We start from the raw sequence: 219,698 nt of genomic DNA, 5'->3' as shown, positions 1-219,698 counted from the left end.
TAGATATACCATTTTTGATGTCGTTAAGCGCCTGGATAACCTCATTTTCGGTATACTGTTTCATTGTATAATAAAAAAGGTATTCTGAAAGAATGATGGAAATTGATGAAGGATTGAAAATGTTGTGGTAGTTTGAAAATTGGGTGTAGTAGTTAATGGGGTGGCTGGGCGGCATTTTATGGGTGGTCGAAATGCAGGGGTGGTCGAAAAGTGGGTGCTTTGACTTATCATTTTCACTACACAACAATGACCATCGTGAGGAAAAGCCCACACGCCGGTAGGTTCCTTTGAAAGAGAAGTCCACGACGTTAGCTGACATTAGCGTAGCATGCTATACGTGCAAGACACGCAAGGTTCGCTGCACTAAGGCCGGTTGTTCAACATTATATACAGAAGCAGATAAGCCTTCGACATGCTCCAATTGCGAAAGGCTGGGATTCCAATGCCAGTGGCGGGCACCAGAGCCTGGCGAGGATTATGATCCGCCACCAAAACGAAGGCGGACGATTGGTCAAAGTCGGCAGAAATCGCGAACCGCAGAGAACGGGCCCCTGTCCTCAGTTGATCCCTCGCCAGGTGTGACGGAAGCGAACAACGAGAACAATACACCCGTGTTCAAACAACCGACATCGACGATGACGCGAGACCAACCTTCAGGAGATGTTGACCGTGTATCTCGTCAGTCTCCTAGCACTCCGAACAGTCACTCCACCACTCTTGGGTTGGACCTCAGCTTCGAGGCCGATTGTTTCGGTTTCGATCTTGCAGGCGAGAGCTTCGATGACTTCTTCCCTTTCCCAGCTTCTGCGGGTTTGGCAGATTTCACGGGTGTCGACTCCGCTGCTGTTTGGCAGTCTGCGGGGGACAAGCCCGGCGCTCTTCTTGCTGAGCCCTCTGTTCAGAGCCATGGCGAGGTGTCGGACGTCATCAACGACGACAACCGCCACTTAATCCAACATTACTTAGAGGTCATCAAGGGCTACTCCAAAGTAGACGACCGCGCGAAAGAGTCCAGCAATCTGTTCGTCTCGGCGTTCACGCAGTCGCTCACATTTCCACCTCTTCTCTATGCTATACTGGCTTTCTCGGCCTCCCACCTCTCAATCAATGACCCGACTTATTGCGATGGAGCCTCCAGATTCAACCAGCTGGCCGAGGAAACCTTTTGTCAATACAGAGAGACTCATGCAAAAGAGATTGCAAGTCTTCTCTCAGCCCTTTTCATCCGGATCAAACAGCTTCATGTCATGGGTGGCAGTATCGACGCTCTCTTCGATCACATGACGGAGGTTGTCGAAATTGTATCGACCAAAGAATGCGAAAGGGCGCCAGCTGACCCAAACAGTCTCGTCCGACGAATAGTCCTTCGTCTCGCTCTGCTAGACGCGCGCGGTACATGCTTTCGATTGGGACGTGGTAAGCTTGTAAGAGCTCTCGAAAGAATACCTGCTTTGTCGTTCCTTTTCGCTTTCAACACCTCCGTCGTCTCTACTCCGTCTTATAGCCTACTTCGAGCAGACATTCTCCGCCACAGAATTGGTGAGATTGATGCTAGACTTCACGATCAACTCGAGGCAGAGTTTGCCAGTAGCGCGCCTGTAAGAACTGCGGAGATCAAGTTACTCTACGAGAACATTCGGAGGGAGCTTGAGCGCTGCGACCGTGATAGCCCTCGGTCGACGGGAGCCCAGGCTTCTGATATCTCAACGAATGAGGTTCTTGGCACAGCCGAGTACAACTATCATATAATTTCATCGGCTCTGCACTCAGCCATTTTATACCTCTCACAAGTCTACGTAAGTCAACTCCTATGTTACTCTGGATGGGTCCGTTCTCACGTGGTGTAGCCGATGCCAATCTTTGACGTAAATCAATCAATATCCAACATCCTCCGGCATCAACTCAGGATCCAACACGACCCATCGCGAGCCAACTCGCCGCCGTCCATCCTGCCTTCCTCGATGTTCTTAGCCGGCTTGTCTACCACGGACCCCATATACCGTGACTGGGTCATCAAAACGTTGCGAGAGGCAGAACCTTGGGGTGTTTACATCAAGAAGATGAGATTGCTTCTGGAGGCAATTCACACCATGCAAGCTGGCGGAAAGAAGGTTCATATTTGTGACGCCATGGATCAGGTCACTGGTAGGTTCTTGATGTAGCTTATGTTAAGAAATCCTTCGGGCTCGCACCATCACCTCGATCACTTACGTATATTATCTCGGTCACCGAACGGTCTTCGAGAATATGTGGTTCTCATGTGACACATCGAATGCCAGAATGTGATGTCATCTCGACCTCAGATCTACGTGTCCCCGAGAAGACAGTTACTTAAGGCAGCACTTGTAAGATGGCTGAACAGGCAAAAACAGGAACCTTTATTCATAGCTAAAACACCATATCTTTGAATTTAAAAGCAAGCGGATTGAAATACCCCATAGCCCCAAACCTCAATCATGGCCTACGGCGTTGCATCCCGATTAGCCAGCCGAGCGGCTCTCCGACCGGCCGCATCCGCTCTTCGCACGGCATCAGCAGCCTCCGCCCCGCTTACCCGGTCTTTCACGGCATCGACCCCGGCGGCCTCCACAGCCACCCCGCGACCAAAGGTCATGCTTGAAGATGAGAACGGCTACGGTTTCATCAGGCACAACCCGCGGGACCCCAAGCCCCGCACAAAGTCGGTGACGGAGATCCGAGGTCCTTACTACTCGGTCATGGGCAAGCGATATCTTGAAGATGTTCTCGAGACGTGAGTGCACCCCCGACGTACCTCAAGAAGGTTCTGTATCTCACACTCACTCCCAGGATGGGTCATTATGTGGATGGCCTCAAATTCGCCGGCGGCTCCTTCTCCCTATTCCCAGAGGACAAACTCAAGGAACTCATCGACCTAGCCCACCAACATGACGTCTACGTCTCTACGGTGCGTACCCTCTCACTCCTCAAATACCCTAGCGAGACAAAACAAGAACACTTGACCTAACAAATCCCAGGGCGGTTGGATCGAGCACGTCCTAACCCAATTCGCCCCCCTAACCGCCGTCGAGCGCTACCTCGAAACCTGCAAACGCCTCGGCTTCGACGTCATCGAGCTCTCCACCGGCTTCCTCTCCCTCCCGCCGTCCGACTGGCTGCGCCTCGTCGAGCGCGTGCAGTCCTTCAACCTCACCCCCAAGCCCGAGATCGGGATCCAGTTCGGCGCCGGCGGCGACACTTCATCCGCCGGCCTCGAGAGCATGGGCAGCCAGTCCAACCCGTCCAAGGTCGTCGACCTCGGCAAGCGCTTCATCGACATGGGCGTCGGGCGCATCATGATCGAGAGCGAGGGCATCACCGAGAACGTCGCGTCCTGGCGGACGGACGTGATCCAGAAGATCCTGCGGGACCTGCCGATGGAGAAGGTCATGTTCGAGGCGGCGGACCCGGCGGTGTTTAACTGGTATGTGAGGGAGTTTGGGGTTGATGTGAATCTGTTTGTGGATCACTCGCAGATTGTGCAGTTGAGCGGGTTGAGGGCTGGGATTTGGGGGATGGCGGACACGTTTGGGAAGATTACTACTTTCCGATGAACGAAATCCAATCTTGAAGGGTTCTTCTCAAATACTCTCCCAGGTTAAGGAAGTTTCGTAGTGAGAGATTCCGCAGCAGTATTCTCCGATGATACTGCCGTAGAAGTTTAATCAAGCGTGTTTTTGAGCTACTAAGAGCTGCCTGAAAGCTTGCTGCCAGTCGAAGGTATTACCTCAGATTCGGCTCACCATAATCCGAATGATGCGGGCAGCTCGCGGCCGCACATGCGTTTGATTTTCGAAACCGAAGCTGAGGAAATAAAGCCGTTCACGATGTTGAAGTCGCAGACGGCAGAATCCAGCCGTCCCCCCATCGTGTGCGTATATCGAGACCAACGAGTCCACGCGGCCGCCGACTGGTGATAGTTTCAACCCCCAAAACGCCCCGCCTTGCACTCCTCCACCCTCATGAAATTCCTATCATGCAAAATTTGGCGCTCAAAAACAGTAGGAATGTGTGCAATAAGCATACGCGTTCACGCCCATCAAACCTCCCATCCGGCACTCCTCTCCCGAGCCCGGTGCGGTATCGCTAACCACACCAAAAGGCCTCGTCATCACGCCTCCCCTCCCGTTCCGTGTTATCCGGCGCCTCACCCGACCACACGGCCCCGACCGCCGCCTTCCGCCCATCCGTCGACCGGCCAGGCTCCCACAAAGTGAACCCCGGTCCCGACTCGGCCAACCCCAACCCCCCTTTTCCTCCCATTCTCCATTGTAGAGAAGTTCCAGACGCCCATCGCACAGGAATCTAGACCTGTTCCATGCTCCAACTTCCAGCGGAGCCGCCTCACTCACTCCAAACAACCCACACCTCGGCATATCACGATCTCATCTGCACACCCTTCGCTGCACTACAACAGAAACGTCCCCCTCAGGGTCTCACAGTCGTTCGAGACGGTGGATTTCCGTTACATACAAACCCTTTCCAGTGGCTCCCCCCGTAGGAAAAAATTCCAGAACGGAGCTAAAGGACCTTCGCTCAGGGGCTAAAATCAGGCCAAGCTTTCTCGGTCCGCCAATGTACTTGGCGCACTCACCCCAGGGGGGACAAGAAAGAAAAGTCGCGACATCAGGCTTAATGACGTAGCGACCAGATGAACATAAGAGGAAAATGTAGATAAAACGCGAAAAAAAAAAAAAGGCCCAAATAGGACCACAAACATGGCACGATGGGCCCCCAATCCAACCCAATATCCTGCGATCGAATCATGCCCGCCAATAGGAACCCGTCGGAGCATCTAACCGGAGTCGAGGAGCCTCCGTCTGTAACAACCGCGCAAATTGAAATCGAAATGAGCCGCCGTTTTACTACCACTACACCACTAAAAAAAATCTAATCAATCACATACACCCATCCAGATTGAAACAAACCACCCCAAGAGTTCATCGTCATCCATCCTTCAATTCCCCCAATCCACCATCGGTTCTCCCAATTCGCCCCCAAAGCCATCATCCGTCCCCTCATCCGTCCCCTTCGGATGAAGAAAAGAACGTTCTTCCAGGAATTCAATCCCCCAAAATCCCGCGTATTGCTCCTCCTCCCATCGCAGTGGAACCCCGGACCACCGTTGCGAAATTGCCACACCCGAGTTTATTCATAGAGTTGGGCAACGTCCCCACCCTCATCCAACTTCAGATAAATTACCACACCTTGGCGACCGCAACAGGGGACCGTCCGTTTGTCAAAAGCCCGCACAGTCTGCGACGGGGGCGTGACGCGCAATCACCCCGCGGCAGGCCTGAGTGGATTTGCTTAGGCTCGGCGAGAGAATTGCCGACAGGAGATCCTCGTCGAGCTGGTCATCGTTGGTTGCTAACTGAGCTTTCGGTGACGGATACGAAAAAACACATCTTACTTGTTTTGGTTGGTGATGGCTCCAAATTCGTTAGTGGTCACAATCATTCTACATCACCATTGAAAGTCCGTGGTCAAAGTATTTAGAACGTGTAAGTTGGGTATATTTATCCCAGTATCAGCGAAAGCTTTCCTGCTCTACCTCTCGGCAGCTTTTGTGTAAAGGCCAGAATTACAAAGGTGGCTAGACCCAAAATGTTTCTCCAGCGTGGGGAAGTGAAAGCGAATGGTCTAGGGAATCCAAAAGTCGGTTCCCTAGACATGAAGAAATAATAATGTACGCCGCCCATTGCCCTTTGCCCTTTCCTGAACGCCTTACTGTGCAGCATAGTACTCATTTAATGTACGTGCGGCCGTGAATGCTTGTAAACATGCAAAGCATCTCCCATGTCGCTCCCGACTCCGCTTCTCTTGATCCGTATGCAGTGACTCCACGCGAGCTAGAGCTCAGATGACGAGTCCCTTGCCGATGCCCTGTACTGTGAAGCCCAGCTTCTCAAGCTCGGGTCCGGAGACGACGTTACGTCCGTCAAGCACAAGGCGAGGGCGCTTCATGACAGAGGCGGTCCACTCCCAGTCGATCGGGTCGCCGAGGTCTTCGCTCGCGGCGTCAAAGTTGCAGCCCTTGCAGTTTTCAGGGCAGGCGTTCTCGGGCTTCATGCGCTTGAGGGGGTCGACCGGTGTGTGCGAGGCTCCGCGAGAGACGAACTTCTCAAGCTCGACGACGTCCATCTCAGACAAGGGCGCCTCCTTGATGAAGGTAGCAGCCTCCTCCTTGGAAGCCTCGTTGCTGCTCCACATGGAAGAGCGGCGAGCAGAAGCCTGGGCCTTCTTGGGGTAGCGGAAGTGGTACCAAGGGGTCAGAATGCACATGGCACTGGAGCCGTGGACAGTCTCGCGCCACGTGGAACGGACCTTGACGCGATCCAGAACGCGCTGGTCCTTGATAGAGTGGCGAACCTCATCCATGACCTCGACGGGGTCACAACCGGGGTCGAAGATGGCGATCTCGCTGGGCATCTCGTGGGCGAGCTCCGCAATAATGTGGACAGCAATGCTGTTGCGGGTGTCGTTGGTGTTCTCCTTGAAAGCGAAACCAAGAATGGCGACCTTCTTGCCGCGGAGGTTGCCGTTCAGAGCCCGGTGGACCTTCTGAGCGAAGCGCTCACGCTGGTACTTGTTGATATCAAGGACGCCCATCCAGTAGTCGGCAACGGTGTCCAAGTGAAGAGTGCGAGCCATGTAGGTCAAGTTGAGGATATCCTTCTCAAAGCAAGAGCCACCAAAACCGACACCAGCGTGGAGGAACTTCTTGCCCAGGCGAGAGTCAGCGCCAATACCCTGGCTGATCTCCGAGACATCGGCACCAAGCTCTTCGCAAAGGGCGCTGATGCTGTTGATGCTGCTGATACGCTGAGCCAGCATGGCGTTGGCAACCAGCTTCGTCAGCTCGCTGGACCAGGTGTTCACGGTCAGAATCTTGGACTCGGGGACCCAGGAAGCGTAGACGCCCTTCAGAGCGTTGGCAGCACGAATGCCAGCAGGAGTCGTAGAGCTGCCGATGAGCATGCGGTCGGGGTGCATGAGGTCGCGAACGGCCGTTCCCTCGGCAAGGAACTCGGGGTTGGAGACAATCTCGAATTCGGCATCGGGCTGGTATTGGGCCATCTGTTCCGGAATTAGTCACTGCCCCAAACTTTCCTGCATCGTGCTCCCTTGCGGCTCTGTCCCGAGAACCCGGCTTGTGGGGGGAAATCCGAGTGCTGTGCCGCAAGGGGCTGACTGGCGCCCATTACGGTCGCACGTGGGAAAAGCAACTTGCTCATGTCATCACCGGTGTACTTACAATCTCCTTGATCATGCGGGCAGTTCCCGTAGGAACGGTGCTCTTCTCGACAATAACAGCGCCGGGTCTAGCGTACTTGGCCACGGTCTCGCTGGCACCCTCGAGAGCGCTCAGATCGGCGGTGTAGCCAGCTCCGAGACCATAGGTCTTGGTAGGCGTGTTGACGCAAATGAGGACAATGTCGGCCTCACCAATGCAGCGCTGAACGTCGGTGGTGAAAACAAGATTGGGCTTGCGGGAGCCGAGCTTGAGGGACTTGCCAATGGCGGGGAGGAAGGCGGTCGTCTCGTTGGTGCCATCGCGGGCAATGCGAACAATTTTTGGGAGGCCGGCCTCGTGTATGGGAAGGTGAGGAGAGTTCCACGCAGCAATGCGGTCGGAGTTGAGGTCGACGACATTGACAGTCAGGTCGGGGTTGTGGAGAGCTACCAGAGCAGCAGTTGGGCCACCTGCGAATGTGGTTAGCTCGATCTTGACTCAGTCGAATACGAGTTGTCGATTTGACGACGTGGAAGCGGCTGCGGGTGTAAGTCGCTGGCGCGGCTGCTCGCGGCTCAGACTCGCAGAGCTCATGATGATGACTACGGCCACTGGAGATGCGCTGTAGATGCAGAGCAGTCCTTGTGTGCAAGGACATAGCGTAGCCAGGATGGAGGGTCGACGAGAGTCATGTTAGGGCAAAAGAAAGGAGAGTGAAGCTGACAGCTGCCACCCGTGCGTTACTTACCAACGAAACCAGCACCAACGAAGCAGATGTTCTTGACGTCCATGGGAGGAAGAGGCTCGAGGTCGGCAGAGCTCGTCGTCGCGTTCTTCAGCTCAGGGCTGCGAGGTCTGGAGGCGGGAGGAGAAGAGTTGGGAGTGCCGGTGCCCGAGCCGGCATCAGAGTGGCCCGGGGTGCCGTCGGCGGGTGATTGGGAAACCATGCTGCCGATGGTTGAAGACGAATCTGCGGTAACGAGGCCTGCGCGCGCGAAGCTGGCAGCCATCGATTAACTAGCTCTGCTGGACAGAGCCGTCGGTGAATGCAGTGGGCAAACGGGTTGTATTTCCCGAATGGCTGATGGTAACGACTGGCGTTGAGTTCGAGGCAAGGTGGCGGTGGTGTGTTGTTGATTTTGTGTTTCCGAAGAGGAAACCGGTGGATTAGAGAGGCTTTTGTGTAGACGTCGATGTTGTTTGGGACTGGAAAGCCAGGTGTGCGGGCGGATATTCCGGTCTAAGTGAAACGAGCGGAATGATGATTGACGTTGGGTGATTGTGCTGTCTATTTGAGGCGGCGAGAGTGGCCTTTTTGAGTGTGGAGAGCTGGTGCTGGGGATTGATGAAGTCCTGCGGACCAGGTGTGTTGCGGATAGGAGGAGAAACCGGTCTGGTCTGAATCCCTGGTCGACGCCTGAGAGGGGAGGGGGGGTTCAGGAAGAGAGAGAAAAAAGCGAGACGGGTTTCTGAAAAGTCGAGGAGCTGATTTCCCTTGCTTGGCTTGGCAATCGATCTTTGCTTCCTTTTTAAAGTGGCTTCTCAGACGGGGTCTCTCGCTCTGGTGAATTGAGGGACGTGAGTGACGGCCGGAGCAAATTCACTGGACTGGGCGGGAATCGGGAGAGTGGGTGCGGCGGGTATTGTGCGTATTGGCGTATGTAGACGTAAGACGCGGTACAGCCAATGTGGTAGACGTGGGAGCGAAAGTGGGATTGAACAGTGACACTAACGCTCAAACCGGGTTCACATGGAGGTGGCGCCCGTTGTAAGAGGTTGTAGATGCTGATCTGGATCTGGAGCTGGAGGGTAGCGAGCGATGCGGCCGGAGAGGTGAGATCAGTGTCTTGCGCGCCCGAGGTGAATTCCAAGGGAAGGGCGGGATGTCCGGGTTTAAAGTGTTGTTGATTGATGCGCCTGAAAGGTGGGCAAAAAAAGAAGAACAGTTCAGGAGGGAGGCGTGGAGCGAGCGGCAGGTTTATTGAACCCGGGGAATCATTCAATCTCCAACGAAGGTGACGGAATAGTAGCAAAAGCAGCAGGCAGGTGGACGTCTAGACGAGTACACGCGGGTAACAGCAAGCAACGAAGCGGGCTGGGAGTGGGAGAGGGCGGGCAAGGCCACAGGGGCTCTTTCTTGATATATCCTCAAGGTCTTGGCTCTTCTTATTTTTGCCTGCGTCCCTCCTTCTCGACGGTGCACTCGGCGCTTTGCAGAGTGTACCTACCGTATTGCTGTAGCACTACGAATAGTACGCAGTAAAGTACTCTGTAGGAGAGTAAGTACCTTATTCAGTGTACGGAGCAGATACTGTGGGTTGCGGGCCTGGGACCGCTGAATTGGACGGTGGGAAAGGAGACGAGGGGACGGGATGGGATGGTTTAGGATGGGATGGGCAGTGGACAGGATGGGACGGGGAACGCAAGTGGATTGGACGGGCGGGTGAGAATGAGGGCGGATGGCATGGAGAGAGAAGGAGATAGGCATAGCCATGGGCATCAGATCCTTGCTCGACGAAGCAGGAGGGGAGGAGCAATTCGCATCCCATCCCCAGTGATCCCAGAGACCAGACCAGTTGGCCACAGAGATTCGATCATTGGGAAAGAGGGAACCAGGACAGGGGAGAGGGAACGGCCGGGGGGTGGTGGCCAGGAACTGAGGACTGGGACTGGGACTGGGACTGGGTCCGGGTTGATGGGCTTTTCCACTCCCAGAAAGTGAAAGTCATATGGGCAGTCATTCAATGTGAGGTGAGGTACCTGACGGATACTCCATGCATCCATACAGCTTGCAACTGCTGCGTGGCAGTGACTGACTGACTGACGGTGACGGCGACTCCTGATGACTGAGGAAAGCCTGCCTTCAATGCCTTGCCTGCCTTGTGTTGATAACAGACTCAGGGAAACAGTACGGAGATACACGAAGGTGAGATGTTCTTACCCAGACATACTATGGAACAATCAGGCAGGCAGGTACTTGGCCATGTGGGAGGAAGCTGCAACAAGAGAGCAAAAGAAACAAAAGTGCAACTGCAATGTGTTCGGTACGTATCTCGGGAAGAAAAAGACGAAATGCAAGAGCAGCCGCCTCGGTGATTTGCGATGTGCGCACCTTTCGCCTTGGAGACTCTTGGCCTTATCGCACGGCAACGTTTCCACCGCCTGAAGCTTGGCACTCGGTACGGCAGCCGTGTCGAACCCAGCACACCTTCTTTTTCTTTGCCTTGCATCAGCAGCAGCACGGAAGGATGAATTGTCAAAAATAAAAAAGAATGAGCCCAGGGATGGCAGCCGATAGGCACGCATGCATGTACTGCAGCTGGATATCAAAGTACATACATACATTGCGGCTGTCATCTATCGTCAGGTACAGTCACAGACACCAGGCGACAGCATCGTACGCTGTGGCCACTGGGCATGGCAGCAAGGAAAAAAGAACACGCACGCGGGGGTCTCCGGATGGCTGCGGCTCCTGCGACGATGGCGGGATGCCCCGGACACTTGCAGCATCACGTACAATGAGGATGGCGTGGAAGGGAGGAGTTGCGTGTCCTCCGTTTTGAAGTCGAGGGGCTCAGGGCCTGAGTGTAGGACGAACGACGGGAAGGGCTTGGTCCGGTCCCTGAAGTCGAGCTTGGCTTTTGGGGGGTCTGGCGATGATCATTCTGTGCTGCTTGCAAAGGGGTGGAACGCCTCGTTGCATCTGCCGGTAATACCTGTTTGGCCCGACAGAGTACTGCCTTTTCATCATCATCATGAAGTTGCATGCTGCTGCAGATGGATGCAAAAGGCTGGCTCGATACCACCGACTATCAAAGGCGTCAAACCTGCGGTGTAAATCTGGCCCCAAACGTGCAGCTAATTGACTAATGACAAGACTTCCATTACGCGGTCCCATGTTTCCAAAATGAAAAAGAAAATGACGGCGAGGGGGAAAACGCAGCCAAAATTCAAAACGGACCGGCGGGACGGCAGCATAGCACCCCAACTGAGACTGCAACAAGTCTGCAAGTACCTCACACTGCACTCACATTGCACGACATGTTCCTCCCGCTGGGCTCCAGTTTCCCCAAATTCGCAGTGGCTCCAGCAGTCCCAAGCGTGATATTGCCCTCTCTCTTGGTGCCCCGTCCGTTGTTGGGGGGCCATGGCATGGTACATGGCTCCATCAGCCGTCACCGGTGCCGGAGCATGTACCACCGCACAACATTGGAGACTTGGAGATTGGAGATTGGGGCTTCTTTACAGGGACAGAGCACAGTGCCTGCCAAACTAAGCTCAAGCTCAGCAGGAAGCGTGGAATTTAGCGGCAGTTACGGATACACACTACTCCTGTAAGAAGACTGCTGCAACATGCTGCTGGGGACACACAACAACACGGCGTGTTCGATGTTGTACTTGTTTCTGTACGTGTACTTAGACTCTGCATGTACGTATCCTCGGTACCGTCGTCGGCCTCTCGTCGCTACCGCTGCCGCGTCCCAGCAAGCAATCACCAAATTGGCGCTAGCAAGGCAGCGTCAGCATGGCAGGCCTGGCAGCAAGGGGTCTCGTTCTGTCTTAGCCTGCCCGCCTGTGCTATCTGGCCTTCTGTGACATCATCCGAGAGGGTTCTCGACTTCCTCAGCGTAATGTCTCTGCATCAGAAGACCTTTGCGAGACAGCGCTTATTCTTAAAGCCGCCGCAGAGGCAAGGGCCTGTATGTTCCAGCGGTGCATTGGTGCCCGAGCTGCTGCTTCTGCTGCTGCTGCAGGAGAAGGAGCACATCAGAAGAAACTAAAGAGGCAAGGGGAAAGAAGGAACATGAGCAAGTGAAGGTGTGAGACACGCTGATCCGGAGCCAAGTCCACAAGCTTAAACCGCCTCCGACAAGCTCACCTGCCATGTCTTGTCAACGCCAATGTCAAGTCAGTGTCAGTTGAGGAAGGCAGATTGATACCAACATGAACTTGCCCAAACACAGGCTGGTCGGCTATCACGTCTATTGACTTTATCCGTCTCGCTCAGGAAGTGCCACTGCTCATCACTCCACCATCGCAACCTAACGACTCGTTCTCTGCGAGTCCGCATGGCTAATACCAATACCGACCCAACCAGACCCCACCGCCGCCGGAAGCTGTCCATTGTATGCGCTGGTCGGTAATCGTGTGGTCCCGGGTCCCCAACAAGGCCAAGGAAACTCACCTCGCGCACGTCGGTCGGCCTCATCTCTCACGAGGCCTTGGCTACATGCCCGTCGTTGGATCCTACTCGTGTTCTGTGCGTTGTTCTTCCGCTGGCCCCTCCCGCCGCCCGCTCATATCCACCCTCTTTCTTCGGCTTCATTATCGTCATCGACACCACGGACCACAACGTACCCGTAACGAATTCCCGCGTGGCCTGCTCGTCGTCAGATACGGCACCTGCAAAGAGGAAAAAGACAAGGGACACAAAAGACGGTGCCTGACACGGTGGCCCGCATACTGCCGTCGTGTACTCGTACCGCTCGCATACTGTGCCTACCTTGCCCTCGTCTCATCAGCCTTTGGCTTGTCTCCAGCGCCTCAGAATTAAGGTAGTGGACTGGGGATCTGTCTGACACGCTCGCTGATCGCCATCATCCGTTTACTGCGGTGTTTTACCCATATAGCCCGCAGAGGGGTCATCCCGACCCTGCTGACCCTCAGCCGCCTGACAATGGAAGCCTCCAAGCCAGCGGAAGCCTCATCCATAGTGCTACGGACGACTGCCGGTAATGCCCTATCATGGCCACTCAGAGGCTGAATAGGCGCCCGTTCCAGGGGATGCTCCTCGCGCCGGCGGACGGGATTGGTGAGCTGAGACACGAAGCTCACGAACCACTCTCGAGTCGCCCTCCTTGCCTCCTCCCTCCCACCAGAAAGCCTCCACCCCTCTCCTCCCGCCTTCCTCCTCCATCGGAGTGGCGGAATCCAGGAGATGAGGGACGGGGGTTTGGACGGGGACCTCATTACGGGTGCAATCACAACATCAGCTTGGCCTTTTAGAGGTACCTTACTTCAACTGCTCTACAAAGTACCTCCGGATGAGAAACGTCCAGTGGTCACTTGAAGCTGATCGCCTAGAGCCGGACCAATTCTGAGCCTCCAATCGATAACGCTCTCAGGGATATGCATAGTCTATAAAACGGCGCCACGAACCGCACACTCTGAAGATGACCCCGGACATCCAGCCGAGGCGAGCGAGCCAGATGCGTCGATGCATCGGAGGGGCAAAAAAACAGAATGATATGAATTGTGAGGCTCCTTGAGCCTAACCGTCTCGCACATATTAGTTGAGGCGACAGGACGGGAGAATGGTGGCGCGACGGCAAAACCACACCGTTCCCTGCTGACGCCATGCACAATGCAGGGCTAGCAAAGAGAAGCAAAGACGCCGCGCGCGATCTTCAGGCACGAGACATGCTTGACCACGCTGGCGAGACCATTGAACAATTGCCGCAGCGCGGGTACGCCACAGAGCGTGCCTGTTGGCTCGGTCTTGTCCCACACGGCAGCACAATGCGTAGGCTGAGTCTAGGGAACGAACGGCAGCGTGGGCGAGAGACAGAGCTTTACCTTTGCACGAATACAGAGGTCACAGAGAGGTCTCACTCAGCAGCTGGTTGACATATGCTGCGCAGGGGCAGGTGTCACTCATCAGCACAGAGGGAAATCGGAGGAACCGCCAGCCACAGACATAGACACAGGAACAGACACAGCACATCAGCACTGCCGTCCGTCACAGTCAGAGTTGAAACTCAGTTCTGCCCCCCCATCCACTGACGTGCTTTTGTGCGCACCCAATCGGGAAACTCAATTGCAGAGGGCAAAAACATTGCTGTGGGTATCGATCCGGACGAGTCCGTTTCGCTGACGAGGAGATCCCCGTTAGATCGATAAGGTATGTTGGCAGGCGGGATCGAAGTCTGCTCTCGACCTTCTTTTTCGACGCTGAACCTTGGCGCCGGTACGGTGAAGGGAACCGTTATTCTCCGCTAGGCAGGGGGTCTTGGCTCGCTCTCTGTCTGTCTGTTCATGTTTGTTGGAGCTGTCAAGTTCTGGCCTGCTCGCTAGTAGCCGAAGCTGCCGTGGAGGAATGGCCAGACTGTGCGATAGCTACACGGCGCGGCGGTAAGCCATGCCAAGAGGGAAGAAGCAAGCAGCTCGTGCTGTTCGTCCCGAAAGCTGAGCTGATGAAGGGTACATCAAACACGGAGAGCGTGCGAGATGTCAATATGCGGTGGAAGGGAGGGAGACACATGCACACACACACACACACAGACATACACACAAGTACTCACCATCCAGCCGCTGTGGTGTACGGATCTGATGCAGATTGTACGGCAGGGCAAAGAAGAGGTACCTCTTCGCCTCCAGAACCTGGTGCAGCCAGCGGACCGCCAAGCTGGCACCAAGAGCGGAGAGACGCAGGTTCCCACCCGGACCAGCCTCGACCCCTGTCACTGCTGACGACGCCTCGTTGATTACAGGCTCGGCGAGGTGGATCGTGGGCACTGGAGAACAGGACTTCGGATTCGAGAAGAGAGGGAGGGTGGTTGGGAGCCGCTCGCTTTCACGTTTTTGCCTTTGGTCTCCGTGGGGTGTTGCGAGTTATGCCGAGCGTCTCGCTGGAATACGCCTGTTCAGGTTTGGTCTGGGCCGGTTTGGCTTGTCGTTCGTTCGGCCTGCTGTGCTGTCATTATCAATCGGTCGGTCGGGTCGGTAGTGTTTTAACGCCGATGCGCCGCCGTGTCTGTGAAGCCCATCGCGTCTTCTTTCCCCCAACCAGCAGGCTCATCAGAGAAAAATTCTCTGATATTTCGTTTATCCGCTTCTTCACCCCTGGGCCCAACCCCTTTTCAGGCGCAGGTGGCCGATCTCACTCGGTCACGCTTCGCGATGCTGGTTGCAATTTGATCCTTCCCGTTCGCTGGAAGATGTTGGCTGCATCCACGAACGACCTTTTGGCGAGAAGAGTCGGGTACGGCGGCACTTTGCCCAGAGAATCATCCCCCCTTTTTTTGCTTTGCTTCCCAACCTCGTGTCGCTTAGGTGCTCATCGACAGCAGAGCAATTGGAGTCTTGGAAAGTCGGCTCCCTCCTGTTGGTCCCATTGTTGGATTATCACCCAAGCCTTGGTGTTGTCTTGGTTCGTGGTGGTGTGGCCAGTCGCGTTCTTCGGACGAGGGAAAACAAGGCGAAAAAAAAGGGGGTCTTCCCATGTGCTGGGTGGAAATCCAGGGTTCAATGTTCGCTGTGTGTCTCTCTCCTTGTAGTGGGTGTTGGTGTTGGTAGTGGTGGTGGTGAGTGATGGTGGGATGGGATGATGACTGTCTTCCCTCTGTTTCTCTCCCACACATCGCCGTATCGTATCCTCCTTCCGAGGTCATCGTCGCTTACTCCGCCGCAGAAGAAGAGGAGGAAAACAGGTTGAGACGAGAAACGAGGGGGCGACGGCCGCGATTATGTAGCTGCGGCGCAAATACGAGAATTTGCTGGTTCTGGGGGCGCGCCCTATTGTTTCTCCTCCCCCTCTCGCCCTCTGAAAATGTGCCTCAACCACTGCCCAAAAATTCTGCCCCCTTCTGTTTTGGGGTCGTTACGGGTTACGAGAGCTGAACTTCGGCGGTGGCCGAGAGGTGCGAGGGCCCGTTGGACTGCCTTAAGCGATGGGCGCTGGGTGTATGACTCGCCCGGCGCAGTTAGGGGGACTTACCGGTGGGATTAGTCAGGGCGGTCTGGGCCGGTCTGTAGCGCGGCTTGTGGTTTATGGTTATGAGTTTAATTCAGTGGTTCTGGGACAGATGATGGGTTATGTTTTTGAATGGTGAGGTTTGTATGGTGAATGGATGAGAGAGTAAGTGTTGTTGAGAAGAGATTGAGTGCGTACAAGGAAGATAGATGTGCACTGCTCGAGGATCTGGTGGTTGCTGCTGTTGTCGCTGTTGTCCTAAGTCCCCGGGCTTCATTGAGAGGGTTGGTCAATTTTAGCTCATGACAGCTGCATGCGACCTCCGCCCTCCCACACTCCCGTCGACGAGGGTGCATCGGAGTCAGTTACGCTTAAAGCCTTTCTCCATGCCACTTTACGAAACTGCATGCTTATCTGGTAACCGTTATATCGTCTCCGATGGTTCGTTCGTGATGTGGGAGTTCGGAGGTTGTGGTGGTTTTTCGGACACGGTGTACCCGATTTTCTAGGTGTATGGGGAATTGTGTGACGATTTGAGGGACTTGTCGGGGCAACTTTTGATGAAGATGGGTTATTGGTAAGTTTCTTAGATAATGGAGTTGTGAGATTGATGGCTGGGGCTATTTAAGCACTTTTTGTGAAAGTTGGGATATCTTGAGGCTGTTGTGTTGGCTTGGAACAGGCTCAGATGCGCGGGGCTCCCTTGTGCTTACTTCCGAGCAACTTTGATTCCGTTTGCTTAAGATATGAAATATTTCGCATGGCTTAATGCTCAGTTTCGTCTCTCGCAAGCTTATGTGAGGTGTCAATGACGACGGAATATATGTATATGACGGGGGATAATCGACAACGTCCTCCGTTACGAGACCCCCTTCCATGTCATCTGGCGGGTCAGAAGTAGCGCTTTATTTGAATACGATGAAACCGCGGTTCTATGATCTCGCTAGAGTGAAATATTGTTCGTTTGGAGAGAAGAGGATGTCCACGATAGGGTGATAAAGGTGTGGCAGCTAAATGTTGATGTTCATCTTCATGCCTAACATTGCGTTTAAACTAAATTTCTCCTTCTCATGAGCATCACTGCGAATAAGATCTTCATGACTAGACCATCAAGCGTATTGTTTACTTTCTACTTGACCACGTTGAGACAAGATGATTAAGTTGGCCTCATCTTAAAAGGTGAAAGGCGGCATCGGAAGAGTCCCTGTTCACTCCAGAAACCTTCCTCAGGAACATATGTCATAGAGATGTTCAATCATACCTTTTACTTCAGAACATCAGCCTAGAATCATGTTGTTTCTCGTGAGTCTCATGCTCGGTGTCCCGCTCACAGTCCCAGACGTGCTTAGTTGTTCTCAAGTACGACGTCCGCAAGTGAGTTGCATTTTCATATTAACGAAGTCCCCTGTTGGATTGAGCTTTAACGAGCCATGAAAAAGTGAATCAGTCATAAGGTAATTGAATTTAATTCAAAGAATGAGTCAAGAGATGTCAATCAAGTTGATTTTAGTACTCCAAAAATTGATACCGATCAACGATTTTCACGCCATCTTGCTGAATTAAGTATTTGGATGTACACATTCTACTAGTTGAAACGGCACCTCGGATGCCAAAATCTTTGGAATCCAAATAATTATGATGAAGATGTAATAAAGTCTCGAGTAGATCTGAATAGCCGTGGCCTTGAGTCTGTTACCTATCTCAAGAAGCTATAAGCCACTGGCGATACCCATGCCATCACCACTACCCCATATCTACGATACTCACACAAACACCGAAATCTAACTGAGAGGGTAGCGACATTGTAAGCCTCATCTCGGTTCACAAGAAATCCATCCAAAACAGCTGAAGAGAACGCCATGCCATCTCATACAGCAATCCCAGACCGGTCCTTCCCCCGGCCATCGGGCAGCAGCTCCGGATTAGGTAAGCCTCCCATCCGGTGTTAGTGCCAACCAAGGAACCAAGGAAACCAAGAACTGCAGGTCGCGCCCTCGACCAAGCCTGGCCAACACAGCAGCAGCAGCAGGCGGCGGGGGCAGCCAAGCTGAATCTGCAGGCTGACCTCAGTCTGTATCGCTGCTGCCCATTTTTGTTTTTATTTTATTTCATTTCCTGTCTCCCAATAGGTATCGAAGAAGGTGCTCTAGGTACGTATCTATCTTTTCCATTCCCATTCCATCTACCGGACCCCTGCCCTCAGCGACCCTGGTTCCTGACCTTTCTCACTCTGGTCCAGGCCCGGCTGGCTACGCGCTTGCTCTCTCTCACCTGCTCCTCCCCCGGATTGTCATTCACTCCAGCGACATCATCGTTTTCTCATTTCTCGATTTTTTCGGGCCAGACCTCTCGTGTGTTTCCTCCCTACATTACTGCCGTCCAACATAGACGAGGTCGAAAGCAAACACACAAACAACTGTCTCCAGCTCCACCCCTCATTGATCATACCCATCCTGCTCCGCGGCAGCTGCAAACGCCGTGATGAGAAACACACTGCTCGCCGCGGCCGGCCTGGCTGCCTTCAAGACCGCGCTCGCATACGACGCGACGGTCTGCGGCAAGGACAAGTTCACAAGTGAAGACACCAATTACATCTGTAAGACAATCCTCCTCCCTCCCTCCTGTTCTCCGGTGGTCAAACACATCGTGAGATTCACACCACACCCCTCGTTCACTTCTCCAATGCGCCCACGCTGACCATAGACCACAGTCCAGTCAAACGCTTGGGCACCCGTCGGCGATGGCTTCCAATGCGTCTCCGTAAGTCACATTCGCCCTCCCGGAGTCCTCTCCGCCCTCTCCTGACCACCCCCGACTAACACGGCTCTCCAGATCGACCAAGCAACACCAGCCTTCGACGCAACCTGGTCCTGGGACGAGAACCCCGAAAACGTCCACTCCTTCCCCCACGTCCGCTTCAACTCGACCAAGCTGCCCACCCGCCTCGACGCCATCAAGACCTTCCGCCTCGCCACCAGCTGGACCATGACCGCCGGCAACCCGGGCTCCTCCGCCTCGCGCGACTTCTCCGCGTCAGCCTGGGAGGACAGCAAGGCGAACCTCAGCGGCGTCGTCGCCAACGCCGCCTGGGACTTCTTCGTCGACAAGAACAAGAGCAGGACGTACAACCCCGTCGACGCAGAGGCCGAGATCATGATCTGGCTGGGCAAGGTCGGCAACCCGTACCCGCTGATGGGCGACTCCATCCTGACCAACATTACCCTCGGATCGACCGAATTGTGAGTTTTCTCCTTGACCATTTTGCATCACATGTGACGCTGACCACTGGAAATCAGCTCCCTCTGGTACGACACCAACCAGCGCGACCAAAAGGTCTTCACCTGGGTCACCCGCGACGGCTCCGACGTGAACGAGTTCGACGAGGACGTCAAGCCCCTCTTCGACTACGTCCTCAACTCTGGCGAGATTGACAAGGAGTCGTGGCTCGGCCTCGTCGAGTTCGGCTCTGAGGCCTGGCACTCCGAGGACAACACCACCTTCAGCGCGGCCAACTTCAAGATGGAGCTCGACAATGGCGACTCTGGCTCCGGCGACAGCGAGGATGCCGCTGGCATGGTGACGCTGAGCGCCTGGCTCCTGGCCGCGCCCGCTCTTCTCATGCTCGCTGGGTTCTTTTAGATGATATCATGGATACGGCCGTTCTAATGTCTAGATAGACGATAGCCGGGCTCTACTGGCCCCGACTTAACATAATAACAATACTCATCATCACCAAACGAACAAGGCTGAAGATCAACCAGCGCATTCACGAAGACCCTTAGATCAGGTCAGCCTTGCATGCGCGGATCACCGGTGACTAGGATACTTTGAGCACCCTGAACATCCATCACGATACGGCGGTCCGCAGAAATCATGTACCTGGAGTATGGCACCATGTGACCCTCTCCGATGCAAGATCGTTGATCAGGACCCTGTCAACCACCCCGCGCAAGTTTGCAGCTGTGAAGTGCCGTTGATTTTGCGATGGCGGCCTCCCGTTGAGACCTGTCACTTGAATTCTTTGTCGTTGGCCACGACGTGGAACACAAGTCTCAGCTAGCATGTGAATCTGCATACCGATGAAGCCTGTCTCACAGAATACGCGTTGCCCAAGCCCCCAGCCACGACGAGATCAACGCCAACACACGTTTGGTGTGGGAGAGACAATGTCAGCCACGTATAGGCGGAGGTGGCTGGCTGTCCGACACGGGCATCAATAGCCTCGCCAGCTTGCCATCCAACGTCGCTGTCATGACGTCTACATATTTCTACTCGGGGTCCAACGGGCATGCTCTGTGCATTATGGCTGCGATTCCCGCAGGCTGCATACGGTGTGGCATCTTTCCAAGACACCATAGACGGTAGCCTGGGCAATCGCTGGGTGAGCCTCAATTCCCGTGCTGTGACCGTGGTTTACAAGTGGTCTGCCTAATGGCTTTGGTGTGTCTGGCAATCTCTGTTGGTGGTGTGGTGTGCTGCTGCAGTGCTCCCACACATCTCACGAAGGAATAGGTTCCCGGAGCTTACACGAGTCTTGGCGGAACGGTTGGCGTCCGAGGCGGGTTGGAGGGCGGAGCGGGATTGGGGGCAGGTACCTACCTCGAGGGGGAGGCCACCCGCAGGAGAGGGAAAAGGGCATCCAACGGCCTGTTGTCATCGAGATCGACACGCCGGACAATAGTCTCGAAGCAGGCTGGGTTAGCTCTGATGTCCCGCTCCGAAGGTACCCATGAGTCTGTGTGTATCTTCACTATCCACACCCGTTCGATAGAAAATCAATGGCGTGGAAAAAGTCGTCGAAAAACAAGGTGCTTATCTGGCGAGACGGCTTCGTATTGGCGCCTTGGCGCGCGTGCCGCCATACCGAGAAGGCCAAGCACACGTCTACAGAAGAGGAGACGTGCCCAGGACAGACTCGTCGGATGGAGGCGGAAACCAAAAGGCTTTTGCCGCTGCCGTGCCGTTGCGCCTGTCAGGAATAGAGCCGAGATGAAGAGGTCATTTAAATCTCTTGCGTGCTTTTGTCGGGCATTCGTCAGGGTAATCTTCCTTCCGCTGCGGTTCTTCCTTTTATCACGGTAGAACCACTTTTTCTCTCAGATTCCAGAGCCAAAAAGTCCCCAATGATCTGCGACCACGATCCTTTGATAAGTGGTTCTGCTGATGAGAGATAGACTGTGCCGTGGTCGAGCATATGGCGCTCCGTTGGATGCATGTCGTTGTCTTGGCGTGTAAGTGAGCGGCAGGCGGGAGTTCGAACACGAGGCAGGGAGTGGCCCGGTCGCCATTTCGCAGCGATTGTCTCGGCATAGAAAAACCGGATCAGCAAGTTGAGTGGGCATCGTCGTTGATTTTTGGCGCGTGGACGGTGGAGAGGAGGCTTTTTCGTTGGGTTCGGCCAGGGTTGCGGAGGAGCAGGGATATTGTCGGGAATGAAAAGTCGATGCAGAGGGAATTCTCGCCATGGTGACATGTTTGGTTCGACCATGGGCTGCGGTCATCGGCCCAGAGACGGCGGTGCTCTTGGGATCGACGGTAGAAACAGTCCGGCAGGCCCGCCGGGGTGCGTGATCGCTGCATTCTGAGTCGAAATGGAGCCTTTGGGTGTCCTTGTCGAGCTGAAGGCCTCTATGCCAGACTCTGGCGGCGTCATCATGGCCTTGCCGAGAAAGCTAGAGAGACATGTTCGTCAGCGATGTCCGGCGGAGGCGGGACGGCGGCAAGGCAGTCGAGCAAAGCAGCGCGGCGTGGAAAAAAAGGAAGCAAAAACAGGGAATCGAGCAAGAAGGCACGCGCCAACGAATGGGGATGTCGAAATAGCCTATCTGGTGGAGGCTGTCAAGGTTACGCTTATTACCTTAGGTTCCTCTGGGAGCGGGCTAAAAGGCGACCATTGTTCGTTAGTGAGGTGGGAGTCGGAAAGGCCAGCTGAGAAAAACCGTTCTCAACCTGGGTCGCAACTTGCTGCTTGGATTGTTTGGAGTCTAGACCTGATGTCTTCTGTTTGGGTCCACTTCCGCTGTTCTATTGTTCGGCGCGTTTGCCCGCTGGTGAAACATTCTGCATCATTGACGTTATTTCGCATGTGCCGTGGAGGAGGCGCTGCTGCTTTGGCGAGATTCCAGACTGGAATTCTGTGTCTTGTCCTTTGGTCTAGCCATGTTTGCTGGCCGCGCGTAAATGAAGTCTGGTATCAAGGCGAGACAAGCCACCAGCCAGAACGACGGAAAACGGTACATTCGAGAAGCCAGCGTCTTTGTCTCGTCGGGTCGTTGAAATGTGGTCGAACCCGTTGGTGGTGGGATCTGCTGGTGGCTGGGAGGGTCCGATTTAGCGCGGTGTTGAAGGCAGGATTCCCACCGAACCCATCGGATAAGAACCGCCGCTATTGCTGACTCGAGCCTCACGGCCAGTCCAGATCGGGTTTAAGGAGCGCGAGGCAGGCTGACATTGGAGATTTTGAGCATCATGACAGAGATGAGGCCGAGGCAGCGAGCAGGATCTAGGAGAGTCAGGAGGAAGTTCAAGATTGCCCGTGCTGCTGCTATCATGACCCCTGCTCTGATTGGCGAATGGGAGGCGACATGATTTGATTGGGACCTCGCACCTGCCCGACTGACACCACCCGCCCCTGCCTGCCTGCCTGCCTGCCTGCTCCCGCCGTTGGTGTAAGAGGTACGTACCGGGGTGCTTCGTTCTTTCCGTTCTGCTGTGATCAAGGTGAAGGTGAAGGAAAGAAGGAAGAGCCTGCCTGACGGCAAGAGCATCACATCGCACCCGTCCGCCGTAGGAAAGAAAGAGTGGGGGCGCAGCTGCAATCCGGGAAGGACCAGATGAGGCGCCGTCGTGGCTGCAGGAGCTGCTGCAATTGCAATTGCAAGTGCAATGCAGGCAGGATGGAATGGATGCACCTTCCTGCTGTCGCCTGTCGTCTTTCTGGTCTGGGCAGGCGCTGGTGGCCGAGACTAACAAACGGCTCGCCGCCCCTGCCCTGCCTGCCCTGTCAAAAAGTGACATCCACATTGACTTCCACTTCCCGTCGCCCTCCACCCCCAAGAATCCCGCTACTTGGCGGCTCTTTCTTGCACCTTTTTTTCAATGTGCCGCGCATGCGCTAATTTGAAGTTCCCATCTTCTTTCACCTGCGCAAATCAAAACTTCGAAAAAAGCTAACAAACGAGCCCTGTTGTTGCCCCGGCAGTTACGATGATGCTTGTGGCGTTCTTCGTTTCCCTGCCCCTTTTCATGGCGATTGTCCACCTCACCTTGCGGCCAAGTCCGCCTCCGAAGTACCTTATTCCTCCAGCTGGCTTGCTTCTCTCAGTCCATCCATCTCGCATGTTTCCGTACCGTATGTACCGTGTCGGTACCTGCCTTCTCGCCCTGGTTATTATTAGGAATATTTACCGTATCTGTCTGCCACTGCCACTGAGGCAAAGCGATGCGGATGCGGCGTTGGCGCCTCCACCTCAAGGCATCGAGCGGTTGTTCTGATACTGAATCTTACCTATCGTTGCCGTTCCCCTGTCCTGGTCCTTTTGTTCTTCTCCGTCTCACTCCTCCCCTGGTCGAACTGTCACCGTCGTCTTTCTCCGTCTCACAGTACCATGGGCAAGGTATCCCGCGAGCACTACTCCTACCTGGTGCCCCCAACGGTGTGAGCCCATCCCTGCCTGCCTTAGACCATCTGCAGCTTCATGGGAACCTCGCATCCTCCATCTGTGGAGTTCGTCCGCGCAGGCAATCTGACTTAATCTTGGCACTGATGTCACGAACGCTCTGATTCTCTTTCTACCTAGGTACTCGTTCATGGTCAAGGAGTACGAGACTAAGAAAAATGCAGGCCACCATCCATCTGCACTTCTTGCCCCCCCATGCTGCTACCCAATCGCCGCATCCCGGTGACCCAGTTCACATCTGTTGCCCATGATCTGAGTGGGCTTTCCTGAATTCCATGGCAGGGGCAGGAAAAGTCCATCCCATGTAGCATTGCCCGGGCAATATTCAACGAATAGAGGCGGGCGACGCCTCTCTGGAGAGAACCACACGACTTACCCAAGTAGAGTATCCGTAGAGGATGAGCCCGTGTTCGGCTCCGTACCGACCGTATCTATCCTTGTAGACGACGGCCGCACCTTCCCGACAGACGCCAGACGGACGACTCACTTGCGCCTGCCTTGTCTCTGCATCGCCTGTTGCTGTGTGATGTTTGTGACTGCGGGCGTGCCTTCCTCTCCCATCTCCCACCACCTGCCACATGGGAAGGTACCTACCTGCCCTGGTCTGTCTGCCTCAGATTCACCACACTCACCCCGTTCCTTCTCACCTTGACTTTGGGTCCTGCTTTTTGTCTGCCCATGACTCCTTCACCATCGACACTCGTTTTGTTTCTCCTCCACGCCCCTCCGCCTCCTCCCACCACCACCACCACCTCCTTCTCCTCTCCTCCCCCCCTCCGCCAGCTAAGATACGGATCCCGGGTAGCTTGCCTCTAACAAAACCTTACCTGCCTCTGTCCATCGTTGCTCGCAGAGGCTGGCCGTTAGCTCAAGATTGCACCTGCGTATCTTAGGTACGCGCGCACACGCTGCCATCGTTGCTTGCTCTCGCCGCCTTACACTCGCTACACTAGCTCCACGCTCCACGAGGCTGGACACCATTTTTTCAAAACACCATACACGTCTCTAGTCACTCGCTTTGACGACGTTCGCTGATTTTTGGGATTTTCTTTTGCTTCTTGTCTCGGTTTACCTTCCCCGCTCTCGCTATCCAGACGCCCTTCACCACGTCCGCCGTCCAAGGTCAACGTCACGGAAGACACCGTCGACAACTTGAAAGCCATTTTTGTTTGACTTGTTTCCTCCTCTGGCGCCTTCGTGCTCCCGTCGACGGAAACTTTCTCTCGCTATCCTCCACACGACCGTTTGACGAATCTTCTCTTTTGGATTCCAGGTCACCACCACTAATACCATAATGTCGCGTCCTCTCACTCCCCGGGGAGGTTCCCCCGACTCGGGCCTGACGCCCCCGAATAATCCCTTTGCTTCGAACCCTTTCGATACCGACAACGATTCCAGCGCTGTCGCTTCTCTGGCCAGCGATTCCACCTTCACTGTGGTATGTTTACAACGTCCTCATGCGACGATCCCAAACCCGACAAAGCAGAGACTGATTCCTGTCAGAATGCCATCAATGGTCCATCTCCCACAGACACCCCGCAAAGATCAGGCCAAAGAACCAGCTGGGCAGACTCCTCCCATCACCGCCTTAGCCGACCTGACATCGTAAGTCTTCACATATCCTCGCTGCCACCCGAGCTACGGAAGGGACTCTGGCTGACCGCGAAACAGGAGCCTTCGCCTTTGGCGCGAGAGGTCTACAACGAAAAAGGCCACCAGCACTCGTCGTCAGACACAGACATTGAAGCCAACCATGTGCCGCCCGTCGTGTCCGACCCGGAGAAGGCCAACGAGAAGCACACGACGGCCCTCCCGCCTTCTACGGGCGAGTCATTCCCCAAGCGTCTGTACAACCGCTTCCGCGCAACCTACTGCCCCAAGGAGGAGCCGCCTTTGGTGCTGCCTGTCTGTCCTAACGACACAGAGAAGCTCACCTACGTTCACACCAACCGCATTCTACTCTACGTCTTTGGCGTGTTTTCGTTCCTTTCGCTCGGCGCTGGTATGTGGTTATTTGCGCTATCTGCCCCGGCTTTCTACTGGTACGGTGTTTTCGCAGGTGCCATGTGCATCTACCTGTTGATCTCGTATGCCGTCGGTATCATTGGAAAGGACTGGGACTACAAGGGTCACCTGGAACTGGTGGAACGCTTCCCCATCACCGAGGAGAACGCGCCAACGGTGGACATCTTCCTGCCTTGCTGCTCTGAGCCTCTCGAGATCCTGGAGAACACCTACAAGCACATTGTCAATATTGACTGGCCCGCCTCCAAGCTTCAAGTGCACGTCATGGACGACAGCGCTTCCCTCACTGTTCGCGCTCTCGCCGAACAATACGGCTTCAACTACTCCGTTCGCGACGACCGACCCCGCCTCCGCAAGGCCGGCAACTTGAGATGGACTTTCGCACGCACTAATGGTGACTTCTTTGCCATCTTCGACGCAGACTTCTGCCCCCGCCCCGATTTCGTGAAGGAACTGATTGTGGAACACCTGGGCGACGATAAGACGGCCTTGGTCCAGAGCCCTCAGTACTTCCGAGTCACCGATGACCAGACCTGGGTTGAGCAAGGTGCCGGTGCTACACAGGAGCTGTTCTATCGTGTCGTTCAGGTCAACCGCAACAAGTGGGGAGCATCAATCTGTGTTGGAAGCAACGCTCTCTACCGTCGCGAGGCTCTGGTTGAGGTTGGCGGAACGGCCGAGATTGGATTCTCCGAGGATGTCCATACTGGGTAAGTTCGGCGATGCGAGCAATCGTGAACAGGGCTAACGTTGTGTAGTTTCGGCGCTGTTGATCGTGGCTGGAAGGTCAAGTACATCCCTCTCTGCCTTGCCACTGGTGTCTGCCCCAATTCCCCTCGAGCCTTCTTCTCCCAGCAAATGCGTTGGGCCCGTGGATCTACCACGCTGTTGACCAACGGTCACTTCTGGGTCTCAAACCTCACCCTCATGCAGAAGATCTGCTACCTCTCAGGTAAGTCTCATTCTCGCAATCACCAATCATTCACAGCTAACATGTCAGGTTTCCTCTACTACTCTGCTGTCTCGCTTAACATCTTCCTGGCCCCGATCGCAGGTACTCTTCTGCTTGCCATCCGTCCCGAATGGTTCAAGTTCTGGAACCTTGCCTTTGCCATTCCCTCGATTCTCTACGGTGTTATTCTCATGCGCGTATGGGCGAAGGCTAAGTACGGCTTCAACGTACAGCATGTGGTGACAATCCAGAGCTACGCCTACCTCACCGCCATCAAGGATCGCCTCTTCAACATTGAACTCCTCTGGGCAGCTTCTGGTGACGCCAAGGCCCACAAGAGCAACAAGTATCGCAACATGCGAATTCTGTGCATTCTCTGGACTCTTGTCGTTACTGGTGCTATGGTCGGTGTTGTCACCTGGCGCCTTCTCAACGGCTTCACGTGGTACCACCCACTGCCGCTCATCATCATCAACGTTTACAACTTCTTCATCAACCATTACTTTATGTTCTGCAACTGGTAGCGAAATTCGTCGATACCCAATAATTGTGTACGTAAGGAGGGAGAGGAGGATGGGGAGGTGTTTGTGGATCAAGCCTTGCATCATACATGGATAATGGAGTCAAGACATTTGAATTAGATGAGAGGTTGGCATACCAAGTGTCGACCTCATGGAAACGGCCGATATCATCGTAGAATCGCGCGTGAAAAGCTTGGCACCGCGCGCACACACTCACACAGCTTCTGCAGCATACATACATTCGAGAGTCTTGTATATCTGATGGATAGAGCGAGCGCGAAGTACAGGTCATGCGCCGCCGCAGTAGTAATAATAGTAAAAGTTCCTCTGTCAACTTGCTGAAAGAACTTGTTGAGATCCACGGAGGGCAGTGTTACCTGATGCACTTATCTGTCTGGATGACAACGGAAAGGAGGCACGTGGGAGGTATCGGACCACCTGGCAGATGGCCCGGGAAGACAATCAAACTGAAGAGGCTTCACATCGATGTGCGACACATCTGTCGCCCAGATCAACAGCACGGCTCATGCAATTAAATGTTTATAAGAGTATTTTTTCTGTTTTCCCTAAGCTAAAAAGTCTATCTAGATCCCGTCCATGGTGTCGGAAATGTCTGAAGTGTCGAAGTTATCGGAGGTGTCGAAGGTGGTGGACGTTGGCGAAGGTGTTGGTGGTTGGAGGTGTCGAAAGTGTCGAAGGTGGCGGGCGACAACCAGTTGCCTGAGTCTACCTGTAGAGGAAGGATAGAGTCGAAGGCGGAGCCCGAGTCATAGCTGTAGAGGAAGCCAGAGTTCAAAGGCTGTGAAGGGGGGCTGATTGTCGAAGTCGAAGTCGAAGTCGTAGTTGGAAGTGTCGAAGTCGAAGTCGGTGTCGTAGTCGGTGTCGAAGTCGGAAGTGTCGAAGTCCTGGGAAGCCCGAGTCTACCTGTAGAGGAAGATAGACTCGAGGGCTTGTTGCCCGAGTCGTGGCTGTAGAGGAAGGCAGAGTTCGAGAGCCCATCGGCGATATTGGCTCCGGAGAGCTAGCGCTGGCATGGCCTGAGTCGTGGCTGTAGAGGAAGCCAGAGTTCGAAGGCCGAAGAGGAGGAGGAGCCGAGGCGGAGAAGAGAGGCCAAGGCTGGGGGCGACCGCTGCTGGAACTCGCGGGTCTTTGTGGACGCCCGCCCCAGGTCAGGGTTGTTTTCTTTGTGGAGGCTCGCGTATGCGGAAGCACTTAGCGGATGAGGAGGAGGAAGGCAAGGAGAGACGGAGAGGGAGGGAGATTGAGGTTATATAGAGGTTGGGGATGGGAGCTGGCTGGATTCTATTGATGGGGCCCCGTCTGATTGACCTGGAGATCAATTTCGGTGAGGGTCTGGGGGTGTAACTGGCATAAGGTTGGTGATTCCCTTGGTTGTCGTGGTTGGGGCAACCTTTTCGTCCGACTTGGACCGTTCCCAGTGTCTATGATGCGGATTGCTGTGGGGAATGCGAGGACTGGATGGTTGGGAATGCCTTCATTGGGAACGATGACAAGCCACCAAGGTTGCGATTTTATCGTGTTGCCTAGATGAAGCAACCTTCTCATCCAACATGAGCCTCGTGACGCCTACGATGCAGAATGCTCTGGAGAGTGAGACGACCGGGTTTCCGGGATGCTCACCGACGATTGGAAGCTGCCTGCAAAGAGAAGATGGTTCTAGAAGATGCTGGAAGAGAGTGGAAGATGCCACGGGAGCCCTGTAACGAGAAAGATTTGCTCATGCCTCTGATAATGCGATTGACGATGCCTTCGCCTAGCATGAAATCTCACTGATCTCCAAGACGTATGCCATCGGGTAGTAAACTGGTGCAATAGGTGCATCACTCAAATCTGAAGCTCTCAAAAGGCGAACGGAGATGGACTCAATTCCCAAGTGCCAAACGCACCTGCGAAAGGAGGAAGAGGAAACAACAGTGTCAGTAGGTATGCGACACAGGGCGAACGCTCACAGGGGCCAATTGCAGCAAGGCATCAAAAGATGAATTACTGAAATCCACCTCCCTTCTAAGTGATGAATCCCCTGTGATCTATATACAACCGTGCCGCTCCTTTCTTGTCCCCTCTCGTCCCCTCTCATCCCCCTCGTCCCCCTGCCTCCCCTTTCTAGCCCCTTCCGAAAGGATCCCGACAAAACGATTGACGGAGTCTAGCTGTAGAGGAAGACAGAGTCGAGGGCGGGTGCCGTTGGCCCAACCTGTAGAGGAGGGAAGGTCGAGCCAAGGCTAGCTGAGTCCACCTGTAGAGGAAGATGGAGTCGAAGCTCTTCAAGCTTATGGCCCGGAGGCAAGCTTGGAATGTCCCACCCGAGTCATGGCTGTAGAGGAAGATGGAGTTGAACGCCAAAAGAGAAAGCCTGAGATAAAGCTGTAGAGGAAGCTGGGATTGAAACTCGAAGGCTGTAATGGAAGATGAGGAAGAAAGAGAAGAAAGAAGAGGAAATTGAGAAGTGAGATTAGCAGTTTTCTCATACACTCCCCGGGGGACCTGTTTGGCTTGAAGATCGGAAGGGCTGGTAGATGTGTCGTGGATCTACGTTTCATCACTACCTTTATGTCCGGTATTTGCGACGGGACCACACGAATGCCAGGGCTAGACTGGCATTAATTCTTGATTGAAGTTTGTATGCTCTACCTTTCCGGCCGGGGAAACGTTCGGTGAACACTGATTGGATTTCATCAACGGTATTAGTCGCATGCGAGCGGAAACTCAAGAGACGAAGCTGGCCAAATCCGGGTTTTAATCTTCAATCTATCTCCAAAATCGTAGGCTCAAGGTCTTTCGTATATGTGTACAGTGCAGAAAAGGTGAAATCACGGGAAAGACAAGCCCAATTCTTTTGCTGTCTTTACCGAAAGTGTGTCGCTTTACAACGACAAAGTCGGAGTTGCCAGAGCCCCCATAGTAACAGTAGAACACGGGGCGCCATACACATCCGGCTTCACAAACCTTGGTTGAGGGTTGTTGTCTAGAGCCAAGAGAACCAGAGAGTCTGTCTCTGGGTTAAACTTGGGCCAACCAATCACCTGGCTTAACCCGTTCCCGGGACCATTCGCGAACGCAGCCCAGGCTCGCTGCATTACCTTGGTCGTTTCTCTTTGCGCGTCTGAAGGAGGGATACCGCTGACGTCCTCGGATGCGCCAAAGATCATGTGTAGATCGACGCCGTGGTAGGCACCGCTTGTCGGGAAGAGGCGGGTGTTGTCCCAGTCGCCAAAGTAGCGGTAGATCCAGGCCGGCACGCCCTGAGCGAGGCGTGCGTTGGCCTGATAGAGGTTGGGGCAGGTGAAGGACTCTAGGAGGAAGGACGTCACTTGCTCGGATGTTGGAACCACGCCGTTGCCGTAGGCTGGGATCCTGTAGTACCCGTCTTCGTTGTTGTTGTTTCCGAAAAGGATGGGCTGTACTCTTGTTTGAGCGACAATTCCATGGGGGATGCTAGGGTTCAATACTGACCAACTTGGCAAAACTCCCGTTCTTTGTCAAGGAAACGTAGTCTGGAAAGACAATCTCATTGTCAACAATGGGATAGAATGGGGGAATAGAGCGGAGAACGCTGCTACTCGAGGTCGGCTTCACAGCCGCAGCGGCCGCCTTGATATCCTCCCAGTCTTTCTCGCGCATGCATGCCAGGACGTCCTCAGAGTCAGTACAATTGACAGCTCCAACAACAGTGTTCCAGTTTCGCTCAGGTACGCCGGGGCTGTTCAACGGGAAACTGAATGCATTCCCCGACGGCGCGATGAGTCCGTTCACAATGGGTTCTCTGGTGTACGCATATGACCAGTAATCTACGCTAACGCCGCCGGATGATTGTCCGGCAATGGTGATCTTGCTCGGGTCGCCACCGAAGCTGGCGATGTTGGCATGCACCCATTTCACGGCAGCACGTTGGTCTCTCAGACCAAGGTTCTGTGGCTGCCCAGGGATTCCGGGGAACCCGAAAATGTTGATGCGGTAGTTGACAGTCACCACGACCACGTCTTGGGCGTCTGCGAAGTATTTGCCGTTGTAGAAGGGGCTGTTGGTGTTGCCGATGGCAAATCCTGCGGAGCTCTGTCAGCATCTGGGTGGAAGCTCGCCCCGGGCCACTCACGTCCACCGTAGAAGAAGACAATCACAGGCTTGTTGGAAGAGTGCAACTTGTTTGCTGGTTTGGCCCAGATGTTGAGCGTGAGGCAGTCTTCGCTCTGCGGAGTTCCGGCACCGGAAGCGAAGTAGCTGATGATGCGCTGAGCTTGGGGAGTCATGTCGGGATAGTCCACTTTCTTGGATGGTGACAGCGGGCAGTCGAACCCGAAATTTGATGCGTCGTATGATGCATTGCTCGCGAATTGCACCGGGGGAGCGAATCGAAGGTCGCCGACGGGAGGTTTCGCGTATGGGATTCCAAGGTATTCAATCACGACTGAGGCGTTGGACGCGAGATGTCCGGTGATGGGGCCATTTGTCGTGTTCACCGTTAGCCGGTCTGCCCTATGGTGGTTTTGCGATGCGGCGACGAGGCTCGCAAAGACTGCAAGACCAACATCAAGCCAGAAGAAACGCATCTTCGGCTTCGAGAGCGATGTTGAGGTGAAGTTGAAGCTGCTCAAAATCGCGGAACTTTGGTGTTCTCTTGTGCGACCGCCACACCGTTGTATCGGGCTTACTGAACCCGCTTTTGCCCCCGAATCCTTCTGAATGATCGCTGTTCGTCGAGCTAAAGCAACTCCCATGTTCGCTTCTGCACCGCTAGTCACCGGACGGGAAACAGCGCCGCAGCTAGCTCGATCGAGCGGTTCGTACGGAGACAGCGTCCCCCGTCACAGATAATGATTTGCTCGACCCTGGTGGAAATAGATGGTGATCATTTGCGTGGATCGGATTCTCACGTTACGGCGAAATAGGATAACATAGAATCGTATTGCCGATCTCTGAATCGACCTCCTTGTACGTCCGCTACAACCCCCATTATTCATCAAAGTCTTGTCGGTCCAATGCCACCCCACGTCCGAATGAATGAACATCGATGGTCGAGATCTCTGACCTCGAGAGCTCATCCTGCAAAACGACCGACCTACCCGTGGTAAACAGAAGGACCTTCCATTTGTCTCCACGCAAGATCTTCAGGAGATCGGAAAGGTAGTTGTCGGTCCCTCGATCGGTGAGCCAATGAAAACCATCAATGATGCAAAGCACCGGACCGGGCATAAGCCCGCCGAGATCAGTCAGAAGTGCGGTAGCCTGGCTCCAAGTTCCCAGAGACCCGTTAAGAGCCTTGAATCGTCCCTCTGAAATGTCAATGCTAGTCTCTAGCGACGGAAGAAGGAGCTCGATCAGCTGCCTAATGAGTGCATAAACAAGAGATAGCATCGCTTGTGCTTCCATTGTGTCATTTCCATCCCTAAGCTTCTCGCCTCGCCGGAGCTCGCAGAAGTATGAGATGACCGGCAGCTTCGTTTTCTCGGCAAGGGCTATGACCGTAGCTGCCATCATTGTGACTGGGTTTTCGAAGTCGTCGCCTTCGACAGGAGGACCTTCAAGCCACAGTAGGTTTGGAGCGGGTGTCCTAGCCCAATCACTGATTTCTCTGAACGACTCTGGCGGGACCATGATTGAATCAAATGCGTCGCATGGAAGTCGAACTCTATCTCGATGGAAGAAGTCTTCGAGGTGACCAGAGCTGATGGCAATAGCTTCCGAGGTATATTCCGATACTACGTCAGTGGAATTAGCAGAAATATCTATAACATAGACCGAGAGAAGTCTGTGTACCCTGCGCAGGCCCATTTGGCAACATAAAGGCAGTGGTGGGCAAGTGCGGATGGCTCGTTCGGGTTCCGGCTCGGCTACTTTCCAACCAACGAAAGGCTCTCTCTTCTAGCATGTTGACAATGCTGTCAGCCAGCTGCTGCTGCTTCTCAGCAGTCCACAATCCGGAAATCCGACTTTGCTCCCTCAAAATGCTGTCGGCATAATGTTCCATCTCTGCCTGATGCCGCTTTTCGCCCTCAAGGCCCGCCCGCACATCTCGTGCTGTGCTTTCCACTGTTAACCTCGTAGATCTTAACTCTGCCCGGCTCTTTTGTGATGCTAGGTTTCGGATCCGATCCGATATGTCTTTGATCTTTCGCATCTCGTGATCAAAAATGTTAGGTAGGTTCTCGTTGAACGAATCGAGAAGTCGCTTGATTCTTTTCTTCATCATCCAGTCCATGATGCTAGTCAAAAGAAGGAAAATGTGTGCATATAAGTTTGCAACAAGAGTTTGCATGTCTTCCATATTGAACAACTCGAGATCTGTCTTGCAGTCGTCAACATACTGGCTCACCATACACAGCGCTTCAGAAAGCCCTTCTGCAATCTTCTCGTGATTCGAACTTGCCTAGTACAAAGAGGCATGTCTGTAAGCCAACAAGAACATATCGACCTTTCGATTGTGGGGGTGCTACTTACTTGTATCACCGCGTTGAGGGTTCCCGTGAAGATGGACACATATTCATTTCCGGATGGGAGTATTTGTATTAATACCTTGTGGCCATTAAGTGTTGAGCAGAATTTGTGGAAAAGTCTGCTAGTCTTGGCCAGGCGACTATTGTTCCTCCTCGTATCCCAATTCCGCTGCAGCTTTCGAACTGTGTCAACAACACCGTTCATCGTTGGCTCAGATGCTCTCAGATATACACGATCTGATGTGGAGCTGGACTCTACGAAAGCCTTCCATTTCTCACGCAATTGCTTCGTTTCCACATCGAGAATCTGACAAATCGGATTGTCACTGCTCGAAAACAAAGTATTAGCTGTGGCTCATAGCTTGCAAACTTTAGAGAGATACGTCAGGCTGTGTCTACCTTGAATTTGCGTTGGAATCGAAAGTTTGGAAAAAACGTCGCCATGGGTCTTGAGCGTCTCCCTGGCTGCCTTGTCGCTCGGCCAGTAGGTGAGCTAGTGAAAGAGTATGGCTTCCCGCCGGCAGACGTTCCTCGGCCTCGAAGCTATACGCGCGCACAAGAAGTTTTGCTTCGCTAGCATCAGCCATCTTTGCTACCAAAGCCGTGTTAGAGTTCGCAAATGCAATGTAGTAATGTCAAGTAAGATTCGGCTAGGTGAGCGATGAAGGAGGAGCAGCTTGCAAAGATAAGACGAGATGAAGAAGTAACCGGGCTTGGCATTTTTCTGACATGACCTGTCTGCTTGGTACATGCACGATGGTTATTAAACGGGAGGGGAAAAATCCAGTTGATTGGCCCCGTTCTCATTCTGTGAGACGTTTGTGGCTGCAACGCTGCTTACGATTGCGTGATTTACGGCGCAAATAGTCAGCTATTGGTGAAGTTGTGGAAGCTGACCTGCATGACCCATTGAATGAAACGGGTGTTGTCAATCACCCCGCTTCTGCCTATGGTTCATTGGTCGCCTTGTCTGTCCTCAGTATCGGATATAAAGAGGTGGGATGTCTGCGCCACGTAGGCTATAGTTCTCACAACGCGAGGACGATGCTCTCTTTTCTTTCATGAGAGCTGAAGAGATGTCGAAATCGCACATAGAAATAGCCCAGGCAGCAAACACGTCAGCAGAATGCTTACCACAAAATCTTGGCACTGATAGTTGCCAAGAAGAAGTGGTCAGAGAACTAAATCTCAAGAACAGCACGGACCTTGGAGATAAGCCAGTGGTGACTGAAGCAAGTGGGAATCACGCCACTGATCATGGAGAAAGTCCGCAGGAGCCTTGGATAGGATATCGGACGGAATATCGGAATCGCATGACCAACAACCTAGTTGCCGAGAAAGCTCAGAAGAAGGAGGATGGAAAGCCTGTCTTCAGTCACAATGAAGGACCTATTTTCGAAATCATAACGACATATAAGGTTCTTGCACAGGACATGGATACAAACAAAGACCAAGCACTTCTGGCATTAACATCTCAGTCACTTCCAACCTATGCTCTACGGATTCATTCCATAGCGCTCATCAACGCCATCCAGTCGGTTGTTCGCTACTACCCCGGTCAAGACTTGTCCGGAGAATACATCACTATCCCGAAACCATATCCTGTGCTGGTTCATTACTATGCAGAACTACAAAACTTTCGCAAAGCCTGTTTATCGACACCTCGAGATGAGCTGTGCGTTCGAAAACGAGACGCAGCTGAGCATTTGCGTATTCTACTCGAACATATGGATGCTGAGGTCATGGAGGGTGTGAGAGAAGAGCAAGAACGAAACGCACGAGGTTTCTCTACGTTTGATTGGAGATGGGTGGCTCACAAACCAGGGATCACCATTATCGAAAGAGATGACCGTGATCCTGGATGGAGCGCGTCCATTGTTCACTCCGTTGAAGGAGGCGTCCTCGATAATCCTCCATCTCCGTGGAGAGTCAGGAACTGGAAAATGGACTATGACGGGCGATTCGTGGAACGCGTTTGGGATGTCATGGGGGCATGGCCTAAATACGATGGCGAAAGAGCTGAGGCGGCCGGGGGTTATGCGACAAAATTCTTCGATCCTACTGTCGACAAGAGTTATCTTGAGGACGAGGCTGCTCGGGGGTTGATCGAGAATGGAAGACGGTTTTTAGAGATGCTCAGCCCAAAGTGCTACCAGCACCATGGTAAAAGTGTGGGTCTGCCATCAACCCAGGTCAGTCGTCACTGCGCGTTCAAATCGACAAGTAATATTTCATCTGACATGAACTTCATAGATTGACGGTCTTACAATGGTAGACATCGATGCTTACCATTTGGCTCGCCCCGAACATCAACCAACGGCGATGGGTGATGAAGACATACGACACTGGACCAGCAAATGTGTATGCGACATTTGTCAGAGGCGGCAAGATGATGGCTTTGAGAGTCGCAGGGTGCCGCTGTTCATCGACTTCGGGAGTGTTGAAAAGACCGGCAAGCTTCATGATCACGAACTTCTTCTGTTACCTTCCCAAGTCATGGCATACGCTTTCAGAACGCGAAGCTGGGGTGAGTCAGACGCTGTTGAATATGAATTACGGGGGACTAACACGAGCAGAGCATGTCCACATCCGAAACTTGACGGAGCCTCACTATAGTGAGAACATGATAAGTCACTTAGTAATGAGTGAGAGTCGCCTGAAGACCCTCAAAGCTCTGGCGAAGAGTTTTGCGAGAGTTACCCAGCACAATGAATCAATGAAGGATGCCAGATGGAGCGCGGATTTCGTTCGAGGAAAAGGGAACGGGCTGATTTTTCTCCTCCATGGAAAGCCAGGCGTTGGTAAAACTTGCACAGCTGGTGCGCGACCATTTCTCACGAAAGCCGATTGAATGCTGATTACGCGTTTTACGTACAGAATGCATCGCCGAGTTTACTCATCGTCCCTTAATGATCCTGACGAGCAGCGACATCGGAACGGAGCCCCGTGAAGTCGAGGAAAACTTAACCGAGAACTTCAAAAGAGCAATGAATTGGGGCGCTGTACTCCTCATCGACGAGGCCGATGTATTTATGGAGCGTCGTTCCACGTCTGACTTAACCCGTAACAGCTTGGTTGCTGGTAAGGATGTCGTTTTTACTCGCTTCACGAAGCCCACTAACTTCAGATAGGTTTCCTCAGAGCCCTTGAGTTTTATGACGGCATACTCTTTCTGACAACAAACCGAGTAGGGTCATTTGATGATGCATTCATTTCTCGTATTCACATTCAACTGTACTACCCAGACTTCAGTGACGACGAGCGACAAAAAGTGTGGAAAACGTTCATTGATAAGCTTGCCCGAGAGAAGGGCGAAACAATGCGCCTGACTATGGACGCTAAGGAGTACATTGAATCAACGAGGAAGCAGGGTCTCAAGTGGAACGGCAGAGAAATTCGAAATGGTCAGTAGTCCCAGATGATGGGAGGCAATTACATGATGACTATGCTAACATGAATACTTATCCATGGTATAGCATTCCAGACAGCTGTAGCCTTGGCAGAGTATGAGGCAGACAAGGACAGTGAAGGGAGGATCATGGTGAAAGATGACCATCTGCGTGCAGTTGTCGAACTTTCGAAGGATTTCAAAGGTTATCTGAATGATCTCCATCGCAGGGACGAAGGGAAGAGAGCTGAGCACAGACACGAGAGATTAGACAGCTATGAAGGCGCCAAGTAGACGCCTCCATGAAGCCTGGATTGGCTGGAAATATAGAAGAACCTGCAAGTGCCCAAGATTGGTCCGATGGCACATTATTTTAGTACGGAATACTTAATTTGAACCTTTGCTTGTCGTTGTTAGGTGGCCTCTCCTTTTTATCCTGCGCTGACTGTACCGAGGCAAAGCTAGGCTTTGTTCTGTGTGTTATTTGTGCCACTCAAAGCCGCGTCGCCTTACGTCACCTAAGATTGCTTTCAATGAACCGAACAACCGACAAGAAACTCTGCCTCTATTTGGCTTGAAGGATTCAATCAGAACCTAGGCGAGATGCTCTACTCCAGTGCGAGGTGGGCGCCAAGAGTAATCCTGTGATCCTTCCAAAACACCTTCCTTGATAAGACAAGCTTGCCAACCCCAAGTTTACCTAAGTCTGTACCTACCTTACTTACTGATATTGATCAGCTGTTCGAGAGAGGGTATATATAGATCGGTCGTCCCAGGAAATTTCGATTGGCAATGCAATTGAGCACAAGACATAAGTTCCTGACAAAGCTTCCGTCGCACATCACAGATACCTGCCCAATTCACGTTCAAAGCCTCCCAATGTAAGTACATAACTTGGAGTTGATTATGTGGTGTGGCAATAGCAGACGCTGATAATATGAGAAAAGCTCCGAAGTCAAGAACATGGTCAGCCTCAGGTTCGCCGTTCTCGTCACCGCGGTTACCATGGCGTTCGCTGCTCCTGGGGCTATCAAGGCACGACAAGCTGCCGGATGTCAGCCTGCAGAGACTGTCTGCCGCGATGGTTGGGCTTGGTGCTGTTCTGGATCTACCTGCTACGAGTTTGCTCCTCCGATGGCTTGTTAACGACACCAATGTTTGTGAGAGGCATTGAGGATCTGCGGCGAGAATGATGGCTATCGTGGACAGAATTGCTGGAGTCAAAACCTAGCCAATGGTCTCCTTTGCCAAAGGAACTAGCTTTGCTTGGGATGAGAGTGCATTATGGAGCTTGAATAGTCGTAGCCGCCATCTCACAGGGGCTGGTTTTGCTGACGTGTTCGTCGCTGCAGTTCTCCGTCACAAACCATGAAGCTAAAATATATTTCTCATTACACCCCATCAACCAGTTTGACCACCTGGGTCGTCTCTCTCTGTTTGACATTGTTCTTACATGCAGCGTGAGTGGGCATGCTGCCAGACTACGCAGCCGCCTTCTGGCCATATACAATAACGCCGGGGAAATTTCCGCCCCTCTCTGTCATGTCTTTGATGTATCTCTCTTCGAGGTTCTCAAACACCGAAGCCGGCATCTCGGGGCACATCACTAGCGATGCAACGTCAGCTCCATTACAGTTGGCGCCAAGGACGCGACTGACCTTTCGCCTGTCTTGAAACAAGGGCGATTGTGCGTTTAAATGGCTCAATGGACATTTTCATGTCCTCGTCGTTGGCATGTACTCTGCCGACGCCGCAGTTGATCCGCTCCAATTTGACGTTCTGCAACCCCGCCTTTTTGAATGCCTCGGGCAATTTCTTCTGGTACCCCCGATCCATGCCCACCTTCTCCATCATCGTTCCGATAATGTGGATGACATCCTTCAGAGCCTGGGGCTGGTCTGGCTGGTCGGAAGACACGTCCAATTCCATAGCCTGCAGCCATCCGCCAGGCGCCAGCGTTTCTATCAAAAGTCAGGCCACAATGCAACTCAGAAGTGGCGGAAAGCACGAATGCTCACCCGCAAGATTTGCCACGGCCTTCTCAACGCCGGATTTGCTCGTGCTGTGAAGTACGTTGCGGACATGGGTCATGTCGAACTTGCCCTTGAGGTCGTCGGCGGGTGGATCGCAGACGTCCTGGGTTACGTAGCGAATGTTGCCCTGAGCTGACGTGGGCATGAAAACGGTCGACACGTCTGCGCCAACCAATTCGGCGGAGGGTGGGACTTGTTTCTGCAGGTCCCTGAGGAGCGTCCCTAATCTTGCGCGTCAACTTCAGGTTCTGGTGAATGCAACTGGCTACGGGAGCAGCGTACCATCGGCGCAACCCATGTCGAGGACCTTTAGCCCGTCTTTCTTGAGGTCGACGGGGGCGAATGCGATTTTGTTGTTGAGGCACATTTGGATCCAGCGGTGCTGGATTTGGAGACGCTCCACTTCGGCGTCGGCGTTACCAACCATGGCCAGGTATGACTTGTCGTCCTGGGCCTGGGCCTGGGCCCCGTTTGCACCGTTTGCGCCGTTCATGTTGACGTTATTATGAGAATTGTATCTAATAGATTGAATAGATTGAGACAGCTGAGGATTACAAGTATGAGAGAGTTGCTGGCTCACAATAAGACGATGAGAGATGGCGGAAGAGCAATCACTTATTATATGCAGGTCATCGTCCCAAGCTTCAACACCAACTCGCGAAAGTCTCAATGTCAGCTGCTAGAGGCATCGGCAAAAACATACCGAAAAGCGCTGGCTACCGAAGAGACGGTAGCCGGAGCGTAGTTCTAGAATGCGACAGCTAGTCAAAATATTGCCTGTTTCGACCAATGGCTACCGCTCAGGAGCTACTCTGGCCACGCAAACTCAACCAGAAAGCCGGGGAGCATGAACTTCACCTTGTGTTTGCGGTATGGCAGAAGTTTCGATTGCTCAGGAAACAGCATGGAATGGCAACATGCCGGTTAGCGAGCCTCGAGATACGGATCCGATAGCGATACCGAACGGGCTTTGAGAGCGCCAGAGCGCAATAACATTTATTCCATCGAGAATCTCACTTTCAGACGATCCGATTCTCCGTCCGTTGAACGAGCAAACTACTTCGACTTGTCAACTCTCCCTCCGGCTTCAGATGGATGGGGAGTTAGGGATGGTGAGGTCAGTGACGTGTTGGTGGGAGGGAGGGTTCATCGGGTGCGGGCGAGAGGGGCCGGCCGAGCTCCACGTTTTCCCTTCCCGTTTGCCCCTTGCCATCAAACATGTGCCTGGTGGCTCGAGCCACGCAACAGGCACTATCAATCAGTTACAGACGTGCGGACTAACCGAGGTTTACGCTGTCATGTTGCTTCTGTATTTAATTCTGTTTCGTTTGCAATTGAGTTCTCCTTTGTCAGCCGACTGCAGCAAGTCTATGCATGCCCCCGGCGCACTTTCATCTGCTATGCTGCTTCCGCCGTCCGCAGCCGTGGCGGCGTGGCTCCGTCTAGTCAGCCGGACGGGGGCCGGGACGAGAAAAGCATCAATTCGGGGCTGGGCACTATTCGGGTGATCCGAGTAGATTGTCGCTTAGAGGCACGGTAATTCGGAGAATCCTGCATAGCAATTCAGCCGGCGCCGTGCGGTTCCTGGCGTGCCTGGCAGAAGAACGGATGGGTTACAATACTGTGTCACATCGCCCGAGCCAAGCGGGTTGATCCATGCCCTGCAACGTATATCACTGCGCGTATCTCAACATACATGAAACCGCTGCCCCAATCTTGAGCTAAATAAGCAAAGTCACGCCATCCCTGGGAAACACTCACTGTAGGGCTGTTTCTCAGCGCCCTTTGGCTGCTCTCCCAGTGCCGCTGTGCCGCTGCCCGCATGGCACAGCAGTCAACCCTTGAGTCCCTCACATTGCCGAGTCATTCTGGCTGATCCCCTTACCACCTTCCCTCATGGCGCGTGCGAAGATCCGAATCTCTCACGGCCATTGGCTCCACCCCAGAGACGATCAAGGTTTGAACATTGATTAAGAGCCATTATCATCCCATCTAAGCCGTCCGCCGCTGTCTCGTACTTAATGACCCCGTCTACCCTCCATCTTCTCCGACAGTGTTTCGTGTTCGCGAGTGTCAAGCCTCAGTGTGTGGAAAAAACTCCGTCCGTCGCTCTGTGTCCATTTTGCCTCTCTCGAGTTGACCTCGACACCACCGTTCACTCCTTACCACCACGCCTTACACTGCGAACGCGAAATCGATATCGAACCGCAGCGCAGATCGCTTGCTTCGACAACCGTCATCATGAAGGCCACATTCGCTTATGTCATGGTCGCCGCGCTCTTCGGAGTGTCGCAAGCCTCCGTTACCCCGCTCAACAACATCATCCGCCATGAGTACAACCTGAACGCCAGAGCTGGTGTTCACGGCAACCTGGCTGCGATCGCTCGCCGTGATGAGGCAGCGGCGCACACGCCCGAGTCCGACGTCTTGCAACCCGTCGTCTAAGAGCACCACAAACACCGAGGCACACGATGGCAACCCCATAGTTACCACATGGGCGCACCGGCAACACCAGGCAATGGGCCACTTGGTCCGCCGAGTCTTCTTCACACCAAACGGAGCACAGCCAGATCCATGGCGCTCCAAGCAACTTTCAACCTTCGATTCTTGCATGCGTTAGACATGCCACCTAGGGTACATGAGCGGGAGTTTACGGGCGAGTTGGGAATATGAGGGAGGCGTTTGCAGGATCCGAAATGAATTGGGGGGTTGACCGGGCACGGGAAAACGGGACACGGGAGGGAGGATGGCGGAGGGCGACCTGGCCGGACTGGTCTCAACAGACATGACAGACACCACGCTTGACAAGATTTCATTTTTCTTCCAACAAACAAAAAAGAATTCGTCCATCTCATCACACACCTGCCCCTCTCGAACAAGATTGACGTGATTTAACCTGCATCAACCCCTGCCGATAAGATCCCGCCCTAGCTGAGCTATTTTCTCAGCCCAGCGCTATCGCTGATAAGTCCAGGTGTAATTCCACGTCTTCTGCCCTTGAACCACCAAGTCGTAGTCCACGACCAAGCGATCATCTTCCGAAGTGTCGAAGGAAACAACGCCAAACTTGGAGCTGCCCCAAGAATGCGAATGCACAGAGACGTCCGTGTCCTCGATCTGCCTGTGATACCGAGTGAACGGTTCGTAGAACTGGTTTAGAGGGGACGTGGAAAATTCTATGATCGCCTTCCCACCCTTGTCGCCAGGCGGGAAAATTGTCGTCGCGTGTTCATGGCGATCCTAAGAAGCAATGTTAATCTCGACAATCACAATAGAGGAGATTGCCATCTCCACTGCAGTTTTCGGCCGGAGAGAAGCTTAACTCACCCCACTCAAGATAACCACTCCCTCGGTCAACCTCATCATGTCCAAGACCTGCTCCCGCTCGTGGAGGTATCCGGACCAGCTGTCGGCCGAATCGGGTCCCCTCCAATTTCGCGTGAAGGGCACGCTGCTCACGACGACCTTCCATGCTTCTTCGGACGCCAGCCACGCCTGGAGATCTGCGAGCTGGGCGGGGCCCAGCATCGTCTTGCCGGGCCCATCGTCCATGGATTCCGCAGATCGGTATCGTCGGGTGTCCAGGACGAAGAAGGAGATGTCCCCCCTGCGGAAGATGTAATGCGTCTTGCCGAGGCCGAACTGCGACGAGGGGTTCGCGTGCCCCTGGTAGGCCCAGAATGGCTGCATGGCAGATTGATACAACCCTGTCTCGTTGGCGGCCCAGTCGTTGATGATTTCATGATCGTCGTAGAGATGGAGCCATGGCAGGGAGCGGAGTGCCGTCGTCCAGCTTGGCGAAGCGTAAACCTGGCGGTAGGCGGTGGTGTAGTCCTCAGGGGTCCAGCCCAGGGCGATGGGTAAGTCGATGTAGATGAAGTCGCCGAGGAAGAGCATCATGTCTACTGGCTTCTGCATGAGATATTGGTCTAGGTATTCGAGCCCCTTGATTCTGACACCATGATCCACCGGGCTGTAAGGGTAAAAAGGCTTTATGCAACTAGTTGACACTAGACTCCATCGCTTGGGGTCTCTGGCTGCTGTCTTGAACGAGCCTGCATGGCTTGCATTAGTAGTGTAATAGTACTCAGTATTGGCTTCGAGTTCTTCAAAAAGGAATGTGCCGGTATAGTCGTTTGCGTCGGTCACAGTGATGACCTGAGACTTTGGCTGCTCTGCATCTTCCTCCGCCGAAGTAAGTCTAATTTGGACATGTGTGATAGGCGCAATTGGGGCACGGGCAACGATGCGCGCTGAGGTCTCGTCGACGTAACCCACACGAGAGAATGAGATGTCGTTGCTCTGATGAAGGTAATGACTTCGATACAGGAAGTCCCAAACAGCGCCCAGAGACAGTAGATTCAGCACAACGGTAATGAAGCTCGCAAGAAGCTGTCTTGAGTCAACCCAGCCACATAGGAGCAGCAAACTTGGATGACGGCGCTTAGGCTGAGAGTTGCCCGAGAAGAGTTTTGCGATGAGGTAAAGCACGTAAACCGCAGAGTTGCCGTAGATGCGGTTGAGATACTTTCGTCCTAGAGGATGCTGTCTCAGTGTTAGCTGTTTGCCTCTTCCATAGACAACTCGAAGTTCAGATTGTCAAATACAAATCTTGTGAAAATCACCGCAGTGATCCTGAGAGTGAGCGTCGTGATGGCGGCCACGGAATCCAGAACGCTTGACAATGCCATATTCAGACTGGTTGTACCCTGGTTGGTTGTTCCCCCGATGTTGATCTTAAGTTGCTTCCGACGCAAGACGGTTTGTCATCCGTTTTTCAGTCGACATGTTCGGTCAAAGTTGGTAGGAGGAGAGACCTAGACTTCCCAGTTTCTCACCCTCTTGTCAAATCTTCAGCCCAAGTTCGTGGTCTTGGAAATATGGTCCTTGTCCGGTGGAGGTTCAAACCTTCCATGGAGTGGCCAGCAATCCAGTCTTGCCAATGAGGAAGACACGTGCTGCATCTCGTCGGCTCAATCAGCATTTTGCAGTTTCTAAGATTCACCAAGAGGGGCCTGTGGGCTAGCATGCGTGTCCCAGGCCGCGTTCCCGAGCCGATCGGATTTAAACCGACTGTTAAACACACATCCAAACACTATCAAATCGCAATGGCCCCCATCGAAGGATTGTGTTCACGAACTGGTAGGGTTCATATCGGAACCAACATGTGGACCGCGGGCAGCGGGACTCCACTCCGATCGACGTCTGACAAGTCCGCAATCCACCACGTGGGTGCCGTTGAGCGCCGGGATCCGACGGATTTCCTCCGACAGCGGGGACTTCTCAACAGCACCCAATAAAGAGGTTTTAGAGCTTGTGAAAGCTTGTTTTCGCTCTCAACCCACTGGCGAGGAAGCTCGTCCTTGTCATGCGAAGGAACGCTATGCTCCTGCAAGAATCAACTTCCGGTATTCCTGGTTTCGGTCATGTTCCGTACATGTAATTGCCATCCTTTATCAGTCCTTAAGTGCAAGTTTTCAAGCACGTGTCCAATGGTTCGCGACGAGTGGTAGCTTCCAACCATGAAGAATATTACTGAGCTCTCATGGCCGGCACACCTTATCCAACTTGGCGGGGGGCCAGGAGCCACCAAATGGCGGGTTCGAGGCGTCGTATGCCGGTTCACGCCTGGTCTTCTTCGAATTTTGCGTACGAACCCACGTCGGACATCTTCAGAGTCCTTGCGTACCGAGGGCTTGGTATGATCAGGGGTTCCACGTGCAGTAGCTGCGAAACTCCCAAGTCCCGGAACTGTACCATACTTAAGTCTTTTGGTCGTCCGTGTCAAGTCTCGTTTTGTGACCGAGAAGCCTTGGTGGAGTGAGTCTCAAAATCGCATCGAACATCGCCAACATGGAGACCGTGACACGCTCAGAAGCAGGCTCCGAGTCCGCCAAGGACATCCCACAGAAGGATGGGGGAGTTGTCGTCACATCGCGAGACGACGCCTCATCGCTGGAGCAGGCCCCTCCGGCCAGGACAGCTGGCAAGCTCGATGTGCTGGTTCAAGGTGTCGCGTTGTTCTCGGATGGATACAACATTCAGATCATTGGCTACATGAACACAGTCTTGGCGAAGCTGTAAGTTTCAACAGTCCAGCAGGCTCCATTCAGTATTGAACCTTTTCGCTGATATTCTCTTTAGCTACCCGAAGCAGATGACCAGCGAGGTCAAGACCAGACTATCCAATTCTATTCTCATTGGCGACATTTTTGGCATGCTCATCTTCGGACTCTGCATCGACAGGTTCGGCAGAAAAGTTGGCATCGTACTCACCACTTTCTTCTTGGTTTTGGTAAGTTGCTAGCTTTTCCCTCTCTCGGCATGGATCTTGCAGCTAAGACACCCAGGGTATCGTAATTGCGACTGCCGCACATGGAACTTCCGTGGAAGGAATGTTCTGGATGATGGTAATCGGGCGTGGAGTTGCGGGAGTTGGTGCTGGTAAGCCCACGCGGACGCCTTCATTCTAATGCCTCGACTGACCCTGTCTAGGTGGAGAGTACACTGTCTGCACATCCCAAGCTCTCGAGTGTGCCGACAGCACTGAAGCCATGCGGAGACGGCGTGGAATGCTCGTCGCCGTTTCCACGAATGCTGCCATTATCTCCGGTTTCGTGGGCTCTAGTATTGTCTCCCTCATCGTCATCGCAGCTTACAACGGCCAAGCCAGCGACGGTATCTGGCGTATTTGCTTCGGGATTGGCATCTTCGTAAGTAGACCGGCCCTGTTCCCAGTGTTTCGGATTGCGGACTAACGTCTTGGAAAGCTCCCGTTGGTAATTTTCTTCTTCCGCATGCGACTGGTCGACTCCCAGCAGTACAAGAAACATGCAATCCAGTCGAACATTCCCTACAAGCTTGCTCTGAAGTTCTACTGGAAGCCTCTCCTCGGCTGCTGCAGCGCCTGGTTCCTCTACGATGCTGTCGTCTATCCCTTCAACCTCCTCGCCCCTACCCTAGTCTCAGGTTTCTCCTCCCAGCAAAACATGATCCAGTCCATCGGTTGGTCGGCATTGATCAATGCGTTTGCTCTTCCCGGCGCTTTTATCGGAGCGTTGTTGATGGACCGCATCGGCCGCCGCCAGACATACGCCCTAGGCTGGGCCATCGTCTGCGTTTTCGGTTTCGCAATCGGCGGGTCCATGATCCAGCTCAACAACGTCTTCCCTCTGTTCGTCACTTTGTACGGCCTCTTCCAGACTTTCTTATCCGTAGGACCGGGTGATTGCAATTTTCTCGTTTCCAGCGAGTCTTTCCCGACTCCGCTCAGAGGCCACTTCCTCGGATTTGCGGCTGCGGTAGGCAAGGCCGGTGCAGCTGTTGGGACGACGGCACTCAGCGCCGCTCTCGCCAGCTTTGATGATCGTCTCAAGGGCCAGCAAGCCATTTTCTTGATTGGAAGTGGCATTTCTGTCATTGGCACTCTGTGTGTCTGGTTTCTGATTCCTAACGTGAGCTCCAAACCCTTTCCCCTTCTCCCTTGCCCTTTCGACTTAGCTAATGATGTGCAAAGGCTCCTAAACATCTTGAGGATGAGGATGTGAGATTCAAGAAGTATCTCGAGGCGAATGGATATGATACCAGCAATATGGGGTTGAAGGCTTAGTAGTTATTCGATCGATAAAGCCGCCTAGACATCACAGGCTCCCAGCTTTGAGAAAGGGGAAGGGACAAAAGGTGTTTTCATCAAAAGCAAATGTATTTCGCTACCTAACAATTCAAAGAAAAAGCACGCGTATTCTATAATGATGTGGCCTTCTCCGAGTTACCGCCGATTTGCCTTGTCCACAAATCCATGTATCTGCCGCCAAGAGTCAGCAACTCATTATGAGTTCCACTCTCTACCACCCTTCCCTCGTGAACCACGATGATCTTGTCTGCACTGACAACCGTAGATAATCGATGCGCAATGACAAAGGTTGTCCTGCCCTCCTTCAACACGTCCAACGCGCCCTGGATGCTTGATTCCGTCTTGGTGTCTACCGCGCTGGTAGCCTCGTCGAGAATAAGGATTGGCGGATCCTTCAAGAAGACTCGTGCAATAGCCAGTCGCTGGATTTCACCACCTGATAACTTGACACCCTGCTCTCCCACACGACTTTGATAGCCATCCGCAAAAGACAAGATCCTGTCGTGGATTGCGGCTGCTCGGCAGGCATCGAAGATCTCCTCATCGGTGGCCATCGGCCGGGCGTAGCGGAGATTCTCCATCACTGTTGCGTTGAACAGCAACGGATCTTGCGGGACGACGCCGAGGGCATCCCGAAGTGAGCTGAGGGTGATGTCGCGGATGTCGTGGCCGTCGATGGTGATGCGACCGGAAGTCACGTCGTAGAATCGAAGCAAGAGCTTCATGATGGATGACTTTCCAGCACCGGTTTCTCCAACTAGGGCAATGGTGTGCCCTGGCGCAGCGGAGATATTCAAGTCCTGAATTGTTGGTCGTCTTGGGTCGTAAGAAAAGCTGACATTCTCGAACTCGACGTGCCCCTTGACGTCCCTCAGCTCCCTCGCGTTCTCACTTTCGACGATTGTTGACTTGGTTTGGAGGAGATTGAGAAGACGCTCGGCGTCGACCAGATCATTCATCAAGTACCGGTAATCGTGCGAAAGCCACTTCAATGGCCAGACCAGATAATCCCAGTACTGAAGCAGAAAGACAAAGTCGCCCGCAGTAGCTCTGCCTTGCGAGATCTCGCGCAAAACCAGGCTGGCAAGAACGAAGAAGGTGAGCGGAACGGCCATGTCGAGAAGGCCTTGGACCAGCGCGTCGCCAATGCCGTACTTACGGCTGGCTTCAAGTCGAGACTCAACAGTCTGGCCAAAGCGACGCTTCTCGTAGCCAAACATGTTGAAGTAAGTGACAGTCTGCCAACCCTGAACAGCCTGGTGCATGACCCTGGCCTCTTCTCTCTCTGCCTTGCTTGAAGCGCGCTTGTTCTTGATGTTCATACTGGATGTATAGACTTCCAGTGTCATGAATGCTGCCGCGGCCAAGGCCATCGCAAGAGCGAGGTAGATGTTGAACTTCCAGTACAGGAGCCAAAACGCGACGAACAAGTCGATGACGGTAGGCAGTATCTCGTTGACGGCGGTGTCCAGGACGTTGGTGAGCGACTCGCCCTGCTCAATAGCCTTCATCACTTCAGCTGAGTCTCTCTCAGAGTGAAACTCCATAGACAGGCCCATGACATGACCAAAAGCGGCGTTGGTGACTTGGCGGTAAGAGAACTGCTTGATCGGGATCTTGGCGAGCGCGTCAAGGAGACCGAGGCCTGCATCATCCTTCAGAACGACCAAACCCAGCCAGATGGCAAGAGTCCCGTAAGGAGCCTGGTTGTTGAGGATCTCATCCGTAACGCGGCCTAACTGACTTGGGATCAAGACGTTCAAGACTCTCCTTCCAGCGATGGAAAGCAAGCAAAGGAAGATGGAAAGCTGGACTTTCCGGTCTTTCTTTGGGATCAGGTAAGGCAGGAAGATGGCGAAGTCTTTGATGTAACCAAGCCAGCCTCCGGTCTCTTTAAGACGCTTAGCACGGTGACGTTTGATGCTGGCGCTGTCATCTTCGTCATCTTCGGAATCAGAGTCGGAGTCCTTGCTGGCCACCTCCGTCTCAGTATCGTTGCTATATGGCACGCTGCCGTAACAAGTTGAATCGCTTCTGTCGGTAGAAGAGCTTGTCCGGAGGAATGGCTGGCTTTCTTCCGAGGCATCTTGCTGTTTCTTGCTCAGTGATTGACTTAGCCGGACCGAGAGAAGGAGCAACACAGCCAGCAGGCGGACTGCCTGGCAGCAGAGAATGGCGATTTGTTGGATAGACTTAAGATCGCCAACGGCGGTCAAAACTAGTAGTGGAGTTTCAAAGAGAACTGTGGTGGCGGGAACGCCCAGAGAAAAGCCGCGTACATGGCGACGAAAAAAAACGACTGTCCAAGCGAAAATAGACACAAAGAGATGAACCAAATGAGATTGTTCAGTTTCCAACGCGTTTGGTTGATTAGCGGTGATAACGAATTCTGAAAAAAGTGTAGAAAAAGTGACAAGTAAAAGAAATAATCGTGGTTTTGATTGATTTTGTGGCAATGGTCGTACTCTATTGTCTGTTACTCGGCGGAGTTGTGCAAGTGTTGAAACAGCTGGGACTAGAGCGACGCCCAGTGCACAGCCGTAGTGAAGGGCTTGACAAGCCCCAAGGCGAGTGACCATGCTAGATGGGAGCGGTGACGCTTGGCTGAAGATGATCATGCTTTGGTGAACAAAAGCCTCAAGATCAAGGCGGAAGAAACTTAACAGATATATCCGAGTTGGTTCGAACTGGCGCGTGTGACGTAAGACCAAATGCCGGCGTGCATCGCAAACCAACAACAGTCTCTTTAGCTGTGTACCGTACCCTTTAGTGCTGATTCTGTCATCCCCACTACATTTACGATGTCCCGCAGTGGGCAAGTTTGTCTTGACTTTTTCGTGTGGGCAGTGCTCATACACTGAAATCTGACTCATACCGGGCCCGGGCCGTCTCTAGCTAGACTATCTTGACTACGCTGAAGCGCGAACTTGAGTCGGAACGCGCGGGCTGCGGCATAGCTGTAGCATTTCGTCTCTATTAGGCTATCTTCAATAGGTCCTAATTGGACCATTTTCAGTGGTTTGCCGCGGTGTTCTCGGGGTCCACGATGCACAGCCATACCTTCAGCTGCAACCCAATTCATGTTCCCTGTAAATGTTTCTTTCATTTGAGCCAATCCCCACTGAGGCCAAACCCAACTCAATTTCGATGCGATGCTGTCCATTCGCAAAAAAGCAGCAGATCAATCGACATTGGGTGAAAGCAAGTCACAATTGTCTGAGAGCATCATGATGAGCCATCATATGACTCACATATGCACATCAGCAGTGACATGCAAGACCCGAATTGAGCTTTTTTGAAGAAACTGTTCTGTTGTCAGACGACAGAACCAATCAACCGAGTTCGGCAAAAGTCCTCTACTTGCGTACGGCCAACATGCTGTTTGGGTGGCGAATGTGATGCTCAACCAACAGTCCGCAAAATTCTGTCCAATTTATCGACCGCAATGCAGCAAACAAGAATCTCAAAAGTCTAGCTTCTACCGGTTCCCCCATTCCCTCAATTTACTGGCACCTCATTCGCTTCCAAGACTGAGAGCCGTCATGTTTGTCGCAAGGGCGGCTGCGCCCTGGTGCCTGTGGTCAGGAATCGCAGCCAACTCCTTCAGCTTGGCCTGCTTCTCCATCCACGCTCGGGCCCCGCCGTAATTGCAATTGTAATCCATGAACTCTCCGGGATTCCTGTCCATGTCAGAACCTTCACTATGACCTCTCATCGAAGAATACTTTCACTCACATTGTGATTTTGTTGGTGGACTTGTCAGTTGCTGGCTTGCCTGACTGCCTGCTGTAACCCTGGATGAGCGTTGCGCGATCGTATCTGCATTCGAAAACGGTCTGTTCTGGTTGTTAGGATAAGAAGCATAACGCGCAGATGTTGTGCTTGCCTTCAGCAAACTAGCAACCTCCTCCTGTGTTGGCTTAGTCTTGACATCGGAGAAGATGGCTCCGAGCGCTTCTGCGTCTTCGACACTCTGGCTAGCTCCTTGACCCTGGGTCGGAAGCATCGGGTGGCTTGCATCGCCAATGATGATGGTGCGTCCTTTATGCCATGTCTTCAGAGGATCCTAAAAGACAGCTGTCAGTGAAAACCCTCCTGAAGTTGGCTTCGACTCACAAGATCACGCAACTGCCACAGGCCAACTTCGGTGCAGTTCTTGAAGACAGCCCTTGCCCAAGGGGGGAATACTTTGAAAGTTTCCCTGAGCTTTTCGGGATCTCCCTTGGTCGTCCAGGACTTGCCTTCTGCATTCTCTTGCATTTGATCTGCTAACTATTAGCAACGGCTTCGCACCAAACGAGACAGCTCACGTACCATCTGGGACCATTGCAACAATGCTGTAAATCGAACCATTTCTAGCAGGGCCCATGATGATTCTTCGGTCATGGCCCATTATCATCGTGGTGATTGACTCTTTGGGGTCGATCACGGATGTGAAGTCTTTGTCTTGCTCGAGTTCCGAGCTGTCAATAATGAGTCGGTACGCTACTTAAGATTAGCTGCTGCAAGATGCGGTAAATACTGTATGTGGGCTCACCCGACAATCCGGTGGGTATCGCGGGGGCCTCCTTTCCAATGACAGCCTGTCTCAGGACACTCTTACTGCCATATAAAGTAAGTCAAAACCGGATATGAGGAAGGGCGGTAACTTGGAGGTGATACGTACATGCCGTCGGCACCTACGACCAGGTCTCCAACGATCTCCTCGCCGGACTCAAGCTTCACAACACCAGCGTCTGGGTCACAACTCGCGACCACGCAACCAGTACGGACAATCACTGGGCCGTCATCTGGTGTTTCTCTTGTTGCAGCTTCTTTGAGTGCATCATGCAGATCAACCCTTGGCAGTCAGTTTCTGCATCTTGACTTGATACCGCTCTTCGCCTACCTGTGGTAAACCATGCGTTCCTACGCGGCCGGTCAGTTATCATTGAAAGAATGGCTCTTGTGCAGTGATGGATTTACTTACGGCTCCATAATTCTTCTTGAGATGAAATGGGATCTCGGCGTGAAGTTTGCCGTCGGTGTCATAAATGCAGAACTGGTGAGAACATCAGCGCCGTGTAGTTGGATATCTCGTGGTCTATCAATGCGCACCGCCTTGTCGGCCATGGAGCCCTTCTTGGCAAGTGAGTCTTCGAGGCCCCATTCCTTCTCAACGATTCTGCAAACCGATAGTTAGCTAAATGAAAGGAGGTAGCCATGTTCAGCAAGGCGAAGGCAAACGCACTTCGAAGCATTCGGCTGTAAGCTGTGGTATCAAGTCAGCCACGTCGCCTTAATCGTTACAGGGATAGGCTCATAGCAGCCTCGTTCGTGGAGTCCTACGATATTGTTGCACCAATTTCCTTGTTCAGATGACTTTGTTCTAACACAGTGATGTGCCGATTCGGCCCACGCAACGCGATGGCCTGCAGATATTAGCAATGATGTGTCGATGACTTGGCAAGGGCTCAACATACCGAGGAGAGGCCTGCAATCCCGCCACCGACGATGACAATGTTAAATGTACTAGTATTGGCGGCCATGGCGATATGCTGTAGCAAGTCACTGAAGGTATGCCGAGTAACAACGCCCAGAGCACCCTAGCAAGATCAAATACGAATCCTGACCAAGACTCGACGAAACAGAATGGATTAGAGACAATCGGAAGATGCAGACTGCTCCGAGGGAAGTCATATGCCTACCGCATCCTCGCTCATGGTAATCATCCTTCAATCAATGGCCGTCCACTTGCCGACGACCCACCGGAGTCGGCACGCGTGCCATGGCAATGTGGAGAAAGTTCAGGGGTACTTATTTCGCAGTGAAATCCGAACCGAACAAACCGAACCGAGGATTTGGAGGGGCCCCAGTGTAAGTCACCACGGGCGACCGTCGTCGACCTCGGAGACTTGGAGGAACCCCCGGGTGCAAGGAAAGCTATTGTTCAGGAGGAAATTTTGTGGCAAAAATCATGCCTTGATCCAAGATATCAATAAGAGCCGCGATCGTCTAACCCGAGTCAGACTTTTCGCAACAGCTCTGCAGCAGTCCAAGACGCACTTGCATTGGCATACGCACATCAACTACATCCAACATGGCCACCACTACCACCATCACTGAGCAGCCCAGCGCTCCCATCACGGCCGTCGACGATGGTCGCATGAAGATGGATGGCTCAGACCCGACGTTTGGTGACTGGAGAGATGACCTTCTTCGCGATGGCTATGCCTTGATCAAGGGTGCCATCCCGAGAGAGCGTGCCGATGGCTATGCCGACAAGATGTACTCAGTCCTTGAGTCGTTGTAAGTAAATATCGCCCTCTAGGAAAAGCTCGAAAGCTGACCAACTTGGCAGTGGTCTTGGATACGACCGCAACGACCCGTCTACCGTTCACCCCGACAAGCTTCCCGTCATCAACGAGAAGGGCATGCTGATGGCCTACGGCGCCTGCCACGAAGACTTCGTCTGGAGCATCCGTAGCGAGCCTGGAGTTGTTGGACCCTTCGAGCAGGTCTACAACACCGAAGACTTGATTGTCTCCTTCGACGTCATCAACTATGGCTTCGCCAACCGCGCCAACTTGCCGGAGAACAAGCCTTGGCCTCACCAGGATCAAGTAGGTGCTGGACAAATTCAAGACAAGAGCGACTACTGACCCCATAGCAGGATCCCGAGAAGCCCGGATTCCGCTGCCTCCAAGGCCTCGTCAATCTCCACCCTTGCGGTCCCAATGACGGCGGTCTGATTGTCTGCAAGGGCTCTCACAACCTCAGCGCCCAGTTCCACGAAGAGCTCAAGGACGAGCCTCGCATCCCCGCTTGGACGAAGGAGTGGTACGGCTTCACCGACCGCGGCATGCAGTGGCTCAAGGACCATGGCGGCGAGTGGATCAAGGTCTGCGCCGACCCCGGTGACTTGATTGTCTGGGACTCCCGAACCGCACACTACAACGTCCCTGTCAAGGGCGAGATTGACCGCATGGCTGTTTACACCTGCTTCATGCCCGTGACCGACGCTACTCAAGAGGATCTCTTGAGGAAGAAGGCCGCATACGAAGGTAAGATAGTATTATTCCGCATGTAATTGGACATATCACTGATCTCTTGCCTGCGTAGCCCGCCTAGGAACTACCCACTGGCCCAACGCCAGACACACCGGCTCGAATGCTGCAGTTCGCAACGGAAAGCCCGATCACATTTTGAGGGACAGGCCACTGAACGACGCGGTTTTGAGTGAGAGAGCTTTCAAATTGACCGGAATTCCCTATATCCAAACAAGCGCATGAGCCAAAAACGGGCTCTTCTGGCTTCATCTTCATGTATTCAAAACACATTGTCATTCGCTAGCATAGTGTACAAGAACAAGACTGTTATCCTTCAAACCATTGTCTCACCAGTGAAAACTGTGATAAAAATCGAACTTCGAGCAGGGCAAGGCCTGCAAAGTGCCTCATTGCAACATCCATCGCCAACAAGGGCACTTGCCTTCAACAGACACACATGCAGTACTCTTCAACGATGCATTGGCGCACGCATTGTCAATCACCGTATTCCGAGTCTTGCTCCGAGGATTTCGCGTCAAGATCCGAAGATCCTGGCTCTTTCTTTATGGCATCGCCTTCCGTGAAGAATTCCCGAGTCCGCGGGTGTGGTAGCTGAGAACAACATTAGCCCAAACCGTACCGAGCTGCTTTTGCCATCCGAAATGAGCCCAATCACGAAATATGCCATCGCGACTCTATTCAATAGTTGCCACATAGCAGGGGAAAGCATATCCGCGATGATCCGTTCTTGGCCAAGGGCGAAGGCACTGATAAGACAATAACAAAGACGTCGCTTTCCGAACCGAAGCGTCGTGTCCAGTGTGGCACAGCAATCAGACCGAGGACTCCAACTCCGGGGTGCCGTGAGGGGCATTCTGCTGGGCCTCCCCTTGTTTGGCTAGTCTTCCCCGCAAACCAGCTGAATGGGTACGGAGCGCCGAACGACACTAGCGACTGACCCAAGCCCGGGGCCCCTCTCTCACAATCATCTGCACCCCAGCTTCCCCAGTCCGTACCCCACGCCGAATCTTGGTGAAGGCTGGGGTAAGGGGGGAGAGACACAGCCAAGGAATCAGACACGTAGAGACGAGCGTCGTTGAAGCATGTCGAGTTCGGCAAATGGCAACGTCGACATTTGTCAGGTAACATCAATCACAGAAATAGACCCATCTTCCCCGGATTGTCTCTGGATGGGGAGTTCTGATCAACATCCTCATTTCACAGTCCTAATTTGAAGGACAGAGGACAGAACACAGTCATCCATAGGGATACCCAAGTTCCTCGTTTCATTTGAAATTCCACTATCAATAGCTCAAAGTTCTTCAAGATGGGCGAAACAGACAGCAAGATCACCGAGGAGAGAGTCGAATCCGCCGACTTCGCCCAAAAGCCCCCGATTGAGGATGGAACTTACAAGCCTAACGTCCAGTTGGCTGATGGAGACGTCACATATCTCATCCCGACTCCGAGTTCTGACCCTCGAGGTAAGTTATCTCGATGTATTCAGCTTGAAAACCGAGTTGAACGCTGGATTGGGAAGCAAGGAACTGACTTGACACCTTCTCAGACCCTCTCAACTTGAGCAAGCTGAGAAAATGGGTAAGTTATCCAAATCACAGCGAAACGATAACATGACGATGTACTGACCACATCTTACAACAGATCATTACGATGACCTGCGCTACCTTTGCCGCCGTTGGCCTAGTACAAGTTTCCGGACTCGGTGCACTCCTCGGCGAGTTTATCCCACAATACGCAGCGGAAGGACATGGCAGCTATGAGGACATCTCACACCTGATGACATACCCATCTCTCTTCATGGGACTGGGTAATCTCATCGGTATGCCTCTGGCCCTTGCCGTTGGCCGTCGACCTGTCTTCCTTGGATCCTGCGCCCTGGCTGTTTTGGGATCCATCCTCTGTGGCACAGCCAAGACTTACAACTCCCATCTCGCTGCTCGCATGATCCTCGGTCTAGCGGCTGGACAGAGTGAGGCTCTTTGCCCTTTGATGGTTCAAGAAGTTCACTTCCTTCATGAGCGAGCCCGCTGCTTGATGTGGTTCACCCTATGGCAGTCTACCCTCAGCGGGGTCTACACCCTCCTCACATCTTATATCGCCGCCGGTATTGGTTCTTCCGGGTGGTACTTTCTCGGGGCCGGCATCGCTGCTTTAACCTTCCTCTTCGCCATCTTCATGGTGCCCGAGACCAAGTATGATAGACCCCTTGCTGCCTACCAGGGTCAGGAAGCCTCGGTATCTCGCTTCGTCACTGCTCATGCCCCGGGTGTCGATGATACCACTGGTGTCTACACCGAGATGCTCACCCGCAAGACAACCACTGAGCCTCGCGAACTCGACTTTGTCAACTTCAAGCCCCGCACATTGGCCTCCGACATCCGCATTCTTAACCAGAAACCCGACTGGAAGGAGGGTTGGCAATGCTGCACCGGCATGGCTATTGTCACCTTCTTCCCTGACATGATGTGGGCCCTACTTCTGAACGGCCTTACAATGTAAGATGCAGCCCGGGCGTTTGCCAACCTACCCACAAAGTTTCAGTATACTGTCACTAACGTTTTCTTCTCGACAGCGGCGTCAACATCGCACTTGGCACCACGTATGGAGCTATCTTGCAGGCAGCCCCCTACAGCTGGAGCTCTTCCGTCGTCAGCTTCGCCTTGACCGGCCAGATCGTCGTCGCCTTCCTGGCTCTGCCTCTTCTTGGCCGCGGCTCAGATTGGATCATTCAATACTTCGCTCGTCGCAACGGCGGCATTCACAAGCCCGAGTACCGCCTCATTCCTCTCATCATCCCCGTCATCGTGGGCACGCTCGCCTCCATCCTTTATGGCCAGGCGGCGGCGCACCCGGAGAGGTTCCATTGGTTCGCCATCGTCTTCTCCATCAACGCTTACTACTTTGGCTTCGTGGGAGCAAACCAGGTCGGAATCACCTACGCCCTTGACGCCTACCCAACCCGCTCTGGCCCTGTGCTTGTCATCATCTGTGCCATGCGCGGTGTCATTTCCTTCGGCACTAGTTACGGAGTAACGCCGTTTGTGAACTCTATTGGATACGATGGAGCTTTTGGAGTTTACGGTGGGCTGACTGCTGCCCTTGGGGCTGTCGGAATCTTTGTCTTTATTTGGGGCACTCAGATCAGAGCCATGGTTGCGAAGTGGGCTGTTGCGGAGACGAGCGCTACTCCGTCCTACAACCACTAGCATGACCTCATGGCTTTGAAGGCTAAGATACCGACTGCGACTTGAATTTGCTGAAGCTTGAGAAGTGGTACTACGATATGGTCAGACAAGGTCAAAGACAAAGTTGGCCATGGAAAGCCGAATCTCGAATGGAGAGTCAAGACAGATATTGAAATATTGAGCATTATTGAATTGACCGTTTGCTGATTGAATGACGATCCATGGACGTATCACGATATTTAGCAATGATACCCTCGATCCCTAATTGCGAGCAAATAGCCTGAACATTGTTGTTGCTATTGAGCGAAGCACAACGCATTGGAGCCAGTCTGTCTTAGAATTGTTCCGCTGCGCTAGTGTTGAGTGATAATTTTGTGGACTTCGACGCCGTATTGACTGTCTAGACATTCCAAGAAATGGGTCACGTCGTCTCCCGGCGAAGCAGTCGAATCATTCATATTCACAACTTCCGCAAACGAAGTATGACTGCACAAAGCTATGACGACCAATTTCTTCAGGATATCCAATTATAAGTGATTTCTACATATGAGTGCTATCATTGAATAAACGGCAAGATAATCCGACTCTGATGTTCCGCACCGCAGTGGATAAAATGCTCGCCCTTATTCCTTTCATGCTCGGGCCGCTCGGTCGAGAAGGCCTTGTACTCCGCAATAGAGGGAAATTGCCCGCCAATCTGAACTTGTACAGACTCGCCGGCCTCGTAGTCCACACCCATAGCCCAGATGCCAATCTCCAGCTCTACAATCTCGCCAGGTGGAATCTTCTGCTCCTCGTCATGCGGATGGAAGGGGAACTGGGGATGAATCGAACGCGACGGGTCGATCTTGCGGTGCGATGCCCTCAGCTGGCCAACCGAGCCAAGGTGCAGGTTCGTACTGCTTCGCTCCTTCGGGGCGATGTCATGAATCGACTTGACGGGGGCTGCCCAGAATGGGAAGCACAGATGCATCATTGGGTTGCCGTCCTTATCGAGCTTGCGGATGTTGACAAAGACGTTCATGTCGTCGTGAGAAGGGCAAGACACGTAGAGAACTGCTTTGGGAATGCCAATCAGGCGCGAGGGCTTGTCGAAGGTGTATGTGAACTTGGCTAGGGAGTTCCCGTCCTCGGAGTTGTACGACGCCTTTAATGCACTTGCTGGGACTGACTCAGACAAGGCGCCGTTCTCGAGGTAGAAGTTCTTGTATTCGGTATTCGGAGGAGGGAAGTCTTCGAAGAGGATATCGCTTTCGGGCTCTCGGTCGCCGAACTTGAGGGATGTCCAGCGAACCTTGGGTGTCTTCTCCCAGTCGTTTTCGATGCCTTTCAGGTACCTATCAAAGAATTTCTTTGCAAAACATCAGTCATCTGCGAAAAAGGGGTCCAGGCTCTTGAAGACTTACTGCAAGATCTTCGTTCGTCTCGGGAACGCTATAGAGATCAAACCACTCCTGCCAAGCGCTCCAGCGAATCCACTTCTTTTCACAGCCCAGCTCCATGAAACCTCTGATGCTGCCCATAGTGTGGATGGAGCTGAAGTCGGATCCCGAGATGTATGCAGGAATGTTGATGGCCTTCATGTTTGCGCGCTTGTCCTCCCACCAGATGTTGGACAAAGGGCTGCGGCGGTACATCTCGGCAAAGTCCTCAACACCTGAAGTTCCCTTGATGATCAAGCTTGTGATGAGGTCGAAGTTGCTCATGGAGAAAATGCCGCCCCTGACAAACTGCTCGCGGAACAGATCGCCGCTCGCCTCCCAAGGTGCGATGGCCTTCAGCGACGGAGGATTGAGGGAGGCTACGTGCCACTGAGCGATGGCAAGGGCAGAGTTGCCAGCCATGCCGACGCTGCCATTGCACCAATCCATCTTGGCGATGGCCTCAATGACATCGTATGCGTCCTCAGCATCCTGCAGACCCATGATGGGGACCTGGCCGTCGCTGTTGCCAGCACCTCTGCTGTCGACGCTAATGATGGCGTAACCCTTGGGGCACCACCTCTGAGGATCCAGGCCCTCGAATTTCTCAAGTCCACTGAGATCGCTCTTCTTGACGCAGCAAGACCACGGCGTCATAGGCAACATCGTCAAAGCGCTGTACTTCTTGCCGTAGGGAGACCAGCCGACGATGGCCGGGATCTTCTCCGTCGCGTCCGCTGGGCGGTACACGTCGATGTAGAGTCTGCACCCATCTCGGACCTTGATTTCAACGTCGTGGTCGATTCGAATGTCGCTCTCGAGAGGCTTCGCGTTGTACCCGTTCCAGCCCTTGGGAAGGACTTCGGTGCGGCCCGGGGTGAAGCCTTGATAATTGTTGACTCCGATTTCCGGCTTGCCAATCGGCTTGTGCGCGATCTGAATTGGGAGCGGCATGATTGGAGAATGTTTGATTAGCTGGGGTCTTGAATGGGAATGTACAATCTCCTGAAGCTGAATCTCTAGTACAGGGTGTTGCCAAAGTGGCGCTTTTTATTGAACGCGCCAGAATATCTTCTTCATCCTATCAACGACACGAATTGCTCAGCGCGACGCGTAGCTCACTGCTTCGCGGGTCAGGGACCTCGGTCTATTGCTGCCCGTTGCGGGGATGGTGTCGGAAACATGTCGAGCCAAGCCAGATTTCGTGGGGTTAGACCGCGGGGTTAGATCCGGTCCAGATCCGTTCGGTTTAGAAGCGGCCGCCGGCCCCACTCCCGTGTCGAAAAGGGGTCCTTGCAGCACCCCGAACCGAACCGAACCGAACCGAGTCCACTTCTTACGCCCACGGCCAGAACACGAGACCGAGGCGAGGTTGGTAGACCGAGCCGGATGGGGCTGGGGGAGGAGTTCGAGACGAGGTCTGACCAGGGTAAGCTGGAGAACGCGGGGATCACGGACAGGGGCGCATCTGAGAGCTTCAGATCGCAGACAGTGCAGCATGTTATGGCTTTGACTGGAGTTGCATATAATGAAAGACGGGATTCTTAGATTTCAGCATCAATCTCGCAACATTGATCTCTATCATACCATTAAACATCAGTCAGAGCTCAGAAGTACATTTTCTTGATCTCCCATATCAACCAAAATGTCAAAGTCCCTCCTCGAGTCAAAGGCTAACTACGGCGACTGGCGCGACCACTTCTTCGAACATGGCTACGCCATCCTTAAGAACGCTATTACTCCTGAGCGAGCTGAGTACTACAAACAGAAGCAGATCGACTGGCTCAAGTCCTTCAACCGCGGATTCGACCCCGACAATGAGGACACCTGGACATCGGAGCATCTCCCCGTCTCCTTCAAGGGAGGTATGTACGGGTCTTACTGCGCCCCACATGAGCGATTCGCTTGGGAAGCCAGACTGTGAGTGATCTATTCTGGAGAACGGCATGGACTTGGCCAAGACAGGGTTGCTTGCCGGATCTGGCTGACATTTTTGTAGGGAGCCTGGCGTCATCAACCCGTTCATTCACATTTGGGAAACTGAGGAGCTCCTCGTGAGCTTCGACATGTTCAACGTTACTCTCCCACGGCAGAAGGACCTCAAGTGGTCTCCGTGGCCTCATTGCGGTACGTTTATAATTTGCCACATGAGGGTCTCCAGTTTCTAACTCATTGAATAGATCAAGATCCTAAGCGAAAGGGGCTTCAATGTGTCCAGGGACTGCTGAACTTCGCCCCGAACGGCGATAAGGACGGTGGTCTAATTCTCATGAGCGGATCAGCTAAGCTATACGACCAGTTCTTCCAGGAGACTCGTGTGATGGCTGCTCATGAAGATGCTCCTCCTCCCGAAGAGAACTACAGGGATCTGTTCATCTTCAAGGAGGAAGACGTCAAGTGGTTTGAGGACCGCGGCTGCAAGCTGATTAAGCCGAACCTCGAGCCCGGTGACCTGGTGTTGTGGGACTCTCGGTATGTATTTCCATTGATTCCTGTGAGAAGTTGGCTAATAGATGATTGCCAGCTCCATGCACTACGCCAAGCACCCCGAGGGCACACAGATTCGCCATGCCCAATATGTCTGCTTCACCCCTGCCAAGTTCGCCGACCCTCAGAGTATCAAGGAGAAGGCCGATATCTTCAGAGCGTGGGGAGGAACCACTCACTGGCCTCACACGAACATTCATCCCCAGGGCAAGGCCAAGAGGGATGGTGTGATTGATCCGCAGGAGCGTGAAGAGCCATTAGAGAAACCGGTGATCACGGATAGGTTGCTGCAATTGGCGGCAGTCAAGGCGTATTAGTATTAGATTCAAGATGTGTGAGTAGCAATTGAGCATTCATCAGAAGTCATAAGTCCAAGAATTGCTATATCAGTTCCGAACATTTTGATTTTTTGATACGTTGTCTTTGAAACCAGACGCAAAGGGTAGGACTTGAATGCTCGTCGGCCATATCAGACACGTCATCGTTGGTAGAGTGGACATAGTCAAAGATATCATGACCATAATTCAATAAATGTTGCGCAATGCGTTCTCTGCATCTTCATCGGGGGAAACGCGTTGAACGGAGGGTGTTCTTACATGAAGAACTGGAACTAGCTTGGGGAACCCTGTAAATGTTTGCGATGTCACACTGCTGCAAATGACCAGCTCACGTGTAGCCAACTACTGAGATGAATGCTGCACATCCCTGAATGCATCGAAACATGGACTCTTCAACACGTCGCCAGTTTCCACCGAGCATGCAACGAAACAGATCCACAACTGCAGCAAGGAATGAAACCGGCTTTGATCAGTGATCAGCCATTAATAATTACGACGCCTCCAGTGGCCACTACCCGAGGCACATTGCCGCGGACCCCCGCCCCCGGATTGCGCAGGGCGGGGTCGCAGCGAACATGGGTCATTTGGGGGGTTTCTCCCCCTTCCCCACAGACTGGTCACATAACCTGGGGAAAATGCAAGGTAAACTATTCGGTTCAGCTTGTTGAGTTTTCCTGGCAGATGCATACCCCCAGGGACCCTTTCTCCGTGTCTCCAAATCTTTCCGTTATATACCCAGCCTGCCATTGAGACACATCCGAGCCCGACCGAGGAGTCTCCAAAGTCTCTCCCGTTCCGCCTCGGAGTCGAGCACCGGCCATGAACAGCCCTTCCTCTGCTGCAATGGCGGACTCGATGTCAAGCTCCAGCGAACAGCCGCCGATCACATCGAACGATAACCAGTCACACCCGAAGCGCATACGCCTCTCCCTGGCATGCAATCAATGTCGAAAGCGCAAAGTGCGCTGCGACGCCCAGACGCCCAAGTGCCATAACTGCATCCTCCGAGGGGATGACTGCCAGACTACCAATCCTCGCAATCCAAAAGAGAATGCAGTTCGGAGATGGGCATCTAAGAGCAATGCCACTCGGAGTGAAAGCAGCATACCAGAAGGCTCCGAGCCGCCCCGTGATCGTCACCTCCGGACGGTATCTCCAAGGCCACGCCAATATCTATCGCCGTCCTACGAGGATGGCTCTGAGGGCGAAGATGCCGCCTCGCGCCGGCTTTCATGGGTCGCGCAAGCGTACCGAGCCAACGTCCGAGATAATGACAGCGGCCATGCACCCCACGACCACTCGGATCTCAACCCTGACATGGCCCTGAACACGGACGAAAGTCCCCATCGGCTCAAGTTCATGGGTGGCAGCAGTGTGCAGTCGCTTACCATGTTCGCCGACTTGTTCTTTCGCAAACGCGGTCTTCGGACCCTGTCGCCTTACTTCCGGTTCGGCATGCACCACGTGGAGGAATTCCAAGTTCCCCTGACACTGCAGCTGCCATCGCTTCCACCTCTGTCGGCACTGGATGCGTACCTGGACGTGTACATGAAGCGGATATTTCCTCTCTTTCCCGTCTTTGATGAGCCTACCTTCCGCTCGGACATGGGCCAGTTGGTCTCGCTTCAGGATGCCGATCCCTCTGGCGGGATCCAAAACGCTATCGACCTGTCACAAGTACCGACACTTGTCTGCATCTACTCTATCATCTGCATCAGTGCAGATGAGGAGACAGGTACAGTAACAGAGATCGGGACGCACTTTCTCACCGCTGCATATAGCCTTCTGGCCCATGTCATCTCAACGCCATATCTGGCTTCAGTCCAGGCTCTGGTCCTTCTCACTCTTGCCCTCCGTGGCCGAAGCAAAGAAGGACAGGGATGGCAGACTCTTGGTCAAGCCATCAGAATAGCCCATTCCATCGGTCTTCACAGGCACGCCTCAACAAGACACATGAAGAGCCCTCCCCCAGCAACGGCCAACTCGGCCCCATCTCCAGGTTATCAAGGCTGCAGAAAGCTTCACAGTCAGCTCTGGTGGACTTGCTACACCCTTGAGAAGCTGATGCAGCTGGAGACAGGTCGCCCAAGCGCGATTCACGACTCAGACTGCGACCAGACATTGCCCGAACCGGTGCCTGTTCCTGCGGCTGGCATAGCCGTCTCCATCGGATCCTCTCCAGAAGGGCAAGCCGACCGCCAGGTGATCGACTACTTTCAGCCGTGGGCCTCATTGACACGCATAATCAGCAGTATCAGTGGTCATATCTACCGCCGGTCTGGCCAAGCACAAACTCCCCGCATCCTTCTCGGCGACACAGTCCGTCTCGACTCGGCCCTCACAGAGTGGGCTCAGTCATTGCCCCCTGAGATCCGTCCTCCCGGACCAAACAGTGGAAACGTAATACTATGCGAGACGGGCCACAAACATCTTGCCATCTTTCTTGCAATCCACTACCACCACGCTCTGATATCTCTCCACCGAGCCGCACTCGTGTTCCCGGAAGCCATGTACCGAACCCACATCAACTCCCAAGCAGACTCGACCAGCATCTCAGCCGTTGAACTCAGCCGCCTTAGACGTGGTGCAGAGATCTGTATCGGCTCTGCAAGGGCTATTGTGAGACTAGTCGGCGAAATCGCCGACGACTCAACGCCGACACCGCGAACCAGAGGAGGCATGCTCGGAGAACCACACATCAACCGTTCCGAATCGGTGATCTTCACGATCACACAACCTCTCATCTCTGCTGTTGCTCTGGCGCTTCATATACTAAAGCAGCCCGGTTCGCGCCTCGCACGGTCAGATCTCGAGCTTTTGGGCATAGCAGCGCAGTACGCAGAAGAGCAGTACACCAAGGTCACACAGAACCCCCGCTTCATCCAAGCCTGCTCCGTCTTGCAGTCAAACATGTCCGAGATTGTGTTCTCGCAGCACGGCCAAGGACAAGGCAGCTATTCTCATCACAGCCACCGGGGTTCCATCGCATCTGACAACATGGCATGGAGAGGGGAGGACCAGACTCCAACGGAGACCTCCAGCGCCGGGAATATTGCCGCGGAGATGGACATAATGGATCTGGAACTACCAGACCTGACGGGCATGTTCACTGAAATCGGTAACACTGACATCTTCGGAGGCGTCAGGCTTGAGGATCTTTGGGGAATGTTAGGCGCGCCCGCAGACGGGCAGTTAACCGATGGTTCGGAAGGATCTTGGTCGCGGTCTTGAGGCAGGCGTCGGGTAATCGGCGTGGGCGTATTTATGAAACGTATGTATGATTGACGCATCGGGCATAGGTCCTGGTAATAAACATTCTTAGTGCAAGTTTTGTATGCAGTCATTGGCAAAGGCTCCTTGTGCTCAATGGCCTCATCACCGGTGAAAGTAAACCTTGAACCAGAAGAAACAGCTGAAAAGTGACCGTCTACCCGACAGCATGGTCCGATGCCGACAGCCGCAGAGACATTCCCGACAACCTGGAAGAGACACTCGTTAGCGCTTCTTTTATGCTTCTTGGCGCTAATATCATTCGTGGCGGCGGGGAGCTGCCAGTCGACTTCCGGCGATCCAACAAAGGCGGCAGCATAAAGCAACATCTTTGGCTGGCCGGCGAATTACCCAAAATAGCAGTCTGGGGTGTTCTGGCCGCCACCTCGATGGTAAGACATCAGCCAGCTCTACCCGATTGCCCATTGCGTACTGCATGGCATTTGTCTCACCGAGTGTTCAACGCCCTTGGCGCGCAGCGATGGAGTGGCTTTTTGCTCCCTTTGTCTTGCTGGACCTTTTCAAGTCGGACAGAGCCGCGAGAAACTCTCGACTGGTCATTTCTGCATCTTTCGTGGACATCGAAACGAAGATGCATTCCCTTGTAGCAGCGGCACTTATTTTCATCCTGGTCCCAGTGTTGATCTGGCACTTCATCGTCTATCCGCTTTTCTGGTCTCCTCTGGCATCCATTCCAGCAGCTCATCCGTTATGTCATATCACATCGCTCTGGATTCACTGGAAACGACTCCGCGGACAAGAGTACGAATGCGTATCGGAGGCCTTCCTCTCAAAGGGCCCTTATGTGCGCCTTGGTCCTCGTGAGGTTGCCGTCAACGACATCGAAGCCGTCCGGAATGGCTGGGGCGTGGGATCGTCCAGCTTTGATAAGCACCACTCTTATACGTATTTCGGAACTCATGGGTTAGTGAGACTTTCTCATGTGCTGCTAGGTCCGACTGACACTTATTACTTCAGCATTACCAACACCTTCACAACGCTCGGGAGCAACGAGCATCGAGGACGTCGCCATCGTCTCCGGATTGCTCACTCTCGTCAGTTTTTGATGAAATCGCCTGATGTGCAATGCATCCTCGCTTCTCTCGTGCAACAGAAGCTGTACCCTCTGCTGGCTGACGTCGCCTCATCCAAAGATGGAACTGCTTCCATAATGCCCTTGGCTCAATCCTTCGCCCTCGACTACGTGTCGGCGTTTGCATTCGGGCTGTCTCTTGGCCACGACTTCCTCAAAGATCGTATCGCCTACAATCAGTGGTTTGCTTTGAACAACGACTGCTACCCGGGTGGTTTCCTCGGCTACCTCCTCAAGGAGCACCCGCGACTCGTGGAATTTGCTCGTCGGCTAGGTGTGCCGATCCTGTCTAAGACCTATGTCAATGCTCGTCGGGAGCTGGAGACATGGGCGCTCCGGAGAGTTGATGCTGCCGAAGACCTGCTACAGTCCCGTATGCAAGGTTCAGAGCCTGCACCGGGTGACCTGCCCGTGTTGTACGATGCCGTCAGGACAGCTATGGCACAGCAGAGCGGTGTCAAGAATGCTGATTTTGTACCATCGGCGACTCAGAGGCTTGAACTGGCCAGCGAGTGTCTGGATCACATCAGTAAGTTGTCTCAGATCTTCCCATCAACACAGCGCTAACAGACGATAGCCTCATCGGGAGAAACGTTTGGTACTACCTTCACCTATATGCTATGGGAGCTTTCCCGACACCCGGATATTCAAGCTGCGCTTCATGTCGAGCTCTCGTCTCTCAAGCAGCCTCTCAGCGAAAGCAATTTGCCCGAATCGCGGGATCTTGAGCAGCTAGAGTTGCTCAACGGCATCATCAAGGAAAGTCTGCGTCTGCGGAACACGGCGCCCGGTCTGGACCCGCGCGTAAGTCCTGCGCACGTCACAAGCAAGTTCGGCAAGATCGATGAACTCCCCAGCCACACGCGAGTCGGGACCTACGGCAGACATCTCAACCGCAACCCAGATGTTTACCTGGATCCTGAAGTTTGGAGCCCGTACCGCTGGGTGTCCAAGGAGCCTAAGGACTTGGCCGCGATGAACAGGTGGTTCTATGCTTTTGGTTCAGGGCAGCGAGGATGCATTGGGCAACCCATTGCCATGGAATGTAAGTACCAGTTCTCACTCTGTCTATGCTTCTGTCACTAACAAACGCGTAGTACTGCGCATGGGGATCGCATCCATCTATACCAGCTTCAAGACAAGCGTGGCGGACGAGACGGAGTATCCAGGTACCGAATGTATGAGCGCCGCATGCACAGAGACGTTGTTGCTGCGCTTTGAGAAAGTGCCTTCGGAGCCATGATTGCTCAGGGTCTCAGCTCTCGTGGGCGGGCATCCATGAAGAGGGTTCTTTTCTGTCATGACCATACTTAATTAAAATAATTCAAAGAAGTAAAATCAAATAAAATTCAAGAACACCTGCACACTATATGACCTAACATAATTCAATGCCGTCGGTGTTGTCCTATGTCCCGACATTTCTTGACTTAAGCATATGTTCGACTTGACAAATTCTATGACAAGCACGCTCACAGAATCGGGTTATAAACATACGAGGTCACAACTGGGGTGGTTTATGTTAAACTTCGCTAACCAACCTTCGAGCACAGCCATCAACTCCTGGCCCACGTTCGAGCCCTGTTCTATTGTGTGACAACAAACGCCCAGGCCGCTATGAGGTTCGTCTGTTTACCGAGTCAGTCGCATTGGGACGGATTGTAGGGGGGATTTGCGAGTACCATCAACTGAATCGACTGGCGCTCAATTTGTTTGGGTGAGCCTTTCTTGACACGAGTAGGTATCCCGGCACAGTGGATCCCAAAAGGTCCAATGAATGCAACTTTAGGTGGACTTTCTCCTCTTGAGATACGGCGAAGCCGAGTTGTGAAAGACTCTGGTTTATGGACAGTGCACGAATAGTGGGCTGTTGAGAATAATCATGTCACCCACTAAACTATCTTAAAAACAAAGCCGGTGCGCCGTGTCTGGTTCAAAGCTGTCTTCGCCTCTCTTTCCTGGAACGTCGTACCTGTGCACCTTCACTCGCTACATCTCTCCATTCGTTTCCTGCATTGTGGATTTTGTCGCTCGGGTCAATCTTACGCTCTTTCAGACCAGGTTCAGACAGTTCTTACCCACAGTGATCTTCCAATTTACTCGAAAAGCGAATCTCAAAAGTCAACGAACCTGAGTCGCTCATCATCATGCGCTTCTCCGTCGCCACGTTGGCGGCCTTGGCCCTTGTGGACCACGCCACAGCCGATCTGCACTCTCTTGCGGTAGCAGCAGGAAAGAAATATTTTGGAACGGCCACGGACAACAACGAGCTTGCAGACTCGTCATACACTGCCATCACCAAGGTTGTGGGGAACTTCGGCCAGATCACGCCTGGGAACGGGCAGAAATGGGACTCCACCGAGCCTACGCAGGGCAAGTTCCAGTACGCGTATGCCGACGTGGTGCCCAACTTCGCCAAAGCAAATGGACAGATCCTCCGGTGTCACACGCTGCTGTACCGGTCTCAGATTCCTTCCTGGTTGACCGGCGGATCGTGGACCAAGGATTTGTTGACGGCTGTTATCAAGACGCATATCGAAAACCTGATTGGCCACTACAAGGGTCAGTGTTACTCATGGGACGTAGTCAACGAAGCCATCGACGACTCAGGCAACTACCGCGACACGGTGTTTTACACCGTTCTCGGCCTCGATTATCTGACGCTCGCTTTCAACACGGCACACGCTAGCGACCCTGCAGCCAAGCTGTACTACAACGACTACAACATCGAGAACCCCAACGCGAAGCAGAAGAAGACGGTCGAGCTGGTCAAATACGTCCAGGACGCCGGTGCGCCGATCCACGGAGTTGGTCTGCAGGGGCACTTCCTCGTTGGCAGCATGCCCAGCCAGGAGGACCTCGAGTCCGCCGCCAACTCTTTCACCGCGCTAGGGGTTGATGTTGCCTACACTGAGTTGGATGTCAAGTTCACCAGCTTGCCCTACACCGGTGCCGGTCTTCAGTCTCAGGCCGAAGCCTATGTTTCTGTGATCAAAGCTTGTCTCAATGTCGAGCGCTGCGTGGGCTGGACCGTCTGGGACTGGACGGATAAGTATAGCTGGGTGCCAAACACGTTCCCTGGCCAGGGCGGCGCATGCCTCTACGACAACAACCTCAAGCCCAAGCCGGCTTATACTGCTGTTCGTTCTGCTCTTGCTGCTGCTGCCAAGAAGGCGTAGTGTCCAAGGCTTCAACTGCCGTAGCTATCAACGGCACTTCTGCTATCCAGGCCACACCCCTTGCCCGCTTGAGCGCTATCGCGTCCGCTACGCTCAAGACTCTCTTTTCTTCCCAAAGCGTGAGGATTACCCATGCATTTCGACCATGAATGCCAGGGCTTTTGAGCGGTTCAAGTAGCCATAATATTGTATAATCACAGTAATAAGACACAAACCAGATGGAAGATGGAGCCTTACGCATTTTGCTTCAAATGCTGTATATTATATTGCACTCTCAAGAAGCTGTAAAGCTTTCGACCAACTTCAGCCTCCAAGCTCCGCGCCCTTGATACAGTGACATATTCGCAGCTTCAACAATGCTATAAGAGCTCGTGTATTTGAAGAACGACTTGCTAAATCAAACAGAATCCATTGAACCGAATTGCGCGACAGTACATGTAGTAATCTAGCTAAGCTATGCGGGCCCTAGATCTTGTGTTGAGAAATCAAGCTAGCTTGTCTGTGCATGTCTATTGCACTTGACTGAGGATGCCAAGCACATCGGCCATGAACTTCAAGTGGGTGATCTTGCCATCCTGCCATCGTGCAATCGTGTAGAACCAAGAGTCAAAGCCCTTATTGGTTGCATCGATTGGAGTCGGGGAGATGTACTCCGGAACTGCCAAAGCATTCGTGAGGTTGCCGCTGAGCCGAGCCACTGACGCAGTCCAATCGCCGGATCCGAAAATCACTTGAGGGGACAAGTGGAGGTTCGAGAATGACTTCTGCAACTGGCTGACGAGTGCAAACAACTGGTCGCTGTTGAGTCCATTGGGAGTGTCCTCGCGCGAGGTGAAGATCGTGACATTGGGGGAAAGCATCAGGCTGTCAGAATTGAATTGACCGCCGTTCAAGGCCATCTCGAACTTCTGATGAGACGCCTTGTTCGTTTCTGATGTGTTGGCGGATGGGTTGACCGCAAGGGGTATGGTATAAGGGCTCAAAGTGAGCGACTGAGTTCCATCTGTGGTGACTGGGGACGGGAAGAAGCCCATCTGACGTTCCATGGTGACAAGGTCCATCCAGAGGTGCTCTATGACGATTCTGCCTTCTTGCCAGTACGCCGCGGTCATGAACTCATAGTTGACGTGGCGGCCGGTCGGACTCCGCCATCCATCTGGGGCCTGAATTGGGCCGGTATTGGTTCCGGTGACATCGGTCATGGTAATGGTCCAGTTGCCCTCTCCAAAGGCCACCTTGTAAGGATGGTTGGTGACTGCAACATTGGGGAAGCTTGCGTATGTGTTCTGCAGGTCCTGAACGTGCTGGACCATATTAAACTCTCTTCCTCCCGGCATGTAGACGATAGTGTCCTCCCGGTGGTTGAATCTGGAGAAGTCCAGCGAATTGTAGGCATCGTCAGTCACTTGCATCTGTCGCACATTGGCTGAAGCATCCCAAGGACCCGCGGAAGCATTTGGGTAGGCACAAGTGCCGATCAGCTCACAAGTCACAGGTCCTGGAGAGGCGTTAATTAAATAAAACTTCCATGACATTTCTTTCCTGAGATTAAGGGAGTGAACTCATACCTGGAGTAACGCATCCGATATAATCCATCTCTGCGCGCTTTCCCAAAGAGCTGCTGCTTCCAACAGCTCTCATATGCAGGTGACTGCCCCCCACGCAGGCGTAAGCGATGTCGGTAAGATACACAGTCGCAGCCGAAAGGCTTAGAACAGAAATATGGTTTTTCATATTGAAGATTTTAGGTAGGCGTGATTTCAATTGAGTGCTTTTGGCTTTGAGGTCGAAGAAGCGAAGTGATTCTGAATTTGATGATGACAATTTCTTTTATCGAATGTAGGAAGATGGGTACTGATCATTTTATAACGTCTGGATCGTCTACGACACTTTGGAATGCCTTCAGTAACATATTCTCATCTCAAGCATATTCTCTAACAAGTCTTGCCGCGCGGGTCAGATACGCTAGAAGGACCTAAAATCCAACAAGCCACACACGGTTTTCTGCGCCTACAAGTGTGACGTTTACTATGAGTATGAACTCGAGGCGCTAGTCGGAACTGGTACCACCATTCGCTAGCAGTTGCATTTTGTTCGAGACTAGCTGCCAATCTTGGGCAGTAAGACATCCTGTTGCTATGGTCTAAGCCCACATCAGGAGCATATGTGACAAAGCACGCTAACGACAAGCCATGTCTAGGTCTGAGAACACCCTTCGGCCGGAACCAAATCTCATCCGGCATTACTAAAAAGCATCATCAGATATTCACAGAGATGTGAAGTCGCTCATGATCTCGGCGCTTTCTTTAAGAGCCGAGTAGCGAGGCAGTTAATCTCAGAAGCAAACCCCATCTACGCGATAGGTGTGGTGCAGTCAGCTTGCGAACTGGTCATTCCGGTGGGATATCAATCTGGGTCCCATCCAGAAGCAAGGTGGACTCTCACTCAGCAATAAGTGCTAGCTTGTTAGTTAAAGATAATTGTATGCCATGAGGCGCTGTAGTATATTCACTGCATGTTGACGCTCGGAGAAAGGCCAAAAGGGGAAATTTCGCACATTACGAGCAGTCCGTATGTTGAGACTAGCTATCGAACTCAATTGATGTGGGCCAAGCTTCACTTCAACTTTTAGTTTTCCATTTGATGTTCTTCAGCTGATATCCTCGGCTACAAGCTCCAGCTTGGGCAGTATTGTGAAAGCTATCCCGCCATCCGTGAACCTTGGCGCCTTGGTATGGCACACAGTTCATCCCATCATTTGCTGGGCATCAATATTTTCCACGCCCTTTATATTGTTGAGATGGGGATGGTCTGAAAAGATGCCTAATTCTTGGGACTCACCATGACACCCATCCTTTGTGGCCCATCTTTGTCGCATGAGTTGCCGCATCCCCGATAGCAGTTGACCGGGTTTGCAAGTGAAGACCTGCAATGACAGTCTGCGCCAGGATCTCATCATCTCGCCAGATGCATGTGAATCGCAGCGCTTTCCGCGGCTTCCACGTGGGCGACCGAAAACTCAGTCAACATGGTATTACGTGGATTAACGGCAGAGATGGATGAATGCATGTAGCAACGCAATGTCGTATGTTGGTGGTGCTCGCTGCTGAAAACTCTAGGCGCGCACAGATGCGAAGGGTAGCATGAGAGGCATTTCTCTACACCGACTGAATCATGTTAGGCTCAGCCTCAACAGCCAGACCCCAGATAGTTTGGATGCATGAAACGTCGCCTAAGTAACGTTTCCGGATGGAAATCCACGTATGCTCAATGCCCATGCTGCCCAGGTGAAAATTCTGCTTTTATGTCTTTCTGCCCTTGCCGTAAGACTTGCTTCAGATCAACGAAGAATAACAGCAGTACAAACAAATCACCTAGTATCAAATCAAGATGGGAAGTTACGAGCAAACGACACCTATGAACAAGCAGCAGGTGTTGGGCTCTTTCAGCTACTACGACAGCTCTGGGATTCCCGCTCTCGACGACCTCACGATCATCGAGGGCACTTCCCCTGATAACAAAACATATAAAGTCCCGGTGACAGACCTGCGATCTCTTCCTTTGCCGCTTTCAAGCTACACGCACGAGAAGCATGGCTTCCAAATCGTACGCCAGCCTCTTCCGATATCTCCTTCGTCGGCCTCGGTGCACAACCACAAGTATATGACAAACAAATACTATCCCGCTATGACCGAACTATTGAGAAAGACTCTGGGAGCAAGGTGTGTGGTGGTGCGAAAACACTCCATCCGAGACATGCCGAGCTGGTCCGAAATTGGTATGAATCCAGAGATTGGGTTCAGCATCGAGTCTTTGGCCCCATTCAATATCGCGCACGCAGATCATACACCGGCCGGTGCTCGTGCGCACTTCCGCGCCATCAAGGAGTCAAACTGGTTCTCGGAGAACGATACAGCGGACGAAGAGTGTACATCGCCGAAAGAGCGTACCGAGTTCTTCCGCCTGCGACGCGAGATCATCGAGGCCGAGGATCGCGCTATTGCGGAGGCTGGACTAGACCCAGAAGTGCAAGGAGAGACAACCTTGCCGAAGGGTGGCCATTGGGACTGGGACGGCGCCAACTACGAAGGCCCGCGCTATGCTTTCTTCAGCGTATGGCGTCCGTTCGAAACTGTCCACCGTGATCCGTTGGCGGTTATGGATATGAGTTTGCCGGTGTCGAAAGATGTCGAGTTCGCTCCACTAACACGAACGTATCGCAAGCGCCCCGGGTGCGTCCCGTTTTACTATAGTCAAAATGCCATGGTGAGGCCGTTGGATGGAGGAAGGAGAGATTCCGGTTTCCAAGACGGAGAAAACGGGGAGGCCCGAGAGCATGCCTGGTGTTATCTCAGCGGGCAATCTCCAGAGGAGGTCTATCTGATCAAATTCTACGACAGCGAGGCTTTGGTCCGCAAAGAGAAGGGAGAAGACGAGATTGCGTTGCTATGTCCGCATAGCGCTTTCTACATATCAGGGACTGAGAAGGAGCCGGTTCGACGAAGCTGCGAGCTAAGGGTTTGGTGCATCTGGTGAAGCAAGACACGGATCGGTGATCAACGGGGCAAAAGGGACCAGGATTATGAACTATTAATAGACGAACGAGAATGGATTACAACTTAGACGTATACCCGACGTCCTTCAGATCCAAGACTTCCCCTGCCCTCCAGCTGACATTACTGCCGGCATCACTTCCTTCCTTCCACTTCCAACGAGGAATGCTCTGCTCTCCCTGTTCAATCAGCGTCTTGATCCAGTCTCCAACCACAGGTAACATCTTGAATCCATGTCCAGAGTCTCCAGTGGCAAGGAACAGGTCCTTCTTTCCAGGTACTGCATCAATGACATAGTCAGAGTCCGCAGTATCGGCACACCAGCAGATGTGCTTGTTAATGAAAGGCCTCTCTGCCAAAGTTGGGAGAGTTTCTCGAAGAAGCTGACGAATCTTTTGTTCGTCTGACTCGCTCACGAAGTTGTTATCGATGGGAGGCACGGAAAGCCCAGTCGTGGGAGAGTAGTTGGTATATCCTCCGCCACTGGGCGAGAACTTCAGAATACCCGTGCCCGGTTCTGGCTCGAAGTAAAAGCCAAGGTCGCGTGCATATGTGACCGGGATGCCTTTCAACTTCTCGGCCTCCTCCGGCTGAAGCTGAATATGAAGCACACTCCAAGCCTTAGCGGTAACTTGTCGGCCGATAGAGGGAAGGACATATCCCAGCGACGCACCAACCGTAATGATGGTCTTGTCTGCGGTGAACTGCTTTCCTGATGCCGTCCGAGCACCAACGCACCTATCGCCGTCGTACTCAAAGGCAACAACCTCATCGCCAGTGTGGATCTCCACTCCTTGATTCTTCACATAGTCGTAGGTCGACTTCAGCGCATTTGCAGCATGTGCATACCCAGCGAAGCGGTTGAAATAGCCCTTCCATCCTTCCATCGGGCCATCCAAGGCGGGGGCAGCTTTGGAGATGTCTTCGCGGCTCTCGATGGCATCAATCTTGTCGGCCCATGCTGGATGCGTCTTGATGCTCTCAAGAGACTTTGCCAAGGTCTTTTTGGTCTTTTCGGGTGCCGCTGCCGAGTTCGCTAGCAGATATCCGGTCTGGTAGTAGTGCGGGGAAAATGTCGGGTTGTTTGTCCACTCTTCCATGGCCTGGAGGGCTAGGTCGGTGTAAAACGGGTCTTCATACTCTGCGCGAATGATCTTGTTCACATCGTTTCCTGCTGAGAGCTCGGATGGTATTGTTGTGCCCTTTTCAAGTATCGTGATGGACTTGTAGCCGGCGCGGGTGAGATGATAGGCTGCCGACAGCCCAAACGTGCCGGCACCAATGATCAATACTGACGGCTTTTGACTTGACATCTTCAAAAATATTCGGAAATCGTGACCGATCGTAGAATAGGAGGACTGACTGGACTTGGCAGTGGTCATTGAGGGAATGCCTATTTTGAGTCGCGAAGACGTCCCAACTCCGAGGGCAACACCTCCGACGTCGGATACCTCCCGATTGCGGCTTGCGCCGGAGTCATGCGATACCCAACCGGGACTCTTCCAATGGAAGCGCGGAGAAGTGGAAACCACGACTCAATAGCACTGATGTAATTCTCTGTAATTTGGACCATGTATTGAAATCGGCCCAGTCGCACCGACGCCGACGCCGATGTCCTCCAATCGGTCTCTATCTCCACTATGGGCAGCATCCGTATCTGCGGGGTAGCGATTAGCCAACTGGGATGATGCCGTCGATTCGACTTGCCATCTCTTATTCCCGTTATCATCTCATCCTATCTGTTGCTTTGACACAACAAGCGATTCTGGGAGATGTCGTCTAGAAACGTATGTACATTTGGTGATCTTTGCATGCGGTGGAGTTGCGTCTCATTACCAAAAACATTGACACTTGGTCACAAGCAAAGTTACTATGCCAGCTTCAGCACAGCACAAAGCTCGAAAGCGCCGAAATGGGGAGCTTCGCGTGAGAAGTGGATGCTGGAAGTGCCGAGGTGGGTTCATGTCACACTGCCATGTTCGAGAGACTATCCAGCATGAACTAACTGTTATACAAATCCAGAGCGACGCGTCAAATGTCCTGGTATGCAAATTGACAAGGCGTTATGCTGCTGATGAGGCTAACTGGAATCCACAGAACAGCGGCCCATCTGCAGCCACTGCCAGAGACTAGGTTTCAGTTGCCATTACGAAATGCGGCTTTCCTGGCAACGGCAACCGAATCATGGGGACCGCCTGAAGAGTCGTATGCGACCTTGTTCCTACAACAGCTCGATTGAAGAGTGGATGTTTCTCAACACAACCTGGCAAGACTTTGAAGAGGTTTCAACGATTCTTACCGAGCCATGGGTCCATAAATCAGATAACCGCTCCAGATCAACTGCCACAACCTGTAGCTTGCTTTCGTTGAATGCAAGCTCATCGGACCTAACGATTCCGAGAAGTCTTTCCCCACTGAATCTTTCAACGGGAGAAGCTCCCCTATGGAACTACTTCAATGATTTCATCGCTCCACGCTGTGTCCTGAAAGATGGCATCAACCCCTATCGGCAGATCATTCTTCGGATAGCTGCGGCATCGCTAGGAGGGCCTGTATACCGAAGTATCCTCGCTGTTTCAGCACACCAAATGCAAGTCCTGAGGCATTCGGAGCAGCTAAGGAGTATCTGGACCTACCGAGACCATGCGTTATTTTCTCTGAGAAAGACAATCTCTGAATACTCTTCATCGACAATCGGCGGGTCTTTGAGAAAAGCATTGGCCCAGCAAATCATGGCGTCAACATTGATGATGTGTTTCTTCGAAGTACGATCTCCAATGTCACGTTCTCTATGACGGCACACCATCTCCATGGACAAGTAACTAACTATTCGTCCCAGATCCTGCACGACTGCTCTCGGTCATGGGAAGTCCATGCAACATTTGCCAGATCCTTCTTGATGTCGGAAATCTGCCATGAACTCAAAGACGACGATTTCTCCTCCAGCCTGTACGCGTTCGCCTCCACATATTTTGTCTACCACGATGCCCTTGCGTTCACAGCTAGCCCAGACGCAGCAACTGTGCCACAGACGGCAAGTCAGCTGTCAAATCTCATTGATGGGTACGACTCGTCTATTTTCATGACTTTGACTGGCTGCTCAAAACGCCTCATTGAACTCCTCTCTCAAATCACGAGCCTGGCCAAGAGTTCACCCATGCAAACCTCTAGCCGTATTGACCAAGGTTCCCCTGAAGGAGATGTCTCCATTCAAAACGGCAAGCGAGATTCAATCGAGAGGGAGCTGCACCAAATGCAGAATCTTTCAGCCGAAGGCGCACAAACGAGGTCTTTCTCGGATGAACCCCACGAGTCGGAGTGGATTTCTGAGCTGAAGCGTCTCACGAGCCTGATGTACCTGTATGCCCGCATCGACGGATGTAACCCTTCGCACCCGCACATGTTCAGACTCACCACCCAAATTCTAGAGATCATTCCAAAGATCTCTCTTCGCACCAACACTCTTCTTTGGCCCCTATTCACTGTCGCGACGCTTGGTATTCGCTCTGATTCAGACGAAGACCGGCGGATGATTCTGGAGAAACTCCACCTATTGCAGCAAACAAGACAATTGGGTAATGTTAGAAAGGCCAGGCGTATTATAGAAGATGTTTGGAAAGCACGAGACTTAGAGACGAGTAATGCGGAGCAAGGTTGGTCAATACTTGCAGGCCGGTACGACACCATTAGTCTAGCATGAAACGTCGTATCGCGAGTCCCGATGTATCGCATTAGCCAGTGAAATCGACTTTCAATCAACGTCCACTCTTCTTCAGACTCTTATTTGACCAATTTCTTACGCTCCTAGTTCGTCATCCAAACGTCGCTTCCGATGGAGAGCACCAAGCTAAGTGGTATATCTAAAGTCCTTTTGCTTCTTGTCCGTGATATCTACGAACCCGTCGACTGTTCCCTCGTGAACCGCTTCCGGCTTGCCATATTTCTTGTCACGCCTCTTGTTCTCCAAGAGCGCCACCAGCCAGTAAGCTAGCATCAATACCATGCTGACAACGTAGCTCGTAAGCATAGCAATGACTGCCCCGTTGTATTTCGGTGCCTGGATTGAGATGAATGTCTGCGGTCCAATCAAGTTGCCAGCCGCATAACCAACTTGGACCAAACTGAAGCAGACAGCCTTTTTGGTTTGTCCTGCGGTGTTGGCTTGCGGGAGAGAGATGCCGACCACGTACGGGGCTGCAATTATCGTTAGACATTGAGAACAAATTCTTGGGTCGGCTGCACTTACGCCAGTAGAAATACATGAAATAGAGTCCGACCATTTGTGCTGCAATGTTCGTTCTTGGAAGTCCATGAACGAGTGCCGTCCCAAGGATGGGCAGCAAAAGAGCGATGCAGGCAACGAGCGTTCTTCGGTTATGCCATCTAGCTGCCAGATAGCTGAACGCCCAGGCGCTGGATGTCGCCAGAACTCCAAACGGCATGGTCAGTAGACTAGCTTCCAGGGAAGTGAACCCCAGGTTGTTGATAATGATGCTGCCAAAGTTGACAAGGCCCCCATTCGGAATGTTGATGAAGATATTGAATACGAAAATGATCCAAATCTTGATGTCCAGCAAAGCTTCCCAGACTTGATCCCACTTCCAGACCTTGTTGGCAATACCAGTGCGATTCGCAGCGAGACGCTTGGTTGCGTAGTATTTTTGCTCGTCGGTCAAGAAATGGGCGTTCATGGGGCTGTCCGGGAGGGTGAACCAGATGAATATCGAGTAAAGAACGTTGATGGTACCGGTCAGAAGGTATAGATATTGCCATTTGAGAAGAGGGGCTGAGTCCGGGATCTTGCCGACTAGCCATGCGAAGAAGCCATTGAAAACCGAGGAAAAGTACGCGAAGATAACTGCGAGTGATAAGTCAGCAAGCTCATCTGGCCACGGAATCAACACTTTGCTTACTAGCGTTCCTTGGCGGCTGTTCCTTCTTCGTGTAAAAGCTCGAGACGAGAATCGTTAATGACGGGGAAATGGCAGCCTCGATGAAGCCCATGAAGAATCGAAGAGCCATGAAACCAGACCAGCTCCGACATGGTGCATGCAAAAGCGTCAAAACCGACCAAAGTAAGGATGCGGCGCATAGAAACTTCGCGGGGGGAAATCGAAGGACGAGGTAAGATGCGATAACATATCCGATCAGTTGCTAAATGGCTGGTGTTAGCAGTTGCATATCCAACAGCGGCCACTATATAACTTACTCCCAAGGGAAGAACGCTTCCAAGCCAACTATATTGTTGTCCAACAAACCCATTATCCGTTTGGAAGCCATAGAGAGATGCCGTTCCCATTTGGACTTTGTCGACCGCTCCGAGAGTGGCGGTAAACAGTAACTGCGGACGTTCAACTTCAACTTCATACTGAAAGACTGATAGCAAATCATTACTCACAAGTGGAATCATCCAAGCATCGATTTTCTTGACAATCTTCTTCTCGATCTCTGGAGTCATTGGCGGATAATCGTTCGCGTTCGCCAAGAACTCAGCGGCCTCGTCAAGGATGCCATCTTGTGGCGCTTTGGTTATTTCAGACTGTCCTTGAACGTTCGAGGAGCTCGGATGAATGGCGCTGATATCCGGTTGCTCTGCCGGGCCATCTTTCTTCTCGGCCATGGTGCCGTTTTGACACCTTCGTATCCGGTAATGTTGCTACAACAGTTGGTCTTTTCTAAAAACAATTCAAAACCACTTATGCTGGGGCCGAGATACTAATGAGGGGAAGATCATGTCTATTTAGCTAAACATAAGTCCTTGTCGACCTGGCGAGGCAGCTGTTGGAACTGGCCATCCTCATATCACTAGCCATATCTCCGACCGGGTAAGGGTCAGCGTCGCCGACTAGCATGGGGTTGGTTCGGGGGTTTATCGTCGACCGCATCAGCCCCGGGTTCTTATCACCCGCGTTGCAACTTCCCCATGCATGGATCCACCCAGCGACGTGCTGCTCTGAGACAAGAGCTGTGATAGGACTCTTATCATTGGAAGGTCTAAACGACGAGGTTGGAGAACAGGGTTTCGGCCATATCTTTCCCCTTGGCTTCCCCTTACCCCGCTATCGACGAAGCTGCATGGGCTGCAGATCACCTATCATAGTGCATGGCTGACTGATAGGTGCATGACTTCGTGGCAGGTCGAATCGACGGGCGTTTGTTGTGTCCAATATCATCGTGCATCTTGGGATAATGGTTGCCGGAGCACTCGCCGATCGAATCTGCGACATCGGCATCTAGCCATTTCTCCCGGATTGGTTATGATGCATCCGAAGGTTGTGTATCATATAACTTGATGAGGTTCTTGTGAAGTCTTTCGTATCGCAAGTCGTAACCTCGATTTCTTGTCGGTTCCATAGTTACTATCTCTCATTAGACGTAAAGATGGCTGTTGGAGCAGCTATTCCCCCAATTGAGCCGAAGAGCATCAACTTCGCGATTGGTAAGTCAGCAATTGTTCTTCGCCGCTAAAAATACAAGCTAAACATTACATGGGCAGATCGTGGTGGCACTTTCACAGACGTCTGGGCGTCCATTCCAGGTCAGCCCGATGTGGTGCTGAAGCTGTTGTCTGTTGACCCTGGCAACTACGATGATGCGCCCGCCGAAGGCATCAGGCGGGTGTTGGAGATGGTGTCTGGCACTACCATCCCACGTCGATCGCCCATTCCTAAAGATTTAATTCACTCAATACGCATGGGAACTACCGTCGCGACGAATGGTAAGCAGCTGAAGCTTTTCAAGAAACTATTTCGACTAACTCAGTAATCAGCACTCCTCGAGCGAAAAGGAACCCGGCACGCCTTCGTAGTTACCCAAGGATTCCGCGACCTTCTCGACATCGGCTACCAATCCAGACCCAAACTTTTTGATCTCGGCATCCGCAAGCCAGAGCTTCTCTATGACGAAGTTATCGAAATCTCAGAACGCCTCACGGTAGAAGCGTACGATGAGGATGTCTACAAGACCGCTCGTACCCAGCCCAAGGAGTCGCCTAGTTTGTTCGTCAAGGGCATCACGGGAGACATTCTGAGAGTCATCCGGCCCTTGAATGAAGAGGAAGTCCGTCAGAAGCTCACGGACATCAGGTCCAAGGGTATCGAGACTCTGGCCATCTGTCTTGCGCACTCTTACATGTACCCTGATCACGAAAACAAGGTTGCTGACATCGCGCGCGATCTTGGCTTTGAGCATGTTTCAACGTCATCAAGCGTGGGCGCCAACATGATCAAGATGATTTCAAGAGGAAGCTCAGCGTCGGCTGATGCTTACCTCACTCCCGAGATCATCCGCTACGTAAATGGGTTTGCGAAACAATTCCAGGACGGTAACCTTGATGACATCTCATGTGAGTTCATGCAGAGCGATGGTGGGCTGGTCAGCCACAAGGCGTTCAGTGGGTTGCGCGGCATTCTCAGTGGTCCAGCTGGTAAGTATCACGCTCTCACAGTTGCTCAGCTCTCTGGAGGATAGCCGCTGATTTGTTTGCAGGAGGAGTGGTTGGTCATGCACGCACGTCGTACGACGGCAAGTCCCCTATTGTTGGCTTTGACATGGGTGGAACTTCCACCGACGTGAGCCGTTATGGAGGATCCTTGGAACATGTCTTCGAATCCACCACCGCCGGCGTTTCTATCCAAAGTCCTCAACTGGATATCAACACTGTTGCTGCAGGCGGTGGCAGCATGCTGTTCTGGCGTGACGGGCTCTTCAAGGTCGGACCTGAGGTATGAGCTTCTACTCTAACCACCGCTTTGCTTCGGCAGCTAACTTGCTACAGAGTGCTGGCGCGCACCCAGGCCCAGCTTCATACAGGAAAGGTGGCCCGCTCACTGTGACTGATGCCAACCTTTTGTAAGTTGCCCGCGTAAAACGATGCTTCCTGACGCGCTAACCTTGTGAAGCCTTGGACGCCTGATCCCAAGCTACTTCCCCGCCATCTTCGGTCCCGATGAGAACCTGCCGTTGGATTCTGAGATCGTCGCCGCCAAATTCGAAGAACTGACCAAGACGATCAATGCTGATACGGGACGCTCGATGACCCCTTATGAAGTTGCAGTCGGATTCATCGACGTTGCGAACGAGTCGATGAGTCGACCCATCCGAGCCCTTACAGAGGCCCGCGGTTTTGTTACCGCTGACCACAACCTTGCAACGTTTGGTGGTGCCGGTGGACAACATGCGTGTGAAATCGCGGAGAAGCTCGGAATCGGCCGCATCGTCGTTCACAAGTATTCAAGCATTCTCTCGGCATACGGAATGGCGCTGGCGGAGGTGGTTCAAGAGGCGCAGGAGCCAAGCTCAGAGATGCTGTCTGATGAGTCCCTTCCCAGACTCAATGAGAGGATTGACTACCTCAAGACAAAGGCAACAGACGGATTACTCTCTCAGGGTATAAAGGATGCCTCTATTCAACACGAGCCATACCTCAACCTCAGATACAACGGGACCGATACCAACTTCATGATTCTTCAACCTGAGGATCGCGATTGGCTCTCAGCTCTGGAGAGAGAGCATCTCCGAGAATTGTCTTTCACTTTTCCCAGATCGAGGAAGGTCCATGTGGACGACATCCGTGTACGCGGAGTTGGTAAGGCCGAAGAGTCTAGCACAGATAATGATCGGCTCGTGGAGGAACTTAAATCGTTGTCATTCAGCGCCGTCACCAAGGGCGAGGACACCACTGTAGGCAGCCTCCCACGGTCTTCATTCGAAGCTTTCACTAACTCATTTACAGACCAACGCATATTTTACTGAAGGCGGCCTCCAAGCAACCAAAGTCTTCCGCCTCAACACACTGCAGCCGGGCGCAATCATCGCCGGCCCAGCTATCATCATCGACAGCACGCAGACCATTGTCGTCGTCCCTGGCTCTCAAGCCAAGATCCTCACCTCTCACGTCGTCATCGATGTCGTCGACAAAGTGAACAAGAACAAGCCGTCAGATGACGGAGAACTTGTGGTTGATCCCGTGAAGCTCAGCATCTTCGGTCACCGTTTCATGAGTATTGCAGAGCAGATGGGCCGCACTCTCCAGAAGACGAGTCTTTCGCTCAACATCAAGGAGCGTCTGGACTTTTCTTGTGCCATCTTTAGTCCCGATGGAGATCTGGTCGCCAATGCGCCGCATGTTCCGGTTCACTTGGGAAGCATGAGCTATGCCGTTAAGTACCAGCACGAGCTGCACCATGGAAAGTTGCGCCCAGGTGATGTCCTGGTTTCGAATCACCCTGAGGCCGGTGGTACTCATCTCCCTGGTTAGTCACCGGAAATCCACACTCTATAAACCAGTTTTCTAACTTTGACAGATATCACGGTCATTACGCCCGTCTTCGACGAAGATGGAAAAACGATCTGCTTCTACACCGCTTCGAGAGGCCACCACTTGGACATTGGTGGATCCAAGGGCAACTCCATGCCACCGTAAGGACTTTTTCAGTCGTGCCATCGTATGTCCATACTAACAAGAAACAGTGATTCAACCGAGCTTTGGCAAGAAGGTGCTGCGATCAAGTCATTCTTCCTCATCAGAGACGGCACTTTTGATGAGGAGGGCATCATCTCAATCCTACTCGCCCCAGGAAACCATCCCGGCTGCAGCGGCTCTCGTCGTCTCCCTGACAACCTCTCCGACCTCAAGGCTCAGGTCGCCGCCAACACCAAGGGCAGCAGTCTCATCAGGGCTCTCATGGAAGAGTTCGGAAAGCCCGTTGTGCACTTCTACATGACGAAGATCCAAGAGAATGCCGAAGTATCCGTCAGGAAATACCTCCTATCTGCGTACAAGAGATTCGGGTCCAAGCCCCTGAAGGCCGTGGATTATCTCGACAACGGCTCGCGCATGCAGGTTTCCATCACTATCGACGAGTCAGGATTCGGCACATTCGATTTCACGGGAACTTCGTGTGAGATGCTATCCAACATGAACGCGCCACCGGCTATTACCTACTCGGCTCTGATTTACACCCTCCGCCTCCTGATTGGATCCGACATCCCTCTTAACCAGGGTTGTCTCACTCCGACAAAGGTTATCATCCCCAAAAACACTTTTTTGAACCCTGGTCCGACATCAGCAGTCTGCTGCGGCAACACCCTCACTTCCCAGCGCCTGGTCGACCTCCTTCTCAAGGCGTTCCGAGCAGCCTCTGGATCGCAAGGTTGCATGAACTGCTTCGGCTTCTTTGGCAACTCACTCGATCCCGCAGCTTCACCGGATTCGAAAACCAACAACAGCGAGGGCTTTGGCTTCGGCTATGGAGAGACAATCTGCGGTGGCGAGGGAGCCGGTCCGACATGGAATGGTGCCTCAGCCGTCCAAATCCACATGACGAACACCCGTACCACAGATATCGAGATCATTGAGAAGAGATACCCGGTATTGATCCGCGAGTTCTCGATCCGACAGGGCAGTGGCGGACGAGGCAAGTTCATGGGTGGTTGCGGAATTGTGCGTGACTTTGAGTGCCGCGCGCCATTGACATACGGCATCATCTCGGAGCGCCGGGTCCACCAACCCTACGGCATGATAGGGGGTGAGAATGGCGAGTCGGGAGCGAACTATTGGGTTCAGAAGATGGAAGATGGTGGAGAAAGATGGATCAACATTGGACCCAGGGGCCAAGTCGATATGAAGACCGGAGACCGATGCGTCATCCGTACCCCGGGAGGTGGTGGCTGGGGAATTCCGGACGAAGACGAGGGCAGTCAGATAAACGGAACCAATGGCGTTGACGGTCCTTGGGAGGCGAAGGTTGAGTACCCAAGAGCGACCGGCAGTCTTCACACGTTCGCCGCTGCCCAAGAAGCTTCATCGTAGAATATTTGTATAGGCACACGCAGTCATAACAATAGAGCGAGACTTTCACAAGAGGGCAACGGTATTGATTCCTTCAATCGTTCTGATCTGAGTCTCTAACTCCCTTCGTGCTTTCAACGAGCACTTTCAAGACGAGCTTCTCTTGCTTACTTTGATGTATTCTTCGCCTTTGCCTTGTTCGTCCCCCTCGCCATCAACCTCAACCTTGTCCAGAGTGGCAACGCTATCCCCAGCCTCCTTGATGGCTCTCCAGTTGAGACCAAAGTCGAGAATGTCAGGATACCTCTTCACATACCAGTACATTCCCATCATCGCCGCAATGCTACCCACACTAAATGCTGCAGCCAGCGGGAATCCAATCGGATATCGCGGAGAGTCCGCGGTCCGCCATGCTCGGAGCGGAATCGTCGCATGGCCGACGTACACCAACGTCACAGCGACACCAACAATCACAGACCGCGCCTCCGGCTCTTTGCGCAGGATCATAGCCAGCCACGCGAGTAAGGCATATCCCCACGCCGCCGTCGCAAACGTCAGGAAATAGAATGTCATGATCGTGCCGCGGCCGCCCGGCCATGCTGCCAATACTGAGGTGGCAACAAGCTGTAGGAGTGCGGCTCCGACGCCAACCTGCCAACGCCAGTTCTTCCAGTCGCTCAGCGCGTTGAGTGAGATGTTCGACACAATGGAGATGGCGTAGCCACCTAGTGGTATCAGGTTGACGGTATACACAGAATACAGCGCGTTGCCCTCCCCGTCTTTGAGACCCTTCAGATACAGCAGGAAGTAGGAGTTCGCGCGTTGCGACCACGCAAATTGGAGATAGGCGGCGAGGAATAGGTACGCCACTGGCGAGGTGAGGAGCTTTTTGACCTTGTTCCAGAGAGCCCTGCCTTTGATGATCTCTTGCGTCGTTGTGCCTGATTCGGCCATCCGAGAGGCCGCCAGAACGCGCTCTTCTTTGGTAAGCCACAGGGCTCTGGTAGTCGTTGGCGCATCAGGGATGACGAGGAACCCGTAGAGGCCCCACACGATCGTCATGATACCCGACACGACGAAAAGCCACTGCCATCCTTCAAGACCATGTACTCCGTTGAGGTTCTTGTACAGTGCGGCCTGTAGGATACCCAGGAACATGCTCCCAGCGACGCTGCTCACACCGAAGATGGCGAGACGCTTGCCAAGTTCCGAGGGGGTGTACCAACTGAAGATTAGGTTGACGATGCCCGGCCAAGACGTAGCTTCGAAAACGCCCAAAGCAAATCTTAGGCCATAGACCGTTTTTGCGTTGCGGGCGGCAAAAGTCGCAAGCGTAATGGCACCCCAGACTACCTCGCAAAAAGGCAGCCAGAGCGATGGGCGCACGCGGGTTTGGATGAGCTGGGATGGGACGATGAAGAGGGCGTAGCCGATGGAGAAGTAGGTCGTGAACTCGACCAGCTCATTGCCGTAGAGTGAGAGGGACTCTTGCATGCCGGACACGTAGGCAGCTGTTGTGGCGGACTGGTCCATGTCTTTCATAAGACCGGCGACGAAGGCCCAAGATAGCAGGAGAATGTCCAGTTTGAGGACTAGGACGTGCTCAGGATCCTTGAAGTAGGGGTGGACTCTCGACAACCACGATGTTGACGAAAGGGCTGGTTTTGACGTGGAGGGCGTCACTACCGTGTCAGAAGGCAGAGTTTCCGTTGTTGTTGCCATGATGATGGCTGTCGTTCTGTTCGCCAACTGATGCTGGGCAGAACCAGTTTCTATGGCGGATCAAAGTCTGCCTTTATGAACATCTCATGAAGACGGCATATGCTTCGAGGCAATAATTTCAGGCTGCCTCGTTATTTCAGCGAAGCCACACCGAGCGGGTCAAGTCCGATGTGAAGTCGGACCGTCCCGATCTTTGACGCGTTCAAAACTTGCTGAGCGCGGATTGCAACATCGCCAATGTCAATGGTGAAATTGAGGCCATCTGTGTTTGTTGCTCTGCCCAGGCTGAATTTCTTTCTCGGTCATAGAAAGGGGGGTCTGGCCGCTGGATTTTCGCCAGCCGGGGAGGGCGACTAGCGCTTCATGGATGTTCCTAGCTGCGGCGGACGATGTCGCCATCACGACGGGTGATGCCGTCAACGTCGGGGACCCGCCGAGTGTGCCACTAAATGGAATTTCCAGGTGAGAATCGGTTGCTCTGGCATCCAAGGAGGAAGTATTGATCGGGTTGGCCCCGATAAAGGATGCTGAGGACATCGACTCTCTCACAGTCTAGTGACAACCGAAGATGTCAATACATATACTGCAAGAAAGCGCCGGATAATGACGTGCTAGCATCGCCAGCGTACAGCAACACCCCAAGAAATTGTTCCTTTCAGGCCGAGTCAGTTCATCATGGCCTCCCAGCCGCTCTACCCAGCTTACCTGCCCACCCGGCCCGATGGCTTCCAGCCGACCATTGACGTCCCATACTTTGAGGCAGAAGAGCCTGGGGTGAGAGCGAAGAAATCCAACAAGCTCTCCGTCTTCAAAGCCCAGGATGCAAAGGTGGAGAATATGACCCCACGGGTTGGGTCTGAGATCCGCGGGGTCCAGTTGAGCCAGCTGTCTGGCGCCGGCCTTGATGAGGTCGCGTTGCTTGCGGCCGAGAGGGGCGTGCTCGTGTTTGTGAGTCAAGGCGACTTTCGTCCTCAACTGTCTCATTGAGGGTCTTTCATCTAATGAGAAAATATGATAGAGAGATCAAGACTTTGCCGACGTGGGGTTTGACAGACAGAAGGAGATTGTCCGACACTATGGACCACTTCATCAAGTGAGTGCTCAAGTGATGCGAGATAGCTCACACAAATTGACCGTGACTGTAGCACCCGACGATGGGCTATCCAGAGGGCACCGGCCCCGAATTCCACGTCGTCTACGCAGATGAAAAGGCGTGAGTTCATCCTGTCATCAAATCTCAGCTCAGGGCATCGTCAACTTACATCCAACAGAGGCAACCTGCGAAACCTTCTCGGTCCACGCACGAGCTACGATCTCTGGCACGTGGACCAAACCTTCACCCCAAATGTCCCATCAACCACGTTCTTCTGGGTCCTAGAGTCTCCGGCTTCGGGCGGCGGCGACACGGCCTTCACCTCCTTGACCGCCGCCTACTCCGCTCTCTCCCCCGCATTCCGGCGGACCCTCCACCCCCTCCGGCTCTTCCACACCTCCGCGTCCGTGGGCGAGGTCGCCCGCGTCGGCACGGAGCGGGCCCTCAAAGAGGCAGTCTCTACTACTCATCCCCTCGTCATCAAGCACCCGGTCACCGGCAAGCCCAGCCTGTTCGTCAATCCGACCATCGCGCGCAAGGTAGAGGGTTTCTTGCCGGAGGAGTCGGATGCACTGCTGGGATTCCTACACAACCACATCCGCAGCTTGGACTTCAGCTGCAGGGTGCGGTGGGAGAAGGGAACGGTTGTGGTGTGGGATCAACGGAGTGTGGCGCATACCGCCGTGCCGGATTTCCAGGACGGAGAGAGGCGACACATGGTCCGCATCATTCCGTACGGGACGAGACCGGAACCGGCTTTTCCTGAAGAGCATGGACCGGCCCGGGAAGACGAGGGCAAGGCGGGAGGCTCTGATTAGGTTGACTTTGATAACGAGCTACTTATTGCAACGCTCAACGGCCCGGTCTAGCAATGGACACTTTTGGCGATAACAAACTCAATAGTCTGTATGAATACCCTGTGCACCAAAGTATATGCATGTCCGTCGAAGCTCAATTACACCGCCAAAACTGTGAAGCAAGCCTCGCAGACCCATCATTGGAGAATCTGTGTTGCCGTGGTCTGATTTCAACCTCTTCAGCTGGCAAACCCGCCCCCTTATCGGAAAAAGCAAACCTAATTAACGCGACAATGACGCGAAGCATTGAGCTCCAAGTCACGTCATCCCTGAATCGCGACACCCCAAAGGGGTAAATGGAGACAAGCAGTGGATACGAAATGGGTCCCGATTGCGAATGGTCGCACGGGCAACCCAAGATAAGGGAAAGCTTCCTGTAACAGATATTTCAGTAGAATTTTCCTCCCCTGACGCGGTTGAAGCTCTCTTCCTTCACGATCATCAATCTCCTCCACATTCCACAGTTCCCCAACTTTCTCCCCACGATCTTCCCGTACACTAAAACCACCAACAACCGTCACAATGTCTACCGCTTTCGTCCAGCGCCCTGCTCCTGAGTTCAAGGCCACCACCCTCTTCCCCGGTGGTGAGTTCAAGGACGTCTCTCTGTCCGACTACCTCGGCCAGTGGTAAGTAGCTCTCCTGCTTCCTTGCGAGACATCACGTCTCCCAGGGAGCGAAAGAACCCATGCCACAAAGACAGGATAACTAACACGCACCGTCACAGGGTCGTCCTCCTCTTCTACCCCCTCGACTTCACCTTCGTCTGCCCGACCGAGATCATCCAGTACAACGACGCGCTCCCCCGCTTCAAGGCCATCAACACCACCGTCCTCGGCGTCTCGACCGACTCGCACTTCTCCCACCTCGCGTGGACCGAGCGCCCCCGCAAGCAGGGCGGCCTCGGCGACGACCTCCAGCTGCCCCTGGTCGCCGACAAGTCCCACAAGATCTCGCGCAGCTACGGCGTGCTGATCGAGGACGAGGGCGTTGCCCTGCGCGGCCTCTTCATCATCGACCCCAAGGGCGTCCTGCGCCAGATCACCGTCAACGACCTGCCCGTCGGCCGCAACGTCGAGGAGACCATCCGCCTCGTCGAGGCCTTCCAGTTCACCGACGAGCACGGCGAGGTCTGCCCCGCCGGCTGGCAGAACGGCAGCAAGGGCATGAAGGCCGACCCCAAGGGCAGCCTGGAGTACTTTGCTGCGCAGAACGGCGAGAACGGCCATGCCAACGGTAACGGCACCAAGAGGCTTCGCGTTGATTAAGCTGGGAGGAATAAGAGCGTGTTAGACTTGTATTATGAGTGTAGAGAATTAGAAGTATAAAAGTAGAACTAGAAGGGCGGCTTTAGATTCCAGGTAGAAGACCTGGCAAATGCTCAGACGTCTAGACCTAGATCAATGCGAAAATAGGTGCGTTTGCACACTTTCCCACACAGGCATTGGCTACATCCAGGGTGATTCTTCACTCCCACCACTTTACATCCGTCTCTCTGAGGGTGTTGCTTCCGCAGTGAATCTCTCCAAGCCCAACATGGTGCGACAAAAAGTCGTCGACGAATCCAATATCTATACCAGTTGCACCATACACCGCCCTCACTCTCTCTTCAAACAGATCCTTCCCGTCAACCATGGGCCCCCAGGGCTTCGGGCTCAAGTAATGTCCTCCCAAGACAATACCGTTGATCGCAGCAGGGCTGAAGCTCGCCACCAGAAACTCGTCCGCCATCACCGTGTCCGTGTGTGAAGGCAGTCCGTCGTCGGAGCGGCTGAACCCCTGGCCCATGTTGAGATCCTTGAAGAGCACCGGGACCCGAACGACATGCTCTCTCGCAATCGGGATCTCGGAAAGGAGTGTTTCGAGGTTGGCGTCGATGTGCTTCTGGGCGTAGGCATTCACCTGATGGAACGTCTCGTTGGCGAGGATCTGGTCGATTGTCGTCGCCAACTCCTCGGCAGAAGTTGAGAACGCGTTGTCGAGGCTGCCGTTGAATGACACAGCCCGCACCCCGCCGTGGCCTGCGGTAGATGCGTTCCGCAGGATCTCGAGAGCGGAGACGGTATCCGCGCTGCCGATAGTGAACCCGAGACCCGTGTTATTAGACGGCAGGAACTGCACGAACTCATCGACGTGGCCGATTAGCAGCCAACCGGTCTCAAGCATCAGCGGCTTCTGCAACCCCTGCCCGTCGAGGAACTTCGTCATCGACTCCGCGGGCATCTTCTCAAAGTGCTTGCCCTGAATAATACGTCCGACAGGGTACCTGATGCCGCTTTTGGAGGTATACGGTGGGATGGTCTCGAGGTTGCCAAAGGAGTTGATCTCAAGATGTCCAAACCCGCGACGGCCCCCTTCAGGCTGAAATCCGCCCACGCCCTTACCCCTCAACTGCTCAAACACCTGACGGCCGCCAGTCCGCGTCGACTGCGCAGACCTCAGCACAATGCGGATCGAGACAGGGCCGTTCGGGCCCGGCATGCTGGCGTACGCCGGCTCGATGAAGTCCTGCGCCCAGATGTCGCTGCTCTGGTTGAAGAGATAGAGCGGCGTCTGCAGACCGGCGGCTGCGCGGCCTGCGTCCAGCTGGCGGATGAACTCGAGCTGGACGGGGTCGGAGTCGTTGGCGGCGGTGCTGATGAGGGTGTCGACGCGCTGGAGGTGGTGGTGCGTGAGGACTGGTGCGACTTTGAGCTCGACGGCGTCGGAGAGGATCGTGGTGTTGACGTGGAGGTCGAAGTGGACCGTGACTTTCCCATCCCACTCCGAGGCGTCTGTGACGAACTCGCGGCCGTCGATGCCCAGGGAGATGCCGTTCTTCAGTTGTGTGGCGTTGAAGATGAATTCAGGGTCGACGAACCTCCATGCGGCGGTTTCGCTGGCGCGGGAGGGAAAGTCGTTCACGAACAGGCGCACGCTCTTTGCCGCAGCTTTGGGGGTAGCATAAATATGGGCAAAGACGTCATCCGAGACATCTACCGGGGCGGTCTTCAACGGCGCGACCAAGCCTGGCTCGAGGAGCAGATGGCCGGAGGCATCATTGCAGGAGGCGAGCTCATGGTTACTCAGGGGGTTCCCCTGGAGGTCGGTGTTCGCACAACGGCGGAGAGAATCGCCGACGTTCGGGAGGAAGATCGCTCCCCGTGCCGGAGTCCAGAACGCCTTGTCAGCGTCATCGGCCTCGTTGACGGCGCCGTCGCGGTTGGTGTCTGCCCGGATGACGGGCCGTTGGGCGGTGGCGGCTCCGAGATGGAGGGCGGCCAAGGCGATGGTCGTCAAGTTTGTCGGAAGATGCATCTCGGGTGTTGGTGACATTGAAGACCAGTATGGAAAGAGGAGCTTGAGGGAGAGTGCCTGGCTTGTTCTCAGTCTTGTCGCGGCAGTTGATATCTTATATAGTGATTTCTTTGCTCACCAGGAACGCCATGAGCACCGCCATCACCGACCATGCAGACCTTCCTGGCTTGGAAAAAAGCTCATCGGTGTCCGCGGGCGACAGATCCAGGTGGACTTTACGGACTTCGCGATCCTCTTCGTCGCCTTTGATTCGACATTGTTTTCTCGATGCGGTCGCCATGATTGGCGATCCTACCTCGTATGGTACCCTCCCCACCGGAATGTTGATAACATTGCCGTTATCAAAGAAATTTAGAACAGAAAAGGAAACCGCGCATTCATGCTGGAGAAAACCCGCAGCCATTGAGGCTATCTCGACTCATAGATCGTGGTGCACTAAGCCAGATCGGGAAGATTTCGTGGCCAAGAGATTTGGGTGGGGTTCCCCGCTTGAATTGCTGCCCAGATCCTGGACTGAGTCGACACCCATCGAATTAACCGGCCCTTGACATGATTAGGCAGTTAGTCCCTCGAAGATGATGGACTGTGGAAAACGGCATTGAAGCAAGTAACATTTTTGAACGCTTTTGGCTACCATTCATGTTCCATTCGACTCGGCAATTGACGGCATGAGATAACACAAGCCTTACCCGTTACCCATGGTTATTGGTCATTCGCAGAGGCTTGAGAAAACTGAAGAGTCTATGCAAGTGTCTCTAATGCGTTTGAACTATAAGTCTATGCTACGAATTCTACTCTTATCCCAGCCATTCTTCCCAATCCCAGTGGGGCTTTGCTGTACCAGCTGGGTTGTAACTATACATGTAGTAAATCAGTGCTGTGGCGAAATTGAGACAGAAGAAATACCACGCGGTGAACATTTCGACCGTTTCTCGTGCGTGGGAATTGGCCGCCACTCTTCTCAAAGCCTCCAATGTCTCCGCGGCGAACCACATGGCAATCGCGCACCAAGTCGCAGCTATAATGGCCGTGATAGACTGGGCTATAATTGAAGATGTATTGGACGGAACCAGTTGACTCATGAGGTAAGAGCCCAAGGTCAGGAGCACTAGTACAACCAGTATCAAACTTGACTCCAGTCTGTTCTTTATGTCGGCAATGTTCCCGTAGTATAAGTAGAGGAGCGCGGATACAGCCAACGGGCAGCCCAGCATGCCGGTGGTCTTGGCCAACCACTGAGGTTGGATGTGATGAGGTTGCCCCCAGCAATCTTGGGCAGCCGCAGATGCGAACCACAGCATGAACATGACCGCAAGAGCGATTGAGGAGTAGGTTACCAAGTATGGCGAATGTTCATCGTTGTCGGGCTGGGGATTCTCGTTGGGCTGGGGATCCTCGTTTGACTGGGGGTTCTTGTTCGGCTCGGCAATTGAGATAATCATCTCAGGCCAGATCATCGCAGGCCAGACGACTAATAGTTCGGAAACGATAAACGAAAAGACGAACGCCACAGCGATGACTTTTGTCCATACAAGCCCCTCGGAACCGCAAATCTTGATGAATGTGCAGATTGGCGGGGAGGAGGTGATGATTCGCGGCAGAATCTTGGAGACCACTGTCTTGAGAATTCGTTTGGGAGAGCCAGTAGGCGAAGCATCTCGTAGCTCGGCGTGATGCTGACCCTTGAATCGCCAGCCGAGCAGGGCTTTCATGACCTCGTAGAGGGATCCTTTAGTACAACAATACCACGCGAAGTGACCCATGATGTTGATCGCGTCGATAATGCAGATGACAGGAGATATACGAAGAGGGAAGCCCACGTCGGCGTCAGCTTCGCATATAAGCCCTGATGGTTGGGTCATGGAGTTGTAGGCAAGGCCACTAAGGGTCGCAGTTATCAATTGGGCGGAGACGATCTCGGCTGTGCTTGTTGAATGGTCCATGGCTGCGCTGGAAAAGGGTTTGGCATAACAGTGAATATGACATAAACAATAGTGATGAGAGCTGGTTGCTGGTTGTGGTATGTGTGAATGGATGTCTGGCTCATCTGCTCCTCACTGAATGGATTCAACCTTCTTATAGGACTGACAACTTGCTGAGGCATGGTGTCTGCTTGTATCAATATCGCGAAGGGGCAACGGACGGTCCCATGGGCAGATTGATCTCAGCCTCCTATGCGTCGTTCTCGGACTTCGGCCCATGCCATAACGGCTTTTTCCTATTTGGGTACTTCCACCAGGGGAGAACGATGGCAATCTCATAGCCGATTAGCATTGGCATCAGCGTGTGAAAGCAACGCAATTCAGCCTCATCAGCCACGAGCAGACGCCAAGCTAGATCAATAGCTTGGCGCTTTGTTTCCACGAGGCTCTTCTCTGGTGAGGCTGAGAGTGCAGGGGAGAGACTATGGCTTCGGACCATCGTACCTGTAATTTTCAACGTCTAACTATGAGTCGGCTGCATCCGAACATGCCCAAGTCAATACTCTCTTCACCTCGCTGCAGTGCCAGTAGCCACTGCACGTATGCCCGTAAGCCATGCAGACCTGCCATGCAGTGTTCCTGGTTCTTAAGCAGTATGAATGCATCGGTAGCTGAGTACGCCATGTCCTCCTCCATTTGGAAGTAAGACTTAAACTCAGTACGACAAAAGTCACGATGCATCTTGCGCACTGCAGCAGCCTCGGTGAAGCAGCGTCACCGGAGGTTGCCGGAAGCATGCAATCTGCGTATCACCACCCGTACGATTTCGTATGGATTCAACCATTCATAGCGGCACACGCCTCTTCACAACTCGGTGTTCCATCTCGCGCCGCGGGCCTGCAGTACGACATGAAGCATTATGTCAAGTTAGGTCAAGCGAAAAACCTCAATGTCTCATTTCTGCGATGGTACAGCCTCGTAGTTGCTAATCATGTGAGAAGAGGCGGAATTTCTTGCTTCAAGTCTTAATTACACCACAATCCCTAAATGATTATTAGCATAGAACCTCCAGCGGCATCAGTGCGAGATAAGTCTAGTCGAGACTAAGACCGACGATGTAACCAGGAGATCGGTTTATCGTGGCGCTTGTTAGGCAGAATGCGGCGGCGGCAAATTCCTTGCGATCTTTCAGGGGCAATCGAAACCTTCCGAGCGACGCTAAATCGTTTTCGTTTAAGGCGAGCGTACTAAGAAATAGCTAGATACGCATAAATACCCTTTCTCCCTTCTAACTTTTGCATACTTTCGCGATCAGGTTCATTTGAAGGGGAAAATGGGCATAATGTTATACCATAGAGGATAGTTTACTTTTACTGTGCTTGCAAGGCTCTACTTCTTGTTAGTTAACGAGACTCGGAGTCATGTTCAGGTTGAGCGTAATGGCTGGGATGACGACAACGACGTCTACAGTAAACCTGCAAGCATGCAAACCTGTTGAAAAAGTGTTCGCTCTCTTACAAAATTTCAAACTCATCTTGCTTGTAACTACTGCTCCCTTCGCTAGGGCATGTGCCAAAAGAGGTGTGCAGGTTTTATTTATCCAGCCTATTGGCTCTGGTAGCTATGATTCAATTGGAATATATTCACTAATATCAGTACTGTGTACGATCCTCCTTAATTCTTATAAGGATTTTAAGCTGCTAGCTGACAGCTTTCAAAGAATGGCGGGGAAATGCTTTGAGCTGGGCTGGGGATACAATTTACAAAGGATTTCTCGAAGCACTGATATTTCGGTCCTAGCAAACACGCCAATCAAGGCAACAGCCAATCAAAAGATGGAATAATGAATGATCAGCGCTGCGTTGTACTTTTTGAGCTTGCGTCTCTCGTGCCACCGCCCGCAAAGCCAAAAGTCCCATTTCATGGCTTGGGATGATGTGTCAGCAAAGTCAACCGCGCCCTTATTACAACCTCAATGACATCAACCTCACCCGTCTGTGAAACCACATAAAGACCGGGATCCCAACTCAGAAATTCTTTTCTTCAATTGCGAGCCTTTCCTCCTACGATTTCAAAAGCATAGCAATCATGGTCAGCTACACTCAATTCACCCTCGAAACCAGGGCCTTCCGCCTCTCCACGCCGCCGGAAGCGCTGCAAGAACTGCGCGACCTCGTCCGACTGTCAAAACTCGGTCCGAGGACGTACGAGAACTCGTATGCGGGCGGGAAGTACGGGGTCGAGTATGAGTGGATGGCTGAGGCGAAGGAACGCTGGGCGGATGGTTTTGACTGGTGAGCATCCCCCCTTTGACACTACATATACATTTGTGTGCGAAATTTCGTCTAAGAGTGCGAGTAGGACGGCTGTTGAGGCACGTGTGAACGAATTCCCCAACATCAAGGCCAAAGTTGTCGATGACGACGGGGCTACGTACTCCATCCACTTCATCGGCGTCTTTTCACAAAGGAAGGATGCGATCCCGTTGATGTGCATCCACGGCTGGCCTGGTAAGCACTCACCATTTTCACAGTTTAACATCTCAACTAAGTATGTGCAGGCAGCTTCCTCGAATTCATCGGCTTCCTCTCCGCTTTGAAGGCCAAGTACACCTCCGAGAACCTGCCCTACCACGTCATCGTCCCCTCCCTTCCAGGCTACGGCTTCTCCGACTCCCCGCCGGTAGACAGAGACTGGACGCTTCAGGACTCCGCGCGGCTTCTGCACAAGCTCATGGAGGGGATGGGCTTTGAGGGCGGGTACGCCGTCCAGGGCGGCGATATTGGGAGCTACACGGCGCGGATCATGGCGCGCACGTATGACTCTTGCAAGGTGCTTCATCGTGAGAAACTTCCCCTACTAAACTGTGATTGATGATCATCAGCTGAGCAAAGGTTATGGTCTAGTGAACTTTTGCGCCATGACATGTCCCGAGGAGGCAGCAGACACGCCGCTCGAAGCGTATGAGCGAGAAGCCCTTGAGAGGAGCGACAAGTTTGTCAAGTTTGGCACCGCGTATGTGATGGAGCATGCTACGAGGACGGCTACAATCGGGTTCGTGCTGTCGTCGAGTCCTCTGGCGCTGCTTGCTTGGTATTTTAACCCCCTTCATGTTGACAGACTCATTACTGATAAGCTGGGCAGGATTGGTGAGAAATTCCTCACGTGGACGCACGAAACCCCCTCCATGGACGAGATACTCGCCTCAGTCACGCTGTACTGGCTCACACAGACGTTCCCTCGCGGTGTATACCCGTACAGACAGGTACGTCATCTCACGACATGGTTGTGTTTTCGCTGTAGCTGACCCATAGCAGGAGGTCATCGACGACACCCACGGTTCCATGACCGACGCGGAGTGTCGGAGGGTGATCAAGGACGGCGCGAAGCGGTACATGTTCCATCCGGACCCGAAGTATTACTGCGAGAAGCCGATGGGGTATTCATGGTTCCCGTACGAGATTGTGCCGGTGCCGAAGGCGTGGGCCGCGACGACGGGGAACCTGGTCTGGTATCGGTCGCACGAGAAGGTGTGTTTTCCTCCTCATCTTTCTGCATATATATCACGTACTGTACTAACATGAATAGGGGGGACATTTCGCGGCACTGGAGCAGCCTGAGGCCCTCCTTGACGATGTTGAGGAGTTCTTGAAGCAGGTCTGGGGCCCGAAGTAGTCATCACCTCATTGTTGTCTTGAGATTTTACCGTCATCAGAATGATTTGAACTCATGGCGAGTGAGACGATCATGAAAATCCCGCAAATTGCGAACAAGACATAGAAAGTCACTACTTGTGTTGTCATAGTTTTTGTGCGATGGGTAGAAAAGGCTATCAATTATTGGCATACTACTCGCGACGAGTGGCATAGACATTCTTAGGTCATATATTCTCCAAAATTTCCCAATTTTAACTCTTCCGTGGATCAGGAAGCTCTTCGTATCCATTGATTGATTGAATACTAAAATCTTCCGCCGAGAATGAAGATAAACAAGATACCGAGTTCCTTAACATCGCCGTGCATCACCGCGTCCTTGCCATTTCTTACCTCTCCACCTCGACCATTCAAGTTAGGACTACCCCTCTTGCTGTATGCCATCACTACGGGATTCTGTCGAATCAGGCCTTTTCAATCGTTCTCTAGCTGAAAATTTGAGAAACCGACCAGAGCTACTAATTCCTACACGCTAAACATTGTCTTGATAAGTTAGAACAAGTAGATATAGCTAAACGATTTCGCTTCGAGGACGATATGAAATATATGCCTCATGCAAAGCCTCTAGCAGCCACAGAGGAAATCAAAGTCGAACACTGCCTGCAATAGCTATCTGGCAAGAACAAGGTGAAGAAATACACTACAAAGTAACAATTGTGACCGACGGAGGCAATGGCGACAACGAAGCAGTGAAAGCCGTTGAGGCATGATTAGGCCTGCTGATATAGTCCTGTGATCGTCATGTTGGCATAATGTGGATTAGAACAGATAGCCGTGGATATGTTCTTCATACGAAGCAGGCAAGAGAATCGACACGCGTTAATTATTGCCAACGAGACTTCTACGGAACTGCAACGTCAAACCATCTTCAGCCATGCCGTGAACCAAACATGAAGTCTAGAATGACCCCACATTTGTATTCTACCCAATGTTGATAGAATGCACGATGACACTGGTATATGCACTAGTGAGCAGTGCCAAAACACGGATCATAACTGAGTCCATTCAAGGGCTTTTGGGGACTTGAGCAATTGTTGTAATAGGGAGAGAATACCTTTCGATGGTCACATACTACTAGCAGACTAAGGCTGCAACTTTGAGAGCCAATGTCCCCAATAAAAACTGTAATGACCATTCATTTGTATCCGGATGAGCTACTACGCGAAGTTATGGGCCAACAAGTGGTAGATTGCTGGGGCTAGCGCTGTAAGCGGAGAGGCTCCATTACACATCGTCGCCCGGGACGAAGACGGAGGCGTGGCGAGAACAGATTCGTTTCTAGAAAGTTCACTGAGACCAAGTTTGACGAGAAGTCATCTTGGACGTATCATATGCTGCTGGCTGAGCGACAGGTCAAGGACACAGCTGCGCTACCGAGGAAACTGATGTTGCTGCGCTATCATCGTTGTGGATATTGCAAGCCCCGATTTGGCACTCAAAGGGTCTCTGCTCACCATGTTTACGCACCACTTAATGTAACAACCAGATTCTTAGATCAACAGCGAATGCAAGAAAGCCATCTGATTTTTGTAATGCCGTCTTGAGACCGTTAAAAAGCTGCCTATCCTCCTTCTAGGTACGCAACCTATATCCCCTTGCCGACCACGATCGGCAGCCCTTTGGTTTGCTACGATCCCCAGAGTAAGGAGAATGCTCAAGCTGATAGATTGGTACCTAGATTCCAATGACGAAGTTCCGCCGAGCAAGGAAGAAGATGGTGCAGACCCAACTATGAAGAAGACGACCACCGCGACCCTCGTCAGCCATAGGTGTCACGTGCCTACTTAGTCGTTGAGCCACGAGACCGCAGATGAGCTTGGCCGAAGCTAAGGTACGATAAGGTAAGGCTAAAAAGCATTTGTGTCAATTGTGACCAATTGCTTTGCAAGTCAGGCGAGTGAGCGCTAGGATTTATGAGATCGCGGTAAATGATAGGAGGAAAGATGATGGTGGCTTCCGGGCTGCGATCCGCGTTCAAGGGGCAGACCCAACGACTGGAGACTTTGTACATCGCGGTGGAGCGACTGGACTGGACGACGTGCTGCGGCGAAGGCTTGCACTATGGTGATAGTTCCGGAGCACAAGTTAAACAAGAAACATGCTTGCCTTTCTGGAAGGTCGAGCAGCGCAAGTCTTGGCATGAAATGAACCCAGGTATTCGGGAGCATCCACATGGTTGCGGCCCGACGTGAGGTGACGCGCTAAGCTGTGGATTGAAATCACGATGTGGTCACGGACCTTTGGTTTGCGGTAACGAAATGAGGGCATGGGGCGCGTGTGCAAGATCTATCTTTGTGCAGTGGACCGATGATGATCAGCGTCGCCTGCTCGTGCCGTCCAGCGATCGCCTCAGCGTGAGACCGTGAGGACGATGATCGAATGGAGAAGTCTGACGTCTGTTCATGCGGGCAGAGACATTTCTCTTACTTGACGAGCGGCAGACCGACGGCGGAAAAGGGTGATCAGACTGATACTCGTAAGCGGCCTGCGTTCAAGCTTATTGAACAAGCAAACGAAGATGCTTGAAAATAGTACGAAAAATTCGATAGCTTGTGCAGAGGCCCTGCGGTGGTTGACCCGACGGCAAACATTTAATGTCGGTTAATACCAAGTTTTCCCCGGCGTGGTCGACTCGGGGCAGTGATGGATGGGGCGGGGAGGTCGGGCGGGTGGCTCCAGGAAGAAACCCCTGCGAGCCCACAGGACGCAGTTCACTTCCCAGTGAGCCCACCGATGGCCGTGGCAGCGATGTAACGCCGAGTGCGAAGGTTCAGGAGGTTATCCGTAACCCTGAAGTGGCGGCGGGGCTTACACGAGATTTTCCCACAGTTTTTGCTGCCGGGGAATTGAGAGAAGACGGTTGATGTTGACCGTGGGAGGCGACACAACACGGATTTCCAGCGGCTGGCATTTGCACTGTTTTGGAGGCAGGAATGGACGGGGGCCCAGATCGGTCGTGGTGTGCAGAATGCAGACTGATGCAGGACTGAAAAAGATCGTGGGGCATTGCAGGCTTGATCGACGCGGAGGATGTTTGTGTCACCCGTCGAGTCGTGGATTGTGGTAGGCTGATGGCGAGAATAAAGCACTGCAGCTGGAGACCCGTCCCAACGGACCGAGACGGGCTGAGCCACAAAAGAAACGACAATGGCGTTTTGAACGGGCGAAGAAGAATTAATTCTGGGGCGCGACGGTTGAAGAAAACAAAGGGGACGAAAAGTTGGTGAAGAAGCGGGAAAAAAGAAAGGAACAAACTCGACAAAGAGGAGCCCAACGGTGGAAGGTGCAGCTGAAGCCTCCAGAGCACGCAACAACTGTTGGATAACGCCTGCCTCCCCTCGCAGGCGGAACTCGTGGGACAATCAATGCAGCTAACGACTCGGTCGAGCCCACTCAAAGGGGAACAGCAGCCGGAGCAGAGGGCAGGAAGCAGCAGCCGTGTCCGGGGGGCGGACGGGGCCAGCAGGAAAGAGCACATGGCCGAGCAAGGAAGCCGTCCAATGCCGTTGGGGGGATTGCACGAGAGCACTCCACATGGTGTGGATACTTCGCAGGTAATGTGGATATGGGTGGAGATGCATTCGACGCCACGGCCCAAAGGGGAAACGATGGGCAGGGACTGACAGGGAAGGAACGAGGCATGAACCAGTCCGTCGGGGGACCGTCCCAAGCGTGCCTTCCATCCCAGACGAACCAATGGGCGGCTGTGGCTTCCCTCCAGAAGGTGGGAAAGAGCCATGCAGAGCCATGCGCGTGCAGCTGTCGACTGGTCCAGAAACCCACCCACCTGTGGATGTGGACACTCAGTGTGCTGCGCTGATTTGGCTGTTGGTGCAGCAGGTGCAGGTGAGAGTCTCCATGTCACTTTATTCCTTCCTTCCCTTCTTACCTCAAGGTACGACGGGAAGTACCTACCTCAGGTACGGTGTTGTTGCTCTGGCTGCTTCTGCTACTGCTGCGGGAGCGAGTCGCCAACCTTGGAAACTGCAACACACTTCCACTTCCACTGCTCCTACCTTCCGGAGTACCTTACGTTACCGCTGGCCGAATCCTTCTTTCTCGTCTTCTTCTTCCCTCCCCCTCCTTTTCTTTGCATCTGCATCTGCACCTAACTGCACCTGCATCAACATCCATCTTCCACCACTCACTCTCACCCAATCTTTTCCCGCTTCCCTTGTCATTCCTTGAAATCCCCCAACAGCCAAGCCGCCGTCAATCGTCCAGTCCACCCCGATTCAGTCGAGTCGACTACAGATACGGATACCTCATACACACACAGATAGAGTCCGAGTTCCAGCCACTCGCTGCAAATACCTCACTCACCCTACCCTCGCTCAATACCACCACCAACCACCAGTCCACCACCCACCTCACGGTACCGTACCTTACCTTACGGATACCGCACCAAGCCAGACCAGACCAGACCAGACCAACCAGGTGGTCCAGATCCAGTCCCGGTCAAGTCCAGTCCGGCCCATTCGCTCGCTCGTTCTCTCTGTCTTTTAATACATTACCACCTCGAGGCCTCGAAACCCGGTGTTTCGACCTCCTCTCGTCCCCTCCCTCTCTCTTCCACTATCGCACTGCCCGCAACACAGACATCACCGTCTGCCACCCGCATCGTCCGTTCTCTCTCTCTCGACGAGTCTGAGCACCCGCCCCAATCAATTCCCGACGCGGCATCCCAACGCAAACGAACCAGGAAAAAGGGGGAGACACCCTGACCGGCTACTTCGCATCCATCAGGGACATCTGTGTCACAACCTTGCGACAGTCATTCCACGCATTCCACCCGCCGCGATAAGCTTTTCGTCCGATCAATTCGCCCTTCCTACTTTACCTCCTGCATCTGCCACCGACCACAGACTCCGTCCCTCCACCTCTGTCTGTCATCTGTTGTACTACACTGTCCTCACCACCACGCAATTGAGTTTGGACACTCCCGCCGTCAATCGCACCTTACCACCGCACGAACCTCAGGAAGGCACATTAATCCACCACAAACACCACTATTGCAGTCGCAACAGCACAAATAATTCACAATGGCTCCCGGCATCATCGAACGCATCCAGCAAAAGATCGAGCTCTTCCGTCTCGAGCAGCGCTACACTCGTCGCCGTCATCGTCGATCCACCTTCATGTCCAACGCTGTCTACGTCGACGGCGAGTACGTCTACCAGACCCCCAACTCTACTGGCTCCTCCTCGTCTGGCAGCACCAGCAGCAAGGGCGTCAACGCCCTCCACCACGCAGAGCCCATCTCTCCCACCGTCGCCCCGTCACAGACCGAGCCCAGCAAGAAGCGATTGAGCCGCTTCTCCTCCATGCCCGGCTTCGGCTCAGTTTCAAGCAAGCAGAGCCCAACTCAGGACTGGCGGACAAGCAACATTACTGTCGACGAGGTCAGGCGGTAGAAGCCCATTGCCGAAAAGCGTTGGACGAATTGAAATAAAAAGGTGGACGATACTCGGGTCAGGACGGCGACCCATGACACGGCGACATGACAACACTCGGGGCTAGTCTTCGAGGTGCGACGACATTGCTGAAAAAGCAATTGGCACATTGCTCTTACGACTCTCCTCGGTCACGTCTCTACAGCGGCGCATTGCAACTGCATTGGGGGTGCCTGTTCTTGATCTTATTTTTTTATGTTTGGGAAGACCTCAGTAGACCTCAGCGGTCGATGCCGCGTCGCATAACTGCACACGGCGCCCCGAACCACCAGATGTCGCGACGACGATGACACTGGATCTTGCTTGTCTGGATACACTACACCGACTTGTAATTTTGACTGTTGCTCGGGATACCCACCGGCATACCGGCGTTTAGCACGCATTTTTCTCTTGTACATATCCAAAAGGATTATATGATTACTTCCACCATACTCTTGCTTGACATTATTTTCCGTGATTGCTGACGTTAATTGCAAGGGCGCACAGGGGATGTGCAGGAACGAGATTGAAATTGCAAACGCTGAAGCCGTTCCGTGTCTCAGACTTTTGGAGCCGTGTCGGCAATGATCGGCCTTGCGTTTGCTCAGCCACGCCGCCCACGCGACGTGTGCGGCAGGCACCTTGAATGATCTTCCCGGATGCACCAGCGACACTTGGCAGTTTGACCTAATGTTTCCCGCAGGCGTGTGACCCATATTGAACCCTTGCGGGGATGAGCAGTCCCAAGCTCCCGCAAGTGCTTGGGACGATGTCGGGCTAACCTTGGTATTCTTTGACAGAGTCTTGTTCACATCAAGAACAGGGGTGCCCCGTCGAAGAGGGCGTCCCACGATGTCAGCTCGGGGCCGTTTCTATGCGCTTGGCTCAGCTTCTCCACGAGACGGGCACCGTCTATCATGCTGACCGTGCCCAGCTCTTCGCCGATGGATTGCATCCCCGAGCACAGGTACCCGGCGGCTTCGTCGTCGCGACGGACGAGCGCGGCTTGGATGCCGCCGACCACCATCGGCCAGATGACGAATTTGTGCAGCAAACCGGCGCTGGTTGCGGGGGGGTCTGTCCTGTCTTGGGGTTCCCGTCGTTGGGCTCTTTGGTCGAAGAGGACGCGAATGGAGGACATTAGCGCATCGTATGCTGCCGCCTCCCTAGAGACAAGGGACGACATTGACTGTTGGGAGCGCGCGACAGGTCTCAGAGACGTCTCGCCTAGTCCTGCCAGGCTATTAATGGCATATAAAACCGTGGCGTTCAAGAAAGCAGTCATCAGAGCTTTCCATGCGGTCCTCGTCTCGACGTCTTCACTCAATCTGCCGGGCGTCAGCAAGACGGTGGCATTGGTCGCGACTTCAGCAGCCCAGGCATCGGGCGACGCAGCGTCGAGGAACTCCAGTACCGCCAACAGGCCTTGCGTGCGCGATTTCGCTGACGGAAGCAGAAGATTCTCTGCGCGCAGCGTGTTGATCTGGTTGATGGTCCTAGCCAGCCCGTTCGGCATAAGCGTCCACGGGTTGGCGATCTCAACCATGCTCTCGTCGAAGATCATCGCGTACGAAGCGTACCGCGAGAGAACAGTCTTTGCTGACGCCTCTGTCAGGCAGGTCGTCGATATGCCGAATATGTCCACGACGGCGACTTGTTGCAAGACGCGACAGAGGTCCGTACTCGCCTTGGCTAGCACTTCCATGCCGCCTTGCGCGGCTATTAAGCTCCATGCTCCGTGGATGTGAGCCTGCCATGGCGCGTATGCCGAGTACTGGATCTGTTAACAGGTCAGCAAGACAGCAGTGAAGAAGTTTTCGGGGAATGAAACCTGTGATGAGAGCATCAACATGATTCCAAGCAGAATCTCCGGCCCCGCCCCGGCGGCGTTCTGATCGGACTGGTGCTTCCCGAGCTCCTCGCTCAATGCCCTGATCGCAGCTGCTTGCGACGCGAAATGCACACTCTCAAAATCCCCCGCCGCCATGAGCTCCGAAATGTCCGACCCGTCGGGCGCCGGCCGGAGCGTCCCGGGGCTCACCCGCGCCACACCCGCCGGCTCCCCGCTGACGAACCTATGCAGCGCCGCTATCGAAATGTACGATTTGCGCACATACTCCGCCAACTCCCCGATCTCACTCGGCGAGATCTGGTACGGACTCCGCTCCGTCGCGTACGGCACCAAATCCGGTGCTACATGTAGATTATCTGTGCAAAACCCATCAGTACCTCCCTCCGTCCCGGGGCCGTCCCGGCGGGATGTGATCAAGGTAAGGGAGGGAGGGAAGAATACCCACAATACTCAATCGCATCCGCCGCAATGCGCAACTCCACCTCGGACCGCACGCTCCGCGGCGCGCGGCACACGATGCCCATCACGCTCGCGCGCCCGAGGCCCGCCTTCTCGTGGGCGCCGTTCTCGCGCACGCGTACGATGCCGTGGGACGTGAGGAGGAGCGGGTTGCGCCAGGCGATGGGGCGGGTTGGAGCGTAGCCGGGGCAGGAGACGGAGGCGAGGGCGCATTTAAGGCAGGAGGGGAGGGAGGAGTCGCAGCGTAGGCGGCGTTTGCGGCAGCGCCAGCATTGGGGGCCGAGACTCATGGTGGACGCCACGGAGGTGCGATGAGGTGTAATGGATGAGGTGTGGCGGTGCGGGTGGGATGGGGATGAAACTTGGCTGGGCAGATGGGAAGAGTGAGATGGGAGGAGAGGGAGGACTGCGGATTGCGGACGGATTGCGATGGCCGAGGGACGGAGGGGGTGGAGGGGAAGCTTATCGGCAGTTGGGACGCGGGACGGCGATGTCGGCCCCCGATGGCCCGGGCGTGGGGGGCGGGGGGTGCCGGTTTCCGGAAGTTTAGCGACGACGTTCGGATGACGGGCTGTAACAGCAGATTACTGCAAGCCGAATCGATACACGATTCATACGTCATGAAGTCGCATTGAATAGGGCTCTGCATTGCTTGCTGTATATCACAATCTGGCGTCTATTTAAAAAGAGGAAACGATAACCCATTTCCAGTGGTCAATATTTAAGTGATTATGGGATGCGGAGAAAGTCCGAAATGAATCCCTCTAATCTTATCGGCCATAGTCTCAGTAAGCCTGGATCTAGGTCTCGCTCTCGTGCTGCTCCTTCTCCCTCTTTCTCCTACAAGGCATGGGTCAATGATCCAGTTTAGGGAAAGGAATTGAACGTACTCGCTGATCTTCTTCGCCCCCGCAGCACCAGCCATAGCGCCTCCGATGGTGCTCAGGATACCTCCGCCGAGGAGATGTGCGGTCAGGCCGCCACCTGTGGCACCGATGATGCCGGCGCGGCTGGACTTTTCTTCTTGTATGGGTTGATGAGGTTTCTGGTGAACGGGATAGTATGGAGGTGGGTGGGAGGCTTGAGGAGATTGACCAGGAGGCTGAGGGGAGGGATTGGCAGACATGGGCAGCCGAACTGGTCAACGCCGGACCACGATGAAGTTGATGGGGCTGAAGGATCTCGGGCCCGAGGGTCCGGGCCTTGATATAGAGCTCTCGGAGCCTTGGCAAAATCAGATCATCGAATAATGTGAGCCAGCCGCATCCGATATCTGGTGCATGCAAATATTATAATTAGAGGAAGAAAAAATGCAACGCGCTGCAAGGAATGAGTACCTCGAGAGCAATGTTGAGGAAATTTCATAGCCCGGGCACCGAGGGTCAACAGTAGATAAACTCATTAAAAGCACTTCGGCCGGTGCTTCGTCCAGTAAGGAGATCGCAGTACACGTACCCAGAGTAGGAGAGCAATAAGCTAAATATTGAAGGCCTTCAAAATCGTTCGCTGGTGCCTGAAAGACTTGCCACTTTCTATCATCGAACAAGGATTATCAGAATAAGGCAATCTACGTGTATTTACAAAACTGTCTTAGGCGTGTCTTTCCATCTCGAAGTTTCAAAAGTTACTGTTCTGCTGATAACCTCCTGCACCCTGGGTGCCGCCTTCGTCTCTGATCCCCAGCTCCTTGCAATGTATCTTAAGCCAATCTAGAATTTGAGACCAGCTGCCATGAAGTTTCGCCAGGTCCTTTGCAAACTCTACAAGACTGTCAGGGTATTTCGGTAAAGCTGTAGAGAGCTTCATTACGTTGACATCTCGACGAATACCAAGGGCTTTGACAGCCTCCAAGTTCCCAGAGCGTACAGCATAACATAGCGGTGTCTCGCCATCTCCATCTTCCTTGTCTGGCATGATTGAGGGTAAGCTCAAGACTAGTTGCATTGCTTTTTGTCCAGCACGCTCAGCCAACCGATGTAACGGTGTGTTTTCAAGCTCAAGCAGCGTGTTGAAGTATTGATCTGGAAGCTTCGATAAGATCAGAAGAAATACTGACTCCTTTTCTCCTGCGTAGTCTAACGCAGTTTTTCCCTCTCTGTCAGAAGCTGTAAGGTCAACTTCAGGACAACCCAGCAAGAACTGAACCACATCGGATGCACCAGACATAGCAGCTACCATCAGAGGCGTCTTGGCTGATGAGTTTCGCGCATTGATATGATCTTTATCGTCGGAGTGAACAGAAAGGAGATATTCGACCATGTGCTTATGTCCGTGCAGAGCTGCAATATGCAGGGGCAGATCACCGAGCCCCCGCTTGCTCTCCATCGTTTTGGCGCCATTGCACTGCCACAACTCGCGATAGCAATCGACGAAACCAAGAAACGCAGCGTAATGAAAAGCGTTGTAGCCCTCGAAGTTAGTTCGCAAGTCTTGGTTCGGATCGTCTCTTATAAGTACCCTTGCAACCCGGGGCTTGTTGCAAATGACTGCAATGTACAACAGCGACATCGTCTCAAAGGGCCCTGCTTCACCTCCCGCCAAAGTGAAAAGATTAGTAGAATCACTGTCTGCATTCCAGATTTCGGCAAACCTAGTAATCGGGAAGGAATAATCTCGGTTCCTTCCATACGCAGATCCCAGAATGCAATCTCGAACCCAAATACGAATGAACGGTTCACTTAGGAACTCTCGGGACACGATCGGGCTAAAAGCAGCACGTGTAATACATAAAGTAAGATCGTAGCTGTATAAGCCAAAATGGTTAAAAAGTGTAAGACGGAAGCGTCCTTCCAATGTTGACCGCTCAGCTGCAAGCTGTCTCGCCAGCTCACTCAAAGGCTTGAAGTCGCACGACCCGCCACGTTGAATGGCGAGTCTGAGTTTTCGAATCATGTGGCGAATTTGTACGCCAATGGGTAATTTAGCTAGCGATTCCTCTGAGATGGGATCATGTCTGGGGACAACGAAGTCTCCATCCACCAAGAGCCTCATGAGCGTTTTCGTATAGTGTTTGGTCGGTCATTGACAGACCTTCTGAATGTTGGCGATCGCACAAAATCTTTTGGAAGTTTGTCGTCAGGTATTGCAGAGAACTGTCCAGCTCCCGGGCTTCAAATGGATTGGTATTGAAAGCCACATTGCCAACTTGCGAATTTAGGTTTTTGATATAGGATTCTGTCTCAGCCATGAACGACCTCTCATGATTCAACAGCTGCAAGAGAGTGATCACGTTGGTTCTAGACCTGTCAGCTACGCCGCATAAGATAGACGGCCCAACGAAAATTCCGTCTGCTTACAGCTACGGCGAACTTACAAGTCGGTGTAGTCCCAGGCCCATCGAAAATCCTCCTCAAGTGACTCTGCAGACCCTGGGCTTGTCCCGTCTCGAACGCTCGGGCCTTGTTCGTTCTCGTATGCTGGTCCCAAACCCGATGGGATTGGCGAGTTTGGCGATGCTTTCCTCCTCGCTCGTCGCTTGACCTCCCCTTCTGAGCAATCGACACCTTTGCTCTTGCATCGTTCGCACTTTTGTGGCCAGAAACGAGGCTGTGGATTGCACTAACAAGAATGTGAGCAAGGTCTTCCAACACTGGGTAAATATTTCAAGCCTGGAGGATCAAGAGCCTTTACCTTCACCTTATCATGACGACATTGTAAACACTTCTTGCTGTCCAACTTTCTCGGCTCCTTTTTCCGCTTCTGTGACTGTACTGAAGGTATTGGCAGGGCCGGGTGGGATTCTGTCGATGTCTCCTGAATGCCTCGAGCTCCCCCCTCCTGGAGTATCTGAGTTGACCAAGGGGCCGGCTCTGTGGCAATCAAAGGCTCTCGCAAAGCCTCAGTGTCTCGGGAAACTAGTGAAGGGCGCCTATGATACATTGCCATTGCAAAATGCAAGTTGGACGCTGGTGAAGAGATGGCTTTCTGGCTGCTGATTGACGTTGTGAGTTGAGAGCAGGAGAGTGCGATACACGAAGTGCGACGAGAAAGTGGGGGAGCCTGCCTAGGAAGTAAGCGGCTGATCCGGCTGCCAGGCTATGGTGGCATTCCGCCTGACTTCGCAGGAGACAAGTCTGAGGCATTGCGATGGAAATTGATTGGTCATCGCACTTCGACTTGAAGTGCGACGGCCTGATGTCCGACTTGGTGCATGGCCTGCAGCCGGGACTAGCCTAGCAGCACTAAACCCCGGTCAACCCACTTCAGGCACGAGACATGATGCCGTTCATTGGGCATTCCTAAGGCTAGGTACTGGGCTGAATGCTTCACGCAAAGTGGCCTGCATTGAACACAGCCACATGAATAATCGCACTTACGCTATCGCACTCTTCGATCTGCAGAATCATGCCCGGAAGGTGTACCCAGAGTCAACGTGCTCGGAACCCAATCATTCAATATTTTGGCCGCATAAGACATCAAATCGGCGCAAAAGTAAGGTTAAGGTAGATTATTATAAACGGAGCAAAACCCCAAGATCAATGGCGCGATCTAGCATCTCTTCTTTGCTTTCTGTAAAGACCAAAACATTAAACCCTTAGTACCTTTGAACCGTAATACAATGATACTGCCCTCCGCCACCGACCTTACCGTGATGTCGGTTCCAACGCCTACGTTCGTGCCGCAGACCACAGCAGCTACCTCGGCGCCATCGCGTCCCTCCCTCGGGATTAATGAGATGCTTACAATTGCTTTCGGAATTGTGGCATCGTTCACTGCAGTCATGGCCGTCATGATCGGCTGCATGCAACTCAAGAGGACTCGGTCACCTCGACCCGCTGGAGACCGTGGGGTCCATGCCGGAGACGGCATCGAGCTTGGGCCCGTACGGGGCAACGCCACGGCCAGGTCGATTTCGGCACCCCCCACAGCGGGCCGCAACTCAGCAAGTTCCACTTTTCTGGTGGACAATCGGATGAACAATGGGTATGACTCCGTGCGCCACTTCCGCGTTAGGTTTCTGCTGACATTGGATGAGTCCAGCAGAGCAACAATGTAATTCGACCCGATCGCATCTGCAAGTCGCCCAACGAATGACACACAGATAAAAAGGTTGATGGGTGACAGCATGAAGCCATCTGCCAAAATAACAGGAGGAATATTTGAATCGCGAGCTATCGCATGTTCCTAGCGACTGGAGCCAGGGTGTTGGGTGAATTAAAACCAGAGCGCTCATGGCACGGGGAATCGTGTTCCGATACGAACATGCATCTGTATTGTATTAGACAAGGCTTTCGGGTTGAAATTCTTGAATCTAAATCTTTATTTTGCTACCGCAGTGCGTCACAAAGGTCGGCAGGGCAATCGAACAGGAGTCGCCAGCGGGTTTGAAATCCGAGATGAACGCAACGGCCTCCAAGACCTCCTGCTGCACGCGCGCGTCAGACCAATTTTTTATCAGCCACTGACCTGCGCCTCTCATTCCTAATGTCAGCCACTCATCTCCTGCCGCTTGAAAGCACCTGGGCTGACTCCCCGATTCCTTCGGATTACGAAATCCGAAATCCGCCAGGCACATAGTCACCAAGGGCACCAAAGTCCCGTCCACAGGTGCGCGAAGCATTCCCTGGCCAAGCACCTTTCATCATCGCCAACAATGGAGAAGAGACGAAGGGCACCTGGTCACGCAGCACCATATGGACAGTCATGCACCAGCTGCTTCAAGTCCAAGTGCAAATGCATCTTGCGCTCTGATGGCGATGGATGTGAAAGGTTAGTGCGTGCATCGGCCCTACCCAGGGATGGGATGAACTCGGCATCTTGGTAACACGACGCACAGATGTCACCGACTCAAAAAGCCGTGTCACCCTGGCGATTCGATTCGACGGCAAGCTGCCGACAACACCCAAAGGGCAAACACGCGGATTGCTGACCTTGAGGGCAAACTGTCGAGTCTCGTGTCACTATTGCAGGAGCGCAATGTCATCGACAAGGACGCATCGACGACGTCTCACACCCGAGCAGGCTATGATGAGCCGCAGTTGAGAGACACAGAGGAAAGCGACGGGCTAGATAACGACGCGGATCGCGTCCTGAACTCCCAAGAACGGGACGATGAGCCCCAGCAGACCGCCTCTGTGCTCTCACCTCCACTTACTGGATCACCCGATTCACAGATAGCGCCCACCCCTCTGACCGCGGTAGCGAGACCATCGACCGATGCAAGCACTGAAGATTTCGAGCGATTCCGGTCCCTGATGCTTCCGAATTTCCCCTTCATCTGCTTTCCGTCCGACACATCTTTCGATAAGCTACAAAACGAACGTCCTTTCCTTTGTGAAGCAATCCGGTGCGTGGCCCCTCCGTCGGCAAGCGAGAAGCGGACGCGGGCACGTAAGCTGAAGCACATTCTCGTCGAGATGATGTTTCGTGAACAGAAAACCTCCAGCAAATACGCGTATATGGATCTTCTCCTGGGTCTTTTGGTATACATCGCATGGGGATGGGACCATGTTCTTTCAGGATGTAGCTTGACAAGGCTCATGACTTTTGCTACGACTTTGGTCGGGGAAATGCGTTTGGACAAACCTGAAAGACGACGGTTGAATCAAATGCAATACTTCGCCCCAGGAATTCAACACGATGATAACGAGGAAAGCGAGATGACAACGACCCAGGTCATGGAGTCTCAGCGTGCAGTCCTAGGTTGCTTCGCTCTTAGCTCTGCCATAGCAGCCTACTTCGGCGAGATGGAACCGCTGAAATGGACGTCCCAGATGAACGAGGGCCTGGCCGCCCTGGAAGCTCATCAGGAGTTATCTGACAAAGCTTTGGTTTTCCAAGTTCGTCTTCAACTGCTAGCCACGAGAAGCGCACAATTCGGACCCCAGACCTCAATGACTGGACTGCCATCTTCGGCTATCTTGGAGGGACAAATGCTTTTGTCACAGCTGCAAGACATCAGGGCATCTATGGAGTCAGAAAGCCTGCCTAAACAAGGTGATAGCAGATCAAAGCCCCGTTCCCGGAGCAAACACTAACCATGAGCTTCAGGTGTACTCCAGGCTCACACACACTACACCGAACTCCGCATCCTCGAAGCAGGATCACAAATTCGACCCCACGAGCCTCCGAAGATGTGCCCTGGACCTTTAAGTAACATGACAGCTCTCCCAAGCGACAGCGTCTTTTGTCTCTGGAAAGCAGAACTCGCCGTTAACGCCTGCGCGAGGGCCCTCCTGTGTCTACCATCCTCCGCCTTTCTCGGCGCATCGTTCATACAGTCAATCCAGTGGTCTCACCTAGCCAACTGTATTGCCATACTTTGCCATCTTGCCAAATCTTATCACGACCGTAGCGCGGATCCTGCTGTAGAGAGGGCCATCGGCGAGCTTCCCGGTGTTCTGGATCGCTTGGCTGATAAATTGAACGCTGCTACTGCCGAAGCTGGGGAAAACGGGCCTTATGATGTGCTTAATCAACTCGCGGATGGAATGCGCAATTTTCGTTCTTCGATCGATGTTGATGCGGACAGTTCTGGGGTAGAATCTGGGTCGGGTACTGCCACCTCAGCGGTGCCATTCCGGAATCCTGGGGCGTGGTTGGGGCACATCTGGGATGATCTGAGTTCGTAAACATATTATTCTTAGATAATTAATGAGATTTCACTTTCTATAAATCGAGAAAGTCAGAATCATTTAAAGTTGATCGCATAGGCAGTAGTGAATTTTTAACAAGGGCTCCAGACGTAGGTGGGCCTTGGCAGACCGGATTTCAGAATCCGGCCCGGATGACACTCGGTGAGACTTCACACCCGTTGTGCCCCTTTCGTCCCGCAACGCCTTACCGGGCAGACTCCAGGCCGAAATTCAGCTGATAAATGCAATCAGGAAGTAGAAATTGGAGGAATGTCGCAGATTAGCGGAAATTCGAATCACTCGCCCGCAAATCCTGTCCGAGATAGCACACTTATAAAGATGGCGTCCCGGTGCCCCGTATTTTGGCTTTACTATCCATCACAAGCTAAACATATCGCAAGAAGTATTAGGCTAAAAGACTAATTTTTTCATTAAGATGGCCGTCTCATCCTCCCACTCAACCACGCCACCGAAGGCTTCTGTTACTGATCAGCAACCGCCAGAAACTTTGACCGACACCTCTCAGCAACAATCGGATGCCGAGAAAAGCGGATTGGACGGTCACACGGAGCCTGGAGATGTACCGAACTATCCAAGCGGTATCAAAAGGGCCCTGATAATTCTCCCACTCACCATGGCCTACTTCCTCCTTTTTCTTGACCTGGCCATTGTTTCAACCGCGACACCGGCGATCACCTCGCGCTTCAACTCCCTCATAGACGTGGGCTGGTACGGTGGCGCATACCAACTGGGGAGCTCTGCGCTACAGCCTTTGAGCGGCAAGATTTACCAGCACTTCTCTGCGAAGGTGAGACGTCCGAGGCCACAGGGCATACCTTAATTCGCGGACCATTAACAATGCTGCACAGTGGTCTTTTCTGGCCTTCTTTGCCATATTTGAAATTGGTTCGCTGATATGTGCAATTGCGACATCTTCATCCATGTTCATTGTCGGAAGGACTATTGCTGGTGCGGGATCCTCGGGTCTCGCTAATGGCGCCTTGACGATCATCTCCTGCATCATGCCCACCCGAGAACAAGCGAAGTTCTTGGGCCTCAACATGGGCATTGGTCAGCTTGGCCTGGCTCTGGGACCTGTGGTTGGCGGATTGTTCACGGAATATGTCTCATGGCGCTGGTGTAAGTCTTGCTGCTGCGACCTCGAACCCCTTACTTTGGAACAGTCTACAGACACTGACGCATTTGATCCAGGCTTCTACATCAATCTGCCAGTCGGTGTCCCAGTCTTTGGGCTCATCCTCTTGTTCCGTATTCCCGATGCCGAGCCTAAGCTTCCAGTCCGAAAAGTTCTTGGGACGGCGGTCAAATCCTTGGATCTTCCCGGCTTCCTGCTCATCAGCCCGGCGGCCGTCATGTTTCTACTTGGACTACAATATGGAGGCAACCAACATCCTTGGGGGAGCTCGGTTGTCATTGGGCTTCTTGTCGGCGCCGGAGTCACCTTCATCTTGTTTCTCGTCTGGGAGCACCGCCAGGGCGACGCGGCCATGGTGCCATTCGCTATGCTAAGGCATCGTATCATCTGGTCCGCAGCAGGAAACCTGTTCTTCCTGCTCTCAGCTATTCTTGTTGGCGATTTCTATCTTTCGATATACTTCCAGGCTATCATGAACGACTCGCCTTTCATGAGTGGAGTTCATTTATTGCCGACTACTCTTGGAATGGTTCTGTTTACCATGATTTCGGGTGTTATGAGTACGGTTCCAAAGTCTCAACTGTCGATAGTGCCGGGCTGACTTCTTGTCCTTAGTTGAAATGCTCGGCTACTACCTTCCTTGGGTAGTGAGCGGAAGTTCAATCACGGCCATCGGCTATGGGCTCTTATCGACTTTGAGTCCGACAACTCCTGCCGCGAAGTGGATCGGGTACCAGGTATTCTATGGTGTGGGAAGTGGTGCAATGGCATCGTCTGTAAGTCAGCTGACTATACACGTCTTGATTGGATAATGCTTACCATCTTGTGTGCAGGCCTACATCGCTGTTCAGAATCTCGTCCCGGCCCCTCAGATCCCTGTCGCCATGGCCATCATCATCTTCACGCAGAACATCGGTGGAGCCATCACTCTTCTTGCCGCAAACTCCGTCTTCAGCAATTCTTTGAGAAAGGAACTGCAGGAGCGGGTCGCCTTGATTGGCATGGAGCCGGATGTGATCATCAATGCTGGAGCTAGCTCTGTGCGGAAACTTGTTTCGGGCGACCAACTCCGCCATACGCTGCAGGCCTACAGTAGTAGTGTTGACAAGGTCATGTATCTGGGGGTTGCAGTCAGTATTGCTACGTTTGCTTTTGCGTGGGGTCTTGGATGGAAGGACATTCGAGTCGAGAAGAAGCTAAAGGCCATCAAGTCCGAGGCAGACGGAGAACAGTCACTGAAGCAGTAATGAGTGGAGGATTCAACATCTGTTAATCGTGTAACAACCTACCCATCAAATTAATACGAAGCTACTGGCAGACTGATAGAATACACAAGCTCGTCAAATGGAGCGGAAACAATTGATATCTACTGATCCTGGGACGAAAGATGACCTCGACGGGGTAATACAATAGCTCCGGCGTCGACGTAGCATTCGCAGGAAGACATGATTGGCGGTTATTGGGGCCCAATTGGACGGAAATCGAAGTATCCTGGAGTAGCATTAAGGCGTAGTGGAGGCCCCATGGTAGGTGGAAAGCCTGGGACTGGAGGTCGCAGATATGGCGTAAAGTCGAAGCAATTCTTCGTACAGTGCCTAAACATGATGACTGGCTTGAACTTTGGCATAGCATCGAGTTCGGCCATAACCCACGGATGACTCTTGTTCCAATGTCGGCCTTTCAAGTTGATCCTGGCAGGGTCGAAGATTTCCACATCTGCTGGTGGCTCCCAGAGCAGCTGCTTCGGACCTCGTATGCGGGCCCAACTCTCGGTGTACCTGTAAAATAGCCAAAGATCGCAGACATCTTCGCGCCATGTATGCAATTGATGCTCGAACGCATCTCTGTTCAATATCTCGCGGAACAAGATCTCAGATTCACCGTCCCCGACGCCATGTCCGATAAAAGGCAGCCCATCCTCCCATAGGCGGTGCATCCTTTGCAAAGTTTTGTGATAGAAGGGACTCACCAGCCTTATTGGACTGTCGAATAGATGTTTTCCGTCGACCAGTTGGGCTGGAGTGTGTATGTTGAAACTCATTAAGCAGACAAAACATTCTTTGAGAGACCCCAACAGCTGTAAATTTTGGACCCATCTCTGGCGAAGAAAAGGCTTTCCATGGTAGTCGCGCTCTAGGCCGTTGAAGAAGGTCTCCGACAACAGGAGCTCGTTCGTGATCGAGACGCCTTTGGCGAATTGAGCGCAGGCTTTCAGAGAAGGTACTGGGCTTGGCTCGTCCTCGATGGCAGTTACAGAGCCATATTTCAGATCCCAGTTCAGGTGAATGACATCTTGATGTTGAAACCATTGTCCTCTGATCTTGTTGAAGGTGTCGTTGGCTTGACTGGGGTGAAGCTTTCTATCCAGATAGCATCCATTCTCCTGGACGACCTGCCGGGCTTCCCGGCACACTCTGCCGACCGCTGGTGGTCCGCCATTGCGGCGCGAAGCATTGCGCATGTCACATAAGCGATTATTTGATAGCCAATGTGGCAGGCTTTCTTGGCGCGTTGGGTACGGCGCGTCAAGTTCTGTGACATGGTCGGCGGGAATTGAGAACTGCCAAATCTTGAGGCGCAGCTCTGGAGGTAGCTGTTGGAAAACGGTGAACTGGGTTGCCATCCTGGAAAAAGAAGCGAGGGAATAGCACAAGTTATTGATGGTTGATTGATAATCCGGTATGAAAATAAAATCAGAAGATGCTTTCAATTGTAGTCCGAGGAGACGGGAAATCATATTGATATAATTTCCACCAGTTCTTAGGCTAGGAGAGGGTGTATTTGAAAGCGCTTGGAATTCGCGGCATGAGAAATGGCCTCGACCAGGGTACCTGTCAATTTGACAAGGGTTCCATGGTTGCCTGGGCCGGTGGATACAGCATACCGCTCCACTCATTTGGCCTGGCCACGTTCTTTTGATCACAGGCCCCTTGTCGTTTACATCGTCTCACGCTGCGAGGTTGACCTAGAGGGAAGAATAGGAACTGCAGTGCTGACGTTTTCAGAAAGCACACTGAGAGCTACATATAAAGCACAAGAGGAAGATCTGCGGGGGAAGTGGTTGTAGGTTGTGCACCTCCATTTCGATTTTACTTGGCCAAAAACACCAACTAGCTAGTACTTCAAAATACATGAGAGTTAAGGGACTGAAAGAGAGGTGTACATATTATGTAGTGGCGGATTTTGACAAAAGAAAGTAAAATAAGCCCTTATGCTGGACAATAGTTTGCCAACGTGGTCTTCGAATTGCTCTGCAGCCTGTCCAGTTGCTGAATTACACTATGATAGATAAACAAGTTCTGGTCAGTCTTCAGCAATTCAATGGAGAAATGTTGCGGTATATTCACCCAAAACAACTTACCTCGTATGACTTGCGGATTGGGCGCTCTTTGAAGTATCCACGAGATGGATGTACGAGGCGCCGTTCATCCCGCTGTTCGGGAGGATCTGCACCGGGTCCAGCTCCGTCCACGTGGTACTGCCATCAACTGACGAAGTGACGGTCTTAGTGAATGGCGTGTGGCCAGCCTGAGTGAAACCGTTCTTAACGTTACTCAGCTCCTTGTCCCACTCGTCGGCCTCACGCATCTCTTTGTGACCCTCGACAGAAGTCACAAAACCTTTCCACATGTCCGAGGTGCCATCCCACGCATCAATGTCGACACTCGTGTGTTGCAGAATTATTTGGCGAAGATAAACGATGTTTGCATCCAGAGACTTGATCATATCGTCAAATCTGTAGTTCGCTTTGGGGTCGGTGTACTTCGCTGGGAAGAGCTTGGTGGGGGCCTGCTGTACAGAATAGACCTTCTCTCCCAGGTTGGCCTGAATTGCCTGAACAGCCTTGAGAGGATCAGGCAGATCTCCTAGACCTCGACCGTCAACAGTCCTGTCATTAAGTATCAGTGGCAAGCAATTGTAAAGGTACACGGAAGAACGAATGTCTATCAACGTACCCAATCGTCCACTGAGTGACTGGATAGTTCTTTGACGTCCTTTGCACATATTGAGCAAATTCATCAAAGGAGCAGTAGGTGCCGCTGCTCGATATACACGGAGCGAAGGCTTGCACACCGAGGCCAACGACAGCAACATGTAGCCGATACGTGTAGTACAACATGACCATTTGCCATGGGCTGGCCCTTGTCGACGCGCAAACCTCCGCAGCCAAGTGAAGAAGAGCGAAGAAAACGACGGAGAGCTTCATGATGAGAAATGTCCGCGCCACTTCCGTTCACCTTGGAGAGGTCAGCATGAAGACAGTTTGAGTGTAAAGGTCTCGCTTACGAAGAAGAAGATGTTGAGACCGATTTGGTTGAGCAATTACACTCTGACAAGAAGATGAATAAAGTATCAGAGCACATCATGCAATATTCCAACGATGGGCCTAGGACGTAGATAACCTTTCCTCTTGAGTCCGTTTTCTCAGCTGGACTATTCTCCTCTGCTACTGAGAAGCTGCTAAGCCCATTGCAATTTTGCGGTCCGGACGCTTGTAGGATTCAACTCCTGTTCTCGCCCACGCTCCAGCCCAGGGACCGATGCAACTTTCGCTATCACACGATATCACGGTAAGGATCGCGGCGTTATTGTGGATAGAACTTTGGTAAAATTTGGATGCCTAGACAGAGCCCGATCCTTTCTCAATATCTGAAGTTCTCACCAGAAACTGTTTTTCAGCTTCATTCATCCTGATGGTAGGTGTCAAGTCGGCTAAATCGGCAAAGAGCTAGATAGCCCAACATCTTCTAATTTCCATCCGGACTTCAGAGCTCGGCTGCCTGGCTTCGCATGCCAATGCAAAGATTTTATTGCCGCATCCAACGTTGCTATCCGGTGGTGTTCGGAGCGTTCCGTCGCATTTTGGAACTTTGGTGAAGAAATTGGTCGGGGATATCAGCGCTTGGAAGAAAAGGGACGACGCACCGGATGAAAGTGGATCTTCGAACGCTAAGCTTTTGATATCGAAGGCCCTGCGATCAGGTGGGGGCATTCCGACTTAGCACACATGAACAAGCTCATGACAGGGCTAAGCGATATGATTTGGCACCTGAAGAATTGCGGCAAGGGCCGCAGGATGGCAAGGCAGCCGTTTAAACGTTCTGGACCTGCAGCAGGCTGCCAAGTCGGTTCGAATCGAGCTCCTTCGACCCACGTGGGAAGTCACATCCTTGACATCCATGTGGTGAGAGCAGATGGAATGGGTTGAGGCGTCAGTAGTATGGTGATACCTGAGAGACGGCTTCACTTCCCCTCTCACTGCGCGGTACGTAGTCAAAAGCTAGACGTGCCCTCGCCAAAAGATTTGTCCTAAGTCACCCTCATTCATTCTCTACTACAGTGTCAGTCTCTTGATATCTTGATTTGCTTCAACGTAGTCAACATTGAAGATGAAGATTTCGTTTTCTTCTGCAGCGGCATTGCTGCTATGCTTGTCTCGACATGTGCAAGCGAAAGCAGTCTTTGCCCATTTCATGGTAAGTCTTCGAATCACGCATCAGGCGAAGCTCCATCGTGGCATAAGATGCACAGTCGCAGTGCTGACAATTATTAAAAGGTTGACAACACCGAGAACTACAGCACTTCTTGGTGGAAGTCTGACATGGTCGAGGCAGCTACTGCCGGAATCGATGCTTTTGCTCTGAACATTGCAGCTGGATCAAATATTACCGATGCTCAGCTTCCCAACGCCTTTGATGCAGCCGCATCGGCTGGGTTCAAACTCTTCTTCTCCTTTGACTACGCTGGGAACGGCGCATGGGACAAAGCCGACGTCGTTGCTTTGCTGAACAAGTATGCGCACCACAGCGCCTACTTCCAACACTCAGACTCGACGCCTCTCGTGAGCACGTTTGAGGGCCCTGACAATGCTGCTGATTGGGTCGATATCAAGGGATCCGTTGGTTGCTTCCTCATCCCCGACTGGAGTTCTCTCGGCGCGAAGCCAGCGGTAGCACTGGAGGTAAGCCGAACACAGTTAGTGAGGCAAATGTTCTGGCGCTGACTCAAAGTAGAATGGTGTTGCAGATGGTTTGTTCAACTGGTCTCCTTGGTCTTGGGGAGGCGAGTCCATGGACACCTACACCGATGCTTCCTACATCCAATATCTCGATGGCAAGCCTTACATGATGGGCGCATCCCCGTGGTTCTACACGAACCTCCCTGGGTACAGCAAGAACTGGATGTGGCCTGATCACACCATGAAGCTTTGGGGTGATCGTTGGACGCAGATCATGTTCTTACAGCCCGAGTATGTTGAGATTGTTAGCTGGAACGATTTCGGAGAGGTCAGTAGCCCCATACCTTGAAATGCAGGGCACTCACTAACCTCATCCAAGTCTCATTACATCGGCGACATCATCGATACACCTCCCTACCTCAGCAATGGCTACGCTGCTTTTGACTACATCACTGGGATGAAGCATTACCCTCTGAGATGGCCTCTTCAGGTCTGGACCGAACAGTACAAGACCGGAAAGGCCACCGTGAAGGAGGAGAGTCTAGTCCTAGAATATCGTGAGTATTTACGCAGACCCATCGATAGTGCCGCGGACTAACGAACTGCCAGTCCTTCACTCTACTGACGGCTGCAGTGATGGTGGTACTCCCGTCAACACCGCGACTCAGCTCCAGTATGAGTACTCTGCAGGTGATGTCCTCGGTGGTGGCAAGTACATCGGGTACTATGCCGTCCTTGCATCTCCCGGAAACATCAGCATTTCCGTGGGCGGCAAGAACATGGCCGGATCCTGGGCATCTGAGCCCGCCGGTGGTGTCGGCGTCTTTTACGGATCGGTCTTTGTCGAGGATGGTGCATCTGGAACTGTCGCTGCATCGATCATTCGCAACGACCAGACCGTCTTTGCCTTCACCTCTGACAAGGACATCGGCGGCTGTGATGCCGACGGCAATGCCAACTTCAATCCTTATGTTTACGGTGACTTCTCCACCAAGGCTGTCTCGGCGACGGAGACTGCACACGACATCTCGGACCTCGTCTGCACGGCGGGTACCGGAGCCGAAGGCTTTGCTGGCATTTGCGCTATCGTGTGCAAATATGGATATTGCCCATCCAGCTCCTGCACCTGCACCAATATGGGACTTCAGAATGTAGAGCCAAAGATCACCGGAGACGAGGGCCACGCTTTGAGTGATCCCAACTACGAGGGCCTCTGCAGTTGGGTCTACAACCATGGATACACGACTGAGTTTACCAAGTATTGCACGACGGAGAAGAAGGACCTCAGTGCACCCGCCGTTTCGCCATTCTTACACAAAGCTTGCACGTCCGGTCAAGCTGGCTCGGATGATTCCACGCAGGACCTTTGCGCTTGGGCGTGCGCGTATGGATACTGTATGTTCTTTCTCGTCCATCTGTTTCTTACCGTTCATGAAACTGATACAAACTTCTTCAGGCCCCAACGCAGTCTGCCGATGCACCGGAACCGGCACGTTGCTCTCCTTAGACGATGCTTCTGTTCCAAGTGAGGGTGATGTCGACTATACTGTCACTTTGGCCGACGACTCCAGCATGTTCTTGGAAGCCATCTGCAGCTTTGCCTGCGACTACGGCCTGTGCATTTGCTACAGTGGCTCCGACGACGGTGATGGGGATGGGGCCGCCGAGCCTCCTTGCGACTACTCTCTGACCTTTGACTCTTTGGAGGCTCTGGCTGCCGCCGCCGACTCTTACGAGCCCTACTGTGCCGGGATGTACGCCTTGGGTGTCTTATCGAACAACCATACTGCAACACTCTCCGAATTCAACGATGCCAACAACAACTACGACAGCCTCTTCGGGTACTACGTCAAGTACGTCAAGGGACTGGTTGCGCCTAGTATCTGGAGTTTCATGAAGTCTGATGGCTACACCTACTTCACTTGCAACTTCAAGGGCGGTACCAGCACTTTCGACTGCCCCAACCCCAGCACCCTCACCGGCGACTCATACACGACAAACGTCGAGATCGAGTGGACTCTCACCAACGAAACGGGCTTCCACGCGGTGTTGGGCACAACTTACGGCGTTGAGCCGGGCTGGGTCAAGTTTGCTGAGCAAGATATCACGCCTTACTGCGCGCCGCAGACGGTTCAGGGTCAGCCGATTGACACGTGCCATGCCAAACTCGTCAAGATGGACAACTTCCCCCAACAAGCGGATGATATTACGGTGTCGAACCCCAAGGATCTCTTCACGGAGGCTGGAGCGAACCTCACGGCTTTGCCTACCAGTATCGATGCAACTCTCACAGACCTCATGCTTGGACAGTGGGGCGGTTCGATCGAGGACGTAGTCGATGTCTACACCATGCCTGTTGCCCTTGCGTTCCAGGCCGTCAAGGCGATGGAGCAAGTCAAGTCCATCGGCGAGACGGAGAAAGAAGAGGAACAGAAGAATCTGATCCTCCTCATCGTCACTGTTGTTCTAGCTGTCGTTCCCTTCGTCGGCGAGGAGCTCGCTGGAGCAGCTGGACTAGCGGCGCTGGCAAGAGCCATTGCGATCGCGGGCGAAGCAGGAAATGCCGCATTCGACATCTACAGCATGGTAGACGACCCTTCCAGTATCGGATACACGATCTTCGGTACACTGTTCGGGGCTGCGGGAATAGCCAGCTCATTCAGAAATTCCGACCATTTCAGCTCTGCGGGAGAGGTACGAAGGGCGATGGGCGAGGCGAAGGTTGCGCAGATGGGAGATACCTTCAAGGGGTATTCGGAGTTGACGCAGAAGATTGTCAAGTCGTGTAAACTGTAGATTCACACTCAGAGGAAACTTTTCTTTGTATTCGTATTCCGCCAGACATCTTCATTCTTTCAATATGTTCGATTCTTTTCGTACAAAAGGGGCTCGTTGCATTTCGGGAACCCAATCCGTGATGAATGCCGGGGCTTTGATGCCAAAATGAGCGACAAATATTGTCTCAATCGGTCCGGTCCACTTGTAGAGTTATACGACGTATTCGGTAAAAATCCGGCAGATGCAAAATCGTAAGTGGCGTCGTAGATCGTCGTTCGTGTGTGCCTCGTTGGAAACTCGCAACTCAACCATTGAATGTTTTGAAGATGCATTCGAAATACATCCTGGTGGTCGATCTTTTCTGGGAATCAACATAACAGTCTCTGACAAGCACATCAGCTCGATGAGAACCCGGCGGAATGTAGTTAATATTTGAAGACCTCCGTGAAAGACGGCTCCGAAATCTTGGCTCCACGCCGAGACCGAGACCGAGAGCGAAGCTCCGGCGCCATTGCGGGTCTCCCCCTTATTAGCGCCGTGTCGGGAAAGCTTAAACACAAAACACAGCCATGTTCCGCAGCATCCAGACCACGTAGATACGGGAAATAGGGAAACAATCAGGGTAAAGATGACTCGTTATTCGTCGAAGCGTTGGAATATCGCCGAGATGTTCAGTAACACGGACCATTCGGATTCGACCGCCCCCAACATGGCTTCCCCATATTGAGAGAGCCGTCTCTCGTCCCCTTCGTTTCTTTGAGCTCTCTTTCGGACTCGCAAGAAACATCCCCAATTCACCCACCAACGAGGCCTTTTTGACAAACGGATTTTGTGGCGTTCTCGACGACCACCATCGCCGCGCAATCATGGCGAAGCTCCCGAGCAGCCAGGTGCGCCGGGTCGATTCTGATAGCTCGGAAGTCAGCTGGTGAGTAAAGAGTAGCGCCTCGCGTAATTCCCATCATGCCACTTTTGTGGTTTTGCACATGCACCCATCTCGATGGAATCCTCCTGCATGCAGCTGCCTAACCGCCGTTCAGGGGCCTGGACTACCTCCAGGAAGAGAAGATTACGCCCCTCACCTGGATCGAGACCCCCGTGATCTCTTCCGACGAGGACACCGGCGAGGTAAAGCTCTTTGTCAGACACAATGCCAACACCATCGAGCTATTCTCCGATCTCTTCTTCGTCGCGAACCTCGAGACGTTTACGCAGACGCACAGCATCACCAACCTGACCAGTCTTGCGGCGTATCTCGGCTTCTTCAGTATCATCTGGTTTACGTGGTTCCAAATCACGCTGCACGATGTCAGGTTCTCAATCGACTCCGGCTACGAGCGGATGTGCAAGATTATTCAGTTCTTGCTGTTCGTCGGGTTCGCTTTGGTTGGGTCATCGTTTAGTCCCGGTACAAAGGAACACAACAATGCGGTAAGTCGTACTGACTTCAAGGACCGACCGTATTCCTGATGATTGAACAGAGCTTCCAACTTCTTTGCAACATTCTCTTCGCTACCAGGCTGCTGCTGGTTGCCCAGTACTCTGTAGCACTGCACTTCGTCCGCAAGAAGACGAAAAGCCTGACATGGCCCCTTTCTCTGACCATCACTCTCTTCATCTTCTCAGGTGGAGCCCTCTACTCCATGACCCCCGCGTTTTCCCCGGAGTCCGGTAACGGCTTGGGTATTTACTACGTCTGGTACATCATTCTAGCTATCGAGGCAGCTATTACCCTCGGTATCTCTTCGATATGGAGGAATATGGGCTTCAAGCACACGCATCTCACGGAGAGAATGGGGTTGTTCACCCTCGTCATCATCGGTGAGGGTGCCATTGGAGCAACCAAGACTGTCGGCAACCTCATGGGCGACACTGGTCTTAGGCTAGATGCTTGCCTAGTTGTTGGCTGCATCGTCTTCATCCTAGTAAGAAAGCCCCAACCCCTAGGAGGACTCATCCTAACATAGATAAAGATGTTCTGTTGGATGCTGTACTTCGATAATCCCCCCGAGTGCAAGTTTGGTACCGTCCGCCAGCAGATCTGGGCTGTGCTCCACTTCCCATTCCATCTCGGCATGATCGGTGTCGTCGAAGGCTCCCAGCAGATTGCGCTCGCATGGCAGGTTCTCAGCCAGTTTGGCAATTTCTTCAACGACCTCCGCAAACACTGCGTCAACCTCAACGAAGATGGAGTTGCGCTTACAAACGCAACAATCACTTCATTTCAGAGCCTGACCATGCCGAACAGCCTCGAAGTCCGCGATATGATTCCCTTCGTTTACCAGGAGATCTATAACATCGGCAACATGACTGGAGTGTGCTCAGCCGCAAATACGACCAATGGCGATGACCTGTTCCTACCTCCGCCTTACAAAGCTCTCACCCAAAAGGTGATCGGGACGCTGTTCGAGTCCTACAACGGGCTGAGCTCAAGTGGGGAGAGCGATCCCGGCGAAATTGCCCAGCCAGCCTTTACGACGGTGTACATCTACTACTGGGCATCATTTTTGTTCGTGGTCGTCTTCTTCGCCATCTTCATTCTCATCACTAGACACAAGGATCGTCCTCTCAACATTTTCGATAAGGCGGCTGTGGCGAGCCGAGGACTTGCCGCACTACTCGCCGTCGGACTGGCAGCTGGAGCGGCATCAGAAGAGTTCATCTTCAAGTACCTCAAGAGTGCGGCAACACTCCCTACTGTTGCCTTAATTTTCCTTGTTATTCTCGCCATCGATAGAACGACCAAGCATTTGAGTGCGAAGACCCTGAGGCGAAACTTGACAGGGTTGAGCGATTTTGAGAGTTTATCTTCAGAACCTGCGATTGAGTTGTCGCAAGGACGTGGCGTGTTGGTGGATCAGAAGGTCGACACCAAGACATGATCTGGCCGCCGTCATCATTTGTTTTCCTTGTCATGGGTTGGGATTTGGATACAGGAGTGAGCGTTTGATTGATTAAAAGAAAGGGACTTCGCTTGAAGTGATGGGAAACGGCCGCGATTCGTGCACTAGCGAATGCAAACAGCTAATGGGCACATTACGGGAGCCTTAAATTCCGTTTGTACAATACATACCACTATCAGGTGGGCAGGCTCCCATCGAAATACTTAATGCTTCTAGAAAATACAAAACGTATTGCCTGATCGCGCCGGATCTGAGTGTACACCAACCCCTCCGCTTCGTTCCGCCCCAACCGCCGGGGATCGACGACGAGACTCTCTTTGGCCGGCTATGGCGGCATCGTTTCTGCATCCAGGGGCAATTCCCGTTGCCGGCGCGGGGCTGTTATGGCGGATGAGTGCTGCCTGCGGGCTCTGTATGCAGGGTTTACTAGCTCGTGTCGGGGAAGCCTGGAAATGCAGCCGTGGACAGGGTTTAATGCGAAGTCGGTGCTTTCCAAAGCCTAACCAACAGCTCCAACCGCCGTATTCAATGACACGATTGATGGAGTTCCAACTGATGTTGGAACCGACAACATTTTACAGGGCATGCATTACGCACCTTCCTATCTTGCACCTTTCGGAAAAACGGCTGCTCCGTGAAATCGTCTGCCTGGAATGAGGAGAATTGGTGTTGCCTGAGAGTTAGAAGGTGGAGTATTATAAGATCGCCAAGACCGTCCTTCCCAAACCATGCTCACAACATCTACACCACCTCAGTTATTGACGTCTCAAATTTGAATTGGGGTCTCACCATGGCCTCTGCTAAACCCCACAACCCGCCTCAGCTGCCCCCGCTGTTCACCGCAACACCAATTTCCATCCTCGAATCTATCAAGGAACTTATTGAGACTTCGAAGCAAGCCCACAAGGACCTCGTCAACACCATCTCGCCCTCCTCCGCGACATTTGCCAACACCCTACTGCCCCTGGCTCACGCCGAGAATGCTCTGTCTTCAGAAGCGACACTGCTGATATTCCTCAGAGATGTGTCTCCCGACAAAGAAGTTCGCGATGCTGCGGCTCAAGCGCGGACAATCCTTCGGGACTATCAATTAGAGGCATCAATGAATGAGGACGTCTTCAAAATGGTTGACTCTGTCTTTGCCACTGCAGACAAACAATCTCTCGACCCGGAGTCGCGGAACCTTTTGAGCAAAAAGTACAAAGAATTCGTCAAGAACGGTCTGCGGATCCCATCTGGCGAACGACGTGACCGTTTCAAGGAGATCCGCAGTCGCATCGATGCTCTCACATCCAAGTACTCGAAGAATTTGGCCGAGGATAACACCGCAATTTATTTCGCCCCCGATGAGCTCGAAGGCTTCCCGGAAGACACCCTGTCTGAACTTGAAAAGGGACAGACGGGCACGGAGAACGAGGGAAAGCTCAAGATTGAGATACCCATGGACCTGAGCTCCGTTCTCAGGGCAGTGAAGAACCCAGCTACCGGTCAGAAAGCTAGGCTAGCATACGACAACCGATGTCCGGCGAATGTTGCTATCTTCAAGGAAGTCGTGCAACTCCGTCATGAAGCAGCACTTTTGCTGGGTTACCCGAACCATGCGGCGCTGAGCGTGGAGGACAAGATGACAGCAACACGGATAGGGTGAACTCCTTCTTGAGCTCTCTCCGCTCGAAGTTGACAGAGGCTGCGAGTAAGGACGTTGAGACCCTACTCCGACTTAAGAAGGCCGATGTTAAGGCGAGAGGTGAAGACTTTGATGGGCACTACTTCACTTGGGACAATCTATACTACGACAATATGCTCTTACAACAAGACTTTGCAGTGGACCAGGCCAAGATATCGGAGTACTTCCCACTGCAATCGACTGTGAATGGGATGCTCGGGGTCTTTGAGCAGCTGTTCGGTATGGTGTTTCATGAGATCTTGGATGAGGAGAGAGCTTCATTGTCTTCCACTGGTAAAGGAGATGATCTAGTTTGGCATCCTGACGTACAGACGTTCTCCGTCTGGAACAAAGATGAAGAAGGCGGCGGGTTCCTCGGATACCTCTATTTGGACCTCTACAGCCGGGAGGGGAAGTATTCAAATCCATCCAACTTCAGCGTCGTACCTGTAAGGTTTCTTCCTTCTGTATTCTGTAAACTTGCACTAACACTTTAAGGGGTATTGCGAAGAGGATGAAACCAAACATTACCCATCTACAGCCCTGGTCTGCAACTTCCAGCGCCCAAGCGCCTCAAAACCCACTCTCCTCCGTCACCCGGACGTCGTTGTTCTTTTCCACCAATTGGGTCACGGCATTCACGACCTTGTATCCCGCACCAAGTTCGCACGTTTTCATGGGCCTATGGGTACTGTTGTTGACTTTGGCGAGGCACCAAGCCAAGTCCTCGAGAATTGGTGCTGGACGCCCGAACAGATCATTTCCCTCAGTCACCACTACTCATATCTGTCCGACGACTACCTGAATACCTGGAAGTCTAAGATAGGGAAGAATGAAGATATCATGCAGCCACCAAAGGCATTGCCGCGGGCAATGGTTGAAAGTCTCCTAAAGGCGAAGCATGCGAACAAGGCTCTGGACACTTTGCATCAGCTCTTTATCGGAACTTTCGACATGGCTGTCCATCAACTTAATGATAGAAGTGAGGATCAGAGTTTCACAACATTGTGGAATCGCCTTCGGCGGGATATCGTCCCGACCGACGACCTTTCCGCCTTGGGTGCTGGCGACGAGTGGGGGCACGGATACACCAATATCGGGCACTTCATGAACGAGTATGACGCTGGGTTCTACAGCTACCTGTTGTAAGTGCTTTTGAGCTTCACTTTCGAACCTTTCTAATCTGTTGTTTAGTTCAAAGGTTTATGCGCAAGACATCTTCTCCACCGTGTTCAAAAGCGATCCGATGAGTGTTGAAGCGGGTCGAAGGTATCGCCACGGTGTGTTAGAGAAGGGTGGCAGCCAGCCGGAGATGACTACTTTGCAAGAGTTTCTTGGTAGGGAGGCGAAGATGGAGGCTTTCTATGAAGACTTGGGTCTTGAATTGCGATAGATCTTGGTTGATCTGTGAGGGGGTAGCTACTGAATTACCACTATGCTTTGATGATCAACTACATCAAGGCCATATTGAGGCTTTCATACAGCGAGTTTGCTCAAAAATGGTTCCATCTCACTATCCGCCGGCAGCCACTTCAGCCGTTGAACTACCGATTGAAGCTGGCTGTGGACCAAGAAGCCCAGCCCTCCTCAAGCTTTCATCGTCTTCTCCAGCTTCGACCCTCCGAAGAAGATCCTCAGGATCGAATCTCACTGCTCTAATGTTCGTCGGGTCTATCGCCTTCATATGCCTCTGAACATCGTCGGGGTCACTGTACGCCTCGATGTGTGCTTCAATTTTGTTTCCGTCGGGGTCCGTGTAATACAAAATTGTTGTTACGCCGTGGTTGAGACAGACCTTTGGCGTGATATCTGCCTCTTTTGCATGACGGTACACTTGCGCAAGGTCTTTGGCCGAAGCAAACTTGAGGGCGATGTGATCCACTCCGCTCGTGTTGGTATGCTTTGGGACGGCCGTCTCATCGTGGATTATGGCAAGACGGTGATGCTCTTCGTCCCAGGTGAGAACGGAGATGAAGTCATTGGCGAGAACCACTCTTGCACCGAGAAGGACTTGATAAAAAGAGACCAATTTTCCCGGGTTTGTCGTTCGCAGGCCAATGTGGGCAATTGCCGTTGGCGCAGGAACGCGACCTTGAGGCATATTTCCGGTGCGACGTAAATTAATAATGGAAGAAATCTTATAGGTATGAGTCAAGCCGTTCTCATCGTGTGGGAATAGACACTGACCACGACCAAGAGCACGGCGGCGAGGGCTAATACAGTCGAAGCACCTCCCTCTTGTATCATGGGCCCAAGCAACATCGTAGCATACAAGTGACGTAGAGCGATAACTCCGCAGCCATTGTGCTCACTGACAAATCTGAGTCCGCATGTGTAACTACTGGTGTAAGAGGGGGGTGAAAAGGGTAAAAGAGCTAGCAACGTAATCTGAACTTGTGCCACCAAACACGGTAAACTTCACGATCTCCGCAAACCTCCGCACATCTCCGCTGACCCCTCCGATACACAAACGTCTTTTCTACTGCAATTAAACCCTTACTGACAGAACCAGTTTGACGCGGATCGTTTCTGTCGGTGAATCTAGTTTCTCACCATCCATTTGTTCACGATGACTATGGATGAAATCTGCGCTACTTGTACACTACCTGACCGTGACTCTCATGATCAGAGCTTTGCCTGCTTTACCATATCCCGAATCGCATTGCCCGGATTTTTCAGGCGAGCTGTAGTGACTTGGAAGGGCCAAGGTACACCTGTTTCCTCGAAGGTGCAGTCCTCGAGAACCATCTTAGCAATGCCTTTGGCTGTGAGCAGAATAGCCGGCATACCGTGCCCGTTGAATCCAGCACAGACGAATTGACCATCTTTTGAAGGAACAGCACCCACATACGGCATGAGATCGTTTGTGTAGCCCAAGATTCCTGTCCAGACTTTATCGACAGACGCGTCACTATGCTCCCAGCCGCGGTAGGTTCTTTGCATGAGACCATCGAAATACGTTACGGCGGGCTGGATCATCTTGGAGTCATCGAAGTTGTTGTACCACTCATTCTCCTTGTGCCAGTACGCAGGCCGGCCCCCACCTACGATAATACTCCCGTCTGGTCTAGTGATCTGGTAGTCTGCCCCTTTGGCATTGTGGCGTACCTAGGAGATAATGAGTTAGCGGACAGAGGGGCAAGCTTGGGAGTGTCTTGGTTGGATCTCTTACGCTGTAAGAGGACGGCAGAGAAGGAGCTTCTTTCCCCTCGGGCACAGCAATCCTGCTACACATACCACGAACAGGAATGATCTTCTCCCGAAACTCTGGTAGAATCCCTGCGGTGTAGCCGTTCGTGGCAAAGATGACTTTCTTCGCCTTAACGACCCCTCTAGGAGTCGACACAAGCCAATAGCCATCTGCATCCTGGGTATCGGAGACAGAGGTCACGGGGGTGTGTGTCTGCAGGTTCACTCCTCGCTTCACAGCCAGCGACAATAGGTGAGTTACGAGCTTGTACGGCCACAAGCTGCCCACGGTGAAAGAAAAGGCACACTGAGCGTCCTTGACACCCGTGAGGGTTCTGGCAGCCGCGGCCGGGGCGTACCAAACGTCCTTGACCGTGGGAAACGTCTCTTCAACCAATTGGTCAAACTCCCTCTTGGTCTTCTCAGCTAACTCAGGATCAAGAATGACATCATAGGCGCGAGTCAAGACGAAGTCGCAATCGATCTTCTCCTTTTCCACCAGGTCTTTGATTGCCTGTACGTGGCTCATCTCGAAGACCGCCATTTCGGCAGCTGCCTGCTTGCCATACATGCGGGCATATTGAGGAACACGATAGTATAGATCTGGCTTGACATGGCCACCTGAGAATCACAAGTCAGATCAACGGTATCTGATGTTATGAAGGATGGAAGATATTCTCTCCATTGAAAGGAGATTAAATGGAGTTCTCGGACAGCATAAAATCACCTACCATTACGACCTGTGGCTCCTGAGCATGCCTGGCGTGCTTCCAGTATAACTATGGACGGCGGCGAAGAGTTGTTGTCAAGAACGTGATAGGCAATTGAGGCTCCCGACAGACCAGACCCAACGATCAAGACGTCGCAACTCTGTGGCAAGTCCGATGTGCTCTGGTGACTATCGAGTTCATGGAGGTCTGTCCTCCAGAATGGAAGAGTTGCATGAGGGACGGGGAACGGCTCTGGGGGTGAGCGGGACATGGTTCGATAGGAGAGAAAACACAATGTGTCGATGCGTTGTGGACGTCTGGACTCCATGGTGCACCCTGGTATTAATTGGTGACAGCTTGTTACCGGGTAGGTCATATATGATGGTATCTATCTCACAGATCAGTCTCTCGCGAATACAACTACCATGGCTTTGTACAAGGATCTGGAACAGACGGCTCGAAGAAATCCATCCGCTTATGCGGACATCTTCTAGCAGAGGTGCTTATCGCAGAATCTGGCCAGTGGGCTTGCACAGCTGCATACACAAGGAAAGCTTCGGTTACCGAACCGAAGGAGTAATCTGTTGTTAGATCAAGCGAGTTGGAGGAGATAACAGAAGCTGACTTACACGACGATGGTATAGCAGATCACGGGAAGTGGGAGTGCTCCCGGTCATGTACTGCGTGCGTGTGCACCAATTTGCCGCGCTAGATATCTCCAATGAGACTCGTTCTTGCCGCGCTCAGGTTTTTGATAAAGCCTGATCGGCGACATCTTATCTTGCATTAGCGCTCCTGAAGCTGAGATGAACTCCGGATATAAGCAGGAGACATCTTCCACCACACCTTTGCGCCCGCACATGTACTTTTCACAGCGTTCACGCGGGAAGAACATTGCGACGTGCCTTGTCTGCGGGGTTGATCCTTATCAGCAGGAGTTGAACCCCCCTTATCTTACCTTCCGTGAAGGCCTACCAAGGTAGAGATAAGATGTATTAGATTTGACTAGGAGAGGCTATCACAGTGGTTTAGCATGTCTCTTGGCACGCCAGCTTCAACTCGAGTAAATGATATCTTTGAGGAAAGCTCCCGTTAGCCATGTAAATGGAAAAGAATGTTACTTCTTCCATCGGCTTTCAATCAGCGTCATAATCACTGGACCGATTTCCTATTCAGCAACAAGAATCCCATAAGCAATAGGAGATGGCATCCAACATCAAGAGTAATGACGCACTGAACACGGTGGACCAAAGCAATGCCACTTTGGACCCCGTTGAGACTGTTTCTGAGGACGATGCGTACGCGGTTCGCATTATTCAAATCCCGGACAGCAAATGGAAGAGGCACTACAGAAGCGTGGCCTTCCAAATGGTGTTGCTGTCACTGCTTTCCTTTTCTGGACCTTCCATGAGCAATGGTCAGTGACATGCTAGTCCTCTGACCTTGATAAGTCTCCAGACTGACAGGATGATATGGCAATAGCTATTGGCGCTCTTGGCGGAGGTGGTCTTGCGACACCCTATACAGCCAATACTGCTTCGGCTGTGCAGTATTCTACATCGATCCTTGTTGCGTACGCGATTAATTCTATTGCTCCGTGTTTCTTTCATTTTTCCTTTGAGCTGGAGTGACGCTGACGCCGTTAGTATGTTTGGAGGTCCTCTCGTTAGCACTCTTGGTATTCCAATTGCATGCATCATCGGTGCTGTTGGATTTCCCCTTTCTGGATCTGGCTTTTATGTGAACAGCAAGTACGGAATTCAGTGGTATCTCATCTTCGCGAAGGCTATCTACGGAATAAGTGAGTAAAACGTCTCCAAGAGACATGTAAACAAACACTGGGCGATGGGTGGACTCGTTGTTGACATTCTTACTTAGCGTCTGCATTTCTTTACGTCGCGGAGGCTTCATCCATGATATCCTACCCTGAGCAGCACCGACGCGGTTTCTACATAAGTATTTGGGTCATCATGAGAAATTTGGGCTCTATCATTGCTGGAGCCATTAGCTTCTGTCTCAATATCGCCCGCGACGGCCAGGGAGGAGTCAGCGCCAACACCTACTTGGCTTTCCTGGGCATGGAATGCATCGGTGCGTATATCTGATGCCAGAACAAGCTCCCAACGGTTGCTAATTAGAAATAGGTCTACCGGCCGCATTCCTGTTGACAAAAACCCGAAATGTTATACGATCTGATGGTTGGGGTGTTCCTCTACTTCCGAAGAAGACCTGGAAGCAAGAATGCAAGTTGCTGCTTGCCCACCACTTCCACAAGCGGGTATGTTCAGTTTTCAGCGAAAGTTCGGCGGTGAAGATAGGAGTGCTGACCACGGAGTCATAGACACTCCTTCTTATTCCAGTGTATATCCTCACATACTTTGGAGACGGCGTATGGGGCACCTACCTCTCACTTCACTTTTCGGTCCGAGCCCGCGCGCTCTCGGCGATGCTTGGTCCGCTGGTTGCGGTCGTCATGAATCCTTTGTTTGGTATGATCCTCGATATGAAGAGTGTCGGTCCTCGAAGAAAGGGAATCATTGCATATTGGGTGTGGACAATTCCCACATTGTAAGCTTCTTGGCGTGATCGTGAGTTCATGTCGCATATACGTATTAATGATTCTGCAGGGGAATGCTCGTCTGGGTCATGGTAAACTTGAAGTGGTTCGACAGTCAGCCGAAGGATCTTCGTTTGGACTAGTAAGTCATTTGGGAACGTTCTCTTTGGCTTCAGCTAACGACTTGAAGCGCAACGCAGACTCGTGAGTGGCTAGCCAGGTGGCTTCCTTACCTTATCTATGTTACCAATGCGTGAGTATATGATTGTAGTCCCTTCATATTGATTATCTTTGACTGACAAACGTTCAAAGTTGGATGTCCCAGACCCTGGTGTACTGGGTTCTTGGCCAATTTGCATCTGATGTCTCCACGAACGCTCGCACTGGCGGTGTTTTCCGGTCTTGGGAAACGATTGGCCAAGCTATTTCGTACGGAATCAACTCACATGTTGCCAGTCAGTTCATCCCATTCGGCATCTATTTCGGCATATTTGTGGTTGCAATGCCACTCTTCTACATGGTTCTACTGGAAGTTCCCGTCGAGGACCGAGTCCTAAATATCACTACAGATGATGGTTTAATCGTGACAAATGCGGTCAAACTTCAAGATGCCGCAATTGAGGAGGCTGGCCCTCCCAAGCAAGATGCTAAATAATCAAACGGGGGTGTAACGCGAAACACCTGGACGAAGGCTTGATCACATCATTCATTTGTCTGATTGTTGGCTTCGTTGGGGGTTGGTCTTCCTGTTGTAATACACCCCAGATACGCGTCTCGAGTCATTCAATGGCGTTAACATAACTTCCGCAGACTTTCTGTGCGCGCGAGAATCCTGTATTTTTAGGTCCATGACACCACGAGAGGGTTAAGTAATTGATTTGGGTCCGATAGAACTCTTTGTTCCAATCAGTCCTGGGCCTCCAAGGCGTATCGTGTCAAAACTCTATACTGCTGGTTGTCTCTCAACCAGTCTACACAAGAAATAGTCAATACGTTGATCAATGCTACCTCAAACTCTTTCTCATTTCTATAGCTTAGCTGACGGATGAACAAAGTCACACTCAGGGTCGGTGGTGTTGATCTGCGTGAAGATTGCGCGGAGCCCTTTGACGCGGAGATACCTTACACGAGATCCCTTCGTGAACCAAATGACCGATCCAGCCGTGGCAGTGTATATATTCCCAGTGGTGAGATCCTCAATCGTGATGAGTCCAGCGATAACTGTTTTCGATTCAGTACACTTGATGTTCCTGACTCCTGAAGGCACTTCAGAATCATCAAGGCTCCAGATACCCATCACAAGCTTTCCCTGCTCTGGCTGTCTGTGTATAAATGTGTCAACCATGGCATTGGATGAGACCCGGCATGGAGCTTACTCTATAGTGATGATGTTGGTAAAATGAGATATTCCTACGTCGATCTTTGTTTGGTAGGACAGCATCTCCCCCGCGGAGAACACTCGACAAGGCATGGGGAGACAGATCTGTTTGTTTATTGGATGCTTTTGAATTTGTAACGCAATAGTGCAGGATTTCAGGCGAGGATCTGACCCTGTTGAACCAAATTATCGACAATATTCGCGACTGCACCTGGTACAAAACAAAGGTTAATAGAGGAACGTACTCCGTCAATGAATCTGCACAATGTACTGGTCTCGCATAGACCCTTTTCCGAGTCTTCAGCGCTGATAAGGCCACTGAGGCCGATTGGCTATCGATCCACAGCCAATGGTCAACGGTTCCGCGCTCGCCAGGGATCTACTGCATGTTATCTCTTGCATGGAATCGGCCACTGGGTTTGATCTCCGGCTATGATGTCCGACTTCGCTGGTATAAAGGCTCTCAATGTTGCGTTAGGTCTCGCAGGGCTCCTAAGCCGCAGTGGCAAGCGTGCAGATGCTGTGCGCCAATTGCGGCTTTGTCATGCAACCACTGGGGTTGTTCTCTCAATGCACCATTATTCGGCTGTCTCGGTCTCAAACAAATCCCATACTGAGTATCATGGAGCCAGACGGAACGCAGTCTTTTTGTACAGCAGTTCCATAAGCATTAATTTAGAATTCCCAACATGTGAGAGATATTACAGGCTCCGTCCATGTGCTGAGATCATTCGCCGATACATCTTATATAACAAAGTGTAAAATGACACCGAAAGGTTACATAAACGCTGGCGAGCGCGAACATGCTCAGACTGGCGGGTGTGCTGTTGGCGGCCAGCCTACGCACGAGATACCTGCCCTCTTCAGATTCAACGCTCTGCAAGCTACTAAGTACCCGTTGAGCTCTCACATCAGCATACAAAAAACCCCAATATCACTTTCGATCGATTATCACGTCGGCTTAGACAGATCATTGTGACACTATGATCATTGTGTGCTTTGCTATCGTTAGTACCCACTACCTCGGTGTTGGTGGGTAGCCCAGAAATGGCTGGATCTTAATATTATCCAACGGTATTCATGATCAACAATTCCAATGGTACATACACATTATCAATGGCTCTTGCCCCTCTCTTCAGGGTCCAAATGAGTCAGCTGTTTGGGAGAAGATGGGTATGTCAAGCAGTGGTCTGCCTGAAGCAAAGTCTGCCCTGTTGTATCAGCTCAAGATACTCTAGGTGACTACTTACTGTTACGACATTCATATTCCCTGGCTTCTCAATTAGAATAGCTGTTGGCCCAAAATTTCACATCCCTTCTCATTTTTTGAATACTCAGCGGCTTTCAAGACACTTTATTCATCTTGGTAGGCTCTACGGTAATAGGATATGTGTTATCCGTCTTTACATGACGGTTTACTTGACTAAGACTATCTGCAGAGAGATCTGTCGTCCCACGGAGCGCGCTCCATCGTTAGACTAGTTCCTGTCAAGCATTCAAATTGGCCCAGGTTTAGGCTCTTGCAGGGGCGGGTTCATCGTCCCTGACCTCCTTACACATGACTGAAGATCTTGATGCGTCGTCATCCCGTCAGTTGGTCCCCCATCGGGTGCTAGTGGACCACAATACAAAGGGCCCCCAGTTTTCTCCACTTTCTCTCAACTACGAAGTTTTTGTCCAATGGAGCCCGATGGGAAGGAGAACCTCCGCGACCTAGATGCACACGCGGTCGCTTGACTGGCAAAGGGCGCGCCTGACTGCAAAGTGGTATGGCCGACCCCTTACGTAAAGACGGGATTCGGGCCCGGGGCCAAGTTCCGTCCTGCAACTGCATAACGTCTACTGGTCCAAACTTTCGGTATTTGATTTTGACCACTAGCGGTAGTATGCCGGGGCCCCAGCTTTCTCCGCTTAAAGATGTACCCACGCCACGCAGCAGTTGATGGAATACGTCGTATTCCAGCGGCGATCGCAGCTCTTGCCAGTCACCTTCATCCAGCATAACGCTGAAATGTCATTGAAGCACAAGGAGCACAGCCTCAGCTTTGGGATTTTCTTAATTTAATCCTACGGACTCTTGCCAATACGGCTTCAATATTAGGAAAAGGCTGAACAGTTGTCTCCAAGGCCCGAAAGGCCCACAGCTGAGAATCCCGGACAGAAGGGAGCAGACAAAAAAGGAACCGGTATGGGGTACTAATAAGAATGCGAACGAAAGCGATGGCGATACGAAGGGAAAATACGAGAGAGTCAGGAAAGATCGCGACGGAGCTTTGGAGGAGGAAACACACGGGTGACCTCATTCTTCGGGCATAGATGTTAGGTATTTGACCATATATATACCGGACGAAGGTCTGGTTGTAAGAGACTTCTCTCTACACTTTCACTAGACTTCTCTCCACACTTTCACAGACGTCTTTGATAATCTTGTAAACATGGCTCACTCCAACATTTCATTCATTCGTTTCTTTACAGTCATTCTCGGACTTCAAGCCTGCTCGGCAGCTGTGGCGCCAACGGGTTGCTCCAAGCTCCATACCGATGACGACTGGCCCTCGGTTGAAGAGTGGCAAGCAAAGCTGCCGGGGATCATCAAGCAGACTCTCAGCGACGCCAACCGACTGATTCCCGACTACCGTATCCGCGCTAAGAGCTACTCTGAGGTTCAAGACGCCGTCAGGTTTGCTGCCTCAAACAACATTCGCCTTACTGTCATTACGACCGGACACGACGAACTCGGCCGCAGTGACGCCGGTTCCGGGCTCATCATTGACCTGTCACTTCTTCGAGGCGCTAGAGTGTCGAAGTCTTTCACTGCTACCAAGGAAGGCGTTCCCAGTCCTGCTTCCGATGAGGAATTGAAGACTATCCAACCCGAGAGCGGTTCTCAGGCGGCGGTCACGTTCAATCCGGCTGTGGGAAGTCTGGCCTTGAACTACGATCTTGACGCATCTGGCTTGTTCATTGTGGGCGGCACAGCTGTACGAACCCCCGATCTTCCCACAACCTAGAATTTAACAGGACTAATTTCAAATAGCAAGGAGTAGCCATCGGAGGTGGCTGGGGCCAAAATGGGGGATACGGGCCGCTCACTGCACAGTACGGCATCGGTGTAGACCAATGGCTCGAAGCTAAGGTAATCACACCGGACGGCGAACTTCGAGTGGCCAATGAGGTGTCCAACCCCGATCTCTTCTGGGCCATCAGAGGCGGCGGGGGTGGCACGTTCGGCGTCGTCGTTGAAGCAACGTGGAAAGTGTATCCCACTGTCCCCATTCTCGGCTTTCACTGGTACATCAACTCCACCCTGGTGGTCAACGAAACCGACGCAGAGAACGGCAAGACTCCTACGAGCGAAGCTCTCGCATACCTGTTCTCAGAGCTGCCGGAACTCCAGAAGAAGGGTATCTCTGCGTATTTCTACGTTTTGAACGATAACATCAGGTGCCACGCCATCCACCCGGGCTCATTGGCACACGCTGAGGCTGCGAACAAAGTCTGGGGTCCGATCCTCGAGAAGATGCAGTCTTTCGAGGGGATGACTCCTTTTCAGAGCAAGCATTTCCATTTCAACAGCTACAAGGAATTCTTCCGGGAGACTTACGGGGCTCTTGAGCCATTCAACCCTACCGACCCACCTCGCAACCACGGCATCGTCCCCTTTGACAGCCGTCTCTTGGGCGAGGCGCACCTTAAGAGCCCTAATCTTACATATGCCCTCCGAAAGACTGGGGGAAACTTCGGCATCCTGATGACCACGCCAGGCATGGCCGTTGGTGACGGATCAGACACCGCCGTTAACCCCGGTTGGAGGAATGCTACTGTCTTTCTAAACGGATTCAAGTCCAATACTACCAACGTCGATGGACTCCGCGAGCTGGCGCCCAACATGGGCACTTACATATGCGAGGTCTGTCAATCTCATCCCCTTTAATTCAACTACGCTCACGATGACTTAGGCCAGTGCCGACGAGCCCAACTGGTCGGCTTCCTTCTGGGGCTCAAACTACCCCCGCCTCTCTGCACTGAAGTCCGAACTGGACCCAAACATGGTCTTCTGGACGACCCCTGGCATCAACGCTGACCACGTCAAAGCCGTCGATGGCCGAGCCTGCCTGGTCGACGCTAAGCCAGAGACGCCTTCGAAGTACCCGCCGCAGAATGAGAGACGTGTTGTTGCTGACATCGAAAATGACCGCGAATTCCTGTTCAGCGAGCAGGAGATCAACGGAAACCAGTTCCCAGCTCCGGGAAATTTTGTTGGCTTGCAACCCGCTTGAACGATGATCCCTGAATGGTGTTTTGCTTCCTTTAATCGACTGGATGGTTCATCCCAATTCAATTAGATAGAAAGGGGCTACTAGACTTGAAGGATTGTTCATTAAAGCGTTATCTCACGCAGCTTTGTTAACAATACATGGAGAAACAATCAATGTCCACTTAATATCCTTGGTATCACTGATCGCTGTTATATATCCCAAGAAGGGGGAGCAGAAAATTTGATGCGGGATATCTACAGCCTTTCGAACTTGAATCGATGAAGAAGCCCCGGAAGAACAAGTACCTAGACCAGCTTAACCAAGATGATTCGGAAGCAATACGACAACAGTTTCCAAGATGGATTTGCGTCAGGGCGTTATTCCTAATTGTGGAATCCTCTCGATTTGAACCTGGGTGAGCCCGCTGTGTTTGGAGAGTCTCAGGGGTCAAAGAGTTGGACATCGTCACCCACCTTCAACCAGGAACAAGAGCAAAAAACAAAAAAACATACAACACCGGGCATTCGCCGGTCGTCACCGACCCGACTACTACTCCAGCCCTCACTGGTTTATCGATGGGAGAGCGGACGGGATCCCGAGTTTTCCAATGGGTATGGTCGTATGTGACGGAACCTCCCTCTCGTTGAGATTAAGATGGACCGGCACCATACCTAACATCACACAAAGACCAACAGTTACGAAATTCGAAGCGGCCTCGATTAAGCCTACCATTTGACAACATGCCTCTTACCTTTTGTTTTGACATACATACTACCTACATAGGCAGTGTACATAGGCCTAATGCTTAGGCGTCATGCTCCGCAGCCTTGTCGACGACACACGTTGAGACGATCAACGTCCACTCAACGTCCCAGCCATCGCCATTGTACTTTTCCTCCAAATGCTTCTCCACCAACCCCCGTACTTCACTCACAGGGTGCGCTGTTCGCGTCTCCTCATCCCACCATGACGCCATGAACCAACCAAGCATCACCCCAAAAGTGGCAACGAAATCCTGGGCGTTGTTCACGTGGTGCTTCCTGGCGACGACCTTCACCACGACATCCTGAAAGCCTTGACTTCTGAGATGCTCCTCGATCCACACGGGATCTGTCCAAACCCCCTGCGCATGCAGCTGCATGGGCACTTCGTCTGGGAAGGGAGCTGTGAAGGGAAATGAGGCGAAGGCGGAGCGCATGTCTGGGGCCCAAAAGATGTTGTTGCGGTGGAATGTTGTGGCGCCGAGTATGCCTCCTGGCTTGAGAAGGCGCTTGCAGTCTGTGGTAACTTGTGTTAGACTGAAGTCGAGACTAGGTAGTGGCGTGTGGACTAACCATTCAAAACAGCGTCTGGATCTGGTATCATGTGAAGACTCATGCCGAGTCCGATATGCGTGAAAGTGTCATCGGGGAGAGAAGTGTTCTGCGCAATCATCAGCATGCGTCATCGAGGCCTTTACAGGTGAGAGATAACACCATTGCATCCAAGGTCATAACTTTTGTGTTGGTCCAACCTTCGTCAGTGACCCTTTTCTTCACCATGTCGACTATGTTCTGAGCCTTGTCCGCGCACAGAAAAGAGCTCTTCTGAATGATCTCATTGGCCAGAATTGACTGCAGCTCTTGAGTTAAAACCCCGGTGCCGCATGCGTTGTCGAAGAAATCAATCCCTTGAGATGTGATGTTCGTGATACCCATCTGAGTCAGCAATGACGATGCCATCTTGGCTAGCATCCCACGAGAGGTGGCAATCATGTCCCGGTCTGAATTAGACATTTCGCTAGTGTGATGAGTGTTAGGATAAACAAATCCGCGAGTTAGTGAAGACTTGATCATTACATTTACCCTCTGTTTGGGTTGCTGGAAGTCATTAATATGTAGGTGTGAAAAGTGTCCGAGAAGTGCCCGATTGTCGCCGAGATGTCCCAATCGGCTATGCAGAGCAGTTATGATGAGCAAGTTTACGCACCTCTGACCTCAGGGTGAGTGAGTTTGCGCCCTTTGACGAGAAAAACTTTTTAAACATGTGAATTTGTATTATTTCTTGGTACAAACGTTGAAAGAACTGCGTCATCCAGTCATTAGAATAATCGTCCAACCATCTACACCCTATCATACCCGCCGTGACTACCCCCGACAGCGATCATGAACATTACAACTTTAGTCTAATTAACAGGCCGGAGAGGTAGGTGCAGTAGTGAAGTATGTCTTGTAGTAGACGTTGTCGCCAACATTCTTCGCAACACTTGGCGGTGTGTTGAGCGGGCCGCCCTGGTTCTTGGCATTAGGGTACAGGAATGAGGGGTTGTTGGGAGACAAGACACTGAGAGGGCATCCGAGAACAGTGTTGCTGAAGTAGGGGTCCAGCTTAGCGATGGCCCAGGTGGTGGCAGCGGCGACCTGCTCCTCGCTACCGGCGACGAAGAGAGGCACGACGGAGTTCATGCCCTGGTACAGGTCGCAAAGAACAGTCGTGGCGTTGAGGTTGGCAGTACCGAGCTGAGCAACGCCGGGAACAACGGGGTTGCGGATGTAGATATCAAGAAGGCCCTCGAGGACAGTCTGGACTGCGCCATAGGGAGTGGCACGGCGATACCAGTTCTTGGGCCAAGTCTCGGGGACGTACTGGAACTCGCCGGTCTTGTCGTCGTACTTGGCGCCGATGATGGAAGAGATGGACTCATAGTTGGCGACGCCGCCGGCTCCATATGTTCCGTTGCTCATGAACTGGGACAAGTCAGATCCAGGGTTACGGCAGGGTTTGTTAGCGGGGGGCGAGGGTTACCTGAGGGTAGAATGCGAAAGCACCGAGCGAGACGATCAAGGGGAAGGGGAAGTAGTAGAGGTATGGGTTGTACTTTTGAGAGAACATGGAGTTCTTCTGGTACTGTGTGCCCATGTTGGTGAGGTCGAACTGCTTGCTGGCGCTGCTGGCAACAATGTCGACGTTCTGCTTGAACATGCGGGATGAGAGGTGGTGGTTATCACCACATCCGTTGTAGAAGTCCTCGCGGTTGACTGAAATGTCGACCTGCATTATATAGTTAGATTATGCTGGCCGGAGATGGGGTATCAGTTAGACTTACCTCAACAGTAGAATGGCGGTTGAGACCACCAACACCACCTGGTCCAGCACCCAGGTAAAAAGACTCGGTGGCGATATCGCCGTCCGCCAGGACAGCGAAAACACCAAGGATAGTTGACAGATCGGCGCCCATGTTAAAGCCACGAGCAGTCGCCTCAATGACTTGGCCAAGAGTAACGTGACCATTGCGGGGGAGGTAGCCGTGGTTGGCGAGCAGGTTGAGGCCTGGGCAAGGTCCTCTGCTGTCTCCAGGGCCAGGAGCTTGAAACTCGAAGCCCTTTTCTGGACGCGCATTTGCAGGGTTGATGTTCTGGGCAACTGCACCGAGAAGTCCGGTGATGGTTCCAGTGAGACCTCCGATCACGCCTCCAAGAAGTTGAGGCTCTGGGTTGGCGACGGGCTCAGGATTGCGCTTGAGGAGCTCCTCAAGCTGTTGTCTGGATCCCATCATAGAGGGGAAAGCTGTCGCTGATGTGGCCAATGTGGCCAGGATGGTGGTTTGGTACTTCATCTTGACGGTTGAGGGTGAGCTGTTTGACTGGTGTCGAGGGTTGAGGCAAGATCTTGACGCTGTCGTATCTCTTTTCGAGTAAGTTGTGCAGGAGAAGACTTGGAATCTTATATACCATTCTTCAGCCATCAAACTAAGCATTGCTTTTGTTTTGGTGATAACATCTTACACGACCTAAACATACCGGACCCCAAGCATGAGGTCAGTGGCCAATTCCCCGAGTCGCTACTATTCCCGCCAACACCACTATTTCCTCCCCTCAAGAGCTTGAACCGCTTGGCACGATGATGCGCAAAGGTCAACGTGCCCCTTCCAAGCCGAGACGGTTTCACCACAGAAGTCCAACTATCAATTGCACCAGCCGAATCTATCGTGATCTCTGCAGATCCCCATCTCGGGAGGGTAAAGCGTGATGTAAATGAGCCGGGCCAATAAGCACACCCGTAAAAGTAAGTAGCGCACCACTCAAGACTGGACAACTCAACGATAAATGAGTCGCGGGCACAGATAAAAGTGCGACAACAGACGGGAAGCAAACGTGCCGAAGTGCTAGCGCCTCGCTATGTGGACCGCGGACCTGGCGTCGTTCATGGCGGGCTGACTAGCGGCGGCGCCTGGCAACAAAACCCCGGAATGTTTCTCCACCGGTGCAACGTCGGGCAGACTAGTGAGTCCCTTAGGGACACCAGAATCGGAAACGGCCTAAGAGAATGACATAGGGTCAGCGTCACCGGGGGCTGGTTGGTTGCGCCGAGACTCGACGGAGCAGAGTCCGGGGGAGGGAGGAGGCAGTGCGACAAAGTGGGTAAACATTGAGCGTCTGTTCTGGAAAGCGCGGGCCGGCGCGTGTTTACCATGTCTAAGACTCGAGGATGACGTTCTATATTTGAAATCGGATTCTAGGGAGCTCTGATTGGAAGCTATGCGGTGTTGCTCGTTCCACGTCTAAGACACGGAGAAGAGCCGAATATGGCCGTCTACGCTTGGCCGCTTCGGGACGGCTACAACACATATGGCATCCTCGATTTATCTAGAAGCCTGAGCAAATGCTTAATTGACACGTCAAGACCGTGCTGAATTAAGAGTAAAGCCGGTTGCTATGTGGTGATACATTGGATGATGAGGACGACAGCAAGGACTCGTGCGTTCACGAGAGAAGGGTAGACACTTCAATTCCACCACCAATATGCTCGTGAGAACATAGAACAACGATTGCTTGGCGGTCTTTGTTCGCCGCGGAAAGTTTGACACGAAGTCTGTTGAAGCATCTTGACCGTAAAGCATAGGTGGCGTTTTGCCTGGCTGGCAACAAAGCCATCTAACTGCCCATGAAGCTTACTTGCCTTAGCTTAACGGCGATGACAATAGTGTTTCTGGCGTGCGATTATTTCCTATTCCCCGACCCGACCTGTCGACGTTCAGTTGGTTATGTTGTTTTGCCGAGGTTATCGATGCATGGATAGGATGTCAATGTCGAGGAACGCGCTGGATTGCGGGGGCAGCAAATCAGGAGCGTGTCGTGCAACCCAATACGGACCCCAGCATGCACTGCGTCAAATTACCCAGATTGGAACCTGTGTGATGAGGGCGATGTGAATAACCTTTGTCGGACACTCTTAAAGGAGCTTAGGAGTGCGACGGAAAGAATGCAGGACAATGTCTAGGATTCCGACTCACTGGCAATGAGACATGAGATTCCAAATGCTTGGCGAACGATCCGACTTGCCGGTTCCCGGATGCAGAGACCATGGGAATTTCTTCGGCCGAGATCTGAGTATGGTGGAGACCCCGGACAGACGTTCACGGCAGCGACATGTGTTGTCACCTAGCCGCTGCTGGTCTTGATGCCCGACTCTTCTCCCTTCGTGCTTCTCGTTCCCTCCGTCAATGGGAACATCGTGTTGTGTCAGATCTCTTGACCTATAGCTGTCTAAAGCTACCTCCCGCCGGAGAAAGCTCGTGTCCAGTCCACCAACGAGCATCCATATACTAATTACCGTGCGGAGGGATCCTCCAACAGACCCAATTGCTTCTCCCGTGACCGGCTCTCCTCACGATTCCGCGCCTCCGACGGCTCTGACCCCAACATCTTTGCCGGAAAGTGGCCAGTCTCCTGTAGTTACAAAGCTGACAGTGCTATCATGGTGGCTGAAAGCGGCTATAGTTGAATCTCACAGCAGTATCCAGGCGAAGGATGATGTTATCTATGTAGGATCCGCGCAGCGGCGACAGACCACGGTCCAGAGCCCAATCCCGCATGCGCAGGAGTGCTGGTGTTCCAATCAAGAAGAAGCAACCAGATCAAATCTGACCCCGCCTTTCTCCACCTCGCAGTTCAACCCATACAAGTCAGAAGCACCCTGGCATTGGGCATGAATGGTGCGACTTCTGAGTCAAAGCCTCAGTGGAAGCCAGAGTTATCAGACACCTTGGTCTCCATCCAGTTACTTTGAGCCCATGATCCAACACCCATCGGTTTTTGTAGATTTTCTAAGCCCAAATTAGGCCATTTGCAGATTGGTTTCAACACCATTGACACTACCTACCTTAGGCTTTCTCAATCTCTACATCTACCTTCTTCCCAGTTGAGTAATACTAGTAGTCCAGGATGCTATGAAGAGCCGTAGGCCCTCGGCTCGATGTTTATTCTTCATACAGCTTCGCCCCACCCACACGCTGACGTGAGAATGCTACCAATGCAGGGGAGATAACATCCTGACTGCAGGCGGAAGCAGGCTGAGACGAGTTGCCCCGACTAATCCCGAGCGTTGCGAATGACCACAGGCGGGCCAACATTGGGCCTGCATCGGCTGCTCTGGACCACCAAGCCCGGTGCCAGATGCTACAACAGCAGTTTTATCATAGTACAGCTTTTGATTTTTTTCGAGATATTTGTTGGTACTTGGCCAATACTGTAACATCTTTACTGAGATGGTCATCCTGGGTAGTTTGCTGAAATCCTGCTCTTTCCTTCCGCTGCCCGAGCTGGTCAGGTAGTAGAATAGCTGAGACCCCTCGTAACAGATGCATATGCGGGAACCCTCCATTTGGCCAACCCCACGCTCATCCCAGCCTGCAGCATCAGACCATACGCCAACAGTGTTGACTGTGGCACCACAGGCGGCGCGGGGGTAATCGACCAAACCTCATCCAACACGTAGCCCTTGTTTTGCTTGACTTAGCTTCCTCGTGGTTATGTATTGCAAGCTCCTATCTCTCAGTAAGATGCTGAAACTGTCCGCGAGATAAGAGCAATCTAGCGTGACTACCTCATCTGTCCAACACGAAGAATGGGCTCCGAATCATCTAGTGACGGAATCAATAACATGCTTCGGAAACGGAGACGATTCCCCCGAAGCAAAGATCATGGTGGAGGGAAGAGGTCAGGACCAGGATGCGCCAGGCTCCTCAATGGAACCTGAATTGCGATACGTGGTGCCTCGGTGGTTCCTCGACAATCTCAAAACCGCCGACGAGCTCAAGAACGCCCAAGCCAAAATCTGGCTAGTCGACGAGACCACAGATGCCGTTAAGGATTCAAGCATGGCCGACGAAACAACTGACGAGAACCTGCTGCCCGGGTCTGCCGGCAATAAACCGGACGGCTATTTCAGTGTAGCTCACGAAGCCATGGAGGACCTCTTGGACGCCACAGCGTCCTTACAGATGGTGGATCTCGCGGGCCGCTTGTCGGTCTCCCAATCCAGCATCACACTATCGTGCGAGATGAGATTCGGCTTGCAGTTCTTAGATGAACTTGTCGTCCTCGTGGCCCAAGAATTAGACTCTTCACTTATATCAATCAACTTGCAAGATCTGGAGGACATCGGGCTGGACTTCTATTACCAGAAGAAAGCCTATGACCGAAGGTATCAAGGGGAGGACCAGACCGATCATGGAAGTGCCAGTTACAACCATAATGACGATGACTTTGACGCCAGCGATAACGAATCTGACGCCAGCGAGGGCAGCTACGACACCTCGAACATTGCCCAAAAGGCTGCGCAACGCTATTTCGGGTTTTGGGCAAACTCCCTTTCCGAGGCTGAGACGAAATGTAGCAACGATGCGCTGTCTGCCTTTCTAGATGCCGTGAAAGAAAAGGGAAAGGCTATCAATCGATGCAGGGAGTATGGGGAAGGATTTGATCCTAACCAAACGCTCCAGACTTCACCGAATGGTTTGGTACCAAAGACGGCCTCGACGATTCTCTATCTCCGTGATAGCCCAGAATCACCCGGTTCGTCTAATTACAGACATCACTTTCGCAAGATAGGCTGGAGGTTGCAGGACGCAGTCAATCAGCGCAGGAAAGCCGGGGAAAAAGGTATCATGATGATGGCCGCAACGCATACAGATGCTGACGAACACCACATAACTCCACATCCGAAAATACCCTGGAAAGTATCTAGCTGCCGGTGCCATCGACGTCGTAAAGGTGGACATAGCGTCCGAGTTGGCCAGCCACCTGGGTACTTCCGACCTGGCATAATAATTCCCCTTATGCCACTGGACGTTCCAGCAGGGTGGTCAAATGAGAAAAAGTCTGAATGGGAGGGATCTATAGCTGCAACCCGGATTCAATCCTTCAAACGCAGATTGGAAGCGCGACTATCACAATACCCTTCGGCGCCCCCGGATCTCCTCGAACCACAGCACGACTGGTTTTCGCTGTTGCCTGAACGAGTTACAAGCGAGTTCGCTTCGGTACAATTCAAGGAGAGTATTAACGTTGCGTTCAACCGCCTACTCTCCAGATGCTCTAGAAAGCAAAAGGTTGATTCCAGCGATGTTCGAGCCATTCTTCTTCGGATCAATGGCAGTGACACACCGACTACGGTGGGAGATGGCGCCTCAGAGGTAAGTAGAAGCAGTGAGGAGGTCACCTCGCAGTCTGTTGATCAGCCATAGGGAGATTCTGACAAAAGCGATGATGAATCCAGCAAAGACAGCAATAAACGTGAGCTTGTCCTACGATGCGATGCGTCACAAGCCAAGTATGTCATGTTAACAGTCAAGAAGCTTCGGAAAGCCCGTGGGAAAAAAGGCTGCGTATGCTTAGGGTTAAGTGCAACCACCTCGAAAAAGAGCTACTGTCCAGCATCATTGACCCAAGTAAGAGTCCCAAAGAGACTCATTAGTGGTCTACACACTAACTTCTACACTGCTAATTCTTTGCTAGACGACCTTGATGTGCAACTCGACAATGTGGTTCTCGACCAGGGTGTGATGACGACCATTACGACCATCATTCAGCAGCAGCAGCATCAATCTGATATTGGAGTAGCCTCGTCCGGGATCATAGCTTTGGTAAAAGTTAAAGGCATCTTGCTCTACGGACCACCTGGCACCGGAAAGACGCTTCTGGCACGTGTAATTGCTAAGAGCACAGGACATAATATGATTGCTATCGACCCCGCCCTTATCAAAGACCGTTGGGTAGGGAAGACTGAGCAACGCATTCGCGCTGTCTTTAGCTTGGCGCAAAGGCTCTCCCCATGCATCATATTCATTGACGAGGTCGATTGTCAATTCTTCCGCCGCAAGAGTGATGACCGGACATGGGAGCGTGCTGCTATCACACAGTTCCTCCAGTCCATGGACGGTTTGGTGCAAGACAAGCGCGCTCCACTCGTCATCGGAGCTACCAACAAGCCAATGGACCTTGACAGTGCCTTCTTACGCCGACTACCACACAAGGTTTCTCTAGGGCTCCCGGACACCAAAGCGAGAACGCAAATACTCCTTCTGCTTCTTGGGACGGTCAACTTGGACCATGTGGATGTCGACCATCTTGCCGCTGTAACCGACGGATTCTCTGGAGCAGACCTGAAAGCCCTCTGTAGCCAAGCGGCCCTTGATTGGGCTGTTCAGCAAAATTTGGAGTTCGGTCAACTGAGATCCGAGCATGAGGCGCCCTTGACGGACGAGCACTTTTCCAAGGCATTTGATGAGATTAAGCCAGGCACCTCACAGAAGGATCTGGCATTACTGGAGGGGTTCACTAAACGTTTGGGCCCAACCACGCGGGCGGGTGCCAGCCAAGCGCATTCTGATTCTCCGGTAGAGAAGAGCTATTACAAAGTGGCCGGTAAGTTGGTCTCAACCATTTAGCAACTGGAAGCGTGCCACATCATGTATGGGGGTGAATAATGCATATCCTGACACATATTCAGATGCGTGGACGAACTTCCCTCAAAAAGCACAGAAAGTCATTCGTTGGATCGATTCTCAAGAGCCCGAAAACGGGAATAGCCCATACTTCTGGGAAAAGAAGTTGCTGTCACTTCTGGTCGACCCCCAGACAATCGGAGCATGCTGGTCCGACCTCGCGGTTCACCCCAAGACTGAGCGGGAAATTAAGGAAGTCCTCAACCACCATAATAACAGCTGCGAGTCCACACAATCCTACGGTCTCCTGGGAGGTGCCCATACAGGAGGAGCCCTTGTATATGGCCCGCCTGGGACAGGGAAGACCCAGTTGGCTCGTGTCCTAGCCCATGAGTCTGGAACAGTCGTCATATGCGCTACCCCGGCCGACGTCATGAGTAGGTATTGGGGGGAAGGACCTAAAGCGATCCAGGGTCTCTTCAACTTGGGCAGACTACTAGCCCCGAGCATCATCTTTCTTGATGAAGCAGAATCAATGTTCCCGGCCAGAGAACTGAGGCAGCACCAGCACGAGCTGTCCGATATAAATCAACTGCTACACGAAATGGATGGTTTGACAAAATCGAAGGAGACACCTTTCGTCCTGATTGCTACCAATCTTCCTGGACGCCTGGACACAGCTGTCTTGCGTCGTGTCCCAAGCAAATTTTACCTCGGACTTCCCACTACGGAAATAAGAGCACAAGTCTTCACAGCTGTTCTAAAAGATGAGATTCTTCACTCAGCGGTCAACACTTCTCAACTCGCACTCATGACGCCTGGCTTCACCAGATCGGATATTCGGACATTATGTATACAAACGGCTATTATCTGCGACGAGTTCGTGGAAAATGGTGACAACAAGGGCAAAAGACTCCTGACTCTGGACATGTTTGTGGAAGCTCTCGGTAGGATCACCCCGACAACGACTGAAAAGACAATCTCATACATCAGAGATTTCGCAAAAGAGAATCATCCCGTGGGACTGGAGCAGATGCAAGAATGCGAGGCAGAAACCTCGCGTCTCAAAGAAATCTGGGCCTCAGGGATGGCATACTCCGGCATAACTGGACAAACCCATTCCGACTCAAGCGGAGGACCTCTCTCGATCATAAACCCACCGGTTGGCTGTCTTGAGAAACACGTCGGTGTCCAAGCTACATCCCCCTACCTACTCCGACATCCATTCGTCTTGTGAAGCTCTACAACTTCACTGGACCTAAGCCATGGTCCATGCATGAACCTATTCGCTGTTCGATGGTTGTGGTGGACCTGGCAGATATGCCCGACTATTTCGCTCTCTCATACACGTGGGGCGATCCCCGTACCATCTACACAGACAAGAATGACATTTTCTCCGCCGAGGCTTGGGCATCCCCCGCCTTTGAGATTGACTGTGATGGCCATGCTGTCTCTGTCGCCACAAATCTTTATACAGCACTCCTTTCTATTCGTGGGGGATTCAGCGGAGGGAAATTCGTCGAGATCCTTGGGGAAGATCGGTTTCATTCGAGCGACGCCGAATATTCCTACGTATGGATTGACGCTCTGTGTATAAACCAGGATGATTTACAAGAAAAAAGCAACCAGATCCCTATCATGGATCGTATTTACAGTCAGGCACGTGCTACCATCATGTGGCTTGGCGGCGGGGAGCTGCTAGTGAAGCAGGGTCTCTCTAAAACAGTGGAAAAGCTCAAACTTGTGGTCAGTCGGCTCCGGGAGATCATAGGTCCCGGAAATGAGGACTTAGTTATTGATTGGTGTCGAGTATTTGACATCTGCGACCCTAAGGCCTTTGAGGATCTTGGTCTGGAGCCTGTCGACCTAGTTGACCTTGTTGGCTGGTACCTCCTCTTCAGTCGATCCTGGTTCAAGAGAGCATGGATAGTCCAGGAATGGGTCCTTTCGCCAAAATGCTTATTCCTCTGTGGTACTCTCATGTTTTCTCCGGAAACATTTAGTAGGAATTTCATGGACTTCACGCGCCGGTACTGGACATGGCAGATTCAAAAGCTGGTCATGGCCAATATCCTGGATCCCAAAACGTTGGCCATGCCCGCCGGGGAACATGATTTCGACAGCAACCATCGGGACTTTCCTTTCAAGTCCAAATATCGTACCCTGCCGCTGTTTCGGGCGAAAGTGGATTACGGCATCCTCGCCGAGCTTGATCAGTCGCTTATCGCCATTCAGATTCTTAGAGATCTCTTCACGCAAGAGCGCTCAAAAGCTGTAAGTTCCCGAGACAACGGACATTCCAAGTAACAGCTGATACTAGCTTTGTACGCAGCCTCCACGAGATCCAAGCTCCCACGAGATATGGAAAGAAAATTTGTCGATCCAGCAGTTCCGAAGCAGACGCTGCTTTGATCCGCGGGACAAGATTTATGCATTTCATGGAATCTTCAAGACTTCCGATGGAAGATCTATATTTCCCTCCCCGGATTACCAGAAACCAGTGTCCGAAGTATATGTTGAGGCCACCCGTGTCATCGCTACTGACATAGGACTTTCATTCCTCCACTTCCGAGAATATCGATCAAGCGACCCCCACGGTCTGCCCTCTTGGGTGCCTGACTTTCAACTCGAAGATGGCCTCCTGCAGTTGGACAACCCCTTCATGGCCAAGCATCGGCCCAGCTGCTTCATGGCAGCGGCGGGTCTGGGACGATCAACACTGGCGTTCAAGGAAAATCATAAACTTGGGCTAGCTGGCTGCCATGTTGATACAGTGATCCGGCCAGAGCCCTTTAGGTTTGGGCTGGGAACTGTAGGATCAGCCTGTAGACACTTATTGGAAACCCTGGGTCGAATTCCGGAAGAGTCCCTGATTTGTATGCCGCCTTCAAATCACCGAGAAAGCCCAATGCGTCGTTCAGGGAGCCCGGTGACGTCTGGGGTTACGAAACAAAGCCGTTATGAAGTTATTTGGCGAACTCTCGTCCACGATCAGAGAAGGGACCATGCTGCATGTCATCCAGCACCTAGCGGGATTAGAGACGTGCTCATGGTGCGCCTGAAAGGGATCCTCAGAGCACAATGTGGTTATATTGTGGCAAAGGATATGATGCAACTGTTGGATCAAATGACTCAAAAGTCCAGGCAATCCGATGACAGTCGAGAGTTCTTTGCCAAGTGCTCTCCGATGCTGGAACTCGCCCAAAATTTCTTTAATGCTACAGCCCTCCCAGAGATGGAATCCAATGCCCAGTACGATCGACAGACTCAAGTGGATGGCTTGTTTGAAATGAATGCAGTTGTTGAAGTACTGCAGGGAAGCCTACCGATTGAGAGTGAAGAGCGGCTAAGTCCAAAGTTGTGGTCACAACACCGTCGCCTGTGGGAACGTGTGCGGGCTTCAATGGAAGCTCGTGATTATGCCGCTTTCGGAAAGGCATTCAAGGAGATTACGCATGCTCTCTCTTCTTCTGAGAGTTCCGCAGAGGCTGAAGAGATTGACATAGACAGGTTCAAACAAACGCGTGTTTTGTTTACAACGTCTGGAGGACGCCTGGGGCTTATTGCTGGTGGGATCGAGCGGAGCGACGAGATTTGGGTTATACAAGGTTTGAACGTACCGGTTGCATTAAGGTGTGTAGGAGATGGGTTGTATAGTTTGGTGGGAATCGTGTATGTTCATGGCATCATGCATGGTGAGGCGGTGCGTGATTCGACGGATGTTGTTGAGTTGGATTTGGTATGAACAAGGCTACTGTTCTTTTAATTACAGTACTTTTTGAGCTTTTTCTGCAACCATGAAACTTGTATGAAGACAGACGGACAAAGTAAAAAAAACAAAAAAAAACAAAGAGAGTAAGTCGGATTCCTGGAGGTGTTAGGAATCCGTGGGCATGGGTTCAAGCGGATTTTGTCCCTAATGACTGATGAAGAACGACGAGTCCGTTTGGGTCCTCCAATCATGAGTCCCAAAAGCAGAACACTTTGGAAGCAACATGAAACCAACTCGGAGAAGGTTTCAGTGCGAGCCGTGGCTATGCTTTAGTGTCATCCGCAGCTTATCAGCTCATCTGACGGGTGTCCAAGCCCTTGAGGCTCCGGGCCCGGCCGGCGTGGATTTCGGACTTTCCTCGGCCGAGACCCGAGAGTGGGGCTACGGGCCGGGCGTCTGCCGCACAGTGGCAAACTGTGAGGAAAATGGAAAGCGCACAAAAAAGGTACCCCCGAACGGTGAACGCCCCACCCACGGGTCGCACCGCAGACTGGAGCTGGACCCTTCAATCAACCACGCCACCCCGCTGACACCCCACGAACTCATCATCGACAAGTCCAATTGACGCAGCCATGGCGAAGACGAAGTCGAAGAAGAGAAAGCAGAACGCGCAGCCCGATGCGCCGAATAAATTGGCCAAGACGAGCGCGACGACAACCACCCCGCCCCCGACCGACAGCGATGGCGACGCCACCTCCCTCGAGCCTAAGAGCTTGCAGACGGTCATCTCGGACGAGGAGCTCGAGATCGCGGTCGACACTCTCAAGACACTGGCGCAATACCCGAACCTGATCAAGTCGCGAGCATGCAAGGACCTTCGTGTCGCCGTCTACGACTTCCGTCAGGCCTCCGCAAGCGATGCTCGTACGTTTTCGCCGCCTGCCATCCCACATCAATTAGAACAAGGACTGACATCTCGAACCTGCAGCTGGATCGAACCTCGGCCTCGTCGCACGCATCACATCCGCCCTCACCGATGAACGATATACAGAAGCCAGGATTCTTCTCGCTGAGATGAAGATCCGCGAGCAAGAGCCGAAGCTCGGCGCCCTGTGTCGCTGGGTGCGAGACCTGGACGTCATCAGCGGCTTGTCGACAATACCCGGCGGAGACGGCTCCGACATCAAGCGCAGCGAACAGGACGAACAGCGCCTCCGAGTTATAGATGCCATCCTTCGCGTGACTGGTCCCGTCGACACCAACCCGAATGCCCTGCCCATTCCATCAACACCGGGCATCGCCCTTCAGGAGATCTGGGACTTGCGTCCCTCTACGCCCTCAGAAGAAGTGTACGCATCTGTACTGGACAAGACAATATTCAATTCGGCGCCGGCGTCACTCGCTACCGGTCTCCGCATGATCGAGAGAACACCTGGACCCGACAGAAAGCCCCCCAACCATCACGACGCACTCCTCTACACCAATACACCCAACACGATTCCCCTCGCCGCAGACCGCACCGATATATCATATGAGCCACATCCCATCGTCCCGAATCTGGGCGTGATCAAGAACGTTCTCTCGTCAGAAGAGTGCAAAGCCATCATCGCCGCCGGTGAGACGGTCAATTTCCTCCCTGACGCGCCTCTCCGCGAAGACGGCGACATCAGCATCCTGGCCCACAACTTCTACTGGGTTGTCGACCCCCTCTTCCATGACACCTTGTGGTCCCGCGTCTCAGCACACGTCCCGGCGTCGGTCAAAGGTCGTCTAGCACGCGGTCTGAACCGCCGGTTCCGCGTGTACCGCTACGTCCCCGGCGCAGAGTATCGCGCTCATATCGATGGTGCCTGGCCTCCATCTGATGTCCTGCCGGACGACACGTATGTGTACGACGCCTCGCCCGAAGGAAAGAAGCAGAGTTCGCTGTTCACATTCTTGATCTACTTGAACGATGAGTTCGAGGGCGGAGAGACTACATACTTCTTGCCGGCGGCGAGAGAAGGGACGCTGAATGCGTACCCAATTAAGCCAGTGATGGGCAATGTTGCGTTGTTTCCTCATGGAGACACTAGTGCGTTGCTTCATGAAGGCACGGGCGTGAGGAAGGGGGCAAAATATGTCATCAGGACCGAAGTGGAGTACGATGTTGAGCCATCGGAAAAGTAAAAGTTTATGATTTATTAATGACAAGCCGAATATCCATATTCCACGAGCTGTTTTTAGTTTGGCAACGCTGAAACAATATAATTAAGGCTTCCACTCTGATTTCAGGTCGTTCTCCGCTGACGTCAAACTTTGGTCGTAGAAGCCTCCGCCTCCCCTTGTCCCAAGTGTGCCGCGCCGACAACCGTCTCATCGTCATCTACAAAAGCCTTGTCGCCGAAAGCCATTGCTATCTCTTCAAGCGTGTGATTCGCCGTCTCGACGTAGTAGAACTTGGCCAATGCGACTGATATCAGGCAGAACCCCGCGATGATCACATAGTAGTAGCCTCCAATGCCCGCGAATGCGTCGGGGGCCGACATGCCGATAGCGAAGTTGAACACCCAGTTGGAGCAGGTGGCGAGCGCCATGCCCTTACTTCGAGCGCGCAGGGGGAAGATCTCGGCTGGGAGCAACCAGGGCATGGGACCCCAGGTGAAGCCGTAGATGGCATTGTACTGAGAGAGACGTAAGCATACATCATCGTGTCATGCCAGGGGGTAAACTTACGATAACGACAAAGGCATAGATGCCATTCGCACGAACGTTGATGTCAGGTATGTGTGCCTCAGTGAAGGCACAGACAATGCTGAGAGCGATGGCCATGATGATCCCTACATAGTTAGCTTGCCATGAGTGTAAGAGAATGCCGAGAACTGTGCTTACCACCAAGGATCAGCAGCGGGCGGCGTCCCCATCTATCAGCTAGCCACCAAGACAAAGTAGTCGCAGCTACATAGGGGATCGAGTTCGCAGCAGTGTAGAGCAGGGACTTGGACTGGCTCATGTCAGCCTTGGCCAGGGTCGTGGGCAGGTAGAACGAGATGACGTTGATTCCGTTCAGCTGAGCAAACATCTGCGCCGTGATGCCAACAATCGTCCGCTTTCGATAACGCGTAACCATCTCCCTCCACGATGATTGTCCGAGAGTCGCCTCATAGCGCACTGCTTCCCTGATCTCGAGCATGACTTGCTGAACGTGTTCAGCCTGCGTGTTACCATCCGGCGTATGCAAATCGGCAACAGTCTGTATGCACTCCTGCGTGAAGCCATTTCTCGCCAGCCAGCGAGGTGTTTCTGGGAGAAGGAAGGATATAGCGAAGAGGATGAAGGCGAGGCCCATCTGGATGAAGTAAGGCCCCTGCCACGACTCGCTCTTGGGCACGAGGTGGTAGAAGCCGTAGTCAACCCACGTCGAGAGCGCGTACCCTCCGATGAGGAATGTGTACTCGACACCCACCATAAGCCCACGTCGGTGTGGTGCGGCGATTTCGGTTTGGATGACGGGCACGGTCATTGATAAGAAACCAACGCCGAAGCCTTGGATGGTTCGTCCGGCGATGAAGGTAGCAAAGTCAGGGGCGAATGCTTGGATGAAGGCGGACGCGAAGTAGATGAAGCCTCCCAGTCGAACACATCGCTTTCTACCAATCATGTCACCAATGTTGCCGGCCATGAGAGAACCGATGGCGGCGGAGACTTGCAGACATGCGACGAGGATGCCCGTGATGGAGGGGTTGATGTCATCGCTTGAGCCATGGGCGCCTCCGTAGTCTACGAAGAACCTCTTAAGGAACACGGGGTTGACCAAGAGGCCGGCCACGATACCTGAGCTTTTCGTCAGTCAAAAATAATCAGGAATTAATTTGAACCGATGGACGGACCTTGGTCATAGCCAAACAGGGCGTCTCCAAGTGAACCGAATGCGCAAGTCATCCATACCAGAGGCTTACCCCTGAAGGGATAGCGAGCATGGACAGTCTTCGGCTTGATCTTTGACTCGAGCCATGAGACATGCGGCGGCGGTAGATCTACAACGTTGGAAAGAACGGGAGCGGACTCCAGAAGAGTTGGTGCAGGTGGCTTTTCCATTGCTTCGGTGGTGTGACAAGACAACTTCAATTCGCTGGATTAGGACGAACTCCAGAATACCTACCCCGTGGGGAGAATCTGGGGTTATTTAAAGCATCGACTTTAGACCTCATTCATGAGCCTTTTACCTGGAGCCGTCGGAACCGGTAGATGTCTGCAAATCGCGGGGTATGGTCGCAGCAGCTTCGTCAACTTGGCACAATTTTCAACCATCCCCACGATTGCGCCAACATAGGAAACGGGCAACCACAGCCTAATCCCTGGTTTTCCCCAGACCTGAAGTCGTGCTGAAGAATCAGATGACAACATGCCCCTGCGGAGTGAACCGGTTCACAGGCTGGACATGGGGTGGGCGAAGACTCGACATCCGTCGGAACCGTAGATATGCGTCAGTGGAGTGATTGGCCCGGATCCGTACGCCCAAAACATGGATACCAACACTTCAAAGCTTGCGAAGAATTTTCTTTTTCTTCAGTCGTATCTGGTATACAGAGAACCCAGTTGCCGTAGCTCCAGGGAGTAAAGCTCCGGTGCCGGTGTGGAGTACTGAGATTAGATGGCGCCATCGGCATACGTCGGAGGCCGAGATCAGCCAAAATCTCAACTATGTTTTATGCAGCTAGGTAAATGGTACTGCGATAATGGCGAATTGAGAAAAGATCCGAGGTCTTTAGATGGGGTTCGGCTTCAGCTAGAGCGCGTATCATTCATTTCTGGATTGGAGGATGATCATCAGGAGAAGACTCTGGCCACGGATCGCTACTCTAAATCCAGTCGAGTCACTGGTTAAAGCCCATTGAATTGGGGTCTGCAGAGGATTACGGAACTTGGCCGCTCCATGTAGAGTCCCAAAGCCAAAAGAGACCGTTCGCCCCATAATCTACTGCATGCTGCCCTTGTGACTCTGTAGGATCCTGGTAAGAAGACCCAGCTGCATAACCAATTTGTTGCGATGGACCTCCCAGCAATGCACCATCACCCCTTGACTCTGACACAAGACCGGACTCCAAGTACTCGTTTTGGAACGGTGGGATAACTGGCGAAAGTCAGCGTCTGAAAAGGAGCTTGCTATGGGGAGTGAAGACGTACTCTGCTGGACAGAAGCCAGACTCTCATTCAGGCGCTGTGCAAAGCTTGGATTAGACCCATGCCCTTGATCTGGCCCGTGTACTAAGACATCAATCACGGACTCAGGCTGGATGTGAGACGCCCGCTCCGACATTGCAGGCCTGGAGTTAATGTCAGGGAGAGGTCGCGGTGCCGTCGCTGTGTCCACCATAGCTGAGTTAGAAGCAGCCGCTCCGATCATGGCTTCGCCTTCGCGTCGTAGAAGCAGACGTATGAGATTCTTCAGCACGGCACTACTTTGGCTTGACAACGACGATCTCTGGCCTAGTAGCGCTTCTAATCTGAAGACCTTCGTGATCGGTCTTTTTATTCCCTGGGCTTAGTCGGAAAGCGGGTCCGAGAGAGCAACCAGAATCAGCACAATCGCTGCGTTGAACATATTCATGGCCACAAATGCCACGAGGTGGCTTTCAGTGGCAAGCTGAGTGAGCTGTGGTAGCTCCGTGACGCTGGCAGTTCTGACTGCTGCGTCCCACCATTGTTCTGAGATTGCAGTTGGCTCGATGCCTAGTTCCTGATTCTCGTGAGGGGAGTGAACACTGCCTTGTGAGGCTAGGCTCTGCGGGCCCCCGTGGCTTGCTGATGGGGAAATCATTTCTGCGACGCTGCTACCATTCGGTCCTGGACTGCTCAAAGAAAGGTTCTCCAATTGCCGAGCCAAGAATGGTCGATGTAGCACGATCAGCAGGTTATCGAACGTTAGCTGTAATGACAAAAACTGCAGGAGGTGCGCGCGTACACTCCATCCCGTGGTAGACGGGTCGTAGTCCCGCTTCAAGTCAAGGCATAACTCCGTCGGCAAACGGCGGCGCCAGGAGGGGAGTCGCTGAATGACGTTAGTGATGAGGGAGCGGTGCTCCGAGTCGAAGTACTGGCATGTTGCGCGTGCCGATAGAGAGCCAAATATTTTCTTCAGCGCTGGTGACGCGATGAGGTATAGCTGTGTTAGCTCTGTCTGATATGGCGAGTAACAAACGCTAGTGACTTGTGCTTGTGTGGCCTCAGAGCCAAAGAATGGCGACTCGCTGAACTTGGCTGGCAGATCGACGTTGTAGTCTTCGTCATTTATACTGAGAGGTCGCCCGTATGAGATCGAAGCGAATCTGAGCTGTCAGAATCCACCACGGAAGGGGAGAGAAGGATGTTTAAATGCATACCTATCCCATGTGTAGATAGTCCACCACACCCTCTTACGCTCTTCGATGTCATCAAAAGATCCGTCTTTTTGTCCCCGATGTAAACCCAAGGCGTGTGACATCTTGATGGTTGCACCCAGCAGGGCAAAAGACAGGTTTGGTCGACCGTGGTACACGTGATGTGACCCCAAAAGGATAAGGGTCTGCACCGCTGCCAGGGAACGCTGATCCATGACCTGAACAAGCCGCATTTCTACTGTCTTGAGTAAATCATCGCTCCACAGCCTCCAATTTTGGCTAATATCATGTGGACGCTTTTTGGATTGATACCATGCTGCCATACCCAGCACTGTCGACAGCAGAGTCAAGAAAGGTGCTTCAGAGGGATGTGCATAGCCATCTTCAATCGACTGAAGCTGGCGACGGAACTTTGGCTCGTACACAACAAGAGAGAACCAATGGACAGCTTCGAAGTACTCCTCTAATAGCAAATAAATCGTGCCGAGGTCGGGGAAGCGGCCATCGAGAATGGTGGATATCGGGAGACGCTGACAGCCATTCCTTGGGAGAGGAGTCCGGGTACCCGCCCCACCGTCCGGAATGGCTGATGTTTGGTTCTCGTCGATTGTTTGACTACCCAGTCGATAAATCTAGTGGGAATTTTTGAGTCAGAAAATTGGAAGAATGGTAACAACATGAACACTCCGTTACCTTGCGAGCGATGCCCATTGCAGACTCAGACTCCCCATAATCTAGCGACGGCCAAGAAACGTTTTGGGTGATCGTTTCTGCAACGTGACCATTCTCGACATTTCTTGCCAGAAAGTCCTCCCCCGGAGACCGAGGTTGCTCCGTTGGGAGGCTGGTTGCAGATCGGACATTGTGGCTAATTGTAGCTTGTGGCCGTCTTTCGCATGTTAGTCATTCGTGGCCCTCAGAGATTTCGATACATCGCATCCAGTGGTTGATTGTTTTCTTACTTTCGTAACTTAGATGCGCGACGCTCACTGCGACTTTGAGGTCTGCCTTTTGGGTGCTCGTCCAAAGACACCTGCTCGCAATCGACGTTGGCTCGTACGCATAGCGAGCACGGCCTGAAGGCATCACACTAACACCTATCAGCGACCAAGCACGCTTGTTTGCAAAAGATATCGATAAAACCTACTCTGCTCTTGTTCCGACGGCATCTGTTGCATGCGTTAGACACCCGTGTTGGCAGCCGGCGGCTCGCAATGATAGCCGGAGAGCCGTCATCCGAAGCCTGTTGTCTAGATTCCGACATTGCGAATTGATGAGAGTTGCAGCATGAAGAAGACGGAACCGAATGACCGGCTGGTATTACAAGACATGCTTTGTGGAATTGGCATGCATAATCGGTACTGGGCTACTACACAAGGGCTAGGAGCGCAATTGAGCGAGCATTAGCCCAGTACAAACGGAACCGAGACCGAGACTGCTGAGCGATCGACATAAGACGCGGTTCCGGCGGCACCCCTCACATCCTTACACTTGCCGCATCAGACTCCTCTTCTCCAACTTCCTCGGAACCGGCCCACGACAGATACTGGGTCAAGGGGGAGATTGAGTTGACCAATCATATCACACTCCAAGAGAGGAATCAGTCTTTGGGCATTCACAGCCAACTTGCTATGATAAATGTTCAGGTCTCTGCGCAAAAGCTCAAATTCTAATTCGCAAATGGTCATTCGTCAAGCTCCTCTCAAATTCCGTTCAATTATCCATGAAGACGAAAGAACATCTTCCTACAAACGCACCCTTTCCAACCGCTCTCGGCGCCAAGCAGACAATGCCTTCAGAGTGCCCACCTCCCAGCTACAGCCCACGAACGTCGAACCTTTCTTTCGTTCTCAAGAATCCACACGATGTCGAATTCGTCGAGCGACCGATTCCCCAACTCTCGTCACCGAAGGACGTGATAGTTGCTGTCAACTACACTGGAATATGCGGCTCCGATGTGCATTACTGGGATCATGGGAGTATCGGCCACTTCGTGGTACAAGAGCCTATGGTCCTAGGCCACGAGTCATCTGGAACTGTGGTCGAAGTCGGTAGCGCAGTGACAGGTCTTCAGCCCGGCGACAAGGTTGCTATCGAGCCTGGCTATCCGTGTCGATGGTGCGCCGAATGTCTAGCAGGTCGTTATAACCTCTGCCCTGAAATGGTGTTTGCGGCCACACCTCCACACCACGGCACGCTCACCGGCTTCTGGGCCGCTCCATTCGACTTCTGTTACAGACTGCCCCAGAACGTTACCCTCGAGGAGGGCGCGCTTATTGAGCCTCTGGCAGTAGTGGTTCATATCGTAAAGCAAGCTCTGCCAACGACGTTTCCTGGGGCAAGTATTGTCGTGATGGGAGCAGGCCCGGTGGGTATCCTGTGCGGCGCAGTTGCCAAAGCCTTTGGTGCGACCAAAGTTATTGCCGTCGATGTGATACAGGAAAAGCTAGAATTCGCGAGGGACTTTGGTTTCACACACGTGTACTTGTCCCAACGGATCTCGGCAGAGGATAATGCCAAAGCCCTTCTTGACCAATGCGGCCTTGAGGGAGGCGCGGACATTGTCATTGATTCAAGCGGAGCGGAAAGCTCAATTCAGACTAGCCTTCACGCCGTGAAAGCTGGAGGCACTTACGTTCAGGGAGGCATGGGCAAATCTGATATCAACTTTCCCATCATGTCCCTATGCCAAAAGGAGGTAGCTGCGAAGGGTAGTTTTCGGTACGGGCCTGGTGACTACAAACTTGCTGTTGAGCTGGTGGGCAATGGCGCAGTACACGTCAAGAAGCTCATTACTAGTGTGGTGGATTTCAGGGATGCCGAAAAGGCATTTCGCAGAGTAAAAGAAGGCAGCATAGGGAAGACTCTTATTGCAGGTCCCAATAAAGTTTCCTTGGCAGTACAGAACAAGGAGCCCACGAGTGTTCTGAAGTAGGACTACTGATAATTAGCCTCGACTTCATACACATAGATGCAATCGAATAGAAGAATCAATTGAATACATAGTCTAAGAGGAGATTACTCGCCGATGTTTGAAGCAGTATGTGGTGTGAGGCTTCACTTGGTTCCGTGGATCTGGAGCAGAAGGCTTTAATAAAACGGGCAAATTGAGCATTCGGCTAAGACAGCTTCAGGCACTGCGAAAGGCAGATGAGATGCATTCCAATCTAGATCTCTGATCTTCTTAGGTCTCTTATAAAGGAAATTCAAAGTACTAGGTATCTTCGAAAAACTCAAATGGTCCAGGAATTCGTACTTACTGGGTAACAGTGGAGGCAGCTGCGCTGTGCCGTAGACTTTTATGCATCATGGCGCGCCAACGAGCAAAAGGGGTCTGCATCGGCCATTTGCCTAGATGTAGATCTTCCCCTCAGTGGGTAATACAAAGTCACCCCATGCCAGTATGATGCCAACTCTGTGTTATGCAGTACTTGAACCAATCACTCATCGTGACGGTGACCTTGCAGCGACGGCGCCCACCACAGTATGGAGCATCTGCTTTGCCCGGCTGGAGTGCAGAAGCTGCATTACTTACAAAGAAAGCTGCCGCAACCGTCTACATAAGTACAGATTATGTCCAAAGTCTTGCTGGGGTAAACACCCTCCTTCATACTCTTGTTTTGACGGTTTCGACGCAACATCATCCATATGCCGAGAGTCGAAGAATTTCAGCTCCATCCCACTGGGTGGGAAAATGATCCGAATGAGGAGCGGTTCAAGTTGTCTACGCTGGACTATTTGTCGGCGAGGACTTACAACAACTACGCATTGTTTTTCAAAGTCAATGATGGTCACAAGAGGTTGGTAGTCATTGGTGTTCGGGGTAACGAGGGATATTATCGATTCTAATAATCCAACAGTCAAGTTGCGGATATACTAAAGAAGGGCTTAGAGAGGACACTCAGCCAGACCCGGCACCTCGTCGGTACCATTGAGAAAGATGAAGATGGCCACCACTCTATCGTCAAGACAAAATCCAGCATGGTCAAATTGGTCGTCCAATATCTCGACTCTCCTCAGGATGGTTTCGCTTCGTTCGACGACATTGAGAAAGCGCACTTTCTGTCGACTAAACTCGGAGACATTAACATCCTGAGCAACGCTCCTATGACTTACGGCGAAAAACCAGAAGCTCATCCAGACAACAGCCCCGTTGTTGCTTCTTACAAGGCTACTTTCATACCGGGTGGACTCATTTTCAACATGCACTCCCACCATTACAGTAATGACGTAGTAGGGTGGGCCCATTTCGTGAGACAGTTGGCAGATAACTGTTACGCCATATTCAACAATAGCGAGCTTCCCTCCTTCGACCCCAGCTGTTTGAACCGCAGCCGCTTCATGTCGCCACTGGTGGCAGAAGACTCGCGCATAGGTGCACCTCCTCAGGCCGATCGTCACCCAGAGCACAGGCTCTCTCAATGCCTGATCTTCCATATACCCAAGAGCAAGGCATCAGAGCTCAAGAAGGCCGCCTGTCCCAGGGACGGCTCTTGGATATCCACATACGACGCTATCAGCGCTCTTACTTGGCGCGTCTTCTCAAGAATCCGCCAGCCCTTGTACAACCCGGATCCAGCTTCCTATCCAATTTGGGGTGAGGGTGTTACCATGAGCAAGCGTCTGACGAACCCTGCGATGCCGACGCGTATGCAGGGAAACCAATTCTTCGCAACATTGTCAACTCTTTCCCCGATCCCACAGTTGACCACTGCTGAGATAATTTCGGACGCTCCTCTATCCAAGTTGGCGAGCTACACGCGCCAAATGACCAATGGGGTCACTGAGGACTTGCTGAAAGGAGCCTTGCAGATGCTGGCACCTATTCGGAATAAGGCGGACCTGTCGGTTCGCGTCAACTCTTTCCCACCAATGACTGTAGCCATGACCGATTGGCGAGACGCGGATGTGTGTTCAGCCGACTTTGGCTTTGGGAAGCCCAGTGCCTTTCGACACTTGTTAGACACCATGGCTGAGGGATTGGTTGTTGTGTATCCTCCCCATCGTGGACCGGCCGGCGAAGACGAGGGTATTGAGCTACAGTTTGCTTTCGAAAAGGAACTGGTTCAGCAATTATTGAACGATCCGGAATGGAAGAAGTACTTCGAGTTCAGAGGTGTTGATGCCGAGGAGACAACCCCACCACATGGTGTCCCGGAGTCTGCTTCACAAATCTAATGCCGACGAGGTGGTTCGCAATCGTCCACTTGTGGGCAAGTAGACTTCAATATGAACAGTTGGAAGCCAGGCGGTAGGTGATTCGTCTACTCATTGAAATCTGGAAGCTTGTTATTAAGAGTTGTTGGACGGTCTGGGAACTCATCATCAACTGGCGCAAGAGTAGGTTTCATAACGAAAGAGTGTGTATTTATAAATATGATTCAGCGAAAGGTATTGGTCCCATCCATAAACGCCAACGGCCCTATCCAGTGCGAATCCCGCACGTATGCCACCGGTTCCCAATCCAAATTCTAGCCAATGCCCCGTCATGCTAATGCCCGCTAAAAATAAGAAAAGCTACAGCCCCAAAAGCACAACCAAACTCCACATTGATGGACATCCCCCCTAAGCGGATTTACTGAGCAGCGCCGAAGATCTCGTTGAGATCACGCTTGGCATTGCGCTTGATGCCGCACTTGTTCAAGCAGGCGTCAATGCCGAGAGCAATGTTGGCGGGGATGTGCTCACGGAAGCTCTCGAGGTCAGCGCCGTCAATGGTCTGGACACCGCCAAGAGTAGCGGAGACGACATCCGGGCGAAGGTTGAAGAAGGTCTGGGCAACCTGTTCAACACCGGGGTCGACATTGTTGAAGCCGGCAACGAAAACAGCGTCCTCGCAGTCGGGGTTGAACTCCTGATGGATGGCGCCCTGGGGGAAGACCGACATCTGGAAGGTGTTCATGGTGTTGGCGATGGGCTCAACGCCGTTCTCAACCTGAAAGTTGGTGACGAGACGGCCCTTGACGATGACATTGAGCTCGGTGGCCCGGTTGTGGACGTGGGCGGTGTTCATGCCGCAGGGGCCGAGAAAGCCGAGAGTCATGGCGGCGCCGTTGCCGATGAGGGCGGGGAAGGTCTTGGCCGTGGCGGAGGTGGAGAAGCCGCCCTTGCCGCGGGACTCGGAGCCCTCTGGGGCGCCGGAGTCGTTGAAGTCGAAGACGAAGTCACCAGGTTGGTTGAGGAGCTTGACGCGGTCCTGCTGGGTGGGGGCGGTCATGAGCTTAGTGATAAGGTCCTGGTTGCCGGAGCGAGTGTTGACGGGGACGATGGGCGGGAGGACATCGTCGATGGAGCCGCCGTTGTGGCCGTCATGAGAGTAGCTGGTGTTGGCGGCGGGAGCCGAAGACATGGTCTTGGAGGGGGCAGGGGCGGCGAGAGCGGCCGCAGCGAAGAGGGCGGAAGACAGGATGATGGAAGAGTGCATCTTGATTACTGTTATTGTTGATTTGGTAGTGATGGTTGATGTAGTGTTTGACAGATAGGAAATCCTGACTGACAAAGGAAACAAGGAAATGAAAAAGGAAAAGTAGAAAACTGGGAACTGGTCTGTAAGTTGTTTGATTGCGTTGGTCGTGATGATGAAGAGAGAAGAGACAGGAACAGAGTTTAAACATCGTCGTTATATACCTCATGAAGAGGCTAGGTCCGGCGTCAGACTGTTTTCGATAATCGTAACCGTCTATTTTCGTGGTTGCCGTTGTTGGTGCTGTGCCTCCTGCGATACCCGGCACCGACAATCATCCACGATGTGTTGTGGTGTGGAGTGTGATGTGCGCCAGGCATCCTTCATCTGCAGTGCACCCGGGAATGGCATCAAGCTTACGCTGGGCCGGTAATAGCAACACCCACCAAAACTAGGCCAGCACAGCCTGGCAAACTGCAGAATGGAGACACACATTGGGACTGCTGATGCTGAATGAGTTGGAACTGGCGAATCACCGGAGATTCGCGTTTCCTAGCGTATCTTGGCGCTGATGAGCGACAGGGATTGACGTTCGTTGGGGGCTGTCCCGGGCAGTGTGGTGCCAACTTGCTGGGTTCACCGCCGAAAACGACTTGGAGGGCTGAAGGCTAGGTTGGTTGGCCGCAGCAAATTGGCTGATACGTCAGCAGGCAGCTCTGGTTGTAAGGCGAGTCAATCTGGGGAAAGATGTTTCCTCAGTTGGTGTTGTTGATTCCAAACTTCCTCCACGTGGCATGAGGTAGGCTTTGAGATGATGCTAGCTGCGTCCGAATTGTCCGAAGGCTGACAAGGGATTCATCGTGTAGGCCCATTAGATCATGTTTCTACCGGCCTAGTTACCAGGTGTTAGTGGCTTTCGGGAGTCTGAGCGGCCTGGCTGCATGGATCAACTTCAGACGGCCAGAGCTTGTTTCTAAAAAATGGGATGACATTTGAAACGAAACTTTTACTGAAGCATCAGGCTTAACGTTGAACAGCATAGTGATTCTGTGCATTTCAAGCGGCAGTAAGGAAGAACTTTTGGCCAGGCATCCGCAGAATAAGTGAGGAGAAAACTGATGAAATATTTCCATCGTCTAAGCCACACAGCTGCAGGTTGAATCCTGCCACCGTCAACTGTGGGAGGTGTGACCTGCTGTCTTGTAGAACCACATGTCAGCACGTGCAGTGAACCCAGCCTTCAGTCCGTACTATTGTGCTTACTTCAGGCTGGAGACAAGAATCTCGAGCGTACATGAAGCTGACAATCCCTCCGCCCATAGTGCTTACAGCGCCTTGCACAGCTATACAGCCTGGGGAGGTCCGGCTATGCTCATATCTTGCCTTATTAATCATTCCAAGGCCAAAGACAAGCCGGCTGCGGCAGGAGACGTAAGCTTAAAATTAAATCGTTAGCTTGGCAACTTAATGGAAGCCTTTTCTCCAGAGGTTGAACAAATACGACGGGAAAAGATTCATCCTCGGACTCTACCCAGTGACCAAAGATTGATGTTTTAGAACGCTCACGTCCAGATATATCGGCTATGTAATCTCACAACCGGCACATTCAGTTCCAGCGTCGCAAATTGTGTTTTGAATCAGGATTCACCCCTTGTTCTATGGAATCAATTCCGTTGTATTACTCCTTCTGTACATGGGCTGCCTACAGCGTAAACCATTACATGATGACTCTTTTTAACTTATACTGCCACCCACAGAATGCTAGGCCATCTCCTGTTCATTGAGTCTCTTCTCAGTAGACATAGAAGTTGGTCGCATTGGGGTCCTCCCGTCTCTTCTTGTTGTTCGTGCGGATCAGAGCCCACCTCATAAACCACGCGCAGATGACAACACCGATGGAAAAGCCAATGCTAGCGCACATGGCTGTAAGGAATCGAGGGGAGTCAGAATCGGGCCAAAGGTACGGCGTGTAGATGCTAGCCGCATTGCCCAACGTGTTCGCCATGGCAATCGCGACGGCCTTCTTCTCATCAGTCTGGCCGAGAACGGAGGAGGTCCAGCCCAGAATCAAGTTATTAACACCATAGGTTGCGCCAACGAAGAGCATAATACCAGTGTATCGCACAGCCATATTGAGAGATGCGACAGACATGACGAAACCGATGCAGACGATGAGCTTGCTGATCGTGATATGCCAGGTGCGCTCATTGTACTTGCCAGATGACCAGGGAACCAGGACAGAAAAGAAGGCTGAGAAGACATAGGGAGGGCAGGTGAGGACGAGGGTGACAGTAGTGTTGAACTTAAGGGTCTTAACGACGGTGGGGAGGAAGTTCTTGAAGCCGTTCGCGGATAAGTGGAGGTTGTCCATAAGGCAGAAGACCCAGGTGCGCCAGTCCATGCAAGCCTCGCTGAGACCCTTCCAGACGGAGGTGCCTTCACGACGGTCGGTCGTGTCGTTGTAGATTCTGGTATGGGCAAGTTGGCGTTCCTCCTCGGTCAGCCAACGGGTCTTGAGGGGGCTGTCGGGCAACAAGAAGAAAGCGAAGAAGGCGACGAGAATCGAAATAGCGCCTTGGATGATGAAGAGCCTGCGAGAAGATCTGTTAGCCCGAGGATTCTCATCACGAATACCACGAGACATATTCTCAGACTCACCATTGCCAGCCGTGAAGGCCCCTCATGCCTTCCATCTCAGAGAAGATAGGGGCAGCAATCAGACCCGAAAATGCGGATGCAGCCATGTTTCCGGTGTAAAAGATGGCCATGCGACTTGAAACCTCCTTGCGCGTGTAGAACATGGAGAGCATGTACAAGGCCCCCGGGTAGAACTATCTCACATCGTTAGTCTATCGAGTCGTTGTGATTACAGCACGGATTCATCACCTACAGGTGCCTCGGTAATTCCGAGGAGGAAGCGGCAAACAAGCATGGTGGCGAAGTTGTGGCATTTGTATGTCAGCAGACTGACGATAGACCATGCCATCATGAAACCAGCCATATACCACGAGGGTCGGACTCTGTTAAGAATCATGTTCGACGGGACCTGACCGCAAAGGTAGCTGCTGAGAGTTAGACAGTCCGACACGTAATTTCAATGTAGATAAAGCACCTACCCGACAAACAAAATTGATACGCAAGTGTTGTACTGCTGACCAACCAGACCCAGGTGGTCGGCGAGTCCGTTGAGCTTGCCGTTGATCATGGCGTTTCGGTCCAAGAAGTTGAGAAAGTACATCACCCATAGGATGGGCTGTGCGAGGTCAAGTCAGTTGCTACTCAGAGATAAAAACCCGTGGCCGTCAGAGCAACATACGAGGATGTACCAGTCAATCTTCTTCACCAGCGCAATCTCTCTGGGGTCGGTCTTAGTGTGGGCGCCAAATTCATCCACCTTCTCAATGGCGGGCTGCTTCATGAGCGCTGGATCATCGGTTGTAAGGACATGTTCCATCTGGTTGACTCCGACCTTGTCCTGAGGCGAATCGGGCCTGCCGGTGTGGACGTTGGTCGCCATCTCGACGCTTGGTGTTGTCGAAAAGTCCGATCAAAGAGAGCAAGACACGCGGTGCCTGTAGAAAAAACCAACAAGCCTGGACAAACTTCCAGTCTCGAGCTAACGGTGCCGGTGAAACTGCTGTCGACAACGGATGCCTAAGAGATTCGCAGGTTGAAGGACGAGGTAGGATCAGAAACCAGCTGGAGGCAGCTTGGATATATATCCTCATGTTTACGAACCCCATTTCGACCAGACCCATGTATATCCACCGTTCGCAGCCATCGCGTCGGGTCCAGATGGACGGCGTTAGGCCAGCTTGATTGGTGGAGTCGAGGAGCATCCCCATGGGGTAGATGGGGTACGGCAGCTTTTCCGCGAGTGCGGAGTGCGGGGAAGAGGAGCCAGCCAAGACCTCTTTTAAAAGGGCGCTCACATCCCGAACTAGAGCAAAAGCCTGAGGTGCAGGTATTAGACTCCCTTTCACGGCTCGGCGGTCGGGGTCTAGTACCGTGGCGTCTGCAGATGGTCCAGGGCTTCTGCGAAGTCATCTCGTGAAGGCTGCCATTGCTATCGCAACAGTTTTGTTGAGAGGCAGCTGGTTACCCCATCAACGATTTACGTTCCAGATCATGCAATACATTGTTCGACTACAGCTGGGAACCCTGACACGGGTTTCGCCCTCGACAATGAGACACCCAGATGTCTCTTAGTGCCACTACTTCTTCTCCTAGGTGACAAGTTGCTACTATCATGACAGCTTGGCTCCAGACCCAAAGCGGCGCAGCACCACGATGTCCCCGGTCGGTACCTGCCACCCCAACTCTGAGAAAGCTTGGCGGTGATGGCGTTTCTACGCCTTTTTCCCGTCACACCACCTTGGCCTTGGGCCGGTATGCCAAGGCAATAGCGGAAAACAGCACGGAAAACCTCGTTTTCTGAACGGAAAATGCTCGTTATCTTGGTTGTTTCCAAGCTCTTCCAAGCACTTGGCCGCGTAGATCATCAGCCACGTCTGGGCAACATCTCCCTGGACAGGAGCTTATTTACACGATACTTAATCTCGGAAAAGCTCACGTTTTCTAGAACTAACTCACGAACGGAGACGCGGATGTTGAATGAGCTGGCTGTTGGTCAGTGTTGCTAGTCATCTGCCATGTAGTCCCAGGAGGCCGCTTGAACCATTTCGATGTTTGTGTAAATGCATGCAGGTTGCTGACCCACGGTGGATGCTATGCTCCCAATCGTCTGCATGCACATAACCCCACCAAGCGGCACTAGACGGAGTAGTATTCGGCTGGTGACCCGTACGATACCCATTGTAAATGGACATATCCGCATTCCTGGAGATAAGCGTGAGTCAACTCCAGATCTCGCACAACGGACGCCATCTCATAGGTCTGGGGCATTCTACTCGTACCCAATTGCAACATCAAACCTACCAACACGTTTGTTTAGTGGGGTTGGTTGGGGTGCAGGTGACTCCCCCCTTCTCCAGTCTCCTCTTTGACAGGGTCGCAATGCGGAGTGACAGTGCAGGGTTCGAACACATGGGCTTTTGGCCGTTAGATGTCGGCTCCGTTCCCCGTGACTAGCCCCGAGTGCTGCTGCTTCGCAGACAGCTAACTATCTGAAAAGAGATGGGTGCCCATGGCATGCCATTCGGACTAAGAGACCGCGGATCTACGCTTAATGGCACTCAAAGGAGGCATCCATTCATTTATCAGACAGCATGCCAGCACACTGCATCTTCATGGTTCGACTTTCGCTTGGTGTACATGGTGCCCTACTTTTCCAAGGAGCATACCCCGTCGCCAAGGGCCGCATCTGCGTTGGCGTTCATCTCTTGTTACTCCTTGGCATCCTTGGGCTTCTTCCGAAAGTCATAAAGCCTTACACAGCCGCCTGCTAGATATCTTTCCGTAGGTCTTTGAATAACCTCGCCAGGGGGGGTCCAACAGTCCCGTGGACACGGGTCGCACACGCTTGAACACAGCCACCAGACAATATGGAGGCGTGGAAACGGATAAGCACCAACAACATCGGGTGTGGCTTGCTTTGAGTTCCCCTCGTGCTACCGGAGCTACATCTAGATCACTTCTTACAACTGGAAGATGGCATATCTTGAGAACAAGACATCGGAAACCTATTCCTCTAGTGGCAAAATCTTCAGTACAACAGGTTTGCTCAAGATTGTCACAAGAACAAAACCCCTGGCGAGTTCAACGTGAGGATACGGCCAATTCACATTTTTGATAAAAGTCATCCGGAAAACACCACGCTAATCCCAAAGCAAAACAAGGACAACAAAGTTACAGACATCCTACACGAGGCAGATCTCACCTCGTGTCGACTTTGAGAAATTTACATCCCACGAGTAAGCACCGGCCACAGACTTCATCCGTAAATTTGGCATCTCTTTTCGCTGAGACTCAAGCTCGACAAGAAACTGATCTGCTTCTATCAAACGTGGGTCGATCAGCGCAGGCTCAATCCATCTGGGCTCCTGTGGAGCCGGGTTCGAATGATCATTCCTTGGATCGTTAGCCGTTTATTTGAATGCCCCGGTAATTGAATACTCACTTGATTAGAGCTCTCCTCTTCACCGGAACCACTTCCTCGGGCGGAGAATTTCGTATGACGACAAATTCGGTGAAGAGGTCCACGCCGCCTTCTGGATTCCGTTGGTGAAACCCAACCACCTTCCCTGTCACCCTCTCTCCTCGGACCCATCTTTGCTCATTTTGCGCATCCATAGACACGTCGATGACTCTAGTATTCCTAGGAGGCCAAGGTGTTGGCGGGAGAGTCGTCGGTCTCAGGTAAGCATCCAGCACAATCGCATGTTCAATTTCGACCATCCTCCGGGCGACCGCGACCAAGCTGTCCATCTCCCACAAACTTTCACGCGGAAGGCTCAGCAAGGGCATCAACTGCAAAATCTGCAACCTCGTATCGAAATGGCGACATGTGCAGACGATCGAAAACAGCATGGGCAAGAACCCAGTCTCGAATGAAAACTTTGGTGACAAGCTGGACAGGTGTCGTAGCCGCGTGTCAGGCGAGATCTCATCGGCCGTGTCCTTCAAAGCCTTTGCAACCCTTTTGAAGTTGTCCACGTATTGGTCGAAGCCGCATTCGTCACCGCAAAGAGCGAGGTTCAACCATATCCTGCAGCATTCGTACCGCGTGATTAGGAACCCTCGCAGTAGCTTTTGCCGGTCGTCCTCAGCGTCTTTCGCGACTGGGTCATAGAGTACTCGGCTGTTGAGACTGGAAAATAGGTCATGCCATACATCCAGCAGATGGTTAATATGGCTTTGTGAGTCGAGGACATGTCCGGGCACAGGGCTGTCCCTCGCAAGCCCAGATCGATAAGGATCTAGACGTTTCACAAATTGGAAATTGCGGTTGTAGATGTCATCGACCATCAGCTGGGCGTCATGGTATGTCGGGAAATACTCCGGGATCGGGCGCTCCAGCCCCTCGAGGTCCGAGCAATCTGACTTCTCCCCAAAGAAAAATGACAACTCGACGAGTCTTCGAAATAAGGGGAGAAGATGCTCCTCCATCCACGAAAAGTCTCGGCACACGCTTCGTAGAATCGCAACACCATGTTTGCAGTGTCTCACGGCGGCTTCGCGGTTTGACTGCAGGAACTCAATGCAAATAAACAACACGCACACAATTAGCACGATAGGCTGCTTGTCGCGTGTCTGGATGGCCTTGAGCTCGTTGATGGCGGCGTTGTAGTGTTGCAGGGCAAAGCTCTGGTCTTGCAAGTGTAGGCGACGCTGCGGCTGCGGGGAGCCTTCGATTTGTTCGTAAAGATTGCTGATGGCGACGAGAGAATGCCTAACGGACGGCTCGAACGTGCTGAACTGCATGACGATGTGCGTCCAGAAGTAAGGGTCCACGGTGCCGGAAAGAAAGGGGCCAACAGTCTCGCAAAAATACTGCAGCGCTCGGCCCTCAGTCTGGCTAGTGACACCATAGAACACACGGTGTGGTTGGCTCGTTGGGACCTCTAAGACTGCCTTGGCTGTTGGTGGCGGCTGTTGATAACCATCGCATTTGCGCCCGGTAGAGAGACAGCGGGTGCATGATGGTTTTGTCTCGTCACACTTGACTTTGCGGATCCTAGCGAGCGTCGGTCTCATGCACATCAAGAAACTCCCAACTGACTAAGAGTAGACAACTCTGACTTACTTGCAGGTTATGCATCCCGTTCGGACTTTGCGGCTGCCTTTGCGAGCCATGTGGGCAAGATGCGGGGTTAGAGTCTTTTTCAAAGATGAACCAGACCCGATGTGAAGCCTCGTAAAACACCGTCGACTAGCCAGTGATTATGTCTGTTTGGCGTTTCAATTCAGTATCAAGAAGTACTCCTTTGTTGCAGACTTGGTTGGCTGAGGTGTGGTGGGAAGATCCATGAGTCTGAGCGCCTCTCCCGAGTTGAAAAGGGTGACGGGGCGAGATCTTATCTGATCCACTCATTTGAGATGAAGTGGGGTTTGCAAGGGTTGAATCCGATCAGGCCAATGCCAGCCCGCGGTTAAAATGTTGCCTATTCCTAATCCCCTTGCTGCCTCTTGGCACCCGGCCTGATCCTCTCTGGGTGCAACGGGGAACGGCGTCGTGGTACCACAGAAAATCTTCAACAGCATGGAGTCTGCTAATGGTGTTGTATCGGCCTGCTGCCCGGTTCTTTTGCTGCTTCTTTTTGGTATAACAAGCACACCAACTCGGCCGAGTGTAGGATCACGGACCCCGAGAATGGCAAGAATGAAGACGCAGCGAATCGTTCGGCACAGCTATTTAGGGCCCACATGCTGCGATGCGACTCGAAAACAGGATTGGCGGAGGTACGCTTATGCTTATTATTAGAGGAGCCCTATGGAATCAATGGTCCCGATCGGGGCCGTGCCGCAGCTCCATCAGGCAGCCGTTTCGTGTTCTATCTCGGACTGGGGACTCAGCCCTACGAATGTTCATCTGATTTCGCTTCATTTGCAGTGAACTCTGTTGTCTGAACTCACAGTATGTCGATGTTCCTGCTCCCCAGCTGTGGCAAATGTTCAAGATCCGCAACGTCTTCTACGGTGATCATTCTCTCAATGGATCATCGCGCCATCATCACAATCTCATTTGCCCCGTGAGAGAAGATCAGAGGGTCCTTGAGGTAGACTAGCAAGGGGGGTTCGAGGGCTAGGCTTTTTCAACACTCCTCGTTCGGCCCTCCACCCGGAAGCATCGGATGGCGGGCCTTTGCAGGCAAAATATCGGCTAACCTGTGCGATATTCTTGACGCATCGCGCCTGTGCCTTCTGATTATTGCCTAAACTCCTATTAATACGCAGCAACTCTAAAGCCTCATGTCCTATCAAGAGCTCGCTAGATCAGATATCAATCAAGCTATCGATCCAATTGGAATCTGAATCTTTTGAGGTTTGAAAGTACCATGGGGTTGGCGTCATCCACTGCCCTGTTCCGCTGCCAACTCAACCCATCTGCAGATGTCATGCAGCCTCAACTGCAGAATAAGTATTCCAACTCCAACGCATAAAATATTCAAACTCTCCTGTGTTGGGAATACTTCTCTTGTATGAAATCGGCTAGGTGACTCAGCAGCCTCCGAAATAGGTCTCAGGTCTGAGGGCCGTAATACTTGACGTCTACTACGTCACCGTGACCAGCACATTCTTGGATCCACAATTGCATTCCGGCGCCCAAGCTACAATAAAACAAAAACATGAATGCTTGAACCCAATGTCAAGTTCACATCAGAATTTCATCTACATTTCCACGCTCTCTAAAGACTTAATCTTGACAAAATCACCACGATGGCATCCTCTCTCCGCTCTGTCAGACTGGCCCAGCGAGTGCCCCAAGCGCTCACCCGCGCTGCCCCGCGGCCACTTTCACCCAGCATCACCATCGCCCAACAAACACGCCGCCTCCTCAACACCGACACGGCGCCCGTCCTCTACAGCGCGCGCGCCAAGGTCGTCGGCGCGCGGACGGGCCACGTCGAGGGCGACGACCTCGTCGTGGACCTGACGATGGCGAAGGCGCTCGGCGGCGCGGGCGACAAGGGCAAGACGAACCCGGAGGAGCTCTTCGCGGCGGGCTACGGCGCGTGCTTCCAGAGCGCGATGAACGCGTCCGCGGCGAGCATGAAGATCACGATGCCCAAGAAGCCCGAGGACTCCATCGTCGACACGACGGTGCACCTCGTGGGCGACATGAAGAAGCTCGACATGGGCATCCGCGTGGAGATGAAGGTGCGCGTCAAGGGGTTGAGTGATGAGGAGGTGCAGAAGGTTGTGGACAAGGCGAAGGAGGTGTGTCCGTACAGCAGGGCCACGAAGGGGAATGTGACGACGACGATTGAGGTGGTCAAGTTTGGTGAGGGTGGGGGGTCCAAGGGATCTGAGGGCTCCAAGGGCGCAGACAGCTCCAAGGGCTCAGAGGGAGAAGTGGATGGGGTGAGGCCCAAGGGTCACAGTGACTATCAATGAGGTCACTAGGAAGATACTTTGAGTGGGCATGAGACTTACACTCGGTCTCTCATATGAGGACCTCACTGTTCCACCATAAATAAAAACATTTGCACTAATAACACAACCCGGCATGAATTTCAACCTCGTCATTCCATGACCATCAGCAGTGTCGATGGATTCGCATTCAATAACCCCATCAACGTAAAGATAGGCGTTTCCAAAGTTTCTAGAGTCTTTACACCTCAAACCCCCGAGAATATCCATTCAAATGACTTCACCAGTCATCCCCCCCGAGATTCGCGTTCGTCTTGCCAATTTGTTTTGTACATATGAGGTGGCGAAGGCGTACATGGTTGCAGAAGAATCTTCATAGGCGTTCCTTCAGCAACCAACTCCTCATCTCATTGGTGCCATCGTTGCACGTCCGAGCTCGGCTGCCGTGGCTGCACGTGTTGCAAAGGCACATCGGCTGCCGAATAAGACCCCTAGTCTCGATTGACGCCCTGTGCAGATGCCACAGGATTCTGACCACTGCTACCCTCGCCATAGTTAGGCACTTGGTGACCACGGTCGTGGTTGGGGTATACAGTGCCGTAGGGTGGTTGATAATCCGCGCGGTCCTGATACACTTGACCATTGATACCTCCATGGCGGGATACTTCGTACCTCGGGCTGAAGTCGGTATACACAACGGAAGCGGGTACTTGATAATAGCTCGGGTCTTGAAGAACGGGAGCAGGCGGTCGCTGGCGTTGGCTGTTGTTGTCCCTGAAGTCCCTCACATCCGGAAGAGGAGGAGGTAGCGCCCCTGCGCGACCGAGAAGGTTTTGCCTCTGAACTGGATCTTCTACTATTGACCACGCATACCCATATTTTTGCATCCCATGCCAGACGTTGTCAAGCTCCGGAAGGATTCTGTCCCTCTCTGCCACAGTGCCTTCCGTGCGGTAGTTGCTGGGTTCAGCAGTGAGCCGCGGGTGGAAGGGGTACCACGGAGCCTCCACAGCCTGCAGTCTGGGCGGCATGTCCACTTGATAGACATTGGCGTACATCGACGGGAGTAGATTCCGGTCGTCTCCCAGGACGTGATACACGCTGATGTCATTGGCGGGCGGGGCAGGCTAAATGTTGACGAAGACCCGGGCAGGGCGGATGTTGTTGGCGGCCGGGGAAGCAGGGAATGGGACCTGGTCCGGCGAGGAAGAGGGACGAACTGTCGACGATCTCCTAGCCTCGGAAGCAGGTGTGTCCTCTCTGAGTTCGGGGTCAATGTCCATGGGTTGAATGGACGCCGCTGCTTTAGGCCTTTTCTTAATCCCAGGCATTTTGGAGACTGCGATTTGTGAGTTGTGTAGTTTAGAATTATTAAGTTGACGAGGTTCTAATGCGTTGAAGTAGACACTGAAGGAATGCTCGCATATTTCCCGGAGACAAGAGTGTCAAACAAGTGCAGTATGTTCTTTGGTCGAAGAAAACCGCGGTCCCTGGAGGAAGCCTTTGCAAAGCTTGCAAAAGAATCTTTTGTCTCCTGCCAGGAAAACGCCAAAGTTTATTTGCCCTATCCACACATGTCTTCTTGTTGCTTTCCAAACATGTTCTCCAAGCTGTGATATCGTGAGGCTCGTAGCACACACATGACCTCAACTCGAATGACAAATGTCGGTATTGATGTGCTCCAATCACTTGCCATCCCCAAAGAAATCAGCGCTTCCAAGATGTCTTAACTTGTTCATTCTGATCGAAATTTGCTGTTCTAGGGATCTCTGCTGCAGAACTCACGAACGGTACTTGTCCAGTAATGAACATCACCTATCTGACCCGACACCATGGATACTTTTGTCAACTTGCAGCCCACCCTAGCCGCCAAGCGAAACCTTTCCATTGGCTTACATACATTCGGTACCCTGGAGGGTTGTCAGCTGCGACCGACACACCAACAGGTTGTCTCTGACAAGCAGCAAACAAGCGGGTCAGTCGGGTTGGGTTCCAACACGACCAAGAAAATCCACCGTCAGAAATTTGGTAGCGGTCAAAAAGGTGGTCTGTCCCGCCGGGCGTAGGCTGTTGGTTCATTCTGGTTTGTGTTCTCTTTCCTTTTCTCATTTTGGCTGGGGTGTCGTACAACAGGAAAATGCTGTTGGAACGACCAAAGGCTCTAGGGGTATTTTTAACGGCGTGATCAGGAGAAGACACCCATCCAGCTTTTCCGCCCCCAAAGCTGCGCAAAGTTTCTGCCAGGATGGACGATTCGACCCGACAGTCTGGTAACGCCGTCGGCATTACGGTCGCACCTGTAGATCCAACTCCGGCAGTTGACCAGGATGCAGAGATTGAGCCTGAGGACGAGGGATTTGGTGTTCGTCATTCTTCTGAGCGTCACATTCATCTCACCCCGAACGTCAAGTCGTTCTAATGTGTGTATGCAGGACTTGGACTCTATCCCAGATGATCGGATGTTGGTCTTCCAGAAGCATTATCTATTATCACCTGATGCCCGAGGCAGGCCGACAGCGACATTGATACTGATGGAGACAGGTCATCCTACACCCGATCAATAACGTCGAGTGTCTTTGATTACCCGGTAGAATACGGGCGACGATACCATGCCTACCGCCAAGGCAGTATGTCCTACCGCTCCTTCATCTTCCGCCACTCTTTCTAATAAGCTTCAAAAGCCTACGCATTTCCAAACGACGAGGTTTGTGTCCTGACGGCCCCCAAAAGGCAGCTCTAATCCCTGCAGCCCGAACTGAACCGTCTTGATCTGGCTCATATCCTCATGTTCAAATCCATCGGCTACCGACTGTACCTCGCTCCCATCAAACCAGAAACGACGCAGAGGATATTGGACATCGGGACCGGAACAGGGATCTGTATTCCTCTTCCTCCCACAGTATCGTGTGTGGTCTAATGATGCTTCCCAGGGGCAATCCAAATGGCTGATTTATTTCCACAAGTCCAGCCGGAATGGTAACACCCCTTCCGCACCCATCCCACCCAGTTTCTGACCACAAAAGACAGGCTCCCCTCCAACGTCAAATTCATCGTCGACGACGTCGAAAGCGCCTGGATCGACCCTAAAAAATACGATTACATCTTCGTCCGCTACATGCTCGTCTCCATCGCAGACTGGCCGCGCCTGATCTCCAACATCTATGAGTTAAATCTTCCCTCATCCTACCCACTCCCTACTCCATCCTGGATCAAAACCTCAAATATCCTGACAACAGAACAAATAGCCACCTCACCCCCGGCGGCTACGCCGAGTTCCAAGACATGGACGGCCTCTACTTCGCCGACGACGCCACCTACCCGCCATCCTCCTCTCTTTGTCTTTGGAACTCGCGCTTCGTCGACGCCTGCGAGGCCATGGGCCGCACCGCGCGGCCCGGCCCGGCGCTCGAGGGCTGGATACGCGCGCACGGCGGGTTCCGCGGGGTGACGCACAAGCGGTTCAAGGCGCCGATCGGGCCGTGGGCGCGAGATCCGCACTTCAAGGATGTTGGAGCGCTGAATTTGCGCCAGCTGCTGGAGGGGCTGGAGGGGTTTAGCTTGAAGGTGTTTTGCGGGGTGCTGGGCTGGGAGGAGGGGGATGTGAGGGAGTTGCTGGAGCGGGTGAGGGCGGAGCTGGGGGGAGGGGGGGATGCATGTTATGTTTGATCAGTGAGTCTTTTTCAAATGATTGTGTAGTTGGGGTAGGATGGAGGTGCTGACGATGGTGACAGTCATGTTGTGTATGCGCAGAAGCCGGGTTTAGAGTGAATCCCATCATCTTGTGAATGTCCCATCATGTCAAATTACGCCTAACTCAAGCTTTCACCTCCGCCTTCCCCCTTCCAGGCGCGCTCTCAAATTTCGCCTGCCACCTCTCCTCCTGCTTAAACATCGCGACACAGGCCAGCGCGCTGGGGTTGCCATAGTCCGGGTCCGCGCCTCCCTCAAGCAGAGCCTTGTTGGTCTTCGCGTCAGCTCTCGCATCATACCAGTAAAGCTGATGCCAGCAACAATTAGTAGTTGACAAAAAACTCACCTCAATCACCTCGTCCTCCTTCTTGAACACCGCGCCGGCAAGCGGGCTCTGGCCCCGGTCGTTGAGCCGGTTGGGGTCCGCGCCGTGCTGGATGAGGAGCTTCACGAGGGCGGCGTGGCCGTGGTATGCGGCGAGCATGAGCTGTTTCTCGTCAGCTATCATCCGCACTCATGAAAGCTCAGGCGGAATGGTCGGAAATTGTAAGAGAGGGATCCGTACCAGTGTGTCGCCCTTCTCGTTGGTCATGTTCGCAGGCAGCCCCGCGGGTAAAGCCTGCTGGAAGAGCGCCATGTCGCCGGCGCGCGCGCCGTCGTACAGGCGGCCCGCGAGGGCGATGGCTTCCGGGGGGAGGGTCTGGGAGGCGGGATCCATTGTGCGTTACTGTTTATCGTGATCAGTCTTGCGGACGTTTGTGGTTGATGCGTGAGTGAGTTGGATGGAGATGGTGATTGTGAGCCGAGGTTGTGGTCTGGAGACCCACCGTGGTTCGAATTCGCTGGGTGGTGTTCTTACCGAGATCTGTAACGATTCCTCTGTCCAATTGAAGTATGTACGACTTAAGAGGCCAGTCAGAATATCTTTTTGGATGAGAGTATGATATTGGGCACGTGAGTATGGAGCTGGATAAGTCGGCCGGCGTTCGGGATGGCGGGGTCGAAGCTCGAAGCTCGGGGTTGACGAGTGAGAGAGCGGATGACGTGAAGGAAGGTCATCCCGGGGCCCACAGCTTCAGCGGAGAACAACTGCTGGAGTGCACCTAAGAATTGGGGGCTGCTGGGGCTGATTGCGACCAATCATGGGCTTCTTATTTGGGCCGAGGGTGAATACCTCGTCTTACTTGATTAGATGAGCCTTGAAATGTTCACCGGCAAAAGGCTTTGAGCTTTTCTAACCTCAAATTCACTCTGAATGATTAGGGCCGATGAGATTGGTGAGTGAGAATCTGCAGTGTACTTGCGGCGCTGACTCGTCTGAAGGAGGGCTTACACCCGCTAACAAAGTACTCAACCTCACTATTAATCTCATCATATTGTTCATGATAAATTTTATTTTGGCCTGACATTGCCCCAAATCTTCATGTCCACGACTACTTCGGAGCCTATTTCTTCCGAAATCACCTCACACCTGACAATGAGAATGGGATTATTCGAGATGGTCAGTATAGTCCATCCTCATCCTGCCGCGACAGCTTCGCTTGCCTTCAAAGCTCCAACGACGGCAAAACAGATTAACGGAGAGACAATGTACGACATCTACGAGACTGTTAGCATTCAAGTCAATCACACAAATCTTATGCCAAACTTACCGTCAAAAACTTGGCAATTAACATCTTCTGCGCCTCATCCGACCCCTCGCAGTCCGCCAGCGCCGACAACTTCATCGCCGACGGGCCCGTCGGCATGAGCATCAAGCAGAACCACAGCAGCGCATCCTTTGTCAGAAGGTCCGTCTTGCTCGCGAGCGCGTAAATTACCCCAATCGAGATGATGGGCCACACCACAAAGCGCACCACCGTGACCGCCAGGAACGGCACCATGGGCACGTGGCTCTCCTTCGACTCGGACCCATTCCTGAACTGCAGCAGCGCCTTGGAGAGCTTCACGCCCACGACGATGACCTGCAGCGTCGCGAAGAGGTCGCCGACGTTTTTCAGTGCTGATGTCAGCCACGCGTTGAGGTAGCCGCCGGCCTCGGGCTCAGAGAAGAAGAGGCGGTGCAGCGCGGGGACGAGGCCGACGAGCGCGCCGAGGAGGGCGCCGATGACAGGCGCGTTGACGAAGCTGGAGAGGAAGCTGAGGCTGCGTTGGACGGGGGCAGGGACGGCGGACCAGAGGCGGTTCGTGTTGCGGGCGAGGTGGTGCTGGGCGCGGGTGCGTTTGGCGACGACGCGGTGCGGGAGCAGGGATGTTCGCTCGTCGCGCTCGAGGTCTTGGGATTCGACGTCGTCGTCTTGTTCGTCTTCGCTCGATTCGTGGTCTCCGTCCTTGTCTGGGGCTTCTTCCTCGTGGCCGTTGAGGAGCTTGGGCCCGAGGGCGAAGGTGAGGGAGTTGCCGATCATGGCGTTGACGAGGAAGTAGCTCTTGGCTTTGGCCACCACATCGGAGCTGTCGTCGATGGAACTGAGGATGCCCGTCGCATCGAGTGATTGCACCAACAGCAGAGGCAGGCTGGTGGTGTTGTTGAAGGCAATGGCTGGTGTCACCCAATCGGGCATGCCCAGGACCTTGTTCAGGAACATGCCAATGCCGATTGACGCCGTCGTGTAAAAGATGGCCCATAATATGATGGGTACATAGCGTAGCCCCTTGTGATCGGTTAGGAGATGCCGGCCAAAGTCTTCACGACGGAACACCTACAGTTTCGAGGTCGAGTTGCGACCCGACATTCGTGATCAAAAGTGCCGGCAGCGCCATGCGGACGCAGAAGGTCGATATCTTCTTGCTGCTCTGTCCATCGAGAAGACCATACTGCGCGGCAATCACGCCGAAGGCGATGGTCAGCAGCACCGACAAGGAGGCCTGGAAGGCCCCGAGAAAGGGGACGAGGACGCTTTCTGCCGTGTTATCCGACATGGTGTGTTGTCGAAAAGATTAGACGAACAGGTTCTCATTCATCCTGGAGAGGCGGCACGGCGAGACTTCTTAAGGGCGAGAGATAAGGCACGCGACATGCCGTCAAACCGAAGCAGAGAGCTGAGCTTGCGCAGGGACAGAAGATGGCTTGGCGCTTGCAGGTTTCTGCGCTTGGCACCTGGAATGAGAACGTGGACGTCACTGCGCACGTGCCAAGACGCCCCCTTGGTCCCATCGAGATGAGATGCTTCGGCTTGACTGCTTTCAAGCGGTCTGTCTGTGGTGTTTTGAAGTGTTTTATTCCATCGAGATGGTTTTGCAGGAATTTTGTAAAACGGACTGATGAGCCGTACAAGCACCGATGCAACAGTCCCGGGAGTCTGGTGTTGAAGGTGAAAGGTGACCGAAGCTTGGGCCGCGTCTGCTGGCAGCTCGGTGAAGCGTTCGGCTGCTCTTCGCCGAGCTCCCCGGGCAGTGACCACTCACAGGACAGTGTTCATCTGAGGTCTCCACAAATAACCGAGCAAAGCCGACCCGCCAGAACGTCATCGCATTTTCACCAATCGAGCTCTTTCCTCGGTCCGCCCAAATTGAGCTCTCGCAGCAACCAACACAGCCGCCCCTCCAACGGCTCTATCGAACTCAATTGGAACCAAAGGACGCATTCCTTCTTCTTCTCACATCTTTTCTTACCTACTCCCACGGCTTGATACCCCAGAGACAACAAAGATGCCTCCCCGCCTCGCCCCGCTCCGTCTCGCTGTCCGCATCCCGCGGTGCTCCTCCTTCTCCAGACCGGCCGCCGCCCTCTACTCAACCGCAACCGCCGCCGACTCCAACCAGCCGCTGATAACCGTCACCCAGCTTCCTGCCCCCGGCTCCGGCCACATCCGTATCCTCGAGCTCAACCGCCCGAAGGCCCGCAATGCCATCTCCAAGGCCTTGCTGTCCCAGCTGCGCGCCGAGATCGAAGATGTCCACGCCCAGTATACCGAGACTGGCGATGAGGCACCCGCGAAGCAGATCTTTGGTGGCGCCGCGGGGAAGGACGTTAAGGGCCCGACGCGCGCCTTGATCCTCGCCAGCGCCGTTGAGACGAGCTTCTGCGCCGGCGCTGATCTGAAGGAGCGCCGTGGCTTCTCCCAGGCAGAGTACGTTTCCCTCCAAAACACTACCTCAAAGCCTATTAAGCACCACTAACACAAACACTCAACAGGACTGACGAGTTCCTCGCCAACCTCCGCAGCACCTTTACCTCCCTCCAAAACCTCCCGATCCCCACAATCTCCGCCATCTCCTCCCTCGCCCTCGGCGGCGGCCTCGAGCTCGCCCTGTCCACACACTTCCGCGTGCTCTCCTCCAACGCGCTCGTCGGCCTGCCCGAGACGCGCCTCGGCATCATCCCCGGCGCCGGCGGCACCCACCGCCTGCCCGCGCTCATCGGCCTCTCGCGCGCGCGCGACCTCATCCTCACCGGCCGCCGCGTGTCCGCGCCCGAGGCGTACTTCCTCGGCATCGCGGACCGGCTGGTCGAGATCACGCACGACGAGGCCGAGAAGGCGGGCGAGGGCGACAAGGACAAGGGCGCGCTGCTGGTCGCGCGCCGGGCGGTGCTGAGCGAGGCCGTGAGGCTGGCCGGCGAGATCTGCGAGGGCGGGCCGATTGCGATTCGCGCGGGCTTGCAGGCTGTCAACTGGGCGAGGGAGGAGGTGGAGAACAAGATGTACGAGAGAGTTGTGGCGACGGAGGATCGGAATGAGGCGCTGAAGGCGTTCCAGGAGAAGAGGAAGCCTGCGTTCAAGGGACAGTAAAGAATAAGGCATCTCGGTGTAAAAGGAAAATAGGTGGGAATGTATGAAGATGATTTAATCATTATCAATAGATGCTCCAAATGTGAAGGCCACCTGGTTGACAAAACGAAACGGCACATATTACACCACATACTAACAATTGTTTCAAAAAGAAGTGACTTGCACTGGACAGAACGCGAGATATTACCTATCATACTATGCGAAAATTAACCACAAGACTATTAGGAGCCTGGTGAAATTTAGTGGTATTTCAATACAATTATATCCTTATGTTGGGGAGTGATGCAGGAGGGACAAACTCAAATTTCACTTTCGTAGGTTATGATCGGTCGGATCGCTGACATTAAAAGGCCATTGGGGCACTGACTATCTTCAAAGCTCAAGCGGCTGTACGATGTAGCCTCCTAAATTGCCACCACGCCGTACCATCCGCCGGCCCCGTCCCGAAGTGGACCTACCTTGGTATCCGTCTCCCCCGATCCCGTTCGGCAGACGCCCGGACCTCCGGCCCGATAGATCGAGATCGCAATCCGTAACCAAGTTAGTGAGTCTCCCGTTCCAAGATCTATCGGCCAGTGCCTTGATCCGCTGCCGTACTCACCGGATTTGTTCTCTACTAGACCCAATCTGCCACAACAAGCTCAGCTAGACCTTCAGCTCTTTCTCCCGCCTTCCCGTCCAAAGGGTCCAGACCACGGAAAGACCGAGGTAATGCAAACAGCCTTCCCTCAACGAGCAACAGACAAACAGTGGTGTGATGCAGAGGTAGACATGTCGTCATTACCTGCACCGATCCCCACGGCGAAATCTGCGGGGAACACCACCAGACGACGACCAAGCGACGATACCTTGGGAGTACCTCCTGCGATCGATGATGTAGGTGTGATACAATTGTCTCGCCGTGGCCCAGAACGTCATGGCGCACTCGCCTCGCCCCTGCACCCCGCCCTTTTCGTGGTGAGGTGCACTGTTACAGTGGGGTTGGGGGCCCTGAAGCCGCTGTGGTTGTGGTTTAGCATGTGCGGCTAAAGGAGCAAGAGCCCCGCGAACTCAGGGCGTGGTGCCTGCCACCTGCCTCCCACCTGCCTCCGCAGGGCGAAAGGCGCGATGACATCACCCGCAGCTCATAGGTAGCTTCCTCGAGCTCTCTCCTTCCGGTGTGAGTGTCATTCCTTCCCGCCTTTCATATTTGAGGCTACCTCTCCCTCACCATACATCTCTTGTTCTTCAATTTTCCTCAACACAAACACCAAAAAAGTCATTCAACCGCACCTTTTGATACCCCAAAAAAACCACCAACAAACCCCTAATAAATCCAACCAAAATGTCGTTCCTCATCGAGACTGTCGGCCGCCGCATGGCTACCCTCCCCCGCGTCGTTCCCAGAGCCGTCGCCGTCGCCCCCAGACAATTCACCACCACCACGCCCGTACACAAGTCAGCCACCGAGACGGTCAAGGACGGCCTGAAGACGGTCGACCGCAAGGTCAGCGACAAGCTCGTCGACGGCATCAACCTCGGCTGTAAGTCCTGCGTCTCCCCCTTGCTCCAGGATGTATGTAACGACAAAAGACACTAACATATGACTCCCACAGCCTCCGTCGCGGAAAAGGTCAAGGAAGTCACCCCCAACTCGCAGGCCGAGGCCGCGGGCAAGGCACAGGAGCTCAAGGGCGAGGCGGCCGGCAAGGCGCAGGAGCTGAAGGGAGAGGCCAAGGGCAAGGTCAACGAGGCCGCGGGCAAGGCGAAGGGTACCGCCGACCAGGTCAAGAAGAACCTGTAAGCGATTGGAATGAAAAGAAAAGCATGGCTCATGACATGGGGCAATCATGAACTGCCCCCGACTGTAACACTACTATCATAAATCCTTCATAGCATGGGAAGGGGACCTGGGTCTACAAGGGGCGTTTTAAGCTAGCTCAATCAACGTTGCGATTGACGATCATTTCTATACTTCCACAGTGGTGTATCGTAACGTGATAGTCTTGTCATGTGTGGTAGATTTGATCAACACATCAGGATCGTCTTTGATTACCGCATATTCTTTTGCAAGGCACATTTCGGGCAACGTCTCTGCGACACCGGTCAGTCATGTCACGACACTGACGTCCTCCGGGGTTTCAACGTTGCTACTTGCTGTAACATCTCAGAGTCTATCCCAAAGAGTAGATACGCCTTTTTAATTCGGCATCGTCAGATCGAGGGGAGGCATTAGAAATCTGCCAACGGCCATCTTTATACCACGCCATTGAAGCAACCGATCACTCCAATGCACCCCTGCTTCACGGCAACACAGGAGTCCCTGACAGGGGCAGGCCTACGAGGCCATCTCCAACTCGACTGCCGGTGCATGCATGGATGACGATGTCCACTTTCCCGAGGACGCGGTTCCTTAACCAACGACCTTCACGATTTCCAGCCGGCCAGTCTTAGCTTCGCTTCTTCATCTGCACCGAAGAATCATCCCGTATTTTAGCAGCGTCTGGCAGCTCGCTGCGGACCCGAGTCGGGGGAGACGACCACGCTACCTGCATCACCGGCGCCACGGCCGTCTATCACTAGCTCGCTATCCGCGCTGCAGCTATCGAATTGTGGCGTTTGACAGCTTCCCTCCGCCGCACACTTTGCAGGTTTACAGCTGTTCTTCAAGAAGTGGCTTGGATTGTTTCCGCTGATAATACGATGTCTATCTCTGCCGCCCTGAGCCAAGTCCGCCATCACCTGCGCGTGGTGAGTGCCGGATATTAGAGACGGCATCGTTAGGCAAGGGGCAATACGGGATTAGCCAGGGGAAAACTGTTGATGCACCTACCGGGCTTTGCATGCCAGCGCCAAGGGGCAAGGCACGGAAGGGAGAGGCTCAGGAACTTGCCCCTGAATCGTGGTTTCGAGTGTGAAGAATGGGACTAGGTGGTCTTTCTGAGGTTTAGGTTGCGCTGAAAGAAAGACAAGCTTCTTTTGCACATTCTTCAGATGCTATTGCTCCAGCGGCATAATTACTAGGAAACTTAGGGACTGCCCAGAAGGTCTTTCCGTGGCCACGGTGACTCCCACCTGGATTAGCAGCTAGCCCCCTCCTAGAAACCAAGTGAGACATCGTGCTCCAGAACAATGGGCCCCAACCACACAGCATGTCCAAAAGATGTGCGATGTTGTTCCTTTTTCTAGGCAAAACATAAGCTGGTCCCCTTGCCCAGCCCTACTTCCCCGATTGATTGGGCTCTTTGCCTCTGCTGATCCCGCGCCCAGACATATCGTATCTCCGCCGATCCACGGTGTGCCATGTTGATGTGCATTCCATTCCTACGAGGCATGATTGAGCCCATCGTGTTGGCCTTAGTCTTGGAAGGAGCTACATTTACATCCACAATATCTGCCGTCCTCTCTTCCCAGTGCATATTCAGGGGTTCAAATCGCCTTTGCCGACTCCAGCAGCTGTCAAGCCAGCTTAGCGTCCTAGATAGTGCTCCCAGCCGAATCGTACCGTCTGCTCGGCGCGTCTAGCTGGATTATCCCCGTTAGCATCAGTGTCTCCCCACCGCGAATAACGTGGCTTCTTGGCCAACTAAGGCTGGACCAAACTGATGCCCGGAGACGAGTTGCTCTGAAAGGGCAAGTATCTGCGAACGGCCAAAACGGGCTTGCTGTAGGCTCTTCTCGCCCCCCTATTGCGACTTACACCAGAAACGGCAATTGTGGCGCACACCTCTGGATTGCCTCAGCCGCAGCAAAGGGATGGATTCTGTGCGGGTATGGAACGAACACACGCACAAATGTTCTGCCCACTCTCCCTTTGCCATCGGCATCTCCCCTCCAGGGGGGAATCTAGAACTAGACTAGAGATGATGGCCCTATCCAGCATTCTTCTATAATATTACCAATGTCCCGTTCCCCCCATCTGATCTGAGGATGGCTTCTCAGGTTTTCCCTGCCAGGTCTTCCTCGTCTTACACCAGAACCCCAAGCGGCTTCAACTCCAGCTAGGAGCCCTTCCTCCCTCCCGGCCTCTGGTGATACTCCCCCATCAACCATCCGCAACGATGTATCTCTCCCACCACCAAAAGCCGCCAATGTCGCCCACCTGGACGCAGCCCCTCCAACACACGGCAAGGTTCCGGTACAGGACGCTCTACATCGCCTCCGCCCTCACCCTGCTCTCCCTGTTCTGGATCTGGGGCAGCCACCGGGGCTCGTTCTACTTCGGCAGCGGCCATGGCCGCACGCTGATGCCATCGGCCGTATGGAGGACGCACACCTCGCAGCTCATTCCGCCCAAGATCTGGCAGATCGTGTTGCCCAAGAAGACGCCGCAGTCGGACAAGGATCTAGTCATTGACGCCGAGAAGCTGGGTAGCTCGGCGACGTGGACCGCCATGAACCCGGGATACGAATAGTAAGCTTCACCTATCCCCTCAAAACCAACGTTCCATAAACAACCGACTAACACACGACCCCAGCACCCTCATGGGCGAGACCTCCGCCCTCGAATACGTAACCCGCCACTTCGCAAAGGAGCCCCGCATCATCGAAGCCTACAAGAACATGCCCAACGTCGGCATGAAGTCCGACTTCCTGCGCTACCTCATCCTCGGCCTCGAGGGCGGCGTCTACACTGACACCGACACCGTCGCCCTGCAGCCCATCGACGAATGGGTCCCCGCGCACCTGCGCGACCGCGTGCGCCTCGTCGTCGGCATCGAGTTCGACCGCCGCGACGGCAACGGGTGGTACGACATCCTGCACTGGGTGCAGTTCTGCCAGTGGACGATCGCGGCGGCGCCGGGGCACCCGGTCTTCCGCAAGATGGCGCAGCGCATCCTCGGCGCGCTCGACGGGCTGGCGGCGACGCACGAGGTGCCCGTCAACGAGGTGAAGCCGACGAGCACCGAGGTGATGAACTCGACGGGGCCGGCGGCGTGGACGGAGACGGTGTTTAAGCAGCTGCAGGAGTATGATAGTGAGCTGACGGATATCAAGAACCTGTCGTATATTACGGAGCCGAAGTTGGTGGGTGACGTGCTGATCCTGCCGATTGATGGGTTTGGGATGGGGCAGCCGCATTCGAATAGTACGGTTGGGGAGCCGCCGAAGGAGGCGTTGATGAAGCATCTGTTCCACGGCTCTTGGAGGGGGGAGTGAGAGAGACATCAAGTTGAAGATGGGATAATCACTGGCGTTGGCGTAATGGGGATCTGGGTTAACGTGGGATGATATCACTACTTCTTTTGTCATACACTTAGAGACGATCAACCAATTTCAAAGCCTTGGTCTGATGATTCCAAAACATGAACACTTTGAAACATAAGTCTTTACTCTTGATGTATCTGCCTATCCCTCTTCATTGATCGTGTCGTCTCACTGATGACTTCCATATCATGGTATCATGCTGATTCACGGTAGAAACATCAATCTAGAATTTGGCCCCGAAAGTCACTTTTAGTGGTTTAAAGAATGCCAAGGGACTTTCGTTTCACGACAAAAGGTTCACTTACTTGGTACATTTTTATTTGTCTTGGAATCAGTTTAACGTTCTTGTGTAATCAACCTGGAAGATGATGTTAATTGCCATCCTCAGGTTGAAGTTACCGCTAATTTCCTCTTTGGGTCACCCGCAACCCCTTCGGCAGCTATCCGAATTATCCCGGCGGCACAGCAGTTCCAACATACCGCCATTCCGGAACATCTCGCTGCCGATTGAATAAGAAAATTCTAATCAGGACCCACGATGATAGAAAGGATAGTCGCATCTGCGCTTCAGAATCAAGGCTTCTATCAGTGCAGTTGAGATCGCCGAGAACACGCGCCTGGTAAAGAGGTAGATGAAACGCCATTGCTCTGACGGCGTTCAGCTATCATCGATATGTCTTCTCGAGTGCTAGCGACATGTAAGGCCCACCGTGGCATTAAGCTAAGGGGATGTCATGCGCTTTCGACTTCCACATCTCCAACTTTGCAACTACGAGCATCATCTCCCGCTACCAAGCACCCTAATGGAGCGCGTCTACTGGCTTTGGACGGGGGTGGCGTCCGCGGAATCATGTCTCTTGTCGTTTTGCAGAACATCATGAAACGCATTCAAGTCAGAAGGGGCCTGAAGGAAGAGCCTCGACCCGTCGACTATTTCGAGCTGGCTGCTGGAACAAGCACTGGAGGAATCATTGGCCTCTTGCTGTTCCGATTTCGGATGACCGCTACCGAAGCCATCAAAACCTATGACGAGATAGCCAAAGACATCTTCAAGCCCAAGGTCTACGGTTATTCCATCGACTTTCTAGGGGAGAAGATTTCGTCCTGGGTCAACAACAGCAAGAGTGTGGTCCAGAATAGTCGGTTTGATGGCGAATCTCTCAAAAGGGCCGTCCAACGGGTGGTCGCAGACCATGGGCTGGATAAGGACGACAAGGCGTTGAAGGGAGATGCGCTACTTCAGCACCCAGCGGCTGGCAGGATGTAAGAATACCAAAAAGACGCCCATATTGGTAGCCCCAGGATGCATCGTTGACCATGGAGATGCATAGGATCATCTGCACAACAGCTCAAGATAGGGCCGAAACAGCTCTCATGAAGACATACAAGGACAACAACAACTACGTCTCTTCGGTGGCGAACGACATCATGAAAGAGCACCGCGATAAAATTACAATCTGCCTCGCAACAAGGGCGACGTCCGCCGCGCCGACGTACTTCCCCGAGGTCAAGTGGCCCGAGGGAGCGAAAAGGCAATTGACCTTCTGGGACGGCGGACTTCTCAACAATAACCCTATTGACCAGCTGTGGAACTCGAGATATGACCTAGTGAAGCCAGGCGAGCCGGAGCCCAAGATCTCCTGTGTGATCAGTCTCGGCACGGGGTGGGAGAGGGCGGATTCGCCAAAGGACTCGTTGCTCAAGATCACAGGGGTTCTGTCGACCGTGATGGCCTTCTCGACCAACACGAACGCCAAGGCCAAGGACTTTTCGCGACACATATCGATGCTAAATCAGCGTGCTGAGCATGCTGATACCAAGTACATCAGGTTCAACCCGTCCCTGGGGAGGAACAAGATTGGCCTTGCGGATTACAACAAGATGGAGTTGCTGAAAAAACTTGCGAGGAACTCTGTTACGCATCCGAAGGCGCATGAGTGGATTGAGAAGGCGGTCGATGCCATCTGTCCGAAGGATGCATGACTAGGTACTTATTATCTACCTTGTGTGATCTAGTGTAAGATATGTACCTGTATGAAGAATCAGCAATGCGTTGTGATTCGTGCCGAAAAGTCCACACCTTGATAAGCAGTATTTCGCAAAGTTTGATTGATAACAACCATAAAATGGCTGAATTGTCCACGATCAGACTTCGAGCTCAGACAAATCGTCTTCAAAGATTTCATCCTTCAAAAATTGTCCTTCTATATTCGGAGCATGAACAGGCAGAGACAGCTCTCTACGACTAAGAATCCTAGATTAAAGGGACGGCGAATCGAGAAGCTACCGGCCTAGAACTAAAGTGTCGAAAATGGCTGGAAGGAATCCTCAAAAGAGACAAACGAGTTCCCAGGAGGAACGGGAAAAGCCGTTACAATCAACCAACCAACCTCCTCTCCCGTTTGAGATCAGACTCATGAGTGCAGAACTGGTGATACAGGAAGAGGAAAGGACACGAGAAAATGCACGAGAAATGGCACGACGTTTGGGAAGGTACCAGCAGGAGCTAAAAGCACAGCAAGAACAAAGGACGAGGCTGCTGCAATTGGTAGCGGCTGGTGCAGAATGGCAGACCATCATCGAGAAGAAAACGTTTACATCCTTGAAGCTACGATCAGTGGCTGACATATTGCGGTTGGGCCGAATCGTCGACCGCAGACGAGAACGCTACATCAAGAGGATTCGCTTACATATTGAATTGGCGGAATACGACCACAACGTATGCCAGCTTGACGAGGATGGAAATACCAGGAGACGGAACAATAGGATATTCAGTCGACATCTTATACATCTCCTCAACATCCTCTCCCAATGGAAGGACAGCAGCGGCGTGACGTTGGACCTTAGCGCCGCTTCACGCAGCGACGCTCTGCACAGCTTCAACAAGCTGGAAACCGATCTGGACGACTGGGTGTGGGCGAATGTTTCATCGATTCATGATTGGGGTCTCGGGGCGAGAAAACGTACCCTGGGGAGCCTGTTAGACTTGGTTTCCCATAACAATGTCCAGGTCGTCCTGCCACCGGTCCCAGCCGTGGCCAGATTCATTCTTACCCGACGTCACTTCCGAAGCTTTTCCCCTGAAACCGTGAGGCTAGTCCTTGGATGCTTCCCAAATCTGGAACAGGTTGCATATGAGCCTTACGCAGGCATTGACGCCGAGAGTCAGAGTGAGCGTGACGCCGCAAATACGGCCTTGCTGAGGAACCTTCCCAAATCCACTCGGACCGTATCGCTTTGGGAATACGATAGGGTATGGCTGAACGAAGATCCCCCCAAGAACATCGACCATGACTTGGTGCTAGCTGCGGTGGAAGCAAGCCACCGTCTGGAATCACTCTGCGTTACTTTCGCCTTAGAAGCGTACGACTTCTTCAGCGCGAAGCTTCCGTCTAATTTTGCTCCGTAGCGCAGCCTTCACACTCTATCTCTGACGTCAAGCTGCCTAACGGCAGACTCTGCGTTGGCGAACGAGGTTCTGCTCGCGGCGGGACAGAAGGCACAACTCATGCCCCAGTTACGGATCGTGGAATTGTGGCATCATGCTCGGGGGAAATCTAGTGGAAGATTAGGGTGCTTTTTGTTTCAGTATGAAGCTGGCGACGGACTGGCGAGGGCCACCGTTCACCGCGACAAGTTCTCGACGTTTAGCGTCGCGAAGGAGGTCAAAGAGGCTTGGAAAGCTGTGGTCGGAGGCAGGCTTGAGTTTCGAGTGATAGGTTTGGAGCAGTCACATGCTGCTTACATCCAGTATCCTACGGTTGGCAGGCTTCACGGAGTGTTGAAGCAAGATTTGGGAGGTGGCCCTGCAGGGATGGGAACGTGGAGTGTGGACATGTAGGACGACGCACTCCATCAGTTACACCTGCATAGGAATGTGGAACCATGGCTCAGATCTGCTTGCAATGATAGTGAAAGGACCGAGTCTTTTTAGCATTTCACAGGCGAAGGGAAGGATCCATAAGGCAAATAGGGGTAACATATGGCCAGACTTTGATTTAGGCTCGAAGAGTTACAGGTATGAAGCCGTTCAAAAACACATTCTCGCAAGATAATTAAGAAATAAAGCAACATTAGCCGAGGAATCTTGCCATTATCGGCCTTGAAAATATTACTCTGTGTTGCGCCTCTTGAGTTGCTTAATGGATCTTTTGAGACGCCTCGTCATTTTTTGAATATGTAAACATCCCAGATATCGCCTCTTTGCCGGACTTTAGACTACGGGAGCTGTCGTTGACTCTTGCTACGGCTTACGAGCATAGACCAGGTGGCTAGCATGTGTTAGTGACTTGAGCCAGAAAATGTTATAGAAGACTCACAGGTCAATGGTTGGCTGTAAGTTCGCATCCTTCAGCGCCTTACGCTTCTCGGCAATGAAGACGATGGCTTCCGCATGTTCCCAGCCCATGATCTCCTTCAGGAGGAAGGTGCCGAACCCTTCAAGGGACTGATCAAGATACTCCAAGAAGCCGGTACCTACTTCCTTGAGGAGCGGATCGTTCGGCCAAGACCCGATAGGAATCGGCCACTTCTTCTCGACAATGTCGACGAAGCCAGCTTCCCGCAGGTTGTGCGCAATGCCAGGATCAACGCATTGCTTACCAGTCTTTCCAAGCTTGTCGCAAGCGGCGCAGATATTCTTGGCCCAGGCCTTATAGGGGTGACTCTCGTCCATTTCCTGGACCTGCGACCGCACTTCGATGTCGAACTCTTTGACTTCAATGTAGCCGCCGGGCTTCATAGAATGAAGGGCTTCTCTGTAGAGTCTTGGCCAGTCGGACACACTGCCTTCAAGGTTGCGGATATGGACGAAGTCGAAGAAGTCAGCAGGGAAGGTCCATTCCTGTTCAATGTCGTCGATCTGGAATTTGCAGTTGGGCGGGACCCATGAGGGCTGAATGGGCGAGATGTCGACGCCAATGACCTCCGCTGACGGGAACTCATCTGCAAAGTCGCTACGTATGATGAGCTTCATGTTTGACTCAGAGACGTTATACAAACTCACATTGCCCAGATTCCGGTTCCAGTGCCAACGTCAAGCACGTGCTGCGAATGATCTAAGTCCTCGTTTCAACTCAATTGGATCAATATTAGTAGTTTACCTGTGGACTATCGCCAATAGGCGCGAGGAAGAGCCTGTCATTAAGAAACAGCGTCATCCAGTAGTGACTGTCAAAATATCAGCGAGTTTCTATGAGTCTTCAATGTTATTGACTTACTTGATTTCAAGGCCTTCGTTCTGCTTCTCATCGTTTGGCCCCCAGTACTCTGTCTTTTGAGTGTACGTGCGACCGTGGAGGCGGCGATATTCTGAGATGCTTTCACTCAAAGACGCAGTAGACGAGCGGAGGCTGCGACTGATGAGCATTTGGTGTACTGCGGAAACACGCCGAGTTATCCTAATTACCTGTTCGTTTCGGCCTGGGACTCGTTGTCTGTCTCTTCAACACCAGGATCCTGTCGAGTATTAGAGTTGGCACAAATGATTCCCAAAGGCCGCGAAACAGAGTCACTCACAGCCGCAATAGGCCCTTCGTCGGGGCCTGTACCCGCATTTGCTGCAGGTGGCGAGCTGGTCGCCGCAGGAGCTGTCGCGGGAGCTTGGGTAGGAGACGAAGACATTTCAAACGAATTTTGAAATTGAGCCAGGCGAAACGATGAGACAACAGAGGCAGAAACCGAGGATCTGGGTCAAGGACAGAAAATCGACAGAAAAGCAAACCAAATACCCCGCAGCACCGAGGGCCCCTCCTTTCAGAGTGGTTCATTGTTTGTCTGTTGGTTCTAGACGCACCACTTGCATTTTGGATGGGCTCGCCAAGAGCACCACCTAAGCCGTGTTCCCCGACGAATGAAAGCGCCTTGTCAATTGCATGTTCTAAGCTATTTTTGGCATCTCGGAGGACAGCCGACATTTATTGGCCGGGCTCAGCACGGAGATAGCGCTGTGAGTGGGTAAATCAGACAGCCAAATCGTCTCTGCTGGGGTCTGGCAGTCGTGGCGTGGCAGGGGGGATTGAGTGTGCCACGCGTTGTCCTTTGACCACGTGGGGGCTCTTAGGTGAAGAAACATCCCTTTGCAACCCTCATGACTTCTTTAAATTGCGACCCGTCATTAAATTCCTTGGGTATACGAGCTCAGTATGTTTTCCCAATCCGTGTCGCACCAGATCTGTTGCTCGCTGCCCATGTCCGCGAACATGAAGTCGGAAAAGCTCAAATTCTCATTGGGCGTTTCGATCTCCGTGCTCGTCTGCTCGGCCAACCGCTGCTCTTCTTGAACCCTCATAACCATCGCCTCGACATCGGATAGCAATGCGTCGTGGTCTTTCGCAGCGGGGTTACCGACGCGGGCCATCTCTCGAAGAAGCTCTCTCGTCCGAGAGTAGAGGGCCGCATCATGATCTTCTGAAGAAGGGCTTGATACTCGGTCGCAATTGATTGATACGCGCGCGAGAGCTAGGATAGATAGTCCAGAGAAAAGATGGAGGGATTCCCAGTATCCGAATTTTGCTTTTGGAGAGGCACCCTATGAGTATTCACGTGAATCGCGGAAAGTGGTCAGCACTTACCGATCTTGTCGTAATTCCAAAGACCTAGGAGAATCTTGCAATTGTTGCGAGCTGCCTGAAGACATTGCATCTTGACAGCTTTCATTGCGTCTCCTCCACCGATTGATGGAACGCCTGAGCGACCAGAGCTTGTTTGCTGACTATTAAGTCGACGCGTCTGGACTATGGATGAAAGTCGTTGGAGATAGAGAGGTCTCAAGAGTAAGATGGAACACTATGAATGGTTAGTAACAGTGTCTAATAGGTCACTAGCCAAGATCGGGACCTGCCTGGTGGTATCTCATATAGATCGAGGCTAGGATCCGCCCGTATTGCGCTTCCATTAGTCTGGTGGGAAGGCTATTCTCAAAGGTGAAGGTCATGTTGCTCGGTAAGTTAGCTCTCCAATCCTGGAGCATGTCGATGCAAGGTTTGATAATGTTCAGTCGCCTCTCGTCATCCACGTCTGAATGTTGCGCGGCAGTGATTACAACATGACGCTTTATCTCGCACAGCTGAGTTGACGCAGTCAGAAGACTTGGATCCGAGAACTGTTCCAATTCTTCAGGAGTGAGCCCAGCTGAGCACGGTAGTTGCATTCCCTCGGGGACAGATGCAAGAGCGGGCGACACTCCCAACTCGGTACTGATCATTCGGTCCATACAATATGACGTCCACCAAAGTCTCTTTCTGTGCTCATTCATGACTCGAACATTTTGCTCTGCGTCAATTGGCGTTTGAGCGGTCACTGGCTTGTGAAGCTGCAGGAGCTTGGCAAGGGCACAGCTTTGACTAGCGTACGAGTACGCCGTTTTCCTCCGATTCAGTGAATAGCAATAGAAAGCCTTGAAACCGGTCAGCTCTGGCTCTTGGTGACTTGGAGTAGTGAAGGATTTGACCTACAATGAGATTGAGAGCTTCAACATCTTCTGAGACCGGCTCCTCAGACGACATTTTCAGCAACATCAAACCCTGCTCAAAATAGTCTGACCCTGGCGGCGGTGGTGGTGCTTGTGGCGTTTCGGAAGACTCCGAGTTAGACGTTGGTGAAGAAGATACCGGAGGCAGGATGCCGTAGGGACTAGGAGGCTGTTCGCCCGTGAGCTGCATATGTGTGGATGCAGTCATACGCGAGCGATTGAAGCTTTCTGCCAGAGCCAGAACAACAGATACCCTGCAGAGCCAATTGCGGTCTTTGGATTGGGAACTGGGGTCAGAATATGTCAACATCAGTCTGTCACGGAAATCCTTGCGGAGAAACCAATGGTATTCGCTGAAGCCCTCCTCGAAAGCTTGGAGGAGGTGAAATGCGTATGGTCTTGGGGGAAGTCTGAGATGCACCTCAGGATCTACGGAACTCGGCATTAGTCTTTTTCTCTCGTCTTTGATTGATCAACTCACGCAAAAAGTCGAACTTGAGACGAGAGTATGTGTACTTCTCCTTCCGAGAAAGCAGTGTGTGGAAGAACTTTTCCGTGCTGCAGTCTTCCGGCATCTCTTCTTTGATGATTCTACTGGTCTTTGGAGGAGACATGGGGGCAGCAAAGTCGGGACTCCGAACATCTTTTTGAATAGGCTCTGGTGCATGTGACGAGTTCGAAGGCGATTGATTCGATCCTCTCCGAACGGAAGCCAGCTCCTTTTCGAGCATTCGCAAATAGCTCTCCGACACAGTTGTGAACTTTTCCTTGATGGGGTAGACACACTCTCGACGGCGCACTTGGCAGCGCTGACATGGAGTTCCTGAAATCCTTCATCAACGCCATGTACCTTACTCGTTGTGCGACGGTGGAAGACATACCTCCATTGCATTTGAGCTTCTGTCCATGACACGCCTTGCAGGCCACAGGACTGCGGCCCTTCTGAGCTGGACTTGTCACCATGACGACGTTACCGGACCGATTGACTTGCCCAGTTGAGTATGCTAACGGCCCGATATGTGCGATGAAGCGGTTCAAAACGGCAAACGCCAAGACGAAATTGAGACGAGCGATACCGGAGGCGATATCCAAGCTGTTGGGATTGTGGCAGGGAACAGCATCGACGCGTGCACATCAATTGCGATAACACCGCATGAGATGGGTGCGGAGGCCGTCTTGATAACGGCCGGGGCGTCCAGCTTCCCATTTAAGGAGCTCGCAGAGGGGTTGTACATGCTGTTAGCGATGCCAGGCGGGGCGGCATGCATCGGCCCCAGACGCTAAGTGGTGGATATTCAGCGTAATGGTGTCGCACCGCGGTCTGTCGCTCTGCAAATCGTTGATGATGCAGGGATTGGGGTTTCTGGGAAGTTGGGGTATCTTGGTAGTCTTTGACTTGGGACTCGGTGTTGGAGATGATTGTTTGTGGAACGGGTGGCTACCTCGCATTCCCCCAAATGGTCAAGTCAAGGGCACGTCAGTGGCATTTGGTGTGCATTCGGCCCCCTGACGGTTATGAGAAAGTGATGAGTCGGATTCCAGGGTGTTGTGGCTGCATGTTTGCTCTGCCCGGAAGCATTGCCGCTGCTGAACTGCGGCAGCATTTCCGGCACTCATCGATCGGCTCATTAATGCACCATCTCGGCCCCCGAATTCTCTTCCGCTCTTACATTACAGGCAAAGAAGAAGAAGCCTTGTCATTTCCAAGGCCATGGTGTATTGTTTTCCAAATCTTTGGGGGCTTCAACGAGGCATAAGAGGCAGTGGGAGCGCCCGGGACACTGCCAAGGTGGGAGCTAGTGCAGAACGAGTGTAGTGTACGAGGAACGAGACGGCTTACCGCGCAGATCCCGTTTGAATCGTAGGAAATCCTTCATGGCTCTATTTGTCCACAAGCCTCAACTCTCGTGATTGCGGAATTTCTTAGTCTACGATAAACGAAGTACGGCATACGGCTCAATCGAGAGGCCTTACACGGATCTTGATGTGCTGTTCAAAGCAGGAGGAGTAGACAATTTTTCAAGATGTTCAACAAATATAAAATCATGTCTTCCACAATCCTTTAGAATCTGAAACCCTATCATGCTACATTTCATCAATATTTAATTTTCCACGGCAAAGCCTATTCTTCAGAATGAGTAAATGCACCGAAGTTACCCTTAATTGCCCAGTTGAGGCTACGGTTTATGGCTACTACCCAAACGTCGGCGGCAACGCCTTTCTGTTAGCCATCTTCATTCTCTGCACTGTATCACAGCTTTTCCTCGGCGTCAAGTATCGGCTTCGTGCGTTTATGACCGTCATGGTCATTGGTTGTCTGCTCGAAGCACTGGGTTACATCGGCCGACTGATGATGAGCAAGAACCCCTGGAGCGGCGTCGGCTTCCGCTTGCAAGTCATCTGCCTCATCCTCGCCCCGTCGTTCCTAGCCGCGGGAATCTACCTCACGCTTAAGCACCTCGTCCTCTACATCGGCCCGGAGAATTCCCGTCTTGCCCCGAAATGGTATACTTGGATTTTCATCAGCTCATCAGCTGCGACGCAATCAGCTTTCTCATGCAGGCGGCCGACGGTGCGGCTGCGTCCTCTAGCGACGGAGGAAGCGCGGCCGAGACGGGAAACAACATCATGATTGCTGGAATCGCGGTTCAGGTTGTCACGATGGGTATCTGCGGCTTACTTGCTGTGGAATTCGCCTGGCGGACGTTTAGGAACAGGAGCCGTGGGTCAAGTGATTCAAATGCGTGGAACCAGCCAGCGCAGCCTACTTGGATGTTCCGCTTCTATCTGTCTGCTTCCGCGGCAGCGTTTATCGCCATTTTTATCAGATGCATCTACCGGTAAGACGCGTTTGAGAATATACAGCGACAGGACTGTTACTAACTGTCTGGTATGTAGTCTCCCGGAAATGGCTGGCGGTTGGGGCAACCCACTTATGCGCAAAGAAGAGGAGTTCATTGTCCTCGATGGCATGTAAGTGTAGTACAACTCAATGCATTTGGGGCGGTTTCGATGTTAACCTTGACCTTTAGGATGATTGCGATTGCATGTCTTCTAATGTCAATTGCGCATCCCGGAATCTTCTTCCCTGCTATCAGCTCTCGTGGAGGAGAGGCCTCGAAGACCCAGGCCAAAAGCACTCAGCCGGTTGACTCCGAATATCCCATGGGAGGTATACCCGCAGTCTGATTATCAACCCCGTGTATACGTACCACTGCATCAGCATTCTCTGTTAACACGGGCTCCAATACCGGTAATGGGAGTTGTGGTTGGCTGCGCCGAGGCTTTGGTCAATGCGTCCGGCAGGTGCTTCATGTTGGTTTTTGATAGATTACACTATGGATTGCTCCGACGAAATATGGGATATTGGATGAGAGTTTCGGCTTACAATGCTGTTAGTTATGATTGGTTTAGAGACTATAGAAGCCAAATAGATTGAGGGCAGACACTACTTACACTTATTCACCCAGCAATCGGGCTTTCAATCTGTCCGAGTAAGTCAACCAAGCGAATTTCCGCCCGTGCGTGGAGAGATTGACGAACCATAGCCCGAAAGCCAAGACTCCCGACCGTAAAATCACGAACGCTACCCAAGCAATCTTCCGGACCAGCCGGATGGGAGATTGCAGTATTCTATGATAGTAGAGACAAGTCAGCAACATTCAAAATCTTGGGTGACTGGATGCCCGGTCTTAAGATCTCGGCGCAGAAGAGGTTGCGAATGCTGCAAGTCACCAAACCGCTAGGTAAGATATCAGCCCGTCAGTGCTACACACCAGTGGCTTAGCTGCTTACGCCGCGCCGCCAACATCAAGCACCGCACATAAATCTAGGCGTCGTCGTACCTTTTCGTACACCTTTCCTCATTTCAAATTGCAAACCCTCTATTTGTCGACGATTCGAAGTCCTGCAGTTATGCCGAGTCGCCGTCCACACGCAAAGTCGCGTTTAGGTTGTGCTCAGTGCAAGGCTCGTCGCGTCAAGGCAAGGACATTGGATTCACTGTTTGACTCTGGGCTAACATGAAGCTCGTCAGTGCGATGAGACGTACCCAAAATGCAGGAATTGCCAGCGATTCGGAAAGAGCTGCTCATATGCATGGGCAGACCCATACTCCAAAGCGGCGAATATTGCAGACGTGTCCTCGCCAATTAGCAGTCCCGAAAATTGTGCCACGGGAAAAAACATTCCTTCGATGGTCCAACTCACGTTCGACGCGCTAGACATGAAGTTGATGCACCAGTTCTCCACATCGACAGCGAGATCTTTGTCCTTGATCCCGGACGCACAGCATATTTGGCAACACTCGATACCGAATCTAGCCTATGATCAACCTCTGTTGATGCATGGCATTCTTGCCCTGGCCGGAACACATCTTGCAAGCTCCACATGTAGCGTCGAGGAATTGCCACGGAGCCAAGTCTACGTACGAGCTCTCCATCATCAGCAACTTGGACTCCAACTGTTTCGCCACCAGTTGCAACATCTTGAAGGCACCACTGCCGAGCATGAACCTTTGGTCATATTTTCTGCCATAATATGCATCTTAACTTTCGCCCAGTTGCAAACTACTCGAGAGAATTTCAAGCTCACCAACATTCTTGAAATATTCGCTGCGTTACGAGGAAAGCGGGCTCTGTGGGCGTTCGTAGGGAAAGCGCCCCATAGCCAAGAGTTGGCAAAGCTTTTGTACGAGCCGCGAGATTCCGAGACGCCAGGGTTTGAATCCGAATTGTCAGCACTGGCCGGTCTTCAAACTGCAGCCAAGAATCCAGTGCTGAAGGACGCTATCATTCAATTACGACCGTCCTTAGTTAGACAGGCCCCTGAGTTTCGGCTCGTTGGAGGCTGGCCCACAAGTATCTCTGACGACTTTATTATCCTCATACAGATGAGGGATTCGATGGCACTACAAATCTTGCAGAGCTATTGTGCTATTTTGTCATCTCTTCGGGATCTATGGTGGGTCGGGGATTGCGGAGAGAAATTTCGTGGAGCGACTGGACTATTAAACTGAAATGAGCTAATTGGCTTTCAAAGTACTCATTCTCAACCCCCCGAGGTCATGTACTTGCATTACTATAATGTTTCTCATCTGGTATCTACGTATGCTTTCAAAGTCGACTCCAAGTCCATGGCAGCTTACCACCTCCTGCAGCATTACGGCTTCGCCAACCCGACAAGTCAGAAAGATCTCGAAGAGGCCAAGGGTGGGGATCTTGTGTACCCTCAGGAACTCGGCCATTCTTCCAAGACCATAACTCCTTGTAATCCTCACTCAGTTTGCCCTCCAACATATCAATAACATACTTGCCAATGATTGGCAAGAACTTGAAACCGTGGTTAGAGCCGACTGTTGCGACGAAGAGGTTTTTTGTGTTGGGGTACGGGCAAACTCTGAAGTTCAAGTCCGACGCAATTCCATCCCTGTTCTCAGTGTCAGCCATTGAACCTGTCATCTCCTTGCATGCATCAAAACGATCTTTCGACTTACCAGCAAAGTTTGGTGGAAACGAATGGCCGATCCGCTAGCTCTGGAATCATCTCACGAACGAAGGTCCGCATCTCGTCTTCAATCTCCTTGGGACACCCGTCATCTGGGTAGTCACCAAGAGAATGCGTCACTGAAGCTCCCGCGACATATCGGTTACGATAGTTTGTGAGTAAGCGAACACTGCAGAGCTTGATCAACCCGTTTTCATCCGGTGGGAAGATGATGCCTAGCGTATGTCAGGATTGGATCTCAAGTCGCCTCCGATGGAGGGAATGTTAACTGACCTTGTTCAAAGTCGTCGATGATGGGGATGTCCTTGTACTTCTCAACCTCGTGTGGCTCCAGCTTCATCACACAGATGACAGACGTTTGTGCCACAACCTCCTTCTTCGCATCTACTAGCGTCGCCGTGTTGGCACCAGTCGCGAGTACGACAATGTCAGCCGTGTAAATACTTCCATCTGCAGCGATAGCGCCTTTGCAGGTTCCTTCGCTGTCATACAGCAGCTTCTTGACGTATCCGGCTTCTCCGCTAATGTACTTGACACCCTGCGCTTTCGCGGCGTTGGCCATTCTCAAGAGCGCCTGACCGGATGGCACCTAGAGCAAGTCCCACGTCAGTTCACAACACAACATTCAGTGATATCAATCATCATTGATAAGCAACTCACCCAACCAGCCACAGGACTCCAAAGATTCGTCCAGTCCGGGAAGTCGCCCGTCAGGACGGGCCACGTCTGCTTCATCTCTTCCGTCGACATGAACTTGACACCTTCACGGCCGGCCTTCTTCGCGGTATCAACGGCGCTGTGGAGCCATCCCCGGGTCATGCTGTGCCCGCTCATGATCCACCCCGTCTCGCGGTACATGCCTGCGAAGATGGAGCTGGGATTGGTCCATTCCCGCATGGTCTCGTCGCCGAGCTTGGCATACAGCGGGTTGGGGTAGTCGGCGCGGACGACCTTGTTCAAGTCGGTCGCTGCTGAATCTTTGGAGGGCGCATCGAAGCGATCGAGGACTGTGACTGAGCTGTATCCACGTAGGGACATGTGGTATGCCGTGGAGGTCCCGAAGACGCCGCCTCCCACTATGAGAACGGATGGTTTGGACATTGTCATTGAATTGGATTGTGATGTTTGTCGCTGCAAAGCTGCTGGTGTAAAGTCGGTTCTTGGGGTTTGGTTGATTCAACTCTATTCTGGCGGCACTTCCACGCGGTCAACTATAAATGGCTACAACACACCGAATTGCATTCGGCTCGCAAAGCAAACTCGACCGACCATGAAGCCGACGCAATCTTCGGCGAGCGCATCGGCTCAAGCACACCGCAAAGTGCATTGTGTAGTACCCAACTTTCCCCGCGTTTGCGGACGTCAATCGATCCACAATGAAGAGCAATTCAAAGTGAGACGGCCAACAATACTACGCATGTTTGTACCCTCCAAGTCCGACGTCGATTAGCGGCAGACTAGACAAATGCGTCACCTTGCCGCGGAAGACCCCTGGTCCAAGAGATACTGCACAATGCCCATCAACCAACAAGGATGCCACGAGCGGTCATCACGGAGGCGGGCACCAACTCCGTAAATGCCCAGGCTCCAAGAAATTTCAATCGGCATCAGACCGCCGATGTCGAAAGCGAGCCTAGCTGCACAAAAAGATAAAAGGAGCCATCGTCAGACCCGCCCTCCAGTTCGGTTCCTCGTGCTCTAGCGGCCGACTGATAAGTGACCGCATCCTTACGGGCTTCAATTTCCATTACCACCACCACCCCGCAATCCCGTGAACCCACCAGACCCGCCGGCAATCCGTGCATTAACAGCCGATACCTACGAACACTGAGAGCGTGTTGACGTTCGGGCGGAGAACCTTGCATTTGGGGCATTTCATCCGCTGGCCTCTTCCTTGTCGGCACCTATCTCGTGAGAGATAGCGTTATCGCCGATTGGAGGGAGCTTTCCGGCTTGGACCTGCCCATTGCTGAGGTATCTCGCACAGGGAGATACCTCTGGGCTGGGCAACATTGAGGGATTGGGGGTTTCGAGGAATTGAACTGCTGATCAAAATCGGCCAGTATGTGCTTATTGCCGTCTACACCTTCGTGCTTGTTGAGGCCAATTATTTAACAGCGTCTTGGCACCAGACTTGAGGTTCCTTGACCGGGAACGTTTTGGCACGACGACGTTATTGCCGTCCAACGCAAACTTCAACATGGCGACCGATATGAAAACCGATAACGAAGATCCAGTCAAGGTTGACTCCCAGAAAAAGAAGTACGATACGACCGACGAGAGCAGAGCCAGTTTTGAAGGGCAGACCACGGAATGGCCAGCGAGACCGTTGCCGGAGCTTCTAAGGGACTTGTCGGAGGATGAATTGAAGGACCTTGAGAGAAAGTTGATTCGAAAAGTCGATATGCGAATGTTGCCAACGATGATCTTGATTTACATCATGAACTATCTGGACAGGTTGGTCTCATCGTTTTAAAACCTAGATTGCAGACTAAGCGATGAGCTAGGAACGCCATTGGATCAGCGAGACTAGGCGGTTTAGAAAAGGATCTGGGGTTAACGGGCAGCGAGTTCCAAGTAAGCAAACCTCGAGATATGCGCCGTTTCGATGCGACAAATAGCTGACGATTTGGGACCCAGACCTGCGTATCGATCCTCTTTGTCGGATACATCTTGATGCAAGTACCATCCAACATGTTTTTGAACAAGGTAAGACTGAAAGCCCAGCGCAGGACGATTGGTTAAAAAACTGACGAAGATTTGAAACAGATCGGTCGTCCTGCTATCTACTTGACAGGATGCATGGCAGTCTGGGTAAGCATGACGTTCCCTGATTCTATTCCCAGTCAATTAAGCGATCTACCACTTCCCGCTGCCCATCATCGCACGGCTGCATTGCATGAGTGTAACGTGACTGGGTATGCCACAGCCGGATCTCGGACTGTGTAACCACACATCACGGAACAGTGTTTTGGCTGACAGGATTTACCAGGGAGTACTGTGTGCCTGCAGCGGCGCAGCGCATAGCTTCGGCGGTCTCTTGGCAACTCGCTTTCTGCTTGGTTTCGTGGAAGCAGCATTCTACCCAGGTTTGCAGCATCCAATAGTTCGCACATTGAAGAATTGCATCACTAATAAAACGCTCGAACAGGATGTCTTGCGACCCTGAGTGCATGGTACGTCCGCAAGGAACTTGGCGTTCGAACCGGTCTCTTCTACAGCGGTTCAATGCTTTCCGGAGCCTTCTCAGGCCTCATCGCCGCAGGAATAACAAACGGCATGGACGGTCTCGGCGGGCTACTCGCGTGGCGATGGCTCTTCATCATCGAGGGCTGTCTTACGGTCCTCATCGCCTGCGGGGCTTTCTTCATCCTCCCCGACTTCCCGGCGAACACGAAATGGCTCACGGAGCAAGAACGTCAGATGGCCATGTGGCGCATGGAGGTCGACGCCGCTGGCGAGGAGGACTGGACCTCGTCGTCCGAGCAGCCCATCTTTGCCGGGTTCAAGATGATTATGGTCGACCCCATCAACTGGATCCTCGTCGTACTGGTGTACGGCGCGGCTAGCTCCATCTCGATCAACAGCTTCTTCCCCACGGTCGTGGGAAGCCTCGGCAAGGACCGCATCACGACGCTGCTTCTTACGTCACCGCCGTACTTGCTCGCATGCATCGCCTGTGCAGCGGTGTCATGGAACGCGGACCGCACGAATGAGCGGTTCTGGCACACCGTTGCACCGTTGGCCTGCTCGCTTCTCGGGTTCATCATCTCCAGCGCTGCGACAGGGATCGGTCCGCGATACTTTGGTGCCATGATCATGCTGCCCGGCATCTACACGGGCTTCAACATGTCGATGGTCTGGACCGCGAACACGATGTATCGGCCCGCTGCCAAGCGTGCGGCTGCTGTTGCGTTCAACAATGCGTTCTCCACGTTGGCGGGTATTTACGGCTCGTACTTGTATCCGAACAATGCCGCCCCGCGGTTCGTGCTGGCTTTCAGTGTAAACGCTGCCATGGCTTTCATGGCTATCATCGCCGCCATTGTACTGCACTTCGTGTTGAAGAGAGAGAACAGGAAGCTGGAGTTGAAGGAGCAAGAAGCTGAGGCTGCCGGGCAAGTGATTGCGGTCGGCAAGGGATTTAGATATCTGATCTGAAAAGTCTGCTGGCGGTGCTAGTTGTGGTGAAAATTGTATTGTCCCCAATATTGTAATGTTTTGTCTCTGGTGTTTTCATATCTCAAATGATAATTCATACCGAATAGCAAGAGGTGAATCAAGACTCCGAAGTTCAAGCGAAAGATGGCACGGCGCTGCTGGAGCTGATCGCAGTGGTCATGATACCGAGATAGTCCATCAGGATCTCGCCATCTTTGTGCAGGTCTTGTTGCGCCCAGATGGATCTCACTGTGTTCCTAACCCCCTCGATACTACGTATACGCGTATCCCTCTGTGTCCTTTCGATAAGATTGATAATGGCTAACCTTTGGTCGTCCCTGTGTGCTTCGCAAGCTAGGATGAGCAAGGGAAAGAAGTGCTCACAGGAGCATGACTGGATCGGGCCCGCGAATGCGGCATCGACCAAGGCGTCGAGGTCTTCCGCTGGCTCCCAAGCGCTTTGCGAGAGTCGTGCAAGATATATCTGTGTTGCTATTTGATAGAGGTGGACGGCGAACATGGAATCGGACGTGGGCTCGGCAGAGGCTGATTCGATGGAGACATTTCCTACCCTGCCCTTCAGATCTTGCAGATGGTCTTGGTAATTCGTATTGCTGGTCCTGGGATCTCTTGAATCGAGAACTGTATCCCACACTTCAGAAAGCAGATTCAATATTGCGAATGTAGGATTGACAGCAGGGTGGGTCTAGGAAAGAGCACGTCAGTGGAAGCAATTGACGCTGGTGGTGGAGAGATTCCTTACAGGCCTATGTCTCGTCAAAGAAAACTTCCGAGCAGCTTGGGACCTACGGGCATTTCTTGATGGCCCCTCTGGAGCCAACGATTGATGTCGCCAATGGTGCATAGCGAAGCGTGAGAGTGTTTCGTGATAGTGCACCCATAGAAGGAGGCGGCCTGTGTCGTTGTTTGATGGTTGGTCCTTGAGCGGAGTTGCTTGAATCATGTCTGTAGCCCCCCATACATGCAAAAGCCACTCACTCGTGCCCTCTAGTGGCTGCAACGTCTAGAGTTTAACGTTAAGCACTCCGTTCTGCCAGTCAATTTTAACGGACACTCACTTCAAAAGCCCCTAGAAGCATAGATGCGGCCACATGTTGCGCGGCTTTCCCGGGGGTCAGGATTTCGTAGTTGACCGAGGCCGACAGCGACTGGAGAGCGCGACCTTTAAGCTGGATAGTCTGCTCATTGAGACCATGGCGGTGAAGGGAGGAGAAGGCGAGCAGCGCGTGGAAGAGCGCGATGCCGGAGACTTCATCGTGCACTAAAGCCATGCTGAGGAGAACGTCCCGTATCTCGGAAGGGCGTTGGCCAAATGTGACCAGCGAGACATGGGCAAAGTTATGGACTTGGGAATGTTAGAACACGCACATTGAAATTTCAGTAAGAAGGCTTACAGTGATAGACAAGGTCCATGTGATTGATATGCCGTTGAGGCTGTATATTCAGCTTTGGGGAAGATTCCAGGGTATGGGACCGTGGTGATTCTCCAAACCTGTAGCCGTATTCTTCCAGATCCTTCCAGAAGGTATTGAGGAATACAGCTTTACCAGGCTTACGGCTGCTTGCAAAATTGATAACATTGTGGGCATTTTTCACCGTTATTGCACGCTTTTTGTCGTGATCTCTAGGCCAGGAAAGTCGCATCTCATATCCCTGACATTCTTTCCTCGACCGCGCGCACTTTTGACACTTTGGCCGGGCTCCGTCACATTGGATCTTGCGGTCTACACGCAACAATTAGTCGTCCTCCCTCACCTGCATTCGAAGTATGTATTTGGCATTACCACTGACCTGCACAAGTCCAGCAGCCTTTCCGGACCTTCATTTAATCGACGGATGGACCGGGCGTAATGGGTCCGGACACGGCGAGTTCTGAAAGCCGACTTCTGGCAGCAATGACTGGGGATCGGACCACCGTAAGTCGAAGGACTCGGAGAAAGTTGCTTTCGATGGGGTTGCTGACGCTTTTATTGACTTCGCAATGCAGCCACAAGTCTAGCCATTTGTAAGCTCCTCTAAGCCATTTCGAGATGTCTTACTCTGGCGTCCGGATCAAAGCCACACGCGCAATGGTGGCTAAACCTCACAGTGATTGGCCGTTGGAGCCAAAGTGCGACGAAGGATTCCCGTGCCCCACACGAAGCAACTTTTATCGACGCTAAGAGCTGCATGATTGTCTCTGACTTTGGGTAGTCTAATATGCCCGCGCTATTCGGGCTTCAACATGCTCCGCAAGCTTCTGTTGTCAGACATGGAGGCTAGGATACGACGGATCATAGGTGTAAGACGACAATTCAGTGATTATCAATCCGAAGATGGCCTTCTTTTCAGAAAAGCCTTTCGGGGAGATTTTGATATAAAGTGGCGTCTGTCCGACGAAAGATGGATCATTGATCAAAGAAGTAGCACACAGCCTTCACAATCATCGTATTCAATTCAACAAACTTATCACTACCATCATCCTCGCATATATCCAACATGTCCACTTACCTCATCACCCAAGCAACCGGCCAGCAAAGCCGCTGGGTCATAACCCACCTCCTCACCGCAGGCGCCAAGATCCACGCCGTCGTCCGTGACCTCCAAAAGGTCCCATCCGCCCTCCAGAACCCAAACATCACCGTCTTCCAAGGAGAGAGCAAGAACTTTGACGACATTTACCGCGCCGCCCAGGGCTGCAAGGGCGTCTTCCTGAACACCGTCCCGTTCCCTGGCCTAGAAGCTCTCCAGGCCAAGACCGTCGTCGACGCGTGCCGCAAAACTGGCGTCGAGAGCATCGTCGTCGCCACGACGCACGGTACCGCGAAAAGGGCCATGTGGGACGACGAAGCGACCGAGAAGATCCAGCTGCATGACTACTTCTCGTCCAAGGCCGCTGTCGAGGAGATTGTGCGCGGCGGCGGGTTTGAAGCGTACACTATCCTCCGGCCGGCGGTCATCCACCACGATTTCTTCGTGCCGGGGGCGTATGGGAACTTCCCTCGGCTGCCGACTCACGGGGTCCTGGACCATTTGCTTGATGATGGGGCGAGGGTGCCGTATACAGATGCCAACGACGTTGGAAGGTTTGCGGCGGCGGCTTTGTGGGATCCAGTCAAGTTTGGTGGCCAGGAGATTGATCTTGGAAACGAGGTGCTCACCATGGAGGAGGTGCGGGACATCTTGGTCAGGGTCAGTGGACGAGAGGTGGGCGTGGCAAAGCGGACGGCTGAGGAGGTCGAGGCGATGGGCATCAGCGTCTTTGGCCAAAGGTTCCACCTCATGGCGAATATCAAGGATCTCAGCTGGACTGTCGCAAGTGCGAGGGAGGTTGAAGAGAGGTTTGGGATTTCCATGACTTCTGTTGAGGAGGCGTTGCGAAGGGACAGGGCACTTCTCTTGGAATGCCTGCCGGTCAACTAGTTTCCTCATTACTCTGCGTTTTCACGCGATTGGGCTCTTATCTGTATTGGAATGTTGTCTTCGATCTAGAAGATTCTGTTTGTAGAAAAGGCACGGGGCTCTCTTAGAAATGAGTCCTACGCCCTTTTCCTTTTCCATCTTTGTTGAATGTATGTCTACTGCGATTCACACAATACTCAAAGTCCATATTCTCTAGCGGTCTTCTCAGCAGCAATTTGTCCAATAACATAAGCGACGACTTGAGGATCTGTAAGAAAGCGTTAGCAGATTAGGAAGCAGTGCACACGTCGACTCATAACAGCGAACTCCGAACCCAAGGCTCAACTTACGGCCACTATGAGTGATTCAGTCAGCCACTTTTCACGATAGATATTAACAGCCGATAGTCACACGTACCTTGGAAGCACGGATGTAACACTTAAGTCAGCAACCCTCAATCCGCTCAGCCCATGAACCTTCAGATCTGCACCAACGCAGCTGCCATCCTGCTCAGTCTTGCCCATCCTCACACTGCATGAAGGATGCCACAAGCCGGCGACGTTTTGCTCGATGAATTCCTGGAGTCTATCAGCTACCTTACCGAGCAGAGTCTCTTCAAAGTACAACTTACTACAATATCTTCGTCGCTGTCGGATTTGGGCGCAAATATGGGGCTCACAAAGTACTCCTTCATCGTCGGTGTTTGCATCAGCTTCAGCCCTTCCCGGAGCGCCTCTCGCAGGTTGACGACGTCGTATGGGTGGCTCAGGTACTTTGGGTCGACCAAAGGCGGGTCCTTCGGGTCGGCGGATTTGAGCTTGATCTGGCCGCGAGATTGGGAGTTCATGTTCGCCACGAAGACTGTGAAGAAGCCATCGTCTGCGCTCTCGAAGGCATGGTTTGGAGGGATCAGCGGGCCGATCTGGGAGGGGGTAGTTGTGTCAGTCCGTCTTGTTAATCTTTGGTTTTGTTGTGGTGCAGACTTACCACCATCTCGTAGCTCGGAACACCTGTCTTCAACAACAGATCTTTAGCATCTCTGGGGAGGGCTTCAAATTCCGCGGTCGCGTAGGCCCTATCGTTCTTCAGGAACGCGTGCGGAACGGACGAGAAGTGTCCCAATAGGGGCCCGTTTCCGGTCTCGGTGAGCTGCTTGATGGCTTCTTGGTACTTGGCCGGATCAGCCAGGCCCATTCTGTGCGTGAACCCAGGCTTCATCTGGAAGCAGGTGACAATCATGGGGTGATCCGTGAACGACTTGCCAACCCCGTCCAGGTCTTTAACAACGCTGATTCCGAGTTCTTCCAGGTCTGCCTTGGGGCCGATACCCGAAAGGAGTAGCAGCCGGGGAGTGTCCAATGCGCCGGCTGAGAGGATGACTTCCTTCTTGGCCCGTACTAATTCACAATGTCGTCAGTCTGACATTTTCATAAGTTGTCAAGGCTGCTTACTCTGCGACCCATCTTCCTTCACAACTCCAAGGGCCCGATCGTTTTCGAATAGGATCTTGACGATGCGGCTCTCCGTCAGGATTGTCAAGTTGGGCGGGATGCCCTTTTCTAGGAATGCCGAGGCGCTGGTTGTGCGCACGCCGTTCAAGCTGGTTGATGAGTTCAACGAGAACCCAATTGGATCTCCATCATTTGGATCCAAATTGCGTTTATGCTTTAATCCTGTCAGAAACAATAAGCGATCACTTTCAGTGAGCGACTTACCCCGAGATCAACCCCAGCGTCAATGAAGGACTTGGTCTCCCGCTCGATATGTCCAATGGAAACATCCACAGGTCTGAACCGAGGTTAGTAGAAAATCCTTCACGATTGGGATGCTGGCGACAGACCCTTCGTAGCCATGATACTTCGGATTCGGCTTGACATATCCATCCCACTCTTTCCCCAGCCCATCCGTGTGCAGGTTTTCCAACTAAATCCAAGTCAGCTCTCCCCCAACAACACCGCGTCGACAAGGTGTCCACAAACCTGCTTCACCCTCTCAACAACACTCTCAAACCCCCAAACCTCGTCCCCAGCCGCCTCCGCCCACGCGTCGAACTCCGCCCGCGCGCCGAGCGACCACACCTGAAAGTTGACCGCACTCGAGCCGCCCAGCCCCTTCCCGCGCGCCTGCGGCACCTCGCGGCCCCGCGCGTGCTCCTGTGGCGTCGAGACGTACCCGTAGTCCAGCCCCGGCTGCGCGACCGTGAAGTAGCGCTCGGCGGTGCGCCGGTACTCGGGCTTGTTGATGTCACTGCCGCCCTCAAGCAGCGCGACGCTGGGGCGGGAGGGCGTCGCGGCGATGCGGGCGGCAAGGAGGCAGCCGGCTGTGCCGCCTGTTGGGTCGGCAGAGGTTAGCCGCAGACCTGGATGGTATGGGAGGGGATGTTGGGAGAACCCCCTCATCCCATGTTGGCGAGGAGGGGTGAACAGACTTACCACCGACGATGACAAAGTCGAATTCCTGCGTCATGATGAGAGCCTCACGATAGGTGCTTTGGGTTTGAGCGGGAGGTAGTGGGATCAGATGAACAAAGATTGCCTTAAATACCATCCTCGGCGCTTCTCCTCATTCTAAGGCTGAGAATTGCTTTTCTCCCCGCAGAATGAACTATCGACATGTGTCTCTCGTATTGGGTGAACCAAATTCACATGGTCCGCTGCGGCTAAGGTTTTAGTATCACGGATCGGCGGTCAATTATTCGGCATTTCCAAAGTTCCAGCAGACTTGGAGGTTAATGGCGGGCAGACTTAACATCCCCGGAAAAGCATGTTACCCCTCCGTAAAGTTCCCTGGCTTCTCCAACATTTTGGCAACTGTCGCTACTGGACTATTGCCAAATGTGTTGGGTTTCCCGATGTCGTGCGACGCTGACAATTGGGGTTTGACGATCCCGATGCAACCTGAAAGCTGGAGCTGGGGTTGTTGAATTGGCGTGCAGAGGCGGATGCAGAAGCGGGTTGAGCTGAGGTGACGGACCCTGTGAAGGATGAGTCTTGTGGCATATAATTGATAATGAGCTTGCTTTTATTGATTTGGGAGTCAAGACGGCGAGATGTCCGCGCCCTTGGTGGGTGATCTTCTTCAAGGCAGTGGTTCAGCCTCTCACGATGCTGTTATCAATCCCACCCACAACCCCACAAACTATTGCTTCTTCCCTTCAATGGAACGAACAGCTGAAATGCTCCATCAGATCTAGAGAAGTACTATGCTTGGCTGTATGTTGGGCATTAAACATAGCCGTCTATCCGGGGCTCGGCCGAGTGACCCAAAGACCTCGTCTCATCTCATCAACATCCAAATCGCATCTCGTCGAACGCCGAAAGTCACAGAACAAGGTGTTCAACCATCTACACCACGGGCCGAGGAAAGCCATACCTCTCACCTACTAATCAACTCCTTCACCTTCTTCAACGCATCCTCCTTCACCACCTCCATGGGCGGTTGCACATCAACCCCGACAACATCCTCCTCGTCCTCCTGGGGCGGGTCCAGGCTCTGGAACTGGCTATGCACGAGGTTCGCGCCGGCAAAGTGTCCATGCCTGTTCTTGACCCTCTCGAACAGCACATCCTCGGGCGCGTGCAGCGTCACGAAGTTGACAAAGATGTCCTTCTCCGGGTGCGACGCGCCGCGCAGCTCGTCGCGGTAACCCCGCTTCAGCGCGGAGCAGGTCACCACGACGCCGCGCAGCCCGTCGGTCTCCAGCTCCTTGAGGGCCTCGTCGCGCAGCGTGTCGAGCCAGCCCCAGCGGTCCGAGTCGGTGAGCGGCTCGCCCCTGTGCATCTTTTCCACGTTTTCTTTCGGGTGGTACTGTAAATGTTTTCCGCGGGTGTCAGTGTGTTACCTAGTATGTGTCCAGGAAGAAGGGGGGCACGGACATCGTCGCCTTCAATGAAGGTCATGTCCAGGGTGTCGGTGATGTGCTTTGCTATCGTCGTCTTGCCGGTCCCCGTCGGTCCCGTCAGGAAGATGATGTGTTCTTTCGGGCGCGACATTCTTGCGTGGGCTTGATTCATTCAATATTCGCTCCAAATGGAAAGGCTTGGCGGATGTTCGTCAACGGGATAGCCGATTCAAAGCGGTCTCATCGGTGTTCTCGGACCGGAGATGTTCAGGCGAGATGGGGGAGGTTGCTTTAACGTTGTCTGCCAATGCGTTTGAACGAGGTGACGCTCTCTCAATAAGGCAATAGTTGAGAAGCGAGGTGGTGGACAACGGAAACAAGGGCACAGGCTGATGGTTCGCAGTGGCCAGAGACAGGAACAGGAACAGGAGGCTCCTCCAGACTTTCCATTCCTTCCGGTTGGTCTGATGTTTGGCCGCCTATCGTGGTGTTCGTTCGTTCCCACCTGGGTTTTGCTTGCCGATGGCGTTCGGATGATGTCATGCGGCCCCGACCGTGGAAGGTGTGTCTGTTGAGGCGAACGCTGGTTCGTGTGGCTTGCGTGTGTGTGCGAGAGAGACAGAGAGCATGTTGCCCCTTTCGTACCCGCATGTCTCGTTCTGGATGGATGAGAGTGATCGGACAACTTCCGGAACATCAGGAACTCTCAAACGAGGTTGTTTGCGATGCATGCACTGGAAAGCTTGCCAATGTTCAATGTTGCGAGAGTCAGGGATTTGGTCCAATCGATGGATACGAATATGCATGTCCGTTTTCCTCCCATTTCCCGCCCGTGGGTAACGGCACGGGTAGCGGCATCAAAGGGAATTATCAGCACGAAATTGTCGTCATTTGGCTGAATTTCGGCAGCAGAGAAGGACACATCTGATGTCATCCGATGCGGTCATTTGAACAGCGGCATTTTGGCATCCGTCAGGCACAGCAAGTGATTGATCAAAAGTTGCCTGCCTTCGATGAAGTGCCTCTCGAGGGCTGGGCAAGGTGGGCTGCGATCTTAAGACACTTCCCCGCACAAATTTTCAACAACCAATAGGCATCGGTCTATTAGTCTAGTTGGTTAGGACGTCGGATTCTGATTCAAATCCAGATTTTCCGTAAGCCCAGGTTCGAATCCTGGATGGACCTTTCTTTTGTCTTTTTGACTAGCCAGGAGAACTCGCTAATTTTTAGTTGTAATTATCAGGCGGATGCCTCCTGCTTTTTGAAGTTTCGAATCTGCACCCAAGTCCGAAGTCCTGGGCCGTTTTGACGTTGTTCTTTTGGCATCTGCGGCCCGAGATACAGCAGGAAGGACCGCCCACGATGCACGCTGTACGGCAGAAGCATGTCAGCCACAGCGCTCCTTCTTAGTTGGCTGGTTGGGTACATGCAGCAAGCACGCACTGAGGAGGTCTTTCCCCCTGGTCGAAACAGCGCTGCTGCCCATTCTTCATCCCCGAACATCAAACCACACACATCAATCATCTCGTCCAACCTGTCGTCGTTCTGTCACTTTTTTTCTCTGCTGCCTCGCAGACGGTCCCCTCGTATTGGTCGGATATCTTGCTATTTTCTCACTTCAACACAATGGCCATGCTTTCTATCCATACCGCACATCGCCAGCACCCTCTCGGAACCAGTCATCCGTCGCCAACGCCTCTTCGGAGCTCGCAAAGCTGATGATGGTGCTCTTAGTCGTCGTGTACGCCTGGTACGCATCGATGCCGTTCTCGCTGCCAACGCCGCTCGCGCTCTTCGCGCCACCCCACGGACTGCTAGGATCGTTTCGATGGTGCGTGTTCACCCACACGATGCCTGCCTCAATCTGCTCCGACACTCGAAACGCCTGCGCCACGTCCCGCGTCCAGATGCCCGCTCCCAGTCCGAATTCGCTGTCGTTTGCCAGTGCGATGGCCTCCTCCTCCGTCTTGAATGCCGCCACCACAATCACCGGCCCAAACGCCTCCTCCCGCCAGATGCGCGTCTTGAGGATGTCGCCTCCGGACTTGGACACCAGCACCGTCGGCTCGTAAAAGTACCCCTTTGAGAAATCAGTCCCGTCGAGTCCGCTCGTGCCAGACATGCGACGACCCCCAACCAGCGCCTCGCCCTCCGTCGCAAGCGCATCGTCCACAAGCGCCTCCACGTTCTTCAGCTGCTTCGCCGAGATGAGCGGTCCCATCATGGATTCTGGGTTGCTCGGGGACCCCATGCGTCGCGTGATGGATTCCGTCTTCGTTTTCAGCTTCGAGAGCAACGTCTGCAGGGTCTTCTCCTCTGCCAGAATCCTCGTGCTCGCGACGCACGTCTGTCCGCTGGCGATGAAAGATCCAAAGGCGATGCCGTTTACTGCGACGTCAATGTCGGCTTGATCAAACACGACCAGCGGCGCCTTTCCTCCCAACTCTGCCGTGTACCGCGCCAGATTGCCGCCCACGATTGACCCGATGGCTCTGCCTGCCACCGTCCCGCCTGTGACGTCCACCTTGCGGACGAGGGGGTGCTCAACGAGCGCTTTACCCGTCGTCGCGCCGTAGCCGGGCAGCACGCTGAACGCACCGTCAGGCACGCCCGCCTGCTTCAGGATTTTGCCGAGCAGCAGCGTGGTGAGGGGCGTCAATTCGCTGGGCTTCACAATGACACTGTTGCCCGCGGCAAGTGCCGGCGCGATTTTCTTGACAGCGATGAGCAGCGGGTGGTTGAAGGGGGTGATCTGCACAACGACGCCAAGGGGCACGCGATCAATCCAATTGTGCAGCTTTCCTACGGTCGGGAGCACCGCACGCTCTTCGGTGCGCAGCAGCGCAGCATAATACTTGAACCACTTGACGAGCGTGGGCACCTGCGCGCGCATCTCGCGTATCGCGCGTCCGGTCTGTTGCACCTCGAGGGGGATCAGCGAAGGGAGTTCCGCCGTGAGGAGCTCCGCCGTCTTATCGAGGACCTCGGCCCGGACGTGGCGGGGGGCCTTGGACCAGGTCCCGGCCTTGAACGTATTGTGCGCGATGCGGATGGCTTCGTCGACATCTTCAGCGGATGCGGCGTGACAGCTGCAAGTCGTCGGATGGTTAGAAACAAGGACAAGAAATGCTCAGTAAGCTTGACAGTTGTGACGGGCATGACAGCACGGAGAAGGATTGGGGCAGAGGGGACTGAGTACACTCCAGTGACCCAACAGATGCAAGCCTTACCTTGCAAAAATTTCGCCCGTCGCAGGGTCTTCGACCGGAATCCTGTTGGCACCGTGTCAGCCGCGAGCCATTGAGCTTGAGCCACGAGCATGAAGCACGAGCACAGATGGCCATGCAGATATTATGCGCGCGCGGGGTCAACACGCAGAAGAGAAGAAGGGGACGTCACGAACTGCTCTGCATGGCCCGGCTTCTCCTGGCCTCCCGCCCAGAGGTTGAACGCCTGGGCTGTCATCCTGTCTTCTCAGCTGTCCTGTCAGTCTCGAAGGTTTTTTTCGTCCGTGGAGTCCTGTCCAACGAAAGAAGAGAATGTTTCTGCGAGACCGCTTTGCTTTAATCGGGGAGGTGAGAGTTCAAAAGGGCCCATTATCTCTTCATGCGGGGCACAATGCGGGATACATGCGATTAGCTCCCCCTCCCCCTCTCGGCCGGCTCCGTGTTGGTGGCTTCAGTCTTCTTCCCCGCCAATTTCCTGTCTAGATAGGTGTCGGTCCCCTCCCGCAGCGTCGCCGATAACAGCTCGCCATTCCATCCCGGTCATTGGGCTTGTTTGTCAACCAATCTCGTAACACGACCACAGACAGGGGATGATGCTGGGCCCCCTTCAATCGCTGGCTCGCTGCAAGACCACAGCCAGCTTCGCCGTCAAAAAGGACCAAGGCTAGAAGCAAAAGAGAGACACTGCCAGCTCGAGAACGGATGGGGAATACATCACAGCTCGCATCAGTTGGCGCGGCTAGCTGCAGGCCAATACAACTTATACTTCAAGGGGGCACGCCCTCCTCGCTCGGCTGTTCTTGGTGGTTTATGGTTGGTCTTGGTACCCAAACGCACATGCTTTGCTCGACAAAGGTTGTTTCTCGGTGCTGCAGCCAGCAGGCGCAATGAACCATTTTCGAACGGGAGGCATGCGGTATGAAGTATCAGACCGTGCTTCGTGCTTCAAACCTACAGGAAACCTCCGTGACAGCAGTAGTTGCTGCTGGCCCTGCATACTGTCAATGTCGACCGCTCTGCCTAGCTGCCATGGACCTGGGCCGGATTTCTCCCATGCCATCACCGGATGCCATCTCGAGCATGAATGAGCTGGGAGGAATATAAGCTGGCCATCCGAACGACGGTCCGGAGACGACACAATGGACGGGCTTTTAGGGAAAGGAGCCAGCCAAATTTGACATTTGCCCTCTCTCTCTTTCTTTTCCTGTTTGTGTGGTTTGCTTTACAACGATACCTGACGGCTGGATTGATTCCCGCCTCTTTGCTCTCTCTAATCCTCCTTTCGCGGTCAACGGCCTGCGGCCGGAAAACTTCTCGCTTTTCAGAGCTAGAGCACCTGGGTAGCCAATCCAGCGAGATCTACCGCGGATCCTTCGTTTCATTTCTCTCTTTTCTCGACGACTTCCACAAGAAAAAGGCAAACATGGAGGTCCTACGCACCATCTTCAAGCGCAGCAAGCCAAAGGTGGTTCAACCGCCAAAGGTCCCCACCGACGATGTCTACCCCGTCCATTTCTTTGACGACACCAAGCCATTCCGTGGCATGCTCCTGAACTGGACCCTTCGTTTCGACGATGTCCTCGACGCCGACAAGCTCCAGAGCTCGTTGTCGCGGTTACTTGAAATCGGAGACTGGAAGAAGTTGGGCGGTCGCATGAGGCTCAGCGTAAGCTCCCCTCTACCCCTTGCTCCCCCGCACACCCACTTACACGATAGCCTCGCCTCAACTTAACCCAAAACACACACAAAAGCTAACATACCTCTTCTAGCCCGACGACAAGCTCGAACTTCACGTACCTGAATGCTTCACCCCGGAACGACCTGCCATCCGCTTCTCCCACGATGTTCACGACTTTCCCATCGCAGACCACCCTAACGCAAAGCACCTCCCCAAGTCAACCTCAGTCCCCTCAATACAGCCCGGTGTGGTAAACTTCTACACTCTCGGTGCCCGCCCCGGCGCGCCCATGACCCTCGAAGATCTCCTCACTTCCGATGAACCCCAGATCCACCTGCACGTCATCTCCTTCACAGACGCAACCGTCGTCGGCCTTCTCTTTTCACACGTTCTCTTCGGCGCCGCCGGCATGCAATCTCTTGTCACAAACTGGTCCCTCGTCATGGCCGGCCGCGAAGCCGAGGTCCCTGCCCTCTGCGGTGCCCGAGAAGACATTCTTGAGGACGTCGGCGTCCAATCTGACCCAGACAAGGAGCCCTTCCTCCTCGACCCCCGCCAGCTGAAAGGTCTCCGCCACCTGCGCTTCAACATCCGCTTCCTCTGGGATATGTGGCGCCGTCCAGAAATCGAGTCAAAGGTCCTCTGTCTCCCCCCAAAATTCGTCTCAGACCTTCGTGCCCGCGCCATGGCCGACCTGCACGCGATGGACGAAAAGGGCGCTCTCGGCGCAGAAGAAGAAGCCCCCTTCGTCTCCGAGGGTGACGTGCTCACCGCGTGGTGGACCCGTATGGTCTGCACCGCCCGCGGCGGCAAGCGCTCTGTTACCGTCCTCAACGCCGTCGACATCACCGGTCGCCTCAAGTCTGTCTTCGCCCCAGGAAAGCACTACGTCCAAAACTTCGCACTCGGCACCTGGACCATCCTGTCGTCGGCGGAAGTTGTCAAGGCTCCGCTCGGCTACGTCGCAAAATGCTTCCGCTACGACATCCAGACCCAAACCACTCCGTCCCAGATCATGGCATTCATGCGTCGCCTTCGCGAGGCAGGCCGTTGCGGCGACCAGCCCGTTTACGGCAAGCCGGACTCTATGCTCATCATCTTCACCAACTGGAGCCGGTGCAAGTTCTTCGAGTGCATCGACTTTGCGCCCGCCGTCGTTCCCCGCGTTGACCCTGCCGCCGCTGCTGCTGCCAACAGACACTCTGCCACCTCCGCGGACGGCGAGATCACCGCCACCGCACCGCAAGACTCGGAAAAGGCCGCTGCGGAAGCGACCGCCACTGAGGTCTCATCCGAGCTCGCCGCGAAGAAGCCACCTCCGGGGAAGCTGTCGTACCACCACTCCCTCGCGCGCACCCGCAGCGTGCTCAGCAGGAACGTGTTCACCATCCTCGGCAAGGACTTGTCCGGTAACGTGTGGGTCAGCGCGCTGGGCCACCCCGAGTGCTGGGAGCATCTCGAGAAGTACATCGCGACCTCGTCCAAGTAGAGCAATGTCAACTACCGGCGTTTGTAGAAAACGGTCCGTCTTTTGCATGGAGGCTTCAAGCGCAGACACGGCTTGATGTATTGGTCACCTTCCCTTATTACTATTATCCCCAAATCCCTCTCTCAATATATGTCACTCCATTCATATGCACTGCTAGGAGTTTTGTTCTGCTTCACAGTTAGGTTGTCACCGATGGTACCTTTGGGTGGTTGATGAGTACGGGATATCTCAGTGGCTTTTGTTTGAATCGGTTAGACTCATAATGATTGATGATGACTGGTGGATGCGAGGTAGTGAGACTGGTAGTTATGCAAAAGAATCGTAACTATTCTATCGACTGATACATGGACTGTACTATTCTAAACCAGTGGAAACCTTTAGTCTTCTCTAATTGTACTTGGATAACATTATTTCGTTTTCGGAGTATGGTCCGGTCGGCTGTAACCCCAATAAGCTGTACCACTCACTGACAGTCAATCGTATAGTACACTCTCTGCACAGTTTTAGTTGCGAGGGAGTCGGAGAATACTAACGTATATGCATAGCGAGTCGCCCATCATAGCGAGCCGCCCACTTTTCCTTAATTCTACACTCTTCACCTTCACAACAACCTTCCTCTACGTACGACCATGAGTTCTTCTTCAAATGAAAGTCGCATTATCCTTGCAATTGAA

The 219,698-nt window shown here is 52.8% G+C and overlaps 74 protein-coding genes and 1 non-coding gene across 75 annotated transcripts; 40 read left to right on the top strand and 35 right to left on the bottom strand.

Annotated features, from left to right (window-relative positions):
- Positions 1–2,456: 2,456 nt before the first annotated feature.
- On the top strand, positions 2,457–3,572 carry COL26b_008745 (uncharacterized protein; the record flags this gene model as incomplete). The annotated part of the gene is made up of 3 exons (XM_053181494.1): positions 2,457–2,752; positions 2,809–2,926; positions 2,997–3,572. The coding sequence occupies 3 exons, from the start codon at positions 2,457–2,459 to the stop codon at positions 3,570–3,572; spliced, it is 990 nt and encodes a 329-aa protein (XP_053034634.1).
- A 2,305-nt stretch (positions 3,573–5,877) lies between these two features.
- On the bottom strand, positions 5,878–8,265 carry COL26b_008744 (uncharacterized protein; the record flags this gene model as incomplete). The annotated part of the gene is made up of 3 exons (XM_053181493.1): positions 5,878–7,098; positions 7,277–7,725; positions 8,004–8,265. The coding sequence occupies 3 exons, from the start codon at positions 8,263–8,265 to the stop codon at positions 5,878–5,880; spliced, it is 1,932 nt and encodes a 643-aa protein (XP_053034633.1).
- Positions 8,266–18,428: 10,163 nt separating this feature from the next.
- Positions 18,429–19,586, top strand: COL26b_008743 (uncharacterized protein; the record flags this gene model as incomplete). The annotated part of the gene is made up of 4 exons (XM_053181492.1): positions 18,429–18,543; positions 18,658–18,707; positions 18,780–19,186; positions 19,244–19,586. 4 exons carry the CDS (start codon positions 18,429–18,431, stop codon positions 19,584–19,586), a joined length of 915 nt encoding a protein of 304 aa, XP_053034632.1.
- A 5,334-nt stretch (positions 19,587–24,920) lies between these two features.
- COL26b_008742 (uncharacterized protein) lies at positions 24,921–27,127 on the top strand (the record flags this gene model as incomplete). Its single annotated transcript, XM_053181491.1, has 4 exons — positions 24,921–25,064; positions 25,298–26,361; positions 26,410–26,603; positions 26,652–27,127. The coding sequence occupies 4 exons, from the start codon at positions 24,921–24,923 to the stop codon at positions 27,125–27,127; spliced, it is 1,878 nt and encodes a 625-aa protein (XP_053034631.1).
- Positions 27,128–30,009: 2,882 nt separating this feature from the next.
- On the bottom strand, positions 30,010–31,692 carry COL26b_008741 (uncharacterized protein; the record flags this gene model as incomplete). Its single annotated transcript, XM_053181490.1, has 3 exons — positions 30,010–30,543; positions 30,599–31,188; positions 31,239–31,692. 3 exons carry the CDS (start codon positions 31,690–31,692, stop codon positions 30,010–30,012), a joined length of 1,578 nt encoding a protein of 525 aa, XP_053034630.1.
- Positions 31,693–32,095: 403 nt separating this feature from the next.
- Positions 32,096–32,737, bottom strand: COL26b_008740 (uncharacterized protein; the record flags this gene model as incomplete). Its single annotated transcript, XM_053181489.1, has 1 exon — positions 32,096–32,737. One exon carries the CDS (start codon positions 32,735–32,737, stop codon positions 32,096–32,098), a length of 642 nt encoding a protein of 213 aa, XP_053034629.1.
- A 3,748-nt stretch (positions 32,738–36,485) lies between these two features.
- On the top strand, positions 36,486–36,988 carry COL26b_008739 (uncharacterized protein; the record flags this gene model as incomplete). The annotated part of the gene is made up of 2 exons (XM_053181488.1): positions 36,486–36,657; positions 36,768–36,988. The coding sequence occupies 2 exons, from the start codon at positions 36,486–36,488 to the stop codon at positions 36,986–36,988; spliced, it is 393 nt and encodes a 130-aa protein (XP_053034628.1).
- A 1,457-nt stretch (positions 36,989–38,445) lies between these two features.
- On the bottom strand, positions 38,446–39,490 carry COL26b_008738 (uncharacterized protein; the record flags this gene model as incomplete). Its single annotated transcript, XM_053181487.1, has 4 exons — positions 38,446–38,570; positions 38,623–38,925; positions 38,983–39,219; positions 39,280–39,490. 4 exons carry the CDS (start codon positions 39,488–39,490, stop codon positions 38,446–38,448), a joined length of 876 nt encoding a protein of 291 aa, XP_053034627.1.
- A 1,748-nt stretch (positions 39,491–41,238) lies between these two features.
- COL26b_008737 (uncharacterized protein) lies at positions 41,239–41,442 on the top strand (the record flags this gene model as incomplete). Its single annotated transcript, XM_053181486.1, has 1 exon — positions 41,239–41,442. One exon carries the CDS (start codon positions 41,239–41,241, stop codon positions 41,440–41,442), a length of 204 nt encoding a protein of 67 aa, XP_053034626.1.
- A 510-nt stretch (positions 41,443–41,952) lies between these two features.
- Positions 41,953–43,688, bottom strand: COL26b_008736 (uncharacterized protein; the record flags this gene model as incomplete). The annotated part of the gene is made up of 3 exons (XM_053181485.1): positions 41,953–42,147; positions 42,325–43,542; positions 43,605–43,688. The coding sequence occupies 3 exons, from the start codon at positions 43,686–43,688 to the stop codon at positions 41,953–41,955; spliced, it is 1,497 nt and encodes a 498-aa protein (XP_053034625.1).
- A 1,162-nt stretch (positions 43,689–44,850) lies between these two features.
- COL26b_008735 (uncharacterized protein) lies at positions 44,851–46,606 on the top strand (the record flags this gene model as incomplete). The annotated part of the gene is made up of 6 exons (XM_053181484.1): positions 44,851–45,077; positions 45,142–45,292; positions 45,348–45,441; positions 45,493–45,710; positions 45,768–46,451; positions 46,514–46,606. The coding sequence occupies 6 exons, from the start codon at positions 44,851–44,853 to the stop codon at positions 46,604–46,606; spliced, it is 1,467 nt and encodes a 488-aa protein (XP_053034624.1).
- Positions 46,607–46,740: 134 nt separating this feature from the next.
- On the bottom strand, positions 46,741–49,209 carry COL26b_008734 (uncharacterized protein; the record flags this gene model as incomplete). The annotated part of the gene is made up of 2 exons (XM_053181483.1): positions 46,741–48,720; positions 49,096–49,209. 2 exons carry the CDS (start codon positions 49,207–49,209, stop codon positions 46,741–46,743), a joined length of 2,094 nt encoding a protein of 697 aa, XP_053034623.1.
- Positions 49,210–50,144: 935 nt separating this feature from the next.
- On the bottom strand, positions 50,145–50,999 carry COL26b_008733 (uncharacterized protein; the record flags this gene model as incomplete). Its single annotated transcript, XM_053181482.1, has 5 exons — positions 50,145–50,310; positions 50,366–50,471; positions 50,528–50,696; positions 50,747–50,895; positions 50,945–50,999. The coding sequence occupies 5 exons, from the start codon at positions 50,997–50,999 to the stop codon at positions 50,145–50,147; spliced, it is 645 nt and encodes a 214-aa protein (XP_053034622.1).
- Positions 51,000–51,464: 465 nt separating this feature from the next.
- Positions 51,465–52,158, bottom strand: COL26b_008732 (uncharacterized protein; the record flags this gene model as incomplete). Its single annotated transcript, XM_053181481.1, has 5 exons — positions 51,465–51,518; positions 51,600–51,671; positions 51,728–51,794; positions 51,861–51,874; positions 52,093–52,158. 5 exons carry the CDS (start codon positions 52,156–52,158, stop codon positions 51,465–51,467), a joined length of 273 nt encoding a protein of 90 aa, XP_053034621.1.
- A 551-nt stretch (positions 52,159–52,709) lies between these two features.
- Positions 52,710–53,901, top strand: COL26b_008731 (uncharacterized protein; the record flags this gene model as incomplete). The annotated part of the gene is made up of 4 exons (XM_053181480.1): positions 52,710–52,918; positions 52,971–53,232; positions 53,283–53,673; positions 53,732–53,901. The coding sequence occupies 4 exons, from the start codon at positions 52,710–52,712 to the stop codon at positions 53,899–53,901; spliced, it is 1,032 nt and encodes a 343-aa protein (XP_053034620.1).
- Positions 53,902–54,985: 1,084 nt separating this feature from the next.
- COL26b_008730 (uncharacterized protein) lies at positions 54,986–56,885 on the top strand (the record flags this gene model as incomplete). Its single annotated transcript, XM_053181479.1, has 4 exons — positions 54,986–55,142; positions 55,226–55,257; positions 55,321–56,174; positions 56,252–56,885. 4 exons carry the CDS (start codon positions 54,986–54,988, stop codon positions 56,883–56,885), a joined length of 1,677 nt encoding a protein of 558 aa, XP_053034619.1.
- Positions 56,886–57,420: 535 nt separating this feature from the next.
- Positions 57,421–59,239, bottom strand: COL26b_008729 (uncharacterized protein; the record flags this gene model as incomplete). The annotated part of the gene is made up of 2 exons (XM_053181478.1): positions 57,421–58,215; positions 58,271–59,239. 2 exons carry the CDS (start codon positions 59,237–59,239, stop codon positions 57,421–57,423), a joined length of 1,764 nt encoding a protein of 587 aa, XP_053034618.1.
- A 691-nt stretch (positions 59,240–59,930) lies between these two features.
- Positions 59,931–61,089, top strand: COL26b_008728 (uncharacterized protein; the record flags this gene model as incomplete). Its single annotated transcript, XM_053181477.1, has 4 exons — positions 59,931–60,205; positions 60,285–60,412; positions 60,466–60,757; positions 60,810–61,089. 4 exons carry the CDS (start codon positions 59,931–59,933, stop codon positions 61,087–61,089), a joined length of 975 nt encoding a protein of 324 aa, XP_053034617.1.
- Positions 61,090–62,191: 1,102 nt separating this feature from the next.
- On the top strand, positions 62,192–64,341 carry COL26b_008727 (uncharacterized protein; the record flags this gene model as incomplete). The annotated part of the gene is given in 2 exon segments (XM_053181476.1): positions 62,192–62,259; positions 62,271–64,341. The coding sequence occupies 2 exon segments, from the start codon at positions 62,192–62,194 to the stop codon at positions 64,339–64,341; spliced, it is 2,139 nt and encodes a 712-aa protein (XP_053034616.1).
- A 1,210-nt stretch (positions 64,342–65,551) lies between these two features.
- Positions 65,552–66,716, top strand: COL26b_008726 (uncharacterized protein; the record flags this gene model as incomplete). The annotated part of the gene is made up of 3 exons (XM_053181475.1): positions 65,552–66,002; positions 66,051–66,518; positions 66,571–66,716. The coding sequence occupies 3 exons, from the start codon at positions 65,552–65,554 to the stop codon at positions 66,714–66,716; spliced, it is 1,065 nt and encodes a 354-aa protein (XP_053034615.1).
- Positions 66,717–67,617: 901 nt separating this feature from the next.
- Positions 67,618–68,649, top strand: COL26b_008725 (uncharacterized protein; the record flags this gene model as incomplete). The annotated part of the gene is made up of 1 exon (XM_053181474.1): positions 67,618–68,649. The coding sequence occupies one exon, from the start codon at positions 67,618–67,620 to the stop codon at positions 68,647–68,649; it is 1,032 nt and encodes a 343-aa protein (XP_053034614.1).
- A 509-nt stretch (positions 68,650–69,158) lies between these two features.
- On the bottom strand, positions 69,159–70,061 carry COL26b_008724 (uncharacterized protein; the record flags this gene model as incomplete). Its single annotated transcript, XM_053181473.1, has 1 exon — positions 69,159–70,061. The coding sequence occupies one exon, from the start codon at positions 70,059–70,061 to the stop codon at positions 69,159–69,161; it is 903 nt and encodes a 300-aa protein (XP_053034613.1).
- Positions 70,062–72,039: 1,978 nt separating this feature from the next.
- On the top strand, positions 72,040–73,185 carry COL26b_008723 (uncharacterized protein; the record flags this gene model as incomplete). The annotated part of the gene is made up of 1 exon (XM_053181472.1): positions 72,040–73,185. The coding sequence occupies one exon, from the start codon at positions 72,040–72,042 to the stop codon at positions 73,183–73,185; it is 1,146 nt and encodes a 381-aa protein (XP_053034612.1).
- Positions 73,186–73,261: 76 nt separating this feature from the next.
- COL26b_008722 (uncharacterized protein) lies at positions 73,262–74,515 on the bottom strand (the record flags this gene model as incomplete). The annotated part of the gene is made up of 1 exon (XM_053181471.1): positions 73,262–74,515. One exon carries the CDS (start codon positions 74,513–74,515, stop codon positions 73,262–73,264), a length of 1,254 nt encoding a protein of 417 aa, XP_053034611.1.
- Positions 74,516–77,049: 2,534 nt separating this feature from the next.
- COL26b_008721 (uncharacterized protein) lies at positions 77,050–78,822 on the bottom strand (the record flags this gene model as incomplete). The annotated part of the gene is made up of 5 exons (XM_053181470.1): positions 77,050–77,396; positions 77,449–78,060; positions 78,116–78,237; positions 78,461–78,543; positions 78,601–78,822. 5 exons carry the CDS (start codon positions 78,820–78,822, stop codon positions 77,050–77,052), a joined length of 1,386 nt encoding a protein of 461 aa, XP_053034610.1.
- A 761-nt stretch (positions 78,823–79,583) lies between these two features.
- On the top strand, positions 79,584–84,015 carry COL26b_008720 (uncharacterized protein; the record flags this gene model as incomplete). The annotated part of the gene is made up of 9 exons (XM_053181469.1): positions 79,584–79,641; positions 79,699–79,920; positions 79,972–80,628; positions 80,691–80,926; positions 80,980–81,053; positions 81,104–81,884; positions 81,937–82,456; positions 82,508–82,622; positions 82,674–84,015. 9 exons carry the CDS (start codon positions 79,584–79,586, stop codon positions 84,013–84,015), a joined length of 4,005 nt encoding a protein of 1,334 aa, XP_053034609.1.
- Positions 84,016–84,141: 126 nt separating this feature from the next.
- On the bottom strand, positions 84,142–85,716 carry COL26b_008719 (uncharacterized protein; the record flags this gene model as incomplete). The annotated part of the gene is made up of 1 exon (XM_053181468.1): positions 84,142–85,716. One exon carries the CDS (start codon positions 85,714–85,716, stop codon positions 84,142–84,144), a length of 1,575 nt encoding a protein of 524 aa, XP_053034608.1.
- Positions 85,717–86,391: 675 nt separating this feature from the next.
- COL26b_008718 (uncharacterized protein) lies at positions 86,392–87,627 on the top strand (the record flags this gene model as incomplete). The annotated part of the gene is made up of 4 exons (XM_053181467.1): positions 86,392–86,664; positions 86,735–86,809; positions 86,862–86,929; positions 86,988–87,627. The coding sequence occupies 4 exons, from the start codon at positions 86,392–86,394 to the stop codon at positions 87,625–87,627; spliced, it is 1,056 nt and encodes a 351-aa protein (XP_053034607.1).
- A 561-nt stretch (positions 87,628–88,188) lies between these two features.
- Positions 88,189–88,934, top strand: PRDX1 (Peroxiredoxin-1; the record flags this gene model as incomplete). The annotated part of the gene is made up of 2 exons (XM_053181466.1): positions 88,189–88,295; positions 88,394–88,934. The coding sequence occupies 2 exons, from the start codon at positions 88,189–88,191 to the stop codon at positions 88,932–88,934; spliced, it is 648 nt and encodes a 215-aa protein (XP_053034606.1).
- Positions 88,935–89,133: 199 nt separating this feature from the next.
- On the bottom strand, positions 89,134–90,981 carry COL26b_008716 (uncharacterized protein; the record flags this gene model as incomplete). The annotated part of the gene is made up of 1 exon (XM_053181465.1): positions 89,134–90,981. The coding sequence occupies one exon, from the start codon at positions 90,979–90,981 to the stop codon at positions 89,134–89,136; it is 1,848 nt and encodes a 615-aa protein (XP_053034605.1).
- A 779-nt stretch (positions 90,982–91,760) lies between these two features.
- COL26b_008715 (uncharacterized protein) lies at positions 91,761–92,906 on the bottom strand (the record flags this gene model as incomplete). Its single annotated transcript, XM_053181464.1, has 2 exons — positions 91,761–92,005; positions 92,093–92,906. The coding sequence occupies 2 exons, from the start codon at positions 92,904–92,906 to the stop codon at positions 91,761–91,763; spliced, it is 1,059 nt and encodes a 352-aa protein (XP_053034604.1).
- A 2,067-nt stretch (positions 92,907–94,973) lies between these two features.
- Positions 94,974–96,560, top strand: COL26b_008714 (uncharacterized protein; the record flags this gene model as incomplete). Its single annotated transcript, XM_053181463.1, has 6 exons — positions 94,974–95,179; positions 95,247–95,395; positions 95,446–95,727; positions 95,792–96,150; positions 96,203–96,415; positions 96,474–96,560. The coding sequence occupies 6 exons, from the start codon at positions 94,974–94,976 to the stop codon at positions 96,558–96,560; spliced, it is 1,296 nt and encodes a 431-aa protein (XP_053034603.1).
- Positions 96,561–101,640: 5,080 nt separating this feature from the next.
- On the top strand, positions 101,641–102,012 carry COL26b_008713 (uncharacterized protein; the record flags this gene model as incomplete). The annotated part of the gene is made up of 1 exon (XM_053181462.1): positions 101,641–102,012. The coding sequence occupies one exon, from the start codon at positions 101,641–101,643 to the stop codon at positions 102,010–102,012; it is 372 nt and encodes a 123-aa protein (XP_053034602.1).
- An 826-nt stretch (positions 102,013–102,838) lies between these two features.
- On the bottom strand, positions 102,839–104,631 carry COL26b_008712 (uncharacterized protein; the record flags this gene model as incomplete). The annotated part of the gene is made up of 3 exons (XM_053181461.1): positions 102,839–103,810; positions 103,862–104,223; positions 104,328–104,631. 3 exons carry the CDS (start codon positions 104,629–104,631, stop codon positions 102,839–102,841), a joined length of 1,638 nt encoding a protein of 545 aa, XP_053034601.1.
- Positions 104,632–105,141: 510 nt separating this feature from the next.
- Positions 105,142–105,467, bottom strand: COL26b_008711 (uncharacterized protein; the record flags this gene model as incomplete). Its single annotated transcript, XM_053181460.1, has 2 exons — positions 105,142–105,181; positions 105,232–105,467. The coding sequence occupies 2 exons, from the start codon at positions 105,465–105,467 to the stop codon at positions 105,142–105,144; spliced, it is 276 nt and encodes a 91-aa protein (XP_053034600.1).
- A 7,082-nt stretch (positions 105,468–112,549) lies between these two features.
- COL26b_008710 (uncharacterized protein) lies at positions 112,550–114,318 on the top strand (the record flags this gene model as incomplete). Its single annotated transcript, XM_053181459.1, has 5 exons — positions 112,550–112,723; positions 112,785–113,055; positions 113,128–113,631; positions 113,687–113,847; positions 113,905–114,318. 5 exons carry the CDS (start codon positions 112,550–112,552, stop codon positions 114,316–114,318), a joined length of 1,524 nt encoding a protein of 507 aa, XP_053034599.1.
- A 2,110-nt stretch (positions 114,319–116,428) lies between these two features.
- Positions 116,429–117,278, bottom strand: COL26b_008709 (uncharacterized protein; the record flags this gene model as incomplete). Its single annotated transcript, XM_053181458.1, has 2 exons — positions 116,429–116,960; positions 117,028–117,278. The coding sequence occupies 2 exons, from the start codon at positions 117,276–117,278 to the stop codon at positions 116,429–116,431; spliced, it is 783 nt and encodes a 260-aa protein (XP_053034598.1).
- Positions 117,279–118,545: 1,267 nt separating this feature from the next.
- COL26b_008708 (uncharacterized protein) lies at positions 118,546–121,826 on the top strand (the record flags this gene model as incomplete). Its single annotated transcript, XM_053181457.1, has 6 exons — positions 118,546–118,548; positions 118,629–119,033; positions 119,086–119,358; positions 119,410–119,587; positions 119,640–120,425; positions 120,487–121,826. 6 exons carry the CDS (start codon positions 118,546–118,548, stop codon positions 121,824–121,826), a joined length of 2,985 nt encoding a protein of 994 aa, XP_053034597.1.
- Positions 121,827–122,674: 848 nt separating this feature from the next.
- COL26b_008707 (uncharacterized protein) lies at positions 122,675–124,690 on the top strand (the record flags this gene model as incomplete). Its single annotated transcript, XM_053181456.1, has 4 exons — positions 122,675–122,736; positions 122,849–123,239; positions 123,290–123,733; positions 123,776–124,690. 4 exons carry the CDS (start codon positions 122,675–122,677, stop codon positions 124,688–124,690), a joined length of 1,812 nt encoding a protein of 603 aa, XP_053034596.1.
- Positions 124,691–125,501: 811 nt separating this feature from the next.
- COL26b_008706 (uncharacterized protein) lies at positions 125,502–127,770 on the top strand (the record flags this gene model as incomplete). Its single annotated transcript, XM_053181455.1, is given in 4 exon segments — positions 125,502–126,355; positions 126,373–126,617; positions 126,919–127,522; positions 127,572–127,770. 4 exon segments carry the CDS (start codon positions 125,502–125,504, stop codon positions 127,768–127,770), a joined length of 1,902 nt encoding a protein of 633 aa, XP_053034595.1.
- A 1,232-nt stretch (positions 127,771–129,002) lies between these two features.
- On the bottom strand, positions 129,003–130,137 carry COL26b_008705 (uncharacterized protein; the record flags this gene model as incomplete). The annotated part of the gene is made up of 2 exons (XM_053181454.1): positions 129,003–129,421; positions 129,615–130,137. The coding sequence occupies 2 exons, from the start codon at positions 130,135–130,137 to the stop codon at positions 129,003–129,005; spliced, it is 942 nt and encodes a 313-aa protein (XP_053034594.1).
- Positions 130,138–131,479: 1,342 nt separating this feature from the next.
- Positions 131,480–132,844, top strand: COL26b_008704 (uncharacterized protein; the record flags this gene model as incomplete). Its single annotated transcript, XM_053181453.1, has 4 exons — positions 131,480–131,693; positions 132,155–132,367; positions 132,421–132,554; positions 132,618–132,844. Coding segments are annotated over 4 exons (788 nt in total), but the record flags the coding sequence as incomplete, so codon positions are not given.
- Positions 132,845–136,646: 3,802 nt separating this feature from the next.
- On the top strand, positions 136,647–138,491 carry COL26b_008703 (uncharacterized protein; the record flags this gene model as incomplete). The annotated part of the gene is made up of 3 exons (XM_053181452.1): positions 136,647–137,192; positions 137,249–138,121; positions 138,171–138,491. 3 exons carry the CDS (start codon positions 136,647–136,649, stop codon positions 138,489–138,491), a joined length of 1,740 nt encoding a protein of 579 aa, XP_053034592.1.
- Positions 138,492–139,275: 784 nt separating this feature from the next.
- Positions 139,276–140,245, bottom strand: COL26b_008702 (uncharacterized protein; the record flags this gene model as incomplete). Its single annotated transcript, XM_053181451.1, has 3 exons — positions 139,276–139,748; positions 139,805–139,892; positions 139,997–140,245. The coding sequence occupies 3 exons, from the start codon at positions 140,243–140,245 to the stop codon at positions 139,276–139,278; spliced, it is 810 nt and encodes a 269-aa protein (XP_053034591.1).
- Positions 140,246–140,638: 393 nt separating this feature from the next.
- COL26b_008701 (uncharacterized protein) lies at positions 140,639–142,065 on the bottom strand (the record flags this gene model as incomplete). Its single annotated transcript, XM_053181450.1, has 3 exons — positions 140,639–141,196; positions 141,255–141,500; positions 141,556–142,065. The coding sequence occupies 3 exons, from the start codon at positions 142,063–142,065 to the stop codon at positions 140,639–140,641; spliced, it is 1,314 nt and encodes a 437-aa protein (XP_053034590.1).
- A 3,366-nt stretch (positions 142,066–145,431) lies between these two features.
- On the top strand, positions 145,432–146,557 carry COL26b_008700 (uncharacterized protein; the record flags this gene model as incomplete). Its single annotated transcript, XM_053181449.1, has 2 exons — positions 145,432–146,305; positions 146,478–146,557. 2 exons carry the CDS (start codon positions 145,432–145,434, stop codon positions 146,555–146,557), a joined length of 954 nt encoding a protein of 317 aa, XP_053034589.1.
- Positions 146,558–150,131: 3,574 nt separating this feature from the next.
- Positions 150,132–150,483, top strand: COL26b_008699 (uncharacterized protein; the record flags this gene model as incomplete). Its single annotated transcript, XM_053181448.1, has 2 exons — positions 150,132–150,148; positions 150,183–150,483. The coding sequence occupies 2 exons, from the start codon at positions 150,132–150,134 to the stop codon at positions 150,481–150,483; spliced, it is 318 nt and encodes a 105-aa protein (XP_053034588.1).
- Positions 150,484–152,520: 2,037 nt separating this feature from the next.
- Positions 152,521–154,057, top strand: COL26b_008698 (uncharacterized protein; the record flags this gene model as incomplete). Its single annotated transcript, XM_053181447.1, has 2 exons — positions 152,521–152,812; positions 152,877–154,057. The coding sequence occupies 2 exons, from the start codon at positions 152,521–152,523 to the stop codon at positions 154,055–154,057; spliced, it is 1,473 nt and encodes a 490-aa protein (XP_053034587.1).
- Positions 154,058–154,179: 122 nt separating this feature from the next.
- On the bottom strand, positions 154,180–155,965 carry COL26b_008697 (uncharacterized protein; the record flags this gene model as incomplete). The annotated part of the gene is made up of 4 exons (XM_053181446.1): positions 154,180–154,551; positions 154,604–154,707; positions 154,760–155,701; positions 155,758–155,965. 4 exons carry the CDS (start codon positions 155,963–155,965, stop codon positions 154,180–154,182), a joined length of 1,626 nt encoding a protein of 541 aa, XP_053034586.1.
- Positions 155,966–160,036: 4,071 nt separating this feature from the next.
- COL26b_008696 (uncharacterized protein) lies at positions 160,037–161,182 on the top strand (the record flags this gene model as incomplete). The annotated part of the gene is made up of 1 exon (XM_053181445.1): positions 160,037–161,182. One exon carries the CDS (start codon positions 160,037–160,039, stop codon positions 161,180–161,182), a length of 1,146 nt encoding a protein of 381 aa, XP_053034585.1.
- A 1,046-nt stretch (positions 161,183–162,228) lies between these two features.
- Positions 162,229–163,425, top strand: COL26b_008695 (uncharacterized protein; the record flags this gene model as incomplete). The annotated part of the gene is made up of 1 exon (XM_053181444.1): positions 162,229–163,425. One exon carries the CDS (start codon positions 162,229–162,231, stop codon positions 163,423–163,425), a length of 1,197 nt encoding a protein of 398 aa, XP_053034584.1.
- Positions 163,426–163,822: 397 nt separating this feature from the next.
- COL26b_008694 (uncharacterized protein) lies at positions 163,823–164,671 on the bottom strand (the record flags this gene model as incomplete). Its single annotated transcript, XM_053181443.1, has 1 exon — positions 163,823–164,671. The coding sequence occupies one exon, from the start codon at positions 164,669–164,671 to the stop codon at positions 163,823–163,825; it is 849 nt and encodes a 282-aa protein (XP_053034583.1).
- A 1,771-nt stretch (positions 164,672–166,442) lies between these two features.
- COL26b_008693 (uncharacterized protein) lies at positions 166,443–167,582 on the bottom strand (the record flags this gene model as incomplete). Its single annotated transcript, XM_053181442.1, has 3 exons — positions 166,443–167,241; positions 167,309–167,481; positions 167,541–167,582. 3 exons carry the CDS (start codon positions 167,580–167,582, stop codon positions 166,443–166,445), a joined length of 1,014 nt encoding a protein of 337 aa, XP_053034582.1.
- A 180-nt stretch (positions 167,583–167,762) lies between these two features.
- On the bottom strand, positions 167,763–168,167 carry COL26b_008692 (uncharacterized protein; the record flags this gene model as incomplete). Its single annotated transcript, XM_053181441.1, has 2 exons — positions 167,763–167,903; positions 167,967–168,167. The coding sequence occupies 2 exons, from the start codon at positions 168,165–168,167 to the stop codon at positions 167,763–167,765; spliced, it is 342 nt and encodes a 113-aa protein (XP_053034581.1).
- Positions 168,168–171,774: 3,607 nt separating this feature from the next.
- On the bottom strand, positions 171,775–172,033 carry COL26b_008691 (uncharacterized protein; the record flags this gene model as incomplete). The annotated part of the gene is made up of 2 exons (XM_053181440.1): positions 171,775–171,796; positions 171,831–172,033. The coding sequence occupies 2 exons, from the start codon at positions 172,031–172,033 to the stop codon at positions 171,775–171,777; spliced, it is 225 nt and encodes a 74-aa protein (XP_053034580.1).
- Positions 172,034–173,989: 1,956 nt separating this feature from the next.
- On the top strand, positions 173,990–174,667 carry COL26b_008690 (uncharacterized protein; the record flags this gene model as incomplete). The annotated part of the gene is made up of 1 exon (XM_053181439.1): positions 173,990–174,667. One exon carries the CDS (start codon positions 173,990–173,992, stop codon positions 174,665–174,667), a length of 678 nt encoding a protein of 225 aa, XP_053034579.1.
- A 2,917-nt stretch (positions 174,668–177,584) lies between these two features.
- COL26b_008689 (uncharacterized protein) lies at positions 177,585–178,309 on the top strand (the record flags this gene model as incomplete). The annotated part of the gene is made up of 3 exons (XM_053181438.1): positions 177,585–177,619; positions 177,671–177,808; positions 177,889–178,309. 3 exons carry the CDS (start codon positions 177,585–177,587, stop codon positions 178,307–178,309), a joined length of 594 nt encoding a protein of 197 aa, XP_053034578.1.
- Positions 178,310–178,457: 148 nt separating this feature from the next.
- COL26b_008688 (uncharacterized protein) lies at positions 178,458–179,051 on the bottom strand (the record flags this gene model as incomplete). The annotated part of the gene is made up of 3 exons (XM_053181437.1): positions 178,458–178,640; positions 178,680–178,820; positions 178,899–179,051. The coding sequence occupies 3 exons, from the start codon at positions 179,049–179,051 to the stop codon at positions 178,458–178,460; spliced, it is 477 nt and encodes a 158-aa protein (XP_053034577.1).
- An 800-nt stretch (positions 179,052–179,851) lies between these two features.
- COL26b_008687 (uncharacterized protein) lies at positions 179,852–181,252 on the bottom strand (the record flags this gene model as incomplete). The annotated part of the gene is made up of 3 exons (XM_053181436.1): positions 179,852–179,932; positions 179,986–180,984; positions 181,037–181,252. The coding sequence occupies 3 exons, from the start codon at positions 181,250–181,252 to the stop codon at positions 179,852–179,854; spliced, it is 1,296 nt and encodes a 431-aa protein (XP_053034576.1).
- Positions 181,253–181,981: 729 nt separating this feature from the next.
- COL26b_008686 (uncharacterized protein) lies at positions 181,982–183,063 on the top strand (the record flags this gene model as incomplete). Its single annotated transcript, XM_053181435.1, has 2 exons — positions 181,982–182,403; positions 182,469–183,063. The coding sequence occupies 2 exons, from the start codon at positions 181,982–181,984 to the stop codon at positions 183,061–183,063; spliced, it is 1,017 nt and encodes a 338-aa protein (XP_053034575.1).
- A 1,324-nt stretch (positions 183,064–184,387) lies between these two features.
- Positions 184,388–184,846, top strand: COL26b_008685 (uncharacterized protein; the record flags this gene model as incomplete). Its single annotated transcript, XM_053181434.1, has 2 exons — positions 184,388–184,586; positions 184,659–184,846. 2 exons carry the CDS (start codon positions 184,388–184,390, stop codon positions 184,844–184,846), a joined length of 387 nt encoding a protein of 128 aa, XP_053034574.1.
- A 2,287-nt stretch (positions 184,847–187,133) lies between these two features.
- On the top strand, positions 187,134–188,202 carry COL26b_008684 (uncharacterized protein; the record flags this gene model as incomplete). Its single annotated transcript, XM_053181433.1, has 2 exons — positions 187,134–187,456; positions 187,521–188,202. The coding sequence occupies 2 exons, from the start codon at positions 187,134–187,136 to the stop codon at positions 188,200–188,202; spliced, it is 1,005 nt and encodes a 334-aa protein (XP_053034573.1).
- An 898-nt stretch (positions 188,203–189,100) lies between these two features.
- Positions 189,101–190,233, top strand: COL26b_008683 (uncharacterized protein; the record flags this gene model as incomplete). Its single annotated transcript, XM_053181432.1, has 2 exons — positions 189,101–189,513; positions 189,582–190,233. 2 exons carry the CDS (start codon positions 189,101–189,103, stop codon positions 190,231–190,233), a joined length of 1,065 nt encoding a protein of 354 aa, XP_053034572.1.
- Positions 190,234–192,565: 2,332 nt separating this feature from the next.
- COL26b_008682 (uncharacterized protein) lies at positions 192,566–193,872 on the bottom strand (the record flags this gene model as incomplete). Its single annotated transcript, XM_053181431.1, has 6 exons — positions 192,566–193,205; positions 193,256–193,296; positions 193,353–193,419; positions 193,470–193,601; positions 193,658–193,707; positions 193,768–193,872. 6 exons carry the CDS (start codon positions 193,870–193,872, stop codon positions 192,566–192,568), a joined length of 1,035 nt encoding a protein of 344 aa, XP_053034571.1.
- Positions 193,873–194,365: 493 nt separating this feature from the next.
- COL26b_008681 (uncharacterized protein) lies at positions 194,366–194,892 on the bottom strand (the record flags this gene model as incomplete). The annotated part of the gene is made up of 2 exons (XM_053181430.1): positions 194,366–194,658; positions 194,823–194,892. The coding sequence occupies 2 exons, from the start codon at positions 194,890–194,892 to the stop codon at positions 194,366–194,368; spliced, it is 363 nt and encodes a 120-aa protein (XP_053034570.1).
- Positions 194,893–197,855: 2,963 nt separating this feature from the next.
- COL26b_008680 (uncharacterized protein) lies at positions 197,856–198,698 on the top strand (the record flags this gene model as incomplete). Its single annotated transcript, XM_053181429.1, has 3 exons — positions 197,856–198,226; positions 198,256–198,561; positions 198,620–198,698. The coding sequence occupies 3 exons, from the start codon at positions 197,856–197,858 to the stop codon at positions 198,696–198,698; spliced, it is 756 nt and encodes a 251-aa protein (XP_053034569.1).
- Positions 198,699–201,211: 2,513 nt separating this feature from the next.
- Positions 201,212–202,327, bottom strand: COL26b_008679 (uncharacterized protein; the record flags this gene model as incomplete). Its single annotated transcript, XM_053181428.1, has 3 exons — positions 201,212–201,441; positions 201,500–201,815; positions 201,887–202,327. The coding sequence occupies 3 exons, from the start codon at positions 202,325–202,327 to the stop codon at positions 201,212–201,214; spliced, it is 987 nt and encodes a 328-aa protein (XP_053034568.1).
- Positions 202,328–203,426: 1,099 nt separating this feature from the next.
- COL26b_008678 (uncharacterized protein) lies at positions 203,427–205,387 on the top strand (the record flags this gene model as incomplete). Its single annotated transcript, XM_053181427.1, has 6 exons — positions 203,427–203,683; positions 203,734–203,803; positions 203,867–203,935; positions 203,996–204,040; positions 204,219–204,315; positions 204,378–205,387. 6 exons carry the CDS (start codon positions 203,427–203,429, stop codon positions 205,385–205,387), a joined length of 1,548 nt encoding a protein of 515 aa, XP_053034567.1.
- A 759-nt stretch (positions 205,388–206,146) lies between these two features.
- On the bottom strand, positions 206,147–206,679 carry COL26b_008677 (uncharacterized protein; the record flags this gene model as incomplete). The annotated part of the gene is made up of 3 exons (XM_053181426.1): positions 206,147–206,154; positions 206,387–206,411; positions 206,467–206,679. The coding sequence occupies 3 exons, from the start codon at positions 206,677–206,679 to the stop codon at positions 206,147–206,149; spliced, it is 246 nt and encodes an 81-aa protein (XP_053034566.1).
- Positions 206,680–207,886: 1,207 nt separating this feature from the next.
- On the top strand, positions 207,887–208,810 carry COL26b_008676 (uncharacterized protein; the record flags this gene model as incomplete). Its single annotated transcript, XM_053181425.1, has 1 exon — positions 207,887–208,810. One exon carries the CDS (start codon positions 207,887–207,889, stop codon positions 208,808–208,810), a length of 924 nt encoding a protein of 307 aa, XP_053034565.1.
- A 176-nt stretch (positions 208,811–208,986) lies between these two features.
- Positions 208,987–211,255, bottom strand: COL26b_008675 (uncharacterized protein; the record flags this gene model as incomplete). The annotated part of the gene is made up of 9 exons (XM_053181424.1): positions 208,987–209,057; positions 209,229–209,367; positions 209,421–209,711; positions 209,777–210,186; positions 210,241–210,454; positions 210,505–210,577; positions 210,630–210,712; positions 210,769–211,118; positions 211,222–211,255. The coding sequence occupies 9 exons, from the start codon at positions 211,253–211,255 to the stop codon at positions 208,987–208,989; spliced, it is 1,665 nt and encodes a 554-aa protein (XP_053034564.1).
- Positions 211,256–212,164: 909 nt separating this feature from the next.
- COL26b_008674 (uncharacterized protein) lies at positions 212,165–212,781 on the bottom strand (the record flags this gene model as incomplete). The annotated part of the gene is made up of 2 exons (XM_053181423.1): positions 212,165–212,596; positions 212,665–212,781. 2 exons carry the CDS (start codon positions 212,779–212,781, stop codon positions 212,165–212,167), a joined length of 549 nt encoding a protein of 182 aa, XP_053034563.1.
- Positions 212,782–213,728: 947 nt separating this feature from the next.
- On the top strand, positions 213,729–213,815 carry COL26b_008673. Its single transcript has one exon. It is a non-coding gene; the product is annotated as a tRNA-Gln (tRNA).
- A 454-nt stretch (positions 213,816–214,269) lies between these two features.
- COL26b_008672 (uncharacterized protein) lies at positions 214,270–216,095 on the bottom strand (the record flags this gene model as incomplete). Its single annotated transcript, XM_053181422.1, has 2 exons — positions 214,270–215,719; positions 216,034–216,095. 2 exons carry the CDS (start codon positions 216,093–216,095, stop codon positions 214,270–214,272), a joined length of 1,512 nt encoding a protein of 503 aa, XP_053034562.1.
- A 1,185-nt stretch (positions 216,096–217,280) lies between these two features.
- On the top strand, positions 217,281–219,024 carry COL26b_008671 (uncharacterized protein; the record flags this gene model as incomplete). Its single annotated transcript, XM_053181421.1, has 2 exons — positions 217,281–217,523; positions 217,627–219,024. The coding sequence occupies 2 exons, from the start codon at positions 217,281–217,283 to the stop codon at positions 219,022–219,024; spliced, it is 1,641 nt and encodes a 546-aa protein (XP_053034561.1).
- Between the last annotated feature and the right edge of the window lie 674 nt (positions 219,025–219,698).

This window comes from Colletotrichum chrysophilum (genome assembly GCF_026319265.1).
Source record: "Colletotrichum chrysophilum strain AFK26 chromosome Unknown scaffold_78, whole genome shotgun sequence".
Taxonomy (NCBI): Eukaryota; Fungi; Ascomycota; class Sordariomycetes; order Glomerellales; family Glomerellaceae; genus Colletotrichum; species Colletotrichum chrysophilum.
This window is presented reverse-complemented; position numbering and strand designations above follow the sequence as displayed.